Consider the following 243,747-nt stretch of genomic DNA (forward strand, 5'->3'; position numbering starts at 1 on the left):
ACTCGCGGCTCCGCTCGCACTGTGCTCTCGGCACCTTCCGCTCGCGGCGGCTGCAGCAGGAGCTCCCGTTTCGGCTGCGGGTCGGCTCCCTCTCGGGCTCCGCTCCGCACCGGATCCCCGCAGCTCCCTCCGTCTGTCGGGGAGAAGCGGCAGCCTCCCTCCTTCCCTCCTGCGCCCGCCGCCAGCACCGGGGTAACCATGGAGACGGGGCACACCCAGGCAGGGCCGCCTCCTTAAAGGGACAGGCCTCCCGCCGAGGGATCCCCCTCCCCTCGGGACCTCGTGGGGGCCTGGGAGGCGGTGCCCTCCCTCCCTCCCCGCGCCAAGCGGGCCGCCCGGGCCACCCGAAGCCGCCCCGCCCGCCCTTCGGAGAACGACGGGCAAGCGCCTGGTCCCGCTCGGGCTGACTCAGCCGCAGGGGCGAGGCGTCTTTCTCTGCAGCAAGGGGGTGCTCAGAGAGCCTGGCAGCCTCTCCTCCCCCGGAGGGACCTGGGGAGAGCTCAGGCGGGGGCTGAGCGGGGGTTGCTTGTTTTAGAAGATGCTTTTCCCTTAGGAAAAATGTAACGGGAAAGGGGGCTGGGCCAGCAGGCGGAGGTGGTGAAGACCGGTGGTTGGCGGAAGCTGTGGGGCAGGGGAAGTCTGAAAGGAGATTTGGTGGAGGGGGTCTAAACACAGCTTCTGGGCATCCGAGTCTTTCTTAGCCTCTACTTTACCCTCCGGGGAATGGATCAATCCTTCACTAAGTGCATCTCAGCCTGAAGCGGCGGCTGACTGGAGCTGTCAGGGAATTGGAGGGTGGGCAGTCCTGGAAATAAGATTTAGACGCTTTTAGTGTGTGACCGGGAGGTGGAGGGGGTAGGGAGTGGAAAGCAGGTGTGTGGGAATGGGGGCGCCCCAGAACCTTTGTCTTGCCCCTACATTTCTTTCGGTCACCCTTTGTCGCTTCCAGGCTGCGATGAAGGGCCAGGTTGCAAATACAGGTACGGTAGCCGTCAGAAGCTGGGGGAAACTTCCTAGTCCTGTGTTAGTGGTCTTTGCGAGCGGGGAGTGAGAGAACCGTGTCTCCTCTGCCCCAGAGCCTTCAGTCCTAGAGCCCTAGGCTCTGCGCTGAAGCGGGTGCCGGTGGTTGAGGGACCCTCCCATCCAGCGAGGGGGTGGGAGGAGGGGCCGACCATGGGCGGTGCGCAGCCCGGCCCCGGGCCGCAGTCTCTCGCTGGCCTCCAGCGCTGCGTCGGTCCCCCCAGGCTTGCGCTGCCAGCGCCGCTCCTCCTCCCTCCCACGATTTGCCAGCGAGCGCGGCTACCGCCCGCGCCCAGAGGAACCGCCGGGGCCAAAACAGCAATTTGTTCCCGAACGAGTGATGCGGAAGGCTTAGCACCCCCCCCCCCACCCCCCGCCGCCCCGCCAAGGAGACACAACCAGAGTCATCAGCATCGGAGAGACAGTGTCTCCCGCTCCACCCACCCCTCATCTGCGACAAGGGCCGAAGCCCCTGGCACCTGTATTAAAATGAGCTGGTGCTAGGGGAGGAACAGGAGGAATTTGTCTCCCCTAGTCCTCTGAATTCTGGAATCCTGCTCCCAGGAAGAGCGACCCTAAGGAGTCTGCAGATCTTGCTCCTGACTCCCGCCCTCCCACCCTCTCACCTGTGTCCAGGATTGCACAGTAATTCCTCCCCCGTGGCTCGTCTTTGCCCCTCCGGGCCTGTTCAAGCTGTACTGCTAAGGAGGGGGTGCAATTTACCAACTGTCTCACTTTGAAAGGATGAGGAGTATGGTTGATAGCACCTAACTTGAGAGCCAGGCTACTTACCTAGGTTTGAATATAGTGCTGCCACTTGCTGTTGTGATTTTCCTTGCGTGACTCAATTTTCTCCTCTGTGAAGTGGGGACAGTAACTACCGCAGAGAGTTGTTAGGAAAATTAAGAGAGTAAAGGATCCAGACAGTTGTGGGTGACAGTTGCATCATGTAAGTATTATCTGATTTTGAATCTTATAGGAGCCGTGTGACTTATGCAGAATAGATGATACTCACACTCCATCTCACAGATGAGTAAAGAGGCAGCGATAGAGACTTGCTTTGGTTTGGTTTACTGCTAAGGTTCCAACCCTGACACTCTCCTAACCCGAGGTGCAGAGTCCACCTCACTCCAGTATAGCCGTCTCCCACTCTGAGGACCCAGAAACAGCCCCAGGCTAGCTGTGTGGCACTCACAAGGACTGGTCATCTGGGGTTGTGCATCAGATCCAGATGGCCCTTGAGTCACCTGTGTGAGCCCAGGTGTTCACGACATTCAGTCTTCAAGCTCATAATCCTGGGCTGATTTTAAAATGAAGCCAAACCAGACTCTGTGGGTCAGGGCAAGTCGGCGGTAGATGGAACATGTGGGCGCTCCACACAGTACCTGTGTGTACTATTACAGCGCCTGACATCAACTTTGTGCCAAAGCACTGTGCTGAGTGATTTACTTGGATTATCCTGTTAATCTTTATCATAATTCTGTGAAATAGTTGCAGTTATAATTGACAATTTACAGATGGAAAGCATTAAGGCAAAGTGGTTAAATATTTTGTCTCAGATGCACTGTCTCCTCCAGCAGCTCCAGGCACAATGCCTCTGATATCGCTTTGGTGCCCTGGTTGGTCCCAATTTCCAGAGGAAAACATACTAACATAAATTGAACATATGATCACTCTTATCTCAGAATGAAATAGCCATGTTTGGAGCTTTAAACTGCTTCCGCCATTGCCCATCATAGAATTTGTGTGGACATGTATGGGATAGAGATGTGGCCACCAACCCTTTCCTTTTGTGTTCAGCAACCCCATGGACTGTAGCACATCAGGCTTCCCTGTCCTTCACCATCTCCTGGAGCTTGCTCAAACTGTGTCCACTGAGTTAGTGATGCCATCCAAACATCTCATCCTCTCTTGTCCCCTTTTCCTCCTGCCGTCAATCTTTCCCAGCATCAGGATCTTTTCCAATGAGTCGCCTCTTCGCATCAGGCGGCCAAAGTATTGGAACTTCAGCTTCATCATCAACCCTTCCAATGAATATTCAGGGTTGATTTCCTTTGTGATTGACTGGTTTGATCTTCTTGCAGTCCAAGGGACTCTCAAAAGTCTTCTCCAACACCACAGTTCAAAAGCATCGATTCTTCAGCACTCAGCCTTCTTTATGGTACAACTCTCACATCCATATATGACTATTGGAAAAACCATAGCTTTGACTAGATGGACCTTTGTTGGCAAAGTGATGTCTCTGCTTTTTAATACACTGTCTAGTTTTGTCATAGCTTTTCTTCCAAGGAGCAAGCATCTTTTAATTTTATGGCTGCACTCACCATCTGCAGTATTTTGGAGCCCAAGAAAATAAAGTCTGTCACTGTTTCCATTATTTCCCCATCTATTTGCCTTGAAGTGATGGGACTGGATGCCATGATCTTAGTTTTCTGAATGTTGAGCTTTAAGCCAACTTTTTCACTCTCCTCTTTCACTTTCATCAAGAGGCTCTTTAGTTCCTCTTCACTTTCTGCCATAAGGGTGGTATCATCTGCTTATCTGAGGTTATTGATATTTCTCCCGGCAATCTTGATTCCAGCTCTTGTTTCATCCAGTCCAGCATTTTGCTCAATGTATTCTGCATATAAGTTAAATAAGCAGGGTGACAATATGCAGCCTTGATGTACTCCTTTCCCAATTTTCCCAGTCCATTGTTCTACGTCTGGTTCTAACTGTTGCTTCTTTACCTGCATACAGGTTTCTCAGGAGGCAGGTAAGGTGGTCTGTTATTCCAATCTCTTGAAGAATTTTCCACAGTTTGTTGTGATCCACACAGCCAAAGGCTTTATTTAGCATAGTCAATGAAGCAGAAGTAACTGTTTTTCTGGAATTCCCTTGCTTTCTCTATGATCCAATGGATGTTGGCAATTTGATCTCTGGTTCCTCTGCCTTTTCTCAAGCCAGCTTGAACATCTGGAAGTTCTTGGTTCAAGTACTGTTGAAGCCGAGTTTGAAGGATTTTGAGCATGACCTTACTAGTGTGTGAAATGAGTGCAATTGTGCCGTAGTTTGAGCATTCTTTGGCATTGCCTTTCTTTGGCATTGGAATGAAAACTGATCTTTTCCAGTCCTTTGGCCACTGTTAAGTTTTCCAAATTTGCTGGCATATTGAGTGCAACACTTTCACAGCATCATCTTTTAGGTTTTGAAATAGGTCAGCTGGAATTCCATCACCTCCACTAGCTTTGTTTGTAGTGATGCTTCCTAAGGCCCACCTGGCTTTGGACCCCAGGATGTCTGACTCTAGGTTAGTGATCACACCATGGTGGTTATCCAGGTCATTAAGACCTTTAGCCTGGCTTGATTGAAGGTGTCCTTTCCATCTAGATGAGTGTGTTCAGGCATAGGGTCTCAACCCACTTGACTCCCTTTCATGTCACCTAGTCCCTCAGGTCTCCCTGCCAGATCTACCTTATAGAGGCTGCAGTGATGAATTCCTTGCCTCCTCCTTCCACCTCCTTCCCTGCATCTACCCTCCCACCTAGAATAAACAACACACACACACACACACAGAGCAGGGGCCCACACTTAGGAGCCAGCATGGTGGGGGTGGGGAGGAGTTGAAAAGTAAACAGGGCAGGGCATGGGGTGGGGTGGGTCAGGTAGCACTGGGCTCCTCCTAGTCATCTTTCCCTCTCCACTTTCCCCAGCTCCTGACTCACTGGCCACCGTGGGGAGTCACAGGGAAGGGAGGTTAAGGTTGGGTGGGGGAGCCCTGTTCAGAGATAGCTCAGAGGCATTGTCAACAACAAGAAACTCAGGAGGCTGAGTTTTGGAGCTGCCGTGGGAGGCCTGTGGGAGTATTATCTACAAAAGGAACAGGGAGAAAGAGAAGGGAAGAGCAAAGCAAGGAAAAAATTGCTCAAGACACAAAAGATGGAGAAAGCCCCCACCCCACCCCCAAGCGCAGGCGGAGTCGGTTGCTGTGTGCCAGGGTTGAGAACAGGTGGCTGTCGGATCAGAGTCCAGGGGCTCCTCCCCTCCCCGCTTCCCACTCTCTCCACCTCGTTTCTGGAGGTCCCCAGGTCTCTCCTTCTCAGGCTGTGTTGTGAGGTGGGGAAATCTCAGGCTTTCAAGTCAAACTAGCCCGGGTTTGAATTCTAGCTCTGTCACCGAGTGACCTTGGGGTGGGGACGGAGGACAGGTGCTAATCTCGAACAGCATCAGTTCCTTCATTTGTGAAATGAACCTTTCTCAGAGGATTGTGGAGAGAATGAGATGAACTTAGTTAAGTGGTTATGATTCTTACTTAAAGTCCCCCTACGCTTGCCCTGGCCCTGGGTGCTGGGACCACTGAAATGAGCTCAAGATGCAGCCTCGACAGAGGCTCCCCACCCCCACCAAAACATTCTGGAATACTCTGAGGCCTCCAGTACTTGGCCACCCCGTGTCTGTCTCATTCTAGACCATTCCTTTTCTTTTAGTGGAGGGTTCCAGCTAGTATGAAGAAACCATGACAAACTTTCTAAAAAGGAAAGTTAAGTGGCTAATTAACATGGCTAGTTAACTGGGGGAACCAGATCTGAACCAGGAGTTGGTGAAGGAGCTGGCAGTTTGCTATCATGCCACGCTGCTGGGGGGGCCTTGTCCTGTCCTTTGAGAAACAGCCTATTAAAAGGTGACACAATGGTTATTTTAGGTTATTTTTAGGGCTTCCCTGGCGGCTCAGATGGTAAAGAATCTGCCTGCAATGTGGGAGACCTGGGTTCGATCCCTGGGTCAGAAGATGTCCTGGAGAAGAAACTGGCAACCCACTCCATTATTCTTGCCTGGAGAATTCCATGGACAGAGGAGCCTGGTGGGCTACAGTCCATGGGGCCACAGAATCAGACATGACTGAACCACACACACACACACACACACACACACACACACAGGCATTTTGGATGTTACCTACTGTGAACAGCCACCTGGACTTCAGGCCGTGGGGGAGACACTGCAGTGGACCACAAGCCCCACCCACTTTGATTCCCAAGGGAGAGTCTGCGAAATGCTCTCAATCTCACCTGCGAGTTTGAGCAACACCAGAAAATGGGTTTGTTTGAAATCTAGTTACAGAGAAAGCCTAACTGGGTTAAGTTGAAGAGAGACATAAAAAGGAGACCTGACTTTTCCCTGGGGAATCAGAGTGGGTGGTATTTGTTCCTGCTGTTTTGACGGCTGTGAAGGGGCGGGTGGGCTGGAGAACAGTTGTGCTGCTGGTGGTGATGGTGGGTGAGTTTCCTCACCCAGAAAAATCTTCAGCTAGCGTTTCCCCTGGTAGGGAGTCACAGTGTAGGTAAGGAAACTCCCTCGGCACCCGTGGGGAAATGACAGTCCCTGGCTGTCCCCAGGGAGATGCTGCCACAGCCTCGCTCCCTGTTTGTCCTGGTTGGTACCATCAGCATCTGGGCTGTCACCCTGAGTAGTTCAGAAACAGGGGGGCAGGGAACAGGAGGGCATCTGAGGGGGGCGGTGCTTTCCTGACAGCTGTCAGGACGGATGTGCTGGAGGGGTATACACTCAGAGGAGAAAAGCTCTGCAAGGAATAGGATGACTCAAGTATTATTATTTATTTTTTCTTTTGGTTAATTAGGTCTGTATGGCTGGAGATTGGGGAAGTCTTTCATGCGATTTTTAACAGGGCAGGAGAGACAGAAAAGTAAAGAGTTAGTGAATGTTTAACTTGTCACAGGTTAGCCTGGACATGAGAATCCTGCTCTCCAGCACCTGCTTGATACCTCCCTTACCCCTCTGTGAAGCAGTGACCATTGTCTTCACTTCCCAGTTCAGGAAGAGGTTCAGAGACGCTATTTGTCCAAGGTTAGCAGACCACATAGCTACCAAGTTATAAAGCCAGAATTAAAATCCAAATGTATGTCTCAAAGGGCTTCCCAGGTGGCTCAAGTGGTAAAGAATCCGCCTGCAATGCAGGAGACACAGAAGAGGTGTGCGTTCAATCCCTGGGTGGGGAAGATCCTGCAGAGGAGGGCATGGCAACCCACTCCAGTATTCTTGCCTAGAGAATCCCATGGACAGAGAAGACTCGCGGGCTGCAGTCCATGGGGTTGCAGAGTTGGAAATGACAGAAGCGACTTAGCACATATGCATATGTATCAAAATTCCAGGGTCTTTCCACTCTATCGCACTGCCTGGCCACCAGACACTGCTTCTGTTTAAGGAGCAGATAAGAGCTCTCATTCCTTTACCTGCAAAGTGAGTGAGGAAACAGCTGGGACCTCTTGGCCTCAGAACTCAGCAGAGTGCCTAGAATCCAGAAGGTACCTCAATGTTTAAAGGAAAGAATACGTTCAGGTGGCTAAAGCTACCGGAAGTCTAGCTGGGCTAGTTTTATAGTATGTTGCTCTGGCTACTAGCGTTATGGTCTGGTACTCTGAACTGGTTAAAATACTGACAAAATATTTCCTTGAATTAGTTCCTGACCTCCAAACATGTACCATTTTGGATACCTGTTTCTTCCATGAAGTGCGCTTCCCTGTGGATATAATTCTCCTCAGATGGGATAAGGTGGGATGAAACCTGTGTATTAGGCAAGACAAACCCTCACTTTGTTCAGTCAGATGGCAGGAATTCCAGGACAACAAGCCATTACTCTAAAGACCTTCTCCAAAAGCAGAGGCTCACAGATTGATAACCATGTGTCGTGGCTTTTCCAGGCCACTCCCAACCCAAAATAGTTCATCCTGTTGTACTCCATACATACCTTCATACTCACAAGACTATACCCTTGGTTTAGGATTCTGAACCACTGAACAAGTGCCTGATCACCCACTGGTATAGATCAGTTGAAGCACAGGCCCTGTGAGTAGTGCTGCTCCATTTCTCTCACAGGTGACAGCAAGGCTCTTCAATGCAATACTATTTATTACCTTGTATTGTTTTATCTGTATATGTCAGTTGTCCCAAGTAGTTTATCAGCCCCACGAGAGGCTGTGTTTTAGTTATCTCCTTAGCTTCCAGCTCAGCAACTATAAAAAGCACTCCCAAACATTGTTGCTAAGAGTGTAAACTCATGCATCTTTTAAGAGTACTTTATCAGTAACTGTATGGTCTAACAATTCCACTCCTAGGAATTTATCCTAAAGATATACTCTCATGTTATGAGTGATATATGTATTAAGAGAGCATTTGAGCAATACTTGTAATAGTAGAAAACTGAAAATCATCATTAGGGACTGGTTGAACTAATTATGATGAATTTATACAATGGGATACAATGCAACCATAAAAAGACCAGGTATATTTATGTATACTAATGTTAAGAGGCCTAAGCAGTACACATTCTTCTGATATATGTGTATCAATATAGCAAATCTCTGAAGGGAGACAAAAACTTAACAGCGGTTGCCTCTGGAGAGGGACTCCATAGTCTAGAGTGGGATGGAAGCTTATTTTCACCATATATCCATTTGAACTGCTTAGGTTTATTTTTTTCAAAAAACTATTCACATATATTGATTGTTCTTAAAGCCAAACAGAAGCTAGTTATAAAAAGTAAGGACAAATTAAGAAAAGAAAGCAAGTTGTTTAGGAATATGCATAATATGATTTACATTTATGTAAAAGACAGAAAATATATATTTGCATGTTTGGATTTAGAAAGTTTGTGGTAAGTTATATAAGAAACTTTTCAGTAATTTCTTCTGGGGAGTGGGACAAGGCAGCCAAGAATTTTTTTACTTTCACATAATGTATCCTTTCGTACCTTGAAAAAAATGAGCCTATATTAGGTTTTTTTAAAGTGAATTAAAAAAAACTGCTGTAAATAAGGGGCCCATTAGATATTTGATGTACCTAAAGAAGCCATGTTAATTCAAATTTTCTCTCTCAAGTGGCACGTAATTGACAAAGCTAAACCTCAAGTTTCAGTCCTATCTCGTAGTCTGGGAAAGGACACGAGATTGATCTGTAGGACAAAACAGAAAGGGAAGGAAACATGATGATTAGGTAGAATGTTTCTGCACACACAGCAGGAACTGCCCAGGGTGCAGAGCCTCCCTTCTCTTGGAAGAAGAGCTGTCATGGGTAGCAAAGGATGAGCTGCACAGTTCAAACTTAAGATAAACCTAACTTGTCTTCACTGAAGAAAGTCAAACTGGCAAATTTAGGAGCAGAATATTTACAACTGCTACTGCTGCTGCTAAGTCGCTTCAGTCGTGTCCGACCCCATAGACGTCTGTGCGACCCCATGGACGGCAGCCCACCAGGCTCCCCCGTCCCTGGGATTCTCCAGGCAAGAACACTGGAGTGGGTTGCCATTTCCTTCTCCAATGCATGAAAGTGAAAAGTGAAAGTGAAGTCACTCAGTTGTGTCCGACTCTTAGCGACCCCATGGACTGCGGTCCACCAGGCTCCTCCGTCCATGGGATTTTCCAGGCAAGAGTGCTGGAGTGGGGTGCCATTGCCTTCTCCAAATATTTACAACATGAGATCCTAAATTAATTATGGTATAGACATGTTATCTAAAAAAAGAATGGTGGAATGCATATAGTAGGCTCCTTTAATAAAAAACAAAACCAAAAATTAAAAGCCTATGTATGTATGTGTATATGTACATATATGCTTTGAAAAAGCATTGTAAGGATATATGCCAAATTATTAACAGTCATTACCCCCGAGGAAGAGAATGGGAACATGGAAAACTTTTTTTCCTTTTACATTTCTGCATTATTTGATATTTTATTTTATTAAAAGATTTTTTTTTAAATGTGGACAATTTTTAAAGTCTGTATTAAATCTGTTACAATACTGCTTTTATGTTTCGGTTTTTTGGCCATGAGACCAGGGATCAAACCCGCACCCCCTGCACTGGAAGGTGAAGTCTCGACCACCAGACACCAGGGAAGTCCCTATTTGATATTTTAAATGCCACTTTTATAATTAAAAACAATGTGTAAAAAAAAAAAGCTTCATAATTTTCAAACTTTTTGTGGTCCTAGAAAAAAATCTTCAAATGTTTTTCTATAAGGAGATTTTAATTTCAACTTCAAGGCAGTTTTGACAAACATGTGGCTGCCCATCTGTTTAGGTGGTTAAATACATTCTTGCCTGGATACAGGGATAGACCTCATAATCCTTCAAGGCCACTTCAATCTCTGGATTTCCTATAAAGTGTAGGTGACCAATTAATCAAAGAAGCAGGACTTTTTCCCTAAATAACAGCAGGCGGATGGTGTTGTTGGGTAAATTCCCCCAAATGAGGTAGCCAGCCCCTTAGAAAATGGCTTCCCAGTATTCCTTGACTACTGTTTTCTTTCCTGAAAGACACACACACACTCTTTCTCACTCAGTCTGTGCAACCAACCTGAACCCTGGCAGTTCAGCTTCAGCCAAAGGGCCAGGGGAAGCCCCGAGGCAGCTAGGTTCTGCACCACTGCCACTTACAGCCTGGGCGGCAGACTTGGGAGAACAAACCCTGAGAAGAAAAAGCTCTGTGTTATTAAATCATAGAGGCTGGGGCGGCCACGGGTGGGAGTCTGACACCAGCACCACCTGGTACGTGCAGGAACCCAGTTACGTAGTGACGTCTGCTATTCCTGTGAAGGGCAGGGTGGAGAACAGGGGTGTAGACAGAGCCTCTGGCTGCCTGGTGGAGCTACTGGCAGTTGATTTTTCAGAGCTGGTAGGTTCTCCTTTGGAAAGTTACCCTTCCGTCTCCTATAGACCTCTTCCCAAAAGAAACAGCTGCATCTGCGCACCCTGACTTTTGTATTTAACTTGGTTCTGAAGCTAAAGCAGTGGACAAATGACTGAGGAACTGGATACCCTCACTGAAGCCCCAAACAAGCTGTCTGAGTGACTTCTATCCCATGAGGCCCAGAGAAAAACAGTAATGAAATGAAGTCGCTTCCTGCGGTGAAACAAACGTGGGAACATTTATGCAATTGTTTTTATTTATTCAACTCTAAAGATTGACTGCAGCAATTTTTGGATGGTTGACACCTTAGATTAACACTAATTATATTGCTATAAATTTGGTTCAGGGTCAGAATGGGAATCAGGAAAGAGGAAGAACAATAGCAACAAAAATCTTCAAACACTGTAATGAAGAAATACTTTTTTCCCTTGAATTAATGCTACTTTCCCATAGACTTCCCTAGACTGGTTTGCAGCCTAAGGTCATAGAAAACAAGGCTTGGGCATATGGAAGAAACTGCAGGTTAAGCCATGGTGCCAAGTGAGAGACTAAAACCGCGATCTGAGTGTCAGTCTCAGGCACAGCTTAGGAGCACAGGCAGATTCTCAAATGCGTCCCAGGGTTCTTCCATTTTCACCTATTCAATCCCCCCTTTTCTGGCCAATTCAGGGCTGTACACAACCCCCTCGCTGCCTCTCCTGCTCACACTGTTGTTTACAGGGAACCCAACAGGCACGTGCGGCTCCTGCTGTGACAGAAAGGTAGCAAGAGCAGCCGTGATCCATCTCCTCCTGAACGCCTGGACAGTTGGGCTGGCTGAGGATGGCTTCTTCAGGCCTCCAGAAGGCCCGGAGCCCCGGGAAGAACACTGCTTACCCTTGGGAAACCTGGCAACAGTTGCCTGTGATTTCTGGTGGAAATGACCAATCAGAATCAATCCATCTCACCGGGAAAGGTCAAGGGAAAGAAAAAAAAAAAAACGCTTCCCTTCCAAAAAACGGTAAAGAGGAAACGAGGAGAGAAGAAACCAAAATATTTAGAATGGCAAAATATTTAGAATGGCATAAAAAGTGATATGCGTAAACTTCTTTTTGTTATTAAATCTAACTGTAAGTTTCCTAAAGTCCAGTTACCAAGTTGAATTGTGTGGGAAAGAAGAGAGAGACCGGCTGGAATCTTCCTCAGGAGTTCACAACGTCAGGCTGAGAGGTCCTAGGTTTGCGCTGGGGGAGCCCCTTCCTGAATGAGGGCTTGGGTGGGCCGGGCTCCATGCTGGCTCCAGTCCCATTGGTCCCTGCAGAGTGAGCCTGGCCCCGTTCACTAGTGTTTCCTGGTGCCTGGGGTGGAGCACTCTGGTACCTGGAACCAGATGAATACCACGAGCTATTTCTGTAACGACCCACGCTGTCATGTCGCCCTTGGTTCGTGGGGTCACTGGACTTTGGGCCTTGTGGCCTGTAGCCTTGTCCTCCTCGTCTGTTTCCCGGCAATGCCTAAGGATAAAAGAATACAATGTTCAGAGCACAGTGGTATAAGGGCACCCCAGGTGTGCCAGTTCCGTGCACAGGAATATTCTGAAAGCCTAGCAGTGGTATCCCATGCTTGGGACTCGGTTCTCTCAATACTCACAGAATTTGGTCAGCCGATCCAACCTAGACCTAATGAGAACTCATAAATCTTTCGCTATCTCCCCTCTGCCTTTCACCTCAGGGTCCTCGCCCCTGAAGAGCTTTTCTTTAGCTGGGCTGAGGAAGAAAGAGCATTCTCTGGGGCTATTATAAGCCCTCAACTGGGCAAGTGTCTTATCACATGTCTGAATTTTGTAGATCATAAACTATTTGTAAAGATAATGAACATTTGAATAATAATATACGCCTCACTATGCTCTACTTTGCTATATATCATGAACCACAGATTAAATCACGCTGCTGTGACATTTAACACATTCACAGTACAACCCGGAGAGCTCATGGCACAGGATTTTATTTTTGTCCTCCAATTCCAATGTAATACCAGTCTGAAGAATTACTTACTTCAGGCTAATTCACAGCACTGCCTTGGATGGCTCTTATGGTATCTCCTTCAAATCAAGGAAAAGCAACTATGGATTCTGCTTCAACTTTCTAGTGTCTGCTCCCTGCCCTACCTGGTTCATGCTCTCTCTCTCTCCTGGGTATGCTCTCCCTGTGCTTCCAGGGAGCTGCTGCTTCAGACGCATTCTGGCGAACCTGCCACTGTGGTGCTTTCCACCTCCAGATGGGTGCACGACTCCCAGTGTGACCAATTACCAGGCAAGACTACTGCCTACGACAGCGAGGATCACTGCCAACATCAGAAAGTCAGTAGTCCTGGCAACGGGAAATCTAAACTGGCTGGTGAACTGGAACATACACACCAAACCCTTTCTTTGGAACTAACTGAGGCTGGAGGGATTCAAGATAGATGTGGAAGGGGCATAAAGAGAAGCGGGTCATGTACTGAGCTGTCAGCGTTTAAACTGTGACAACTTGGTTTAAAAGCTTTTCTGCCTAACACGCTCAGTGGAAGCTAGGTTACCTCTCGGTGAGGCTGGTAGGATCGGCCACCGGAGTTTGCTGTGGTTGCAGGCGTCTGTCCCGGTGCCGAGTTCTTCTTGTTAGCGCTTGTAAGGCTGGGAGCAGAGGCGCAGGTGGAAGCAGCAGCAGCAGAGGCGTGGCACGGGTTACTCAAAGACACAGATGCAACCAAGCTACATCGAGACCGGGTCGAATAGCTGTTCTTTGGATGGGACACTGAGACAGCAACATGAGAAAGATGTGGTCACGTGATAGAAGAGCATGACTGGTAATTTCTCCCTGTTTCTCCATTTCACAATGAGCAATCTAGGATAAAGAACTGTCTGAGTATTTGTAAAGCTAAGCTTTTAAGGAGGTAACAGGAAGGAAAACCTCCCTTCTGCCCTCTTCCTCCACGCCTTCCAAATCCCCAGGGCTTTGTAACAATCCGTCAGAGTGGCCCATCCCCCCACCAACTAACGATTTCTTGGCGTTCCTACCACCTCAACGCCTGGCTTTGGCTCCAGTGGCTGACTAAGCCTAGGAACAATAGTATGGGCCATATGTTCAGTTTCCTATGCAAGGAACATTTCTAAAGTACCAACCTCGCAAAGAAAGAAAAAGTTAAATGAAAAGCTAAATTCTTTTTTAAACATTTGAATCATGCAAGATGAGTTACGTACGAACAGAACTAGTCTTCACAACAAATATCTATCTTCCTTCCTAAGGTTCTTTCTGCAAATGTAACTCCAAATTCAAAATATCAATCTAGTTGAAAAATATTAACATTTTCAAATTTTGTCAGAATTCAATGGTTTAAAAGTAGTCCCTAGATTTTATTTCCTTGGTTTTAAGCCTGGGCTAATATTGAGTTCACAATCACTGCCCTAAGTCCAACATTTATCTCACTTTTACGCCGAGACTTAAAGAACAGAAGAGCTGAGCTTAGGGCCTCTGGGTCTGACTGATGCATCACTTACCAGCGCTCATCTTAGAGGTATCTCTGTTCCCGCCTCCTCAGCCCCTGCCCCTCCTCGCCCCCCCGCCGTTATGTGCCAGGCAAAGCAGGTAGTGTTACCTCCATTTTGGAGAGGAGTAAACTGAGGGCAGCATACAGAGTATAGACACGGGGATTCAAACCTGGTCTGACTCCAGTGCACATGCTCTTTACACTGCAGCCAACCACCTCTCAGCTCAGCAGAAAATGATGAAAAAACAACCACAAATTTAGGGAGCTGGGAAATGCCCATCCTCAGAGCTCAAAGCATCTGTGTTCACTGACTTGTTAAGTGTCTGAGTCCCTTTTCATAAAAGTAAGCAAGCAAGCAAACCAAAACCCAAGAGGGAGCGAGAGTCAGGGAAGAAGCCAATTGGCACTTCAGTCTCTAGTTAGGAGAGGGTGGTCTTCTCCTCACCGTCTCCGGCACCCTGAATCTCTCACCATCTCACCTTGTCCAAATGAATCAATGTTCTTCTTCAGGGTCTCTACATCACAGGTGAATCGGGCCACTCGTCCCAGATCCTCATCATATTTACGTTCACTAACAAAGTGCTGGAGAAAAGACAAAGACAAACCTCCAGATGAGACAAACAATGTACGGATTTCTAGCTTGCTATGCAATGCAGGAGAGCTGGCTTCAATTCCTGGGTCAGGAAGATCCCCTGGAAAAGGAAATGGCAACCCACTCCAGTATTCCTGCCTGGAGAATGCCATGGACAGAGGAGCCTGGCAGGCTACAGTCCACGGGGTCACAAGAGTCAGACACGACTTAGCGACTAAACCAACTATAAACAGATAAACAGGATTACTTTCAACTGATTTCTTTTTGTGCTTCAAATTTCACTAAGTGGCCATATATTACCAATGCTGGGTGGCTGACAAAATCCAGCCATTTTCTTTAAGAGTCTAAAGATAAGTTTATTTGGGAGCTTTATGAAATGCTGTATGATGGTCATTAGGTGTAAATTAAGAGAAACTGAAGGAAGGAGAAGGAACTCATGATGGAGGGCCATCTTTCTCTCCACTGTTGGCTACTCTTCACACTGCTCCATTATATACACAGGCAGAGGCAGCAAAAATGTCCATAGTTACAATGATTCCATTTAAATAAATGGTTTGGTGTTCTTTAATAGAAACTTCCTTAGGAAACCCACTGCACCTCTTTATACAAAGTAGGATTTGTTAGTCCTTGAAATAGGAACAATTTCTTGAGTTGGAAAATCATTCATGTGAAAAGTCAGCTTTGCAAATCAGAAGAGTTTGTGCTGCAAGTAATTTAATCCTTTTAAGCAGACTGAGCCGAGAAGTAACCAACCTCTTGGGTCAAAAACTAACTATACTATAGAAATAGTGGGACTAGAAAAATGTCAGGAATAAAATGCTTCTGCGGTCTATTTCAATAAACAATTTCTAAGGTAGCCTGGAATCATTTTTTCAGATGAAAAAGAGAATAAGAAAGAAAAGTTAAGGCCTAGATATAATTTAGAAGATCTGAACTCCTCAGAGCAGTCCTCTGTCTGGGGGTGTCCTAATTCCACTTTGGATTTTCAAGGGGTAGAATCAAATGCATCACAATCCTTGGGATGCACCTAGAAGCAATAAATGGGAGAGAAGGAGTAACAATTAGCTTTGGGCCTTGAAGTCCTAAAGCTTCAGGGTATATTGTGGCTCAGGAAAGCTCATGAATCTCTGTAACAAAGCCTTCAGACATGTAATATCAGTCTGAGATTAATTCTGAAGCAAATTCTAGGGTTTGCTGAGCCAAAGACATAACAGGAATGACAGAAATAAAATGATCTGGAAATAAGACATTTAAATTGCACAGCACCCACTTCAGTACACTGAAAACGTGGAGAAACAGATCCTTAGTCAGCCTGCAGAAATATTTCTAGCAGCTCTTCAACCACGTGGGAAGGGGAACAGATGAAGCCTATGAGAGCCAGAATTCTTATCTAATTCCAAAGGGGTTTCCGGCTTCTCCCAGATAGTTGAATGAGACTGACTGGCATCAATACGAGGAAGACTCTCTAAAAAATTTAGCAAAATAGCCTTAGTTAACCAGAAAATGGTACTTTAAAACTTACATTGCTGGCTTCACTATTTCTCCCCAGTATAGTCTAAGGGGAAGGAGCAAGGGGATAACACAATATAGGTTTGCATGAAAGACCAGGTCAGGATGGTACTGGGATGCCTGTAAGGTCTCAGATGACCTTCTGTCTGTGCTTTTATTTCCCAAAGGCTGTTATAAAATCTCCCCAGCAAGTATTCCTCTTAAATATGGCAGTAAATTTCACACTTCAGAAAGAGCAGAGTTAGGTCTTGGGAGTAGAGAAAGCCAACTCCCATGGTTCATACAGCTCACAGTTGAGAAACAATTAATTAGAATGCCAGTGTCTACAACTACCCATGATTAACCCAGCCTCTCTCGGGTTCCCATCTTAGTCTCAGAAATACTATTCTTTACGTAAGAATTTAAAACGTCTGAGTATTGAATCCAAGTAATCTTTATAGACAGATTTACAATATAACCAATATCTCAAACTGCTCATTTTTCTCTTATAAAATCAGAACTGACCAACCAACTATTTAAATGTCTACTGAATACCTACTAGGTGTCAAGGCACTATGCCAGGGCTCTGCAGACACAGTAGTGCCTATCGAGTGAGGAAGACAGGTTACTCAACTACACATACAATTATAAGCGTGCTAGGAAGGCACAAACAGGGGATGTGACAGGAAAGCCAGAAAGGCTGAGGAGATCAGGAATGAGATGTGAGCTGGAATGGCGCGGGTAGGGGGTTGGGGGGGAGTCGGGGAGAAAGGAGGGAAAAGAATGTTCTGGGCAGATGGGAAAGCATGTGCAACAACCCTGACAGGAGGGAACAGGTATGCCTGTGGAAAGGAGAGCTAGCACAGCCGAAGCACTGGGACCAAGGGGGACAATGTGCAAAGGATGGCAGTAGGGCCAGACCATGTGGAGCCCTACAGGCCGTTAAGGATTAGAGACTATTCTGAAAGCAATGGGAAGTCTGAAGCAGGGTCTGTAGTGTGAGGAACAGATATGAACAGGTGAGGACGGCAAGGTGGTGGCCAAGTGGAAAACTGGAATTAGTTAAGAGGCTACTACAGAATTCAAAGCAAGAGATCACAGTAGCTTGATCATGATGGTAGTGGTGGAGACAAAGAGAAAAGGTCAGATCGGAGACTGTGCAGAAGGTCAAATGGACAGGGTCTGCTGATAGATTTAATTGTGGGAAAAGGAGAAACTTCCTAAGGTTTCCACTTTAGACACTGGGTGGATGACAGTACCATTTACAGAGCAAGAGAACTTGGAAAAGGGCCAGGTTTGGGAAGAAGGGGTCATGAGTTCAATATATTAAATATCGCCATGAATTATGGAGATTTGCTACTTTAGTCCCCGAGGGTAAGAAGAAAGGCAGAAAAGAGAAGGAAGTTTTACCTTGATATCAGCTCTGAGCTCGACCAACTGCTCTTCTGACATCCGAACAGCCACATCAGTCATTTTCTTTAGAAGTTCGGCTTTCTTTTGACGGCTAAGCAAAATTTCCACTGTAGAGGGAAAGGGAGCATGACTCTTATGGTCTGCTAAATAGGACAAAGAAGGACTGGAAATATAGGCCTTGCAGTGTGTACTTGCACAGCCAAAGGCTTAGCTGCCCACCCACCCAGAAAGTGAAAATACCAAAGGTCTAGTTTCCACCTTCTTGAGGAACTCTGAAGGCAGTTTATATGGTAAACACTTTTTATGACTCATAAAGACTCATAAATCATTTGTCATTTTTCTTTCTCCTCTTCCCAGTTAAAAAAAATGTATTAAGAAGCATGTACACTGGGGCTTTCCTGGTGGTCCAGTGGTTAAGACTCTGCAATGCAGAGGGCATGGGTATGGTCCCTGGTCAGGGACGAGATCCCACAAGCTTCAACCAAGAGTTTACATACTGCAACTGCAGACCCTGCATGCTGTAACTAAGACCTGGTGCAGCCAAATAAATAAATCAAAACTTCCATTTGACTCTGTGTTCCCCTCCCCGGAAGAACCACTGACAACAATTTTTCATGTATATTTCCTAATATACTCTCTGCCTATATGGAATACCACAATACTCAAGTTCCCTAATGATGCATATTTAGATTGTTTACAGCCTTTTTTCATAGAATAACTTTTTAAACTTTTTAATTAGAAACAAATTTTTTCGGCCACACTGTGGATCTTAGTTACCTGACCAGGGATGGAACCTGAGCCCCCTGCAGTGGAAGCTTGAAGTCTTAACCACTGGACCGCCAGGGAAGTCTGTTTTACTGCTTTTAAAAAAGCATCATCTTCAGTTTGCTCCGAGGTGCATAAATCAGGTATGGCCACAAAGGATAACAGACAATTAAAAAGTCTCTCAGAATAAAGAGCCAGGGACTACAGAGGACAGACGCCCTGTAAGGCTGGCTGGGGAGAACGATGGCGAAGCCTGGGTCCCTTCTATCATTTTGGAGATGCCCTACAGCCCTGGACTGCTTACCTCTGGACGTTTCATTTCATGAGAGAAAAAGAACCTCACATTTATTTAGGCCATTCCGTGGCATGCAGTTAAACTCAATTCCTAACTGTTATGCACAGAATCCTGTAACCTACTGAGAAATTAGCCAAATTTATGTTAGAAAAAAAAGAATTTTTGAAGAGCTACATCCAGTGTTACAGAGAGCTGGAATGTCTTTAGCAGGTTTTCTCAGTCTGATTTGCCACAAATGTGGGTGGGCTGCTCATACCCGTCAGGTTAAGCAATACGGCATATTTTTGCAATAAATTAGGAACATGCATACGAAAGTTTCTCAACACAAAGGCCCAACAAATACAAACAATTCATTGGTCTGGATCCCAAGATAAAATCTATTAGTCATCTGTATCAAATTCACTTTCTCTCAGCTTCAGCATTCTAGGATTCTAAGATAAAATTACAAATATCAAGATGGAGAAATGTGTCAAGTACAGATTTCTACACATAGCATATAATTCAGAGAGCCTAAGTATATGATCTTGAACAAGTCACATTTTTCCAAGGAACTAGTGTTTTCATTTATGAAATGAAAAAAATTAAAAAGTCAGAAAACCTAAATCTCCCATAAGGTTGATGCTAAGATCAGATATGAATGAGTGTGTAAAACCCTAAACTGTGAAGTACTATGAATATATAATTAATAAAACTATAACACATAAAAAAGAAAAAAGAAACTTGATATTATTGGTAAAAGAGTAATTACATTAGTGTTATTGAGAACTAGGATTTTTAGTATGGGAGCAAGGAGATACTGATATAAAATTGACGAATTTGAGCAAAACTCTGTAGCTCTTAATTTGATACTAAAAGATTGGCCATGAATTGATAATTGGTTAAGGCTGGGTGCTGGGGGGGTGGTAATTATATCAGCCTCTCTATTTGAAATATGTTAAAATTTTTCTATAAAAGATGTATTTTAAAAAGTACCTTCTTCTCAACAGTAAGGACTATGTCTTTTTTCTTCTCTGAAACTTCACCTTCAAAAAGAGAATACATCGGTACAAGAATGGACCGAAACTGTCACTAGAAATTTCAGGATATACCACTCAATTTAAGTGATATCTCATCTCTGAAAAACAATGGATAGCACCTCTGCTATGTATCCAACACTTTGTTGCTGCTGCTGCTGCTAAGTCACTTCAGTCGTGTCCGACTCTGTGCGACCCCATAAACGGCAGCCCACCAGGCTCCCCCATCCCTGGGATTCTCCAGGCAAGAACACTGGAGTGGGTTAAAATGGATCAAAACTGAACTCAATTCAGTGCTTCAAAGCTGCCTCCTCTGGCCCAAGACCACAGACACAAATGATTTAACTGTGAGTCATCTCAACCTATATCCATTCTCAACAGTTTGAGAGCAGGTTAAAAGAAATAACCTTCCTAATTACAAATCTGGCATTCAATGCACGAAGGTAAAAACTGCTGAAAAGCCCTAAATCAATGCCACTGTACAAAGTGCAGTTGACATTCTCTTCTTTTCATATAGCTGTCTATCTTTAACCTAATCCTTAACGGAAATGACCAAAACAGCTATCTGGGTTCTTCTGTACAAAATCCCACAAATTATTCGACTTAGACTGTTCTTCCAGAATCTATTTTAGTAATCTTTCAAAGAGTCCTAGTCATGGGTATCCTGAACCCTCAATTAATTGACTTTTTCCCTAGCCAAGGATAACAGACACTGAGTGAAGTTTCAACAAACTGAGAAAACAAAGTTCTGCAAGAGGTAATGACAGGGATATATTGTAAGCAACCTGGTAAAGTCTCTGATTATGCCAAAGGCTTTTTCCCAAGTAGGAAAAAACCCAAAGGAATTATTCAGTCACTTAAGGAAAAAACAAAATAAAACCCAAGCACCCGCAAGATAACCGATTTTCCTTAGCTGATGCTGAGGTGGCAGATACCATGATGTAGACATTGAAATCTATATTCAAAATATTAAAATTTGGAAATGTTGATAAACAGGCTATTATAAAGTTGTTTCACCTGAAAGCATTCCTATGCCAGCACAGTACAACTGCTCAAGACTGTTTAACTAAATATACAAACTCTTAGTGTGGCATTTACATTCAGCTTTCGTTATGGGGATTGAGAGGCAGGTACTTATTAACTGTTAATAGTTTTAATAAAGATCAATCTTACTTGCTTCAGCTTTCACTTTGTCCATTTCAGCAAGCAACGCCACTTCCCGATCCATTAAACTAGGAAGGGATGACAAAGGGAAAGAATGTTGGATCAGAAACTCAAACACAAAAATGGCACAGTGTTAACAGTGGAGAAAGACTTATGCGTTTGTTCCCTAAAAGCATACTACAAAATAAGCACTGTATACACCACATGAAAATCTTATCTCGCCCTCAACAAAGACTATTTTAAAGATTTCAATACAGGAATCTAATTCCCTTTTATTTCTACTGATAACATATTACAGTAAATCAGTAGCTAGACATTTAAGAGTTGAGAACCAGTAGATGGCAGTAGCAAACTACAAAACACTTTTTGGTAAGTTGTGCTAAAGCATAAGTCCTCAAGAAAATTACGTATTTCTACATATGTACATATATTTTATTTTATATTCTGGTCTATAAAACTGGTCAGTTATGCTTCTAATGAATTTTTACCAAGCAATACCCCTGCGAGGGCCCAATACATTTAACCACAATTAGGATTTATAGATCTTCAACATTTTAGCACAGTTGCTTATCAAGTCCACTAGCACTTTAAGTCTTTAGAATGCAGAGCAGTCAAAAGACACATATACTGGTGCTAATTTTGGATAAATGTTTAATAATAATCCAGAAAAGATGGAATCAAAGGTTTCTGGAAGGCTTTTTTATCGAAAAAGAATATTAAACAGGCAATTAGAATTTTCTCCACTATAAATGTAAATGGTTTGTAAGCATGGGAAAGCTTTTCCATGTCCTTATAAGAGAGCCCACCATCTTCAATGAACATGAGATAATACGCTGCCCTAGTATTAAACCTCTGGATACAAATAATTTTCCTTACCACATCAGTTTTGCTTAGTAGTGGCAAAAAACAAAACAAACAAACAAAAAAAACTAAAGCTTTACTATCTGTACAAACATAAAATGTTCCAACTCTCTTCATAGTTGAAATTCGTTCTAATTTCTCCTTTTGAACTCGTGTATAACTAGAGGGTTAATAAAAGTTCTCTTGTTTCTGGTTGTAAAACTAATCACACACATATGCATATATATACACATACACACACACACATAGGAAAAAAAAAACTCAACTCAGTTTAGCTCTATATGTTGTTATGTTAGCACAAAGTAGTTAATATGGAGACTACAGAGTGAGATATTCAAAAAAGTATAAGGCAGGGACATTTTCTCAAGGAGTAAAATCCTTTATAGTGAAGTGATAAAGAACAGGTTTGATAATCATTATGCATGATGTTAATACACAGATTTGTAACAAATTTGGTCGGCATATTAATTCCAAAGTGCCAGACTAGAGAGAAGATACAACTATTGTGGGGTAGCAACACTTTTGCTAAGAAAGCATTTCCCAAACCTTGGCAAACATTTTGCTCCAAGAACTCTAGCAGCATTTGGAATACCTAAAAGGCAAAACAAAAGCACATCTGAGACAGGAGCTGCCAGGCCTTGAGTTCAGTATTATCACCTCTCCTCTGCTGCTGAATCACCTTAAGATGCAGACACTGTCCGTCAGATGACAAATTTAACTGACGAAGCTTGTAAAATATTTATTAAAAGAGCTTAGCAAACAAGTAAGCTTTCTGCAGCTTACAATCTTTATTATGAGACAGCAGAGCGCCACAGGACACTCTCAGCAAGGAAAAACAGTACCATAATCATTAGACTTTTTAGTGTTACTATGAGCTAGCACATCAGGATGGCACTTCTATTTCCTGTAAGAATGGTTAGCATACCTTTACACAAGCTTTGTTTCTTGAATCACTCATTGGTGATCATAAGAAATCCACAGTGCAGTGTGTGGGGAATCATATGACGGCATGAGTGGTCAGTCGTGTCTTGACTCTTAGCAACCCTATGGACTGTAGCCTGCCAGGCTCCTCTGTCCAGGGGAGTTTACAGGCAAGAATACGGCAGTGGGTTGTCATTTCCTCTGCCAGGGGTCATATGACCATTCCAATAAAAAAATAAGCTTACCTTTCCATGCCAAAAAACACTGAAAAGCAATAAGGACTTTTATTTCTTTTTGTTTGTTGTCTGTCATGTTACTATCTATTGATAACATTTACTCAAAGATTCTGTGATGTTGGCCAAGCATTAAACAGAGGAATCTATGGACTAACTGTTGGGATATTTTCTCAGAGAGAAGCCTGATGAATCTCTGCAATTTTTCATTAAATTTTTCACAAGTCTTTAAAATAGAAAAATGAATAAATCTTAAATTACATGTAGTGTAAGCACCTGACAATTAGTTTTTCTGCTAATAATTTAAGTGCCTGACATTAAGCTTTTGGTTGCCGACATTCCCTTCAAAGATAATCATCTCAAATAAATAAGCTACACAACAAGAGAAAGGGCGATGCCAGGCCATCCTCTTAGAAGGTCCTGGGTGAGCTACATAAATGACCACTTGAGTGACCGGAACTTTTCCTTCCTATGCTTTAATTCTTGCTTTTATGTTTTAAATTCACTAATAAACAATGAACCCACAAAATTCAAGGCACCCCATCCTGGACCCCAATAAAGGCATGACTCAAGGTTCATGCTCTCCTTAAACACACTTCACTGTGTGGGTCTAGGCATGCCATGTACCCTCCAGGACTTGTGAGTAATAAACCTTGTTTTTGTTGCCAAGGTGCATGTAGCAATCATTAGAGCCACAAGGGCCTGTCTGCCACAACACTGAATCATGGGGTGGGGGCCACAAGCAGTACAGGGCCCAGGTGAGTGCCCTTAGGCACTGCTAGCTGATGGCATCACCGAAGTAAGCTGAGACCAACACAAACACTGTAAGAACTTTCTTAAAAGTATATCACATAATGTATTACAGTTGTATAGATGAATGACTATGTTTTAGGTAATTAATGCTAAATTAGGGATGACACATTATGATGCCTGCAACTTCCAAATGGTTCTACCAACACACACACACACAACAAAGACACTGATCACTGTACTTCTGTATTCTGAAAGTTTAAGTTGTGGAAATATGTGCATCACAAAATAAACAGAAAAAGTGAGAAGAGTTCAGAAGTGGAAAAGTGGCTAAGCATAAGATAAAGAGCAGAGGCAATTTTCACAATTAAAAGTAGTAATTTAATGTAATACAACTTTCTGACAATGAAGAAACTTTAGCTAAAGTTTTCCATCTGTTCCTAAGCTGTGGTGGTGCCAGTAGGAATCTGTAGCCGAGAGATTCAAAAGTACCTGTGGTTTGAGGTAACAGTTTTTTAGATGCCATAACTATGAGCAATGAGGCCTTTCAGAGCGATGAGAGGCTCATTCACACCACCAGACTTTCTGTTGTTACCTTGCTCACTCAGTACATGAGGGTACTAAGCTTGCAACTGCTCTGTCAATTTCCTGAATGGAAACACACCATTATGAGCATCTGATACACTAGACTCAGAAACTGCTAATGAAATTCTGCTAAATATTGTTGGGACTCTGTTTAGAAAGACACAGGTCTTATTAAGCCTGGACCTTATACAGCACACAGAATTTCCATATCCTGTCTTTGACCACAAAGGATGGTTTTAGATGTCCTGTCACTGTTAAGGAAAAAGACTGGTGAATGTCTGAATGTTCTGTATTTCCTTCCCTCCTTACCAAGACTTTTTTACCATCTTCCCATTTCCTCAACTTACTCTAAAGCTTTTTGTGTAATTTACTTGGTCAAAACAGTTGTCCCTGTAGCATCACCACTCATATCTCTAAGATACATTATATGTCCATCATTTAAAGCAGGCCCTTCAATCACTATTTTTAACATGTAGCTTACTGATTATACTATTACCTTCAGTAATTTCTTGGTTCCAAAAAACTATTAACTATCATTTGTTTATGATTGTTGCATTAGTACGTGTTCAGTCACTTTCTTTGTGTCCGACTCTGAGACCCCATGGACTGCAGCCGGCCAGGCTCCTCTGTCCATGGGATTCTCCAGGCTAGAATACTGGAGTGGGTTGCCATTTCCTCCTCCAGTGGATCTTCCCGACCCAGGGATGGAACCCATGTCTCTTATGTCTCCTGCATTAGTGGGCGGGTTCTTTACCACTAGTGTCACCTGGGAAGGCGCAGCTGCATTAGAAAACAATGTTATAACAGAAACAATTCTAGCAACTGTTGAGCCAACTAATTATTTCAAGGGTTTATACTCTAAACCACTCAATAATATTCTTACAAAACATTTATACTTGATTTTATTTGCTGGAAACCTAAAACCTATTTATTCTAATTTCACTAAAGCAGAAATCGAAGCAAAGCCCAGCCAATGCAAACACCTTTATTTTTCTTAAGACACTTCCTCCTTTTCATATAAAACAACCAAAAAAAGAAAAATTTTAGTAGTTTTTGTTAGCAGAGAATTAATGACACTTCATTTGTTTCTTAAAACTCCGTATTCCCAACACTGGTTTTATGAGTATGGTACACACATTTGAGCTCAAAGAGCATCTCAATTCTAAAGTAATACCAGGGACCATATGACTCAATGATATCTTACAATATGTTTAGGGAAAAAGAAATAGCAGCAATTTGCAGGGGGGCACAGTTAGATTCCCGGTCTGGAAACTAGGAATCAAACCCGTGCGTGACACATGCACCAAGAGTCTCTCTTCCAGCTTTAGTGCAAAAGTGAGCCATCAATGATGATGGGTGGGATGAAGATCATAGGTTACTGGGAGGCAGAATACATAGATTCAAATATTGTCTCTGTGACTTAAATATGATGTCATGTTAGGCAAACAGCTTAACCTAAGACTCAAATTCCTTTTAACAGTAAAGTAAAAATTAAGGCTCCCTCTTCACAGGACAGGAATCAGTATGAGAAATCAGATAGTATGACTGAACATGTTTGGAAAGGAACCTGTTTGTTTTGTATGTTACTTAGTTATTTTTCTCAGATGGTTAAAGAGTTAGAATTCTTTTAAATTTATTTATTTTTGATTGGAGGATAATTGCTTTACAATGTTGTGTTAGTTTCCACTGTACAACAGTGTGAATCAGCTGTATGTACACATGTATCTCCTCCTTCTTGAGCCTCCCTCCCCGCCACCCCCATTCCACCCCTGCAGGTCATCACAGAGCACTGAGCTGAGCTCCCTCTGCTATACAGCAGCCTCCCACTGATGATCTAGTTTACACATGACAGAGTATACATGTCAATACTACTCTCTCAATTCATCCCACCCTCTCCTTCCCCTGCTGTCCACAGTCCGTACTGTACATCTGTGTTTCTATTCCTGCCCTGCAAATAGGTTCATCAGTACCATTTCTCTAGATTCCATATATATGTTAATATATGACATTTTTCTCTTCCTGACTTACTTTACCCTGTATAACAGGCTCTAGGTTCATCCACTTCACTACAATGGACTCAAACTCATTAGAATTTTAAGTCAAAGACTATCAAGAACCATGGAGGCCAAATACTAGTAGAAATAAGATGCTAATGTACACGCAAAAACTTAAGAATAATTTAAAACTAAAGAGTGCTAGGTACCTTTCTGATAACACATTATAACAGTAGCCTATTCCTTTATTTCTATGGTTTTTAGACATTTTTGAAAGTGCTTTTGTTCATAAAATGATTTTCTGAATTTTCAGCATCTCTGTAGATGAACTTTAAATTTAAGGATCTAAAAGCATTTGTTAAGACTAGTGATAGTTTAAGAAGAAAAGAGAAGCTCAAACAAAAGGAAGTAACTTTTCTACGGTGAATGAAGAATCAGCCAGGAAAGATTTCAGTCTTAAGCACAGGCTTATATTGACTTCATGTGTTTCAGAATCTCAAATTTCTTACCACTTTTCTCCTTTTAATAAGTACCTTTTGACTTTCAATAAAACAGAACCTTTATTTTAAAGGCAGGCTGAGTGTGTATCCTTTGCCCTGACACATACTATGACAACTGTTCAAAATAGTTTACACACTCTAGCTTCATGTTCCACTTCGTATCCTGTTCCCTAACAGACTTAAACTTTAAGTCAACTAGGAGCTCCAACAATGTGTCAGACAGATTTTATTAATTAAAGAGAAAAGTAAACCTGGGTCTAGTGATGATTATTACTGGATCACCAATAAGGACAAACGTGACGTTTTACATCCTGGAAAGCCGCTGCTTTTACCTCCCCACAGGTAAATGTCAGCTTTCATCTGGCCCCAGTGTGAAAGCACTTATCCGTATAATTCCCCTAGTGCCCAGTCAGGTGTAATGTAATCTTACTGTTGCAAATTTGTTAGAATTTCTTTTCTTTTCTTCTATACTATAACCAACACAAAAAATGGCTTCCTAAGTGACATTAACTCCAAGCTCTGGTTCAGTGCCAAAGGGAGTTAGATCACCTGCCAATTATATCTTGAAGTAGCAACTACAAGGGGCATGGAAATAAGCCAGTTTAAAAACCCAGTCAGCCAGAGAGAAGGCTTTACACCAGCAGGAAAGTGCAGGTAATCTCTTTCCTCAAGTTAAATTGACCTGGTTGCTACACCTGCTAATCAATCCTAAATACACAGTTTCTAGGCAGGAAACCGCTTCATTTGTCATTTATTAAAGGAGGCTCCCCCTGGCTAGGTTCCAAGTCAACAAGGACTCATAAGTCTCTCTCCCGGAACTGTATTTCCTGGTTCAGGCTGGTTCTGAATGGAATCAGATCCTGTGGCTAAAGTAATCAGTAAACTAAACAATCATGGAGACCGGAGGCTTGTCAAGGCAAAGTTGTGATGTTCTACTTAGTTCTTTATTCTTAAGCCAATAATATCTGATGTGATAATAATCCAGGGTAAAGGGCATGGGGCTTTCTCCCAGAGGGTCAGAAAGAGGAGAAATCAGTTACCTAGAAAAACTTCCAGGGGAAGTCAGAGTTTACTTAACGTGAATTTGGGAGAACTGGTTGGATTTAGATAACTACAAAAATACAAGAGAGCATTACTAGGTTGGAAAAGTAGCATCAAGGAGTGTATGAAAGAGGAAATGTGTATGTTAAATTCTGAGACAAGTAATCTGGCTGGAGTAAAAATGTATATAAGCAAACAGAAGATTTGACATTAAATTTCTAGCTATAAAACCTGAAAGGAGAAACTTGGGATTCATGACAGCATGGGTAGATGAGCAGATGAATGATCTATTCTAAAGTACTTTTTGTTTCATGGATCATTCTACACTTTGGTAAAAGCAGAGGTCAGCAACTTTCTGGAGGCTTTATTCTACCTCTCTGTTAATTCACTCCCTTCTTCAATTCCACACAACAGGAGGACTGAGGCTACCCACTCTCCCTCTGTCTTTTGTTCACTGTGGCATGAAGTACCAGACTAAGTTTGTGAAGAGAGACACGGCTGAATATGACCTCAGGGAACAGCTCCTAGACAAGCAAGAAAATGGATGGATGGTTGGGAGGAAGAGTGGTGTAGGTTCTCTATATTTATGAAAATTTCCTCTCATCTTTCAGATTCTTGAAAGTCTTACAAATAGGCAGTATGGACAGTCTCATATCCCTAAATACCAACCTAGCTGCTTGTCTTCCTGTCATTTTACTTAATTTGGTCTTTTTTTTTTAAGTCCATTATTAAATGAAAATACCTCCCCAAAGGAGTTATGGTTTAAAAGTTAGTTACCACTTTAATAGTTAAAACAGCTTCAATGTTCTAGAAGAAAATTAGAATATATTTCTTTCCCAAAGATTCTATAATCAAATATATTTGAGAAACAGCATAGTATAGCTCCCTTTTGTAAATTCACAATGCATATTAGCATTAAGGCATCAAGAAGTCCTCTAGTAAAGAAAATTTAAGTATTTTCAAACCTCTTTAACTACTAAACCCTATTTCACATATTAATACATTTTAAGATATGAGAAATTTTTAAAGCAAGTTTAAAAAACACAAAATCAAAATAAATCAATGATTAATAATAGGGCACAGAAGGGACCATTAGAGTGGAGTGCATCAGGAAGGATGAAAGGAGGCAGGAAAACAAAGACATCTTTTCTACTTTTTTAATGTTGTTGTTGTTGCTGTTGTTCAATCACTCAGTCATGTTCGACTCTCTGTGACCCCATGGACTGCAGCACACCAGGCTTCCCTGTCCATCACCAACTCCCAAAGTTTGGTCAAACTCATGTCCATTAAGTCAGTGATGCCATCCAACCATCTCATCCTCTGTCATCCCCTTCTCCTCCTGCCTTCAATCTTTCCCAGCATCAGGGTCTTTTCCAATGAGTCGGCTCTTTACATCAGGAGGCCAAAGTATTGGAGCTTCAGCATCAGTCCTTCCAATGAATATTCAGGACTGATTTCCTTTAGGATTGACTGGTTGGATCTCCATACAGTCCAAGGGACTCTCCAAGAGTCTTCTCCAACATCACAGTTCAAAAGCATGGATTCTTTGGTGCTCAGCCTTCTTTATGGTCTAGCTCTCATATCCATACACGACTACAAGGAACATCATAGCTTTGACTATACAGACCTTTGTTGGCAAAGTAATGTCTCTGCTTTTTAATATGCTGTCTCGGTCTGTCATAGCTTTTCTTCCAAGGAGCAAGCATCTTTTAATTTCATGGCTGCAGTCACCATCTGCAGTGATTTTGGAGCCCCAAAAATAGTCTGACGCTGTTTCCACTGTTACCCCATTTATTTGCCATGAAGTGATGGGACCAGATGTCATGATCTTAGTTTTCTGAATGTTGAGCTTTAAGCCAACTTTTTCACTCTCCTCTTTCACTTTCATCAAGAGGCTCTTTAGTTCCTCTTCACTTTCTGCCATAAGGGTGGTATCATTTGCATAGCTGAGGTTATTGATATTTCTCCCAGCAATCTTGATTCCAGTTTGTGCTTCATCCAGCCTGGCATTTCACATGATGTACTCTGCATAAAAGTTAAATAAGCAGGGTGACAGTATACAGCCTTGATGTACTCCTTTCCCAATTTGGAACCAGTCCGTTGTTCTATGTCTGGTTCTAACTGTTGCTTCTTGACCTGCATACAAGTTTCTCAGGAGGCAGGTGAGAGGCAGGCTGGTGAGATTCCCATCTGTTTAAGAAGTTTCCAGTTTGTTGTGATCCACACAATCAAAGGCTTTAGCCTAGTCAATGAAGCAGAAGTAGATGTTTTTCTGGAATTCTCTTGCATTTTCTTTTTTTTTTTTTAATTTTATTTTATTTTTAAACTTTACATAATTGTATTAGTTTTGCCAAATATCAAAACGAATCCATCACAGGTATACTATGATCCAATGGATGTTGGCAATTTGATTACTTGTTCCTCTGCCTTTTCTAAATCCAGCTTGAACATCTGGAAGTTCTCAGTTCACGTACTATTGAAGCCTAGCCTGGAGAATTTTGAACATTACTTTGCTAGCATGTGAAATGAGTGCAACTGTGCCATAGTTTGAACATTCTTTGGCATTGCCTTTCTTTGGGATTGGAATGAAAACTGACTTTTTCCAGTCCTGTGGCCACTGCTGAGTTTTCCAAATTTTCTGGCATATTGATTTGTTCAAAAACATCATGCCATGGGTTACAGGTTCCTGGTTTAAAAGACAGATCCTAACGTAAAGGAGCATGACCTACGCTATAATTATTTGTCCCTTTCCAAACAATATTAACCTTAGGTCCATTCCTAAAGCATGAGTTTCTTCTACCATTCATTCTCACACTGTGACCACAAACAGAATGAAGCAGAAAGCACAATATAGCATAGGATTTTTAAGTCTTCCTCCATTATGTAGAGTAGTTAAGAGTTAGGAATTAAAGAACTTGGTGCAGAAAGCAAAATATAGCATAGGATTTTTAAGTCTTCCTCCATTATGTAGAGTAGTTAAGAGTTAGGAATTAAAGAACTTGGTGCAGAAAACAAAATATAGCATAGGATTTTTAAGTCTTCCTCCATTATGTACAGTAGTTAAGAGTTAGGAATTAAAGAACTTGGTAAATGGCTAACCATCTTTACCATTTTCGTGCTACTGGTACAAAATGCAACTTAACTTACCAGCTCTGCAATTCAGCAAAAGCTTGTTTCATTTTCTTAATAGAAGCATCCATCTCTTCTTTAACTACAACTCGATATCGTGCAAGAGACACTGTGCAGCGCTGGAGGTCTTTCACAGATTTTTCAATATTAGAACCTTGGAAAGAACCCCAATAAATAAAACAACATAGGTAACTTGAAAACTGGATCTGAATACCTAAGCATGTAATGTAACTAACATCTCATAACTAAGAATGCTTCCTAAATGGCCACCGTCGACAAAAAAGTGAATTTTTCATAGATTTTTTTTTTTTCAATATCCTGGCCAAGATGGAGTAATAGGAATTGGATTTACCTTCCTGTCTTAAAAAACTTCACACATACACAAAATATATGAAACAATGGTTTTCAGACAATGAACAATATGCAGTACTTCTTACCACCCTCCATAAGAACACAGAAACAAAAGAAGTGAGGCCTAAAATTGCCCCAACTTGCTACCATAAGAGAGTTTCCAGGCTGCAATGCAAGGAGGAGAAATCCTTAGTTGAGTCTGGAAGTCTCCTTGAATTGAGGGGACAGAGCTGAGAGTTCAAAGAGGCCAAGATGGCTAGAATTCTCAGGGCAGAACAGTAAAGAGGAGAAAGCTACACAGCAATGAAGAAACCGTACAAAGACCCACAGAGGATTCTGAGTGCATGCGAATGTAGAACCGCCCCAAACGGGGAAGGAACCACTGGAAAGGAGCAGGTGGGATAATCCTGAGAGCTCACCCAGGCCAGGAATAGTCTATGCTCACACCAGCATAGTGGGGCGCCAGGCAGGGTACTTAGAGGGCACTGCCTCAGTAATTAGCCTGAGACTAAAGGCTGCTCTATTTCTACTAACAAAGCTTAAGTAAGCAAGCAGACTGTTTCCAAATAACAGTTCCAGAACAAATCACAAGAATATTTAAAGAAATACAAAAATATCTAGCAATCAACAAAGCAAAATTCACAATGTCTGGCATCCAATTAAAAAATTACTAGAGGCAGAAAAATATGACTGATCTATAATGAAAGGAAAAATCAATTAACAGAAACAAGTGCAGAAATGACAAAGATGTAGAATAAAGTTGGTAAGAAGATCAAAACAGCTAATATAATCAAATATCACATGTTCAAGAAGGTGGAGGAATAGTATAATCTATTAAGGACAGACATGGAAGATATTTAAAAAGATTCCAACAGAACCTCTGGAGATGAAAAAAAAAATCAGAGATGAAAAATACACTGAATTGGATTAACAGCAGATTAAAAACTTAGAGAAAGAAGATTAATAAATTTGTAGACAGCAATTTTAGAAACTATCCATAATGAAATTAAACACAGAGAGAAAAAGACTAAAAAAAAGAATCCAAAATGAAAAACTATTTGAGTAGGTACCAAATTTTCAAAACTCCCTACATAACAGGATTTAGTAGAACACAATTCACCACGTAGATATAACAAAACTGATAAAGTTCTCTCTTGAGAGTACACTTTGAATCATTGTAAGTGGGTAAGTCAACACTGTAGATAAAGATGAAGCATATTTACCTACCTAACATATTTTAACCAGTTTCTGAGAATTCTATTATAACCTTTCTATATTCACCAGTGTCAGTTATTATAACTTATAGTTAGAATAACTGATCTAACAAATTTATAAAGTGCCAAGACACAGATTTTCAATCTTTAAATCTTTACTCATCTCAACCTTATTTCTTTTAAAATCTACCTAAAAGCTTTCAAGCACTGTTTCTTTATTTTTGCTTGAATAAATATTTTCAGACTTGCCTTTCTGGACAAGTTGAGGGCTCTGTTAGAAAGATGAAAAAGGAGAGCCTCAATAATTAAATTTGGCTCATGCGGTATACATAATTCAATACAGAGCTACAGGTTACAAGTGTCTTTTACATTTCTCTGTTTCATTTGTTCAGGTAAGTGGACTGCCATCCTTAAATGGACGATAGAAGAGCTATTATCTCTATCTAATTATTGGCTGATTATTTAAATAAGTATTATAAGTTAAAAAAAAAAAACCAGCAAATCACTACCATCAATCAATGCTAAGTATTTACTTAAGAGAAAATGATCTTGTTTAAAGCTACAGTCTGATAGGTATTAGTAAAAGCATGAAGTTGAGAAGAGAAATTAAAATATTTCTTCAAAATATCATTTCAGAGATGGCAAAGCTTTTTACTGTTGAATCAACCAGGAGTTAAAAATGAAGGAAACAGCACAGACATGTTGCAGTAAAACAAATAAAACAAAGGTTAATGTTATCAAAGACACCATGCTAGCCACAGAGTTTGACCCTCATTCACAAAAAAAGGATCACTATTGTTGTCTCAAGACTGTACAGCATTATACTACTATTAGACTCCAACTGTGTACACAAAACTGGGGAAAGGCTGGATCGTCATGGATAGTCACTGACTGGAAATGTATTACCTGCTGCCCCTTCTGAAACCTTATCTATGAGAACAAAGAGATGATTTGCCCTCTTTAGCTAAAAACACAGATTCTTTTTGCTTTCTCTCAAAGGAAGATCTTTGATTTACCCAGCTTTTTGTTGGTGGAAGAGAGGGGAACATCTTCCATGCCTAGATTTGAAAGCTGAGGTCCTACAGTAGTTCTTGAGAGAGACTTGGCAGCATTCTTATTTTGTTGAGAATTCTGAGTAGAGTGCATAGTCAAAGATCTGGACTCGAAATCAGAGACACCATTCTCCAGCATGGATCCTGTCAAATAAAGAGGCCAGTATTTTAGAGTAGAGTTCAGGGGTAAATCAAGGAGTCTTTAAGTACACATGAAGTAAAAAGGCAAAAGTGCAGCAAAAAATTGCCTCTTAAAAGGTTGTGAATAGAATCAGCTGACAAAACAGGACAAAGAGCAGAGTCAGTGAGGCTGTATCACTTGGCTTAGCCCAAGGAGGCACACCAACTGAAGAGAAGGATTCTTTGTTAACCCATCTCCAGACAGGCTAGCTTATTCCCTGTATCTTGTTAACTTCCTTGCAGTTCTGGGCACAAGGAAGTGAAGAGTCAATATCACTACCTTCTGACAAGCTTCTGTTAAGTTATGCTGAGAAAAAGATTTCTACACTGTCCCAGAGAAAGAGAGTAGAGTTTCAAAAGCTTTAGGAAATGGAAACAGCAAAGAGTTAGGAAATAAAGGAAAGCTAGTTCAGGAAAAAATAGAAGCCACCGACTATCTTTGGTTTGTTTGAGGTGCTATGTTTTTTTCTAAGTCTTTATATGTGTGTGTGTGTGCTCAAACTAATCAATAAATAAAAACATCTGAAATACACGGCGTAATTTTAAAAATGGCATTGCATGTATAAAGCCAGCAGCAATAGAGCAAGGAAAACTGGTTTAACAAACAAGTAATTAAAAAGCCTATTTTTAAAAATATATTCCCAATATCTTTCCAGTACTCATCAAAACGGTTAATGAAAAATGTACAAGCTATCTGAATTTACAACTAATACTAATCTTAATTCTTTATTAAAAAACAAATGTGAGACTATAAAAACCAACAGTCTACTTCTAATGAAAGCCATGGGATTACAGTTATGCCTATATATTCCTTATTGTGTTGAGTCTTGGAATAATAGCATCAATATCAACTCATGATCATCATTTCCTTTAATAAATGTGCAGTTAAAAAACATCTAAGGTCACCTTCTGTACTCTCTAAGTATTACAGAACTATTAAATTAGAAGATTTCCACAAGGCTGATTTAGACTAAAATTAAAATATGAAACAAAGGAATATGAATTATATTTTTCTAGGCCCTTGATAATTACCAAATTGACTCTTTCACATAAGAAGTAACAAAGTTAAAAAACTAACTAGATTTAATTTATTGATTGCTTTCTCAGCCAAGGAGCCCCTGTATTTTTCAGTAGAATGGAACTTTCCAAGGACCTGTTAATACTCACCGGTTCTATCCAGCATTTCTGATGGGGCAGACTCAGGATCCTCCAGTTCTCTGGCTTCTATTGAAAGTGTCTCCATACCTTCACTGAGTGAGTCCACAGACTCAGTATCATTGATGGCACCGTTGACATGATAACCATTAACACCACCTTTCTCTGAGGAGGGCGCAGATTGTTCCTCTTGAATGGAAACCGATTTGTTGGAATCTGGGATACTGTTACTTGGTTCTGCTGCAGGTTTTGGCTTGCTTTTCTTCTTTTTGTTCTAATGGTTATTAAAGATTTGAAAAAAGGAAAAAGAAAAAGAAGACCCCGACAATCCAGAGAGGTAACGCCAGCTACCCAAAGGCAACCAATGTTACCAATTTCTCATTTGCTCTTCCAGAAACTGAATACCTTTTTGTATATGTTGATCTACTGACTAAAATAACTATATAAAATACTTTAGATAAACTCAAACACATAAAAATAAAACAGCAAAGCATGACAAAACCCACTATAAGAAAAACTGAAAGATAAACTACAAAATGTGAGAAAAATATGTGTAATACATACAAAGAAATTAATAGAGAGAGCTCTTAAACAAACAAAATAATAATCCAATAGAAAAACTGGTGTAGCTATAAACATGGAATGAAGTGAAACTTCAGTTTAATAAGATAAATTAAATCTGCATTGCAGAGGATTTTGCATCAGAAATCTGTCTCCTCATCTAGACAACAATTACACTGGCAGAATCTGTCTAACTATTTTGGAACTCTGGAGTCTACTGAAGGCTTATAATTTCCAGGAGAAGACTTGGATGATAAATTGTGGTTAATTTCAGTCAATTTCAGTTCTGAGCACAGTAGCAGATACTCACCCCCCACCCCCAGTTAGGGAACAGGCAGCCGTGCACCTGTTCTTGAAGCAGCTAGCACATAGCTTGCTGGAGTCAGGGTAGGCAAAAAGAACCCTGTCCTCCAAGTAACTGGGAGCTGTGTCGTGGTCACTGACTGCTGCCTTTCACTACAAAGGTATAGACAGAGGCAGGCAGCCACTGATGCTGCACCTCCTCCCACTGTTGCAAGCCCCTCCCCCTCTGGCTGAAGTTTAATTCCTTTAGGGCAATGGCACCCCACTCCAGTACTCTTGCCTGGAGAATCCCATGGACAGAGGAGCCTGGTGGGCTGCAGTTCACGGGGTCGCTGAGAGTCGGACACGACTGAGCGACTTCACTTTCTCTTTTCACTTTCATGCATTGGAGAAGGAAATGGCAACCCAATCCAGTGGGATTCTCCAGTGTTCTTGCCTGGAGAATCCCAGGGACGGGGGAGCCTGGTGGGCTGCCATCTATGGGGTCACACAGAGTCAGACACGATTGAAGTGACTTAGCATAGCATAGGGGAATTAAAGTGGTGGTGCCCTTCTTCCCCACTTCATTTTTCTTTATTCCCTTTCTGGAGACAGACATAAAAGACAAGGACATTCAAAAACAACTGTATATACAGAAAAAAATTGAAAGTAATCATGCATGCCCAGGGAAAAGCACAGACAAGATCTGAGAAGACCTTAAGTCTACACCTTAGGCTGACCCTTGGTACAAAGACAGCTTACAATTTTAAAATATAGTAATAACAAAAAACAGCAAACCTGGAGAAAGAGGGAGAATCTGGTTTCCAGAGTTATCAAATTATTAGGTTCTAATGTCTAGCTTTCAGGAAATCACAAAGAACACACAAAAATAAGAAAGTATGGCCAATACAAAGGAAAAGAATAAATCAATAGAAACTTTCCCTGAGAAAGACTTGTTGGGAGATACATTAAAGGCTTTATTTTTTTCATCCAAAGATTAATTTTAATTAAGTAAACATGGATTCTTAATACGTTTCCATAAGTAAGATTTTTTTTTACTCAAATGCCTAGTGCATTTTTGGGCTTCCCTGGTGGTTCAGTGGTAAAGAATCCACCTGCCAACATAGGAGACATGATCTCTGGTCCGGGTAGATCTCACATGCTATGGAGCAACTAAGCCTGTACACCCCAACTACTGAGCCAGTGCTCCAGAGCCTGGGAGCCGCCAACTACTGAGCCCACATGCTGCAACTACTGAAGCCCATGTGCCTAGAGCCCATATTTGACAACAAGAGAAGCCACTGCAAGGAGAAGCCTGCACAATGCAGCTAGTCCCTGCTAGCTGCAGAGTACAAAAGAGCACAAAGCAGAGTAGTCCCTGCTTTCTGCAACCAGAGGAAAGCCCATGCAGCAATGAAGATTCAGTACAACCAAACCCCACCCCCCCAAAAAACGAAAACAAAAAAGCTGCCTTAAAGATGTTCAAAGAACTAAAGGAAAATGTGGGGAAGGTCAAGCAAACAAAGTATAAACAAAATGGAAATATTAATTAAGAGAAAAAGAAACTAAATCTAAAAAAGAAATAAAAAAATGAAATTTTGGAGCTAAAAAGTACAGTAACTTATATTTTTTTAAAAAAAATCACTGACGGGATTCAAAGGGAGATCTGAGAAGTCAGGAGAAAGAACCAGTGGGTTTGAAGATAGCACAACTGAAATTATTGAGTTTGAGGTAGAGAAAAAAGATTGAAGAAAAGTGAAGAGCCTAAGGGACCTGTGGGGCTCCATCAAGCAAACCAACATATGCGTTGTATAAACTGGAGAAGGAGAGGAGGAAAGGGAAGAAGGAATGTATAAAGAAATGATGGCTGGAAACTTCCCAAATTTGATGAAAGACATGACTATAAACATCCAAGAAGCTTAACAACCTCCAAGAGACGATGAAACACGTTGTAATCAACCTTCCAAAAGAAAGAAAGAATCTAGAAAGCAGCAAGAGAGAAGTTACTTATCACACACAAGAGATCATCAATGAGATTAGCAGATTTCTCATCAGAAACATAGGAGGCCAGAAGGCAGTAGGCAGATATATTCAAAGTGCTAAAAGGAAAACAAAACAAAACAAAACAACCCATCAACCAAGAATCCTCTATGTAGCAAAACTGTCTTTCAAAACTGAGGGATAAATTAAGACATTCCTAGGTAAACAAAGAGGAGAGAGTTCATGACTACCAGACCTGCCCCGCCAGAAACACAGGAGGCCTGTAACATGAAGTGAAGGAACACTAGATGGTAATCTGAAGGCATACAGAGAAATAAAGAACTTGACGAGGTAAAACACATGTGCAGTTACAAAAGCTAGTATTATTATAACACTGGTTTGTGACTGTACTTTTTGTTTTCTACATGATTTAGAAGACTAATACAATAAAACCAAAAGCTGGTTCTTCATAAAAACAAAGTTGACAAAAGTTTAGCTAGATGGACTAAGAAAAAAGTGAGAAGACTCAAATTATTAAAATAAGAAATGAAAGTGGGCACATTACTATTGATTATAAGAGAATATTATGAACAATCATATACCAACAAATTGTATAACCTAGATGAAATTGTTCAAATTCCTAGAAACACAAAACCTACCAATACTGTCATGAAGAAATAGAAAATCTAACTAGTTAGGAGACTGAATCATGAATCAAAAATCTCCTGACAAAGAAAAGCCCTGGCTTCACTAGTGAATTCTACCAAACATTTACTCTTGCCAAACTTTTCAAAAAAAAAAAGCTGCTGAAGAGAAGGGAACAATATCTAACTCACTCTATGAGGTCAGCATTACCCTGATACTTAGACAAAGACACTAGATGAAAACTACACAGCAATATCCCTTATGAACACTGATGCAAAAATTCTCAACAGAAAGTACCAAACCAAATTTAGCAATATATGAAAATAATTATATATCATGACCAAATAGGATTTATTCCCTGAATGCAAGAATGGTTCAACTTAAGAAAACTGATCAATGTAATACACCATATTAACAGAAAAAAGGGGAAAAAAGCCACATGATCATCTTAATTGATGCAGAAAAAACATGGGACAAAATTCAAATATCCTTTCATGATAAAAACACTAAAAAAAAAAAAAAACTAGGACTAGACGGAAACTACTTCAACATAATAAAAGACATATATGAAAAACCCACAGGGGACAATGGTCAAAGAGGAGAGCTTTTCCTCAAAGATCAGGAACAAGGCAAGGATGCCCACTTTTGCCATTTCTATTCAACACAGTACTGAAAGTTGTAGCCAGTGCAATTAAGAAAGAAAAAGAAATAAAAGGCATCCAAGCAGGAAACGAAAAAGGAAAACATGTTTGCAAAAGATATGATCTTATATATAGAAAACTTTAAAGATTACACACACACACACAGAACAATTCAGCAACGCAGCAGGATACAGTCAACACACAAAAATCAGTTGTACTTCTGCTGCTACTAAGTCACTTCAGTCGTGTCCGACTCTGTGAGACCCCATAGATGGCAGCCCACCAGGCTCCCCTGTCCCTGGGATTCTCCAGGCAAGAACGCTGGAATGGGTTGCCATTTCCTTCTCCAATGCATGAAAGTGAAAAGTGGAAGTGAAGTCACTCAGTCGTGTCCGACTCTTCGCAACCCCACGGATTGCAGCCCACCAGGCTCTTCCGCCCATGGGATTTTCCAGGCAAGAGTACTGGAGTGGGGTGCCATTGCCTTCTCCAGTTGTACTTCTATACCTGAACAATCTGAAAAGTAAATTATAAAATAATTCAATTTATAATAACATAACTAAATAGAAACACATTATATATTTATGAATTATAAGATTTAATATTAAAATGCCAATACTACCCAAAGTGATCTACAGATTCAATGCAATCCTTATCAAAATCCCAATGATATTTTTTGCAGAAACAGAAAAACCCATCTTAAAATTCATATGCACCTTCAAGGGACCAAAACAACCTTGATTGTCATACTAAATGAAATAAGTCAGACAGAGAAGGACAAATATTATATGATATCACTTATACGTGCAATCTAAAAAAAAAAGGACACAAATTAATTTATTTACAAAAGAAAAATAGACTCACAGACATAGAAAACAAGTTTATGGTCACCAAAAGGGAACAGGGCTGGGAGGGGAGGGATAAATTGTATGTTTGGGACTAAAATATACACACTATTATATATGAAAAGATAATCAACAAAGACCTACTGTTGGGGACTATATCATATCTTCTAATAACCTACAATGGGCTTCCCTTGTGGCTTGGCTGGTACAATGGAAAAGAATCTAAAAAAACTTCTGTATATGTATGTGTGTGTGTGTGTATAACTGAATCACTTTGCTGTACCCCTGAAATTAACACAACATTGTGAATCAACATGTCAATAAAAATTTTAAAGAAAAAGAGGAACAAAACAGGGAGACTCATACAACCTAATTCCAAAACTTACTACAAAGCTACACTAATCAAAACAGTGTAGTACTAGTGTAAAGACAGATGTATACGGGACTTGCCTGGTGGCCCAGTGGTTAAGATTCTGCCTCCACTGTGGAGAGCAGGGGTTTGATCCATGGTCAGGGAACTAAGATCCCACAAGCCATGCGAGAGTGACCAAAAAACTTATAAAAGACAAACATAGACACAATGAAATAGAATAAAGAGCCCAGAAGTAAACTCTCACATATATGGCTTAAGTGATTTTTGCCAAAACTATTCAATGGGGAAAGGACAGTCTTTTCAACAAATAATGCTGGAAAAACTGGAATCTCCACATACAAAAGAATAAAGTTGGACTTTAACCTGAAACATAGCACAAAAATTAACTCAAAATGGATCAAACCTAAATGTAAGACCTAAATCAACAAAACTTAGAAGAAAATGATGTAAGACAAAAGCTTCACGACATTGGATTTGGTAAGGATTTCTTAGAGACCACGGTAAAGAAAAACAGACAAACTGGACTTAATGAGAAAGAAGACAATCCACAGAATGTGAGAAACTATTTGCAATCATATATCCGGTAAGGGATTTTTCCTCTCCACAATTCTCATTTCTCCTTTTCTTAATTACTTTCTCCCATGTGAGCTGGCTAAGTTTTCATGTCACTGTCCTATGCATGTAATACCTATCCCCAGTAATCGTTCATGATCATATCCTATTGAACTAATCCCAAAAGTTAACTAGATGTGATTTGGGTATTTGGGATTGCCAAACTGAAGCCATTTTTCTTTCTCCAAATTTTAAGAAACTGATGTATCTCCAACACATACTTCCCCAGCTTTGTGTACATATTACATTACTAATAACCTATTATCCTTGTCCAGTAAATTAATAAATCAGAATATGCACAGTTACTTAGGTTTGGTGAAAGCAATGGAAAGAAGTTAAGCAAATATTCAAAGCTACAGGTATGGAGAGCTTCAGGGGAATCTGTGGTAGTATTAAGTTCTTAGAAAAAGTTCTCAAGGGTCAATGGAGCCAAGCCCGTTTTGTTTTTTTTTTTTTCCCCAAGTCTGGTTTAATTAAGACTTAGCAGAAATCCTAATGAAGTGACTTAGAGTCATTAAGAAAGCATTCCAGAACTCCAGCACTAACCTAAATAGACCCGAAAGAGATTTCATAGAGATACTTGATTCAAATTCACACTTCAAGCACTTTCTAAAAGAACCAGATTTAGAGTAAAGAGCTATGGGAAGCATGATGAGGTTAGCTAGTATCCTTTGGGGAAAGCATTTTTGGTTTCAAGTGCATAAGGAGAACTGATATGTTAGATATTGTATTAAACACTTGAGGAGACATTGCCAAAAAAGATCCATCTAGTCAAAACCATGGTTTTTTTCAGTAGCCATGTATGGATGTGAGAGTTAGACTATAAAGAAAGCTGAAGGGCAAAGAATTGATGCTTTTGAACTGTGGTGTTGGAAAAGACTCTTGAGAGTCCCTTGGACTGCAAGGAGATCCAACCAGTCCATCCTGAAGGAAATCAGTCCTGAATATTCATTGGAAGGACTGATGCTGAAGCTGAAACTCCAATATCTGGCCACCTGATGCGAAGAACTGACTCATTTGAAAAGACCCTGATGCTGGGAAAGATTAAAGGCGGGAGGAGAAGGGGACAACAGAGGATGAGACAGTTGGATGGCATCACTGACTTGACGGATATGAGTCTGAGTAAGCTCTGGGAGTTGGTGATGGACAGGGAAGCCTGGAGTGTTGCAGCCCATGGGGTTGCAAAGAGTTGGACACGACTGAGCAACTAAACTGAACTGAAATACTTTCAGTTGTCAGTATTATTTTCCTATTTTAGAGACAAGCAAACTAAGACTCACTAGGGGTTAAACAATATTCCCAGGAAATAAAACCAGTAAGTAGTAGAATAGGATATAAATCCAGTTTTGACTGATTCCACAGTCCAAGTGCCTTCTATTATCTTCTAATATCTCCCTGAACTAGACCATCAGACCCCTCTGCATAGCTAACAGTAGCAAAGCCTCTCTTTAGGCTTTAAGCTAAAGCTGATTAATACCAGAGATTACAACACAAGTGGTCTGACTTAAAAATCTGAACTATTTTAACTGATGTATAATATGAATGATTTGAAAACCACTGGAATGGATCACTTTCTCTAGAGGAGCTCTGCTGTCCTTGACATGATCTCGTTTCATCCCTGCCTAATATTAATACATTCTCTGAAACTGCGATGGCAGAGTAATTCTGCTTCCTGCCTGAAATCACACGGAGGAGACTGTGGTACTGTATGTACAGAGCAGTGTTACAATGTCCTGGAAGAAAACTTTTCTTAGCCAGGTAAACTGAAGATGCGTATGTAAATCTTTCAGTATTTCTGCAGAGCTTAATTTTTTTATAATACAAATACTGATATCACACTTTTAAATTTAATTCATTTTTACCTTTTTCTTGCCTGTTACTGTCCATTCTTTGAGTACTTCACTGGCACTACCTGTAAGAGAAACCAATCACAGATATTTTTCTCCCAGCACAAGTATGCTAAAGCAGAAATTAGTGTCCCTGAATTTTGTAACTGCTGGAAAGTCTCCCTCTCCCAATAGGAAAAGTGATGGTTCAGGTGTCTAAGCTAATGTAATGAGATAATCATATCATGCTTACCTTTTAGAATACCTGCCCATTTAGATCTCCCTTCTCCATTTAATTTCTTCAGTAAGTTCTTCCAGGAAGAGACTAATGTAGCCTGACCATTTTGAAGCTTCTTTTTATCTATGTAGCTTTGACCAAATACAAAGATGCCTGGTTTCAGCCCAAGTACTGGTTTCAGCCCAAGTATGGCATCCCCTCTCCTCCAGATTACACACAATCTGGTTACATTGTTTCACAGAGAACTGTCTGCCACCCTAAACCCAAACACTAACATTATAAACAAAAATATGATGGTAAAGAAACAACTTACAGTATTTGGACCTGTTTATTGTGTACTGGCAAATTCAGAAAAGTAGAAAGAGGGAGATCTATTTTGATATCACTGTCACTGTTCAATGAAAGAGACAACTTCAGACAGTTTTTCCCAAACAAGTTATGTGGAAAGAATTTTGTAAAATGCTCCTCAACTCTGTAAAATCAGAAGGTTTGACTAAGCATACCATTTTTTGTATGGTAGATAAGGAAACTCAAACCCATATATTTAAATCACTTGTCAGAGCCTGAAAAAGAATACTGAGTCCCTAAATCTGCCATCTGTAGCTGAGCCACCAGACCACTGCTCTATCATTGCTTCTTAAATTCTTATTCAACCCAACTCCAGTCAAGTCCCTTATACCACTGGCTACCTAATTTCTTAACTGTCATTAGAAAATGTTCTGAATAAAATGATGGAATCTTCTCTGCTTATCTCTTATTCCAGGTATCATATAGCTTATGAATGAATTACTTCTAGGGCTGAAATAAGGAGCTTTAAAAGATATCTTTAAAAATGGCACAGGGTCTGCTATATCGTCTATAAAATACCAGACTGCCGAATAAATGTTATAGAAATCTGAAGCAACTTCTAGTTGAACAAATATGAACTTATAAAAATATTGAGCTAGGGTTACCTTCCATGAATGCTTGTACTGTTTTGTCCACACAATTATCAAAGTGTTGCAAAACCAGGATAATTTCATTGTTACTCTTATTGGGAACTATTGCACGCACTGCATTTATCTGAAAAAGAAGATAAGGTCATTTATTCTAATATGAGTAGATCAGTTGGAAACTGAGGTCTATTACAGAGAATAACAGTAAGGGTACCATTTCATCTTTAACAAGGTGTATCACATCACTTTAGTATCAGTGAGAGTACATACAACCATCTCACTGGGATGAGTAATAGGTGAATGATGCCAGCACATAAAAAATTAACTTTAAAACTTAGAAAAAGCAGAACATTTGCAGAAACAGAAGATTTGTGCCAGATCTTATTTCAGGGTGGTTAAATTCAGGGATCAGGTATTAATTTAGCATCAACATTTCCTCATTTTTAGCATATTATAGAGAAAGGAGCAAAGTTTAACAAACCACCAGAATAAAAAAACAATAATAACTTAGATTTTTGTATAGCATTTTTTAAACATTTATTTCATATCATTTAATTGTATAATAATGCTATGCTGCTGCTGCTGCTAAGTCGCTTCAGTCATGTCCGACTCTGTGCGACCCCATAGACGGCAGCCCACTAGGCTCCTCTGTCCCTGGGATTCTCCAGGCAAGAATACTGAAGTGGGTTGCCATTTCCTTCTCCAATGCAAGAAAGTGAAAAGTGAAAGTGAAGTTGCTCAGTCATGCCCGACTCTTAGCGACCCCATGGACTGGAGCCTACCAGGCTCCTCCGTCCATGGGATTTTCCAGGCAAGAGTACTGGAGTGGGGTGCCATTGCCTTCTCTGATAATAATGCTACAGATATCATTTAAATTATTATAAATTATTTCAGGTGTATAAAACATAATGAACACTCACTATGATAGCCAGTTTAATAAAATAAAATACATGCAATTGAAGTGCCCATGAAACTTTTCATAAACCCCTTTTCCCTCCTCTCCACAGAGATTTCTACCTTGAATTTGGTGTTATTTTGATATTTGTTTTTATACTTTTATGATGTATGTCTGTATCCAAGGGTAAGACATATTATTGTTTGCATTACACGTCATATCATACATGTCTATTTTTAATTTGCTTTTTCATATAACATTGTTTTTTAGATTTTTCATGTTGATAAATGCATCTCATTATTATTTATCAGTAATTTATTTTAACTGCTAAATAGCATTTCCATTGTGTGAATATAGCCAATTTAATCATTTTTCTGTTGACAGACATTTACATTCTTTCCAGTGTTTGGCTACTATGAAAAATACCATAGTAAATATTCCTACGCTTATGCTTATTTACTGAATGCTTATGACAATGCTTACCAAATTGTTAAAAAAAAGAAAACAAGTCTTCAGTGAACAGTGAGAGGATGTCTCTATTGTATATATAATCACTAGTAGAATTTCTGAACAGTTCAGTTCAGTTCAGTTGCTCAGTCATATCCAGCTCTTTGTAACCCAATGGACTGCAGCATGCCAGGCCTCCCTGTCCATCACCAACTCCTGGAGTTTACTCAAACTTAAGTCCATTGAGTCAGTGATGCCATCCAACCATCTCATCCTCTGTCGATCCCTTCTCCTCCCGCCTTCAATCTTTCCCAGAATCAGGGTCTTTTCAAATGAGACAGTTCTTCGCATCAGGTGGCCAAATATTGGAGTTTCAGCTTCAGCATCAGTCTTTCCAATGAATATTCAGGACTGATTTCCTTTAGGATGGACTGGTTGGATCTCCTTGCAGTCCAAGAGACTCTCAAGAGTCTTCTCCAACACCACAGTTCAAAAGCATCAATTCTTTGGCACTCAGTTTTCTTTATAGTCCAACGCTCACATCCAGACATGACACTGGAAAAACCACAGCCTTGACTAGATGGACCTTTGCCAGCAAAGTAACGTCTCTGCTTTTTTAGTATGCTATCTAGGTTGGTCATAGCTTTTCTTCCAAGGAGCAAGTGTCTTTTAATTTCATGGCTTCAGTCACCATCTGCAGTGATTTTGGAGCCCCCCAAAATAAAGTCTATCACTGTTTCCATTGTTTCCCCATCTATTTGCCATGAAGTGATGGGACCAGATGCCATGATCCTAGTTTTCTGAATGTTGAGTTTAAAGCCAACTTTTCAACTCTCCTCTTTCACTTTCATCAAGAGGCTCTTTAGTTCTTCCCTTTCTGCCATAAGGGTGGTGTCATCTGTGTATCTGAGGTTATTGATACTTCTCCTGGAAATCTTGATTCCAGCTTGTGCTTCTTCCAGCCCAGCATTTCTCATGATGTACTCTGCATATAAGTTAAATAAGCAGGGTGACAATATACAGTCTTGACGTACTCTTTCCCCGATCTGGAACCAGTCTGTTGTTCCATGTCCAATTCTAACTGTTGCTTCCTGACCTGCACACAGCTTTCTCAAGAGGCAGGTCAGGTGGTCTGATATTCCTATCTCTTTCAGAATTTTCCAGAATTTGTTGTGATCCACACGGTCAAAGGCTTTGGCATAGTCAATAAAGCAGAAGTAGATGTTTTTCTGGAACTCTCTTGCTTTTTCGATGATCCAAAGGATGTTGGCAATTTGACCTCTGGTTCCTCTGCCTTTTCTAAATCCACCTTGAACATCTGGAAGTTCATGGTTCACGTACTGTTGAAGCCTGGCTTGGAGAATTTTGAGCATTACTTTGCTAGCGTGTGAGATGAGTGCAATTGTGTGGTACTTGGAGCATTCTTTGGCATTGCCTTTCTTTGGGATTGAAATGAAAACTGACCTTTTCCAGTCCTGTGGCCACTGCACTGCTGAGTTTTCTAAAGTTGCTGGCATATTGAGTGCAGCACTTTCACAGCATCATCTTTCAAGATTTGAAATAGCTCAACTGGAATTTCATTACTTCCACTAGCTTTGTTTGTAGTGATGCTTCCTAAGGATCACTTGATTTCGCATTTCAGGATGTCTGGCTCTAGGTGAGTGATTATACCATCGTGATTATCTGGGTCATGAAGTCTTTTTCATATAGTTCTTCAGTGTATTCTTGCCACCTCTTCTTAATATTTTCTCCTTCTGTTAGATCCATACCATTTCTGTCCTTTATTATGTCCATCTTTGCAAGAAATGTTCCCTTGGTATCATTTTCTTGAAGAGATCTCTAGTCTTTCCGATTCTATGGTTTTCCTCTATTTCTTTGCATTGATCACTGAGGAAGGCTGTCTTTTCTCTCCTTGCTTTTCTTTAGCAGTCTGCATTCAAATGGATATATCTTTCCTCTTCTCCTTTGATTTCGCTTCTCTTCTTTTCACAGCTATTTGTAAGGCCTCCTCAGACAACCATCTTGCCTTTTTGCATTTCTTTTTCTTGGAGATGGTCTTGATCACTGCCTCCTATACAATATCACGAACCTCTATCCATAATTCTTCAGGCCCTCCGTCTATCAGATCTAATCCCTTGAATCTATTTCTCACTTCTGCTGTATAATCGTAAGGGATTTGATTTAGGTCATACCTGAATGGTCTAGTGGTTTTCCCTATTTTCTTCAATTTAAGTCTGAATTTGGCAATAAGGAGTTCATGAACTGAGCCACAGTCAGCTCCCGGACTTGTTTTTGCTGACTTTATAGAGCTTCTTCATCTTTGGCTGCTAAGAATATAATCAATCTGATTTCAGTACTGACCATCTGGTGATGTCCATGTGTAGAGTCTTCTCTTGTGTTGTTGGAAAAGGGTGTTTGCTATGACCAGTACATTCTCTTGGCAAAACTGTGAACAGTAGTGAATCTAAAAATTCATTAGAAATGCCAAATTTCCCTTCAAAACGAGCATGCCAACTTTGTCAGTTATTCCTAAGGTATTTTGTATCTTTTGAGGTTAAAAATATACACTTTACAATAACTGCATATTCTCTTTTCATTTTTGTATGTCAATTTATATCCAACTATTTTGATGACTTCATTATTCCTAATAATTTGTTGCTTTCTTGGTTATTCTATGTAGGCAATTCTATTATCTATAATAACAGCAGTTTTTTTCTCCCTTCCTTTTTATTCTTTATAATCTTCATTTCTTGTCTTGCTGGACAATGTGAAATTGGTTATTTCTTCAAGAAGACCCATTTTTTTTTTTTTTTTGGTAGGGAGTGGTAGTTAGAAACCAAGAGCTAAGAGCTAGGTGTGTGTATTGCTATTAGGTTGGTGTATGCTTACTCCTTGGAAGAAAAGTTATGACCAACCTAGATAGCATATTGAAAAGCAGAGACATTACTTTGCTGACAAAGGTCCATCTAGTCAAGGCTATGGTTTTTCCAGTGGTCATGTATGGATGTGAGAGTTGGACTGTGAAGAAAGCTGAGCGCTGAAGAATTGATGCTTTTGAACTGTGGTGTTGGAGAAGACTCTTGAGAGTCCCTTGGACTGCAAGGAGATCCAACCAGTCCATTCTGAAGGAGATCAGCCCTGGGATTTCTTTGGAAGGAATGATGCTAAAGTTGAAACTCCAGTACTTTGGCCACCTCATGCGAAGAGTTGACTCATTGGAAAAGATTCTGATGCTGGGAGGGATTGGGGGCAGGAGGAGAAGGGGATGACAGACGATGAGATGGCTGGACGGCATCACTGACTCGATGGACGTGAGTCTGAGTGAACTCTGCAGGAGTTGGTGATGGACAGGGAGGCCTGGCATGCTGAGATTCATGGGGTCGCAAAGAGTCGGACATGACTGAGCGACTGAACTGAACTGAAAAGTAATTGTGGTCTTGCACTGCTGAGCTTTGCCGTTTGATATTGGAATACGTTCTCAAATAAATGTGGTTATGTTATATATCATTTTAATGCACATTTCTCACTTTTTTTTTTTTTTGCTAATGACATTACTTGCTGTTTATTCTATATTTATTTTAGACTAGGGAAATTATGTTAGACAAAAAGCAAATTCAAGCAATTTTCTTATTTGAGTTCAAAATGGGTCATAAAGCAGTGGAAACAATTTGAACATCATCAATGCATTAGCCCAGAAACTGCTAACGAACGTACAGTGCAGTGGTGCTTCAAGAAGTTTTGTAAAGGAGAGGAGAGCCTTGAAGATGAGGAGCACAGTGGCCAGCAACTACAAATTGACAAGGACCAAATGAGAGGATCGTCAAAGCCGATTCTCTTTCAACTACACGAGAAGTTGCTGAAGAACTCAATACCAACCATTCTATCGTCATTTTGCATTAGAAGCAAACTGGAAAGGTGAAGAAGCTCAGTAAGTGGGTACCTCATGAACTGATAGCAAATCAAAAAAACCATTGAGTTGAAGTGTCATCCTCTTTTATTGTGTAACAACAAACCATTTCTCAAATGGATCGTGATGTGCGACAGAAAGTGGATTTTATACAACTCCCGGCGATGATCAGCTCAGTGGCTGGATAGTGAAGAAACTCCAAAGCACTTCTCAAAGTCAAAGAAAGTGAAAGTGAAAGTGAAAGTGTTAGTCGCTCAGTTATGCCCAACTCTTTGCGACCCCATGGACTGCAGACTGCCAGGCTCCTCTGTCCATGGGATTCTCCAGGCAAGAATATGGGAGTGGGTTGCCATTTCCTCCTCCAGGGGATCTTCCGAACCCCGGGATCGAACCTGCATCTCTTACGTTTTCTCTTGTATTGACAGGCAAGGTCTTTATCACTAGCATCACCTAGGAACCCCCAAGAAGGTCCAAAGCGCTTTGGACCAAACTTGCACCAAATCCAAACTTGCACCAAAAAAAGGTCATAGTCACTGTTTGGTGATCTGCTGCTCATCTAATTCACTACAGCTTTCGGAATCCTGGTGAAATCATTTCATATAAGAAGTATGCTCAGCAAATCAATGAGATGCACTGAAAACTGCAATGCCTGCAGCCTGCATTGGTCAACATAAAGGGCCCAATTCTTCTCCATGACAACACCCGAATGCACCTCGCACAACCGACATTTGCTTCAAAAGTTAAATGAATTGGGCTATGGAGTTTTGCCTCATCCGCCATATTCACTTGACCTCTTGCCAAACAACTACCACTTTTTCAAGCATCTTGACAACTTTTTGCAGAGAAAATGCTTCCATAACAAGCAAGAGGCAGAAAACCCTTTCCAACAGTTCATCGACTCCTGAATCATGGATTTTTACATTATAAAAAAAAACAAGCTTACTTCTTGTTGGCAAAAATGTGTTGATTGTAATGGTTCCTATTTTGACTAAAGATGCATTTGAGCCTAGTTGTAATGATTTAAAATTCATGGTCTGAAACCACAATTACATTTGCACCAACCTAATACTAGGATGTGATTATTTCTAGGTCCTTTCAGTGGACAGAACTAGGAAATTTTGGTTTTTACAACATAAGTTTATACTGACACCATCAGTTTAAATATACTATTAAAAGACTTTTTTTTTTTTTTGCCACACCATGCAGCATGTAGGACTGAACCTATGCCTTCTGTAGTGGAAGCACGGAGTCCTAACCAGTGGACCTAGAGAATTCCCAAAAGACTTTTTATAAAATGGTTTTTAAACATGTATTTCTCTTCTCTAAACTGAAAGTTTTTTAGCTCTTAAAAACATTAACATATTTCTTGATTTGCTTTATTCTACAATATTCATAAAATAATTATAGAATATAATATTACTACAAATGAAAAAAGTTGAATTCATTTTCACTACATTCCTCTGAACATTTCCAGTAAGAATATTAATACTGTGTTCAAAGTCAGTGGGAAGATTTGTTCTAGTTTACCTTTCCCTGAAGATGAAACATTTTCCGGATCTCAACCTTATATAAGATCTCAGTTTCAATTTTTAACCCAGGACAAGCTTTGTGCTAAATGTGGGGCCTGTGTGGTAAAAACACATTTGTTACTGAGACTGGCAAAACATATCAGAGTTAGCTAGTTCAGGCTTACCACTCAGCTTTTTAGTTTCTCCTGTATTTTTGGCCCTAGGGATTTCCCTTCTTGTGTTCAGCTATGCTTTTTTTCTTTTTTGGCCACACCATGTAGCCTGCAGGATTCTTAGTTCCCAGATCACGAGTTAAATCTGGGCCCTTGGCAATGAAAATGGAGTCCTAACCACTGGACCACCAGGGAATTCCTTGGCTATGCACTGGAAATGATGTATATCATTTTCATTCTGTATTTTTAAGCATTTTACATTAGAAATATTTTCAGGATATCTAGTCTGCCATATTGCTTGAAAAGGAAGCCCTTTTACAGATGAAGAGAAGCAAAGTATCTTGTTCAAGTTATTAGCAGAATCTGTATTAGGACCTAAGTGTTTTTTAGTATACTTGCTTTCATGTCATTCTATACATTTTTGTTTCAGGCTTAATTGAACAATGATAAAGTATAAAACTATACAAGTGGGACGGTATATCATCTATAATTCAAAGAGCGTGAATTTATAATATACATTTTTGAGATGAGCAAAAAATTACCATGATCACTAGAAAATGGGCTTTAGGCAAAACTTACAGATTTAATGATAAAGGTAAAATTCTCATAACTGAAAATGCAACATTGTTTATATTATTGAACCAATATGTATCTATGACTCCAGAATCAATGATTTACTTTTTAAATGAGATGAAGAACACATATAAAGCTTTTGTTCTATGTTTTTTCTCAATATAGCTCATTAAGGGTTATATTATTAAAGACAACCGGGTTCCCTTCCAAAGATACCTTACTTAGAAAACTCTTCTTGCTCTAAAGTCTCCTGGTCTTAAAAATCCTCTTCAAGTGAATGGGACGATCCTACTCAAGACTATTCCTTAAAGAATGTTAGCAAATTAGATATACACTTAGCCATATACATACTGTTGTATTAATTAAGATGTCCAAGAGAATTTAGAATAAATATATGTATACGGATACATGTAAAGAAAATTGTTCATACTTACAGGCTCTGATTCCTCAAAACCTTCATTGTAGTTACTCCCTGATATACAGTGGCATTCATACAGTTTTGTTCTTAATTTTCACTTTCTTAATGAGTTTGTAGCCAATGATTTTATTAGTACCTAAATTTTAACAAGACATTCAAGTTTCCTATCCACAGTAACTAGACATACCTTTTCTTTCATGTTTTCAAAAGCTCCTCCTTGGGCCAGTACAGTATTGGACTGCAAATCAAAAATGAATCCTGATGAATCTGAAAGAATGAGAAGGAAAAAATATATTCAGGATCCAAAACTAACATAACAGCCTGCAAAATGTAAGGGCCAATACTAGCTGCTTTTCTCTCATAAACAGCTAATAACTAAATAGAACTTAGTTGTTATTTTGCAAATTCTATTATATAACTGATAACTACCTTTGCATTCAAATTGTGCAATTAAATTGGATTTTAGTAGAAATTATCACAGCTTGAGAAAAATATTGAAATCAATTATATTAGACTGTACAGTAATCCTTGATATCTTTAACTATCCTAATATAAAAGGCCCTCTAAAAATACTATACGTAAATACCTCAAGGTAAAATTTAACACTAACAAATCTGAATATGTGAGAATGAGAGCTTCTATAACATTAATAATAACAACACATAAAAGTACTTTCCATCTTTTAGACTGCAACACACACACGTCACATTCTTAGGACTATGAATTTCATAAATATATTTGCTTGTGTTCCCAATATATGATAAAGCAATGTACCAGTGTTTATATTAATAGCATAAATGGGAAAACTCAGTTCAATGTAAGAAATTATAGAAAACAGTTTGTACTTAAAAAGAAAAGGCTATCTGTGAATTTAATGTTTCTTTACCCATGACTATATGATCAACAAATTACCTCAGCTTTTACACTTGATAACTTTGTTTTACTCTAAGGAGATGTGATCCTAGGAAATAGCTAGAGTGCTTCTCAAATTCTGATGTGTATACTTGTCATTGGGGGAATCTCAAGTTAAATAGCAGGTTCTGATTCAAGCGTCTGATGTGTGGCCTGAGATTTTTACTCTCAAATGGTATCAACATTGCAGATCCAAGCTACCATAGTTGAGAGTACTTTGGGGGTTCAAATTTCAACAAAGCAAGAAAAAGGGGAAAATTTGAGAAGAGGGGTTGCTATAGTCTGAATATTTGTATTTTCACCTCCAAATTCAACGCTGAAATCCTAAAGTGATGGTATTAGTAGGTGAGGCCTTCAAGAGCAGAGTTCTCATGAATGGGATCAGTGCTCTTATTAAAAAGATTCCATAGAGACCTCTGCCACCACGTGAGGACACAACGAGAAGTCTGCAACCCAGAAGGCCCTAGCTAGACCATGTTGGCACTCTGATCTCAGATTTCCAGCCTCTAGAACTGTAACAAGTAAATTTCTATTGTTTATAAGCTACTCAGTCTGTGGTATTTTGTTAGAGCAGTCTGAACAGAGTAAGATGGGAGTAGAAACGAGTCGCCAGTCCAGGTTCAATGCACGATACTGGATGCTTGGCGCTGGTGCACTGGGAGGACCCAGAGGGAGGGTATGGGGAGGGAGGAGGGAGGAGGGTTCAGGATGGGGAACACAGGTATACCTGTGGTGGATTCATTTCGATATTTGGCAAAACTAATACAATATTGTAAAGTTTAAAAATAAAATAAAATTTAAAAAAAATACAGTAATATTTTAGTACACTTTCCAAATTCTTTTAGTATTATTACAGATGTGTTTTAATTAAAGCCTCTTTTATAGCTCAATCTTTATCCTGTGTTTTATATAATACCTCCTAGTGCTACAGAAGATTGATAATTTATACGTTAGAATGATAATAGTATTTTGTTTCTAAAAGTAGAAAAGAGGATATGAATAGAGCCTGTGTCATTCCAAGAGAAAGTACACTTGCCAATTACCATTGAATTGTGAATTAACTTTTAACCTCTGTAATACTGGCAGTTTCATCATTGTTACCCAAAGGAAAAATCAGATTACATTTACACAAACTCAATACTTAAAGCCTGAATTTTCTAGATAATGACCTAATACTGTTAACACTGAATTATCTTTATTAACTGCAAAGAAACATAGTATACACAGATGAAAATTTTACACAGCCAAAATACTATTGCTCAACCTTTTCAGAATTGCTTTAGGTTATCCAGATGATATAACTTGACTGCTGTTAAGTACAGCTGACCTTTGAACACTGCCCAGGTCTACTTATACACAGATATTTTTCAATGGTAAGTATTACAGCATACACAACCTGCAGTTGGTTGAATCCAGGGATGCAGAACTGTGGACACTGAGGCCCAACTGGAAGTATCTCCCACTGCACTCAGGGCTCAGCACCTTTCAGTTCAGTTCAGTTCAGTTGCGCAGTCGTGTCCAACTCTTTGCGACCTCATGAATGGCAGCACGCCAGGCCTCCCTGTCCATCACCAACTCCCGCGGAGTTCACTCAGACTCACGTCCATCGAGTCAGTGATGCCATCCAGCCATCTCATCCTCTGTCGTCCCCTTCTCCTCCTGCCCCCAATCCCTCCCAGCATCAGAATCTTTTCCAGTGAGTCAACTCTTCACATGAGGTAGCCAAAGTACTGGAGTTTCAGCTTTAGCATCATTCCTTCCAAAGAAATCCCAGGGCTGATCTCCTTCAGAATGGACTGGTTGGATCTCCTTGCAGTCCAAGGGACTCTCAAGAGTCTTCTCCAACACCACAGTTCAAAAGCATCAATTCTTCGGTGCTCAGCCTTCTTCACAGTCCAACTCTCACATCCATACATGACCACTGGAAAAACCATAGCCTTGACTAGATGGACCTTTGTTGGCAAAGTAATGTCTCTGCTTTTCAATATGCTATCTAGGTTGGTCATAAATTTTCTTCCAAGGAATAAGCGTCTTTTAATTTCATGGCTGCAGTCAGCACCTTTAACCCCCATATTATCCAAGGGTCAACTGTACTCTCTCTCAAAGACACATTAATGAGCACTGAGATGATACAAAGAACATCAGTAATCTTAGCGAAGAATCCAACCACCAATCTCTTTTAAGGAAAGGTGCTTAAACGCTCAGTTGTGTTTGACTCTTTGAGACCCTATGGACTGTAGGCCACCAGGATCCTCTGTCCATGGGATTTCCCAGGCAAGAATACTGGAGTCAGGTGCCATTTCCTTCTCCAGGGGATCTTCCTGACCCAGGGATCAAAGCCATATCTCTTACATCTCCTGCATTGGCAGCAGATTCTTAAGAGGGGATACTTAATTTTATTATTTTTTCTTTTTATTTTAATTGGAGGCTAATTACAATATTGTAGTGGTTTTTGCCATACATTGACATGAATCAGCCATGGGTGTACATGTATTCCCCATCCTGAACCCCCCTCCCACCTCCCACCCCATCCCATCCCATGAGGGGATACTTAAAACAGCATTTTGGGACGTATATTTAAATAAGCTATTGGTATCACTAACTTCTTATACATCATCTAACACCTTTTATTTTTTTCCATTTAACAACATGCTAGATGAAATGAAGCGCAATGAAAACAAAGGGTAGTTCTGCAAACACTTTCAGCGATCACCTCCCCCAAATTAGCCTAAGTATTATTAGAGTTTATCTGGCATACCAGTTGGGATAATGATTAAAAATACATACAGAAGCTATTTCAGTCAGGATCTCAGCAGGAAACAAACAGCACATTGAGACTGGGAAATGTGAAGAGAGTTTAATGAAGGGACTATTTTCGAAGGTGCTGGTAGGGAGTAGGGAAACCACAAGAGAGAGCACAGTACTCCCTGGCTAAGAATAGCCATGTATATTGCTACTGGAGGTTTTAAAGACGGTAAGGAGGGAGCAGCAATTACTGGAATCCGGAGACAGAGGCCTCTTTCATCTTTGTTTCATCTGGTGTGGAGATGGCCATAGGATAACAGTCCTTTAATCAGAGGACACAGTAAGCCCACAGTGACCCTTCAGGGAAAGACTAGGGGAACAGATACTCCTATCTCACTCTCCTCCCTGCCTCTGGTCTCCTGCCTTATGCTGCCCAACAACCAAACTCAACCAGAAGCCCAAGGCAAGAAACCTGTAGTCTGACTTGCAGTCTGGACAGGTCGGCCTCCCGGGGTACAAATGCCCATTTTGTATTTATATTCTAAATCATGAGTTTGCCAAAATGGGAAAGCAATAATTTAACATCTTGTCTATTCACCAGCTAATACTGTCTTTTTACTTACACTAACAAACTCAAGTAGATTAAAAAAACCCTCCTTCAATGAACTAGAGCTTAAGTGCCTCTCAATATTATAGGGAAAATAAACTTTAATTCCCACCAACAATATTTAGTGATTTAACAGTTCTCCTATTTTTTTCATGCAAATAAAGCCTAAGATTTACTTAATTCCACTGTTAGTAAATGAGGTAAGATCTCATTCTTTTGCACCTACCCTATGATAGAAGATTATAAATTTTCAAAGAAAAAAACTGAAGTTAAATATTATACTCAGGCAAGATTCATAAAGGATATGAGGAACCCTTGAGATTCTCATCTATTTCATTCTATCAGGAACCATCTCACAAGTTCCTTGGAATTATTTCAAATATCACACATTTAGGAACATTTTGCGGGCTTCCCTGATGGCTCAGATGGTCAAGAATCTGCCTGCAACGCAGAAGACCTGGGTTTAATCCTTGGGATGGGAAGATGCCCTGGAGGAGGAATAGCTCCCATTCTAGTATTGTTGCCTGCAGAATTCCATGGACAGAGGAGCCTGACCAGCTAGAATTCAGGGGTCGCAAAGAGTCAGACTCGACTGAGTGACCAACACTAGTTTTAGTGGGTAAAGTATGCTATTTACGGTATCACTGACATATTTGCAAACATTAGAAAACATATTGTTTTCACTGGCTTCAAAAATCAGGCAAAAGTTGTTGCAATGAGGACAACATAGAAATACCTGAGTCTGACTATCACATGTATCAAATCAGACTTGAAAAGGTTTTCTTTTTTTTAACTGAGGTATAATTGACACACACATATAACACATTATATTATGTAGTTTCAGGTATGTAGCATGATTTGATATTTGTATATACTGTGAATTGATCACAAAAAGTCTAGTTAATATCCATCAACATACACAGTTAAGGGAAACTTTTTTCTTGTGATAAGAACTTTAAGATATACTCTCTTAGCAATACAGTATTATTACCTAGAGTCACCGAGCTATACATTATGTTCCTAGGACTTATTTATTTTATAATTGGAAGTTTGTACCTTTTGATCCCCTTTACCCATTTGGCCCTCCTCCCACCCAACATCTTTGGTAACTATCAATCTGTTCTCTGTATCTACGAGCTCTTTTCCTCTGTAAGTTTTAGATCCCACATATAAGTGAGATGATACGGTTTGTCATTCTCTGACTCATTTTACTCAGTATAATGTTCTCAAGGTCCATCTACAGTGCCACAAATGGCAAGATCTTCTTTTTATGGCCGAATAATATTCCATTGTATAAATGCACACCACATTCTTTATCCATTCTTCCACCATATGAAGACACTCAGGTTGTTTCTATATCTTGGCTATTGTAAATCATGCTGCAATGAACATGGGGGTGCATGTGTCTTTTCAAGTAAATGTTTTTGCTTTCTTTGGATACATAACCAGAAGCCAAACTGATGAATAGTTCTATATTTCCTGGCCAACACTTGTTATTTCTTGTCTTTTTAATAGTAACTATTCTTACAGGTGTGAGGTAGTATCACATTATGGTTTGGGCTGCATTTTCCTGATTAGTGATGTTAAGCACCTTTTTATGTGTCTGTTGGACATCTATGTCTTCCTTATAACTGAACACATATCTCAACAAACTTTGAAACACAGTCTAATTGTTTTTAATTAATAATTTAACCTGAAGAACATACTGTATTTTCATAATTAATTTGGTTAAAAGTTCTGATTATATTTGCAACTCTGAGGATGGCAGGAAGAAAGGCAGACAAGCAGGAAGGGACAGAGGGAAGTGGGAGGGAGGAAAGGAAGAGAGAAAACAAGTATTGGTGAGGATGTGGAGAAATTGGAACAGTCATACATTGCTGGTGGGAATGTAAAATGATGCAACTGCTATGGAAAGCTATATGGTGGCTCCTTAAATAACTGAAGATATAATTATCATGATACAATTCCATGCCACTCTAATGGCAGAAAGTGAAGAGGAACTAAAGAGCCTCCTGATGAGAGTGAAAGAGGAGAGTAAAAAAGCTGGCTTAAAACTCAACATTCAAAAAACTAAGATCATGGCATACAGTCCCATCACTTCATTGCAAACAGATGGAGAAAAAGTGAAAACTGTGACTGATTTTATTTTCTTGGACTCCAAAATCACTGCAGACAATGACTGCAGATACAAAATTAAAAGACACTTGCTCCTTGGAAGTAAAGCTAGGACAAATCTAGACAGTGTATTAAAAAGCAGAGGCATCACTTTGCCAAGAAAGGTCTGTATAGTCAACACTACAGTTTTTCTAGCAGTCATTTACAGATTTGAGAATTGGACCATAAAGAAGGCTGAGCACCAAAGAATTGATGCTTTCAAACTGTGGTGCTGGAGAAGACTCTTGAGAGTCCCATAGACTGCAGGAGATCAAATCAGTCAATCCTAAAGGAAATCAACCCTGAATATTCATTGGAAGGACTGATGCTGAAGCTAAAGCTCCAATACTCTGGCCACCTGATGTGAAAAGCCAACTCACTGGAAAAGATCCTGATGCTGGGAAAGACTGAGGGCAGGAGGAGAAGGGGTGGCAGATGATGAGATGTTAGACAGCATAACCATGAATCTGAACAAACTCTGGGAGACAGTGAAGAACAGGGGAGCCTGATGTGCTGCAGTTCATGGGGTCTGACACGACTTAAGAGGCTGAACAACAACAACAAATGCACATACTAGACCCCCACCATAACAAATGAGGAGGGGCTTATTAAAAGCTTTACTACTTGGTGTTCTACCTAAAAATATTTAGCAGAATTAATATTATGAAGACACAGTAAGGCTCCCTGAAAGAACTAAGTGAATTCAATCTGATTATCAATGAGAAGATTGTTTCTTTCATGGAAAAACTTGTCCCCCCAAATTCCTGGTGCTTACAGTAGACAGAAGCATAGTAGGAGCTTCCCAGGCATGGAGTAAGTCTAAGGATTCTCACAGGGGTTACTGAATGTGTGTCTTTGAATTTAACAACTAAAAACCTATTGTTTTAGATTATTTATGTATTTTTTCACTGACACGATGATAAATTACTGTATTATCCGATCCGACAAGCAAAGAGAAAGATGGAAATATGATCTCTTCCAAAATACTTCTCTTAACTTTACAATGATGAGAAAAATCAGTTATGGTACTATTCTGTACCCAAAGTCTGCAGTAAGAAACCTACTGCAGAATCACAGACTGAGTTCAAGTTTTATGCTATCCATTAGTGCTGTAATTCATCAAATATACTAGTTCTCAAGTTGCATTATTTCAACAAAAAGGCGGTATATCATGTTTCTTCCAAGGATCTCAGATTTTTGTTATTACTCCCTGATATTCCTCATACATACATGAAACAAGCTGGATAACAAAATTATTCACATTTCACCATGGCCAAAGACAGACCATACATTTAAGAGCCAATTAAATGCAGGTAAGACCAAGGGTGAAGAACCCTAGACAACCTAAGAAGTGTGATAATCACTTGTCATATTTTCTCAAACTGTATCAACTCCCTCTTAAAAATTAAAAAGCAAACTCAAAAGCAGAGGCAACGTACCAGAAGTGTTATCTCATGAACAATTAAAGAATCTGAAGTTCTCCTTAGTATTCAACCACCTAAAAGAAAATAATTAGTCTCTTGCAATTGCTTTTTCTCATGCCAATTTTGAGAATAATCCACATGGTGGAGTTCACTTTCTTCACACGAACTAATGGCACACATAGGGATGGGGGTTATATTATACAAATGTGAGTGCAAGGAAAAGAACTGTCACAGGCACTACTGCTAGCGCCTAGGAGTGTACTCACAACTTCAGAATTGAAGATGCCACTAACTTTAGCTTCCTAGGTGGTAATTCTTTCTTCTGTCAACTTACCACCTAAGCTTGGAAGAATTATGACTGTTTTGTGTAAGAAATAAGATACCAATTTTAAAAGGTGGGGGGATTATGTATAAATAAAGGGGAATCAGGTTTAGAAGGGAAGCAAATCAGAGATGGGAAATTAAGAAAGGCAACTATGTCAAAGTGCTATTCTGTAAGATTTCTAGTTTGCTTTACATATTTCTACTATAGTGTACTGTTGTAGCTTTCTGAAATGCTAACATTTTTAAAATATATGAAGTTGTTAAAAGTTATTTAAGAAACCTCCATCCTAGTTGACAATGGCCTAGCATAAAAAATACTCTTAGTAGGTTGTAAGGGGTCTCATCAACTGGTCTTCTTAGCCATTTCAGATAACTAATGTAGCTTAAATGTCCAGGAAAACCCATACTTTAACAACCAATCTGCTAAGTGGGTCCTTCATGAAAGAAAACAGCTTTCTACCTTTCTGTTATTTCTGCTGACATTTATCATCTAGTCTTTTGTTTTGTTTGTTTTTTGCCCTTGTTGTAAGGCTTGTGGGACCTTAGCTCCCCTCAAGCAAGGACTGAATGAACCCACACCCTCGGCGGTGAGCACAAGTTCTAACCACTGGACCAGCAGGGAATTCCTAAGCAAGTCATCTAGGCTTAAAAGCTGATTAATTTTTTTCTTTGCTCCTCTGAATGCTTCTTCAACTACATTCTGATGTATTTTGTGCCTCTTTTTTATAGACATTTACATTGGGAAATTTCCTAACATCTAAAATAAGTTCTGATTTTTCAAGGTAGAGCTTGATGGAAAGTCACGGTTTTTATTAAGCAAGAAATTAAATTCTACTTTACTCTTACTAGTAGATTTTCCCAGGTTTTAGGCAGATACAACAGAATAAGCTTCTATATTTTAAGTTCCAAAAGTTCTTGAATGGTCTCATTATTTAAAAGGTTTGCTGGTTGAATGGAAGATAGGCAATTCAGCCCACCACCTGTCAAAATTTTCTTAGTGATATATTCTAGAGAATAGCCAGGAGGCAACAATATTGATTTTAATGTCCAACCTCTTCTGTCTCAATGCCATCTCTTATTAGTCTGGAAATAGTATTCCCATATATGAAATAAAATGCGTAATTTAAAAAATTATTTCCTTTTCCATACTGTCCTTCAGATTCTCAGAATCCTGCCAACTGTTTCAAAAAAGAAACTTAACTTCATAAGTTGAAAAGATTAAAGCATTTAAAAATGATGATAAAAAAAAAAGAACTCAGCTAAATCTTCAATGACAGTACACATTACGTGCTGACTCTACATTATCTCTGAACTAATATTTTATTTGCAAAACTTTGTACATAAATCCACAGATTACATGAATTCAAATAGCTATTTAGAAAATTATGAAGCCACATGGCAATTATTTTGATATCTGCTTATAGCCAACTTTCAGTTTTTTTTTTTTTTAAGTAAAGTGGCACTAAAATAGAATAAAAAGTAAAATATCTAGCTAAATTTTTCTTTATTTCCAAGTAGTGAGAAGGACTGACTGAGTTTCATCTTTCCATTTGTTAATCTCTTCCTGCCCTTTGTAAAAGTAAAAAATAAACTGTGGTGTGTCTAAAAGATGGATAGCCAGTAAAAACGTGTGTGAATGTGTGTTTGTGTGTATAATCAAGGAAACTAAATAATCCAAAAACCCGAAAATCAGTCTGTGAATAAATCAAGTCTTCTAATATGCATCTGTGTGAGCTGAGTCTGAAGAAAAACATTACGTCTAAAGAAAAACATACTTTCCCCTACTAAGGGCCTATTTTTAGTCTCTCTTACAAGTCAAACCCTCTTTATAGGTTTTGCTAACATTTCTTCAGTTAATAGCTCTTCTATTTTATGGAATCATCACTCTTGGATGTCCTTACAATATATGTCATAGTTCTGGGTTTAAGACAGGAACTGGGTGAGTTGAACGCATAGGTTTTTATTTTTGTTTTTTAAACTATTTTTTGCTCCTCCTGGTCCTTCAGATTTTCAAGAATTCTGCCAGCTAATCCAGGAAAGAAACTCAATTCCATAAGTCAAAAAAATTAAAACACTTATGAACTATGATGTTTAAAAGTAAAACAAACCTTCAGTTACTAAGATCAGTGCACACTAACTGGCAGAATTCCTGAGAAGTTGAAGGAGAGTAAGGAGGAGCAAATTTTTTTAGAATTCCTATGTGGTAGAACTAATTTCTATTTAGATTTAAGAGACATCCTACTTGTCATTATAAAAGATTTTGCTGTGGATGTTCCTTTTAATACTGTAAAATAGTGAATGTCCTCCTTCTCTATCCCAACTCATCCCCATACTTCAAACTACAGAAATGAACAAGACAAATCTAATTACATACTTCGGTCTCCAACAAAATAATGACTTTTCTCATAATATATAGCACTGCAAAATCTGTCATTCTTCATTCATTAACCTTCGTGCAAATAAGAATTAAATATGTCAGCTTTTCTTTCTTAAAATGACTTATGGATCAATAATCTACTTTTATTATAAACACTTCTATTTCTAAATAGTTGTTACAATTATCACAAAGTGGACACTAGATTTTAGTATTATACTTCTGAATGTAAGAAACATACTACCTAAATAGCACACTTGTTTAAGTCCATCTGTCTTAGTAAATTCTTTAAAAAAATTTTTATTGTGAAACATATGGAGTTATTATATATGAAATTACAATTACGGAATTGAATATTTTATGTGTGTGTGCCTTTACAATGCCTGTAAGATCATGTGTCTTCTTACAAGTAAATATAGTCTATTCTTTGCTAAATAATATTTTATTGCATGATTCAGTTCAGTTCAGTTCAGTCGCTCAGTCGTGTCCGACTCTCTATGACCCCATGAATGGCAGCACGCCAGGCCTCCCTGTCCATCACCAACTCCTGGAGTTCACTCAAACTCATGTCCATCAAGTCAGTGATGCCATCCAGCCATCTCATCGTCTGTCATCCCCTTCTCCTCCTGCCCCCAATCCCTCCCAGCATCAGAGTCTTTTCCAATGAGTCAGCTCTTCGCATGAGGTGGCCAAAGTATTGGAGTTTCAGCTTTAGCATCAGTCCTTCCAAAGAACACCCAGGACTAATCTCCTTTAGAATGGACTAGTTGGATCTCCTTGCAGTCCATGGGACTCTCAAGAGTCTTCTCCAACACCACAGTTTAAAAGCATCAATTCTTCGGCACTCAGCTTTCTTTACAGTCCAACTCTCACACCCACACATGACCACCGGAAAAACCATAGTCTTGACTAGACGGACCTTTCCATTGTTAAATCTAATCTGCTAATGAAGGACAACAGGGGTGCTTATAGTTTCTGGCCAGTACAATCAATATTGTTTTGAATATTCATGTACCTGTCTCTTGGTGTACCTGGAAATGGATTTCTCTTGAGTATACTCAGGAACAGAAGTTAAGTCATAGGCATTTCTCCAAAGAAGACATACAGATAGCCAAGAGGTATATGAAAGAATGTTCAACATCACTAATTATTAGAGCAATGCAAATCAAAACTACAGTGAGATATCACTTCACACCAGTCAAAATGGCTATCATCAAAAAGTCCACTCACAATAAATGTTGGGAGAGCGTGTGGAGAGAAGGGAACCCTCTTACACTGTTGGTAGGAATTTAAATTGGTACAGCCACTACGGAGAACAGTATAGAGGTTCCCTAAAAAACTAAACCTAGAGCTACCATATGACCCCACAATCCCACATCTGGTTGTATATCTGAAAAAAAAACAACGTGGTCCAAAAGGATACATGCACCACAATGTTCACTGCAGCATCGTTTACAACAGCCAAGACATGGAAGCAACCTAAATGCCCATCGACAGAGGAAGACATAAAGAAAATGTGGTACAAATATACAATAGAATATTACTCAGCCATTAAAAAGAATGAAATAATGCCATCTGCAGCAACGTGGATGAATCCAGAGATTGTCATACTGAGTGAAGTTAAGTCAGACAGAGAAAGAGAAATATCAGAAATATTTTATGACATCCTTATAAGCAGAATCTAAAAGGAAATGATACAAATGAACTTATTTACAAAATAGAAACAGATTCACAGACTTAGAAAACAAACTTATGGTTGCTGGTAGGGAAGGATGGGGGACAGGACAGTTAGGGAGTTTGGGACTGACATGTACACACTACTATACAGTACAGGGAACTCTGTTCAATGTCATGTGACATCCTGGATGCAAGGGGAGTTTGGGGGAGAATGAATACATGCACGTGTACGGCTGAGTCTCTTTGTTTTCCACCTGAAACTATCACAACATTGTTAATTGGCTATACTCCAAAATAAAATAAAAAGTAAAAAAAGAAAAGTCATAGGGTATGCATATCTTCAGCTTTAGTATATAATATCACACTGCTTTGCAACTTTCTTTTCCCATCTTGTGACCTGTCTTTTTTAATTTCTTGATTGTACCTTTTGATAAATACAAGTTCTTAATTTTAATGTAATAATGCATTGACATGAGTTTTTTTCTGTTATGATTAGTGATTTTTATGTCTATTTAAAAAGTTCTTCCCTGAGATGATGTCAGAAACCTACTTTGAAATAATCCACTGCGGGGTGGGGAAAAAAAATTGGACATGTGTTGTTAATTATGGACCTGTGTTATGGGTTTATGGGAGTTTACTATATTATTCTCTCTACTTTTTATACAAAAATTTAAAATTTTTAATAGTAAATTTTTAAAATGTTATTAAAAACTCCTGGATTCAAGTGATTATAACAAGGTTGCAGGATACAAGGTTAATATATAACTGCAATGAACAAGTGAAATTTGAAATTAAAAACACAATATATTAGCATATCAAAGAAAATAAGGTATAAATTTAATAAAGTATGTATAAGATATATATGAGGTAAACTATAAACTACAAACCTCTGAGGAAAAAAATGAAAGAACTAAATAAATGGAGAGATATTCTATGTTCATGGATAGGAAGATTCAATATTGTCAAATTTCAGTTCTTCCCAATTTGGTCTACAGATTAAATGCAATCTCAATCAAAATCCTAGCAATTTAATTTGTGAATATTGACAAACTGATTCTAAAGTTTATATGCAGGACTTCTCTGGTGGTCCAGAGGCTAAGGTCCTGGTCTGGGAAGATTCCACATGTCATGGAGCAACTAAGTCATCTGTACCACAACTACTGAACCTTCACTCTAGAGCCCACATGCTGCAACTACTGAGCCCTCATGTTGCAAACTACTGGAGCCCGAGTGCCAAGAGCCCACGCTCTGCCACCAGAGAAGCCACTGCAATGAGAAGCCCACGCGCTGAAACTAGAGAGTAGCCTATATTCGCCACAACTAGAGAAAGCCCATGCGTGATAATGAAGACCCAGTGCAGCCAAAAATAAATAAATAAATGAAAGATTAAGTAAATAAATAAATCTGCTTTATTAAAAAAAATAGTTTATATGGAGAAGCAAGACCCAAAATAACCAGCACAATACTGAAAGAGAATAGTGTTCAGAAACTGACACCAACTGTAAGACACACTGTCATGCTACAGTAATCCAGACAGTACAGTGTTGGTGAAAAAAAGAAACAAAATGATCAATGGAACAGAACAGAGTTCAGAAATAGACCCACGTGGATTATAATCAACTGATCTTTGACAAAGGAACAAAGGCATACAAAATGAACCAAAGACTGTCTCTTCAACAAACAGTGCTAGAACCACTGGACACCCACATACCAAAAAACGAATCTAGACACAGACCTCACACCTTTCACAAAAATTAACTGAGAATGGATCACAGACCCAAATGTAATACACAACTGTAGAACTCCTAGAAGATAATTTAGGAGAACATCTAGATGACCTCAAGTTTGGCAATGACTTTTTAGACACACCACCAAAGGTACAATACATGAAAGAAGGATTGATAAGCTGGACTTCATTAAAATTAAAAACTGCTCTGCAAAAGACACTGTCAAGAGAATGAAAGACAAGCCACAGGCTGGGAGAAAATATTTGCAAAAGATTCAAAATTTATGAAGAACTCCTAAAACTCAATGATAAGAAACAATACAATTAAAAATGGGCCAAGGACCTTAATAAACACCTCACCAAAGGAAATATATGGATGGCAAGTATTCATATGAAAAGATGTGCCACATCATGTCATTGCTGCTGCTAAGTCACTTCAGTCGTGTCCAACTCTGTGCGACCCCAGAAGACAGCAGCCCACCTGGCTCCGCCGTCCCCGGGACTCTCCAGGCAAGAACACTGGAGTGGGTTGCCATTTCCTTCTCCAATGCATGAAAGCGAAAAGTGAAAGTGAAGTCGCTCAGTCGTGTCCGACTCCTAGCGACCCCATGGACCGCAGCCCACCAGGCTCCTCTGTCCATGGGATTTTCCAGGCAAGAGTACTGGAGTGGGGTGCCATTGCCTTCTCCCATGATGTCATTAGGGGAATGCAAATTAAAATGAGCTACCACTACACATCTCTTAGAATTTCTAAAATTGAGAATATTAACATCAAAGCTGGCAAGGATGTGGAGCAATACGAACTCTCACTTATCAGTAGTGGGAATGCAAAATGGTACAGTCATCTTCGGAAGACAATCTGGTACTTTCTTATAAAACTAAGGATCCTCTCACCCTATGATTCAGCAATTGCACTGTTCGGTATTTAACCTGACCACATCAAAACCTGAACGTGGATGTTTAGAGAAACTTTACTTATGACTGCCAAACTGGAAATAACCAAGATGTACTTCAGTAGGTAAATACCCAAACATTCAGGCTTCCCGGGTAGCTCAGCTGGTAAAGAATTGGCCTGCAACGTGGGAGACCTGGGTTCGATGCCTGGGTTGGGAAGATTGCCAGGAGGAGGGCATGGCAACCCACTCCAGGATTCTTGCCTGGAGAATCCCTATGGCGGGCTACAGTCCATGGTGCCGCAAAGAGTTGGACATAACCAAGACCAAGCACAGCAGCACAGCATGATACATTCAGACAATGGAATACTAGCCAGTGCTAAAAAGGAATGAGCTAATGAGCCATGAAAAGACATGAAGGAATATTACTAAGTGAAAGAAGGCAATTTGAAAAGGCTACACACTGTATGATTCCAGTTATATGACATTCCGGAGAAGGCAAAACTATGGAGACAGTAAAAAGATCAGTGGTTGCCAGAGGTGAGGGGAATGAAAAGACTGAATAAGCAAAACACAGAAGTTTAACGGTAGGTCTGTTAAACTACTCTGAATGACACAATACCAGTAGATATATGTGACTGTACATTTGTACAAACCCAAAGAATGTGCAACACCAAGAGTGAATACTAATGTAGACTATGGAGTTTCAGTGATGATGATGTATCAGCGTAGGTTCATCAACTGTTGATAATGGGGGAGGCTTTGTATGTTTAAGGGCAGGAGACATATGAGAATTCCATATCCCTGCACTTCCTGCTCAATTTGTTGTAAATCTATAACTGCTCTAAAAAATAATCTATTAAAAATAGACTATTAAAATAGTCTTAAAAAATGCTACTAATGAAAAAAGTAAAAATGACAGTAAAAAACCAATGGTCCTTCTTACTGTCAGGTCTGGAAAGATAGTCTTCTAAATTATCATTTACAAGTTTTGCTGTTATGCCATTTATATTTGGATCTATAACCCAAACCCTGGAGTTGATTTATAGGTATGTAGTAAAGTAAGAAGAAGTCATTTGAGACTCCCTTAGACAGCAAGGAGCTCAAACCAGTCAATCCTAAGGATAATTAACCCTGAATATTCATTGGAAGGACTGACGCTGAAGCTCAAGCTCAAATATTGTGGCCACCTGATGCAAAGAGCTAACTCACTGGAAAAGATTCTGTTGCTGGGAAAGATTGAGAGCATGAGGGGAAGAGGACGAGAGGATGAGATGGTTGGATAGCATCATCGACTCAATGGACATGAGTCTGAGCAAACTCCAGGAGATAGTGAAGGATAGGGAAGCCTGGCGTGCTGCAGTCCGTGAGGTCGCAAAGAGTCGGACATGACTGAGTGATTAAACAAGTAAAGTAAGTAACAAGAGATATATCTTTACCATATGGATTTCTAAATGTCTCAGAACAGAAAAAAGACCATCCTTTCCTCAGTGTTCTTCAGTATCACCTTTTCAATAAATAAAACTCCTTATATGAACAGATCTGTTTCTAGGCTCTGTTCTTCATTTGTCTGTACTTCTGACTTAAGGCTATTCCATATTATCTTAATTACTGTGGCTTTGTTGTATCTTAATATCTGATACAACAAATTCTCAGACCTTGCTGTTGTCCTTCAAGAATTCTTTAACTATTCTTGGCACTATGCATTGTTATATACATTTCAGAATCATTTTGTCCAACTACATTTAAAAAAAAGTGGTTTTTGTTTTTTTTTATAACGGGAATTGGTGGTTTAGTCACTAAGTCATATGTGGCTCTTGTGATCCCATGGACTGTAGCCCGCGAGGCTCCTCTGTCCATCGGACTCTCCAGGCAAGAATACTGGAGTGGGTTGCCATTTCCTTCTCCAGGGGATCTTCCCAACTCAGAAATTGAACCCAGGTCTCCTGCATTGCCGGCAGATGATTTATGAACCGAGCTATGAGGGAAGGCCTCAGTGGGAACTGCACTGAACCTATGACATAAATCCATTTTCAATGGTACTCATCTTCAAAAAATTGAGTCTTCCAACCCATGAATGTGGTATATCCTTCTCCTTAAATGTTCTTTTTTTCAATAATGCTTTATCACTTTCTGATAGTGTTTTTACACATCTTTCATTAAATATCTATTTTATACTTTTGGTACAACTGTAAACGGCATCTATTTTTTAAATTTCATTTTCTAACTACTTATTGCTGACATAAATACGTGGGACTGTTTTTCGTAAAATGATCTTATATTCAGCAACATTGTTAAAATCACTAATTCTAATAGTTTAGATTCTTTTGGGCTTTCTATGTAGGTATCTAAAAAGTCCCACAGAAAACATCAACACAGGCTGAAATGCTGAGACAGCTTTTCCTTTGAGGTCAAAATAACAAGACAAGATGTTTGCTTTATTATTTCTTTTTTATTCCTCTAACTTTACTGAAGAATAACTGACAAATATAGTTGTATATGTTTATAGTATACAGCATAATGATCTGATATGTATATACACTGTGGAAAGATTAACAAGATCAAGATAATTAACACATTCATCATCTCATATAGCATATAGTTAACTTTCTTGCTTTGTTACTTCTGGTCAACTTGTGGTCTTAGCAATTACAATAAAGCAAGAAAAAGAATAAATATCATAAATATTAGAAATCTATTATTCATGGATCATCCCATTTCCTTTAACATTTTTGAAATTTTTTTCTTTTCCTAACTTCTTAAGATAGAAGAAGTTCACTTCTTAGTTCATCGATCTGCAAACTGTACCTCAGACGTATTGCAGATTCGGTTCCAGACCACTGCAATAAGGTAAATATTGCAATACAGTGAGTCACACAAGTGTTTTGGTTTCTCAATGCATATAAAACTTATGTTTATACTATGCTGTAGTCTGTGAAGTGTGCAATATGTCTTATGCATAAACTAATTATGTTTAAAAAATCAATGAATGTATCTTAATTACAAAAATATTTTATTACATCATCTGAGGATACAGGGTTGCTACAAACCTTCAATAAAAAAAAAAAAAAACACACTATCTGCAAAGTGCAGTAATATCAACCAACTCAATGGACATGAATTTGAGTAACCTCCGAGAGAACTAGTGAAGGACAGGGAAGCCTAGGGTGCTGCAGTCCACAAGGGTTTCAAAGAGTTCAACATGACTTAGTGACTGAACAACAACATCCAGAACATTTTTATTTTGTTTAGTCACTATTTTTTTCCTACTGCAGTAAAAAAAAAAAAATGCATACCATAAAATTTACCATCTTAACCATTTCTAAATGTATGGTCAGTTGTATTAAGTGTGTTCACATTTTTGTGCAACCAACCTGCAGTCTTTTCATCTTGCAAAATTAAAACTTCATAGTCTATTGAACAATACCCCATATCCCCCAGCCCCTAGCAACCACCATTCTTCTATTTTTCTGAATTTAACTAATCTATATACCTCATATGGTGGAATCATACAATATTTGTGTTTTTGTGATGGGCTTGTTTCACTTAGCATAATATCTTCAAGGTACATCTGTATATCTAGTTTCCCTGGAGATCATAATGTCTGTTCAGTTCAGTTGCTCAGTTGTGTCTGACTATTACTGACTTGCACAATCCTAATATTAATTAGTAGCTTTATCTTCTTTCTTGACAAAGCAAGAAAGCTTATGTCTTTCCAAACTTATGAGTCATTGATTTTGTATTATCCTTTATGTATATTTAAATACTAATAAGAAAAAAGCCTCTTGATGAAAGTAAGAGGAGAGTGAAAAGTTGGCTTAAAGCTCAACATTCAGCAAATGAAGATCATGGCATCTGGTCCCATCACTTCATGGGAAATAGATGGGGAAACAGTGGAAACAGTGTCAGACTTTATTTTTGTGGGCTCCAAAATCACTGCAGATGGTGACTGCAGCCATGAAATTAAAAGACGCTTGCTCCTTGGAAGAAAAGTTATGACCAACTTAGATAGCATATTGAAAAGCAGAATCATTACTTTGCCAACAAAGGTCTGTCTAGTCAAAGCTATGGTTTTTCCAGTGGTCATGTATGGATGTGAGAGTTGGACTGTGAAAAAAGCAGAGCGCCAAAGAATTGATGCTTTTAAACTGTGGTGTTGGAGAAGACTCTTGAGAGTACCTTCAACTGCAAAGAGATCCAACCAGTCCATTCTAAAGATCAGTCCTGGGTGTTCTTTGGAAGGACTGATGCTAAAGCTGAAACTCCAATACTTTGGCCACTTCATGCGAAGAGATGACTCATTGGAAAAGACTCTGATGCTGGGAAGGATTGGGGGCAGGAGGAGAAGGGGACAACTGAGGATGAGATGGCTGGATGGCATCCCCGACCTGATGGACATGAGTTTGAGTTAACTCTGGGAGTTGGTGATGGACAGGGAGGTCTGGCGTGCTGCGATTCATGGGGTTGCAAAGTTGGACATGACTGAGCGACTGAACTGAACTGAAGACATTATTTTTATACAACCAATATTCATTTAGATTTGCCCATAAATTTGTGGTTTTCATTGCTGTTCATGCCATCCTGCATCTCCAACTGGGTCATCCTTCTTCTCTATTCAGAATACCTTTAGAATTTTCCTCAGTGGATTCTGATAGTGATGATTTCTGTTTTATTTTGGGGGATTTTGTTTCTGTTTAAGCCATTTATTTTTTCTCTATTCCAGAAGGATATTTTCACTGCAGATGATGTGTGTAGAATTGTAGACTGGTAGCTATTTTTATTCAGCCCTTTCAAGATATCATTCCTCTGTCTTCTATTATTTCTGTTGAGAAACTTAGCTCATGTTATTCTTTCAAGATTGTAAGATTTTCAAGATTTTCAGTTCTATGTTAATTTCTCCAAGTATTCTTTATTTCCTTGAACACTTAAAGAATATTTAAGTCTGTCTGGGATAAGTCCAGTATTTGGGTCTCCTGTATGTCATTTCTGTTTCCATTGCTTCTTGTTCCACACTGTTATTGTTTCATTGCCTCATGTTTCTAATTATTTTTCTTTGTGTACTAAACACTCATAAATTTAAAAAATTTATGGTAAAAGTAATTTGTGAGGTTATCTTCTTCCAGAGAGGATTTGTTTGCGAACCTATATTACCTCAAACCTATCCTAGAGCAAAGGAGGATGACAAGGGCCCCCTTACACCCCAGAAGACCCTTTTCATCAATTGCAGTCTGCCTGGCCCCAGGATTTGTCAGTATTCAGCTTCTCAGCTACTCTATTCTCTCAACTTCATCCAAGCCCCTTGTATGAGTTATCAAGAGCAGTCAAATTCATAGACAAAAGTAGGATGGTGGATGTCAGGGGTTGGGGGAAGGGAGAATAGGGAGTCACTGTTCAATGGGTACAGAATTTCAGTTTTACAAGGTGAAAAAAAGTTGAGGTGGGGAGGGGAAGAGAGAAATATATCCGCAGCTCTGTATAAGACAAAAGGTACCAAAGGAATTAAGTGATAGCACATGGTACCACAGGATAAAGAAATGGTCAAATATGATCAACTATGAAATTCAAGTCAGCTATTTTAGTGTTTTAGAGGTTTAAATATCAAATGTGGAAGTATTTTATAGCTGAATAGTTTTACAAAGGAGAAAAGAGGAAGAGAGAGAACTAAATATAAATGCGAGATGAAGTCAACCAAAAAAGTACACTACTTATGAATTTGCTCTTATCTTTGTAATCTGATATAGTCAAGACACTGACAGGCAAACAGTTTTCACATCTAGAGCAGTCAGTATTCGCAAACCTGTTAAAAAGAGTCTAGTATACCATTCTTAAGATAGTGATTCAAAAAAACTGTTTTAATCTCTAGGATGATTTTGATACATAGTTAAGTTTGGGAGATAAAATCATCTGACAAATAAGTACTCTTAAAATATAAAATACAATTACAATGCTTGGTCTCACCCTTCTCTAGTCTCTAAAGGCTCCTTGAGACAGAATTAGGAATAATATAAGATACACTAGTAATCTGTGAGAATCACAACTAAGCCTATATTCCCAACCTTGGGTTACCCCTAGAGCTGGCTTTCTGTCATCCAACGCTGAATTCAGTGATGAGTCAGGAAAAGGTAAAAAATTATGCGTATCTATCCCACTATAAATTCACATTGTAAATTTAATAGGGTCTCAAATATTTGCCATAGGTTCTACTCAAAGGTTCTTTTGTTTATCTCATGATTTTCAACATTTAGATGTCCAAAAAGCAGTACACAAAAACCAAGGGTAGGCCCACAGGAAATTTCTGGCAGAAACATTTTTTATCTAGTTAACTAGTAAGCCACATGAGTCAGTAGACTTAACTCAGTGCTAGTCAAACAATCTATAATAACTAATCATTGTTTCAAATTCTAATCCTTTGAGCCCCAATGCTTTTATAAAATACAATAAAAACTGGGCTGAAGGGCTAAGATGGAGTGAAACTGTTAGCCGCTTCAGTTGCATCCGACTCTTTGGGACCCCACAGATTGGGGACTCTTGCCCCACAGATTTCTCCAGGCAAGAATACTGGAGTGGGTAGTCATTTCCTTCTCCAGGGGATCTTTCCAACCCAGGGATCAAACCCAGGTCTTCAGCACTGGAGGCAGACTCTTTACCAGCTGAGCCACCAGGGAGGCCCAAGAGGTGGTGAACAGGCTGGCAAATCCTCTCCTTAAAACACAGGAATGAAATTGAATAAAACTGCCAAGGACAACCATTTCAGGGCTATGGAAATCAACCAAAGGCACACAACAAATTATTGAGAACCTGCTAGAGCCTTATGTTAGAAAAGTGGAGTCGGTACCCTTCTTGCCTAGGACTGCTCCCATTCTATTTCCACCTGCTGGGGAACAATAGCTTCTATTAGGGCAGGGAAGGCCATGAAAATCAACAGCTTTATTCCCAAAGAAAGCGGCCTTGACCTGGAGAGGAGGGCAAAAACCTCTGTCAGCTACAGTACACAACTCAGTAGGAAATGAAAAACTTGCTGCTTTCTGAATTTGGAGTCTTAGTTGACTGAGTGGTAAACAAACAGGAAATTTATCAGAGAAATCCTATACATGAAAGAGCCATAGTAAAACTAGAGAGAGAATTCTCTGGCAGTCCAGTGGTTAGAACTCCATGCTTTCACTGGTTGGGGAACTGAGATCCTACAAGCAGTGTGGTGCAGCCAGAAAAAAAAGAAAAGTTAAATAAACTCTCCACATTAAATGAGAAACTATGCATGTGCACTGGGGAGACCCAAGAGGCCAGTGGAAAGTAAAAGTCAATGTAAAACTGAGAACTGTCTGAACTCAATGTGCTCCATACAAGTCAATCAGCAGAGGATAAAAGTCTATAGGTTTGAGATGTCTTGAGCACGACCTCGGTCCAAACCACTGGCTGACCACTAAACACTGAAGACCACTAAAGAAAAGTTAAAAAATAAAAATTACAATTAAAAAATGTGCTGATTACTGAGTGTACACATGGAGGAAGTAGATTCTTCATCACACTCAGACTAATTTTTAAAAATACCCTCAGAAAATTAATAAAAACCCAGAGTTAATACAATATATGATCTAAACTATCTACTTTTTTTAAAAAAGTTTTAAAAGAAGAAAGATTCACTCACATACAGGAAAAAACCAAACACCAGTCAATAGAAACTTATTCTGAGAAGGCTCAGCTAGTAGACTTAAAGACTTTAAAACAGTTAATATAACCATATGCAAAGAATTAAAGGAAAATATGTCACACTGACTCAGCAAACAGAGAATCTCAGTAGAGAAACAAATGACAAAAAGGAGCTAAAAAGAAAGTCTAACTGAAAATACAATACCCAAATGAAAAGTTTACTACATAGACCTAACAGCAGATCTGAGATGGCAGAAGAATCAGCGAACTTTAAAAGAAATCAACAGGGCTTCCCTGGTGGCTCAATGGTAAAGAATCCACCTGCCAAGGCAGGAGACACAGGTTCAATCCCTGGTCCAGGAAGATCCCACATGCTGCAGGACAACTACGGCCATGAACCACAACTACTGAGCCACAACTACTGAATCCCAAAAGTTCTAAAGCCTGCCCTTCGGAGTAAGAGAAACCATTCCAATGAGAAGCTCATGCACCACAACTGGAGAGTAGCACCCTCTCACTGCAACTAGAGAAAAGCCCAAGAGCAACAAAGACCCAGCAGAAACAAACAAACAAACAAGAAGTCAATAGAAAGTAAGCAATCTGAAAAGCAGGTGGGGGAAAAAAGCAAGAAAAATGAACACAGTCTCAGTTACCTCTGGGATAACACTAAACTTACCAAAATACATATACTAGGATTTCTAGCAGGAGAGACAAGAGCGAAAGCAGCAGGGAAAAAAAAAAAAAAAAAAAATTTGATGAAATGATGGCCAACATTTGATGAAATTCCCAAGAGGGCCATACCAAGCTGTATAACAGTCAAACTGTTAGAAGACAAGGAGAAAATCTTACCAGCAACAGAAGAAAAATGCCTCATCACAAACAAAGAATATTATAACATATTCACTGGAATGGCATATTCCAAGGGCTAAAGAAAAAAAAAAAGTCAAAAGAAGAATTCTATATCCAGTAAAACTATTCTTCAAAAATAAAGGTTAAAATACAAACATTTTAAAAAGGCTAAAAGAATCCACTCCCATCAGGTACGCCCTTCAAGAAAAACTAAAGGAAGCCCTTCAGGCTGAAAGGAAATGAAGCCAGACAGGAATTCAAATCCAGAGGAAAGAATTATGGGTACTCAAAATGGTAAAATATTTGGGTAAATATTAGAGATTAGGTATATATATTTTTTCTCTTCTCCAATTTCTCCAAAAAGCATAAGATTGTTAAAGCAATAAATAACATGATATTGTTATAATTAAATATATAGTTATATCATATATAGGTATAACGTATGTGAAAACAATAGTACAAAACAGGAAGAGGGGAAATGAAGCTATACTGGAACAAAGTTACTATATTTTACCAGAATTAAGTGAATATTAGCCTGAAGTAGCTTGTGATAAGTAAAAGGTGCATATAAAAATCTAGAGCAATCATTAATAAAATAACTTTTTTAAATGGCTTTAAAAATCAGAAGAATTAAAACACACTAAAAAGTATGTTTAACACAAAAGAAGGCAATAAAGGAGTAATAAAGGAATAAAAATGAGACATACAGAAAACAACAAATGGCAGGCATGAACCATACTGATAATTATTTTAAATGTAAAGGACTAAATAATCAAAAGGTAGAGTTGTTAGAGGGGTTTCCAAGGTGGCACTAGTGGTAAAGAACCCACCTGCCAATGCAGGAGATGTAAGAAACAGAGGGTTGATCCCTGGGTTGGGAAGATCCCCTAGAGGAGGGCATGGCAACCCACTCCAGTATTCTTGCCTGGAAAATTCCCATGGACAGAGGAGCCTGGCGGGCTACAGTCCATGGGGTCACAAAGAGCTGGACGCTACTGAAGTGATTTAGCATGCACATATGCAGAGTTGTTAGACTGGACAGAAAGCAAGATCTACCAATATAGTGTCTACAAGAGATATCCCTGAGATTCCAAGACATAAATAGATTGAAAATAAAGGATGAAAAAAATATTTCCTCCAAATGGTAACTATAAGAGAGCTGGAATAGCTATATTACCAGCATAAAAACTAAAACTTTAAAGACAAAAATATTACTAGAGATAAAAAAACTATAATGATAAGAAAATCAATTTATCAGCAGTATATAACCAATTATAAATCTATATACATTTAATAAGAGTCCTAAAATATGTGAATTAAAAACTAGAACAGAATAGAAAGGAACAATACCAATTCAACAATTACAGCTGAAGATTTTAATATTCTTCTCTTAGTAAATGACAGAACTAAACAGAAAATGAGTAAGGATATAGATGACTTGAACATCATGATCACCCAACTTGATCTAACTGACATATATAGAATACTCCACCTAACAGATCAATACATATTCTCTTTAAGCACACATGGCATATTCTGCAGAACAAATCGTACACTAGACAAACACATCACAAGAACAGAAAACTGCAGACCTCTCTCATGAATACTGGTGTAGATATTTATTACAAAGTATTAGAAAACAGAGAACAGTAACATAGCCAACTATGACCAAGTAGGATTTATACCAGGAATGCAGAATTGGTTTAACAGGCAATGGCACCCCACTCTAGTACTCTTGCCTGGAAAATCCCATGGACGGAGGAGCCTGGTGGGCTGCAGTCCAGGGGGTCGCTACAAGTCGGATGTGACTGAGCGACTTCACTTTCACTTTTCACTTACATGCATTGGAGAAGGAAATGGCAACCCACTCCAGTGTTCTTGCCTGGAGAATCCCAGGGACGGGGGAACTGGGTGGGCTGCCGTCTCTGGGGTCGCACAAAGTCAGACACAACTAAAGCGACTTAGCAGCAGCAGCAGCATGAAAGTTAATATAATGCTCTATATAAATAAAGGACAAAAGCACACGATCATAACAATAGATCAGAGTTTCTCAACTTCAGCAGTATTGACATTTTAAGCCAACAAATCTTTGTTGTGAAGGGCTGTCCTGTGTACTGTAGGATGTTTACAGCATCCTGGGCCCACACCCACTAGACGCCGGTAGCACCATGGCCCCAAGTTGTGACCAATAAAACATGTCTCCAGACATTGCCAAATATCCCCTAGGGGCAAAATCACCCCCGTTTAAGAACCACTGGAAGAGATGCATAAAAAAACATATGACAAAATCAGAAACACATTCAGTAAAAACTCAGCAAGTTAAGGAAAAAAGAGGACCTTCTTCAAACTGATAGAGGGCTTCCAGGAAAAACCTACAGCTAACATCATGAACTGAAAGTGAAAGTTGCTCAGTCGTGTCTGACTCTTTGTGACCCTATGGATTCTACAGTCCATGGAATTCTCCAGGCCAGAATACTGGACTGGGTAGCCTTTCCCTTCTCCAGGGGATCTTCCCAACCCAGGGATCAAACCCAGGTCTCTCACATTGCAGGTGGATTCTTTGCCAGCTGAGCCACAAGGGAACCTCAAGAATACTAGAGTGGGTAGCCCTTCTCCAGCAGATCTTCCCAACCCAGGAACTGAACCGAGGTCTCCTGCATTGCAGGTGGATTCTTTACCAACTGAACATCATATTCAACGGTAAAAGATGAAATGCTTCTCTCAAAGGGTGAGAACGAGGCAAAGCTGTCTGCTCTCATACTTCTTTGCAATAATGAACTGGAAGTTCAAACCCATGCACAAAGCAAGAAAAAAGAAATTATAGTCATCTAGAATGGAGGAGAAGAAGAAAACCAACTTTAGTCATAGAAGACATGACATTGTAAATTGAAAATCTAAGTTAGCTACCAAAAACTACTTGAAATAACAAGTGAGTTTAACAACAAAAATCAAATGTCCCATTCACAGCAGCATTAAAAAGAATAAATTACTCAGGAATAAACTCAACAAAGAAATTGCAAGGTCCGTGCACTTAAATCTGTACAACATTGCTGAGAGAAAGTAAGATCTAAATAAATGTAGAGATATGCTACAGTCATTAACTGAAAGACTCAATATTGCAAAGACAACCAATTCACCACCAATCTATTGATTCAATGCAGTCACTATCAGATTCCAAGCAGATATTTTTGCATGAATTGATAAGCTGAGTCTAAATTTCTATGGAAACATAAAAGAACCAAGATAGCCAATAAAGCTTTGGTGTGGGAAAGGATTGGAGGACTCACTCTGTCATTGTTCAGTCATCAAGTTGTGTCCAACTTGTGACCCCATCGACTATAGCCCACCAGGCTCCTCTGTCCATGGGATTTCCCAGGTAAAAATACTGGAGTGGGTTGCCATTTCCTTTTCCAGGGGATATACCCAACCCATAGATCAAACCTGCGTCTCCTGCGTTGGCAGGCGGGTTCTCTATTGCTGAGCCACCAGGGAAGATGAGATTCACTCTACATCTCATTATTCTACACTTTAAGAAAAGATAAAGTGGGTTTTATCAAAGTTAAAAACTTTCACTTTTAAAAAGATACCATTGGGAGTTCCTGGTGGTCCACTGATTAGGACTCTTAAAGGACTAGGTTCAATCCCTGACCAGAAAATTAAGACCCCACAAGCTGCACAGCAGGGGAAAAAGAAAAAGAAACCATTAAGAAAACGAAAAGATAAGCCAGACTGGGAAAATATATTTGCAAATCATATACTTGATAATGCTCAGAATAAAAAATGTTTACAACTCAGTAAGAAGACTTACAATCTCTTATAATAACTATAAATAAGGTATAACCCCAAAGAAAGGTAATGCCAAAGAATGCTCAAACTACTGCATAATTACACTCATTTCACACACTAGCAAAGTAATGCTCAAAATTCTTCAAGCCAGGCTTCAACAATACGCGAACCGTGAACTTCCAGATGTTCAAGCTGGTTTTAGAAAAGGCAGAGGAACCAGAGATCAAATTGCCAACATCCGCTGGATCATCGAAAAAGCAAGAGAGTTCCAGAAAAACATCTACTTCTGCTTTATTGACTATGCTGAAGCCTTTGACTGTGTGGATCACAATAAACTGTGGAAAATTCTGAAAGAGATAGGAATACTAGACCACCTGACCTGCACCTTGAGAAACCTGTATGCAGGTCAGGAAGCAACAGTTAGAACTGGACATGGAACAACAGACTGGTTCCAAATAGGAAAAGGAGTACGTCAAGGCTGTATATTGTCACCCTGATTATTTAACTTACATGCAGAGTGTATCATGAGAAACGCTGGGCTGGAAGAAGCACAAGCTGGAATCAAGACTGCCAGGAGAAATATAAATAACCTCAGATATGCAGATGGCACCATCCTTATGGCAGAAAGCAAAGAAGAACTAAAGAGCCTCTTGATGAAAGCGAAAGAGGAGGGTGAAAAAGTTGGCTTAAAGCTCAACATTCAGAAAATTAAGATCATGGCATCTGGTCCCATCACTTCATGGCAAATAGATGGGGAAACAGTGGCTGACTTTATTTTTTGGGGCTCCAAAATCACTGCAGATGGTGACGGCAGCCATGAAATTAAAAAATGCTTAAAAAAGCCTGATACTGGGAAAGATTGAAGGCGGGAGGAGAAGGGGACGACAGAGGATGAGATGGTTGGATGGCATCACCGACTCAATGGACATGAGTTTGGGTAAACTCTGGCTGTTGGTGATTGACAGGGAGGCCTGGCGTGCTGCAGTCCATGGGGCTGCAAAGAGTCAGACACGACTGAGCAACTGAACTGAACTGAACCCTTAAAAATCATGAATCACTATGTTGTACACCTGAAATTTATATAATATTGTAAATCAACTATACCTCAATTTTAAAAATTTGCAGGGTGTGGGGGAAAAGACCTATAACCCAATTTGTAAAAATGAATAAAGAATTTAAATAGACATTTCACCCAAGAAGATACAAATGGCTAATAATCACATGAAGAAACAGTGAACATCACTGACTATTAAGGAAGTACAATCGAAACCACATTAAGGAAGTACAAATCAAAACCAGAATGAAATATCCTTACACACCTAGGTTAAAAATAGCTATATTTATAAAAATAGCTATAATGAAAATGATACCATATCAAGTGTCAGCAAGGACAAGAAGCATTCAAAACCAACACTTTATTGCTGGTGGGATTATAAAATGGTCAGCCACTTTGGAAAACAGTTTGGCATGGTAATTTCTTTGAAAGTTAAACAATTCTGCTGCTAGGTATGTCCCCAAGAGAAACAAAAACATATGTCTACACAAAGACTTGTAGGCAAATGTTCATAATTTATAATTATTCATAATAGCCACAACTGGAACTAATCCAAATGAATAAGTACCTGGTAAATGGAAGACAAAATGTGATATAACCTGTGATATTGTAATATAATGAGAAATAAATATTTTGGTCTTCATCCCTAACTGCAGCTAATGCTCCTAAAACCTTCATCACTCCCTAAGCAATGAAGATGCTAGGAGCATCTCGTTGTTCTAATATTTGGTATTCGACTCCAGTTCCTAATAGAGATTGTAAATGCCCTGAAATTTCCTAGTTGATAGGAACACCTTTAGTTCTAACAAACAATTTGGTGGGCTCCTGGAGAGCTTCAGGAAGGGGGCTTTATCACCAAAAAGATCAACCCATGATTGGAGGCTTGGAATGTTCAGCCTCACTCCCATCTGTTGGGTAAGGGAAAGGAGAGGAATTAGAGGTAAGGGTTAATACTTGATCATATTTATGTGATAAAACCTTGAAAAAAAATTCTGTGAAGTATGGGGTTCAGAGAGCTTTCAGGTTAGTGAATCCATCAGTGTGCTGGAAGAGTAGTACACCTCAACTTCATGGAGATGGAAGTTCCTGCACTGAGGACCCTTCCAGATCTTACCCTATATATCCCTTCATCTGGCTGTTCATCTGTATTCTTTATAACATCCTCTACTATGTATATATGGAGAAGGCAATGGCACCCCACTCCAGTACTCTAGCCTGGAAAATCCCATGGACGGAGGAGCCTCGTGGGCTACTGTCCATGGGGTCACTAAGAGTCAGACACAACTGAGCGACTTTACTTTCACTTTTCACTTTCATGCACTGGAGAAGGAAATGGCAACCCACTCCAGTGTTCTTGCCTGGAGAATCCCAGGGATGAGGGAGCCTCACGGGCTGCCATCTACGGGGTCACACAGAGTCGGACACAACTGAAGCGATTTAGCAACTATGTATATAAACCAGTAAAAGTAGGTAAGTGGTTTCCCTTACTTCTGTACTTCTGTGAGCATTATAGCAAATTACTGAACCTGAGAAGGAGAGTTGTAGAAACCACCCATTTGTAGTCAAGATGGACTGAGGGTGGATAACTTGGGAACCTGATCCTCATGGACTGGTGTCTGAAGCAGGAGCAGTCTGGGGGACTGAGTCCTTAACCTGTGGGATCTAACATGAACTCCAAGAAGATAGTATCAGAATAGAATTGGATTGTAGGGACACTTGGCTGGTATCAGAGAATTGGTCAATATGGGAGAAACATCCACAATTCTGGTCACACAAGTATCATGAGTAGCAAAGTGTAAAAGAAACACTCTGTGACTTTTTATAACCTTAACGCTACTCAGCAGTAAAAGGCGGCAAGCTATGGATACATTCAAAAACAATAATGAACCTCAAAAACAGCATTAAGAAGCCAGACACAAAACCATACTGGATTACTCTGTTTATTAGAAATCTCTAGAAAAGGCAAAACTGAAGACAGAGAAAGTAGGCATGTTTGCCTGGGAAAGCAGGAACTGACTGTAGACAGGTAACTAAGTATACCTTTAGGGCTGAGGAAGGTGTTTTAAAATAGGATTGTGGTGATGGCTGCACAACTGTATACATTTACTAAAAACAGGGAATTCCCTAGCAATGCAGTGGTTAGGACTCTGCACTTTCACTGCCGAGGACCTGGGTTCAATCAATCCCTGGTCAGGGAACTAAGATCCCGCAAGCTGCACAGCATGGCCAAAATTTAAAAAAAAAAAAAAATTTTTTTTTTACTAAAAGTAATAAAACTGTACATTTATAACAGATGAGTTTTATAGTATTTAAATTATACCTCAATAAAACTGCCTTGAAAGTGTCTGGATGTTACAGCACTGTCAAACCACTATAGAAGAGTTTCTAAACACTCTCCATTTTAAAGTATTTCTTTAGTTCACAGACCACAGTTTGAGAAGCACTGATCTTATTTACTTCTGCTAGGTGTTGGGCTAAAAAGCTTAGAGCAATCAATAGTTGTAATTAAAATTCACCTTAACTTAAGCCATACAAGTTTAACTCCACTAAATATTTCATTAAGAAATTCACAAGTGTTACGGATACAGGAAAATATAGAAATGTGGTCTACTGTGGAATAAAAACATAACTCATTATAAAATGACACTTAATAAATGAGTTGTCTCAAGAGAACAAAAACTACCATAGTATCTATCTTTTTAATGTATTATAACTAAATTGATAAAGTCAGTATAACTATTAGACTACTAAAATTAAAAGACGCTTGCTCCTGGGAAGAAAAGTTATGACCAGCCTAGACAGCACATTAAAAAGCAGAGACATTACTTTGCCAACAAAGGTCTATCTAGTCAAAGCTATGGCTTTTCCAATAGTCATGTACAGATGTGAGAGTTGGACTATAAAGAAAGTTGAGCACCGAAGAATTGATAGTTTTGAACTGTGGTGTGAAGACTCTTGAGAATCCCTTGCACTGCAAGGAGATCCAACCAGTCCATCCTAAAGGAAATCAGTCCTGAATATTCATTGGAAGGACTGATGCTGAGGCTGAAACTCCAATACTTTGGCCACCTGATGCAAAGAACCAACTCATTTGAAAAGACCCTGATGCTGGGAAAGATTGAAAGCTGGAGGGGAAGGGGACGACAGAGGATGAGATGGTTGGATGGCATCACTGACTCAATGGACACGAGTTTGAGTAAGCTCAGCGAGCTGGTGATGGACAGGGAGGCCTGGTGTGCTGCAGTGCATGGGGTCACAAAGAGTAGGATACAACTGAGCGACTGAGCTGAACTGAACTGAAAACCCAAAACAATATAATTTTAAATATATAAATGAATTAAATGAGATAGAATTTTATAAGTATTTTGTATTTTTTTGGTTCAAATATCTGAACATGTATATATATATATATATAGTTTTATATATATATATATAAAACCAATATATATATAGGTTATATATAAGTATATATTTGTTTCAGAGAAAGTTCTAATGACATAAAAGCTTCTTTTGTTTCAATTAAGTGTATATACAGGCTATGTTTAGTCGAAATTTGTTAGCATTTAATGCCTATGATGTGATCTAAATCTACATTTACTGTATAGTAACTGGACACCAATTATAGAAAGCAATGATACTTTTTTATAGCTGTGGAACAACACAGAGATGAAATAAAGACTCTAGTTTTTAAAAGGCCAAAGCAATCCGCTAAAGTTTACTTTTTTGGGAAAAATTAAATGCTAAACTTTTTAGATGAAATTTTTAAAACTTTTCAGTTGATAAATCTCACTCCCTTGAAGAGTTCAGCTTCTTTAGTAATCTAACTATTCTTTAGAGCTCCGATATTCTTTACACAGGTTTGCTATACAATGAAACTATAGCTTTCAAAACCACAAGCAGCTCTGGTATATTGTTTTCTTATAGTGAGGTTTTTGATTTGCCAAGTCAAAACTAAGAAGTTTAAAAGAACTTCCTTCAATTTAAATGTCCATCAACAAACGAACTCATAAAGAAGATGTGATACACACACACACACCCACCGCCACTGTACTACCACTCAGACATAGAAAAAAGAAAGAAATTTGCAGCAGCAAGGATAGATTTGGACCTAGAGATTATCCTATTAAGTGAACAGAGGAAAACAAATATCATATGATACCACTTATATGTGGAATCTAAAAAAAATGATACAAATGAACTTATTTATAAGACAGAAACAGACTCACATACCTAGTAAACAAAACTTACAGTTACCAAAGGGGACAATGGTGGGGAGGGATAAATTAGGAGTTTGGGATTAACATATACCCACTAGTATATCTAAAATAGGTAAACAACAGGGAACGATATTCAATATCTTATAATAACTTATAATGGAAAAGAACAGTGCATATGTGTATACATACACATCTGAATCACTTTGCTGAACCTGACACTAATGTGACATTGTACACTAACTATGCTTCAATTAAAAAAAAATTAAGCATTCCCTTCATATTTAGCATGTGAGACCTGGATCTATAGCTTTGTTTTGAATTAAGGAACATCAACTTTAAATTGAAAATTAAACTAAATGAGGGGGAAAAAAATCTAGGATAGCTATGGTCATTCTTTTAACAAATATATTCCAGTATGTGTGACAGTTTTAAGTGCTATTTGTCCCTTTACATTTTCGCAGGTCTTCTTGGAAAGCTAAAAAAGTGTAGTCTCTGTTGTCCTTTCCTTTATATAACTATTTTTGATATTTCTTGACTCTCTGCAATTTATACTTTACACAAAAAGCTAGAGTCACAATCCCAGAAAGAAAGCTAAAGAAGAATCAGTGACTAGAAGCAGTTACTCGTTTCATTTCCTATCTCCAAAGAAACATCAACTCACATGATATAGAATATCCTGCAGTAAGTTATATCCTACCTCTATAACATATGTTCACCCTCCAAAAAGTACACTTTCAAGATGTGTTTGGATTTCCTGAAATTAAATTATAATTTAATAAGTTTATAAGAGTAGAAAAGCAATTGTTATATGAATTCCCAAACTAGTAACACAAAAAGCTATAATCTAATATTCAGCTCATTAAAGGGACAACAGATAATGTTGCAAATGTTCCATACTCTTCTAAAATTAACTGTGGTCATGACTAAAAGATAAGTTATAACCATCAGTAGTACTGCACTAGGTGAGCAAAAGTATAACACCACTCAAAACACATTAAGAGAACGTTTTTTAAAACTATGTACAGATAGAAATGGTGATCATGACTCTACAACTATGCTTTTAACAATTCATGCCCACATGGAATCTTACCCTTCTGGTTTTGTTTCCTAGACATTTCAGGTTTCTTTAGTCTCAAAAAATGCAGAAGAAAAGTATTATTTTGCCTTGTCTTGGTTCTGACTGTAGTTGTCTTTGATTTAAAAGGAGATGACCGAAGGTGATAAATATAAAATCCTGGTTATTTGAAATCCTGTTCACTAGCCGTCGATCTCCTTTTCTTCTCTCATATCAAATTCATGTCAAGAAATATCACTGCAGACATTCATGTCTCTTTTTCCAGGGAGATTCTAGGGGGAAAACAAACATACACATGTATTCACTATGACAGTAACAGCTGTACAAAATTTTTAACAGATATCCACATGCTTTATTTTATACTTTTTCTAAATGAAACTAGTTATTAAAAGAAAACTACTCGAGGATTTCCCTGTTGGTACAGTGGGTAACAGTTTGCCTGCCAATGCAGGTACATGGGTTCAATCTCTGGTCCAGGAAGATTCCATGTGCTGCAGAGCAACTAAAGCCCACGAGCTACAACTACTGAGCCCACAAGCCGCAACTACTGAGCCTGTGTGCCTAGAGCCTGTGCTCCGCAACAAGAGAAGCTACAATAAGAAGCCCATGCACCTCAACAAAGACAACCCCCACTCTCCACAACTAGAGAAAGCTTGCATGTAGCAAGAAGACCCAGTGCAATCAAATATAAACAAAGTATTTAAAAAAAAGAGAGAGAGAGAAAACAGGGTATTCACTTGTTTTAAAAAAAAAAAAACTACTCTAGAAAGAATACAGTTGTAAGAAGCAATATTTTAATTAATACAACATTGTAAATCAACTGTAATTCAATTTTTTAAAGTTTCTCAAAAAATAAATCATTGTAAACCTTTTTTTAAAAAAGCAATACTTTGCTCCTTAAAAAATTTTAATCTTATAAATCAAACTATCTTCTCAGTTCAGAAAGCATGTTTTCTTTTCTTTTTTTTTTTAATTAGTGCCAAATTCTTTCAGAACTAAAAGCTGGATTTTTGTTTTGTTTTGTTTTTTGAATTTTATTTATTTACTTATTTTTAAATTTTATTTTATTTAACTTTACAATATTGTGTTGGATTTGCCATATATCAAAATGAATCTGCCACAGGTATACATGTGTTCCCCATCCTGAACCCTCCTCCCTCCTCCCTCCCCATACCATCCCTCTGGGTCGTCCCAGTGCACCAGCCCCAAGCATCCAGTATCATGCATCGAACCTGGACTGGCGACTCGTTTCATATATGATATTATACATATTTCAATGCCATTCTCCCAAATCATCCCATCCTCTCCCTCTCCCACAGAGTCCAAAAGACTGTTCTATACATCAGTGTCTCTTTTGCTGTCTCGTATACAGGGTTATTGTTACCATCTTTCTAAATTCCATAAATATGCGTTAGTATACTGGAAAAGGTAACTTTTCATTCCAATCCCAAAGAAAGGCAATGCCAAAGAATGCTCAAACTACCGCACAATTGCACTCATCTCACACTCTAGTAAAGTAATGCTTAAAATTCTCCAAGCCAGGCTTCAGCAATATGTGAACCGTGAACTTCCTGATGTTCAAGCTGGTTTTAGAAAAGGCAGAGGAACCAGAGATCAAATTGCCAACATCCGCTGGGTCATGGAAAAAGCAAGAGAGTTCCAGAAAAACATCTATTTCTGTTTTATTGACTATGCCAAAGCCTTTGACTGTGTGGATCACAATAAACTGTAGAAAATTCTGAAAGAGATGGGAATACCAGAACACCTAATCTGCCTCTTGAGAAATTTGTATGCAGGTCAGGAAGCAACAGTTAGAACTGGACATGGAACAACAGACTGGTTCCAAATAGGAAAAGGAGTACGTCAAGGCTCTATATTGTCACCCTGTTTATTTAACTTATATGCAGAGTACATCATGAGAAACACTGGACTGGAAGAAACACAAGCTGGAATCAAGATTGCCGGGAGAAATATCAACAACCTCAGATATGCAGATGACACCACCCTTATGGCAGAAAGTGAAGAAGAACTAAAAAGCCTCTTGATGAAAGTGAAAGAGGAGAGTGAAAAAGTTGGCTTAAAGTTCAACATTCAGAAAATGAGGATCATGGCATCCGGTCCCATCACTTCATGGGAAATAGATGGGGAAACAGTGGCAACAGTGTCAGACTTTATTTTTCTGGGTTCCAAAATCACTGCAGATGGTGACTGCAGCCATGAAATTAAAAGACGCTTACTCCTTGGAAGGAAAGTTATGACCAACCTAGATAGCATATTCAAAAGCAGAGATATTACTTTGCCAAAAAAGGTTCGTCTAGTCAAAGCTATGGTTTTTCCAGTGGTCATGTATGGATGTGAGAGTTGGACTGTGAAGAAGGCTGAGCGCCGAAGAATTGATGCTTTTGAACTGTAGTGCTGGAGAAGACTCTTGAGAGTCCCTTGGACTGCAAGGAGATCCAACCAGTCCATTTTGAAGGAGATCAGCCCTGGGATTTCTTTGGAAGGAATGATGCTAAAGCTGAAACTCCAGTACTTTGGCCACCTCATGCGAAGAGTTGACTCACTGGAAAAGACTCTGGTGCTGGGAGGGATTGGGGGCAGGAGGAGAAGGGGACAACAGAGGATGAGATGGCTGGATGGCATCACTGACTCGATGACATGAGTCTGAGTGAACTCCGGGAATTGGTGATGGATAGGGAGGCCTGGTGTGCTGTGGTTCATGGGGTTGCAAAGAGTCGGACACAACTGAGTGACTGCTCTGATCTGATACTGTATTGGTGTTTTTCTTTCTGGCTTACTTCACTCTGTATAATAGGCTCCAGTTTCATCCACCTCATTAGAACTGATTCAAATGTATTCTTTTTAATGGCTGAGTAATACTCCATTGTGTATATGTACCACAGCTTGCTTATCCATTCATCTGCTGATGGACATCTAGGTTGCTTCCACGTCCTAGCTATTATAAACAGTACTGCTATGAACATTGGGGTACACGTGTCTCTTTCCCTTCTGGTTTCCTCAGTGTGTATGCCCAGCAGTGGGATTGCTGGATCATAAGGCAGTTCTATTTCCAGTTTTTTAAGGAATCTCCAGAAAGCCCAGAGATAAATCCACGCACATATGGACACCTTATCTTTGACAAAAGAGGCAAGAATATACAATGGATTAAAGACAATCTCTTTAACAAGTGGTGCTGGGAAAACTGGTCAACCACTTGTAAAAGAATGAAACTAGACCGCTTTCTAACACCATACACAAAAATAAACTCAAAATGGATTAAAGATCTAAACGTAAGACCAGAAACTATAAAACTCCTAGAGGAGAACATAGGCAAAACACTCTCCGACATACATCACAGCAGGATCCTCTATGACCCACCTCCCAGAATATTGGAAATAAAAGCAAAAATAAACAAATGGGTGGGACCTAATTAAACTTAAAAGCTTCTGCACAACAAAGGAAACTATAAGCAAGGTGAAAAGACAGCCTTCAGAATGGGAGAAAATAATAGCAAATGAAGCAATAGACAAACAACTAATCTCAAAGATATACAAGCAACTCCTACAGCTCAATTCCAGAAAAATAAATGACCCAATCAAAAAATGGGCCAAAGAACTAAATAGACATTTCTCCAAAGAAGATATACAGATGGCTAACAAACACATGAAAAGATGCTCAACATCACTCATTATCAGAGAAATGCAAATCAAAACCACTATGAGGTACCATTTCACGCCAGTCAGAATGGCTGCGATCCAAAAGTCTACAAGCAATAAATGCTGGAGAGGATGTGGAGAAAAGGGAACCCTCTTACACTGTTGGTGGGAATGCAAACTAGTACAGCCACTATGGAAAGCATGTTTTCTTATTCTTCTTGTGTCTATCTCAAAAATCTTATCTCCACCTCTACTTCACAAACTAAAATAGTTACTTCCTATCACTCCCTAAGATCTCTCTTACCACCTGCTCTTCCTATATAAATCAAGGGTCTTTTCTCTTCCTCTATTAATTTCCTTTATCTAACCCCTCCTCAGGTTTCCCAGCTCAAATATAGTTGCAAGACATTTGGGAGGAGGGTGAGAGGGAAAAGGAGAGAATAAAGGGAATTTAATAAGGAAAACTGAAACATCAGAATGTGGATTAGTCAACACTACAGAAAGCTTTTATAAATTGCAAAGATACAAATGCCTTTTTCCTGCCTTATTACTAAACATTTAATACATACATGTCCAAAATTTATGGGTAAAGAAAGCATGAGGAGGGTCATGGAACTCTTATACCTAGAAACCTGATAGAAAAAAAAAAAAAAAACTTTACAAAATGTAACCCAAGAAGGAAATAAGAGTAAACTTTATGAAATATTTTTTCAGTGTGGAGAATAAAAGGGATAAGTCACAAGTTAAAAAAAAAAATCCATCAAGAGTAAAAAGCCTGTTCTCAGAGTCGCTCTGCTCTGCACCCGAAACTATCACAACGCTGTTAACTGGCTATACTCCAATATAAAATAAAGTTTAAAAAAAAGGATAAACATAAAATAAAGACTTCAGAGTAACAGCCTCTTAGGGGATTCCCTGACAGTCCAGTGGTTAGCACTCTCAGCTTTCATTGCCACGTGCCTGGGTTTGATCCTTGATTGAGGAACTGAGATCCTGCGATGTGCAATCAATAAAAATGACACAGCAACTATCAAATCTCCAGTAACAAAAGATAAAGACAATGAGAGAAAATAAATTACCATGTAGCAGATAGCAGATGAAGAACTAAACCTGGGAAACAATATAACCCCCCAAATCAAAGATTTTTCATTAAATACTTACTTGAATACTTTAAATAAGAATTTAGATTAAGTAAAATAAGAGCTAGGAAATAAATGAAAGAATGAATAAGGATAAATAGAATGAAAAGAAAGATGACTGCAAAGCTAAGGAAATCTGAAAAACAAAATACCACAATTACAGATTTAATAAGGTATCAGAAACAGAACAGATTCAAATGAAAACAGAATGAATGGGATGGAGAAATGGGATGGCTTTCAGAAAAATAATAATAATAATAATAAAAACATAAAAGAAGTTAAAGCAATTAGAAGATAAAAATGATCCAATCTAAGGATAATTAGAGTCAATATAATAAACTCCAAAAACAGAGGACTCAATAAAGGGAACAGAAAAAACATTCACAGATGAAATACAGGAAAATTCCTTTGAAAGAAGCATCAGTATCATTCCCTCCCCACTACCAATCCATCAGAAGAAATCCTCTCTGTTCTACCTTTTACATATACCAGAACTGGCCCACTTCTGACCATCTCCACTTGCAACCACTTCTGTCCAAGACACAATCATTTCTCACCTGCATTGCTATAATCAAGACTATAATAGTCTCCTAGCTGGCATCCTGAGTCTGCTATTCTGCCACTCTCTAGCTTCTGTTTCACATAGGTATTTTAAAATTATAAGACATTATGTCCCAACTATGCCGTTCAAAGCCCTCCAGCAGCTCCTCATTTCATTCAAAGTAAAAGCCAGAGCCCTCAGAGTGGCCTAAAAGGTCTTATCTGCTCTAACACCCTGTCCGCATGCACCCTTTTCCTCTCTGACCTCACATCCTGCTACTCTTCCTCTCAAGTATTTTATACCAGCCACATTGGCCTCTTTATTGTCCATTTTATTTATTTATTTATTTATTTTAATTTTATTTTATTTTTAAACTTTACAAAATTGTATTAGTTTTGCCAAATATCAAAATGAATCCGCCACAGGTATACATGTGTTCCCCATCCTGAACCCTCCTCCCTCCTCCCTCCCCATACCATCCCTCTGGGTCGTCCCAGTGCACTAGCCCCAAGCATCCAGTATCGTGCATCGAACCTGGACTCAGATATGTTCTCAACTTAAGGCCCTTAAGGTGTTGCCTCTGCCACCAATGTCCTTCCCCTAGATAGCTACATGGAATACTTCCTCACCTCCTTTAGGCTTTTTCTCGAATGTTTCCTTCTCTGCAGTTATTCATAAGAAACTGCTGAACTCGGGGCGAGAACAGAGGGAATCTGTGGCATTACTAGCTAAAGTACTCCCATCCCCAGAGGTCAGTGGGGAAGTTGGTTCTACCAAGGTGGTAAAAACCAGCAGCTACTGACAAAGAAGGCTGACTTTACTTAAAGCAAAGTACAGAAAAAGCTCATGCCTATCCTATCTGCATTGTCAATAAGAGTTTGCATTACTGGGGGCAAAGAGAAAAGCAAGACCAAGAGCTCCGATATCCTGAGGTCACTGTCATAGTGCAAACAATGGGGCAGCAAACTAGTCAGAAATTAAAAAAGGAAATCTGGAGAAGAAACTATAAGGGACCTCGATATATGTCTACACATTCACACACCAGGAGCCTGCACACACAGGCAGAAAAGACAGAAAAGGGCCTGGTGGAAGGTAAAAGTTAGGGCAGACTTTGAAATGGCCTGAACTTTGAAGGAGCTTCCTCAAACAGATAAAGATCAGCAGAGAGTAGAAGTCTTACTCGGTATTTAGCTCAATAGCTAGCACACTATCTAGCACAATCTTCGACCAATCATTGACTGACCACTAAGCAATGCAGATGCAGGTGCCACTCCAGGAAGCCAAACACAAAAATTAAAACAGAAATTAAAATAACAAAAAACTGAGCAGGTATCAGCAGTCACACACCACACAGAAAAATTCCACAGATTTAGCTCAGGCAAGTTACTTTAAAAACAACAATAATAACAAAGCAACAACAACCCTCAAAAGGGAGAAAAATCAGAATCCAAAACTGCTACAATATATTATGCAAAATGTCCACAGTTCCAACAAAAATTTGTAAGATGTAAAAATGCCAAGAAAGTGTGACCCAAACTGAGAAGGGAAAAAAAGACCCCATGTGATTGAAAATATCTCTGAGTAGGCCCAATGCCAGCCTTAGCAAACGCAGACTTCAAAGTGTTTTAAAAGACTAAGGAAAATTATAAGAACAATGTCTTAAACAAATAGAAAATCTCAACAACAAATAATAATTATAAAAAAGACCAAACAAAACCCCAGAGTTGAACACTGAAGCAGAATAAAAAATAAACCTGAAGAAAGAGTAACAGAAATGATCTAATCTGAAAAGAGAGAAAAGAATAAAGAAAAACAAACATAGCCTTAAAGACCTGTGGAACAATGTCAAATGTACCAACATACATGAATTACGAATTCCAGAAGTGGAAAGGATACAGAAACAGTGACCAAAAACTATACAAACTGACTTTACAATTAATCTACACTTTAAGAAGCTAAATGAAGCATGACAACAGAAACACAGAAATCCATACCTAGATATATAGTAAAACTGACGAAAGCCCAAAACAGAAAATCTTGGGAGTATCATTTTACAGGGACACAAAGATTTAACTACTGGCTAACTTCTCATCAGAAACAAGGGAGGCCAGAAGGCAATGAAATAACATATTCAAAATGCTGAAAGAAAATAGTCAAGTAATAATTCTGTATCCACAGATGGCTAATAAACACATGAAAAGATGCTCAACACTGCTCATTATTAGAGAAATGCAAATCAAAACTACAATGAGGTTATCACCAACACTGGTCAGAACAGCCATCATCAAACAATCCACAAACAATAAATGCTGGAGAGGGTATGGAGAAAAGGGAACCCTCTTGCACTGTTGATGGGAATACAAATTGATAACAGCCACTATGGAGAATAGTGTGGAGATCCCTTAAAAAACTAGGAATAAAACTACCATATGACCCAACAATCCCACTATTGGACATATACTCTGAGGAAACCATAACTGACAAAGACACATGCACCCCACTGTTGACTGCAGCACTATTAACAATAGTTAGGACATGAAAGCAACCTAGATGTCCACTGACAGATGAATGGATAAAGAAGTTGTGGTACACATATACAATGGAATATTCAGTTCAGTTCAGTCACTCAGTCGTGTTCGACTCTTTGCGATCCCATGAATCACAGCAGGCCAGGCCTCCCTGTCCATGACCAACTCCCGGAGTTCACTCAAACTCATGTCCATCGAGTCAGTGATGCCATCCAGCCGTCTCATCCTCTGTCGTCCCCTTCTCCTCCTGCCCTCAATCCCTCCCAGCATCACAGTCTTTTCCAATAAGTCAACTCTTCCCATGAGGTGGCCGAAGTACTGGAGTTTCAGCTTTAGCATCAGTCCTTCCAATAAACACTCAGGACTGATCTCCTTTAGAATGGACTGACTGGATCTCCTTGCAGTCCAAGGGACTCTCAAGAGTCTTCTCCAACACCACAGTTCAAAAGCATCAATTCTTCAGCGCTCAGCTTTCTTCACAGTCCAACTCTCACATCCATACATGACCACTGGAAAAACCATAGCCTTGACTAGATGGACCTTTGTTGGCAAAGTAATATCTCTGCTTTTTAATATGCTGTCTAGGTTGGTCATAACTTTCCTTCCAAGGAGTATGCGTCTTTTAATTTCATGGCTGCAGTCACCATCTGCAGTGATTTTGGAGCCCAAAAAACAAAGTCTGACAATGTTTCCACTGTTTCCCCTCTATTTGCCATGAAGTGATGGGACCAGATGCCATGATCTTCGTTTTCTGAATGTTGAACTTTAAGCCAACTTTTTCACTCTCCTCTTTCACTTTCATCAACAGGCTTTTTAGTTCCTCTTCACTTTCTGCCATAAGGGTGGTGCATCATCTGCATATCTGAGGTTATTGATATTTCTCCCAGCAATCTTGATTCCAGCTTGTGCTCAGCCATAAAAAGGAACAAATTTGACTCCGTTCTAATAAGGTGGATGAACGGAGAACCTATTATACACAGTGAAGTGAGTCACAAAGAGAAAGATAAATACTGTATTCTAACGCATATGTATGTAACCTAGAAGGACAGTACTGATGAACCTATTTGCAGGGCAGCAGTGGAGACAGGCATGGAGAAAAGACTTGTTGGCACAGAGAGGGAAGGGCAGGGTGGGACAAACGGAGAGAACAGCACTGAAACATATACACTGCCATATGTAATTTAGATAGCTGGTGAAATGTACTGTATGACGCAGGGAGCTCAAATCAGTGCCGTGTGATAATCTAGAAGGGCAAGATGGGGAGGAAGGTGGGACGGAGGTTCAGGAGGGAGGGGACATACCTATACCTATGGCTGATTCATGTTCATATATTGCAGAGGCCAACACAATATTGGAAATTAATCATCCTCCAACTAAAAATAAATTTTTAAAAAAAGGAATATTGTATCCAGATAGCTAAATTGTCTTTCAAAAATGAAGATGGGAGTTCCCTGGTGGCTTAGCAGTAAAGAATCCGCCTGCCAATGCAGGAGACACGGGTTCGATCCCTGATTCGGGAAGATTCTACTTGCCACAGAGCAACTAAACCCATGTGCCACAACGACTGAGCCTGTGCTTGAGAGCCCAGGAACCACAACTCCTGAGCACAGTGGTTGCAACGACAGCAGCCTGCATGTCCTAGAGCTCATGCTCCACCAGAGAAGCCACCACAGTGAGAAGCCTGTGCACCACAGCTAGAGTAGCCCTGCTGGCCTAACTAGAGGAGAGCCTGTGCAGCAATGAGAACCCAGCACAGCCAAACACAAAAGTAAAATGATTTTATAAAATGAGCATGAAACAGAGACATCCCCAATAAATTAAGAGAATCCACCGACACCAGATGGTAACTTGAATCTACACAAAGAAAAGTACTGGGAAAAGGAAATATACGGGTAAATATAAAAGAATACATTCTAAAAAGTTTATTCTCTTGGGACTTCCCTGGTGGTCCAGTAGTTAGGACTCTGCACTTCCACTGCAGGGGATGTGAATTTGATCCCTGTTTGGGAAACTAAGATTCCACATGCCATATATACATATATATATATTCTCTAAAATTATTTAAAAGATTATATAAAGCAGTAATAACATTATTGTTATGTTTATAACAAATATAATATATATGACAATTACTGTACAAAGGAGGGAGTAAGAAATGCTATCTTACAGAATTAAACTAGCATTAATCTAAAGTAGACTGTGATGAATTAAAATGCATTTTGGAATGTCTAGAACAAGCACTAAGAAAATAACTCACCACCTGGAAGCCTTTGTATTTTAAATTATTTGCTTCTTTTAAATTGACCACATTAGCGATTTCCACTTTGCTTAGTATACGGCAAACTGTCTTCACTAAACAAAATATACAACATCAGGTATTTCTCACTGAAAAACAGTGTTGAGTTTCTACTGAGGTTTTCTCCAGTTGTTGTGATAGGGATAACTATTCTTTTTATTTTCTGGAGAAGAAATACAAACCCATAAAGACTATAATATCCAGAGTGGTATTTCAAAAGTTTGGAGACATAAAGGGCACCTGATTTAAAATTTAAAAAAGGAAAAGAATATAACTCAAAGACAGCAAAAACAAAAGACAACAGCAAAACAAAATAATTAAAATCATACACTTAAAAAAAAATCTATGAGCTATTTAAAATCCTAAAAGATGATACTGTGATTAAAAAGAATGCATTTGAATCAGTTCTAATGAGGTGGATGAAACTGGAGCCTATTATACAGAGTGAAGTAAGCCAGAAAGAAAAACACCAATACAGTATACTAACGCATATATATGGAATTTAGAAAGATGGTAACAATAACCCTGTGTACGAGACAGCAAAAGAGACACTGATGTATAGAACAGTCTTATGGACTCTGTGGGAGAGGGAGAGGGTGGGAAGATTTGGGAGAATGGCACTGAAACATGTAAAATATCATGTATGAAATGAGTTGCCAGTCCAGGTTCAATGCACGATACTGGATGCTTGGGGCTAGTGCACTGGGACGACCCAGAGGGATGGTATGGGGAGGGAGGAGGGAGGAGGGTTCAGGATGGGGAACACATGTATACCTGTGGCAGATTCATTTTGATATTTGGCAAAACTAATACAATTTTGTAAAGTTTAAAAATAAAACAAAATTGTAGTTGGAAAATAAAAAAAGGAAAAGAATATAACTCAAAGACAGCAAAAACAAAAGACAACAGCAAAACAAAATAATTAAAATCATACACTTAAAAAAATCTATGAGCTATTTAAAATCCTAAAAGATGATACTGTGATTAAAAATAATGCATTTGAATCAGTTCTAATGAGGTGGATGAAACTGGAGCCTATTATACAGAGTGAAGTAAATCAGAAAGAAAAAGACCAATACAGTATATTAATGCATATATATGGAATTTAGAAAGATCGTAACGATGACACTATATGTGAGATAGCAAAAGAGACACAGATGTAAAGAACAGACTTTTGGACTCTGTGGGAGTAGGCAAGCGTGGGATGATTTGAGAGAATAGCATTGAAACATGTAGATTACCATATGTGAAAGAGATCGCCGGTCCAGGTTCGATGCATGAGACAGGGTGCTCAGGGCCGGTGCACTGGGACAACCTCGAGGGCTGGGATGGAGAGGGAGGTGGGAGGGGGGTTCAGGATGGGGGACACATGTACACCCATGGCTGACTCATGTCTCTGTATGGCATAAACCACTAAAATATTATTAAGTAATTAGCTGTCAATTAAACAAATTAATTTTTTAAAAAAGATAATGCTGTGAAAGTGCTGCACTCAATATGCCAGCAAATTTGGAAAACTCGGAGTGGCCACAGGACTGGGAAAGGTCAGTTTTCATTCCAATCCCAAAGAAAGACAATGCCAAAGAATGCTCAAACTACCGCACAATTGCACTCATCTCACACACTAGCAAAGTAATGCTCAAAATTCTCCAAGCCAGGCTTCAATTGTACATGAACCATGAACTTCCAGATGTTCAAGGTGGATTTAGAAAAGGCAGAGGAACCAGAGCTCAAGTTACCAACATCCGTTGGATCATCGAAAAAGCAAGAGTGCCAGAAAAACATCTACTTCTGCTTTATTGACTATGTCAAAGCCTTTGACTGTGTGGATCACAACAAACTGGGAAATTCTTAAAGAGATGGGAATACCAGACCACCTGATCTGCCTCCTGAGAAATCTGTATGCAGGCCAAGAAACAACAGTTAGAATTGGACATGGAATAACAGACTGGTTCCAAATCGGGAAAGGAGTACATCAAGGCTGTATATTGTCACTCTGCTTATTTAATCTATATGCAGAGTACATCATGAGAAATGCTGGGCTGGGTGAAGCACAAGCTGAAATCAAGATTGCTGGGAGAAATATCAATAACCTCAGATATGCAGATGACACCACCCTTATGGCAGAAAGCGAAGAAAAACTAAAGAGTCTCTTGATGAAAGTGAAAGAGGAGAGTGAAAAAGTTGGCTTAAAGCTCAACATTCAGAAAATGAAGATCATGGCATCTGGTCCCATCACTTCATGGCAAACACATGGGCAAACAGTGGAAACCAGTGTCAGACTTTATTTCTGGGGGCTCCAAAATCACTGCAGATGGTGACTGCAGCCATGAAATTAAAAGATGCTTGCTCCTTGGAAGAAAAGTTATGACCAACCTAGACAGCATATTAAAAAGCAGAAACATTACTTTGCCAACAAAGATCCGTCAAGTCAAAGCTCTGGTTTTTCCAGTAGTCATGTACAGATGTGAGAGCTGGACTATAAACAAAGTTGAGCACTGAAGAATTGATGCTTTTGAACTGTGGTGTTGGAGAAGACTCTTGAGAGTTCCTTGGACTGCAAGGAGATCCAACCAGTCCATCCTAAAGGAAATCAGTTCTGAATATTCATTGGAAGGACTTATGCTGAAGCTGAAACTCCAATACTTCGGCCATTTGATGCAAAGAACTGATTCATTTGAAAAGACCCTGATGCTGGGAAAGATTGAAGGCGGGAGGAGAAGGGAACAACAGAGGATGAGATGGTTGGATGGCATCACCGACTCAATGGACATGAGTTTGAGTAAACTCTGGGAGTTGGTGATGGACAGGGAGGTCTGGCGTGCTGCAGTCCATGGGGTCATAAGGAGTCGGTCACGACTGAGTGACTGAACAGAACACAAAATAAGGTAATAAAGGAGGAACAATTAAACCAAAAGATATAATATAAAAAACAAACATCAAAATGGCAGAGAGAAACCTAGCTATATAAAAATTATACTAAATATGAATGGATTATGAAGGTAGAGGAATCAGAGATCAAATTGCCAACATCCCCTGGTTCATAGATAAATCAAGAGAATTCCAGAAAAGCATCTACTTCTCCTTCATTGACTACGTTAAAGCCTTCAATTGTGTGGATAACAACAAACTATGGAAAATTCTTCAAGAGACGGGAATACCAGATCACATTACCTGCGTTCTGAGAAATCTGTATGCAGGTCAAAAAAAAAACAGTTAGAACCGGACATGGAACAACAGACTGGTTCAAAATTGGGAAAGAGTACACCAAGGCTGTATATTGTCACTCTGCTTATTTAACTTCTACACAGAGTATATCATGTGAAATGCCGAGCTGGATGAAGCACAAGCTGGAATCAAGACTGCTGGAAAAATAGCAATAACCTCAGATATGCAGATGATACCACCCTATGGCAGAAAGCAAAGAGGAACTAAAGACCCTCTTGATGAAAGTGAAAGAGGAGAGTGAAAAAGTTGGCTTAAAACTCAACTTTCAAAAAAATAAGATCATAGCACCTGGTCCCATCACTTCATAGCAAATAGGTGGGGCAACAATGGAAACGGTAAGAGACTTTATTTTCTTCAACTCCAAAATCACTGCAGATGGTGACTGCAGCCATAAAATTAAAAGATGCTTGCTCCCTGGAAGAAAAGCTATGACTAACCTAGACAGCATATTAAAAAGCAGAGACATTACTTTACCGACAAAGGTCCATCTAGTCAAAGCTATGGTTTTCCCAGTAGTCATGTAGGGATGTTAAGAGCTGGACTATAAAGAATGCTGAGAGCCAAAGAATTGATGCTTTTGAATTGTGGAGTTGGAGAAGACTTCTTGAGAGTCCCTTGGACTGCAAGGAGATCAAACCAGTCCATCCTAAAAAAAATCAGTCCTGAATATTCGTTGGAAGGACTGATGCTGAAGTTCCAATACTTTGGCCACCTGATGCAAAGAGCCGACTCACTGGAAAAGACCCTGATGCTGGGAAAGATTGAGAGCTGGAGGAGAAGGGGACGACAGAGGATGAGATGGTTGAATGGCATCACCGACTCAATGGACATGAGTTTCTGCAAACTCTGGGAGATGGTGAAGGACAGGGCTCTTACACCACATACAAAAACCAACTCAAAATGGATTAAAGACCTAAACATAAGATCTAAAACTCCTGGAAGAAAACACAGAGGAAAAGCTTCATGATACTGACGTTGGCAGTGATTTCTTGAATATGACACCAAAAGCAGCCAAAAAAAGCAAAAATTGACAAACTGGACCATGTGAAAATTAAAAACTTCTGTACAGCAAAAATAATCAATGGAGTGAAAATATTAGCAAATCATATATCTGATAAGCGTTAAATAATCAAAATATATAAAGAATGCCTACAACTTAACACAGAAAAATAAATGACCCAAGTTAAAAATGGACAAACAACTTGAATAGACGTTTCTCAAAAGAAGATAAGCCAACAGTCAACAAACATATGAAAAGATGCTTGACATCACTCATAGCTAGAGAAACACAAATCAAAATCATAGTGAGATACCACCTCATATCGATTAGGATGGCCGCGAACAAAAACAACAACAGCAACAAAACAAAACACACACAGACACAAAACCAGAAAGTAAGTGTTGTTGAAGATGTAGAAAAATTGAAACGCTTGTGCACTCTTGGTTGGAATATAAAATGGTGTGGCCACTGTGGAAAATACTATGAAGGTTTCTCAAAATTTAAAAATAGAACTACTATATCATCCAGCAATCCCACCTCTGGGTATATATCCAAAAGAAATTAAAGCAGGACATCAAAGAAGTATTTGCACATCCATGTTCACTGTAGCATTATTTATAATAGACAAGAGATGGAAACAACCCAAATGCCTATCAACAGATGACTGGGTAAACAAGATGTGGCATATATACACAATGGAATATTATTTGGCTTTTAAAAAGAAGGAAATCTTAATACATGCCACAAAATAAATGAACCCTGAGGATATTATGTGAAATGAAGTGTCAGTCATAAAAAAGAAAAATATTGTATGATTCCACTTACATAGGCTATCTAAAGTACTGAAATCCACACAAACAGAAAGGAGAATGGTAGTTAGCCAGAGACTAGAGGGAGAGGGAAATAGAATATTGTGATTTTATAGGTACAGGCTCACCCTGGAGAGATTGCAGGTTCAGTTCCAGATCACTGCAACAAAGTGAACATCACAGTAAAGCAAGTCACAGAAATTTTTTGGTTTCCCAGTGCATATACAGTTATGTTTACAGTGTAGTCTATTTAGTGTGCAATAGCATTATGTCTGTAATGTCTAGATGTCATTATGTCTAGACTTCCCTGTAGCTCAAATGTTAAAGAATCTGCCTGTGAGGCAGGAGACCAGGGTTCAATCCCTGGGTTGGGAAGTTCCTCTGGAGAAGGGAATGGCAATCCACTCCAGTATTCTTGCCTGGAGAATTCCATGGACAGAGAAGCCTGGCAGGCTACAGTCTGTGGGGTCGCAAAGAGTCAGACATGACTGAGTCACTAACACACAGCATTATGTCTAAAAAAATGTATGTTCTTTAGTTTAAAAATACATTATTGCTAAAAGAATGCTAACCATCATCTGACAATGCAGGGTTGCCACAAACCTTCAGTATGTTAAAAAAAAAAAAAGTAATATCTGTGAAATACAATAAAGTGAAACACAATAAAGAAGAGTCTGCCTATAATTTCAACGCTTGTGTCTCAGGGAATAGGGAAGCCTGAGGAGAGGGAAGAGAGGTAGCGGAATGGTCAGTTGGTGGGTCAGTCAGAATCAATTAAATTTTCCTCACATTTGGGCATGGTTTGTGGCACTCTAAAACAATGACAGTAGTAACATCAAAAATCGCTGATTACAGATCACCATAACAAATATAGCAACAATAAAAACATTCAAAATACTGGGAGAATTACCAAAATGTGACACAGACGCACAAAGTGAGCAATGCTGGTAGAAAAATGGCACTGATAGATTTGCCTAACGTCTATCAGTGGGACACTAGTTTGATAAATTATGGTTTATTCACACAATGAGATACTACGCAAATATTTTTGAGGAAAGAGAACATCCTTTTATATACTGATATAAGATATACTGTTAAGTAAATGATGGGGAGAAGAATAATTTATACTATCATATATACATAAATATTGTGTATCTGAAAAGATAAACAAGAAAGTAGCCAACAGTGATGATCCACTGAAGAATGGAAATTGAAAAAATAGGAAACAAGGTTAAGAAAGACTTTTCAATCATCCTTTTTATATGTTTCAATCAACCTTTTATATATTTCTTGCACTGAAACATATAAGCATATTATCTCTTCAAAACAATTGTAATACTTTTTTAAAAAGACTAATTCCCAGCAAATTAAACCAAAGCTGAAAACTCTCAGTTTAACCTAAACAACGTTTATTTCAACTTAGAAATCCAACCAACAGGTTCAAGAAATGTGTCACTAAGAACCTACAAGCACTAACTCTCTAGACCTGCAGAATAACAACCCAAAATAAGAAAATGGGGAGTTCCAAATAAGAACATTTTTCCTGACTTAAAGAGTTTTGGTTATGAGAAAACAATCAAGAGTTCTTATTCCACAATGTATCATCAGTTTGCCAATAAATATTCTCATTAGCCTTATAAAGGAATATGAAAAAGCAGAGAGACCCAAAGTAATGCACTGATATACTCTAAAAAATAATTAGCAACAAAGGAGATGATGTCCTTAGGTCAAAAGCTGACATTCCCGTAAGTCTGTTTTCTCAACAAATGTCTTTATTCATTGGCACTAACTTTCCAATCCATGTATCATTCTAACCCCCAAACTCCCATAATTATAAAGCTGATCACCACAAATTTTATTCTGGAAAATGTAATTTTCATTTAGAAGAACCAATAAATTCCTCTTTTTAAATGTAAACATTGAATTGGAACAACACAGAATTGGAACAAAATAATATTTCTGGAAATTTAGAATACATTCTAAGTGGAAAATCAGAAACCACATGATATCACAACTCCTCTTACTACTATTAAAAGGCACAAGATCCTCCAAATTGCCAAACATTAGTCATCAGTGGCAGCTGTAGTGTGGGAGTAGAGGGGGCTCATGGGAGCAGAGAGGCAATACACACATGTTTGTCTCTTCCTATTTCACTGCTAGCTGGGTGGTTAGAGTTGTCTGTAGCTTCCTCCTCCTCACGCAGGTGGCTGTAACCCAAGCCTAATCAAGCCAAATCATCCTCAGCTGTATAAATTCTTCAATAATGGTTTTAAACAATACCGATCATTTAATCCTCATCCCCTCCACACACATATAAACTCCATTCCTTCCATCTCCCCAAAGCACAGATGCACAAGCAACACAAGGGAATGGAGGCAGCTGTGAGGCAAAAACAAAATACGGCAATTAAGAGCTTTATTCACTGATTCTACTCTATAAAGGGAAATCCCATGCACATAGAAAAAGTGATTTCTAAATACACCTGCTAACTTAAAAAACTAATCAATTAATAAGTACTTAAGATAACTTACTATGTGCCAAGAAGGGTAGTACTAAAGAATGTGCTAACCATTGGACAACTGCACTCAGCTCCCATGCTAGAAAGGTCATGCTTAAAATCTTGCACGTGAGGCTTCAGCATTATGCGAACCAAGAACTTTCAGATGTCCAACCTGCATTTAGAAAAGGAAGAGGAACCAGAGATCAAATTGCCAACATTCGCTGGATCATAAGAGAAAGCCAGGAAATTCCAGAAAAACATCTGCCTCTGTTTCATTGACTAGGCCAAAGCCTTTGACTGTGTGGATCATAATAAACTGTGGGAAGCTCTTAAAGAGATGGGAATACCAGAACATCATGCCTGTCTCCTGAGAAACTTGTATGTGGGTCAAGAAGCAACAGTTTGAACCCTGTATGGGAATAACTGATTAGTTCAAGATTTGTTTGTTTAACCTATACGCTGAGCATATCATGAGAAATGCTGGGCTTGGTTGAGTTCCAAGCTGGAATTAACATAGGTGGGAGAAACATCAACAACCTCAGATATGCAGATACCACTCTAGTGGCAGAAAGTGAAGAGGAACTAAAGAGCCTCTTGATGAGGCTGAAGGAGGAGAGTGAAAGAGCTGGCTTAAAACTAAATATTAAAAAAACTAAGATCATGGCAACTGGCTCCATTACTTCATGGCAAATAGAAGGGGAAAAGATGGAAGTAGTGACAGATTTTCTCTTCTTGGGCTCTAAAACCATTGGGATGGTGACTGCAGCCATGAAATCATATGGGGTTTGCTTCTTGGCAGGAAAGCTATGACAAACCTAGACACTGTGCTGAAAAGCAGAGACGTTACTCTGCCGTCAAAGGTCCATACAGTCAAGGCTATAGTCTTCCCAGTGGTCACGTACAGTTGTGAGAGCTGGACCATAAAGAAGGCAGATAGCCAAAGAATTGATGCCTTTAAAATGTGGTGCTGGAGAAGACTCCTGAGAGTCTCTTAAACAGGAAGGAGATCAAACCAGTCAGTCTTAGGGAAATCAAACCCAAATACTTATTGGAAGGACTGATGCTGAGGCTTAAACGCCAGTATTTTGCTCATCTGATGCGAACAGCTGACTCATCGGAAAAGTCCCTGATGCTGGGAAAGATTGAGGGCAGAAAGAGAAGGAGTCAGAGGATGAGACGGCTGGATGGCATCACTGATACAATGGACATGAACTTGGGCAAATTTCGGGAGATGGTAAGGGATAGGGAGACCTGGTGTGCTGCAGTTCATGGGGTCTCAAAGAGTCAGAGACAGCTGGGTGATTGAACAACAACTATGTGCCAATACTTGACACACACCAAAAAACCTTTATCCATCCTCAATGGATAAACCTTGAGGATGTAATGCTTAGTGAAATAAACCAGTCACAAAAAGACAAATACTGTATGATTCTAATTATATGAGGTATTATATAAGAATATATTCTACTTACATGAGAATCTACTTATATGATTCTACTTACAGAGTAGTCAAATTCATAGAGACAAAGTTGCCAGGGGCTGTAGGGGAGAAGACAGGAATTAATGTTTAATGGGTACAGAGTCTCAATTTGGGGAGATGAAAAAGTTTTGGAGATGAATGGTGGTGATAGTTGCACAATAACGTGAATGTACTTACCATCACTGAACTGCACACTTTAAATTGATTAAAGTGGTCAATTTTATGTGTATTTTATCGTGATTTTTAAAAATTTTAATGTAATAAGAAAAAAATTATGAAAGAAAAATTGATTTCTTGACCGAGCAAAAAAATCCCTAAGAGAAGAAGAAAAAGGAAAAAAAGCACAAATATCAGTATCAGGAATTTAAAAAAGAAAACTATAGATCTTACAGACATTAAAATATAAGACAAAAATACAAATAACCTTATGCCAATACATTTGAAAACTTAGGTAACAAATCTCTTAAAAACACAAATCATTCTGGCTTACTTCACTCTGTATAATAGGCTCCAGTTTCATCCACCTCATTAGAACTGATTCAAATGTATTCTTTTTAATGGCTGAGTAATACTCCATTGTGTATATGTACCACAGCTTGCTTATCCATTCATCTGCTGGTGGACATCTAGGTTGCTTCCATGTCCTGGCTATTATAAACAGTGCTGCGATGAACATTGGGGTACACGTGTCTCTTTCCCTTCTGGTTTCCTCAGTGTGTATGCCCAGCAGTGGGATTGCTGGATCATAAGGAAGTTCTATTTCCAGTTTTTTAAGGAATCTCCACACTGTTCTCCATAGTGGCTGTACTAGTTTGCATTCCCACCAACAGTGTAAGAGGGTTCCCTTTTCTCCACATCCTCTCCAGCACTTATTACTTGTAGACTTTTGGATCACAGCCATTCTGACTGGTGTGAAATGGTACCTCATAGTGGTTTTGATTTGCATTTCTCTGATAATGAGTGATGTTGAGCATCTTTTCATGTGTTTGTTAGCCATCTGTATATCTTCTTTGGAGAAATGTCTATTTAGTTCTTTGGCCCATTTTTTGATTGGGTCATTTATTTTTCTGGAATTGAGCTGTAGGAGTTGCTTGTATATTTTTGAGATTAGTTGTTTGTCAGTTGCTTCATTTGCTATTATTTTCTCCCATTCTGAAGGCTGTCTTTTCACCTTGCTTATAGTTTCCTTTGTTGTGCAGAAGCTTTTAAGTTTAATTAGGTCCCACCCATTTGTTTATTTTTGCTTTTATTTCTAATATTCTGGGAGGTGGGTCATAGAGGATCCTGCTGTGATGTATGTCGGAGAGTGTTTTGCCTATGTTCTCCTCTAGGAGTTTTATAGTTTCTGGTCTTACGTTTAGATCTTTAATCCATTTTGAGTTTATTTTTGTGTATGGTGTTAGAAAGTGGTCTAGTTTCATTCTTTTACAAGTGGTTGACCAGATTTCCCAGCACCACTTGTTAAAGAGATTGTCTTTAATCCATTGTATATTCTTGCCTCCTTTGTCAAAGATAAGGTGTCCATATGTGTGTGGATTTATCTCTGGGCTTTCTATTTTGTTCCCTTGATCTATATTTCTGTCTTTGTGCCAGTACCATACTGTCTTGATGACTGTGGCTTTGTAATAGAGCCTGAAGTCAGGCAGGTTGATTCCTCCAGTTCCATTCTTCTTTCTCAAGATAGCTTTGGCTATTCGAGGTTTTTTGTATTTCCATACAAATTGTGAAATTATTTGTTCTAGCTCTGTGAAGAATACCGTTGGTAGCTTGATAGGGATTGCATTGAATCTATAAATTGCTTTGGGTAGTATAATCATTTTCACTATATTGATTCTTCCAATCCATGAACATGGTGTATTTCTCCATCTGTTAGTGTCCTCTTTGATTTCTTTCACCAGTGTTTTATAGTTTTCTATATATAGGTCTTTAGTTTCTTTAGGTAGATATATTCCTAAGTATTTTATTCTTTTCGTTGCAATGGTGAATGGAATTGTTTCCTTAATTTCTCTTTCTGTTTTCTCATTATTAGTGTATAGGAATGCAAGGGATTTCTGTGTCCTGATTTTATATCCTGCAACTTTACTATAATCATTGATTAGTTCTAGTAATTTTCTGGTGGAGTCTTTAGGGTTTTCTATGTAGAGGATCATGTCATACATATGGAATTTAGAAAGATGGTAACAATAACCCTGTATATGAGACAGCAAAAGAGACACTGATGTATAGAACAGTCTTTTGGACTCTGTGGGAGAGCGAGAGGGTGAGATGATTTGGGAGAATGGCATTGAAATATGTATAATATCATATATGAAACAAGTCACCAGTCCAGGTTCGATGCTCGATACTGGATGCATGGGGCTGGTGCACTGGGACAACCCAGAGGGATGGTATGGAGAAGGAGGAGGGAGGAGTGTTCAGGATGGGGAACATGTGTATGCCTGTGGCGGATTCATTTTGATATATGGCAGAACCAATAAAATATTGTAAAGTTTAAAAATAAAATAAAATTAAAAAAAAAATACAAATCACCAAATACACGTAAAAAATAGAAAATACAAATAGTCTTACATTGCTAAAAGTAACTAAGGTTATAATTTTAAATTTTCTCATAATGAAAAGGATCTCATCTCTGATCTGTTGCTGATAGGAATACACAATTGGTATAACTTCTCTGGAATATAGTCATTATTTCATAAAGTAGAATATTTATCAATGTTATTACCCAGAAATTACTTTCCTAAGTATCAAGGGAAATTCTTGCTCATGGTACACCAGAAAACATGTAGAATTCGTAACAGTAAGAAATGGAAACAACCCAAATGTCATCAACAGGAAATTAATAAGTTGTGATATATCCACTAAATGAAGTATTATATGGTAGAGAAAATGAGTCAACTACAACTGTATGCAACAATACAGATGAGTCTCAGCAATATAATGTTAAGCATTAAAAAAAAAAAAGAAACTGATCCTCAGATTGCATGATATTCTTTTTTTAAAAAATACACTAGGCAATATATTATTTAGACACACATATACACCTGATAAAACTATTTTTTGAAAAGGCTATGGAAAGATTACCAAAAAAAATTTAGAATAGTATTTACTTTGAAAGGCAAGAGGACATTAGAGAGGAGAACATGTAAGACTGTCAATATTCAGTACTAAACTCTGGTTAAATGGTGGGTTCATGAATATTCTATAAAATATTTTTAAAAACCAAATACACAAACAAAATGATAAAAATAAATACATAGGAAAGTTTTCCTTTAAAGGGCCATTGGGGAGTATGGAATAACTGATTCTCACATATTGCTAGTGGGGCTATAAAAATCTATTTAGTAAAATCTACTAAAGCTGCATTATATGCATACCCTATAACCAGATATCCCAATCCTAAGTGTATACTCAACAAAATGCATGTCTATGTATACCAGAGACAGGTATGAGAATGTTTACAGCAACAGTATTTATAAGATTAAACTAGAAATAAACCTAAACACTTACCAATGACAGAATGGAGAAACTGTGGTGTATTCACAGAGTAGAATACTATAGACCGCAGTGAAAAAGAACAAGCTACTGACACAACACAGATCAATTTCAAAACCAGGGCTAAGTAAACAATGTCAGATGCAAAGGAGTATATGTTGTATAATTCCAACCATATGAAGTTCACAAATAAGTCAAACCAATAGATAGTGATGGAGGTCAGAATAGTGGTGGGAAAGAAACTGGGTCGGGGTACTGGGGGGCTCCTAGGATCCTGGTACTATTCTCTATATATTATCGTGATCTGAGTGTGACATAGGTGTGTTCACTGTGCAAAAATTTATCAGTTGCACCCTTAAGGATTCTGCATTTTATCTCATGTATATTATACCTCAAACTTATTTTAGAAAAAAAGAAAAGAAAGACACCTTTTTACCTCTTAACAGAGCTATTTAACTGATACTCTCCTATCCCTCTACCAGGCACAAACCAATACCCTTGGCTGAACACTGACAGCTCACAGGCAACACCGACACTGGGGCATTTCTGCTCCCACTAAACTACACTGAGTCTGATGTATCTGTTCTCAAACCTACTTAACGCCAGTTGTGTCTATAATTACAAGCACATGATTGTAAAGAAATACTAAATATATTAATAAACTACGAATGTAAGAAAAGTTGCTCTTTCTTTGAGAACTAAGCTAAAGTCCCATATGTTATTAAATCATTTGAAAATCTGTCCTGAACTTAAGTGTGGGTGAGACACATAAATAAAATTGAGGAAAAATCAGAAATCTAGGAGGAATCTATACTCATTGCTTCAAGTCTTCAAGAGTTCTCACTCCACTTAGAAAACCTGTAACTGGAAGTTGTAAGCAATGCATCACGGGGTGCAATTAATGACAAATACATGAAAAACTCTCAGCAGCAGACTCATACATAATATATCAAAAGGTTGACTAATAAATATACACTTATTTGTTTCAAGCTAAAATAAAATGCTTGTGATACATATGTGTCGTTTTTATTTCTTGCTTTAACCAACCTTTTCAATTAACAGTAAACTATATAAGATTGGATGGTATTGGATAATACCTTTATCTCTAATCAAAGAAAGCTTGCTCTAATTACTTTTTGCAAACTAATATTCAGTTCAGTTCAGTTGCTCAGTCGTGTCTGACTCTTTGCGACCCCATGAACCACAGCACGCCAGGCCTCCCTGTCCATCACCAACTCCCAGAGTCCACCCAAACCCATGTCCATTGAGTCGGTGATGCCATCCAACCATCTCATCCCCTGTTGTCCCCTTCTCCTCCTGCCCTCAATCTTTCCCAGCATCAGGGTCTTTTCAAATGAGTCAGCGCTTTGCATCAGGTGGGCCAAAGTATTGGAGTTCCAGCTTCAACATCAGTCCTTCAAATGAACACCCAGGACTGATCTCCTTTAGGATGGATTGGTTGGATCTCCTTGCTGTCCAACGGACTCTCAAGAGTCTTCTCCAACACCACAGTTCAAAAGCATCAATTCTTTAGCACTCAGCTTTCTTCACAGTCCAACTCTCACATCCATACATGACTACTGGAAAAACCATAGCCTTGACTAGACAGACCTTTGTCGGCAAAGTAATATCTCTGCTTTTGAATATGCTATCTAGGTTGGTCATAACTTTCCTTCCAAGGAGTAAGCATCTTTTAATTTCATGGCTGCAGTCACCATCTGCAGTGATTTTGGAGCCCAGAAAAATAAAGTTAGCCACTGTTTCCACTGTTTCCCCATCTATTTCCCATGAAGTGATGGGACCAGATGCCATGATCTTCGTTTTCTGAATGCTGAACTTTAAGCCAACTTTTTCACTCTCCTCTTTCACTTTCATCAAGAGACTCTTTAGTTCTTCTTCACTTTCTGCCATAAGGGTGGTGTCATCTGCCTATCTGAGGTTATTGATATTTCTCCCGGCAATCTTGATTTCAGCTTGTGCTTCTTCCAGCCCAGCGTTTCTCATGATGTACTCTGCATAGAAGTGAAATAAGCAGGGTGACAATATACAGCCTTGACGTACTCCTTTTCCTATTTGGAACCAGCCTGTTGTTCCATGTCCAGTTCTAACTGTTGCTTCCTGACCTGCATATAGGTTTCTCAAGAGGCAGGTCAGGTGGTCTGGTATTCCCATCTCTTTCAGAATTTTCCACAGTTTATTGTGATCCACACAGTCAAAGGCTTTGGCACAGTCAATAAAGCAGAAATAGATGTTTTTCTGGAACTCTCTTGCTTTTTCAATGATTCAGCGGGTGTTGGCAATTTGATCTCTGGTTCCTCTGCCTTTTCTAAAAGCAGCTTGAACATCTGGAAACTAATATTATCTACTAGAAAAAACTAAAACTTTAACTGTAAAAAAATTTACTTATTACAATGACAAATGAGAAATCAAATTCACCAAAGCTGAGATGCTATATTTAGAAGAATATGCCCCCAAAAAAGAATATGCCTCTGGTGCCATACTGGCTATTATTGTTAACAAAAGGGCAGCACAGTTAGCCTATCCCAGCATAGTCTGGTTACTGCAATGAAGGTTTCAAAGAAGACAGATGTTGAGAGGACTACTTGGGGCTCGAGAACCAAGGTCTGAATATCAGTGAACTGGAAAAACCATGGTGTGAGTGCTGTTGATCTGAAAAAGAGGAAACATGCTTTTGCTAATATATTTGCCTTGAGAGTTAAACTTTCTCTAAAACAAAGTATTCAATATTTCTTTCTGGAATCTTATACAAATGAGGGATTTGTGAAATAACAATATTCATGTTATACATCAGCATCTAGTTAGATTTAATTTAGGCATAATGGCTTCTTACTAGAATTCTTTAAAAGCATTGATCAAAAGCATTAGAGAGCCCTCAGTGATAGTACTTTAAAGCTTCTCATTTCATTCATTATTCAACTAATACCACTGAATGCCTGTTACATTCTAAGCCTTGTGGGAGTTTAACTGGGAGGGTGCTGTTTCAGATTCGGGGGAAATTATGGTATACCAGAATGCAAGGGTTTAATGAGAGAGTAGGTGGTGGAAAAGTGGCAGGCAAACCCCTTACCTATTCAACCAAGAAGTCTGACAATAAAGGAATGAAAGAAACAGAGTACCAGCCAGAGTTTTAGCAAGGCCAAGCAAAAGGGGGTTTCCCCTCAAGAGTTTATCCCTTAAAAAGGAAGGTTCTTTGAAAGAAGAGGAGAGAACCCTCATACATTGTTGATAGGAATGTAAACTGGTGTAACTGTTATGGAGAACAGTATGGTGGTTCCTTAAAAAACTAAAAATTGAGCTACTACATGATGCTGCAATCCCACTCCTGGTCATATACCCAGAGAAAACCATAAATCAAAGATGCACACACCCCAATGTTCACTGCAGCACCATATGCAACAGCTAGAACATAGAAGCAACTTAAATGTCCACTGACAGAGGAATGGATAAAGCAGATGTGGTACACATACACAGTGGAATATTACTCAGCCATAAAAAAAGAATGAAATAATGTCACCTGCAGCAACACCGATGAATATGGAGATTGTTATACAGAATGAAGTCAGAGAAAAACAATCATCATATGATATTGCATAGAATCTAAAAAAGATGGTACAAACGAAGCTATTTACAAAACAGAAACAGAGTCACAAATGTAGAGAACAAACGTGTGATTACCAGGGGCGGGAGGCGAAGAATGGAGAGGGATGAATTGGGAGACTGGAATCAACATATACACACTACCATATATAAAAGAGATAAGGATTTACTACCGCACATGGAACTCTTCTCAATGCTCTATAATGAGATATATAAGAAAAGAATTTTTTACAAGAGTTGATAATATGTATATGCTTAAAAAAAGAAGGAAAATTCAAACATACAACAAAGAGAGTAATACTTAAAGGAAAGGTAATATCAAAGATAATACTAACCTTATTTTCAGATACAATTAATCTTCCTTTGATGCACAATATGTGCTAGGATAAGTACTAAGCAATTTCATACACATTATTTTATTTAATCCTCACAACAACCTTGTGAAACAAAAGAAACATACTAAACAAAAAGATAAGAAAATATACACCTCTGTACAGAGATGGAAGAGGGAAGATGAAGGAGGTCATACCAAATGACTCCAACTGTTTCCATAATGGAAACTAGAGGAGAGAAGGCAGGAAGGCTTGAAGGTCTAAGAGCAAGAGATAAGAAAACTAATACTTACTGCCTACCATGCACTATTACATCATTTATATACAAATTTCATGTAATCCTCTTTAGTATTTATTAGTTATTTAACTGAAGAACTTAAAGTGTGAGAATTCCCGAAGAACTAACAGCTGGTAAATGCTAGGGTGATGATTCAAACCCAGGTCTATGAGACCACAAACCTATCTTTCTACTATACTACAGCACACTGCTGCATCAACATCAAGAAAGTGAAAGAGAATAAACACGAGAGGAATAAAAAGGTCATGAAACAGCAAAGGTTCAGTTACAAACAACGTGAATATGGAGTAAATAATGCCATTGCTATGTCCTCTCACCAAGGTTCAACTGCCCAACTAAAAAGTATTTAACATTGGGAAGTTACTAAAGTTGCAATAATATATACTTTTAAGAATAAAATTGGCCAAGAGACTTCCACTTTCCTTCAAATTACTACTATTGCTCTTTACTAACTGAATATCTACAAAATATTAGGCACTGGTAGTCTCAATGAATTTGCTACCTAACCATTCGAAGCTACAGTTTAAGTACTGGTCATTGGTCCAAAATTCAACACTAACCTGAACAAGTGTTCCAGCGTCGATCAAAATACCAGAAAATATTCATCTAAGAATAGCTTAGTGTTCTTTAACATTGAAGACTGACTTTATTTACAAGTAATGAGAGTTAAGTCCCCAAGACTAACAGACATAGGACTGTCATAAAAAAGTGAGAATACAGATCCATGTACTATGTCCTTTTATGACAAAGTGTGAGAGACCTCTTAAGATCACTTGGTATCTATGGTCAATGGAAAACTGTGTGTGTGCTTAGTTGCTCAGTCATGTCTGATTCTTTGAGACCCTTTGGACTGTAGCCCACCAGGCTCCCTTATCCATTTCAGGCAAAAATACTGCAGTAGGTTGCTATTTCCTCCTCCTGGGATCTTTCGGACCCAGGGATCCAACCTGCGTCTCCTATGCCTCCTGCATTTCAGGCAGACTCTATCCACTGAGCCATCAGGGAAGTCCATATTTATTTTGTCCTTTTATGACAAATTATAAGAGACTTTGAGATGGACCAAGAAGATCACTTGGTATCTTCAATGGAAACTAGGCACTGTGTAACATGCACCTTTCCTAGTTACCTGATTCTACAAGGTTTGCATTCTTCATGGCCTCTGAGCTGTTTTACAACCGTTAAGCTGTACTTAAATGACAGCAATACAAAGGATTCATGTCCATACACTTACAAACAAATTCCGTCCAGTGAGGGAGGAATCATTCCCCCCATCCCTATGCATAGCCAGTTTTGCATAGATCTGTAAATTCATTTTAGCATACCTGATCCTATACACATGCAGTACTTTGAATTCTCCTTTATCTTTCTGCTTTTCCCATTAATTAATGAATTAAATAACATATTTTACATGTGTTCATTTTACATCCATATAAAAATCAAGACTTTGTCTAACTATTCTTTAACAATGAATTTTATATAACACATATTATATACCATGGAAAATGAAAATTTTAATGCAAAAGTTCTAGGGAGAGAAACATCATTTTACACTAATATACTTAAGGAAGGCCAGACAAAACTTAGGCCCTACCCAGTTCTGAAATTTTAAGACTTTAAGAAGCACAGTCATTGTTCTAAGAAGCACAGTCATTGTTGAAATTGATCGTTCTTAAGAGTCTGTAATTCACAAAAGAATTCCTTAAAAATAATATTTCCAGCTGCTTTTTTCTCCTAATGCATAGTGTAAACAAAGGACTGTCTCAAGAATAGAGTTTCATCATTTCAGACACACTTAGAATGTTTCGTATGAACTACTTTTGTTAATTACAGTCACTAAAAAAAGATAGTTACTCAATCTGTAATAACCTCTATGGGAAAAGAATCTGAAGAAGAATAGACATATGTATACGTATGACCGAATCATTTTGCTGTATACCTAAAACCAACACAACATTGAAAACCAACTATATTCTAATATAAAATAAAAACTAAATTAAAAAATACAATAAATAAATTTATATTCATTTTTTTAAAAGATGGTACATCTTCATATTAAGGTAAAAACCTACATGTGACAATTGCTTTCCTGATCCAAAAGATTTTTTTTGGCCAGTCAACAACTGTACAATCATAAAAATATTAAATATACTTGTTGTTTCAAAATAATAGTTGTCTTCTATTGGTGTATGTCACAAGAAAAATTAAATATTTTTAACTAACTTGATTCAAATAAACAACCTAAAGAAGCCAAAGCCAGAAATCAATACACAAACCAAACATTAAATCAACAACGTATTTTAAATTCATAATACAGGCGGAAAAGGCATATCTAATTCTCAGATCTTCTGGCTTTCTAAGTCCCAAATTTAAAATAGCTCTAAAACCAGTGTAGTCTCTATGGAATTACTGGTTTCACAAAGCAGCTTTTATCCTCACTCAGGATCAAACTAATCCCCTGACACTCTCAGGAAAGAAAGAGTAAAATCAAGTTGTACCAAAAATCTTTATACTCAGCATTCATTCAGATCTTCAAAACCACTTTCATGGCTTATAACACGCAAGAAAAATATTACTCTAGCAAGTAATTATTTTGTACAAAAATGAATAATTTAAATTGGAAATAATTTGCTACCCATGTCATTCATAAATCCATGCTACTATAATTCTTAATATGAATGTATAATACATGCAGCATATCATGCATTAAATATTCTAAAAGGTAAGTTCTCTAGCTGAAATTAGTTAAATACTAGCCAATTTAAAAGCAAGAAAAGATAACTCTTCCTCTCCCCCTCCATCTTGACTCCCTCTAAACCAGCAGGAATCTTTCAGGTGCTGCTGCCACTGCTAAGTCACTTCAGTCGTGTCCAACTCTGTGCGACCCCATAGATGGCAGCCCACCAGGCTCCCCGTCCCTGGGATTCTCCAGGCAAGATCACTGGAGTAGGTTGCCATTTTCTTCTCCAATGCATGAAAGTGGAAAGTGAAATGTGTGTCAATTAGAAGAAAAGAGAATGGGGATAAACAAAACTGGAAAAGGTACAGAATGCTATGACCCAAAACAGATGTTACTCTTCCAAGCTGCAACTGAAGTTAAACTACAGTGAGAAGTCTTCACCATTTTCGGTAGTTCAAAATAAGGTACATACTGTCCTCCTCTTTGGGAATGTAACTCATTTCAAAACTTTCTCTTCCAACTCCTCCATACAGCATGTGCTTGTAGAATTCTATTAAAGCTTTGTAAAGGTATTTTTTAAATACCAAGTTAAAAAAAAAAATGACTGAATTATTTAAAATAAAAGTTAACAGGCTTTTCTCTCTACCCTCAATTCAACAATGTATAGATCAGGAGACCAAGGGGGAAAAAAACAAACCAGGTAAGTCATTAAATACAGTCATTTCTTCTTTCCCTAGTGGGAGGAGCAATATGGTAGGCAGCTATTTATTTAACAACTTTCTATCCACTAAGCCATCTTCCTTTTTTCACATCATCAGAGAATTAGGGTAAATTCCCTCAAGATGCACAAATCCAGAGAGAAAAGTAAACAAAGAATCAACACTGGAAAAAAAAAAAAGAAAACAAATAGAACACAAAGATGCAATATTCACATTGCCTGCTGCTGCTGCTGCTAAGTCACTTCAGTTGTGTCTGACTCTGTGTGACCCCATAGACAGTAGCCCACCAGGCTCCCCGTCCCTGGGATTCTCCAGGCAAGGACACTGGAGTGGGTTGTCATTTCCTTCTCCAATGCATGAAAGTGAAAAGTGAAAATGAAGTCACTCAGTCTTGTCCGACTCTTAGCGACCCCATGGACTGCAGCCCACCAGGCTCCTCCATCCATGGGATTTTCAGGCAAGAGTACTGGAGTGGAGTGCCATTGCCTTCTCCATCACATTGCCTACTGGACCATAAACAATAAAGCAAAATATATTTACTACTACCTTCTTATAATCTAGAGAGAAAAAAATAACACAATAACCTCTACAAATATATATCATAAAATATCCCAAATTTTCCAAATATTTTATCTCCAGAGCCAGATCACTATAGTAAGGTTTACAAGTAAAGTCTCCTCAGATGGGTTCGGACAGTAGAGTGGTTCGAGAGACTATTCCCTGATGCTATTCAAAGTTTCTTACAACCCGCTTTACCACCTGCTCTAGAGTCCTCAAATTTAAAATTCTATCACCTGCCCCCTTTTCAAAATCTCCCTTAAAGATATCCCTGCAGGCATTAAGAAACCAGCAGGAATCTTTCAGGTGCTGCTGCTAAGCTAAGTCACTTCAGTTGTGTCCGACTCTATGCAACCCCATAGACGGCAGCCCACCAGGCTTCCCTGTCCCTGGGATTCTCCAGGCAAGAACACTGGAGTGGGTTGCCATTTCCTTCTCCAATGCATGAAAGTGAAGTCACTCAGTCATGTCCGACTCTTAGTGACCCCATGGACTGTAGCCCACCAGGCTCCTCCATCCATGGGATTTTCCAGGCAAGAGTACTGGAGTGGGGTGTCATTGCCTTCTCCGACCATTATACCTATTCTCATACAAAAGAGAGCACAGGCCCTATCTCTACTGAAGCAGAGAGGGTTTGTAATGGTGAAGTCTTCTTCCGTAGCTCTTGACAAATCCATTCTTGAACATTAAACCATGTGAGGTACTCTCCTACCTCCACCATCTCCACGAACAGGGAAGAGAAAGCCTGCTCCAGTGAAGCATGACCCACTATTTGCTAGCTTCCAAAAATTTTTCATAGTGTACGGGTGGGGCATTTTGCATTTTAAAAAAGCTCTGCAAATTCTCTAATCTTACTCCTATCAAAAAAAGATAGGAGTCTGGGACTTTCCTGGCGGTCCAGTGGTTAGAACTCCATGCTTCTACTCCTAGAGGCCTAGGTTTAATCCCTGGTCAGGGAACTGAGATCCCAAAAGCCACGTGGCATGGCTAAAAAAAAAGTGTACTTTAATTCTCCTCCCCATGAAGAGAACAAAGCCGAAGTGACACTGAACAACCTTGGAAGTTAGGTCATAAAAGGTGATAAACCCTCCGTGTGGCACCTCCCAGTTCAGGCAAGCTTGGGGTCCTGAATTACCATGTAAGATATCCAGTCACCCTAAATCCCTGATGCTAGAGAGTCTATGGACTGAAACCTCAGAGTGCCAGCTGTTTGAGTCTTCCCAAGTCCAGCCACCAGACTTGTAAATGAGGAATCCTTGGAGACCCCAGGCTCAGCTACTATCTGCCTCTAACTGTGTAAGAGACTCTGGTAAGGAATGCTTTTAAGATCTGATTCCAGACCCAGCTATCATTTGATAGCATCCTCATGAAAAACCATGAGAAAGAACTGCCTGCCTGAGTCCAAACATCAAAAAACTGTGGAAGAAAAAGTGAGTGGTATTTTCCATCACTTAATTTTGGCAAAGTGTGTTATACAGCAATAGATAGCCAAAACAGATTTTGGTATAGGGAGTGGGTTATGGCTCAGAGGGTAAAAGCGTCTGCCTACAATGCGGGAGACCTGGGTTCGATCCCTGGGTTGGGAAGATCCCCTGAAGAAGGCAATGGCAACCCACTCTAGTACTCTTGCCTGGAAAATCCTATGGACTGAGAAGCCTGGTAGGCTACAGTCCACGGGGTCGCAAAGAGTTGGACACGACTGAGCGACTTCACTTTTCACTTTACTTCCATTACAAAAATTAAAATGTTTAGCTTTGGGACTGGGTGGCAGGAGAAAGCAAGAAGGGCCTTGAAAGTGTTAGTGAAAGCCTGAAGGATCTTACTTTTTTGATTTATTTATATTTTCAGCTGCACTAGGGCATTGAGGCTGTGAGTTTTCTCTAGTTGTAGTGAGTGGGTGCTACTCTTTGCTGTGGTGCACAGGCATCTCACTGCAGTGGCTTCTCTTGTTGCAGAGCACAGACTCTAGGTGCACGGGCTTCACAGCTGCATCATGCGGGCTCAGTAGTTGTGGTGTGTGGCTCTAGGACAGTCCTTGAAGGGCTTTAAGGTAGGAAATTGTCAATATAAAGATTTAAAACAGGGATCGCCAAACTACAATCTACTGGCAAAATTCAACCTGCCTACCTGTTTTCATAAATTAAGTTTTACTGGAACACAGTCAACATTCATGTTTACATACTGTATATGTCTATGGCTGCTTTCTCACTACAGGAGCAGAGTTGGATAGGTGTGCCTGAGACCATAAAGTTCAAAATAAAATATTTATTATCTGTGGCAACGAAGACCCACCAGAGCCAAAAATAAAAATAAATAAAATTATTTCTAAAAAAGAAGAAATGCCCTCTGAGCAATGATCAAATTCAAGGCAGTGTCAGGGAAACATGGCCTAAATATTAAACTCTTATTCAGACCAAGAGTTGGCAAACTTTTCCTATAAAGGGCCTGGTAAGTATTTTAGGCTTTGAGGGCCTTACACAGTCTCTGTTGAACATTCTTCTTTTATTTTTTAACATCCCTTTAAAAACAAAAAAAACAGGGAATTCCCTGGATGTCCAGTGGTTAAGGATCCACACTTCCACTGCAAGGGGCGCAGGTGTGATCTGTGGTGGGATCCAGCAAATTGCATGGCAAGGCCAAAAAAAAAAGTAAAAACAAATCTCAGATCACTGGCCAGTTTTCTTGCCCCTAGTTAAGACTTGAAAGAGATTTAAGGTGGAGTCTCATAAATTCTTTCAAACCAAAGGCTTTCTAAGAATATTAAAGGTATTGTCCCACAAAAGGCTTTAAGGGAGCTGAGAGGGTTTAGGACATGTTAAAACCAAAATATGGCACCCTGGCATATTGAATATTTTAAGCTGAAATATCTGAGAGAAGATTAGAAAGAGGAAGGTCACTTAAGTCTTCTCCCCACTCTTCTCCCCTAAGGCAAATCATAAAACCCTCCTGTAAGAAGCGGGCTCCCTATACCTGTAAGAAAAGAGCATCTGTATATCCAAAGACAAAGTGACAAGGAGAGGAGTCCTAACAGCTGCTGGTGCTGCTAACTGCTGCTGCTAAGTCGCTTCAGTCATGTATGACTCTGTGCAACCCCACAGATGGCAGCCCACCAGGCTCCTCTGTTGACAGGATTCTCCAGGCAAGAATACTGGGGTGAGCTGCCATTTCCTTCTCCAGTCCTAACAGCAGGCCATGCTAAACTTCCACCAATTTATGCACTGTGACTTCATATTCTTTGATCTATCATTTCTCCACACTGTCCACTCTTCATTAAACCTAGCATAAAAATACTCAGCTTCAAACATTTCTTTGAGCCCTCATTTATATTTCCTGTTTCACATAAAACGTACATTAGCTAAATCTGTGTACTTTGTCAGTTTAATTTTCAAACCCAGCCAGGAACCCTAGGAGGGTCAAGGAAAACTTGTTCTTCCTCTACAAAGCCTAAGGTAGAGAAGGGCTTATATCAGTGTGTAAGTGTGGCTTTTGTCTAACAGGGTGAACCCTTCAATAAGATTCACAGAGAAGAATTTTACATTCAGAAACATTATCATCTTGGACTAAAAAGGACAGAGACAGTACACAATGAACAGAGGCTTTGAGGATGATTCCTGGGCAATAGGAGCTAACCCTAATCTCAAAACTAGCCATATGTGCCTGGTTGGATTTCAGAATTGATGTGGACTAGTGACTGTCCTGTTCTTTACACCCTTCTTTATTTTTGAATAGGAATGTCTACAGTTGTTACCTTATGCCCATTACTGCATATCGGGTAGGCTGGGTATGAGAGAAGATAATGTAACTTTTAGTTCACAGGTCTTCAAAGTGAAAGCAAGGGTACTCAAGGAGCTATACCCAAGGAACTATATCCAAATAGCCTTATCTCCAACTGGATCTGATTAGATGACAAGATCCTGGATCTCTAAATGTTAAATTGTTAAAACTGTTAAAACTCAACATTCAGAAAACTAAGATCATGGCATCTGGTCCCATCACTTCATGGCAAATAGATGGGGAAACAATGGAAACAGTGACAGACTTTATCTTTTTGGGCTCCAAAATCACTGCAGATAGTGACTGCAGCCATGAAATTAAAAGATGCTCGCTCCTTGGAAGGAAAGTTATGACCAACCTAGACAGCACATTAAAAAGCAGAGACATTACTTTGTCAACAAAGGTCCGTCTAGTCAAAGTGAAAGTGAAGTCACTCAGTCATGTCCAACTCTTTGCGACCAGGTTCCTCTGTCCATGGGATTTTCCAGGTAATAGTACTGGAGTGGATTGCCATTTCCTTCTCCAGGGGATCTTCCTGACCCAGGAATCAAAGTCAGGTCTCCCGCATTGTAGACAGACACTTTACCATCTGAGCCACCTGGAAGTCCGTCTAGTCAAAGCTATGGTTTTTTTCAGTAGTCATGTCCATATGTGAGAGTTAGACTATAAAGAAAGCTGAGCACCGAAGAATTGATGCTTTTGAACTGTGGTGTTGGAGAAGACTCTTAAGAGTCCCTTGGACAGCAAGGAGATCCCACTAGTCCATCCTAAAGGAATCAGTCCTGAATATTCATTGAAAGGACTGATGCTGAAGCTGAAACTCCAATACTTTGGCCACCAGATGCAAAGAACTGGTTGAAAAGATCCTGATGCTGGGAAAGATTGAAGGCAGGGGGAAAAGGGGATGACACAGGATGAGATGGTTGGATGACATCACCAACTCAATGGACATGAGTTTGAGTAAACTCCGAAAGTTGGTGATGGACAGGGAAGCCTGGCGTGCTACAGTCCATGGGGCCACAAAGAGTCGGACACGACTGAGCAACTCAACTGAACTGATCTTGGATCTCAAGCCTGAGCCTGACGCTGTACTAGATAAGACTTTGAGGGCTTCAGTTTTGCCTTTGAGTGCTTGTGTTTTGCATTTGGAAGAAGATAAATAATTTGTAGCTTGAGGGAAGACTAAACTGGCTTTGAAATAAGTTTTGTGTATTCTTGACACTAGGGGCTCAGACAGTAAAGAATCTGCCTGCAATGCAGAACACCGGGTTTCGTTCCCTGGTTGGGAAGATCCCCTAGAGAAGGGAATGGCTACCCACTCCAGTATTTTTGCCTGGGAAATCCCATGGACAGAGGAGCCTGGCAGGCTATAGTCCATGGGCTCGAAAAGAGTCAGGACATGACTAAGAGACTAACACTTAACACTTCACTTCACTTCATTCTTGATACTTCTCCCAGCAAGAGGTAAACTAATTCCCTTTAATTCCCTTCCCTTCCCTTCCCTTCAAATATGGATTGGCCTTAGTAAGTTGCTTCTAATGAATAAAATGCAGTGGAAATGACACTGATTCTGAATTTAGGTCATAAAAGACAATATAGTTCCCTTCTGGCTCTCTTACTTGGAACAAGTACTTTAGCAGCCCTAAGCCCCCATGTAAGATGTCTGGCTACCATGAAGTCTTTCCTCTATGCTGGAAAGACTACACAGAATTCAAGGGAGATAACAAGGAGCCCCAACTATTCCAGCTTCCACCTATTTGGACTTCCCTGCTCAAGTGTCAGACATGTGGGTCCAGTGGGCCCCCAAGATAACTCCAGGCCAGGCTAACTACAAATACTTTTTTGCATAAGAATCACTTAGCGGGCTTCTCTGGTGGTTCAGTGGTAAGGAATCCACCCACCAATGCAGGAGACTAGAGTTCAATCCCTGATCCAGGAAGATCCCACATGCCGCAGAGCAACTCAGCACACTGGCCATAACTATTGAGCCTGTGCTCTGGAGCCGGGGAACCACAACTATTGAGCCCTTGTGCCACAACTACTGTGGGCTTCCCTGGTGGCTTCAATTTGGGACACCTGGGCTCCATGCCTGAGTTGGGAAAATCCCCTGGAGAAGGAAATGGCAAGCCACTCCAGTATTCTTGTCTGGAAAATTCCATGGACAGAGGAGCCTGGTGGTCTACAGTCCACGAGGTCTCCAAGAGTCAGACACAGCAGAAGCAACTTAGCACGCAAGAACACACGCCGTAACTACTGAGGCTCGGCGCCCTGAAGCCTATACTCTGCAATAAAAGAATCCCCTGCAATAAGAAGCTTGAGCAACGCAGTGAAGAGTAGCCCCTGCTACCTGCAACTAGAGAAAAGCCCATGCAGCAACAAAGACCCAGCACAGCCAAAAATAAATTTTAAAAAAATCATGAGCCTAGTCAACACCCAGAACCACGAGAGTTTCATGCCAAGTTTGGAGTGGTTTTGTTCATAACTGCAACAACATGCCTGGAGACTCTAGTCTGAAATGGTAGGAGGACAAACTTGTCGTGTTTGCAGCCCCATGGATTGTAGTCCACCAGGCTCCTCTGTCCACGGGATTTCCCAGGCAAGAATACTGGAGTGGGTTGCCATTTCCTTCTCCAGGAGATCGAACCTGAGTCTCCTGAACTGGCAGGTGGATTCTTACTGCTGACCCACCAGGGAAACCCCCTTTTTTTATATTACCAACGAAATGACATAAAACAATATCTTTATGCTCCCCCAACTCTTTCTTTCCACAGTTGAAATATTTGATTTGACCACGGTAAAAAATATCTTTATGGGTGATTTAAATATATACAATTATAATGTGACAAGTATTATGTTTCAAACTATGTCAGTCTAACTTTAAATGTTATTTGAAAGCACCTAGATTTACACACACAGAATTAATGGTTTGCTGCTTACTTGCATATTATTTCACTTATTTTACAAAATTTTTTTTTTACTGAATAAATAATTTGAGACTAAGGAGAAGGCAATGGCACCCCACTCCAGTACTGTTGCCCGGAAAATCCCATGGATGGAGGAGCCTGGTAGGCTGCAGTTCATGGGGTGGCTAAGAGTCAGACACGACTGAGCGACTCACTTTCACTTTCCACTTTCATGCATTGGAGAAGGAAATGGCAACCCACTCCAGTGTTCTTGCCTGGAGAATCCCGTGGATGGAGAAGCCTGGTAGGCTGCAATCCATGGGGTCGCACAGAGGCGGACACGACTGAAGCGACTCAGCAGCAGCAGCAGTCATATAATCTCTGCAACATAACACTAATTTGTAGTGCTTTAAAAAGTGGTTATACCTGCCATCAGGTTTGATCCTTGGGTTGGGAAGATCCCTTGGAGGAAGAAACTCCGGTATCCTTGCCTGGGAAATCCCATACAGAGGAGCCTGGTAGACTACATTCCATGGGGTCACAAAGAGTCAGACACAAGTGAGCAACTGAGCATGCACACACACACCTGGCACGTACATACCTGCAGCAGAACCAGATGATCATCACTAGTATACAATGAACCACTCTTTCTAATGTCTCTTCATTGTTAAATGCCATGGTCTAAGTTCAGAGAAAATAAATCTTTTGCACTTGAAGATATAAAATTCAATGTTTTTAGATCACTGGTATATAATTTAATGTTCTAGCTCTTAGAAGAAAAAATGGAATATGATGTTCACAGATTATAAACATGGTTAAGCTCAATTTCTTTACAGAAATTAAAACAGCTGAGCCAAGTACTAACTGGCCCCAGGAGAATGGCAGAAGGTATTGTGGAATAGGAAAAGTAAGGAGGCCTGAGGTTAAGATAACTTACTCTGAAAATGTAATTACTTTCTCCATTGTACAAACACTTCCAACTAGACATTGTAAGGAAAAAAGCTTTAATCTTCTATGAAACCAAATAACTAAAACATCCTGAATTATTTAGCAGCAGTTAAATTAACCTTTTTTCACTCTTTCCTAGATTGTTTTATATATATATATATATATATATTTTAGCAAGCAAGCATTGAAAAGAAAAAAATCAAACATAATCATAATCACTTTGGGAATAAAATATGTGTTCTACTTTAGATATGATTCTTCGAACACTGAGTAATACGTATACCCCCACGCATATACATACCCGTATACATATTACATATACCCAAGTTTGGGTAACTAAAAGGAAAGAGAAGGTCAGTGTGCAAAAATTTATTTAATCCATAATATGGTTGATTTTAAATCCTAAAGGAAATCAATCCTGAATATTCACTGGAAGAATTGATGCTGAAGCTGAAGCTCCAATATTTTGGCTATCTGAAGCAAAGAGCCAACTCATTGGAAAAGACCCAGATGCTGGGAAAGACTGAAGGCAAAGGGATAAGAGAGTAGCAGAGGATGACATGAATGGACATGAATCTGAGCAAACTCTGGGAGATAGTGGAGAGAGGAGCCTGGTGTGCTGTAGTCCATGGGATCACAAAGAGTCAGACACAACTTAATAACTGAACAACAACAATAAAACGGCTGATTTAAAATATCCTCTTGCTCATACGGCAGAAGTTTAGGCCCTGTACAAATTTTGAAATATTAGTAAATGAAGATCACTCTTCCTACAGAGTCCACAACTACCTAATTCTTCCTTTCTCATTCAAAAGTCCCTCAATAAAACTGACTTCAGATGTTAGAAAAACACTAAACTCAATGAACTAAATCACATTAAAGAATGAATATCTGAGAGCCCCTAACTTTTCATAAGATATTAATAAAAGACTGTAAAAAGTATAATGCAATATAGTGGGAAAAATTCTGGTTTCCCCCCAAATTTTTCTTTAAGTACTACATCAAAGGGATGGGGCTATTATACTTACCCCTGCATCCCCCGGCACCTAGTGCAGGGATAAGCACATTAGCAAGCACTCCAAACTCTGCACACGTGAATATTTTGTTTTTATTCCCCACATAAGAAACATGTGTTCTATAAGAAATATGTGTCTAGTTCCGTTCTATCAGTAATGAGCTACATAATCTTTTGGAGAAGGAAACGGCAACCCACTCCAGTATTCTTGCCTTGAGAATCCTGTGGACAGAGGAGCCCGGTGGGCTGCCGTCTATGGGGTTGCACAAAGTCGGACACAACTGAAGCGACTTAGCAGCAGCACATAATCTTTAGTAAGGAACCAATCTCTCAAGCTTTAGTTTCCATTACACAACATAAAATGATGTGAGGGGGTGACTGGGATGAGAATTAAATAGGAAGTCTCATGAGGTCAATGACACTGTCTTATTCACCTCTGTATCCCCATGTCTAACAAAGTGGCTTGGGCACATTCAAATATTTATTGGACCAAGTTTTTTCCAGCTCTTCCTCCATCATTCTTTATCATTTTTGAATTAGTTTTCTAAAGATACAGTACTCTAGTCCAATAAGCAGTAATTTAGTCCACTAAGCAGTAATTTAAGACTCCTCCTCTACCTTAAGCTCAGTTACCAAAAAAGGACTTTTAAAATTAAAACACTTTTAAAATCTTCTCCACCTCTCCACACAGGTTTTTTTGTGACTGATACTATGTATTCCTTGGATGTAGCTTTTAAAAATGTAAGATTTGGACAAAGACAAGATGCCAGATGTAATACAAGTTTCCAGATTCTTCTGAGTTTTTTTTTTCCAGTTTGATTTTATTAAAACTCTATTAGAAGTACCTGAAATAATCAGGTTAATCCAAGAAGTCAAATATTACTATTACTATTATCTATTCCATATGCCCATAAATGACTGAGAGATATAACCCTTAAGTTTACATTTTTCACAGCACACAACCAACTACCATCTACTCATTGTTTATAGAGTCCTTTCTGTAGTACTATTATAAAAGGTAACACTTAAAAGGACCTTTGGGAATTCCCTGGTGGCCCAGTGGTTAGGACTCCATGCTTTCACCATTAAGGTTTAATCCTCATCAGGCAACTAAGATCCTGCAACCACAGGGCAGGGTCAAAGAAAATGTAAAATTAAAATAAATAAATAAAAGGACTTTGTGCCTTTGGAACACTATTCTTCAAATTAGGTGTAGCCTTCACAAAGTTGGTGCCTCTCAGCGATCAGATAGTAATGAGTGTAATAAATTCAAGAACTTCAGCTAGAACAAATTACTATGATTGACATACTCCCAAATTATCTTAATTATTGGAGTCTAATAATAACTTCTGAAATATTAACCTATATCCTCACTAGCAACTTACAGTCTGTACCCTGACAATGAACACTTCCGTTATGTTCATTCAATTGCCTACTAGGTACTAGACATTGTTCTAGCCCAGAGGTCAGCAAACTGTTTCTGTAAAGGGCCAAACAGCAAATATGCTGGGCTTTACAGGCCTTACAATCTCCGCTGCAATACTCAACTCCACTGTTGTGGTGTGAAAGCAGCCGCGGACAATACACTAATGCATGAGCAGGACTACGTTCTAATTAAACTTCACTTGCAAAAGCAAGTAGCAGGGTGTTTTTGGCTTGTGAACCGCTGTTCTATGCCGCTGGGGAGACAGCAGTGAAGCGAATTTTTAGAAGTTAAAATTGTTTAATTAATTAAAATATACATGTATACAAGCAGCCTAACAGATGCTAATAAGTCTTTGAAGAAAACTAAAGTGGGGTCATGGGGGTAAAGAGGCCTAGGACTTCACTAGTAAGATGACATTTGCGCCTGACATTGAAAGAAAGAAGAAAAGCCACACCACCTCCACAAAAAAAGCATTTCAGGGAGAGGCAATGGCAAGTATAAAGGCTCTAAAGAAGGAACAACCTGGCATCTTAGGAAAACAGCAAGGATGTCATTGTGGCTAGAGGGACATGAGCAGAGGAAAGTCACAGGAAATTAAGCCAGAGATAAACTGACGCAAGGTTCATCTTTTAAGGCCACTGTGAGAACTTAAGGTTTTTTTTGGTTTGCTTGATTTTAATTATTTATTTGGCTGTGTTGGGTCTCAGTTGTGGCACACACTCTCTAGTTGTGCTGCACAGACTCAGTTGCTCTGTGGAATGTGGCACCTTAGTTCCCTGACCAAGGCTCAAACCTGTGTCTTCTGCATTGAGGGGCAGATTCTTAATCACTGGGCCACCAGGGAAGTCCTGTAACTTTGTTTTTGACTCTGAGATGGAAAGCCCCTGGAAAATTTTGAGCAAGCAGGGACAACCCAACTTGACTTGACTTTCTTTTCAGAGGATCATTCTGGATGTCTGTTGAGAACAGACTGTACAGAGATAAGGAAAAAGGCAAAGAAATTAGTCAGACCTAATGCAATAATCCAGGAAAAACAGAATGGCAATCTGAATCTTGGTGGTAGCAGCAGAAACGGTACTGAAATGGTATTGATCAGATTCAGTATGTGTTTTGAAGGCAAAACTAACAGATTAGATGTGAAATGTTACAGAGAGAAAAGCATCAACTAGGTTTACGGATCAAGTAACCAGAAGGAGTCTCTATTTCCTGATATGGGGACGATTGTGGGAAAAATCTTGGGGGAAGCATATTAAGTTCAAGATGCATATCAGACACTCACATACAGAGATGTTAAGTGGGCAATGAGATAGACAAGTTTGGAGTTAACACACTTTTACATTATGATTGTCCCCAGTACATTTGATCTCTCAAACTGGGTGATAAATCCTTAAGAACAAAACCACCTCACTTTGACTTTACTCACAGGTAAACAGGGGTGCTGGGGGGTGAAAGACAGCAGCTATAACTGACAGCTGACAGCTGACAAAGGAATATATATAATCAAACAAAGCTGAAAAAAACTAGAAATATCAGCATTCCAAGATTACACTCATCCCTCAGTATCCACTCAGAGAACGAGTTCCAGATGCCTGCAGATACAAAAATCCTCGGATGTTCAAGTCCCTTATATAAAATGTCACAGTATTTGCATACAACCTAGACATCCTCCTGGATACTTTAAATCATCTCTAGATTACTACTTATATTAATAATATCTAATATAATTAAAACACACTATCAGTTCAGTTCAGTTCAGTCGCTCAGTCGTGTCTGACTCTGCGACCCCATGAATTGCAGCACGCCAAGGCCTCCTTGTCCATCACCAACTCCCAGAGTCTACTCAATCTCACGTCCATCAAGTCGGTGATGCCATCCAGCCATCTCATCCTCTGTCGTCCCCTTCTCCTCCTGCCCCCAATCCCTCCCAGCACCAGGGTCTTTTCCAATGAGTCAACTCTTCGCATGAGGTGGCCAAAGTATTGGAGTTTCAGCTTTAGCATCAGTCCTTCCAATGAACACCCAGGGCTGATCTCCTTTAGAATGGACTGGTTGGATCTCCTTGCAGTGCAAGAGACTCTCAGGAGTCTTCTCCAACACCACAGTTCAAGAGCATCAATTCTTCGGCACTCAGCTTTCTTCACAGTCCAACTCTCACATCCATACATGACCACAGGAAAAGCCATACCCTTGACTAAACAGCCCTTTGTTGGCAAAGTAATGTCTCTGCTTTTTAAAATGCTATCTAGGTTGGTCATAACTTTCCTTCCAAGGAGTAAGCATCTTTTAATTTCATGGCTGCAGTCACCATCTGCAGTGATTTTGGAGCCCAAAAAATAACGTCTGACACTGTTTCCACTGTTTCCCCATCTATTTCCCATTAAGTGATGGGACCAAATGCCATGATCTTACTTTTCTGAATGTTGAGCTTTAAGCCAACTTTTTCACTCTCCTCTTTCACTTTCATCAAGAGGCTTTTTAGTTCCTCTTCACTTTCTGCCATAAGGGTGGTGTCATCTGCATATCTGAGGTTATTGAGATTTCTCCCGGCAATCTTGATTCCAGCTTGTGCTTCTTCCAGCCCAGCGTTTCTCATGATGTACTCTGCATAGAAGTGAAATAAGCAGGGTGACAATATACAGCCTTGACGTACTCCTTTTCCTATTTGGAATCAGTCTGTTGTTCCACGTCCAGTTCTAACTGTTGCTTCCTGACCTGCATATAGGTTTCTCAAGAGGCAGGTCAGGTGGTCTGGTATTCCCATCTCTTTCAGAATTTTCCAGTTTATTGTGATCCACACAGTCAAAGGCTTTGGCATAGTCAATAACGCAGAAATAGATGTTTTTCTGGAACTCTCTTGCTTTTTTGATGATCCAGCGGATGTTTATTTGATCTCTGGTTCCTCTGCCTTTTGTAAAACCAGCTTGAACATCTGGAAGTTCTCAGTTCACGTATTGCTGAAGTCTGGCTTGGAGAATTTTGAGCATTACTTTACTAGCGTGTGAGATGAGTGCAACTGTGCGGTAGTTTGAGCATTCTTTGGCACTGCCTTTCTTTGGGATTGGAGTAACAGGCAAATTTGGCCTTGGAGTACGGAATGAAGCAGGGTGAAGTTAATAGAGTTTTGCCAAGGGAACGCACTGGTCATAGCAAACACCCTCTTCCAACAACACAAGAGAAGACCTACACATGGACATCACCAGATGGTCAACACCGAAATCAGACTGATTATACTCTTTGCAGCCAAAGATGGAGAAGCTCTATACAGTCAGCAAAAACAAGACCGTGAGCTCACTGCGGCTCAGATCATGAGCTCCTTATTGCCAAATTCAGACTTAAATTGAAGAAAGTAGGGAAAACCACTAGACCATTCAGGTATGACCTAAATCAAATCCCTTATGATTATACAGTAGAAGTGAGAAATAGATTTAAGGGACTAGATCTGAAAGATAGAGTGCCTGATGAACTACGGACTGAGGTTCACGACATTGTATAGGAGACAGGGATCAAGACCATCCCCACGGAAAAGAAATGCAAAAAAGCAAAATGGCTGTTTGAGGAGGCCTTACAAATAGCTGTGAAAAGAAGAGAAGCGAAAAGCAAAGGAAAAAAGGAAAGATATTCCCATTTGAATGCAGAGTTCCAAAGAAGAGCAAGAAGAGATAAGAAAGCCTTCCTCAGTGATCAATGCAAAGAAATAGAGGAAAACAACAGACTGGGAAAGACTAGAGATCTCTTCATGAAAATTAGAGATACCAAGGGAACATTTCATGCAAAGATGGGCTCGATAAAGGACAGAAAAGGTATGGACCTAACAGAAGCAGAAGATACTAAGAAGAGGTGCCAAGAATACGCAGAAGAACTGTACAAAAAAGATCTTCACAACCAAGATAACCACGATGGTGTGATCACTCACCTAGAGCCCGACATCATGGAATGTGAAGTCAAATGGGCCTTAGAAAGCATCACTACGAACAAAGCTAGTGGAGGTGATGGATTCCAGTGGAGCTATTTCAAATCCTAAAAGATGATGCTGTGAAAGTGCTGCACTCAATATGCCAGCAAATTTGGAAAACTCAGCAGTGGCCACAGGACTGGAAAAGGTCAGCTTTCATTCCAATCCCAAAGAAAGGCAATGCCAAAGAATGCTCAAAAAAACACACAATAGATAGTTGTAAATGCTATGTAATCAGTTGTCAGGCGGTGGCAAATTCAAGTTACACTTTTTAGAACCTTCTGGAATCTTTTTTTTTCCAATCTATAGTTGGTTGAAACTGTCCATGCAGAACCTGGAGATAAGGAAACCCAACTACATTTACTCTATGAACAAACAGCTGTACAAATATGTAAGTCAGTAATTCCTGAATGTATATGTTATAGTACAAAATATTTCTAATTATCTTTAGCTACACTTAACATTATTTTTAAATGACATATTTAAAAAGGACTGCTACTAAAAATGGAAGAAATGATATATAAAAGAGTAAACATAAATTATTAGAAAATTTTATGTGTTATTCTCACAGGATTTGTTAGGCAGCAAATGAAATTACATAAGTGAAAGTCATTTAATAAACACTGACTTGGGACTCACCCTGTGCTGGAAATAAATGGTAGAGATAAGAAAAAGCAAGCCATCATTCAAGCTCAAGTCTGCTCTTGAGAGAGAAAAATATAAACTATTATGATACAATGTGATCAGTGGAATGGAGATAGACTTGGGATCAAGACATCTGGATCTGAATTTTACCACCATTCCTGGCTTACAGTCTGAGCTGCTAACTATGCTTAGCTTGCTGACCATTCAAAAACAGGCAGCAGGCCATACCTCTGAGCAGCAGTTTGCCAACATCTGGTGTATGGGAATACTGGGAACAAAGACTGATCAGAATTGATGATTCTGTGCCCTATTCCCCTGGCTAAGGTAAGGTTTGGAGGCTGAAGAGGCAAACATGTCACTGGACATTAACTTTCCTCCCTATTCTCTTTGCCTGGCTAATTCTCACTCTCCTTTCAGGTCTCGGATCAGAGGTCACCAATTCCAACACCTACACTCTTCCCCTCCCTACTCCAATTTGAGACTGATCGATGCTCTTTCTACAGGCTTTCAAGAAGCCTTCACTCCTTCTATCAGAGCTTTCCCATTAAACTGTAACCTCTGTTCATAGTAACTGTCTTTCCTGCTAGACTGTAAACCCAGGAGGGTTTACAGGAACCTGTAAGGAGGAACCTGTCTATCTGCTCCACACAATCTCTGAAGCATCTAGTTCAGTGCCTGGCACATGGCAGATGCTAGGAAATACCCGCTAAAATGAATGAATCTAGCAATAGTCAAGTTTCCCATCCAGCAACAGCTTTTTCAAGAACCTGTCAGAAGACAGATCCTTGGGCAGGTTCTCTCCTTCCAAACAGTACTTTCGTCTCCCCTCACAGCACCCAGGTCAAACTCTTTCCCTCTCCTAACTCCTCTGTTTCCTTAGTCAGATTGAAGGGACTGAAAGCTAATCCTGCCTGAAACCTTGCTCCCTTCCCTTTCCAACTCTAAAGTGCAGAGTCCCCATTTCCTTACTGTAATTGTGCTGTCATGTCCCCATCAAGCAAGCAACAGCATCATTTACCAGTTTCCAGGACATTTAAGGGCAGGGTACAGAAAACATCCAAATATTCTACTTTTCAGTAAGAAAGGGGAGAAAACAGAAGCAGGAAAGGTAAACAACAGGAAACAGAACAATGAAGTCTAGTTATTAAAGAGCTGGATTAACAGCTCTTTTTATGGTAAACCACTTCGGCCCTAAGAGAAGAAAAGGAGTAACAGAGCTCCAACTCTGCACTCCCCCAGCCTCTACACCTGCACCAGCAGTAAAGGACCCCTTTGCTCTGCAGCTTCTTCCCACACCTCTACTCTGCATCTTCTTATACTACAACTTGTTTGGAAACATCAAGACTAATCTCATTATGATCTCTAACCCTCCTTTGTATCATTCACTGCAAGAATTCCAGAATTCTGGAGCCATCCTAAATCCTCCACTCACATCCCCATATGGCTAAGTACATCCCCTTTCATGAACTACCCCCTTTCCTACTAATCCCTCAATTCCTGAAATCTTTTCACCATATCCTCTGGAACTTATTAACAAAATCTCCTATATTTTGACCTCTTGTCTGAATGATCCCTTCACCTTTTTGCTCAGGAGGAAATCTAATAGCTGAGGCCACTGCTCTCTCTACAGTCTGATCTGTGGCTGTTTTCTCTCCCACACCCCTGACACTATGTACCTGGACGGGGAGGAGGGGGGGGTAGTGGGGAGGAGTAGAAGGAGGTACTCACCGTGTACCTTGCTTCTGTTTCCATATTATTCCCTTCTATTCCTCCCTAAAAAAGCCCTCTCTCAGACCATACTTCCACCTCCCCACCCCTCTGTTATATTCATCTAGATAAGGTGGGTCACTTCTTGAGCCTCAAAGCTTTTAGTTCCTACCTCACTGGCCTGTCATAATTCCAGGTGATTTCAAATGTTCACCTAGATGACTGCTATGATACTCTGACCTCAGTTCCTTGACCTCTTGCATGCAATGATCTTGTCCTTTATGCTACTTTAGTCACTTGCTTCCTCTGTCAACATACTAGAACTTGTCAATATGATTAACTCTAGCCCTTCCATGGTCTCCACTTCATCTGCATCCCTCTGTCCAATCACCACTTCTTATCTTTGCAATTGCTCCTTCTAGCATCCCAACTACAACAAGATCTCAACAGAACTTATAAGCAATTGATCCTACCCTGCTCCTATCCTCATTTCTGACCTTAGCTTAGAGCTCAAGGTCCACCATTACAATCAGTCCCTTTCGTGTACCTTGAGACTCCTGCACCCTCCCACACTTCATCACACTTGCCTGGGAAAACACCTACCCTTGTTAAATACAACTCCCTGTCAAACAGGATATTCAAGAGACAACTGGAGTCAAACCTGACTTTTGAACTCACGAGAGCTTTCTTTTTCCTCTTCAAGGGACAATATCTAAAGGCATTCAGGATGGTCCAGCATTTGATGTTCTGTCTTAGACTGTCCTGCAATATGGCCTCTAACACAACTAGGCTGACCAAACTCCAGGTAATAGAATTGTTTACCTTCAAACCAAGAAGGTTGGGAATGCGGCAAAATCCAAATGTAGAGTGTGCCCAGGCCAACTTTAAGGAGTTTGTGCTGTGAGACCTAAAATTCTTACGAGGTTGTCTAAAACGAAAAAACAGGTCAGCAGGGCTTATCATGCTTCCAGGTGTCTGTGGCAAGATCAAGCACATTTTTCTTACTAAATACGAGCAGAAAATCGTTTGGAAGTGTTAAAGGCACACACACTGAGTCAGAAAACTGTGTTTTTAAAATGAGGCTTTTTTGAGTAATAAAAAAAAAAATCAAATGCAAAAAGAGAGAAAGAAACAATTGGAAATTTGAAAACTGACAGGATATTTGATATTAAGGAATTATTAAATTTTTTGATGTGGTAATAGTTATTCTTTGGTAAATGTACATATCTTCTACAGCTATAATATGAAATATTTATGCATAAAATATGATATCTAGGACAGCTTCAAAATAAGGGTGGAAGTGGGTAAGACTACAGATAATGCAAGATTGGCCATGAGTTAATATTTGTTGAACTGTGTAATGACTGCATGAGGGTTCTCTTTCTTTTGCATATTTAAAAATTTCCCTAATAACATGATAAAAAATACAACCATTTCTCAACTCTATGCCTGTACCATGCAAATAATCACGGCTTTGAAAAGAAATAAATGAAAACACACACACACACACACACATCTATACAAAACAGTCTCACTTAAAATTCACAATCACTAACTTCAAATGGCATGGGAGCTCAGTATGATAATCCTGTAACTTTTGTCTCGGATATTCATTCTCCCACACCTCCCTACAGGTCCATTTTATGTTCCTTTCTCCTCAAGACATTAACACCTCTCCATCCTCACTCCCAGATGCTGCCCTTCCTTCCATTTTCTCAGTGAAACAGGAAGCAATCTCCATCACTACCAGCATCTGTTTCCATCTGCCTTATCTTCCCTCTTGTGATTTTCTGAGGATGAACTGACTGCTCCTGTCTAAAGTCAATGCCTCCACTTGGACACCAGATCCCAAACCCTTCTGCCCTGGCATTCCTCATTCTCACTTCGTATTACCACTGTTTCCCTCTCTACTGGATCATCTCTATTGACACTCTATTGACATCTCTATTAACACATTCTTACTTCTCCCATTTTTAGTTTTTTATTGAGGTATAACTGACAGATAATATTATCTTAGCTTCAGGTGTACAATTAACTTTTCCCATTTTAAAAGACAACTCTTATCTGCAGTTTCCCCTCCAGCTATGTTTCCTTTTCTCTGCTTTCCATGACAGCAAAACTCCTAGAAGAAGGAAGAACAGTGCCTGACACATGGACCCCATATTTCACTGATTCTAAGATGCCTTTTCTTTCTTTCTATTTTAACGTCTCTGAGATCCAGACACAATTCATGACAGAACTGTTACTTGTTTCTTATAAGCACCTATGACACTACCAACCTGAAACAATCTCTAATTAAAAACCTCTGCTTGAGTTTTTGGTACCATATAGGTAGTATGAATACAATCTGAAAACCAGTTCAAATTCCAAAGAAACTTTTTACCCATCCTACACACCACCAAGGTTGAGACATGCAAGCTGCCTTAGTGTCCTTTTCTGTCTGGTGGGCTTCTCATTTACACCCTCAGGTAGCTCCCCAGCTTTATGCAGGGCCTCTTACAGATTACCCAACTTGGGTCTAGTTCTCTTTTTTAGCAGTCTACAAATTAATGATGAATTTTACAACTGATGATACCAAAATTGCAATACAAGTATATTATTTAGAGAAGTGGAGGCAAATACCAAAAAGTATTAACTATTAATAAAAAAAGGTATCAGAAAAAAGGACTTCCCTGATGGTTCAGTGATTTAGACTACACACTTCCACAACAGGGGGCACAGATTCAAGCTGTGGTCAGGGAACTAATAGCCAGCCATGCCTCGTGGCATGGCCAAAATAGAAACAAAAAATTTTTTCAATGTTAAAAAAAAACTAAAAGTAACTCTGAAGACAGGGAAAGGTGCTTTATCGTTTTTAAACAAACTACAGAACTATCTGATTCTACAAACTATGTGTACATGTAACTTTGATAAAAATGAATCCTGAAATTTCTTGGGTTCCCAAATGACTGCAGATGGTGACTGCAGTCATGAAACTAAAAGATGCCTGTTCCTTGGAAGAAAAGCCATGACAAACCTAGACAGCATATTAAAAAGCAGAGACATTACTTTGCCAACAAAAGTCTGTCTAGTCAAAGCTATGGTTTTTCCACTAGTTATGTATGGATATGAGAGTTGGACCATAAAGAAAGCTGAGCGCCAAAGAATTAATGCTTTTGAACTGTGGAGTTGGAGAATATTCTTGAGAGTCCCTTGGACTGCAAGGAGATCAAACCCGTCAATCCTAAAGGAAATCAGTCCTGAATATTCATTGGAAGGACTGATGCTGAAGCTGAAGCTCTAATAGTTTGGCCACCTGATGTGAAGAACTGACTCATTGGAAAAGACCCTGATGCTGGGAAAGACTGAAGGCAGAAGAAGGGGATGACAGAGGATGAGATGTTTGGATGGCATCACTGACTCAATGGACTTGAGTTGAGCAAGCTCCAGGAGTTGGTGATGGACAGGGAGGCCTGGCGTGCTGCAGTCCATGGGGTCACAAAGAGTCAAGGCACTGAGCAACTGAACTGAACTGACTGAAAACCTAACTAAAAGAAAAAAATGATCTTTGACAAAAAAACAGGGGAGGAAAATGTATGTGGACATGGGGAAAATGCAGGAGTGAGAAGGCAGGAATCTATCTGGCAAGGGCCGAATAAAGAAGGACAAAAATGAAAGGAAGAAAAATCTAGTACAGTTTTGCAAGGACTAGAGACAAAGCATGCTGAACTGCCTAAGACAGAACAAGTCGAAATCATCAGGTTGTTTTAACTGTAATTATAAGGAATTGTACAGAAACAACCTTCTCAACCAAGTTCCACATTACCTATGTACATCTCCACTTGAAAACTCAAACGGAACAAGTCCCTAATAAAAGAACTGCTTAACTCGAATCATTTTCTAAAAAAACAAGAGGTGGGTAGGTTTTGTACATTTAAAGTATTAAGAATGTGTGAGGGGGAAAAAAAGAATATACATAATCCAGCTAAATCTACCAAAAATTAATAAAGTTATCCAGATTTCCCATGCTAAAAAAATTAACTTCTCTCAATTGGATTCATCTACTCCCTTACAGTGCCTACTTCTTAGTTCTTAGAGTGCCTACTCCAGTGCACACTCAGTGGCTCAGCTGTGTCCCAACTCTTCAACCCTATGAACTGTAATTCTTGCTCCTCTGCCCATGGGATTCTCCAGGCAAGAATACTGGAGTGGGTTGCCATTTCCTCCTCGAGGGGATCTTCCCAACCCAGGGATCAACCTGCATCTCCTGCACTGGCGGGTGGATTCTTTACTACTCAGTCACCTGGGAAGCCCATCTACTCTAGGCAATCCCCCAAATAAGAAACTTGGGAAGTGATGCTAGATTGTCTCCCGTCTTCCCCTACCTTAATCCAGTTATTATAGTAATCAAATGTATTTCTAAATTCCCTTGACTTTATCTTCTCCATTCCAGCTAACTTCTTTCAGGGCTTGATCTCTTTCCTATATTATAGCAATAGCTTTCTAATGTTTCAACTATCCTCCAGATAATTGCTGAAGGGATCCTTCTAGATTGAATGTAAGCCTGCTCATGTCACTCTCCTGCTTAAAACCTCCCAAGGAGTCTAAAATGAAAGCTTCTCAGCTTTGCAAATATAACTCTTTACTAAATGACCCTACTCTGACCTCCATCCTCATTTAAAACTATTTTTCTCACTCATTCATTCAGTCACCAAATATTTATTGAGCACCTTCAACATGCCAGATTCTGTTCCAGGCACTGGGAAATACTCCAGTGAACAAAATAAAATGCCCTATCCTCTCAAAGCTTACACTCTAAAGGAGGAAATTACTCAGTGAATAGATCCATCCATTTAACAAAATTTTTTGTGTATCTACCTATATAAGCACTCTTGTCACTGCTGGAAATACAGTGATGAGCAAGACAAAGTCCCTACCCTCAGACAGTTTCTGTATGAAAACCTGATGAAATCTTAAAAAAAAAGTACTAGATTAAGTGGAATTAAGAAGGTTGCAGAATACAAGAACAATATACAAAATCAATTGTATTTCTTTTGTTTTTGTTGTTGCTGTTACTGTTTAGTCGCTAAGTCATGTCTGGACTTAGTCGCTAAGCAACCCAAGTAGATATTTCTATAACTGATTCACTTTGCTGTACACCTGAAACTAACACAACATTGTAAATCAACTATACTCCAATACTGCTACTGCTAAGTCACTTCAGTCGTGTCCAACTCTGTGTGACCCCAGAGACGGCAACCCACCAGGCTCCCCCATCCCTCGGACTCTCCAGGCAAGAACACTGGAGTGGGTTGCCATTTCCTTCTCCAATGCATGAAAGTGAAAAGAGAAAGGGAAGTCGTTCAGTTGTGTCCGACTCTTAGCGACCCCATGGACTGCAGCCTACCAGGCTCTCCATCCATGGGATTTTCCAGGCAAAAGTACTGGAGTGGGATGCCATTGCCTTCTCCATACTCCAATAAAAACTTACCAAAAAAAAAAAAAAAAAGTACTCAACAGTAAAAAAAAAAAAAAAAAAGGATAAATCTCACAAAAGTTATGAAAGATTTGTACACTGAAAACTAAACAGCATTTTGGAGAGAAATTAAAGACCTAGATAAATGGATATATATACACTTATATCTGTTATTAGATTGGAAGACTTGATATTAGAATATCAGTTCTCCCCAAGTTGATTTTTTAATGTAGTTAACGTAATCTCAACTCAAATCCCAGCAGACAATTTTGTAGAAACTACAAGCTAATTCTAAAATCCATATGAAGATACTGAGGTCCTAGAATGGCCAAAACAACTTTGAAAAAGAAGTCAGAGGGTGAACACTACCTGATTTCAAGATGTGTTATAAGGTTATACTAATCAAGACAGCGTGGTCCTCCCACATAGATTAATGGAACAGAATAGAGGGTCCAGAAACATCACACATATAGAGACAACTAATTTTTGACAAAGATAAAAAGCAGTTTGGTCTTCCAACAACAGTACTGAAAAACTGGATATCCATAAGCAAAAAATGAACTTTCAACCATAGTTTGGTATTATATACAACAGTTAATTCAAAAGAGATTGCAGGTATAAATGTAAAACCTAAAAACTGTTAAATTTTTTAGAAGAAATCAGAAGTAAAAAAACTTTGTAACTTTGGGTTAGGCAAAGATTTCTCAGACATATCTCCAAAAGCATGAAACTTTTGTTCTTTGAAAAGACAAGGCACAAATTAAGAGAAAATATTTGCAAATCATATATCTAATGAAAGACTTGTATCCAAAATAAAGAACTCTCAACATAACAATTAGCAAATGAACAACTCAATTTTTCAAACAGGAATATGATTCTAAAACATTTCACCAAAGACGAACATGAAAAGTTGTTCAACTTTCTCAGTCACTAGGGAAAGGCACATTAAAACCTTACTTATCACTATAGAACCATTAGAAAGGCTGAAGTTTTTAACAATTAAAAGACCACATCAAGTCTTGCCTACAATGTAAAGCAACTAGAACTCAAGAGGTGTAAACATGGCACAACCACTTTGGAAAGCAGTTTGGCAGTTTCTTTAAAAGTGAAAGTAATTAAAGCATTCGACCTAGTCATTCTACTCCTAGGTATTTATCCAAGAGAAAATAAAATACATGTCCATACAAAGACACGCACACAAATCAGCAGTTTTATATGCAGTGGTGAAAAACTGCTAACAATTCAAAAGTCCATTCAGTTCAGTTCAGTTGCTCAGTCGTGTCCGACTCTCTGTGACCCCATCGACTGCAGCACGCCAGGCCTCCCTGTCCATCGCCAACTCCTGGAGTTTACTCAAATTCATGTCCATTGAGTCGGTGATGCCATCCAAACATCTCATCCTCTGTCGTCCCCTTCTCCTCCCGCCTTCAATCCTTCCCAGCATCAGGGTCTTTTCCAGTGAGTCAGTTCTTCGCATCCGGTGGCCAAAGTATTGGAGTTTCAGCTTCAGCATCAGTCCTTCCAATGAATATTCAGGGCTGATTTCCTTTAGTATTGACCGGTTGGATCTTCTTGCTGTCCAAGGAACTCTCAAGAGTCTTCTCCAACTCCACAGTTCAAAAGCATCAATTCTCTGGTGCTCAAGCTTTATAGTCCAACTTTCACATCCATACATGACTACTGGAAAAACCATAGCTTTGACTAGACAGACCTTTGTTGGCCATTAGTGAACGCATAAAAAAATTTAATACATACTATCCATCCATAAACATGGGTTAATCTCAAAATAATTACACTGAGTGAAAAAAGCCAGATGCCCAACACAAAAAATTAGTATGCACAGTATGATTCCACTTATATAAAATAGAAAATACAAACCAATTTAGTGATAGAAAGTAGATTAATGTTTGCCTGGGGTAGAGGGAAGGAAGTAGAGGAGGAAGGGCATGACAAAATAAACAAGGAAATTTTGGGGACTAATGGGCAGTTTATATGTCACACTTATCAAGCTGCCCATTTTAAACACATATAGTTTATTCTATGTCTGCCTGCACAGTTCAACCCCTGGTCTGAGGCATATCAGAGCAGCAACTAAGCCTGTGTGATGCAACTACTGAAGCCCTCACACCCTAGAGCCTGTGCTCCACAACGAGAACCCACCGCAACGAGAACCCACCGCAACGAGAAGCCCTCACACCACAATGAAGAGTAGCCCCAGCTCGCTACAACTAGAGAAAGCTCGCACACAGCAACGAAGACCCAGCACAGCCAAAAATAAATAGTGGAAGAGGAAGTCGTTGCTCAGTTGTGTCCGACTCTTTGCAACCTCATGGACTACAGTCCATGGGATCCTCCAGGCCAGACTACTGGAGAAGGTAGCTGTTCCCTTCTCCAAGGGATCTTCCCAACCTAGGGATCAAACCCAGGTCTCCGGCATTGCAGGTGGATTCTTTACCAACTGAGCCACCAGGGAAGCACAATAAAATTAAGGATTGGTTGAGGAAGGAATTCTTATACACTATTAAAGGGTACACGCATTGGAACAACCTCTTTGGAAAGCAAAATAAATAAATAAACAATAAAAAACAAGGTGGGGAGAGCCACAGATTAGGAGAATACTTGCAATGTATACTGACAAAGGATCTGTCCCAATTAAGAAAACCTATAACTCAATCTAAAACAAAACTAAACAACTGAATAGAAAAGTAAGACATGGTAATGAACAAACAATTCACAACAGAGGAAAAATTAAATGACAATAAACAAATTAAAATATGCACAAACTCTGGACTTCCCTGGTGGTCTACTGGTTAAGACTCCCTGCTCGCAATGCAGGTGGCCTGGGTTCAATACATGGTGTGGGAACTAGATCCCACACACCCCAACAAAGAATCTGCAAGCTGCAACTAAAGATCCCACATGCTGCAATGACAATGTAAGATCTTGCATGTCACAACTAAGATCAAGCACACACAGCCAAATTAATAAATAAATATTTAAAAAATATTCTCAAACTCACTAACAATTGAGAGACTACAGTTTTAAATATAAAATAGTACGACACACACAACATCAGCAAAAGTTGTAAAGAACCAATAAAATTATAGATTGGCATGAGGAAGGAATTCTTATACACTAGTAAAGGGTACATACATTAGAACAACCTCTTTGGAAAGCAAAATTTGATGCTACCTTACATGCACAATCCTGAGACCCATAAACTCTACTCACTACAACACTGTTTGTAATAGTTAAACACTGCTAACAACAAGCAATGTTAACAATTGCTTAACAATCAGTCCAGTTCAGTTCAGTCGCTCAGTTGTGTCCAACTCTTTGCGACCCCATGAATCACAGCACACCAGGCCTCCCTGTCCATGACCAACTCCCGGAGTTCACTCAAATTCACGTCCATTGAGTCGGTGATGCCATCCAGCCATCTCATCCTCTGTCATCCCCTTTTCCTCCTGCCCTCAATCTCTCCCAGCATCAGGGTCATTTCCAATGAGTCAACCCTTCGCATGAGGTGGCCAAAGTATTGGAGTTTCAGCTTTAGGATCAGTCCTTCCAATGACCACCCAGGGCTGATCTCCTTTAGAATGGACTGGCTGGATCTCCTTGCAGTCCAAGGGACTCTCAAGAGTCTTCTCCAACACCACAGTTCAAAATCATCAATTCTTCAGCGCTCAGCTTTCTTCACAGTGTCCAACTCTCACATCCATACATGACCACTGGAAAAACCATAGCCTTGACTAGACAGCCCTTTGTTGGCAAAGTAATGTCTCTGCTTTTGAATATGCTGTCTAGGTTGGTCATAACTTTCCTTCCAAGGAGTAAGCATCTTTTAATTTCATGGCTGCAGTCACCATCTGCAGTGATTTTGGAGCCCAGAAAAATAAAGTCTGACACTGTTTCCACTGTTTCCCCATCTATTTCCCATGTAGTGATGGGACCAAATGCCATGATCTTAGTTTTCTGAATGTTGAGCTTTAAGCCAACTTTTTCACTCTCCTCTTTCACTTTCATCAAGAGGCTTTTTAGTTTCTCTTCACTTTCTGCCATAAGGGTGGTGTCATCTGCATATCTAAGGTTATTGATATTTCTCCCCGCAATCTTGATTCCAGCTTGTGCTTCTTCCAGCCCAGCGTTTCTCATGATGTACTCTGCATAGAAGTGAAATAAGCAGGGTGACAATATACAGCCTTGACGTACTCCTTTTCCTATTTGGAACCAGCCTGTTGTTCCACGTCCAGTTCTAACTGTTGCTTCCTGACCTGCATATAGGTTTCTCAAGAGGCAGGTCAGGTGGTCTGGTATTCCCATCTCATTCAGAATTTTCTACAGTTTATTGTGATCCACACAGTCAAAGGCTTTGGCATAGTCAAGAAAGCAGAAATAGATGTTTTTCTGGAACTCTCTTGCTTTTTCGATGATCCAGCAGATGTTGGCAATTTGATCTCTGGATCCTTTGCCTTTTCTAAAACCAGATTGAACATCTGGAAGTGTACAGTTCATGTATTGCTGAAGCCTGGCTTGGAGAATTTTGAGCACTACTTCACTAGCATGTGAGATGAGTGCAATTGTGCGGTAGTTTGAGCATTCTTTGGCATTGCCTTTCTTTGGGATTGGAATGAAAACTGACCTTGTCCAGTCCTGTGGCCACTGCTGAGTTTTCCAAATTTGCTGGCATATTGAGTGCAGCACTTTCACAGCATCATCTTTCAGGATTTGAAATAGCTCAACTGGGATTCCATCACCTCCACTAGCTTTGTTTGTAGTGATGCTTTCTAAGGCCCACTTGACTTCACATTCCATGATGTCGGGCTCTAGGTGAGTGATCACACCATCGTGATTATCTGGGTCGTGAAGATCTTTTTTCTACAGTTCTTCTGTGTGTTCTTGCCACCTCTTCTTAATATCTTCTGCTTCTGTTAGGTCCATACCATTTCTGTCCTTTATCGAGCCCATCTTTGCATGAAATGTTCCCTAGGTATCTCTAATTTTCTTGAAGAGATCTCTAGTCTTTCCCATTCTATTGTTTTCCTCTATTTCTTTGCACTGATTGCTGAGGAAGGCTTTCTTATCTCTCCTTGCTATTCTTTGGATCTGCATTCAGAAGCTTATGTCTTTCCTTTTCTCCTTTGCTTTTCGCTTCTCTTCTTTTCACAGCTATTGGTAAGGCCTCCTCAAACAGCCATTTTGCTTTTTTGCATTTCTTTTCCGTGGGGATGGTCTTGATCCCTGTCTCCTGTACAATGTCGTGAACCTCAGTCCATAGTGCATCAGGCACTCTATCAGATCTAGTCCCTTAAATCTATTTCTCACTTCCACTGTATAATCATAAGGGATTTGATTTAGGTCATACCTGAATGGTCTAGTGGTTTTCCCTACTTTCTTCTTATTAACAGGCAAATGAATTTTAAAATGTATAGCCACAAAACTAAACACTTGCAGAAAACTTAGAGTTACATTTAAAGAAGGGACACAGATAGGATCGCTGTGTGTTATTTCTTACAACTGTGTGTGAATCTAGAATTATCTCAAGACCAAAGGTTAACGTTAAAAAAACAAAAGGTAAACAATGGAATGATCAAAGCAGTTTCAGGGTGATGCTATCTTGTGAACAGAGTCAAGAGATACAGGAAAAAAGATCATATAGTTAGTTGTAGGATATTGTCAAGATCCTCACACTTCTTTTGGGTGGTGAGTTTGCAGGTGCTTAGTGCATAATTAATAATAACTAATTACAGGCAAAAGTAAAAAAAAAAAAAGACAAATCTCAAAAACCATGCTAAGCAAGAAAGGCAAATTGCTATTTTTACAAAGCTTAAATAAAATATTGTTTTTCTTCAATCTAAGAAGTGACAATTAAGACACATCATTATCTTACAAACCATTAAGAAAAAACTTTGCCAATTAAACTCTAATCAACTGTAAAACAGGCTTCCTGGCTAGCCCAGCTGGTAAAGAATCCACCTGCAACGCAGGAGACCCTAGTTCAATTCCTGGTTTGGGAAGTTCCCCTGGAGAAGGAACAGAATATCCACTCCAGTATTCTCAGGCTTCCCAGGTGGCTCAGATTTAAATAATCTGCCTGCAGTGCAGGAGACCTGGGTTCAAAAGATCCCCTGAAGAAGGGCATGGCAACCCACTCCAGTATTCTTGCCTGGAGAATCCCCATGGACAGAGGAGCCTGGTGGGCTACAGTCCATGGGGTCGCAAAGAGTCGGAAGCGACTAAGCACAGCACAGCACAGCAACACATCACAAATTCAGAGATCAAATGAGAGGGATATGCATCCTGTAACCAACAGAATACTCTTCTCTCTAGCTTGAGTATATATTCACAGTGCAAATTTTTAAAGCATGCAGGGGACTAATATCACTGCATATGTTATTTTGGCTACTTCTGGAGAAGAAAGGAGAATGACCTAATTGTCATGCTTAAAAAAAAAAAAAATCTGATGCCTAAAGTGTGGTCTGTTAACACCATTTACAATAAGAGAAATCAGGGCTTCTTAGAGAAATGGCTGATGCCATGTTAATGGAAGGAAATAAACAGATGAGCCTAGGATATTTCTTGTGCCTAAAAGCAAGAAAGCTATCAAACACTATTGGGGTCTTACTATAAGGAGTCAACTTAAGTGAGTTCCCACTTAGACTAAGATAGGACAATATGAACTACAACACACAAATAATGTCTACAGTGCCTGAAACATATTAAATACATTAAAATCCATTAATTCCATAATCCAACAAAAAAACCTCACTGGTCACACTACTGAACTTTAGTAGGGCACTAATTCATTTGACTATGCTAAATATTGATGAAGAGAAAAAACCAAAACATTTATTCTGCCTCTCCTGCATAAACCATATGCTTCACAGTAATCAAAGAGTTAAAGAAGGAAAATTCTTTATAGAAGGATTCCAGCTAATTAATACAGAATAATAACAGCATTTAAAAACCACGGTTTTGCAAGCCTTAAGAAAAGAACAGATCTAAGCAACAATCATCAATGACTGTTAAAACCATTAGATGAAAGGCTCATGGAGAACTTTTTTTTAGAAAAGGAGGGCTTGTGTTTACCGTACCCAAACCCACTGATCAAAAGAGGAGTCAGATAAACAGATGAAACTAAGAATTGAAAAAAGGTCGGTAATTGCTAAAGTTAGATCAGGGTACATAGGAATTCATGATATTCTTTCCACACGTGTGGAATGTTGAAAATTTCCACGATAAAAAAAGTCAATTAAAAAAAGATATGAAGCAAATGGCATAATTACGATGAGACAAAGCACTGTGGCTAAGTACACAAGTGTCATATTATTCTCTATTTTTATCTGTGTATCTGAAATATTTCACAGTATGCAAGACTTAAGGTAAAACTATCAAACAATAAAATAAAGACTGGAGTATAGAGAAGGAATGGGATTTAAATCATCCTAAGATTCTTGTATTGCTCAGGAAGGCAAAGAAACTAATTTTAGAGTTCAATATACGTGCATGTTAAAAATTTAAGGGTTAATTCCTAAAAAGAAAAATACATAAAGTGTTCAACTTGAAAAATCAGTAGAAGATAAAAAAGAACACACATGAGAATAAGAAACATGGCTTTAAAAAAAGGTATAAACTAAAACGGCATAAATAAATCTTAAACTATCAGTGAAAAGTGTAGTTACACAATCGTGTCTGACTCTTTGTGACCCCACGGACTGTAGCCTGCCAGGCTCCTCTGTCCATGGAATTCTCCAGGCAAGAACACTGGGGTGGGTTGCCATTTCCTTCTCCAGGGGATCTTTCCAACCCAGGGATCAAACCTGGGACTCCCGCATTACAGGCAGATTCTTTTCTGAGCCACCAGGGAAGCCCAAACTATCAGTAATCATATTAAAAATGAAAACACTAAACTTATCAAAAGACAGATTACCAGACTGATTTTTTATATATGCTTTTCAAAAAATTGCAGTGGGAGGAGATAGTTGATTTACAATGTTGTCAGACTGACTTTTTTAAACCCAACTATTTACAGATTTTTTGGGGGGGGCTCCAAAATCACTGCAGATGGTGACTGCAGTCATGAAATTAAAAGATGCTTACTCCTTGGAAGGAAAGTTATGACCAACCTAGACAGCATATTGAAAAACAGAGACATTACTTTGCCAACAAAGGTCCGTCTAGTCAAGGCTATGGTTTTTCCAGTGGTCATGTATGGATGTGAGAGTTGGACTGTGAAGTTAGGCCTAGTATATAGCAGACAGATAGATCCAGGAGGTGAGGGTGTGGCTGTTGGGAGGGAGGGTAGGGCAAGGAGTCCTGATCCTGGGGAGGGGAATTCTTTTAAATTTTTAATTAGTTTTGTACAACAGGATATTTTGATATGCATATATATGGTATATTATGGTGAAGTGATCACTATAATAAAGCTAATTAATATATTTTCTCACATAGCTACCATTTTTTTGGTGATGCAAGTGCCTGAAATCATTAGCAAATGTCCAGTATCCAATACAGTACTGTCACAGATGGGAGGACACTAGAGAAATGATGGCTAATTGCAATGTGGGATCCTGGACTGGACGCAAGGACTTTTTAATATAAATAGAAAAACTGAGTCCAAATACAGTCTACAGTTTAATACTATTATACTAATGTTAATTTCTCAGTTTTCATAAATACACTATGGTTATGGAAGATGTTAACAGTAGGGGAAACTAGAGAAAAGGTTTATGAGAACTCTATCTACTATCTTTATTCTTCTGTAAATATAAAATTATTTCAAAATAAAAAAAAATGTTTTCTAAAAAAAAGCAAGTTGGCAAGACTCACCAAAATTTTTCACATGGACCACAGTCTTGTCTAACTCAATGAAACTATGAGCCATGCCATGTAGGGCCATCAACATGGATGGGTCATGGTGGAGAGTTCTGACAATATGTGGTCCACTGGAGAAGGGAATGGGAAAGCACTTCAGTATTCTTGTCTTGAGAAACTAAAGAACAGTATGAAAAGGCAAAAAGATATGACACTGAAAGATAAACCCCCCAGGTTGGCAGGTGCCCAACATGCAACTGGAGAGGAGCAGAGAAACAGCTCTAGAAGTAATGAAGAGGGTCAGTCAAAGCAGAAACGACACCCAGTTGTGGATGTGTCTGGTGGTGAAAGTAAAGTCCAATGCTGTAAAGAGCAATATTGCATAGGAACCTGGAATGTTAGGTCCATAAATCAAGGTAAATTAGAAGTGGTCAAACAGGAGATGGCAACAGTGAACGTCGAAATTTTAGGAATCAGTGAACTAAAATGGACCAGAATGGGCGAATTTAATTCAAATGACCATTATATCTAACAACGTGGGCAAAAATTCCTTAGAAGAAATGGAGTAGCCCTCATAGTCAATAAAAGAGTCTGAAGTGCAGTACTTGGGTGCAATCTCAGAAATGACAAAATGATCTCTGTTCATTTCCAAGGCAAGCCATTCAATATCACAGTAATCCAAGTCTATGCCCCAACCAGTAATGCTGGAGAAGTTGAAGCTGAACGGTTCAATGAAGACCTACACGACCTTCTAGAACTAACACCCAAAAAAGACGTCCTGTTCCTCATGGGGGACTGGAATGCAAAAGTAGGAAGTCAAGAGATACCTGGAGTAACAGGTAAATTTGGCCTTGGAATAAAAAATGAAGCAGGGCAAAGGCTAACAGAGTTCTGCCAAGAGAACACACTGGTCATAGCAAATACCCTCTTCCAACAACACAAGAGATGACTGTACACGTGGAAATCACCAGATGGTCAATATAGAAATCAGATTAATTATAATCTTTGCAGCCAAAGATGGAGAAGCTCTATACAGTCAGCAAAAACAAGACTGAGAGCTAAGTGTGGCTCAGATCATTAACTCCTTATTCCAAAATTCAGACTTAAATTGAAGAAAGTAGGGAAAACCTTTAGGCCATTAAGGTATGACCGAAATCAAATCCCTTATGATTATACACTGTAAGTGACAAATAGATTCAAGGATTAGATCTGACAGACTGCCTGAAGAACTATGGATGGAGGTTCGTGACATTGTACAGGAGGAGATGATCACGACCATCTCCAAGAAAAAGTAAAGGAAAAATGGCTGTCTGAGGAGGCCTTACAAATAGCTGAGAAAAGGAGAGAAGCTAAAGGCAAAGGAGAAAAGGAAAAATATACCCATCTGAAAGCAGATTTCCAAGAATAGCAAGGAGAGAAAAGAAAGCCTTCCTAAGTGAACAATGCGAAGAATTAGAGGAAAACAATAGAATGGGAAAGACTAGAGATATCATCAAGAAAATCAGAGATACCAAGGGAACATTTCATGCAAAGATGGGCACAATAAAGGACAGAAATGGTATGGACCTAACAGAAGCAGAAGATATTAAGAAGAGGTGGCAAGAATACACAGAACTATACAAAAAAGACCTTAATTACCCAGATAACCATGATGGTGTGATCACTCACCTAGAGTCAGACATCCTGGAATATGAAGTCAAGTGGGCCTTAGGAAACATTACTACAAACAAAGCTAGTGTAAGTGATGGAACTCCAGCTGAGTTATTTCAAATCCTAAAAGATGATGCTGTTAAAGTGCTGCACTCAGTATGCCAGCAAATTTGGAAAACTCAGCAGTGGCCACAGGACTGGAAAAGGTCAGATTTCATTCCAATCCCAAAGAAAGGCAATGCCAAAGAATGTTCAAACTATTGCACAACTGCACTCATTTCACATGCTATCAAAGTAATGCTCAAACTTTTCCAAGCCAGGCTTCAACAGTACATGAAACGAGAACTTCCTGATGTTCAAGCTGGCTTTAGAAAAGGTAGAGGAACCAGAGATCAAATTGCCAACATCCACTGGATCATAGAAAAACCAAGGGAATTCCAGAAAAACATCTACTTCTGATTCATTGACTATGCTAAAGCATTTGACTGTGTATCACAACAAACTGTGGAAAATTCTTAAACAGATGGGAACACCAGACCACTTTACCTGCCTCCTGAGAAACCTGTATGCAGGTCAAAAAGCAACCGTTAGAACCAGACATGGAACAACAGACTGGTTCCAAATTGGGAAAGGAGTATGTCAAGGCTGTATACTGTCACCCTGCTTATTTAACTTATATGCAGAGTTCAGTTCAGTTCAGTAGTTCAGTCATGTCTGACTCTTTATGACCCCATGGACTGCAGCATGCCAGGCTTCCCTGTCCATAACCAACTCCCAGAGCTTGCTTAAACTCATGTCCATTGAGTCAGTGAAGCCATCCAACCATATCATCCTCTGTCCTCCCCATCTCCTCCCTTCAATCTTTCCCAACATCAGGGTCTTTTCCAATGAGTCAGTTCTTCATATCAGGTGGCCAAAGTATTGGAGTTTCAGCTTCAGCATCAGTCCTCCCAATGAATATTCAGGATCGATTTCCTTTAGAATTGACAGGCTGGATCTCCTTGCAGTGCAAGGGACTCTCAAGAGTCTTCTCCAACACCACAGTTCAAAAGAATCAATTCTTCGGCACTCAGCTTTCTTTATAGTCCAATTCCCACATCCATACAGGATTACTGGAAAAAACCATAGCTTTGACTAGACGGACCTTTGTTGGCAAAGTAATGTCTCTGCTTTTTAATACACTGTCTAGGTTGGTCATAGCTTTTCTTCCAAGGAGCAAGTGTCTTTTAATTTTGTGGCTGCAGTCAACATCTGCAGTGATTTTGGAGCCTAAGAAAATAAAGTTTGTCACTGTTTCTGTTGTTTCCCCAGCTATTTGCCATGAAGTGATGGGACCAGATGCCATAATCTTAGTTTTTTGACTGGTGAGTTTTAAGACAGCTTTTTCAGTCTCCTCTTTCACTTCCATCAAGAGGCTCTTTAGTTCCTCTTTGCTTTCTGCCATAAGGGTGGTGTCATCTGCATATCTGAGGTTACTGATATTTCTTCTGGCAACCTTGATTTCAGCTTGTGCTTCATCCAGCCCAGCATTTCTCTACTTAAGAGTACATCATGAGAAATGCCAGGCTTTTCTTTTATTCTTTTAACCTCTGCATGATATTCATTCCATAATATACATATACTGTTTTTTTTTTCCGATTTACTGTTTTTTTTTTTTTTCCGATTTATATTTTGGTCTTTATTTGCATATATATCTGAAATTTTATTTTTTTAATTTTATTTTTTAACTTTACAATATTGTACTGGTTTTGCCATATATCAACATGAATCTGCCACAGGTATACACATGTTCCCCATCCTGTTTTTTTTAACCATTTCCCACTTGATGGAAATATATGTATACCTATAGCTATATGTGGAGGTATATAGATACCTGTATACATCTATCTGTTGTAGTTTCTAACAGTGCTTTAGTGAATACTTTAAAAACAAATTTATGTATTTGACTGCATCAGGTCCTGGTTACAGCACACAGGGATCTTTCATTGTGGTGCTGGGGCTTCTCTCTAGCTGTGGCGCAGTCTCCAGAGCGAGTGGACTCAGTAGCTGTGGCATACAGGCTTAGCTGCCCCATGGCATGTGGGATCTTAGGTCCCTGACCAGGGATTGAACACATGTCCCTTGCACTGGAAGGCAGATTCTTAATACTGGACCACCAGAGAAGTCACAGCAAGTACTTTTTTTATAGGCTTGTGGGACATATATGAGTGTTTTTCTAGGTTGCTAGAAGTGATCTAGCAACCTAGATTACTGGATCTGTACATATTGATGTGAAAAAAAATCTCCAAAACATGTTAAGAGGAAGCTATAGAATAGTATATAAAATATCATAAAATAACCATACAAAAAATATTTTATATACCTATGTAAACGTAAGCAGAATAATCTGAAAGGATTCACAATAGGGTTATAACAGGATTACCTCTGGAGAGAGGAATGTAAATGGGGAGGTGAGTTATTACTGGGAAGGACAAGGATTAAGATCAAGGTAAAGGAAATCTTTCACTCTACATATTTCTATAGTGTGTGAATGTTTGCAATATTTATAAATTACTTTGCAGTAAAAAATAAGGAAAAAATGAGCCTTTCATACACTATAAAAATTCTTATATCAGCAAAGAATAACCCTGGAAGGACAAACTTCCAGGAAGTACTACCCGCAGCTTTCTTCAGGGAAAAAAACTGGAAAAACTATTTTTGCCATTTACTTCTGAACTCTTTAATTTTGTGCATACACTGATTTTACCATGTGGATGCACTGATTTTTAAAAATTTAATGTACATTTTTTAAGTACAGGGCTTCTCTAATGGCCCGGACGGTAAAGAATCTGCCTGCAATGTGGGAGACCTGGGTTCGATCTCTGGGTCAAGAAGATCCTCTCAAGGAGGGCATGGCAACCCATTCCAGTATTCTTGCCTGGAGAATCCCTATGGACAGAGGAGCCTAGCAGGCTCCAGTCCATGGGGTCACAAAGAGTCGGACACCACTGACTATGCACAGCACACATGATAAAAGTGCTATTCTGAAAGTATGTTACAGATGTAAAAGCCCAAAAGAAAAGTGTTTGATTTGCCTAAGAGACTTCAGAAAGTCAAGACTTCCTCCCAACAGACTTACTACAATGCATTCCAGGCAGAATTCAGGTAACGGGCCAAGACACAGAGGTATCACAAAAAATAGGAGGCTTCAGAGATGAGGCCTAAATAATAAAGCTTGGGACTATAGGATGGATTTGAATAATCACCACTTCCTGAAAGTGTACACTCTTTTTGCCTTTTTCAAGAAAATAATCAAGTTTTGACTTATACACAGTATGTTCTGCCTAAAGCAACTACCCCTACTCCACATCATGATATAATGGAATGAATACGTCTATCCACAAACCTGGCAAATATATTCATCGGTTCTAGATGGATAATCCTGACCATAGGGTAAGATTCTAAATTAAAAATTATATTGATCTCCTATTCTATCTTCTTCTTTTGACCACCCCATAAAGCCAAGCTGCAATATGCATAAAAACAATGATACACCAACTGCGTACCATTCAGTATAAAAGGTAGGATACCCTGATCCAGTTTACAACACTTACAACAAATGTCTCACACAGGGCAGAATGAAGAAAGATGATCTAAATTTCAGCTATAACTTCCCTGGTAGCTCAGCAATAAAAAATCCTCCTGCCAATGCAGGAGACTCAAGAGACAAGGGTTGGATGCTGGGGTTGGTAAGATCCCCTGAAAAAAGGAATGGCTACCCGCTTCAGTATTCTTGCTTGGAGAATTCCATGGACAGAGGGACAGAAGAGGCTGGTGGGCTACATACAGTCCATGGGGTTGCAAAGAATTGGACAGGACTGAACAACTAACGCACTGTAACTAGATGACATTTATGCTTTATGTCTGTGTGTGTGTGTTTAGTCACTCAGTCGTATCCAACTCTTTGTGGCCCCATGGACTGTAGCCCACCAGACTACTCTGTCCATGGAATTTTTCAGGCATGAGTACTGGAGCGGGTTGCCTGTTCCTACTACAGGGGATCTTCCCAGCTCAGAGATCAAACCCATGTCTCTTGAATCTCCTGCATTGGCAGGCAGGTTCTTTACCACTGATTGACCTGGGAAGCCCAATGCTTTATATTAATTGTTGTTGTTCAGTCACCAAGTCTTACCTGACTCTGCAACCCCATGGCCTGTGGCACACCAGGCTTCCTGGTCCTTCACTATCTCCCAGAGTTTGCTCAAACTCATGTCCATTGAGTCAGTGATGCCATCCAACCGTCTCATCCTCTGTCGTTCTTTTCCTCTTGCCCTTAACCTTTTCAGCATCAGGGTCTTTTCCAATGAGTCAACTCTTCGCATCAGTTGGCCGAAGTACTGGAGCTTCAGCATCAGTCTTTCTAAGGAATATTCAGGATTGATTTCTTTTAGGATTGACTGGTTTGAGTTCCTTGCTGTTTGAGGGACTCGCAAGAGTCTTCCACAGCACCACAATTCAAAAGCATCAATTCGGCACTGGTCCAATACTTCTTTATGGTCTAACTCTCACATCCCTACATGACTACTGGAGAAAACATAGCTTTGACTACACAAACCTTTGTCCTCAAAGTGATGTTTCTGCTTTTTAATATGCTGGCTAGGTTTGTCATAGCTTTTCTTCCAAGGAGCAAGCATCTTTTGATTTCGTGGCTGCAGTCACCGTCCGCAGTGATTTTGGAGCCCCCAATAATAAAATCTGTCATTGTTTCTATTTTTACCCCAGCTATTTACCATGAAATGATGGGACTAGATGCCATGATCTTAGTGTTTTAAATGTTGAGTTTTAAGCCAGCTTTTCACTCTTTCTTCTTCATCAGGAGGCTCTTTAGTTCCTCTTTGCTTTCTGCCATAAGAGTGGTGTCATCTGCATATCTGAGATTATTGACATTTCTCCTGGTAATCTTCATTCCAGCTTGTGAGTCTTTTAGCCTGGCATTTTGCAGGTTATACTCTGCATATGGGCTTCCCAGGTGGCACTAGTGGTAAAGAACCCGCTTGACAATGCAAGCGATGGAAGAAAGACGGGTTCAACACCTGGGTCGGGAAGATCCCCTGGAGGAGGGCATGGCAACCCATCCCAGTATTCTTGCCTACAGAATCCCATGGACAAGGGAGCCTGGTGAGCTACAGTCCATAGGTTGCAAAGAGTTGGACACAACTGAAGTGACTTAGCACACATGCATGTTCTGCATATAAATTAAATAGGGCAACAATATACTGCCTTGACGTACTCCTTTCTCAATTTTGAACCAGTCCATTGTTCCATGTTTGGTTCTAATTGTTGCTTCTTGTTCTACATACAGGTTTCTGAGGACACAAGTAAGGTGCTCTGGTATTCCCATCTCTTTTAAGAATTTTTCACAGTTTGTTATGATCTACACAGTCAAAACCTTTAGTGTAATCAGAAGCAGATTTTTTCTTTGGAATTCCCTTGCCTTTTCTATGATCCAGTGGATGTTGGCAATTTGATCTCTGGTTCCTCTGCCTTTTCTAAATCCAGCTTGAACATCTGGAAGTTCTTGGTTCACATATTATTGAAGCCTACCTTGAAGGATCATGTGCAATGAGAACAACTGTATGGTAGTTTGAACATTCTCTGGCATTGCCTTTCTTTGGGACTGGAATGAAAACTGACCTTTCCCAGTACTGTGGCCACTGCTGAGTTTTCATATTTGCTGGTATATTGAGTGCAGCACTTTAACAGCATCATCTTTTAGGATTTGAAATAGCTCAACTGGAATCCCATCACTTATACTAGCTTTGCTCACAGTGATGATTCCTAAGGCTCACTTGACTTCACACTCCAGGATGTCTGGCTCTGGGTGAGTGACCACATCATCATGGTTATCCAGACCATTAAGATCTTTTTTGCATATTCTTCTGTATATTCTTGCCATGTCTTCTTAACCTTTCCTGCTTCTGCCAGGTCCTTGCTATTTATTTTGCTCATCTTTGCATGAAATGTTCCCTTGGTATCTCCAATTTTCTTGAAGAGATCTCTAGTCTTTCCCATTCTATTGTTTTCCTCTATTTATATGCATGGTTCCCTTAAGAAGGCTTTCTTCTCTCTCTTTGCTATTCTCTGGAACTCTGTACTCAGGTGGGTATATCTTTCCCTTTCTCCTTTGCCTTTAGCTTCTCTTCTTTTCTCAGCTATTTGTAAGCCCCTCTCAGACAACCACTTTGCTTTCTTGTATTTCTTTCTCTTGAGGATAGTTTTGGTCAGCACTTCCTGTACAATGTTACAAACTCCCATCCATAGTTCTTCAGGCACTCTGTCTACCAGATCTAATCCCTTGAGTCAATTCATCACCTCCACTGTATAATCATAAGGGATTTGATTTAGTTCATACCTGAATGGTCTGCAGTCCAGGAGTAGCAGAGTTGGACACAACTGAGTGAGTGAACAACAACAACAATACCTGAACGGTCTAATGGTTTTCCCTACTTTCTTCAATTTAAACCTGAATTTTGCAAAAGGAGTTGATGATCTGAGCCACAATCAGCTTCAGCTCTTGTTTTTGCTGACTACATAGAGCTTCTCCATCTTTGGCTGCAAAGGATATATCAATCTGATTTCAGTACTGACCATCTGGTGATGCCATGCATAGAGTCATCTCTAGTGTTGTTGGAAGAGTGTGTTTGCTATGACCAATGTATTCTCTTGACAAAACTATAAGCCTTTTCCCTGCTTCATTTTGTATTCCAAGGCCAAACTTCCCTGTTACTCCAAGTATCTCCTGACTTCCTACTTTTGCATTCCAATCCCTAATGATGAAAACAACATAATTTTTTGGTCTGGTAGGTCATCACAGAACCATTTAACTTCAGCTTCTTCAGCATCAGTGGTTGGGGCACAGATTTGGATTACTGTGAGGCTGAATGGTTTGCCTTGGAAATGAACCGAGATAACTTTGTCATTTCTGAGATTGCATCCAAGTACTGCATTTAGGATTCTTTTGTTGTTTATGAAGTTCTTACGAATAAACTAAACATTAAAGAAACACTGATTTCTGCCAAAGATACACTGATTTTATGCATATGTCTTCCTAATTTCTTGATTTGGGGGCATCGATCCAAAGTAAATTATCAATACTACCACAGTCTAACTTTTATTGACAGCAAATGATAGTTTTTTTTTTTTTTGCCTGCCACTCCTATTTGGAAAAGCTATGCAACATTTCCCTCCAACTCAGGTCACATGTACCAAAAATAATTATAATATTAAGTGCCTACTATCTGCACTCACTGATCTAAGTGTTACATAACTATTATAAATCAACAGTCATAACTCAACAAAAAGACAATCTAATTTAAAACCAGGCAAAGGACTTAAATAGACATTTCTCCAAAGAAGATACACAAAAGATCAATAAGCACAAGAAAAGATATTAAACATCACCAGTCATTAGTAAGGAAATGCAAATAAAATCCACAATACCATTTCATACCTACAAAGATGGCTATAATCAAAGAAAAAAAGGAAAATAACAAGTATTGGCAAAGATGTGGAGAAACTGGAACCCTCACGCACTACTGGTGAGAATGTAAACTAGTATAGCCTCTGTGGAAAACAGTATGGCAGTTCCCTAAAAAGAAATCTACGTGATTCAGCAATTCCACCCTCAGGAATAAACCCAAAAGAATTGAAAACAGGTATTCAAACAAAAAATGGTACATGAATATTCAAAGCAGCATTACTCAAAACAGCCAAAAGGCAGAAATGAAACAACTGCCAGTCAACAGAAAAAATGGATAAACAAAATATGATATATCCATATAGTGGGATAGTATTCAGCTACAAAAATGAATGAAATACTGACACATGGTACAATATGGATGAACCTCAAAAACACTGTTACATCAAAGAAGCCACACACAAAAAATCACATATTACATGATTCCTTTTACTTGAAATATCCAGAACAAGTAAATTAGCAGAGATTGGTGGTTAACAGAGATGGTGCAGGGGATTGGAGGGAAGAGTGAGGAGAGACTGCATAATGGGTATACGGCCTCCTCTGGGGTTGATGTAACAGTTCTGGAACTATATAGAGTGATGATTGTACAACACAGTGAATTTATTAAATACCACTGAACTGTATACTTTAAAACAGTTAATTTTATGCATTGTGGACTTCATTTCAGGAAAAAAAAAAAAAATCCAATAGTCCTGACAATTCTGTGCAGATTCAGAAACACAGACAGGCTCAGAGAAATTACTTGACCAAATTCACTGAGGGAGTACTAGACAGAACAGCAGAGATTCAGAGCCAGATTTTTGCTTTTTTTTTCTTAATGTTGATAGCAAGTAGGACCTTTATAGCCCTTCTTCCCAACAATTAAAATTTTATTCCAGGGACTTTCCTGGTGGTCCAGTGGTTAAGAATCTGCCTGCCAATGCAGGGGACATGGGTTGGATCTCTGATCTGGGAAGCTTCCACACACCACGGGGCAACTAAGCCTGTGCACCACAACCACTGAAGTTCACATGCCTTAGGGCCTGTGCTCCACAACAGGAGAAGCCACTGCAACAAGAAGCACATGCATCACAATGAGGGAGTAAGCTCCACTCACTGCAACTGGAGAATAACATCACATAACAATACTGCGTAGTCTAACTTACTGCATCATCATAACATTACGGGCTGGCAGACAAATGACAAATGTCAAACAACTTTTAAAAGATCTTCAAGGAATTCCTTGGCAGTTCAGTAGACAGGACTCAGCGCTTTCACTGCTAGGGCTGGAGAACTATGGTCAGTTCAGGACCACTGCCCTGGTCAGGGAACTATGATCCTGAAAGCCATGTGGCATGGCCAAAAAATTAAAAACAAAAAAAGACCTCCATAAAATACAAGCTTTGAATAGTGAAAGAAGTGAAAATGATTACCCAACAAAGCTTTGTTTAAAGTACTGTCAACTTAACAAAGAATTAGATAGTCTTCTCAAGAAACCAAGTATGTACTGACTGGTAAGATGTAACAAAACATCAAGTTTGCATCTGAGCTAAATGGCTGACTCAGTCTTTGGTGGTTCTGTACCACAGTACCACCTTATAGGACCATTCAGGTCCTATAATGCCTTAATTTCCTGTCATTCCATCATAGTTATAAATAAGCTTCACTGTTCCCATCAAATGTGAGGAAGCCTCTAATGATGAGATCCTTATCCTGAAGGTTTGTGCAGGACATGCAGGTAGGCTATGATGACAATTTACTTTATATAAAGATATAAGAGGTTATTAACCAAAGTCGGCTGAGAGTCACTTCCACTACACACTAGTGCACATTTTTAATCAATGTAACAGTAGAAAATACCAAGAAAAGCCAGCAGTGGGCTGATCACACTGCATGTTGTAATCAGAGACTAAGTAGATAATTTAAAGTACTGCTCTACTGGGCTTTCCAGGTGGCTCAGTGGTAAAGAATTTGCCTGCTGATGCAGAAGACGGGGCTTCAATCCCTGGGTCAGGAAGATCCCCTGGAGGAGGAAATGGCAACCCACTCCAGTGTTCTTGCCTGGAAAATCCCATGGAAAGAGGGCTGGTGGGCTGCAGTACATGGAGTTGCAAACAGTTGGACACAACTCAGTGACTGAGCACACATGCATTGCTCTACTGATGGTAACCTTAAAACAGAAGCAAATCATTTGCTACTGGACAGATCACAGTACTCAAGAGAGCAAAGACTGTTGGTTTTACAAATAGGCCTTTCCAGTTCTATACAGGTCAATAAGAAGTAACATCATTAGCAGCATCTTCAAGTACAAAAGATATCTTCACTTATCTAACGTGACCCATCTATAATCCTATAATGGCTTCATCACAAACCTCCTTCTCCTCAATCCCAACACCCTTTAACCAACTCTAAAGAACACATAGACACAAACACATACTCCACAACCAGTAATCGTGTCATTTTGCTAATTAAGTAATATAAAAAAATCCTAACCAACAATCTAAGGTTGTCATTTAGGGTTTGCACTAGTAAGAATCGCTGTGTAACTCCTAACCACAAATTAGTCATAGGACAATGACTGCAGAGGCCTTAAGCTGGTGGCTATGTTCTCAGATCCTACAGAATATTTTAAGGCCTGGGGCTGCTGCAGAGTCAGTGCAGAAGATGCATGTATATTTCAGGAATCCAACACAATCAGCCACCATGGTAAATCTGAACATGAAGAGTAAATGCTGGCCTCTGGCCAATCCTTATATCCAGCAACCTAAAACGTTTGGATATTTAAAGTTAATGTCCAAAACTTTAAATCTTTTGGAGATATTTCAGAACCAACACACCACATCCACGGTAAGTGTAAACTCACTAAGATTCCGAAAGAGGCTCCCAGAAAATGGTATGTGAGCCTGAAGTCCCTTTGTAACCGAATAATCTCAAGAAGCAAGATGCAGGCATAATTAACCTCCTTGTGACAATTAGAAAAAATGAAATTGGAGGTTAGACCCATCCTAAGAGACAGTTCATTGTCAGCCTACAGCTATTTCAATCTACTATATTTGGTACTATGTGACAACTCTGTCTCTCTCAAATACATGAAGGGAGGGAGAAAAAATCGACTCAAACAGTACTTCCTGTATTACAGTTACCTTCCTGAAATATTTAAAGCATATAGTAGCACTCAAACTCTTTTCAATTAATAAAGGCTATAGAAGGTAAGCAATAACTAGCAGCTCATACATGTCCCTTGGACAGCAAGATCAAACTAGTCAATCCTAAAGGAAATCAATTCTGAATGTTCATTGGAAGGACTGATGATGAAGCTCCTATACTCTGGCCACCTGATGCGAAGAGCCAACTTACTGGAAAAGATTCTGATGCTGGGAAAGACTGAGGGCAGGAGGAGAAGCGGGGGACAGAGGATGAGATGGCATCACTGACTCAATGGACACGAGTTTGAGCAAACTCTGGGAGATGGTGAAGGACAGGGAAACCTGGTGTGCTGCAGTCCATGGGGTCACAAAGAGCTGGACACGACTGAGTGACTGAACAACAACAACATATATATAAAATATTCTGAAATGAAAAAAGTACCCTAAAATTTTCAACCAAAGGCAGCAAAGTGAACTGAAGATGATCTACACTACTGACACATTTTTCTTTTTTAATATTTATTTATGTTTTGGCTGCACCAGGTCTTACTTGCAGCACACGGGATCTTTAGTTATGGCATGTGAGCTCTTAGCTGCAGCATGTAGGATCTAGTTCCCTGACCAGGGGTTGAACCTGGGTCCCCAGCATTGGGAGTGTGGAGTCTTAGCCACTGGACCACCAGGGAAGTACCTGATTTTTCAAATATATATACAAATAACATTCTTAAGATGATCATCCACAGTTACAGGTATGACTAAAAAACCTTGTGTATAACAAATGGTCCCTTCCACACTGGATACGTTTCATACTTTAAAACAGAAACTCCTATTTTCTTCATCAACTAAAGCTCCTACAAGATTTTCAAAAGTACTTTTACTGCTAACTTGAACTCTATTTTAAGGTGCTTGCTAGATGTCTTGATACATAAATATAATTAGACAGAAGCTAAGAGAGAGCCATAAAAACTAGACAAATCATTTCCTGTGCAAGTGTCCTGCAAACTGGACAGAAAAAGTCAGTAGAGGAAACAGCAGCCCTCAAACATAAGGTCAAGTACTACCTTCAGGTGAACACACAATAAAATCACCATTTAAAAGTAAACAAAAATAAATAAATAAATAAAAGTAAACAAACTTGGGCTTCCCAGGTTGCTCAGGGAAGGTAAAAAATCCACCTGCCAATGCAGGAAGTACGGTTCTACCCCTAGTCAGGGACAATCCCACATGCCTCAGGGAAAACAAAGCCCGACGGCCACAACTACTGAGCCTGTGATCTTAAGCTCAGGAGCCACAAATACTGAGCCCAGGTGCTACATCAACTGAAGTTCACATGTCTAGAGCCCGTGTTCTGCAACAAAAGCCACTGCAATGAGAAGCCCGAGCACTGCAGCTAGAGTGTAGCCCCTGATCCTTGCAACTAGAGAAAAGCCCATGCAGCAACAAAGACCCTGCACCACCAAAAAATAAATAAGTAAAATTATATATAAAAAAGTAACCAAACTGCCACAAAAACTTAAACATAGGATTATCATATGAACAGATATTGAACAGGTATTTGTACACTAATGTTCACAGCAGCGTTACTCACAATGGCCAAAAAGTGGAAACAACCTGTGTCCATTTATAGATGAATGGATAAAGGGAATGTGGTATATGCATACGATGGAATATTACTCAGCTCTAAAAAGGAATGAATTTCTGACAAGGTTAAAACACTGATGAACCTTGAAGACAATGTGCTAAGTGAAATAAGCCAGACACAAATGGACAAATACTATATAATTCCACTTATGTGAGGTACCTAGAATAATCATATTCCTAGAGACAGAAAAGTGCAATAGTGATTGCCAGAAGCTGGGGAAAAAGAAGAATGAAGAGTCATTCTTTAACAGGAATTTTGGTTTGGGACGATAAGAATGTTCTGGAGTTGAATGGTGGTGATGGTTTCACAGCAGTATGAATGGATTTAATGCCACTGAACTGTACACTTGAAAAAGTGGTTTAAATGATGTTACGTATATCTTATTACAATTTTTTTAAGTAACCAAGCAAGAATGATGATCAAATTTTGAGGCAAAAACATCAAGAAAAAGTGCTAAGAGTCTGCAACAGGCATGCTTCACTGTCATCCTCCGAGCCTAGATAACCTGCCTGAAAGTCAAGACCTCAGAACAGGAAGGATGGACATGGCATTTTCATATACTACAGATTTATATATCAGTATCATATCACTGGCATATGATAGAAAGATATATTAGAAGGTGAACTATATTCTATAGGAGGACATTTGCTAAATAATGAATGGGCTCCCCTTTCCAATATTTAAATCAGAAAAATATAAGCTTTACCTTCCAGTCTCCAATGTAAGCAGCAAGACAATCAGTTTTACTTCTAACAAAGCAGCATAGTGGATCCTAAAGAGTGACTTTAATTTTCCAGTCTTAATATGGTGTCTCTACAATGGAAACTGCAAGTAGCAATATAACAATAAAAATATAAACTTCTTTCACCACCATTACAAAGTTACTTAACCTTTTCCAAGCCTCATCTGAAAGATGAGGATGCTTACCTTATAGGATTATTTGAAGACCTAATAAAGTAACATATATAAAACACACTGAGGTCAGGCAGTCCCTAGAATACCTAACTGCTCAACAAATAAAAATTCCCTCACCTCCTGCAATTCACTAGTATCTGTAGCCTTTCCTGCTCCTGGATCAGCCGCCACAGGCTATGCTGATGTTTCGGCCATTAACCTCTGGCTCCTCCCTCAGGCCCCAGCTGTGTCTCTCGGTTCTAGAAGTTTTACTCCTGGTTTCTAAGAGGATCCTGTCTGTATTTAGAGATAATGCCAGTACCAACTGTGGACTCAACAGGTGCTTGGAGGGCACTTGAGCATTCAGCAGTTTTTGATTGTTTTCCAGAGTTAATTGGTTTTGGCTCCACAACTGGCTGTCTTGACTTCCACAAGGAAGAGTGCCACGTATGCAGAGTACTTCAGCAGTACACTAGACTAAACGGAAAATTAAGTGTGCTCACAGGACAAATCCTTAGCAAGAGGATGTTTTTGCCCATTATCTGGACCCCAGAAGATCTGTTAAATCACAGGGGCAATAAACCTTCAATAAACTCTGCAGATGTAGCCCATCAACCCAATCTTTGTCTAGATCACTGTACCAGACCAGGTTTCAACCAATTCATGCTGTTCATACTACAACCAAGATCAGGAGGAAAAAGCAGGTAGAACAACATGGAACACTTAAAGGAGTGTCCAAACAGAATGGGTATGAATTCAGTTTACTACTAGTTTTGTGACCTTATTAAATAGTTACTTAATCTCTGAATTTATAAAACAGGATATGATTATGAGGATTAAATGAGATGATACGTGGAAAGCAATCTTAGCACTTCATTATCACTAATAAGGAAACTGCACTCATTTCTTGCTTTGTTCAGTTTTTATAACAGAAGAAAAGTCACAGTTTAGATCATTCTTTTTGGACCTTTATAAAATAGCCTAATGCTACTATCTGAGGCCAAGCTGAGAAATATAAACTGAAAAATTTCCAGAAATCTTAGATGAGTCAGCAAAACTTAATGCCTCAAAATAAAAGGCTTAATATGTCCATATTAATATGTCATAAATATGTTTATTTATGAGCACATAATGGTAATTACAATTTCAAAATCAGCAATCTTGTATCTAGCATCATCCAAAATTTGGTCTGGAAATCCAAGTATCAAGGAAATGCAAAGATCATACATAACTGCCGAAATACTTCCCCACAATATTTTCAAATCACCTGAATTCAAACTGGAAGGTACAAAATAGCTTGATAATTCGAAATCAGCATCAGGAATTCCTGGTGACAAAACCAAACTCTCTCCCATAATCATAAAACCACTAGCAGACGGTACATGATCATTTCTCAGTGAGAAACTGTAATTCTAACAAAGTACAGATAACTCAGATTTTATCAAGGCTGTTCATCTTTCGATGAACAAATTCTTGGTTCTCCTCCAAACACCCTAAACTCTGCATTATCAATAACCAAACTCAAAGCAAGATGCCTGTTTCTAGTGACCTGTCCTCTCCTGCTTCATAAACCGCAGGTAAATTACATACCTGTAATTTAGGGAAGGGAAATAAACATTACAGGCATGTTTTATCAATGAAATGAACTATAAATGATAACCAAATTATTAAAAGAGCAGCCTGTACTCCTTAGCAGAGGGACATGCCAGAGAAAAATCCACCTTCTAAAAGAACCCAGTCATCCTGGATGAATTAGGAGAAAAATGCCACTCCAGTCCACCTAACCTATACTCTCTAACTGGACTTATTCTTCTGCTTTAATTCAAACCCAAACCACATCTATTTTATGTGTCTGCCCCTCTTGGCTATATTTTCCGTCCCGTTTCCCGCTCCCCACCCCACCCCAATTCCAAGAATGCCCTCCTCTCTCTCATTTTCAAATCCCACTTTGCCCCCCAAATCCTAAGGACCTCGGAGACCCACGTAGATGACCTTACGCATTTGCGATGAATTTCCAGTTCATTGTACTTCTCACACCAAATGATCGATTCTTTCATTTCTTTCGACCTCTCGTTGTTTCTTAAAACCCAGTACCCCACACACGCTCACATCAGAGTCTCCCCCTCACTCCATTGTTTCCCCGGCCTATGCCTCTGGAAACCCCTCAACTCGGAACCGTGTGCTTCGGACCGCCTCACTGACCCCAGAAACCTTTCACCATCTGGGCACTCTAGGTCTCAAAGGGTTCACGTCCCCTACTCTCGGTACCCCCACCCCCAACAACTGCTCCCTCCCCGTGTGCCTTCCCTCAAGCCCGCTCTCTGCACCTCCGTGCCCCGCTTCATCCCTCCTCCACTCCTCCACCAGCACCCAGAGCCTCACCTATCCCGGGCCCCCGCAGTCGCCGCGTTCCCAGTTCCGGCTCTGCGTCCCGGACGCTCTGGGGTCTGAGAAGACGAAAGGAGCTCCTCTGCCGCCTCCTCCTCCTCTTCTAGAGCTGCAGCCGTCGCGCTCCTCCCCCAGCTCTCCCGGAGCCGGACGCCGCCCCGCCCCCACCGCCCCTTTCTCTGCTTCCCTCCTCGGCCGGGCGGCGGGCTGGGAATCGCAGCCGCGGCTGGGGGCCTGAGTGCTAGCCGACCCACACCGACCTCGCCGGGGCTCGAGCTCTTCGCCCCGCCCCGCAGTCCGCTCGGGCGCGTGCGCGCCGGCTAGCCAGCGCACAGGGCGCGTGCTCGCGCCAGCGCGAACCCGGCGCGCCGAGCTCGAGGCAGTTGCAGCCAACCGGCCCGCGAGTGAGGCCCGGGCGCGAGGCGGCCCCGCGAGCCGAAGACCCGCGCGCGGAAAGGCGCGGGACGAGGGGTGGCCTCCTGTCCGTCGGGTTACAGCTCCTCCCGCTACCGGGTCCCTCGCGCCTCACACCGCCCTGTGGATCGCGCGCCCGAGTTGAGGAAGCTCGGGCGTCGCCGAGAATCGGGAAGAACGATGCAGGGAAGGGATTGGAAGAGTGGGTTGGAGAACAAACTAGATGGGAGTCGGGACGGGTGTGGGACACGAGCTCGCAGCCGCGTGCAGAATGGCGAGTCCCAGAAAGAGCCGGGCAGCGTTGGGTGGGGGGGACAGCGCGCGCTGGGAGTAGAGGGCCCGAGCTGGAACTGCCGGAAAGAGCCGAAACTCCCCCGGAGGTTGCCGAAGGCGGCCGCCTCAAGGGGCTCCGCTTGAGGGGCTTTTCTCTGGATCCCGGCCGGGACTCTTGTCTCCCAGACGGCTGTCCTTTTGGCGCTACGACTTCTCCCCGACGACTTAACACCACTTTCCATTTCACCTCCTTCCCGTCCCGAGTTTTATTCCAGAAGGCTATTTCAGAACCACCAGCTGTGGGAAACGCCCGGACGTCCGGACTTCTTTGCCGCTCAGCCTCCTGGGAATCCGTAGAGGCTGCTGTGGGGTGGTGGCGGGAGGATGCGTGTCCCTGGCCTGGTGCAAGATAGCTTTGGGAGCAAGTTGAGGGTTCGCTGCCACGTTCACCAGATACACCAAGTCCATTTCTGTGTCGGTTTTCTGGTCTACTCGGTTGTCTGCATCCCTCTACACGGCTGTGGTCAGTCACATTGCCCGTCGAATCTGTTAAACACTCTTATTCGAGGTTAGATTCCCAAGCACCCCAGGGCCAGAACCATCTCTTAATATTTGTGCACCTTTCTAGCCAGTTTCCTCCATGAATGAAGCACTCACCCCACTGCCAACTGGTCAGGAGTAGCTAGAGGGTGAGCATTGAATCAGCATTGAAAAGGTTAATCAGAGTCTGTCCCCATGTTCTCTTTTGAGGGCCAAGTATAAGGGGCTCTAGCCAGGCACCAACCACAAGCCAGAGAGTGTATATGGGAGTGTATAGACACCACAGGCATAATGTAATTTTGGTCCCCACAGGTTTGTTGTTGGAGTGGCAGTACAGGTAGATCTCTACAAAGTCATCTATCTGGTCCTTTGGTTTTTAATTTTGGATGGAGTGGAAGGGCCAAAAATCCTCTAGAGCCCACTGACCCTTGATTAATAGTGTCTAAGCTAATCCAACCACATCATTTACAGATCTAGAGAAACAGATTAGGTCATCCAACTAGTTAGGGCACTACACAACGTGTTGCTTACTACTGCATCTACTTTCAAAGATTCAAATAGAAGCAGACCATCCAAATATCTGCTCTCTTTTCACTGACCACCCAATGAGTAGGAGACATTGTTCTAGGGGTGGGCCACTTACACAGAATAAAACTAGATCACTATCCTCAAGTAGAGTATCCAGTTGTAATGGAGGATGAAAGCTATTAAATAACTATAACCTGATGGTAAGTGCTAAAACAGAAAAGTGCAAAGTAGGAACAAAGAGGAATGTGTGAGTAATTCTTCCACAATTCTGCCTTCCCATACAGTGTAGGAATGGGATGATATCAGTTCAGTTCAGCTCAGTCGCTCAGTCGTGTCCGAGTCTTTGCAACCCCATGAATCGCAGCACACCAGGCCTCCCTGTCCATCACCAACTCCCAGAGTTCACTGAGACTCACGTCCATCGAGTCAGTGATGCCATCCAGCCATCTCATCCTCTGTCATCCCCTTCTCCTCCTGCCCCCAATCCCTCCCAGCATCAGAGACTTTTCCAATGAGTCAACTCTTCATATAACCCTGGTTAATAGGAAACTTCATACTAAAGAATGAGACCTAAACCAATAGGATCCAAGATCTTATTCTATGACTGATTTCACCAACCAAAAGTCATTTGGGTAACACCTTTGTTACAGGGCCTGATGCTGCTGCAAAATATAATTTCTTCCTTGGGAGAAAAATTAAATCATCACTTGGAAACCATAGTCTGTTAGGAGAGACATGATGCCTTTCCTAAAAGAACCTGTGGTCTAATGCAAGAGAGTTTTTATATGTGGATATCCCACTTAGAAGGGGGGTGGATAGAGGAGCATGCCTAGGCCAGATCTATGAGAGCTGTCAAAACATCACTGGACACTGAATGAGATGGAATCATATCTCCTCTAAGCGAGAGTGCTGAGTGTGTTTGAAAGGAATAGTTTGCCAAGTCCCTGGGGTGACAGGAGGTGTAGGCTCTTCACAAGGATTTAACTCAAAAACTAACGGCTCTCCCAGACGTGTGGGTCACGTAGAGCATTGTTTTACTGAGTGGAATTTGCAAGAGGGGTACTGAAACTCATGGCCCATCTTTTTCCATGCAGCACTCAACCTCTCTCAAAGGATACTGAACAAATGCTTCAAAAATACCTTTTACCTGGGCTATAAAGATTAATTTTATCATTGTTCTTTATACCACATATACAGTTTTCACTTTATATGGTACACAATTAAGTGATCATTGCCTGCTTTAAAACAGTGGCAAATTGTTTAAAATCTACTAATTATATTGGAAGAAAGGAAATCCTGTAATAAATTCAATATATAATACTGTGACCTACTCTGAAGAAACCACAAAAACAACCAAATTTTTAAAATGATTAGAATAACTGCTAAGGATTACAACAGAAGACTATTTAGAAAAAACATCCATATATCTTAGTTCAGCCTTAAGGGAAATGATTTATCCCAGGTTACCTAATGACTGAGGCAAATTAGAACTAAAGATAAACCATGATGCAATCGTCACCTTGGCAGATATATGCTGCAAAAATTAACATGACCTAATTTAATATATTTTCCAATAGACCCTTGTGATTAGAAATTTTAGCATGTTTTTCTTTGAGTCAATATTCTATATCCGAAGTGACTGTCAGATTCCATGTTTTTATTAGGGGGGAAAAAGAGGTTAAAGTCTCTGATGACTAAAGCTGATGCCACAAACCACAACAAGCATGAAGACCAGCAGAGAATATCTCATCAGGGTGTACTTTTCCCTTTGCTTGGACTACCTCTGATCCCTAAGAATATTCATGTTGGTAGCCCACACTGTGTGTCTTAGAAACGTAGTTTTGTGCATGCTGAATAGATGTTATCTAAAAAAACTATTCCAGGTCCAAATGAGTTTGGGAAAGGCTTGGTAAAATCAAAATAAATTGGTTTATTGTAAAGCAACTATACTCCAATAAAAATTAATTTTGAAAAATTCAAAATAAATTAGTTTCCTTCCAGGAGCATTTAATATGGTAATGTGTTTTTTTAATATTGAAGGGAATGCAGTATATAGTATGCAGCTTTCCCCCAAGGAAACTTTTTTTACCCAGGAGACTTCTGTGTAGGATTAATGTTTCTTTGAACATCCACTCTATAAGATTCTACTAGAAGGATTTGATTAGGTTGGAATTTCCTGTTTTATATATAACAAAACTGAGGTTCAAAGACATGGGTAACATACCAAAATTCAATTGTGTATCAGATGTTTAGAGCCTTAAATTATCAAAGGTTGAATCCTTATATCACAAAATTAGTGACAATGTCAGAACCAAAACTCAGATTTGAAACAGTTGCAGGTTCATTAAAAATTTGAAATTGATCTCTAGTGAATTTGTTTCTATATAAGAAAAATATAACTAATACTGCTTTACTGTAAGTTCATTCATGGAATTTTAGCATGTTCTTTCATCTATACAGTCTGTCACCATTTTTTAAAAAGTGATAATGCCACCCTCTGTAAAATGTTTTAGAGTTTATAAAGTGCCCTCAACACATCTTATCCGAATGTCTCAACATCCCTGTGAGGCAAGCATCACTGTCCTCATTTAACAAACAAGGACATCAAGCCTCAATTGTTAAATAGCAGGGGTTTGTTTGTAGGAGAGGAAGGTCTATTGCAGCGCCAAGCAAAACGAATGGGTGGCTCATGCTCAAAAAAACCCAAACTCCCTTAAACAGAAATTTAGCATATTTAGTAAAGGTCCTGTTACTTGCATTGAGGGAAGATAGTCCTTCTGTCCTTCAAGCTAGGCTTCTGCAGTGTGTGAACCAAGGACTTCCAGATGTACAGGCTGTGTTTAGAAGAGGCAGAGGCATCAGACATCAAATTGCCAACATTTGCTGGATCAGAGAGAACACAAGGGAATTCCAGAAAAACATCTACATCTACATTGATTACACTAAAGCCTTTGACTATGTGGATCACAACCAACTGTGGAAAATTCTTAAAGAGATAAGAATACCAGACCATGTTAACTGTCTCCTGAGAAACCTGTATGAGGGTCTAGAAGCAACAGAACTGGACATGGAACAATGGACTGGTTGAAAATTTTGGGGAAAGGAGTACAACAAGACTGTATATTGTCACCCTACTTATTTAACTTATATACAGAGTACATCATGCAAAATGCTAGGCTGAATAAATCACAAGCTGGAATCAAGATTTCCAAGAGAAATATCAACAACCTCAGATATGCATATGATACCACTCTAATGGCAGAAAATGAAGAGAAACTAAAGAGCCTTTTGATGGGTGTGAATGAGGAGAGTGAAGCCAGTTTTAAGCTGGCTTAAAACTCAACATTCAAAAAACTAAGATCATGACATCCAGTCCCATCACCTCATGGCAAATAGATGGGCAAAAAGTGAAAGCAGTGACTGATTTTAATTTCTTGGGTTCCAAAATCACTGCAGATAGTGACTGCAGATGGTGACCACAGCCATGAAATTACAAGATGCTTGCTCCTTGGAAGGAATGCTATGACAAACCTAGACAGTGTATTAAAAAGCAGAGACATCACTTTGCCAACAAAGTCCCATATAGTCAAAGCTATGATTTTTCGAGTAGTTATGTATGGATGTGAGAGTTGGACCATAAAGAAGGAGGAGTGCCGAAGAATAGATGCTTTCAAATTGTAGTGCTGGACAAGTCGCTTGAAAGTCCCCTGGACTGCAAGGAGATCAAACCAGTCAATCCTAAAGGAAATCAACCCTGAATATTCATTGGAAGGACTGATGCTAATGCTCCAATACTTTGGCCACCCAATGCGAACAGCTGATTCATTGGAAAAGACCCTGATGCTAGGAAAGATTGAAGGTAAAAGGAGAAGGGGTTGGCAGAGGATGAGATGGTTAGATAGCATCAGCAACTCAATGGACATGTATCTGAGCAAACTTCAGGAGACAGTAAAGGACAGGGGAGTCTGGCATGCTGCAGTCCATGGGGTCACAAAGAGTTGGGCACGACCTAGCGACTGAACAACAGTCCTTCAGTACAGTCAAAGAGACCAGACTCAAAAACATGAGATACAGAATGATTATATGGCAACATGTAAGAAAATGCTTGATAGAACAGTACAAAGTGGACACGAATTCTGAAGGAATTCAAAGAGGAAAGATTACTGGAGATGGACCTAATCAGTGAAGGCATCATTTAGAGATAGACCTTAAGCTGGATCATAAAAGAAGTATAAAGATTTGGATTAGCAGAGGAGAAAAAGAATTACAGAAGACTGACATCAGCAAAGACATGAACATGAGAACAAGAAACACACTGATGGCAAAGAATTAGAGTTTGAAGGGAGATGGGTCTGAAGTGATCAGTCTCTTGGCTGTACAAAAAAAAGTCGACTGCTAAGAGTTCCCAGTCACACAATATAAAATGAGCAAGTGCTTTCAACTCAAATTACATAGAAAAGCAGTAAATACACTCTTTATTGTGGACCCCAGGAATGAAAGGGAAGATAGCAAGAGAAGCCAATGGACTTCTCTGGTAGTCCACTGGTTAAGAACCCACCTGCCAGGGACACAGGCTTGTCCCTGGTCCGGGAAGATTTCACATGCTGCAAGGCAATTAAGCCTGTGCACCACAACTACTGAGCCTGCACTCTAGAGCCTGTGCTCCACAAGAGAAGCAACTGCAGTGAGAAGCCCTCACACCCCAACCAGAAAGTAGCCCCACCCCCACCATCCGCAACTTCAGAAAGCCTGTGTGTAGCAACACAGACCAAGCACGACCGAAAATAAATAAATAAATAAATTTTAATCTTTTTTTTAAAAAGAGAAGCCAAGTTCAAACTGGTAATTATAGGTAGGAAGGAGAAGCGGGGGAGTAACATGAGCCTCAGTGGCCCTCAGATCTGTGACCGGGAAATATATGAATAGACGACACCTAGATTTCCTCTATACGCTTCCCATTCCTTTCCTGACAGTAATTCATTTGAAAGGTGCCTGACCTATTGAGGGTCAGAAAAATGTCCCTTTGAGTGATGCTTGCAAAGCCAGGCTCTCATGCTAAGTTAGTCACTGCCCAGCAGAGGATGTTCCCTGCAACGCTTCTTATCCCAAAATGGAATTAAGGTCTGGCACAGAATGGGTTTTAAAATCATTCCCTTCCAACTCTTCCCACAAAGGGCACTGCTCTATTCTGTTGAAACTTATCAGTGAAGTTTAAATCTAGGAAATCCAAGGTCTTGCTGAAAATTATTAATATAATAGTTTGCAAGTAGCAGATGGAGGAAAGGTGGAGAAAAAGAGAATTGGGAAGAAAGGAAAATGAAGAAAGCAATAAATTATTGAAATATAACCTCATTTAGCGGGAATCCTATGTAAATTTTCTGCATTTGTTGTTAGAACCCACCTGAGCTAAACAAACAAAACCCATTAACTGAATGAGTTTCAATCCCTTGCCACTAAGAGGAAGAGATGGCAAGGAATATGAAGAGAAGCCAAAAAATCAGCTTCTTGGGGTATGAACTTCAAAAACCAAAGCAGGGACATGAAATTTGTGTTCAAGCAAAGCTCTGAGATTACCCCCAGAGTTTCTCAAAAGATCAAATGACATCTACAAAACATATTTAATTTGAAGTTCAGTTTCTCTAACCTTCCCAACAAAGGGAGGGGACTGAACTCTGGTAATGAACCGACTAAGGAGGTACTTAGTTGCAGATGGTGACTGCAGCCATGAAATTAAAAGACACTTGCTCCTTGGAAGAAAAGCTATAACCAACCTAGACAACATATTAAAAAGTAGAGACATTACTTTGCCAACAAAGGTCTATCTAGTCAAAGCTATGGTTTTTCCAGTAGTCCTGTATGGATGTGAGAGTTGGACTACAAAGAAAGCTGAAGGCTGAAGAATTGATGCTTTTGAACTGTGGTGTTGGAGAAGACTCTTGCGAGTCCCTTGGATTGCAAGGAGATCCAACCAGTCCATCCTAAAGGAAATCAGTCCTGAATATTCATTGGAAGGACTGATGCTGAAGCTGAAACTCCAATACTTTGGCCACCTCATTGGAAAAGACCCTGATGCTGGGAAAGACTGAAGGCAGGAGGAGAAGGGGACGACAGAGGATGAGATGGTTGGATGGCATCACTGACTTGATGGACGTGAGTTTGAGTAAGTTCCGGGAGTTGGTAAAGGACAGGGAAGCCTGGTGTGCTTCAGTCCATGGAGTCGCAAAGAGTTGGACAAAACTGAGCAACTGAACTGAACTGAACTGAAGGAGGTACCACCACTAGATCCTAAAAAAAAAAAAAAGTGAAGGGACATAATTTACCCTGTGACAGCCTTAAGGCGCCATCTGCAGTTCTCATCGAATACTGCAATAAACCCAGACCTGCTGGCTTGTTAGGGCCACACACTCACTGTTAGAGAAAAAAAGAAAACAAAGAAATACTAAATTCCAGCCAGGGAGTCCTCAAAAGCCTCCTAAGTCCCAGAGTAGATGAAAACTCAGCTTGAAGACACAGTGCCTAGGAAAAGTCCTAAGGGCCTTAGCTGGCTATAAGCTCCATGAGAAACCACCCCCTCCAAAAAAGCTAATAAATTCTTAGACTGCTTGATATAAAGGATGATATATTGTCCAGACCTTGAGAACTTAATAGCTCCACAGTACCTTGTTCTGTCTGAACACATCTGAGAATTGCATTTAGTTCTGGGCACCACAATTTAAGAGCAATATTGACAACAGTCATAAAAATGTTCATACCCTTTGACCCAGTAATCCCACCCATGGGAATTTATTCTGAAATAATTCAAAAGAATAGATGAATTAGAAACATGAAAATATTGATGCAGCATTCTTTATAACAACAAATATGTATCAGCAAATATATATATATATATCTTAAATGTCTCCCAAGAAGGGAATATTACATAGCATTAAAGTATAATTATGCTGTTTGAAAAAAAGTAAAAATATAGAATAATAATAATGCATGCTGCAACATGGATGAATCCTGAAAATAGTATACTAAGTGAAATAAGCCAGACACAAAAGGAAACATTGTATGATTCTATTTGCTTAAAAGGTCCAGAATAGGCAAACCTATAGAGACAGAAAGTAGATTAGTAGTTGCCAGGGTGTGGTGAGAGGAGAGAATTGTAATAGGTATGGGATTTTGTTTTAAGGTGGTTTAAAATGGTCTGGAGTCAGTGTTGATGACTTTACAACCTTATAAATATACTAAAAATCACTAAATTGTATACTTTAAAAGGGTAAATTTTATGGTATGTGAATTATAGCTCAGTAAAAAAATATTTACATACATATGACATCTTCCTAGTAATATATATCAATGCCTATGATTTAGGGAAGGGAAAGACTATAAGATTATATCCCTGATACGATATGTACATTTATGGATGAGGACTAAAAGAGAACATGAATAAATGAAAACAGAGTTTGATACAGGTGAATTTTTGATTGGGGGGTGGCCATGATATTGTTCTTTGAGCAAGTAAATATTTTATTTTTTTTCCACGACAGTGTCCACAAGAGGGCAGAGAGATGTGAAACCAAACTATTTAACACAAGCCTCATCCAAACAGTTGGAAACCCAGAATCCAGTGTTGAAAGCAATCTTAAAGGTTATCTAAATTCAACTTCCTCACCTAACAGAGAAAAAACTGAGGCCCATAATGGTAAAGTGGCTCATTCTAAGTCAGCAGGCTGGTCATGCAAGAGGCAGAAGGAAAACCCCATCTTCTCACTTCATCCATCTCTTTCTATCAAACTACAGTGCATCCTTAAACAAGACAATGTTTAATCTAGAAAAGGAAAAATTTAGAGGGACATGAAGGGAAGGGCAAGTTCTTATCAAGAAAGAGTTTCTGGAACTTCCCTGGTGGTCTAGTGGTTAAGACTCCTCACTCCCAATGCAGGGGGCCCCAGGTTTGATCCCTGGTTGGGGAACTAGATCCCATATGCTGCAACTAAGTGTTTGCATGGTGCAACTAAGACCTGGTACAGCCAAATAAGTGAATAAATAAATATATATATATATATATTTTTTTTTTAAGGTTTCTTAAAGGCTTTTATTCTTTGTAACAAGAATTGGGAAATCTAGAAAGAAATTTCAGGGAAGCAAATTTCAGTGCAATAAAAGAACAACAAAATACCTATGGCTGATTCATGTTGATGTTTGGCAGAAAACAACACAATTCTGTAAAGCAATTATCCTTCAATTAAAAAATAAATAAAACGTTTAAAAAAGAACAGCAATTAAGGATGCCCAAAAGGTGGGACACATATGGGATTTCCAATTAATTCAGAAGCCAGAATGGTCATCTCTGGGAAGATGGTCATCTCTGGGTCATCTCTAGACCTTGCACTGCACTAGATGAGTACTTGGGGGAGAGGCTTTCTCAGTTTGCTTCCAACTTTTTAAAGGTTCTGTACACTTTTATTTGTAGGAGTGGGAGAATACAACATCATTGGACTTCATTTACATCAACTCAGGTAGAGAAAAAAAGATCTCTCACCTGCTAATATCTTAGTTGGTTTTTTAAAAATAATTATTTCATAGTGAATTTCTATTTTCAGCTGATTTTCACTGTGTCAGGGTCTTTAGGAAGTACATTCTCAGAAAAGTCTTAGTGATGAGACTAATTGGTCTCTAATTCCAGGTTGGTGGCAAAGCAGAATTTTCTTCCAGAGGTTCCAAATTCATGTGACTTGTGCCATTTCTTTATTTTCAAAAAATGGCTGGGCTACACCATTAGATACATGAATATCTAAATGTCCACTGGGGGTAGGTAGGTAGCCTGGTTCTGGCAAGCACTCAATTTCAGTACCAGCTCACAGGCTAGGACAAGAGCGAAGATGAAATCCAAAGATGGTTTAACCAAACAGTGCTTCCCACTAAAAGGGAAAGATTCTTCTTATTTATTTTTGGCTGCAGGTGGGCTTTCTACTATTAATAGTCGCAGCCGGCAGGGGCTACTCTGTTGCAGTGCAAGGGCTGCTCATTGCAGTGGCAGCACAGCCAAAATTAAAACAAACAAACAAAACAAAACAAATTGTTTAAAATGTGTGAAGATACTGACCTTCACTAGAAATCACAGAAAGGCAAATTGAAGTCATCAGATACTATCTCTCACCCATCATCTTGCCAAAAAATTGCAAAGAGGTAACAGTACATACCAGTAACAAAGAAAGGACTACTTGTACTGCGGGTAAAAGTGTAGATTGTTAGTCTTTTCCAAAAGTAACCTGATATAATAGCAATCAAGGTATTAAAACATATATTCTGCTTGATCCCACTTTATCACTTATTGGAATCTAGCCTCAGAAAAGCAAAAAGCAGCAGCACACATGTTTGTTTATTTATTCTGGCTGAGCTGGGTCTTCCTTGCTGTGCTTGGGCTTTCTCTAATTGTGGCCAGCAGGAACTCTTCTCTAGTTGTGGTACACAGGCTTCTCTCTTCTATAGGAAGTATGGACTCAGTAGTCGTGGCAAACAGGCTTAGGTGCCCTGAGGTATGTGGGATCTTCCTGGACCAAGGATCAAACCCGTGTGCCCTGCACTGGCAGGCAGATTCTCAACCACTGGACCACCAGGGAAGTCCCAGTACACGTTTAAAGGTATTTATTGTAGCATTGCTCCTGTGGAAAAAATACAAACTGCTCATAAATAGCTCTCATTTAAATAAACTGAAATATATTTTTGTAACAAAAACTCATAAGAAAATTTGAGAATAGTAAAATAATTTTCCAAATCAAGTAAAGCCCCAATCACTCTTTGGTCTCTTTTTCCTTATAGACTATTTTTAATATATTTACATTTTACAGATGTAGTACTACATATCATGTTAATAAATTACCAATAGCTTATGAAAATGGCTTATTAAAATTCCACGTGATAATTTGAGAAATTGTGTTTTTCAAAGAAAATACATACATTAATTTTTTGGCCACTTTAAAAAGGTGTGACAGGACTTCCCTGGGGGTCCAGTGGTTAAGGACATGGGTTCAATACTTGGTCTGTGAAGGTTCCACATGCCTCAGGGCAACTTAGCCCTGTGAGTCACAACTACTGAGCCCAAATTCTAGAGCCCACATGCCTACAGCCAGTGCCCTGCAACAAGAGAAGCCACCGCAATGAGAAGCCCAGGCACCGCAGCTAGACAAAGCCCTCTCACGGCAATGAAGACAGTGTAGCCAAAAAGAAATAATTAATTAATTTAAAAAAGTGTGACATTGTACATTAACTACACTTCAATAAAAAATAATGACAAAAAAAAGAAAAATAACTTGATATGATGAAACATTTGAGTAAATTAAACAATTTAGCCCTCGCATCTCCCCAAGGATCCCTCTGGGAAAGGTTCTTCCCGCCCGGCCCGCCCTTCTGGACTAGCTACTCTCAGGTCTCCAGGACCAACCTGCTGATTTGCAGGCCGTGCTGCAAATCTCCTAGGCTGCTCAGGAAGCGCCTTCCTCGGGGAAGATGAAGGCCCCCATCCAGGCCCCCAAGACCCCAGGCCTCTGGCTTCAGCCTTCCAGCCTCACCTAGTAAGTGCCTTCTGTGTCCCTCAGGCCCCAAGGACCCAGACCTAGGGTAGGAGACAGACCCTTCTGGTGAAAGGCTCTGCCCAGCTCTCTGGCGTGCTGGCCAGGTATGGCTGGGATCCTGCAGACCCCTGCTTACTGTGAGCCCGGCGCCCCCTAAGGCCTGTGGGCCCCCAACTCTGGGGTGCTGCCTGCCTGACTGCCTGCCTCTCCCAGGGAGCCTCAGCCCCCATGTGGGCTCAGGATGCCGCCTGGGCGGTCCGTGCTGACTGAGGCAGCCCAGCTGATGCCACCCGCTCTTGTTCCATCGGCCCCAGGCCCTGGCGGCTCCTCTGAGCTTTGCATGTTCCACTAACTCAGGTAGGTGGCAGGAGGAGGCAGCAAGCTTTGGCTGCCTCCGAGGGAAGAACACTAACCTGACCACGGTAGGCCTGCCGAACTCACCCCAAAAAAAGCAATTCCGACCTCAAAAAACAAACAAAAAAGTAAAAGAAAAATGTGTGAAAGTTAAATTTGGTCTTAAAATTGTAGTACATAAATTCACTGGCTAGTATTTTATATATATGGATGAAAAAAGAAACATCTATAAATTTCATTCCTCTCAATTGATTGGGCCATTTTTTTAATCAGTAGGGAATACAAGCCAAAGTAATTCTGCTTTTTAAAAGCACATATACTCCTCAGAGTTAACTTTCAGATAAAGGAAAGTGTGAGGATGGTACACACAAATAAAGAAAGCTGGAGAAAAGGTACACGATTTTACTATCATGTTCCTGATCTCCAGTCTTCCTCTTCAAACTGAGGCATCCTGGGCTGTTCCTTCTACAACTGGGAATGAGTTAAGGCCCCCTTGAGATGTTCAAGCTGTTGGTTCCCTAGGGTTTCCCCAAAGTCCCCACAAAGGCGTGAAAGTGAAGTCGCTCAGTCATGTCCAACTCTTTGCGACCCCATGGACTGTAGCCTACCAGGCTCCTCGGTCCATGGGATTTTCCAGGCAAGAGTACTGGAGTGGGGTGCCATTTCCATATGAAATACAAAATCATGAATTTTCCCATGAGTCCCCATAAAACAGTATCATCTATCCCTTCTGCAATTTTCTAACACATTCTATTTACACCTCTTAGGACACAGTTCAAAAGATAGAATAAGGTGGACTTTGATAGGTGTACCTGTGTTATTATCCCCAACCAGACTGTAAATGACTAGGGAGCAGGGTGTATAGCTCAAAATCAAATTCCAAGTTCCAAGCAGACCTGACAATTCAGCCAGTCCAACCACTTGTGTTAAGTTTGAAGATTCACCACAATATTCCAAGTAGAAGGGTCTGTGATGGGGGGATTAGCCCCTACCTCACAGCAGCTTGTTCCTTCTTTGAAAAAGTACAGCTTCTAAAAAGTTCTCCTATAAGGGGAATTAAAATATTTTCCTGAAAAGATTAGAATTCCAGCCTTTTCAAACTTAACCCCAGTCTTACACCTTGGTAGTCCACAGAATAGATCAAATCCCTTTTGCCACAGGACATCTTGTGAAGTATTAGAACCCTTATATTTTCCTTCAATCACCTCACTTGGTGGTTTGCACATAAAAAAAAGAAAGTTAAGTAAACCTCCTCCATGATCTATCAATATACCAGAGGTGAAATCAAGTGGTCTAGTCTCTAAAAGATATTTTATTGGTTTTATAATGTCTTTCATTTCACTATGTGGATTAAGAAAAAAGTCAGGACTACAATAGCCAATAATTCAGAAATTCAAAATCACAATAGTTTTCTCACCTCTTTAAGGTTTTCTCATCTCTACTGCAAGTGATTGGAGAAGGAAATGGCAACCCACTCCAATAATCCTGCCTGTGAAATCCCATGGACAGAGAAGCCTGGCGGGCTACAGTCCATAGGGTCACAAAGCATCAGACATGACTGACAGAGGAGCACACACTGCAAATGACAGTTTCTTTTACACTGATGGGGATGGGCTGCCTCACTGGGCAAAAGTGTGCTGGGACAAGCGATCCAACTCTGCCAGTCCAGCCTCAGAAGGAAGTTTCTTCCCACCTCCAGGATTCCCTGGGCTTCCTGGGCTGCCTCAGGACTTCATACGCAGCCTGGATCTCCAGGAAGCGCCTCTGAGCTTCCTCCATCTGGTACCGATTGTGGTCAGGGTGCCAGGTCTTCACTAGCTCCCGGTATCTGCCATGTATTTCTTCATTTGTTGCCCCCTCTGAGAGACCAAAAACCTTAGGGAAACAGAAGCTAACAAATTAGAACCTCATAAGTTGTCAGGGCTCCTGGGCCTCTCCTTGCTACCTTCCTAAACCAGGCTAGAATTGGCTTCCACTTGCTGGCAGGAAAGGCAGAGAGCCTCAGATTAGAATTCCAACCTTCTGAAACATGGACAAGTTCTAGATCTCATGGCAAGAACCAGGATTTGCTATTAATCACAGATGCCCATTTTCCAACCTGGAACTTGGCATCCTTGACAAGGTCTCCTTCTTACATATATGCAAAATAAGCATATCATGTACAAGAGGGTTTGCAGCAGCTTTATTCTGAATAGCCCCAAACTGAAAACAATCCAAATGTTCACTGACAATAGAATGGATAGATAAATTGTGGTATATTCACACAATGGGACATCAAACAACTATGAAAATAATTTATAATCCCGTGTATGAGTAAATTTCACAAACATAATGTCGAATGAAAGAACTCAGACACAAAAGAGTACACCCTGGATGATCCCATTTATATGAAGCCCAAGAATGGGCAAAATTAATCTACGGTAACAGATGTCTGAATACAGATTCTTTCCCAGGAAAGGAGTATAGATTGGGAAGGGGCATGAAGGAATCTTTTTTGTTTTGTTTTTTTTGGCTGCACTGTGCAGCATACAGGATCTTAGTTCCCTGACCAGGGGTCAAACCCATGACCCCTGCAAAGGGAGCTCAGAGTCTTAATGACTGGACTGGAAGGGAAGTCCCAAAGGAACCTTCTTAATCGTGGAAATATTCCATACCTTCATCTGAGTGGTGGTTACATAGGTATCTACACAAAATTAGTGTACTTTATATACATATTATACCTCAGTAAAAAGAAAATAATATACATATATCTTTTCCCACTCCTTATTAGCCCAAAGAAGCCAAGATACCCTTCTGGGGTCTGACCCAGCAGACATGAAAACAGTACCTCCACACCAGCTCCAGTGAGACTTAGTCTAACTTCTGGAGCCATCTTAGACAGCAATGAGAGGGAAGAAACCTTACCTGGAGAGCCAGCTGACGCTTCTCATCCTGAAAACTGTGAACAAACTCATAGAGCTTCTCCCACTCTTGGAAGTAGCTGCTGCTGATGCCATGATCTCCTACCAGCAGCTTCCAGGCTCGGAAAGGCAGAAGGAGGACAGACTCCAAAAGGTGCCCAAGGAGGGGGAAGAAGCTGAACCAACTCAAGAAGGAGCCAAGAGTATCTGCCACATAGCTGAGGGTGACAGCTGTGTGGCAGAGGACACTGTGCACTAACGGGCCTGTGAAAGCAAGGTAAGCCAAGCCCAGGCGGTAGAGCCGCACGCTGAGCGTCTCTGACCCAACTGAGGGTTTGTAGCGGCGATGCTTCTGGGCTGTGATGCTGGCAGCCAAGCTGATGGGCAGGATGGCTATGGGGCGGCCATAGAAGATAGGTGAAGTAAGAAATGCTGCCCCTAGAGTGTTCTTTAGGTCTGATGTCTGGTTGCCAATGGCAGCCACCAGCAAGACCCCTAAGCCAACTGCCAGTGGGAGGCCCACAATATAGAAGCTGGCCATGAAGGAAAGGCTAATGAGAGCCACAAGGCCAAAATACATGCCCACTATCATCTGGGCAACAAAGCGAATGAGACTTAGAGGGGGTGTCCCCCTTCCTGAGCCCTGCCTCTGCTCCTGGGCCCTGTTGGCCTGAGCAACAAAGCTTGGGAGCATCCAGAATTCCCAGAGCCAGCCTAGACCACCACCCCCCAGGGTAAGCATCCAGAGCAGTGCATGGCTGTCTCGTCCCAGGTATAGGTGGTGGAGACCAGCAGGGCCCCCTACAGCCCAGAGGGTGTAAGTCATTAGGAGGCCCTTGGCCATCCTCTAGGAAAAGGGTCTCACAGTAAGTCCAGTGGCACCTGCCGTTGCCTAGAATGCAGAAATCTGGAGTCGTCTGTGAGAATCATGGCAGTCATGGCCCCAGAGTTATCCTTAGACCCTAAGACATGGGAAAAAGCAGTCATAAGATTATGTCCAGGCCCCAACACAGTAACACTTCTCCTTCCAGTATTAGTCAAGTCCAGCTCTTCCTGAGTGTCCCTGGATAGCTCTCCCATATCCTTAGGTCTAGAATCTCATCTCTGTTCTTTACAACCACAATGACTCCAAATTTAGAGGAGAAGAAGTTTTAAGTGCTTTCGGTAGAGTAAATGAGAACTCAGCACAGGGGAAAAAAAAGGGTATGCTTAAATTGCAGACCTCCCCTCAGGCCACCTACCTCCTGGAGGACTCATGGTTTGCGGGTGGGGGTGAGTGAATAAAAATGAATACACTATCCCTGGAAAGTTCCTATACAACTTTTAAAGTCCCCTACCATACAACCCCTCCCCACCTCAACTCGGACTGTGGCTGCCCACAGACCCCTGGCGGAGATTTTAGCCCTTCTCCAGCCTCCCATCTCTCCAGGCCAAGAAATCTTGACAAAAGACAAACTTGAAAGAGGTCCTGAGTTCCCTCCAGCTCTAGAAAGCTACATTTTGACCTGGACCCAGGCACCCCACATTTCAACCACCGCCTTCCAGGAAAAACTTGTAAAGTCCCTCCATATTGTGGGGCTCAGGCCCACCAGCCAGTACCCGCTAGTCCCACGGTGAGCAGCTGTACCTGGGTACCTCGGCTCCCAGATCAGACATTTCCTTTGACCACAGTCAAAATGGCCCCTCTCATTCATCCAAGTGGACTTTGTCTTTCAGCGTTTGCTGTGTCAACGGAAGTTGGGCCTTCCTGGCCAGGCCCCTCCTCCTCAAGGCCCTCCCTCGCCCCTAGGGATCACCTTTCAGGCTGGGGCTTCGCTCGCCTGCCCTCTCCGGTAAACTTCATTTTAGGTTTTTCTGGCGTATTCCGCCTCCCCAGGCTCAACCCGGCTGGCGCAGCGCCCACCCCAGGCCAAGAGCGCCTACATTACTACAGGACGACCACCAGGTGGCGCTGCCGCTTGCGGACGGGAGGTGTCGGGCGGATCCCCAGATTCACCTTGTCTAGATGCTGGGGCAAAGCAGCCTAGGGCGAGGCGGGGCGGGTTGGGGGGCCTATAAAAGCAAAAAGAAGCCCTCGGTCACCGCTTTGCACCCCCACAAATGGGAGGGTGGCTCCTCCCTTACCTCAGGCTGCAGTCCTCTCTCCCTACTCCATTGCCGTTCAAGACTGCCTTGGATGGCTTCATTTCCAATTTGCCTAAGGCAGAGACACCAGGGTACAGGCTGCAGAGAGAGGCTCTCCCCTCAAGTTTGCCTCACTGCCCCGCCTCCAGGCCAGCCAGTCAGGGGCAATACATCTAGATCCAAGCCGGAGACCTGAGAATCCCTCAGGAACCCCAAGTCAGCTGTATCTCGCTGACTTTGGCGCGAGAGAGAACCAGGAGCAAAAAAAGATGGGGGTGAGGGCCTTCCCACCAGGAGAATAGTCTGCGGTGTCCTCCCGCCTCAATGCTGGGATGGAAGTGGGATGCAAGATCCCCTCATTTCAATGTCGTGGGCTCCAACCCTGCTACGTGACCTTGGCTTTGGCGGGCGGGGGGGGGAGGGGGGTGAGGGGGGCGCCTGTTTCCTCCTCTGTAAAGAAAAAGCGTGGATCTTCAAGTTTCCCCATCTTTGACTTGGGGGTGGGGTGGGCCTGGAGGGCTTGCCCCTGTCGCCTCCCCACAGTCGACAGATTCTGTTCCCTCCTACATTCCCAGCCCCTTCAGTCCTCTTCCCGGTCCGAGGAGGGAAAGCAGCTCTCTCTGTCTGCTCCCTAGGACTCACGGCGGGGCCAGGGCTGGGAGGGGCATCAAAGTGACGCTGGAGCCGCCAGCTGCTGGGCGCGGGAGCACTGGGGCGCTGAATAATGAATGAGACTTAATTGGGCCGGCACTGCGCGGCGGCGCGCTAAGCTCCGCAAACAGCTCGAGCGGCGGAGGCCGCCGCTGGACAAACAAACTGGCTCCGGGCGCAGATACAGGGGTGGGAGAGGCAGCGACGGGAGTAGGAGGGGATAGGCAGGCCGCCTGGGCCTGGGGGCCGTCGCTTTGGGGCGGGAGGAACCCCCTGTGTGCCCGGCTGCGCAGGCCTCCCAGAAGGTGGGGACCCAGGAGGGAAGCTCAGGGCTCGACCTCAGGAAGCCGGGACTGGGGAGGGAGAGAAGTGGATTTGTAGGCTGGGGCCAGGGTCCCAAGAGGGACTGGCACGAGGAAAAGATGAAGAAACTAGTGGAGGGCGGAGGAGAGAGCGAGAAGCGAGAGAGCGGGAAAAGCGCACCGGGGGAGGGGCTGCGGCGGGGCGGGGCGGGGCGGGGCGGGGGGGCGGAGGCTGGAGAAGAGCAGTTACCGAGAGGAAAGGGAAAGAGCGATGGAGGAACAAGCGAGGGGAGGCGCGAGGAGCCGAGAGAAGAAAAATTGGAGAAGAGTCAAGGAGAGGGATGGGAGATGACCTGAATGAGAACGAGAGGGTGGGGGGCGCCCCTACCTCCGCCTCGCCCCGCCGCGCTCCCGCCCGAGCGCGCTCTCCAGCCGCCCGCACTCACTTTGTCACAATTACGGGGCCGTCACTCGGCCTGGATTGTTTTTCCCAAATTGTTGTTCTATAAACTGGCGCGAGGTGGGGATTGGCGCCGGGGAGGGTGGGTGATCTGACAAGCTGAAGCGGGAAGGGTCTGAGCTGCGGTGGCGGGGGGTGGGGATACGGGGAACGTGGCGGTGTATTTAGCCACAAGAGGACCCGGGGCGGGTAGGTGAATCCAGAGACCCACGCGGGAATTCTGGTTGCTTCCCCCAGCCTCGTGGCTGACATCACTTTTAACCATCCTAACCCTTCTCAGCCTCCGCTGCCTCGGTTTCTCCAACCGCGAGATGAGAGACTTGGAGGGTAGGAGCTGCGGAGGCGGCTGTAGGGGGGTCCGAACTTGCCTTCTCAACCCCATTCTCTTTTGTTCTCTGCTACCCTGGTTCACGGACCGGTGGCGGGGTTGAGGGTGGTCTATCCAACTCAGCCTCCCCTGAGCGCCAGGGGTGCCTGCTCACCCCCGCTAGAAGGCCAGATTCTCACCCCCAAGAGGTCTGGGCTGCCCCCAACCCCCACCCGCGCCTTCAGCCCCGGCTCAGCGCCGCGCGGTGCCCACGCCGCCTTGCTGTCCCTCAATCCCGCAAACATCTGTTGCGCGCCCACTGTGAGCCATATCCGCGCCAGCCGTCACCCCACCTCTCCCCCGCCACCCTCCCCTTCCCGGCCGGCCCGGCCTGTCGGCTTCGTGACAGCCGCCGCCGAAGCCCAGGCCCCGCGGGAGCGGCCAGAGAGAAGCCGCCGCATGGCTGGCTCCGACACCGGCCTCCCCGGCGGCTCCAGGGGCAACGGAGGGTGGCGGCCGCTGAAGCGAGACCGGAGCCGGCCCACAGAGTTAGAGATGGGCGGGGGAGGCGGGAGTCCAAGAGAGGGCTTGTCTCCGGGTCTGAGGCCTATCTGTCTCCTCATTCCATTGCCCTGGGGTGGGGTCGGGCCGGAACCTCTGGTGGCTCCCAGCGTCTGGGAAGCTGTCGGCTCCCGCCCCCTCTCCCCCAGTCCGGGTGATTTACACGCGCTCGGCTCAGCGGCCGCTTCCCAATCAGGAATATCGACCCCGGGCGGGGCCCCTGGGCCGCATCGATCCCTCCAAGGCTCGGGATTTAAAAATGTCAAATTTGCCTTTTCCGGGCGGGCGGAGGGGGCGGGAGCTTGGAGGAGGGCGGCTTGGGGGTGGGGAGAGGGGCGGACAGCCGGGCATCGACCAGGTGCCTGTGCCCTGAATGAGAAGCGACCCGGCCATAGCCGGGCCCTGCATTACCTACCCATCCTTAGGTTGCAGGCGCCTCTGGATGGGGGCAGGAAGGAAGTTCTACTCCCTTTCCCATCCCCATGTGTCTCACTGTTGCGTTGGGTATGCCCAGAGGTGAAGCCTCAGAAAAACAAAGAGAGACCCCTAAATGTAGGGGGAAAAAAATTGGAAGAGATTCCTAAACCTGGAGACACAAGGAGGGGTGCAGAGACAAAAATATAGAGGGTTCCCAGGGACAACCTGTGTTTAAAGAAGAGCAAGAGAAGGGAAAGTGGCTCAAAGACACATTGACCAAAACAGAGGACCAGAGACCCAGAATCAGGTCAACTCTCTGCCCTGTAGACCTGGAAGATTCAGGAATGGGAAGGTCAACCTTTTGGTGTGTTTGAGAGGGGGGAAGGAGAGTGAAGACAAAGTCAAGTGAAAAAAGAGGGTTATTAGGGAAAGGAATTAGAATATAATTAGCACATTCTCCTAAGGTGTCAACTAGTAATTGGACCTGAAACCCAAAAGGTAAGGATCCTGGAAGACTAGCCTAGGCCCCAAAGATGTGGGCTCTCTTAGAAGTCTGATGGTGTGACCTTTCCCTTCCTGAGATCCACCTCCTCCTCTCTATCCACCAGCAGCCTGGGGAAGCCAGAAGGGTTGTGGATCACATCTTATATTAGCGACTATATATGAGATGGAGACTGCCTATATGTATACATGCATGTGGAGGGTAGAAAACTCTGGTAGTCACCACTTCCTTCCCCAGAACTTAGCAACTGGGTCCCCAGACTTTGGAAAAAGCATCCAGTACTTTCAGGAAGCTGGGGAGAGGGATGATGTTTGGGGTAGAGATGGTGGAAGGAAGCAGTTGTTGAACCAGCATCCTCACAGTTAACATTATCCCCCTACCCCCAGCAGCACACCTCAGCTGTCACTGTGCACACTGCTGTTTCCTACAGAAGTGGAGACAGCGAGCTGACGGGGGGGGGGGGGGGGCAGCGCTCAGACACGCAGGGAAAGGTGGCAGCTCAGACACACGCAGCACTTACACCTCCACTGACAAAATCAAGCCGACGCATCCCTAACACTGACACACACAATCGCCGACCCCCACATGCGACCCACACCCATCAATCCCTGTCACAACACACCACCCCTGTGTGCGCAGACACGCACAATTCCTCCGAGGTCAGGCGGGAGCGCCTAGTCTTAAAGCCTGTCTACACACTTTCTTGACATCTTAGACCTTCATTCGCCTAACCTAAGCAGAAGGCTTAAACCTCTGTCCCCGCTACCCAAATTCTGCGACCACGGCCAGCTCCAACAAAAACGCTGAGCTCAAGGAAGTCAAGTACCAGGGTCGAGGTGAAGAGCCGGGAGCTGACCGGGCAGTGGGCTGCTATACACCTCTCTTATTCTCGCTCCTGCCTCTGCCTCTTTCTTGGCACGTCCACTCGCTGCCCGCCCGGCCTGCCGCCCGCCTGTCAGTCGAGTAATGAATGCGCGCTCGGGGCCCGGGGCCCCCCCGGAGTCGTTCATCACTGCCAGCACCGCCCACCTCTCTGCCGCCCGCCGGGAGGGCTAAGCGGCCCAGGCGGCGAGAGCCCCTCTCCCCCCACCTCCACTACTAATTGTCAGATTGAGATGTTGATTTGTCAGCTGGGAGCTAGCGCCAAAGAATCCGCAGTAAAACCCGGACTCCTTGAACTTCCTCTGGCTCCATTCGGGCTCGCCCAGCCTTGGAGCTTTTCTGGATTTGATGTGCTTGGGTTAGATTTCACTTAAGAGATCCGGCAACAGAAGCGCAGTATCGCTTTAATCCAATAGGAGGCGCACCAGGCTACAGACCCTAAGGGGATTCGTCCTGGGCTCGGTTCCACTTTTGCAGACCCAAGGCCCTAGGGCTTCGTCCCCCAGCCTCCCAGCAGGGGGCGCGTAGGCCCCCATTCTCCTCTCCCCCGGAGCCAAAGTCCTAGCTTCCGTACAGGATGCCCCCAGGCAGCAGTCCTCTCTTCCGCCTTCAGAAATCGCGGGGCACCATGCCCTGCCTTCTGTCTCCTCCAGGTGCCTCGGGCCTCCTGCAGTCCTCCATTCTCCCGCAGGAGGCGCCCCTGTTGCAGGTCGGTCCGCCTTCGCCCTGCCCTAGGCGCCTAGGCTGCAGTCCCACCCCCGCCCTCCCCCAGCCCCGGCCCTGGAGCTCCCCTGGCGGCCGGCTGAGTGACGGGCGGCCGGTGATTATGCGGAGGGGGAGCGGGGTGCGCCGCGGGCGGCAGCGCTGACCCTTCACATTTCCGATCCGCCGGGACCCTCATCCATCCGAAGCTGCTCTTTGTCTGGCCGCCTAATTGCCGGCGGACAGGATGGATGGCGGGACCGACAGCCGCGGAATCCCTAATAAAGGCCGCGGCCGCCGGGGAGGGAGCGCGGGAAGGAGGGGGAGAAAGAAGGAAGAGATGGAAGGAGGTGGGAGGAAGCACCGGGCCGCGGCCGCCGGCTCAGAGCCGCCAAGCGCTTCGCACAAGGGAGCCAGATCCGCCTAGAGTGCGGAACCAGGAGTCCCAGGTTGACACGGGTCAGGGCGCGATGGGTATGGGGTTTGCGAAGTCTCCTGCTTGTTGGACAATAGGAAAGAACTAAGGACCCCGGGCAGAGGGCATCCTAGGGGCCGACCTCGTTTCGCCGAGCCTTCGAAGATTGCAGCTTGGCTCTGCCTCCGGCGCTTCGGGCTCTCACCAGTCGGAGACTGGCCTTCGGTTCACCGCACCACCAATCCTCTGCTCACCCGTCGGTCTCCCACCGCGGGATCCACTATCCCGGCGGAGAAATAAAGGTTCCGACCGCCGTCTGTGCGGCCGCTCGCCAGATTTCATTAACTGGAGGCTGGAGCTGATGGACAGAGGCGAGGAGACTGGAGCAGAAGCGGGTAGAGAGAGAGGCTAGGGCGAGGAGCCGCACCTGGAAAGGGGTCAAGGGCTGCGGAAGGAAGTCAGTGTGATCTGGCCTGACATATAGATGGGGAGCCAACTCTACCCCCTCCCTGTGGAGCCATGAGCCTGTTCTCAGCCCCAAGAGCTCTGGCGGGGACCCTTTAAACCTAAGGCTGCACCGAGCTGCGCGGCGGCTGAATGGAGGGCCTAGGTCCTGCGGCGTACCTGCCCTCCTGCCCTTCACTGAGGCCTGTCGACCCTCCGCGCGGGAGGGCAAAGTGTGCGAAGAGTCTTGGGCCGCAACTGTGTTCCCACCGGTGCGGCGAGGAGAGCGGTCCTCAGCAACTCCGGTCGGCTTTCCTGCCTTCCGCCTCGGGGGCACATTTTTCTGCGGTTGTCTTTGTTTCCTTCTCCCTCCTTTTTCTCTTCCCTCTTCCCTTCGGACTTAGCTCATCTCCGCAGCTGACTTGGGCCAACCTCCGTTAGCTAACTACTGAGCACCAGTTGGGTGTCAGCGCTGGGAGTGGAGGATGGGGGACACGCTGAGCCAAAGCCCTGCCGCGTTGGCCTCAAACGCATAGGTCTTCCCTGAAACCCATTCACATCTCTCTCCCCAATCCTGTCTTGCTTTTTTTGCCCTTCCACTGCCTTGGGTGTCATCTTTCCTTTTCAGGGCAGTGAAAAGGAAGCCAGGAGATCAGAACTCGAGTTCTAGGGCTGCCACTTACAGGGTGATACAGGGCAAGAATTTCTCCTTTCTGGGCTTCAGTTTCCTCATCTGTAAAATGGAGACAATATATCCACCCCTCAGGGATGCATCGAGGATGCAATGAGAGAACTTACTTGTAACAGCTCTAAAATACTGTAAGCACTCGATCATACTATTTCCCTATCTGTGTTATTCCCTGTCCTCTCAGGTGGGCAATTTTCCTTTCTCTTCATACCAGGAGTCTGGTACCATGCAACTCAGATTGCTTCCAGAACTGTGTGATGTTAGCATGTAGGGACTGAAAGCCAGAGTGTGTGTATGTGGGGTGGGATGGAGGAAAGTGGAGAGGAACCACAGTATAATGGCCCCGAAAGGTGGGGAAGGAGAGGGTGCATGGGGGAGAGAGGCATTTCCTTTTATCTTAATGTAACATCAACCAGCTGGTTCCTCTGCTCTTAAAGGTGAGGAAACAGGCTTGTGGAGGTTATCCTTCAAGTGACAGGAACCAATCACACTGCCAGGATCTTTCCTAGCACGAGTTTTCTATTGCTCATTTCCTCACTCTCTTTCTTCCCTTGAAGGGGTCTGTGACAAGGAGTGTGGGAGAAGGAATAAAAAGAGAAAAACTTCAAGGAGCCAGGACCTTTCAGCTAGACTTCATAAAATTTTAACAAGAAAACTTCCTCAGAGTAGAAGGGATATAGCACATGCAAATCATATGCTAATCACATGCTAATCTAAAGTCTAGTCCTCAGAACTCTGACACACACCTGGTTGTAAGCCCTGGGGAAAATTCTTGGGAGACCCCTGGGTTCCAGGACAGAACAGGTGAGGATGAGTTCCATTTTGTATCAGGTTATGGAGTTAGGGTTTATTTTACGATTGGAGAAGTGTCAAGTGGATACTTTGGGATTAGGGTCAGGGTTAGTGCAGAGTCAAGGACAGAGGGTAAGGCAGAATTCAGATTTGGCTGTGCTTTTCAATAAGGGGCACCTAGGGGACTCAAAGCCTTCCTCCCCTCTCCCCTCCTTCACTGCCCATTCTGTGCCCTGAAGCACATCTCTCTACCTATTTCCCATTCCCAACCACATCACCTCCCTGGGTCTCCCAGTTCAGTTTGCCCAAGGAGCTCTGAATAAATTGTTCCAGACCCAGCCTGGGCCCCAGCAGTTCCTCTTGAGCCCAGACACTTGGCTTCTGGCCCCAGGAGCACTAGCTGGTCTTGACCCTACCCAGGTCCCTCCTCAGCCGAATGTGACAGCTGCAGGGGAAGCAATAAGGACCTGGTGAGCTGGCAGCTTCATTCCAGAGTGTGGGGAAAGAGCAACAGAACATGAATAAATTCATGGAGCTGCCCCTCGGCTCCTGTGAGCCAAGCCTGCTTCCCCCACCACACACACCCGCTGCCGCCTTGCAGCCCTGCTGGTCACCGAAGCTCACAGTCTGGGCTGGGGACAGGAGGAGAAGGCAAGCTCCAGAGAGAAGAGGGCTAGGACCTGAAAAGGGCTGAGGTGGAGGAGCTCAAAAAGAGGGCCTTGGTAAGTCGGAGAGAGGGGTGCGGAGCAGGGCTGAGCAGAGAGGGCCTTTAGTGAGTGGGTGGTGGGAGAAGGGGGAGGAGGAGGGAGAGGTGGAAGGACCTGGGGTCGATGGGGCTTGAGGATCGGCCAGGGAGGCCAGTGTGAGCCCTGGCCTGCTCTCTCCTCTCTGATCCATCCATCATCCAGCCTGGGGGAGCAGATTTGGAATTAGACATGCACGGGGCGACATGGCCCTTAGCCCCCCGAGGAAGACAAATGGCGACAAAGACCTTGAATAAAATTTGTATTTATGGTTGGAGGAGGCCCCTCCCCCACTGACTGCCAATCCTTTCTCTCCCAACCCTTTCAAGCACGTAGGGGGCCTCCCTCCAACAGGCCAAGCCTCAGCAACCTCTTTCTTCCTGCACCATAATGGGCTGGAAGGTGCAGAGAAGGGGAACAGGAAACAAGAGATGAAGGAATCACTTTCCACCCAATAATCATGCCCTGATGTATCCTGGACTCTCATTTTATGTATTGTACTTTTACATTACAGTAGTGGCTTATCCTAGTCTCTAAGAGATCCTTTGCAGTTGTCTACCTCCAGGGCCTCCAAATATCCCAGTTTGCCAGTCCTGGGACTCCTTCTTCAAGCTTCTGGCCCCCGGAGACCCTGTGAGTAGGAAATTTCCCCTCGAGGGGCCAGATCCTGAGGAAGGATGTTTCCTCTTGGCCACCGGAATGACCACTCACCTCTCACAGGAGGATGCCTAGCACTGAATCTGCATTATTTGCTCTATTACTTTGCATAACCAATTTCAAATCCCTCCGCCAAGCATTTGTTATGTGAGGTCCAACTTCTCTGAGTTTCCATCTGACCACAGCCCTTTGAGGGAGGGGGAAGGGGCAGAGATCCTGGTGCTGGCCAAGGTCTAGGACAAGGGCAGTGGTGGGGCTGGGCTGGGCCTGCAGGGCCTTCTGACTCTTTCTCCCCAGTAAACTCAACACTTCAGTCCTGAGACAGGAGAGATGACATTTGTGGGGTACCACATTTAGGGACTAGGAAACAGACAAATATAAAACCTCCCTTCCAACAGCCCTCACATATATACACACAAAGACAACACACGATCCACAATCCCACTCACCCAGGGACACACAAGGCTAGGGTCCCATGGACACGTCCACACTTGCCAGCATACTGTCACAATGCACAGGCCCAGAGCCTACCACACTGCTCCAAGAAGCGCCCCGCCTCCGCGTCTTCCCCACAGTTGATATGTCACATTGGAGTCCGAACACGGACCTGGGTGTCTCTCTGCAGCGCGCCATTTACATTTCTCTCTCGATCTGTCAACCTGTCTTGGCTCCCGTCTCTCTCTCTCCGTCTCTGTCTCTCCCTCTCCCGCTCTGGGGCTGTCAGTGAGTCTCTTTTCCAAGCTTTGTCTCTGTCTCTGCGTCTCTATTTGGCTTTCCGTCCCTTTGATTTCTCTGTAGCTCCTTCTCTGCTTCCCTGTAGGTTTCCTGCTTGCTTTCCCGGGCTGGTCTGTTTTCTCACTCTGTTCCCTCGCTCGCTCGTTTGCTCTGCGCCCCTCAACACTGGGGGTCGAGGGTAGTAGAGGTGCCTGCAGATTTGCCTTTTCCAGTTCGGGCCAACACGTACCCGTTGAACCCTTGACCATATATTATTTGGTCATGGGCACTGAGTGGCAAATTTAGATTCTTTCCTAGTCCTTTTTGTTTGGTTGCGGGCTTTTTTTTTTTTTTTTTTTTGGTGGGGGTGGGGGGAGCCGGGGAGGGCTCATTTTTGCTCAGGAATCTACCTCTATCTTCTTATGTGTATCTCGACCGCTTTTTATCCCATCGCTATTTGTGGCCTCCTTCAAGCTCCGGGAATACCAAACTCAGGGTAGAGGGTGAAAGTAAGGATAGGGTGGGGGCGGTGAATCCCTGCAGAACTGGCTTAGAGCGGGTCAGGAACCGAGAGGCTGGGGGGACGCGGGACTGGGGCCGAGGCCTGCCCCGCCTCCACGCTTCCCTCTCTGGGCGCCAGGGGTCGCTCGGCAACCCCCCTCCCCCGGCCGCTTATAGCGGCTCCCGCCGCGCGCCGGCTCACACCACCCGCACTGCCGCCCAGGGAGGGAGGGGAGGAAGGTTAGGGACGCAGAGAGGGAGAGCGCTAGCAGGAGGGAGACGTGGGGCCAGGGCTCCAGCAGGGGGCTGGGGCCGCGGCTAGGGTAGAAAGGTGGGTCAGGGCTCGCCGAGAGCCAGAGCGCAAACCTGCAGAGGAGGTCGCGTCCGGTGGGCATCACCCGCAGCGCAGAGCCCGGGACGTCCAGAGCGCGGAGTGCAGTCCCAGCTCCAGCTGGAACGATCCGTCTGGGTAGCCGGGGACCTAGGCGCCGCCATCCTCGAGAAAGCAGCTGTCCGGAGAGCAGGCATCCTAGATCCGTTAAGAAACCAGCCGTCCGAGAAGCCGCCGATTTCAGGCGCCCTGGAACGTTAGATTGAACGAGAGGGTAATAGAGGACCACGGACTCTGAACCGTCTGGAGCTGCCTCTGGTCCACGGGGGAACCTCCGCCTTGACGGAAGGTTTGGGGAACGGCACCGCTGAGGCGGAAGCCCGAAGGGGTGGGGGTGCCGGGCGCAGCCGTCGGGGGGGTCCCGACCCAAGCCCGAGCCCGGCCACCGCCTCCGGGGCCCGCAGGAAGCCCCAGGCCTCCGGCACCATTGCGCCCAAGAGTGAGGAGGACCTGCTAGCCCTGGCCGCGTCGCGGCTGAGCCGCCGCAAGCGGGTGGCGGGCGCGGCCGTCGGGGTGGCCATGGTGCTGCTGCTGCTGGTGGCCATTCCGCTGCTAGTGCACAGCTCCCAGGGGCCGGCGCACTACGAAATGCTGGGTCGCTGCCGCATGGTGTGCGACCCGCACGGGCCGCGAGGCCCAGGACCCGACGGTGCACCCGCCTCCGTGCCCCCCTTTCCTCCCGGCGCCAAGGGAGAGGCGGGCCGGCGCGGGAAGGCAGGTCTGCGAGGGCCCCCGGGACCACCAGGTCCTAGAGGGCCTCCAGGAGAGCCGGGCAGGCCGGGTCCTCCGGGCCCTCCCGGCCCAGGCCCCGGCGGAGTGGCGCCCCCTGCCGGCTACGTGCCTCGAATTGCCTTCTATGCTGGCCTGCGGCGGCCACATGAGGGTTACGAGGTGCTGCGCTTCGACGACGTGGTGACCAACGTAGGCAACGCCTATGAGGCGGCCAGTGGCAAGTTCACTTGCCCCATGCCGGGTGTCTACTTCTTCGCTTACCATGTGCTGATGCGCGGCGGTGATGGCACCAGCATGTGGGCCGACTTGATGAAGAATGGACAGGTGAGATGCCCCTCTCCCACCCAGCCCAAGACAGGGAAGCTTTCTAAATCCCCCTGCTTTCAGTACACAACCCGAATCTCTTCCCCAAACAGCGTCACTAAATCCAAGAAGGACAGCTTGCCAAGAACTTAGAAATCGCTTCACTTAGCCGAAAAGGAATTGGGGGCCAGAGAAAGGAAATGACCTGCCCAGGGTCTCACAGGGACGTTAGGAATGGTGTCAGAATTAAAAGGCAAATCTTATTGTATAAGCAGATGCTACCTCACAGTCCATCTGTAGGCAACTTACACCAAACCTCTCTGGTATCTCACCCTGCCAACTAGCCTCTTTTCTCATTCTGTCTCTTGCAGCTCTGCGGGCCTTCAGGTTACACAGTCGCTCCATGGGCTAGTTCCCAGAGTCTGGCTCTTTCAAATTAGCATGGAATCTGAGTTTCAGGTGGTGGGCAGTTGGTAGCTGCTCCCGTGTGGGGGCATTCAGCTTGGATTTTTTAGGATAAAGTAAAAAAGAAAGAAAACACTTGCTCATTTCCCAGGCAACTCTATTGCTAGTGCCAAGGCCTGGGGTCCCTGGTTTTAGAGTGGCCTTTACCCTCAGCTAATACGGAGTCAGTAGGCAGAGGTAGAAGATGTGGCAGCTCAAGGGCCAGCCAGGTGGCCTGCAGGAATGAATTTGGGAGAAGGAAGGAGGCAAAGGACAGAAGCCGCGGACCCCAGCAGGGTCCTGTGGTCAGAGTCGGAGTCACTGCTGCCTTAGCTTGGGAGAAAAGCCCCAAAGACTCAGCTCAGGGTCTGGCCTCCGCCCCCAGACACGCAGCAGGGAGGGAGAGAGGCCTTGGGGTAGGGGTGGGGAACTGTGCCTGGGCTGCTGGAAGCCAGGGGTGTAAGGTTAGGGCTGAGCTGTGACCTCCTCACCCTGCTGTCCCATGGGGTCATTTGACCAGGCGCATCTGGCCAGCTTCTCTCAGCTGTCCAAACCCCAGGTCTTGCTACAGCTGCAGCACCTTTCGCCTCCAAGACCTGCAGGCACTATTCTGGGGTCTCCTCCCAGCAGAGCCACCCCAGGAACCCAGGGAAAGGGAGTGAGAGTGTGTGTGTATTAGACTGTAGAGTGTATGTGCATGATGAAGTGTGTAGGTGCGGGGTTCGGAGGTGTGAGAGTGGAGCGATGTCTACCTGCCTGTGGCACTGAGTAGGTGTGCCTGGTCTATGTGGGGTGTCTGTGAGGGGCCGTGGGGGTGGGTGTGTGTATCTAGAGTGTGTCAGTTCCCGAGGGGGGAGGGCCCCGCGGCTCCCACTCTGTATTCTGTGGTGCGGGCGCTGCGGCCCTGGGGACGGTAAATAGTGATTAGAATAATGATGAATAATTAATGAGTTAATAACCAGCCCCCGCGGGACAGGAAGAGGGGGGCTGGGAGGGGGCTGGCGGCTCGAGGCGACCTGCAGCATCAAGACCAGAAAGGGGAGGGGCTACCTGTTGGGGCGGAAAGCGACCCCCACGTCGGGGCACCCTCGGGGGCTAGGAGGGGCAAATATATAGACTGGCACCTTCCCACAGCCCGCACCCTTGCTTGCACACGTACAGGCATGCCTGTGCCCTGTCACCGGGGGATGGGAACACGAGTTTAGGAGGTCAAAGCGGGTTCAGAATCTTAGAAATTATTCTACAATCGAACTCTTATTTTTTAAATGATAATACTAATAGAAAATCTATATAGCGTTTCCTTTGTGCCAAGCAGTGTTTTAACACACTTCATATGTAGTAACTCATTTAATCCAAACAACCTGATGAGGTAGGTTCTATTATTACCTCCCACCTTATAGCTCAAATGGAGGACCACAGAAAGCGTGAAACTTGCCCACTTCCCGGCAGTGAGCGAATGAATGGCGGTGCCTGCGAAGCACCTTGTCTTTCCGGACCCCTGCAGTCTGTTACCAACGTATCGCTTTCACAGGTCCAGTTCCACCTCCCTGACTGAACCCTCCTCACCCTAGCTCCGTAGAAAGCGTGAGTGGGTTGTCCTGTTCTCCCTACTAGGTCCGGGCCAGCGCCATCGCCCAGGATGCCGACCAGAACTACGACTACGCCAGCAACAGCGTGATCCTGCACCTGGATGTGGGCGACGAAGTCTTCATCAAGCTGGACGGCGGGAAGGTGCACGGCGGTAACACCAACAAGTACAGCACCTTCTCTGGCTTCATCATCTACCCAGACTGAGCCGGGCTCCGTTCCCGGGCGCCCTCGCTCGCCCTTCGCCTCTGCTCCCCTCCCTACCACCTTCAGCTTGCTCCACCCAAGGCGCCGCCCCATCCTTTGAGAGCCTGGCGGTGGACCGACCCTCGGATACGGGAGGTGGCCTTAATGGGCGGACTCTTAGTGCTCCGGGGTGTAACTACGCGGCTGGGGAGCTGAGCAAGCCGGTGGGAGGAGCAGAGCAACTCGGGAAGGGACCACCAGCATCCGTGCACATGCCTGTGAAAGCCGGGGCAGCAGAGCGGCGCGGGTCACAGGTCATGGCCCTCTCTTCAGCCGGGAGCTAGGGAAGTTTCACTGGCTGTAGCACAGAGGCATGGAAAGCAGAAAACAGAAGGGAAACGCTGGCTTTGGGGAAGGGAGAACGCATCTGGGTGGGGGGAGAGGAGACGGGGTGGGCGCTGGTCCTGTCATGACTTCTCTGCCATCTCTTCTTCCCTCATCTCCATTTTCAGGCTTCAGGCTCTAGCTTTGGCAGTCTTCCTGTGAACTGGGGGAACCAGTTGGTTCTTTCTTAGCACTTAAAACTCATCCTGTACAGTCTCCATATTACCCCCATCTGGGTTAGGCCCTGGGGCTACAGCTGCTGCTGCCTCTTCCAATAAAGTAAAGTTGGAGAATGTGGGTGCCTCTTAACTTGGTGCAGAATAGGGGAAAGTGGCTGAACCCTTCCTCACTCCTCTCAAGGACCCCTACCCTATTACACTCTGTCAGAGGCCAAGGTTTAATTATCCCTGGCAAGGTCTGCCTCTGGGAGCAGAGGGGAGTGGCCCAGGGTTTCTACTCTGATATGGCAAGGGTGTCAGCTTCAGGAGAGCTTTGAGGCCTTCTACTAGAGGGGACACCAACCAGAGTGACACTAACAAGGGATGATCTCAGAGATATGGGTCTGGTGCTTCTGCTTTTTGCTGATGATGCAGGGGGGAAGAGTTCTAGGGAGCTCTATGTGATGAGTGAGTTGCTGATGGCTCCTGGGAGTGGCCAAGATTTCAAGGAGGAAGGAGAAAAGCAGGTCCCCAAAGTCCTACATTCACCTCCACCCCCAACAGATTCACTCATAGAGCCTGCTGGGAGGGTAGGGTGGACAGAGGTGGGGTGACCTGGTCAGTTCCTAGGTGAGGGAGTCTGGGGGAGGGGGGAGAACCCAGGGCTGACCTCTAAGTTGGAGAACACTGCCACCATGTGGACAAGAACAACACAGCAGTAGCTGGCCTAGGCAGGACCACAGGAAAAGACACTTGGACACTTTAGAAACTTTATTGAAGGACAAAAGGGTGTCAGTTCCAATCCACGGTGTGGAAAATAAATAAGGTTAAAAGGAAGGAGCAAGACAGGACAGGGGTGAGTGGACGCAGATGCCTCATGACGGAGAATCCTGTGGGGCAGCATCACCAACTGGAATAAAACACTAAGGAGAAAAAAGACTTTGTCACAGCCCAGCCATTCTTGAACTGTACCCAGCTCTTCCCACTGTAAAGAAGCCGAGGCCGCCCCCTGCCCCCACTTCCCACAGGCCTCTGTGCAGGTACAGCTGGCTGTGGACGGCAGGCTCACCAGGGCGTCCTGCCATTCCAGCAACATGGCCACGGGGTTGGTGCAGACCCTGGTGAGGCCTGAGGGAGGGGCTCGGCTGGTGTAGAAGGCACACTCATCGTCCAGGCAGGCCTCATGGAAGCCGTGGATGGCAGTCAGACATGCTTTGAGGCGCTGCCTCAGGGCCATGGTCCGAGGGGCCGGATGGCTGGCACCTGAGGGCCAGGGGCCATGGAGAGTTCAGGGTGGACTCTGAAGTCCAAGACTCCCACCACATACCGCCCTATCCCACCCCCCACCAGGGCCAAGCCAATTAGGAGTACAGGGCTGAAGGTGCCATACCACCCACCCGCCCACCCCAATGGGAGAGCTAGGCTGGGGCAAGGCAGGCAGGGGAAAGAAAGCATGGGATCATCTGGTGCAGGGCAGGCCCTGCTCCCAGCAAGAGATGATAACCTCCTTTGTTCACAACCCCACCCAAGCAACTCCTTACCTGCCGGGCCCGGTGAGGGCTTCAGAGACTGGAGTGAGCGGATAGGGGGGCTGGCACAAAGTGGGCGCTGGGAGGAGAAGGTCAGGCTGGTGGTCGCTGGAGCCCACTGACTGGTGCGGGGCCGTGGACTTGACTCTGGATTTCTGAGTTCCAGGGAGCAGGCTTCTGATACCCCTGGATCTACCCTAGTGGAGGGCTCTGGGAGTCCTATCTGCCCCTGGGGGCAGGCCTGAAGGGGTCCAGGTTCTGCTGGAGGGCTGGGCCCTGATGCCTCAGGCTGCTCCTGGGTGGAGAGCTCTGGTTTCTCAGGCCCCCTCCCATGGCAGGACTCTGGGGGGCCTTGCTCAGCTGGAGGGCAGGGCGGGGCGATCTCAGGCTCCGCTCTAGGGCAGGGATCTGGCTTCCCACACTCCTCTGGAAAGTAGGGTTTTGGCAGCTCAGGGTGCTGTAACAGTCCAGAAAGGTGAAAAGCCCCCGGTATTTTTTCAGGGGCATTCAGAGTTCTAGAAATCTCAGCCAGCAGGGGCTGAAGTTCCACCATATCCAGAGAGGAGCTTTCATTAAGGGGGGCACACTTGCCCTCTGCCAGCCCCTCCACTTCCTGCCGCAAAAGCTGCTGCAGGATACTGATGCGCTGTAGGCAGGAGAGAGCGTGATGTCAACAGTATGTCTGTACCCACTCTGTCCTATTCCCATGCCCACCCTCCCCCACTCCTATTTCTCAGTCCCAGCCCTGTCAGTGTCCATCAGCCATTGAAGCTGTTACCCACACCAGCCCACCTGCATCTTCAGCTCCTGGAGGTTGGGGGTTCGACTGGGGTGGGGTCCATAAGAAGTCGACACGGGTGGCTTCCCAGGCCCCTCCTGCAACCTTATACCACTCTCCTGGTCAAATAACCGGACTGCAATCTGCTCCTGCCACATGGGAGGAGAGGGGTCACATGAGGAAGCCAGGCTGGGGTAAGAAGAAGACTACTTTGAGTCCAACCCTCATGAGGAAGGGATCAGGTCCTTAACTGAGTGTCCCCAGACTTGGATTAGAAGGGGCAACAGAGAAGCAGGGAGAGTTGGAGGGTTAGGCAGCTTTTTCTTAAGAGCCCACCTGCCTCAAAAACGCTGGGCCTGAGATCAACAGGACAGAATCAGGTATCTCAGGATGGGGAAGTTCAGATACTTACCCAGGGCAGGGCAGGCTCTTCAGGGCAAGGTTGAGGGGAGAGGCCACTCAACCCTCGGGCCTGGGTCAGAAGTGAGATGCCATGACTCCCTGTACCCATCCATCATCCTCTTCCTCCCCCAGTCCTGGCCTAGGCCTGTGACCTCCCCTGCCCTCTCTTACCTGCTGAACTCTGGAGGCTGATGGGAGCGGTGTGAACTGGGTTCTGGGGCGGGTGGCAAGACGCCGCAACACTGAATATGAGATCTGGGGAGAGACAGGGGTGGCTGAGCAGGGACAGATCGAGACCCAGCAGGGATCCCAGCCAGACTGTTCTGCCCTTGCCCAGCCCCCAGTAGCTACAGATACAAACTGGAGCTGAGGGGCCAGGGGATGGTACACGCTGAGCCCGTCCAAAGGGTGATGGCCGGGTGATGGCAGGTGGCACTGCTTGGCCAGGGGAGGGCATCAGGCAGGAGTCACAGCTGTCCTGTGGAGAAGAACCAGGTGGAAGAGTGATCCCTCCCACTTGGCACTGCTCTGTCTTGTTCTCACTTCAGCAGCCAGTGTGATTCTTTAAGAGCTAATCAAATCATATCCCTCCCTTGGTCATTCCCCTCTCCTTGGCTTTCCACTCACTCCAAGTCATAGCCAAGGTCTTATGCTTGTTTATAAATCCTTACCCAGCCCGATTCTGTCATTGCTCTAACTTCTTACTTCCTCTCCTTCTTATTCTGCTTTAGCCTTGCTTTTTTGCTGATTCTTAAGCACACCAGGTAGACCCCCTGTGTACATCTGAAGTTCTCATGTCCTGGAACGTTCTTCCCTCAGATATCTGCGGGGCTCACTCCCTCAACTCTTTCTGCTCTTCACGTAGCCACACCTCAGTGATACTCCCTTGACCCCTGCAACTGCAATACCACCCTCTCCCTCCAGTTCTCCTTCCCTTATAGTACCTTGGGGGCTTCCCTCGTAGCTGAGACAGTAAAAAATCTGCCTGCAATGCAGGAGACCCAGGTTCGATCCCTGGGTTGGGAAGATCCCCTGGAGGAGGGCATGGCTACCTACTCCAGTATTCTTGCCTGGAAAATCCAATGGACAGAGTACCCTGGTGGGTTGTAGTCCATGGAATTGCAAACAGTTGGACATGACTGGAGCAACTAACAATTTAGTACCTTTTTTTTTAACAGATAACTTATAACCATCTGACATACTATATATTTTACATGAGTATTTATTTTCTATCTCCCCTTCTAGAATGTGAACTTATTTCGTATTGTATATCCAGAACCTAGAACAGTGCTTGGCACACAGTAGCTGGTCAATAAACCCCTGTGTGTGGAGGAAATGAACGAGCTGTCAGATCTGTCCTACTCTCAGCACTGACCTGACAGTGACCTAAATACGTATCAGACCGTGACCTCTGGAGACCTCCAGGGGCCAGTGCCAGTCTGGAGAGGGCTTGGGTCCATCTGGGACAAACAAGGACCCAATGAACATGCTGAGATCCAAGCAGGGACTGTTTGGCTCTACCCACAATCCTCAGTGCTGCTGGGGACTCCCTCGTGTACATCCTCTGCCCCTTCCCCAATCCCAGGAGGGTCCCATCTCACCCTGGTGTGGGTTTTATCTCGGGTTTCTTTTAATGGTACCCGCTGGGCCAGGCCGAGGGGGCCACCTCCTCCTTCATCTGACTGAGTGACAACTTCATGTTCCCCTTCAGGGAGAGAGGAAGCTAGGAGGAGACAGGAAATTTGCTGTAGTGTCTGAAACACACATCAAAGTCTGGCACATGGTTTTGCAACCTCCGGAAAGGGTATGCCAGTTTGACAGCCACCACTGCACCATCAAGCCTGGGGACCCATCCAGTACCCCTTTGAATTCAGTAGTCACTCATTAATCTGAATACCCTGAGTGGGCTAGGGGTGTGGTGATGGCTCTAAGCGGCTGACATAGGACAGTGAGTTGAAGGTAAATCTTGCAGGAAGTGGCAGAGAGAGGATACAAATGAGGACCACCTCCTCTGACACAAGTGTAACCGGGCAAACCTGTGGCCTATGAAGAAGATCTCTTCCTCTCTGTCTCCTCCTGATCTGGCCTTCCCGCCACAGCCCTCCTGAGCTTTCTCTCGGTTTGCTCCCTACAAGCAGGCTCCCAGCTGACGTTCTCTCCCCATGGCCAGACACACTCACCAGGCTGCACAGACGTCTCCGGAAGGGATCCTGAGGCCTGGCTCACTGAAGTCCTGAGGACAACAAGGACAGTGGCAAGCAGTCACTGAGTACCAGATATGAGCTGGGCACTGTGCAAAGTGCTTTACAAACATCATCTAATTCTCACAACAACTTCAAATGATGATACAAACATTGTCCTCATTTGACAGATTAAAGAAACTGAAGCTTGGCAGGTAAGGCAAGCTTGAACAACTTGTAAGTGCTGAGAGTCAGGAATCAAACCCAAACCCCATTTGTTCCCACAGTCTGTGCTCTAGCCACTACACAAGGGATGGCACCTCTCATTTCTTTCCCCTTCCGCCCCTCACAACCTGAAGAAACTGATGCCATATGAAGGCCTGAACTTCACTGCAAGGGTTCACCCTGGGAATTTACAGATTTTCCCCTCCGCCCCGCCCCCAGGCTGGTGGGAAGTCCTAAAGCTACCAGAGGGCCCAGCCCTGAGGGACCCTGTATCAGATACTGAATCATTCTTTTCCAAATGACCCCCTCCTTACTTGCTGCTGCCACTGGTCTCTCTTCTTAGTTCCTGGAAACAGGGAAGAGCAGAGGGGTGAGAGGAAGATCCTGAAGGTGGAATCTGAGCCACACAGGAGCAAAAGAAAAAGGAGAGTCAGAAGCAGGCTCCAAACCTTCAGGTTTCACCACCAACCCCATCGGCCTCCATACAACCCTTCTGCTTACCAGGAGCTACCTTCCATCCCAAGGCCCAGCTGTGTCCTTAGAAGGAGTTCCCAGGAACACTTAGTATCAGCCCCTTAAGAACACTCACCAGAGCCTCCAACCTCTGGGGACACAAGGTCCGACCTCTAGGCCCTGGTCCCTCCAGCCTTGAGAAGCAGGAAGCCCTGACAGGGTCCAGTTGATGGGTAGGGGTTCTGGGGGCCAAATATGCAGACGCCCGGGCATCCTAGGACCCCAAAAGAGACTCTCAGTACAGGCTCAGGATTCCCTCCTCAGCCTACCCCAGCCTGATCTCCTCCTATCCCGGCTCATTACCTGACCCCTCCGGATGGTGCCTCCCTGGGTCCCTCGAACCAGTACTCTCTGAGCCAGACTGGGCTGGCGCCCCAGGCGACAGCTCTTCACCCCCTCACCTGACAGGATGGTGGCCAGGGCTGCAGGGTCAGCCACAAACTCTATGGTCCCTGGAGCCTCTGCAAGGGAAAAAGAGAAGGAAAGGCGAGGAGGGATAGGAAGGAGGGGAGGCTGAGGGGCTGGGGAGCCTAGCATTGTCACCTTGAGGTGCATGAGCCAAAGAGACTCATATAGCTGAACTCAGCTCAACAAACATTCATAGGACTTTAATCTGCATAAGACACTATTCTAGACACTGCCACCCAGAGAAGAATACGACAAAGCCCCCATCCTCAGGAAGGTAACATCAAACTATAGAGGGGTAACAGATTCAAGTCAAAGTGTGGACATATTATAAGAGAAGTGCAGGGAATTCCCGGGCGGTACACTGGTTAGAACTCGGTGCTTTCACTGCCTTGGCCCAGGTCTAGATCCCATAAGTTACATCTAATAAAAGAATGAATGAGTGAATGGATAAATGAATGAATAAACAAACAAGTAAAGTTCAGCAAATCATTAGAACAAAGAGCAATTGATAGTGACTAGAGGAGCCGGATAAGGCTTTAGAAGTGATGACACATTGTTGAAGAAAAGAAAGGGCCTCTAAGAGCAAAGAGCTTTCTAGGAGCAGAGACTAGGAATTATAGTAAGCAGGAGAGGCAGGACTACAAAGCCCCCAAACCCCACTGCACCAACCCATTCTCCCACCCAGTTCTACAGCCTCCAACAGATACCTGTCTGGGGAGGTGGCCTAGGGCCCACATTTTGACCCCCATGGCTAGGCCTGAGCTCCTCCAAGGGGTTCCGGAGCTGAGTGCTCCCCACCAATTTCTCAGATTGCTCTGTCTGGCGTGTGGCTTTCAACCTGGGGCCTGCTGAGTCTGCGAGGGGGCGCTGAATACTGAGCTTCTGCCCCAATCTCTAGGGGAGGGGAGAAAAAAAGCTTAGCTCAGCGTTGAGGTGCATTGCTGCTTCCTTGTAGCTACTGTCTTCGTTCCCCCAGGCTCCTCTTACCTTTGGATCTTGGTTCTCCTGGTCCAGGGCGCTAGGTTTGACTGTGGGGAGAGGTGGGCGTCTCTGAGAGCGAACGGGAATCTTGCTAGGAGTGGGAGATACACCCCGGAGGAGAGGATCCTTCGGGGCTTGGAGGGTGGTCATGACGACTACAACTAAAAAGGAGAAAAAAGGATCAGGGATCAAAGGTCAGCCAGTTCGAGGCTTTGGTCCTGACATTCCAGATACTCCTACCTCCGCCCAAATCCACGCGCCCAGAAGACCCGGCGCCTGCAAGGGCGCTTTTCGGTCATCTCCTGACACTCCGAGCCTACTCTTTCGTCCCAGGACCCCGAACTGCCTCTCTTCCCTACGAGCGCCGGCAGCCCTCATTCCCTCCAAGATCTCCGTGCCGCACCTCCCCCTGAACCCCTCAGGGTCTCCCCCACTTTCTTTGCTTTTCCCCCCGACTCTCTGGGCCTCTGCTCCAGGTACTTCCCCAGTTTGTAAAATACGCCAAGCTCCTGATTGGCTCGTCTGTGCTCCCGCGGAGCGCGTGACGCAAGATTCAGCTATCCAATCTACAGGCCTCGGAGGCGGGGCCAAAAGAAGGACTAGTTGCCGAGCCGCTTTCTGGCCAGGAAAAAAAATGACCCGACTCAATCAGCCAATCCGAGAGTGGAGCGCGGGGTGGAAGAGGAAAGAGGAGACCGTTCTGAGGTCCAGGAAGGCGTCGGCTCTGAGTCTGGGCAACAACGGGCGCTGGCGAACTCTCGCGAGGTCTCGGGACTGGTGCGGGAAGGTCCAGTCTCGGCATTGTGGAAGGGCTTGCGTCCTGCAAGCTGACAGTGTTGGAGGCTGGCCCCAGCCACTGACTCAGCTCTGATCAGTTAGGCCGTCAAGCTTTGGGGACCCTGTCCAGACACTTTGTGGGAAAAGTCTGCCTGGGTCGAGGAACTGCCTCCAAACGAGCGGAGAGGTCTGGAGAAAATTGAACTAACAATAACAAAAATGAAAGGTTACAGTGAAAAAGAAAAAAGTTTTCCTTTTTCTCTTGCCCTTTTCTGAGCTCTTTTTTTTTTTTCACTTTAACTTCCGGATCTGTAGTCGGCAATCAAGGCTAACTTGATATGTAAGCTACATATGTATCTCCTTTAAACTCTGCGTGAGCTACATTGTGCACCTGTAGCTTCTGTTAGTTACATTCTAACTCAATGCTAATCACATCCTGTGTTTGGTGCTCACCTTTACAGCAGTCTTTGCAGAGCACCCCTTGTAGTTCTCTCTCTCTCTTTTTTTCTTATACTACAGAAAGGAGGCCACAGTACAATTCATGAAAGACAATGGACCCAACTGCTGGGCTACCTTACACCGTGGAGAAGGAAATGGCAACCCACTCCAATATTCCTGCCTGGATAATTCCATGGACAGAGGAGCCTGGTGGGCTACAGTCCTTTGGGTTGCTAAGAGTCGCATCAGACTTAGTGACTAGACAACAACAGCCTGACTCCAGTCTGTTACTGTTTTTGAAACAATGCAAGAGGAAAAAAAAATACAAGATCCTTACACATTTGTTCCACATCACTGACCCCTGACTGTGAGCCCTCATCTATATGATCCCCCAGATTCTTTGGCGGGGGCGGGAAGGGGCCACAGTTCTTGAGGCATGTTCTCCCCTCCAGGCTGGCCGAGATTTAAAGCCACCTTTCTATTTCCTCCAAATTCCCTCCATATTTTTTCTTTCCAGCTTCAGTGGACAGAAAAAGCCAAGGTTTTTGGCAACGTCAGAAAATTCTTTTTTTCACTCAAGCTGTATGAATGGTGAGGTATGGTCTTCATTTCATAGAAAAGAAAGAAGACTCAAATGAGAATCATTGGGGCAGTCGTGAAGAGGCGTGCAGCTCGGCCCTGGCAGCACAAGTACCCGGGGCAAGGAGGTTAACAACCTCTGCCTGGGCCCTTCCACGATGTCAAAGGCGGAGGAGGCCAAGAAGCTGGCAGGCTGCGCCGCGGCAGAGAAGGAGGTGAGGAATAACCAAGTGCTGGGAACTGGTAGTGACTCTACAATTGTCCACGCAGTGCAACGAATAGCTAAAAGAGTGAAACGAGGGAATCGGAACCACGTTTGTATTCCCACTTCCTTCCAGGCCCATCAGCTTATCCTACAGTATGACTTACCTCTCAGTGAACCAGAGATCCGCCACACCATCGATGGTGCTGATGAAGTAGATGCAGACCTCAACCTCACAAGGGCGGTGGAGGCCACCTCACCCAGAAAATTGTGGCCGGCAAAGCCATCCGTTTCATTGTGATCTCTGATTTTAGGAAAGATTCAAAGAACCTCGGGAATCAGTGGCACAAGGGGATTCCCATCGAGGTCATCCGATGGCCTATGTCACAGTGAGCTGAACCGGGACCCAGAAGTTTGGGGGTGCGATTTAACTTCCACTGGCTGTCAACAAGGCAGGTTGTGTGGTGAGGGATAATGGGAACTTTATCCTGGACTGGAAGTTTGACCAGGTCCACAAATGGAGTAAAGTGAACACAGCTATCAAAATGATCCCAGGCATGCTGGACATGGGCCTGTTCATCAACATATTGAGAGACCCTACTTTGGGATGTAGAACAGCTTGGTGAACAGGAGGGAGAAGCTGTTCTGAACTGGCCTTGCAGGAGTGTAGTGTGTTTCTCTCGTGTTCCCAGCCCACCTCGGAGGCGGCCACATCTCTCTGAACCTTTGCCTTAATGTGTCTGTGCCTGCTGGACAACTTGAGAGGGTGAGGGGTTGAGGGTTAAGTTCAGTCTTCTGAAGCACTGTTATTACATGTTTTTTTAAAAAGAGAGATATAAATGTATATGTGCTAAGGCTCTTCAGTCCCATTGGACTCTTTGCAATCCCCATGGACTGTAGCCCACAAGGCTCCTCTGTCCATGGGATTCTCCAGGCAAGAATACTGGAGTGGATTGCTATTTTCTTCTCCAGGGGATCTTCCCGACCCAGGGATCAAACTGGTGTCTCTAATGTCTGCTGCATTGGCAAGTGGGTTCTTTACCACCTAGTAAAACCCTTTATATATATATATATATATTTTTTTTTTTACTATTAAAAATACTCAGTTTTTAAAATAAAGTAGAATTCGATTTCATGTTTTCTATGAAACATTTACACACACACACACACACACACACACAAGGAAGACTGTTTTTTAAACTTTCAACTTGAGCCTGATGGTTAAGCTTCTGAATATTGGGTTTGCTGAGATATGTAAGTCAAACTTCTTTTGAAACTGGTGAAATGAAGGGCCCAGCCAGCAGCAGTTCCCTGATGCCTTACTGGAAACATGGGAGTTCTTTTACTTTTCTACCGCACTTTTATTTTTATGTTTTGTTGTGATTACACACAATGCATAGTTACTTGTTCTAATATGTGAACTACAAAAGTCTGGCAAGTGTAGGGGTGTGGTGTGTGGTGGTGACTCAGAATGTGTAAACTATCCCGGGGGGAAATGTGGGGGTTCTTCTGCTGAGGTCAAGGGATTCATTCTGACCCCTCTTGTTGAAGACCATTGGACAGAAATACTTGCCAGTACTGCCAAAGCACTGCTGTGAAACACCTATAAATGATTGTCTTTTTGTTGTTGATATTTTTTGGTCCCTTTATTGTTACTTTGCATGATTCGGCGTCAGAGGTTGTTACCTCTTCATATTGTTTGAAGGTTGAAATAAAACAGTTCAGTGCCAAAAAAGAGAAAAGGCCAGTATCATTGGAACTCAGCACAGCAAGCCTGGAGGACTGGGGAGAGGTGTGGCATCTGCCTGTTGGCAGGCAGGGGGGTGAAAACGAGAGAACCTAGAACACCCTGGTTAGGATGGGAGGGGTTACCCTCTAGTGGGGAATGGGCCATGGCTTCAAATGTGCAGGACACATACATTCTCTCCCTGATGCCAGTGTTTCCTATCGCACGACCCTGGAGTTATTCTTGAATTCCTCTTTCCCTCCCCTTCCAGTTTCTTCTTCATACCTTTTCATTATCTTTGGAACTCATTTTCTTGCTTCCTCCTCGTTACCTTCAACCTAATCTCCCCTAGAGGATTGCAAAAGCCTCCCACCATCTGTTCTCTCTTGCTGTCCACAATAATCCATAATAATTCTAGCAGCTAGAATAAGCTTTCCAAAAGGCGAACCTGATCATATTGCCACTGTGCCTTGACTTACCCCCGCTCCAACTCCCCGTCTTATATCACTTTCCCCTTCTTCTCTGCTTTCCAACTCCATTGCCACTCCCAATCCTTGACATTTGTCATGTTCTTCTAGTCTCTCTGTCTGGAACACTTCCCAGCATGCCGATTCACGCCTCCAAATTGATGTTCACTATTACTTTCTTATAGAAGTCTTCCTTGAACCCCTCTAGTCACAACACTCCCTAATCTAAAAAATGAAAGTTTCCTTAGTTATGTGCACTCAAAGAACTGTGTTTCCTCAGAGCTTGTATCTCAGTTGGTAATTGTATATTCACCAATGTGAACATAATATGTCATATTTATAAACCTGAGCTCTCCTGCTAGACCTCCATGAAGGTGGTGACCTTTTTATTTTTGGCTTACATTATGTTTTCAGTGCCTTGCATTGTTCCTGGCAGTAGAGGTGTTCAATATTTGTTGAATGAGTCAAGAGATGAATGAATAATTGATCAAATGAATACATGGAGAGATAGCAAAGACCTCCGAGAATATTTGAGCTTCCTTTTTACAACAGGGAAGGCTCCTTTAGTCACTCAGCACAGTGCTTGCAAAGGCTAGGAACACTTCTCCAGAGTGTCCAGAGAAGAGTAAGTCCTCAGGGGTAGATGGAACATGGGACAGTAGGTAATAAAACTAGAAAGATGGTCTGACTGGAGGGAAGGTGGGGGTCACCGCATTCCACTAACAGGTACAGCAAATGTACCAGATCCCAACTAGTAGATCAGCAGGGATGGCTGCCGAAAAATACTGTGCGCCTACTGTGTGTAAGGCCCTTTGCCAGACGTTCAGCACACAGAGAGGAGTAAGGCTGAAGTCCGAAGGGTAGAGAAACACCAAGCTGGAGGCTGGCTGCTCAGGGGCTTTCTACGATTTTAAGGTAGTCGGCACAGTCACAGTCCAAGTCCACACGCCGGGAGACTTGAGTTTGTCAGGCTACCCAGAATCGGTCTTGGGGTCACACTAATCAAATTTGTAAGAGAAATTCAGTGATTTACCATGAGCAACATACCTTCTGGTACCAAAATATTTATGTTTGCTTCTCAGGGCACTACCTTCACAGAATCAACATAAAAGGGAGACTGATTTTATACCATAAAAGCCTTTAAAAGAGCTGATAATCAGAGTATCTGCCACACTTATAATAGCATCTAACCTATTTTCTATAGAGCAGTCTGTGACCTGCTTCTGTTTGTCTTTGCTGGACCTCGAATATGGGGAGTTGGGGAAATAGTGTCAGACTTTATTTTGGGGGGCTCCAAAATCACTGCAGATGGTGACTGCAGCCATGAAATCAAAAGACGCTTACTCCTTGGAAGGAAAGTTATGACCAACCTAGATAGCATATTCAAAAGCAGAGACATTACTTTGCCAACAAAGGTCCGTCTAGTCAAGGCTATGGATTTTCCAGTTGTCATGTATGGATGTGAGAGTTGGACTGTGAAGAAAGCTGAGCGCCGAAGAATTGATGCTTTTGAACTGTGGTGTTGGAGAAGACTCTTGAGAATCCCTTGGCCTGCAAGGAGATCCAACCAGTACATCCTAAAGGAGATCAGTCCTGGGTATTCTCTGGAAGGAATGATGCTAAAGCTGAAACTCCAGTACTTTGGCCACCTCATGCGAAGAGTTGACTCACTGGAAAAGACTCTGATGCTGGGAGGGATTGGGGGCAGGAGGAGAAGGGGACGACAGAGAATGAGATGGCTGGATGGCATCACCAACTTGATGGACATGAGTTTGAGTGAACTCCAGGAGTTGGTGATGGACAGGGAGGCCTGGCGTGCTGCAATTCATGGGGTTACAAAGAGTCGGACACGACTAAGCGACTGAACTGAACTGAAGCCACTTCTCCTGTTTTATTCTATTACCCCCCCCTTTACTCCCTGTTTTCCCCCATAGACGGAACTATAATATGACTGATATGTTTTTAATTAAGCATGTGAATAAAATGGGGTTTCCCAGGTGGAGCTAGTGGTAAAGAACCCTCCTGTCAGTGCAGGAGACATAGAGACACAGTCGATCTCTGGATTGGGAAGATCTGGAAGAGGGCATGGCAACCCACTCCAGTACTGTTGTCTGGAGAATCCCCATGGACAGATGAGCCTGGTGGGCTACAGTCCATAGGGTTGCAAAGAGCTGGACACGACTGAAGCGACTTAGCACATACATTTATAAAATATGTAGGGTTGTATATTTGTTTCCTATTGCTACCGTAACAAATTACCACAAATTTAGTAACTTAAAATAATGCAAATTTATTCCCTGGGGGTCAGAAGTCTAATATCAAGGTTTGGCCTGGATTCATTCCTTCTGGGGGCTTCAGAGGAGAATCTGTTTGCTTGCCCTTTTAAGCTACTAGAGGTTGCCAGCACTTCTTAGCTTGTTGCCCCTTCTTCCATCAATTCTAACTTCTTGGTTCTGTTGTCACATTTACTTCACACTGTGATCTCCTGCCTCCCTCTTATGAAGACTTTGTGATTATATTGGTCTGACCCATATAATCTAGGATAATCTCCCCATATTAAGATCCTTAACTACATCTGTAAAGTCCCTTTTGCCATATATGATGTTAATAACTTAGAGATTCAGAGGATTAAGATGTGGACATCTTTGGGGATTCATTACTCAAAGTACTACAGGTTAATGAGTGTATGTATTTTTAATTTGCACAAACAACATTGCCGTGTGTGTGTGTGTGTGTGTGTTTGGAAAAGGAAATGGCAACCCACTTCAATATTTCTTGCCTGGAAAATTCCATGGACAGAGGAGCCGGGCATGCTACAGTCCATAGAGTTGAAAAGAGTAGAACATGACTGCTGCTGCTGCTGCTAAGTCGCTTCAGTCGTGTCCGACTCTGTGTGACCCCATAGACAGCAGCCCACCAGGCTCCCCTGTCCCTGGGATTCTCCAGGCAAGAACACTGGAGTAGGTTGCCATTTCCTTCTCCAATGCATGAAAGTGAAAAGTGAAAGTGACGTCGCTCAGTCGTGTCTGACTCTTCTCGACCCCATGGACTGCAGCCCACCAGGTTCCTCCGTCCGTGGGATTTTCCAGGCAAGAGTACTGGAGTGGGGTGCCATTGCCTTCTCCAAGAACATGACTGAGTATGTGCAAACTATGTTTTTTTTTTTCCTGCCATGCTGTGCAGCATGCAGAACTTCCTCTGACCAGGGATCAAACCTGTGCCCCTTGCAGTGAAAGCACAGTCTTTAAAAAAAAAAATTTTTTTTTAATTTATTTATGGCTGCAGTGGATCTTTGTTGCTGTGTGGGCTTTTCTCTAGTTGCGGCGAGCGGGGGCTACCCTCTAGTTGGGGTGTGCAGGCTTGTCATTGCGATGGCTTCTCTTGTTGCAGAGCATGGACTCCAGGGTGAGTGGGCTTCAGTAGCTGTGGCACGAGGGCTCCGTAGTTGTGTTTCTGGGCTCCAGAGCAGTCGCTCAATAGTTGTGGTGCAGGAGCTGAGTTACTTTGTGGCACGTGGGATCTTTCTGGATCAGGGATTGAACTTGCGCCTCCTGAATTGGCAGCTGGATTTTTTTTCCCACTGAGCTACCAGGGAAGCCTGAAAGCATAGTCTTAACCACTGGACCACCAGGGAAGTCCCATATGATTTGATTTCTACTCTTTTTTTTTGTTTGTCAACTCTGTTTCTAGGCTCAATCCTTAGTGCTGTATATAATCTAATTCATTGCTTTTGACAACTGCATAGGATTCCATGCTAAGCATCCATCATGCTTTGCTTATTTATTCCCTACTTCTACTAATAGTGCTAGAAAATCATCATATGTTGCCCCATGCAAACCCTCCATGAATTTTTCTGGGACATGTATACAGGAATGGAATTTCTGAATCATGAAATTTATGAAAACTTAGTTTCACTAAGTACTTCCAGACCATTTATTCAGAAAGTCTGAAGCTGTTTACACTCTTGATGTATAAGAGTGTGTTACACATTGAAAGTTGATAGATGCTTTCAGTGTTACTTGAAAGTTATTACCTCTGTCCTTTCCAACATTTGATATTGTACAAATGTCTAATGTTTACAATTCAATGCACATTAAGTGAACAATGTTATTTTACATTGTATTTCTCTAATTACCAGTAAGTTCGACTGTTACTTCACATTCTTATTAGCCCACAGAGCTCTCCTTCTGTGAAATGCCTCCTTGTTTCCTTTGTGCATTTTTTCCTATTGGTTTTCCTGTCTTTATTCCTGGTGATTTACAAGATGCCACTGTGTATTCTGCATATTAATCCCGTGTCCACTTTAGACATTGCAAATATTTCCTTTAGGTCTGTAGTGAAATATAATTGATTTTCTATCTTGTAACCTTAATGAACTTCTTGGTTTTCCTAGTTTGTCAATTGATTCTGTTGGGTTTTCTATAGACATAATTATGTCTTCTGCAAATCAAAACAGTTTTATAAATTCCCTTTCAGTCTTACTCTTTGTTGAGATTTTTTTGTTTTGTTTTATTTGACTTTGCTGGTTTATTTCTTACATCACTGTAGTGAACTTCCAACATTATATTAAACAGTAACAGTGCCTTGACCTTGACTTGTGAGAATCCATCTAAAGTTTCTCCAAAGAATGGCCTTTTTTTGTGAGACAATCTGAAACTTATGAAAAATTGCATGAGTAGTACACACAAAATTTTTTCTCAGCCATTTCAGAGTAAGTTGCCAATATGTTGCCTTATCTCCCCCCAGTACTTTAGGGCATATTTCCTACTATCAAGGACATTCTCCTGCATGACCGCAGTGCAGCCATCAAAATCAGGGAAAGAACACCTATACATTCCTATCATCTAACCTTCAGACCCCATTCAAGTTCTGCCAGCTTTCTGAGTGATGTCCTCTATAGCAAAAGAATTTGGTCCAGAGTCACGTGTTCCATTTAGTTGTCATGTCTCTTTAGTCTCCTTCAATCTGGAACAGTTCTTCATTAAAAAAAAAAAAAAAGTTTATTTATTGGGCTGCACCAGGTCTTAGTTGCAGCGTGCAGAATCTTTAGTTGTGGCATGCAAGCTCTTAGCTCCAGCATGTGGGATCTAGTTCCCAGAGCGGGGATCAAAGCCCAATCCCCCACACTGAGAGTTCAGTCTTAGCCACTGCACTACCAGGGAAGTTCCCAGGTCTTCATCCTCTACTTTCATGACCTGACACTTTTGAGAATGACACGCCAGTTATTTGCAGAATGTCCTTAAATTTGGGTTTGTCCTGATGTTTCCTCGTAATTAGACTCAGGGTATGCATCTCTGACAGGACTGTCACAGAAATGATGCTGTTCTCCTTCTACTTCATTCTATCAGGTGGTGCCTGTGTCCATTTTTCCCGGAACTCTGATTATTTGATTGAAGTGGTATCTGCCAGGTTTCTTCACTATAAATCACTCTTCATCCTTTGTAATTAATATTTAGGGTGAAGTATTTCAATATTGAATTTGAGCCACCTTCCTAGGTGGCTCAGTGGTAGAGAATCTGCCTGCCAATGCAGGAGACTTAGGTTTGATCCCTGGACTTGGGAAGATCCCCTAGAGAAGGGAATGGCAACCCTCTCCAGTATTCTTGCCTGGGAAATCCCATGGACAGAAGAACCTGGCGGGCTACAGTCCATGGGGTCAAAAAAAGAATCAGACACGATTTAGCGACTCAACAACAACTATAATACTATGTAAATATTCCATTCCTCATAAAAACTTTCACTTTGTCTACTTAACTGTATCACCATGTATTCATACATTCCTATGATATTCAGTGGACTGTTATTCCATTACTAATATTACTTATCCTGTTCCCCAAGTCATTTCTAATTCGGTCAGCAGGAGCCCTTTCAAGTTTTCCACTGTATCCTTTCAGCGTGTTTGTATTCTTTAGCGTTCATCATTTTTTAGCTCTTTTTTTTTTTTTTCCTTTCTGGCACAGAAACATGTTTCAGGCTCAATTTATACTTTCCCTGCATCAGCTCTGGAATCAGCCATTTCTCCAAGGAGCTCTGGTTCCTTTAGAGGAGAATGTTATTTAAAAACCAAGAGCTGGACACTAGCTGTGCTCATAGCTATTAGGGTATTTCTAACCCCCAGGCCCTCTCAGTGGACAGAGCTGAGGCATATATTCTATATAGACACACACACACATACACACACACACACACACACATGCACAAATTCAGTACATTTACACCTGTATTTCTATATCTAAATGTATTGAAAACCATGAGTTCAAGACTGGCATTTTGCTTTAATAAACCGTGTCATTCACCTGCTCTAAAATACTTCAAAGGTTTTTACTCTCCTTACCAAATATCTGAGGAACTTACCAAAATAAGGTAGGCTCTCTTCTCTTCGCCAGAGTCCAGTTAATGAATTGAGATTTTAAATTTCACAATAAAAAGAAATCAGCCAAAAAGGGATTTTTCTATAGTTGCTTCATTTGAAGATTCATATACCCAAGGGCTTCCCTGGTGGCTCAGTGGTACAGAATCCACCTGCCAATGCAGGAGACTCGGGTTCAATTCCTAATCTGGGAGGATCCCATATTCAGCAGAGCCACTAAGCCAGTGTGCCAACTATTGAGCCCATGCCCTAGAGACCGGGAGCCACAACTACTGAGTCCATGTGCCACAACTGCTGAAGCCCACGTGCCCTGGAGCCCGTGCTCTGCTACAAGAGAGGCTGCTGCAATGAAAAGACCACGCACCCCAACTAGAGAGCAGCCCCCGCTCACCTCAACTAGACAAGAAGCCAGCATAGCAATGAAGACCCAGCACAGCCAAAACTAACTAAATTTATTTTTTAAAGTAATATACCCAACAGACATAACCTACTGTGGTTTCTTAGCCCTCTGCTGGAGAGGTTTATTCTTTCATTTCAAATACTTGAGACTCCTTTTTGTCTTACAAGGGGTAGCAAAGAGGTTCACTTACAGTCGAGCTCTATGGGCCTGACCTGGTAACTCATTCCTACAAGAAAGGTGCTAGTATTCCTCCTTTAAAATCTTGACTAGCACAGAATTGACTGACAGTGGTGATGATCATTTGCAACTTTTCTTTCCTCATTTTAGATATTAAGAAGCAAGCATTTTCTAAATCAAAGCTATAATGAGGTGCTACCTCACACCAGTCAGAATGGCCATCATTAAAAAGTCTACAAATAACAGGACTTCCCTGGTAGTACAGTGGCTAAGAATCCACCTTGCAATTCCAGGGACACTGGTTCAGTCCTTTGTCTGAGAAGATTCCACATGCCACTGGCAGCTAAGCCAGTGAGCTGCAGCCACTGAAGCCCCTGTGCCTAGAGCCCAGGCTCCACATCCTCAGAGACCACCACAGTGAGAGGCTCACATCACAGCCAGAGAGGAGCCCCGCTCGCTGCAACTAGAGAAAACCTGTGCACAGGCAATGAAGGCCCAGTGCAACCAAAAATAGGCACAAAAATATTTTCCTAAAGTCTATAAATGACAAATGTTGGACAGGGTGTGGAGAAAAAGGAATCCTCGTACACTGTTGGTGACAATGTAAGTTGGTACAGTCACTATGGAAAACAGTATGGAGATTCCTTAAAAAATAAATAAATAAAAAGAGATACCATAGGATCTAGCTATCCCACCCCTGGACATATATCTGGAAAAACTCTAATTTGTAAAGACATATGCACCCCAGTGTTCATAGCAGCACTATTTACAACGGTAAAGACATAGAAAGAGCCTGCATGTCTTTCAACAGATGAATGGATAAAGATGTGGTACATATATACAATGGATACTACTTAGCCATTATAATGCCACTTACGACAGCAAGGGTGCAACTAAAGATTATCATACTAAGGAAGTCAGAGAAAGAAAAATATGGTATCACTTATATGTGGAATCTAAAATATGATACAAATGAATTATTTACAAAAGAGAAACAGACTCACAGACATAGAAAACAAACTTCTGGTTGTCAAAAGGGAAAGGAGGTGGGGGAGGGATAAATTACGAGTGTGAGATTAACATATACACACTGCTATATAGATAACTAGGAGAAGGCGATGGCACCCCACTCCAGTACTCTTGCCTGGAAAATCCCACGGACAGAGGAGCCTGGCAGGCTGCAGTCCATGGGATCGCTAGGAGTCGGACACGACTGAGTGACTTCACTTTCACTTTTCACTTTTCACATGCATTGGGAAGGAAATGGCAACCTACTCCAGTGTTCTTGCCTGGAGGATCCCAGGGACGGGGGAGCCTGGTGGGCTGCCATCTACAGGGTAACACAGAGTTGGACACAACTGAAGTGACTTAGCAAAATATAGACAACTGCAAAGGTCTTACTGTATAGCACAGGGAACTATACTCAATATCCTGTAATAAACCACAATGGAAAAGAAAGAAAAAAAACCCAAGCATTTCCTATTCTCTAACATAAACTTTTAAAGGTAGTAAATGTATGAGTCTGGGCAAAGAGATAAAAGAATTTGGCTGTATTGTAAAATGTATAAATTATCTCTTGGGCTAGACAGACCTTGATCCAGTAACAATAGTGATACTTTATCAGTCCATTTCTCCTTCAGAAAAAGAAAGATTGTAATATGGTTTATTATAAAGATAAGTTCCATGTAACAGTAGCTTAAATGAGAGAGAAATTTATTTATCTTTCACTTAAAAAAATACTATAATACGTTATAGTTGTGGAGGTTGTATTGTGGGGAAAGGGAGTGCTAAGGAATGAACTGCATCCCCCCAAATTCATATGTTGAAGACCTAACCCCCCATGTGATGGTATTTGGAGATGGAGCCCATGGGAGATTAGTTAGGTTTATGTGGGGTTGTAAGGGTGGATTTTGCATGATGAGATTAGTGCCCTTGTAAGATAAGACATCAGAGAACTTGCTCTTCCTCTCCCCCACCCAAATGAAGGCACAGTGAGAAGACAGCTGTCTACCAGCCAGAAACAGAGCCCTCACCAGAAGCTGACCATGCTGGCACCTTAATCTTGGACTTGTCACCTCCGGAACTGTAAGGAAATTCATTTCTGTTGTTTTAAGCCACCCAGTCATAATATTTTGAATGGATTTGGCATCTTTGTCAAAAATTAATTGACCATAGAGATATGGGTTTATTTCTGGATTCTCAGTTCTATTGCATTGGCGTGTGTGTCTATCCTATGACAATATCATACTATTTTGATTACTTTAGCTGTAATAAGTTTTGAAGTCTAGAAGTGTGAGTCCTCCAACCTTGTTCTTCTTTTTTTCAAGATTGTTTTGTCTATTCAGGCCCTTCGCAATTCCATGTAAATTGGAGGATCAGCTTTTCCATTTCTGAAAAAAATCCTCTTTTTACTTTTAAAGTCAAATTTATTTTCTCTCTTTCACAGAGTTGGCTTTCTTGAAATATTTAGTGATTCTTACTTATGTGCTCACTTTTGTAACTGTTATTACTGGTTAGACTCTCTTCGTTTCTCTCTTCCTCTCTCTTTGCCATACTATGCAGTTTTCTGGATCTTAATTCCCTAACCACGAATGATCGAACCCGTGCCAGTGCAGTAGAAGTTCAGAATCCTAACCACTGCACCACCAGGAAACTGCCAGTCTTGCTTTTCTTTTAAAGAGCCCACATAGAGTGAGGAGGGTGTCGCTTCACAGGCTAATTTCACTGTTGGGCTATTTTCAGTGAAGACAGGGAAGGAGTAGGGCATGCCTTCCATCACTGCTGCAGGGATCAGGGCAATGGTTGTTGCTCCTTTGATACTTCAATGTAATCATCTTGTTTATTCCTCCTGGTCTGCTTCTTCTAGCATTTTGGGGATGGAACATCCCTTGTGCTACTCATCTCCACAGGAAAGCTCTTCTGTTGAGAGTTCTGCACTGTAGTTTACTTTTCCAGCTCCCATTGCCTGTGGCAGAAAGCCTCTGAGATAGGCCAGTTATCCCTGCCACCTGGTGGACGTGCCCTTGTGTCATCCCCCCGCCTTGAGGGCGACTTAGATGTAGAATATGACAGAGTGATGTGATGTTACCTCCAAGGCTGAGGGATAAAAAGACTGTTGTTCTGTCTTGGGTGCTCTCTCTTGGAAAAACCCACCCTTGAGAGGAAACCAGCTGCCAGCCCAGGAAGCTGCCCTGTGAATTATGAACTTGCCTAGCAAGCCTCTGTAATTGTATAATCTAATTCTTTGCAGTAAGTCTCTCAATATATACCTCCTACTGTTTATGCCTCTCTGGATGCACCCTGACTGATGCAGATTTTGGTACCACAGAATGGATGCTGTAGCCAATACCTAAATGTAAATACCTAAAATTTTGTGAAAGTGACTTTGAAATTTGGTGATATAGAAAGTCTGGAACCCACTCCAGTGTTCTTGCCTGGAGAATCCCAGGGACAGCGGAGCCTGGTGGGCTGTCGTCTGTGGGGTCACACAGAGTCGGACACGACTGAAGCGACTTAGCAGCAGCAGCAGCAGAAAGTCTGGAATAACTTTGAGGAGCATAATAGAAACTCTGCAACAGGCTTCAATACCAGGTTGAAACTGTTAGATAAATAAACTATTTATTAAAAATAGGGGGAAAAGCCCTAGCTTGCTTTGAACAGACTGTTAGTAGAAATATGAATATTAACTCTCCTAGTGAGGGCTCAGAAAGAAGCAAGGAGCATTGTAGAAAATATTTGTATTACTTTAGAAAATGTATAAATCATCACCAAGAGACTGTTGGTGGAAATATGAACATTAAAGGTGCTGCTGGCATTGAGGACTCAGAAGTATATGAGGAACACGTTACTGGAAAACAGAAGAGAAGAACTATTTTTTATTTAGCAGAGAACGCTTAGCAGAATTGAGTCTTACATTTATGTGAAAAGCAGAATTTGTAACAATGAACTTGGGTATTTAGCTTTGTTGCTAAGTGTTGAAGGTGGCACCTGGTTTCTTGCTGCTTACAGCAAAATCTGAAAGAGAAGAGATAAATTGAAGGAAGAAATGTTAAGCAAGAAAAGAATCAGAATGTGGTATTTGGGAAATTCTTGGCCTACCCATATTGCAAAAGATGGTAAAATTAGGTCATTTACTGTCCGGAAAGTGTGCCTTGAGGAGAAATATAAGAATGTAACGGGACAATCTTTTGTTAGTGCCTGAAAGTGAAAGTGAAAGTCACTCAGTGGTGTCCGACTCTGCGACCCCATGGACTGCACAGTCCATGGGATTCTCCAGGCCAGGATACCGGAGTGGGGAGCCTTTCCCTTCTCCAGGGGATCTTCCCAACCCAGGGATTGAACCCAGGCCTCCCATATTGCAGGCGGATCCTTTACCAGCTGAGCCACCAGGGAAGCCCAAGAGCTAGGGTAGCCTAGCCCTTCTCCAGAGGATCTTCCCACCCCAGGAATCACACCAGGGTCTCCTGCATTGCAGATGGATTCTTTACCAACTAGGAAGCATCAAAAGTCAAGGTATTCAGTCACACAAAGGACCATTTGGAGAGATTAGCCATGTGACTCATGGAACTCTTTAGCCATCTGAGCAAAAACCAAGCATAGAAATGGGATTATCCAAAAAGATTTGTGAACGTTCTTTTTCTAATAGGGTAAATCCCAGAGACATACACAGGAAACCCACACGGTTCTTAAGGATGCCACACAAGCAGAGTCACTGACAGCTTGTAATGGAAGGGACAGAAAGAGGGCAAAACAGAAGGAAGCTGTCAGACTCCCAAAACTGTACAACCAAGAAACAAGAAGATGAAAACACATGGAAAAGGAGAGATGACTCCAAAGGCAGGGCTGTGCGGCCAGAAGGTGGAGCCAGGGACCACAGAGAATTATTCCCAGGCCTTAAAACCTAATACTGTTTTCCTGGCTGGATTTCAAAATTGCTTCAGAAACTTCTCCCCCCACCTATTTTCTCCCTTCTTGAGTGAGAATGTCTGTAACTGTTATCCTATTTCTGTCTCACCATTGTATTTTAAGAGTAAATGCCTTGTTTTCTAGTTTCACAAGTCCACAGATGAAGAGGAATTTCTTCCCAGGACAGATTATACCTGGAGCCTCACCCGTACCTAATTTAGATGATTTAAATGATGAGATTTGGGACTTCTGAGCAAGACCTAGAGGGGATTTGGCTCTTTGGTTGCTGCTGTAACTGAGGCTTTCGGAAATCTTGAAATAGGATAAATATATGTTGTATGTGAGATAAGCATGGATCTTTGGAGGCCTCAGGGCAGACTATGCTAAGCATAATGCCCTCCTCAAAAGGTGTCCAACCCTAATCCCCAGAACCTGTGACAGTTTTATTGAAGTGAAGTGAAGTCGCTCAGTTGTATCCGATTCTTTGCGACCCCATGGACTGTAGCCTACCAGGCTTCTCAGTCCATGGGATTTTCCAGGCAAGAGTACTGGAGTGGGGTGCCATTAGGTTGGTATAAACATAGCAGGTTTTGGACCATGAATTTTAAATCACTATAACTAGGCTCAAACACATCTTTATTCATCAGAAGAGGCACTATTACAATCAACAGATTTTGCCAACAAGAAATAAGTTTGTTTATTCCTGTAGCATAAAAATCCGTGCTTTGGGATTCAATGAACTCTGGGAAAGCATTTTCTGCCTCCTGCTGGTCATGGAAGTGTTTTCCCAGCAAAAAGTTGTCGAGATGCCTGAAGAAGTGGTAGTCGGTTGGCAAGAGGTCAGGTGAATAAGGTGGAAAAGGCAAAACTTCGTAGCCCAACTCATTCAACTTTTGAAGCACTGGTTGTAGGATGTGCAGTCGGACGTTGTCATGGAGAAGAACTGGGCCCATTCTGTTGCCCAGTGCCGGCTGCGGATGTTGCAGTTTTCGGTGCATCTCATTCATTTGCTGAGCATACTTCTCAAATGTGGTGGTTTCGCCGGAATTCAGAAAGCTGTAGTGGATCAGAAAAGCAGCAGACCACCAAACAGTGACCATGACGTTTTTTTTGGTGCAGGTCTCGCTTTGGGAAATACGTTGGAGCTTCTTCTCAGTCCAACCACTGAGCTGGTCATCGCTGGTTTTCATATAAAATATGAAACTTTGAAACATATGAAACTTTGAAACATATGAAAACTTTGAAACATATGAAAACTTTCGTTGAACATCACAATCCAATTGAGAAATGGCTTGTTGTTGTTGTTGCGTAGATTAAGAGAAAACACCACTTCAAAACAATGATTTTTTTTTTGAATTGTGGTCAGGCACCCACTTATTGAGCTTTTTTACCTTTTCAATTTGCTTCAAATGCCAAGCAATCAGTTTCAATGATCCTCTCTCAACTGATTGTTGTCAACTTCCTATGGCCGGCCACTGCATTCCTCATCTTCAAGGCTCTCATCTCCTTTGCAGAACTTCTTGAACCACCACTGCATTGTACGTTCATTAGCAATTCCTGGACTAAATGCATTGTTGATGTTGCGAATTGTCTCTGCTGCTTTAAGATCCATTTTGAACTCGAATTAAAAAATTGCTCCAGTTTGCTTTTTGTCCAATGTCATTTCTATAGTCTAAAATAAATATAAAATAAACAACAAGTAGTGTCACTGGCAAAAAACATAAAGCAAGAAATGCACATTAAAATTCTGTATGTAACTGCATTTATTTAAGAATGTATTCCAATGTCAAACAGCAAAGTGCAACAATGCGAAACCGCAACTACTTTTGCACCAACCTTAATATTGGCATGGCAAAAGGAACTTTGATGATGCAAGTTAAAGATTTTGAGATGGGGGAGTGGTTCTAGATTGTCTGGGTACATCAATGTAATAACAAGGATCTTTATAAGAAGATCAGGATCAGAGAAGATATGCTAACTGAGGTGTGAGTCCTAGCTTTGAAGATGGAAGACAGCCACAGGACAGTCAATCTTTATAAGCTGGAAAAGGCTTCTCTAGAGCTTCTATCAGGAACACAGATCCGTCCCATTTTAGACTTCTAACCTACAGCACTGTGAGATACTGAATTTATTGTTTTGAGTCACTAAGTTTGTGGTAATTTGTTACAGTAGTAATAAGAATTAATCCAGTATGAAAAAGTGTGCAACACATGCTCAAGCTGTCCCCTTGAAACAGAAAACAAAAACAAATGTTTGACATTTACACTGTTGAAGGATCACTAGAACTGTGGTCCCTGGTTTATAATTTATGACGGGTCCCTCCTGGGGCGAGCAGTTTCAGGAGGCCATATTCTGAACCACGTCCCCGCATTCTCCTGCCTACGCTGTGGCCAAGGTCACTCAATTCTGCACAAATCATCTTGTTTAATGTTCATGACAAGCCTAGGAAATGATTGTTGTCTCCATTTTACAGATGAGGAAATGGAGGCAAACAGATATCTTCCCCAAGGTGAACTGGTAAGAAGACACAAGATTTAAATGCAGATTCTTAGCCACTGTACCATCTGGTAAGTAAAAATTGCTCTGTTCACACTCTTTCATTAGCTTAAAAAATATTTGTTTGGGGACTTCCCTAGTGATCCAGTGGCTAAGACTTCACCTTCCACTGTAGTGCGTGCAGGTTCAATACCCGGTCAGGGAGCTAAGATTCTACATGTCTCTCAGCCAAAAAAACATAAAACAGAAACAAAATTGTAACAAATTCAATAAAGACTTCTAAAATGTGTGTGTGTTCAGTTGCTCAGTCTGTCCAACTCTTTGCAATCCCATGGACTGTCTGTAGCCCATTAGGCTCCTCTGTCTATCGGATTTTCCAAACAAGAATACTGGGGTGGGTTTCCATTTCCTCCACCAGGGGATCTTTCCCCACCCAGGGATCAAACCAACCTCTCCTGTATTGGCAGGCAGATTCTTTTACCACTGAGCCATCTGGGAAGCTCAACAACTTTTTAAAATTCCACACCAAAAAATTTTTTTAACAAAATAAATAAATCTGCTTAAACTCTGAGATTCTATGACAAGTATAATTGTCAAAGATTTAGGAACAAATACAACTGACATTTGCTTTGCATTGAACATTTGTTACCCGTGGGAACAGAAGTGCACAGGAGGAGGGAAGCCCGTCGGCTTTTGGGTATCTCTCAGTGTGTCTTGTAGAGGACAAGGAGAGCGTCAATGAACCTATCAAGGCTGGTGAAGTGAACATCTTCTGTGATAGGAGGTAAGAACAGAACCAGAGAAAGCTCTGGAAGTCAGCGCACCATTGCTGTCAGGCCATGGAAGCTGTAGGACAATTGAAGCCCTGAGTAAGAAGAGACTGAGTCTGCAAGAGCCAGGGCAGAGGGTGCGGCTCCTTGTGACAACAGCAACAGAAGCAGTAGGACCGCGGGTCAGGGAGCCTTGTGCTCCTGCCGCCAAGGTGGCTTCCGGTCACCTGTCATGCTCAGTGAGGCCCGATGGGGCTGCAGAGCGCATGTCTCACACGTTTCTCGGGTCCCGTGAAGCGACTCCCACTCCACCCCAGACAGCTGCAATTCTTGTCCCCCTTATTCCCATGTGTAACATCACAATGAGCTCCCCTTTACTTGAGATTTTGGGTTAGTCTCTATTCTTCCCAAATCAGATAACTGAGCCCCCTTTCCTACCCCCAGCAGGTGGCCCCTGAGGAATTATTCCACCACCACCACGGGTACCTACCTGGGCTCCAGGACACCTGCCACAACCAGTTCCCTCTAGGAACTGCTGAGTAACTGTGGCCGCATCCTCACTTTTGAGGTGACCTTCTTACAAGCTGACATGAAAACCACCTCCCTTCTCCAACAAGCAGAGTACAATAAAATCAATGCTGTATGATCTTTCTTAATTACAATCAAATCCCAGCCCTGTCTTCTTGAGGTTAACATCAGATCCCTTGATTAGAATTGGATTTTGAGTTTTCCTCAAATTCTTCAGTCACAGCCAAGTCTGAGGTTGTACCATTTCAATATGTGGCTGGATCCACCTGTGAAAAATTGATTCTTTCTAATTCTCCCCACCACTGAAACACATTCAAATCTTGTCTTTTTCAGTTTTTCACCCAAAATCCAAGATAAAAAATGTATTTTGCATGAAAATCTAGAACATACATATATAAATACATTGAAAATAAAACGTTCACAATACCCTAAAGTTTTCTATTCTCTTTATTAAAATGTTTGACTTGACCTAAAAATATTTATTATAATATTTCATGACCTGCAGTTTGAGAATTATTGGTGTAGTTTCTCCTTTCTTCAAAATTTCACTTCTCAAACACAGATCTTTCTTGGCTCCAGCTGTTTCTCATCTTTTAGCAGTCAAACATCTCGGGAGAGAGTGGTCTGCTCTTCACTTCCTCAGCTCTCATTCACTCTTCAGTTGACAATGTTTTGTCTCTGATGGTACCCTGGCCTGAAGCTGCCCTCAGGAGGTCTAACATCTTCCTTGATGATAAAGCCCGAATTTCCCAGCTATTAGCTAACCTGTGTCCCCAGCATCCTCCCACATGACTAGCCATTCCCTCGTGAAAGTTCTCTCTTGCTCTGGCTTCCTAAGGCCTTCTACCATTTCTGCCAGTTAGTACTTAAGAGTCACTTTCTCTGCTCCTCTATGCATCTTCCCAAGGCCCTTCTCTTTTCTCACTTAATACACCATTCTTTTCTTTAAGATTTTATTTTCAGCTGTGCTGGGTCTTTGTTGCTTTGCACAGGCTTTCTCTAATTGCAACAAGAGGGGGCTACTCTTCCTTGCAGTGCCTGGGTTTCTCACTGTGGTATCTTCTCTTGTTGCTGAGCACAGGTTCTAGGGCATGTTGCCCCACAGCACATGGGATTTTCCCAGACCGGGGATAGAACCCAGGTCCCCTGCATAGGCAGGAGGATTCTTAACCACTGGACCACCAGGGAAGTCCCAATACACTGTTCTTGAGTGGTTTCATTTTTCTCTCATATGGAACACCTGAGAGGCCCTTCTCCTCAGCACAAACCCTTCCTTCTATCCAGTACAAACCCAGGCCACAGACTTTGATGTGAATGTTTCCAAATTGGAATTTTTGCTCACTTGAAAACCTAAACATTTGAAACTCTAAAGTTTTTGTCTGCTTTTCTGCAGTGATATTTCTCCTCTGATGTTATAAATACCACTGAATGAAAAGGAAAGAAGGCAAGGGGTATATGGAATGTGTGTGAAGGGTGACAGTGGTGGGAAGTTGCAATATTTGCAGTAGATATTGTGGTTAATCCCCAGCATCCATTCCATATTAGACGATTAGCCCAAGTCAGTAAGTGGCTTTCCCTGGTGAATGTTACTGCTCTAGGAACAGACATACCCATGATCCTTGCCAGACAGCCTGAAGGAAAGGACTTAAATCTCATACCTGGGAGGAAGGTTTTCTTTTTCCTTCACTGGATGTGAAAACAGAAGCATCACCCAGTAGCTGCTGGCACTCTGCTTTGGACCATGAAGAGAACCATCCCAAGGATGAAAGTGCCCTCCAAGGAGGAAGGCTGAGCAGAACCATGGACAGAGCCTGGGTCCTTGACTTTATAAAGTCCCCTACATACATACCAAGGAGTCCCATTCAGAGAGTGCATTCCCAAGTCTGATTTGTTCGTAAATCCAACAAAGTTAGCCTAGGCACCCAACTAAAACAATCAGCTGTAGTGTACTGTAGTATAACAGGTTTCTAATATTTTTCACACAAATAATACATGAAAACACAAATAAAGAAAACATTAGATCTTACAGTACAGTACCTGGAAAAGTACAGAGTACAGTACAACAGCTGGCCCGTTCACATCTTTGAAAGTTCATACGTAGGGGACTTAACTGTAGTAAGCTACTGAACCAACCTCAGAGCCCACCTACCTCTGGCTTCTGGTCACATGAGATACATGTTTAATTTCTTTTTCTTAAAGAATGAGGTTATTGTCACTTGTAGCCGAGAGCATCCTGATAGATTCAGTATCTCAAAATATTCCATCACCCTTGAACTTCAAACCTGTGGACTCAACTGCCTGCCAGCCCTTCCCCTTGGCGGTTTCATAGCATCTCACCCTGAATGAGTCGAAACTACTTTTGCTGTCTAGGGCCTCCTCATTGCCCTACACCAATCTTTCCTGTTTCTATGAAAGGTCCCACCATCTGTCTGCTTGTTCCCTTTAAAACCTTGGATCACCTTTGCTATTTCCTTTTCTCTACACTGAAAATCACCCCTTAGGGTGACGGGTCTCAAATCTATCCACCTCTTTGCCCAAAATCATCTCTTGCATGTTTCACTGCAACAGCATCTGAGCTGGTCTTCCATCTCCTTCTAACTCTTTCTGCACCCCACAGCCAGAGTGATCTTTCTAAAATATGGGTCTAAATACTTCACCCATTAAATCCTTTTCTTTCCTTTTTCCTTAGAATAAATTCTGAGTGCCTTAATATGTCATATAAGGTCCTCAATGACTTGGCCCTCATTGTCCTTCCAACCCCAACACCATTCCTTCCTTTCTAGCCTTCATTTCAGCAACATAAAACTACTTTTACTTTCCAAACTCCCTCTCTCTCATCTTATGGCTTATGTATCTGCCTAGAAAGTCCCCCTCCTCTTCCTGCTTCACCTGAATAACTCCTACTTCTCCCATGCTCATTGTGATGGTGCCTCCTTTAGGAAGCCATCCCTACCCCAAGACTGGATTATGTGCTCTTCTTCATGTTCCCCCAACACTATCTCCTTATCCCAGTCACATCACTTATCACAGGGTTGAATTGTGTGCTTATTTGCCTATGTCCCCCACCCAGACTGTGAGTTCTGGCTTACTCTCTGTACCTCGCACTATAATTGAGTGAGGAAAATCATTCTAAATTCAGAAGTGATTTTGACTTCAAGACAAGGGTAGGCTGGAATGGAGTGGAGGACAGCATGGAAACAGATACTTCCAAGCATGGGGAGGAGTGATGGCAGCAGAATCTGATCTGCTTGCTTAAGTGCAGTGAACAGGTTCGTGTGGGTGGCAGGGCCATACCAGGGGAAAGGGCTGCTGAGGCAGAAAAGGTAACCCAGGCAAGAGCTGAGAGTGGCCTGGACCAGTGGGGTGGCAGTGGGCACAGGGAGAGCCAGACAAGCTTGAAACAGCTATGAAGCAGAATTAACAGAATTGGAGCATGTGAAGAAAAGAAAGGGCATAAAATGAGGTGAGCTGTAATTTGAGCAATGGAAGTCCTGGTGGTATCTTCACCTATGATGGAGAATCCGTAAGGAAGAACATGACTGCAGACAGTGGAGAGCAAGGTGACGGGCTCTGCTTTGGTCATTCAGGGTTGCAGATGGGGAATGGAGCTTGAGAAGGAATGGACAGAGAGGTAGGAGGAAAATCAGGAGGGTAGACAGGAGTCATAGATGCGAGATAGTGAGAGTCAGAGAAGAAATGACTTGAGGCAAGGGGAAAATAGTGCTGAGCCTCCTTTGCATGGACGCTCCCATACCACAAACACAAGTGCACTGGGGAGTTCTCTCTCTCTTTACAATTCCATGATTTAAAAAAACCCTAAATATAACTAACTTACAGTATTATATTACATTCAGGTATATAACACAGTGATTCCATATATTTATACATTACAAAATAAGCACCACTGAAGAGGGTTCCCTTGATAACAGTTTTATTTGATTTAAAAGTGAAACTCAGACCCTGACCCACCCACTAACCTTGGGGCTGTGGCAGGAATAGACTCGTCCTGGGGTTGGTCAGCTTCTTACCAGAATGAGAAATGGGGGAACATACAGACTTTTACCAGGACAAGAAATGGGGACCATAGAGACTCTTAGCAGGACTAGAGTGGGGAACATATGGATCATGCCTATGTGGGCATGGACAGGCAGGGAGAGGCCCAGCTACAGTGCTGGGTAGGGCTTGGCCACCGGCCAGGTAAGGGGTGACTGGCGCCATCCCCTGGACACATGCAGAAGGGAGGAGACTAATTTCGGACTGGTGTTAGGATTTGGCCTTAGAGGCCTGGGGCAGGGCAGGGAGCTCTGATCAGTTCAGTAGCTCTGAGGAGACTTGTCCAGCTCACTGTGCTGCTCCTTCTGAGACTCTGTCACCACCTGCTGGGGGGTGAGGCATGTGAAGGGCACAACCCACTCAGCACCACCCTCCCTCTAGCTCCTTTGTGGCAAGGTGTACCCCCTCCCTCTCAACCAGTTGAGGCTCCCGTCTGAACATCCACCTCCATCTCCCTGTCTCACTCTCACCCCAAGAATCACTCACCCACAAACACCCGAAGATTACTTACACCAGGCTGGGGCTCAGAAATACTATGGGAAGTGATGGGGTTCTGGGCTCAAGTGGCCCATCTCACCTCCCCATCCCGGGTCTCAATGGTCCTGATCAGAACCATCTTCCGGCTGTGGGTTTCCTGGGGAGGTTCCACCTCAGGTACTGAAAAGGGCAGGATGAGAGGTTGAGGGGAGGAGTCTTGGGATATCCAAGCCCCTATATCTTTTTGGGGTGCAAACAGTTGAACACGACTGAGCGACTGAACTGAACTGAGTATCTCTTTGGGAGGAGAGGAGTGGGGAGGGGTAGGGCCTGAGGATCAGGGGCGAGGACAGACTAGGACTCAGGCAAGAATCAATCCCTGAGCAGAGCCATAGCAAGAGTCCAGTCAGGGTAGAAATGGACAAGGGGATAGACAGGTTGGAACTCAAACGCGGAAGACTCACCAGTCGTCTTTATACTCAAGGATGCAAAGGAATGGACTGGCACGGAAATCCTGGGGACAAAACCTGTAGTCAGCTACTCGGCGTGGGGTTGGGGGGGACCTTGGCCTTCCACCCGCCTCTCCTCCACCCCCACCCATCCCGACCACGCCCCACCCTCCCCTCACCGGCTCTCCTCGCCCTCCAGCAGCTTCCGGTAGGTGGCGATCTCGATGTCCAGGGCCATCTTGACGTTAAGAAGCTCCTGGTACTCTCGCAGGTGTCGCGCCATCTCCTCTTTGAGCTGCCGTAGCTCCTCCTCAAGCCGCGCGGCGCCCGCCTGGTACCCGCCGGCCTCCAGGGCAAACTGCTCCTCCAGCTCCCGCAGCTGTCTGAGCAGCGCCTCGTTCTGGGGAGGTGGGTGAAGAGGGGGGGTCAATAGGGGGAGCCCAGCCTTCGTCCTCCACCCCCGGGGCCGGGGCGCGCAGCCTGGTCCTCACCGTGCCGCGAAGCCCGTCCACCTCGCACGTCAGGCTCTGGATCTGGCGTCGGGACTCATTCATCTCCTGCTTGGCCTGGCGCAGGGCCTCGTGGTTCCGGTTGGCGGCGTCGGACAGGTCCGCGTACTGCGGCGAGGGTGGCAACTCGGGCGTGAGCGGGCCAGATGGGCCCTTCCCCCCAGCGCCCCACCCTTCCAGGCCCTCCCAAACCCTCCCACCCCCGCGCCCCCCCACCGTACCCCCGCACCTTGGACTTGTACCACTCTTCTGCCTCCTGCAGATTCTTCGCCGCGATGCTCTCATACTGGGCTCGGATGTCCCTCAGCGCCGCTGTCAGCTCGGGCTTCACGGTCGCCTCCACCTCGACGTGCTGCACTTGCTGGCTCTCCACGCTCAGCTGCAGGTCTCTCAGCTCCTGTCGCCCAGGGCAAGATGCCGAGTTCACCGCGCAGATTTCACGCGGGCCACACAGTTGGAGCGCAGAAAAGAGAAGAAACACTTGAATGAACAGAAGGGGGCGCCAGGAAGCGCAGCGCGCTTAGGCCTGCACAGCCCGAGCCCCGCGGGTACTGTCATCGGCGAGGTTTCAGGCGTGCATCTCCGCTGCTTGCCACCAGGTGGCGCAGGGGTGTGAATCTAACCACCTGTAGATGGGGTGGAGGGAGGGCCCACGTCTACTCAGTGAATCTCGTTTCTCTTCCAACGCTCCCCCAGCTCCAGAGACCACCCTCAACCTCTGAAGTCGCACCTAACACCTGGGTCCACCCACCTCCTCGTGCAGCTTCTTGAGGAACTCAATCTCATCCATCAGAGATTCAATCTTGCGCTCTAGCTCCAGGCGGGACAGGGTGGCGTCGTCCACGTCCTACAGGGGTTCGAGAGCAGGGAGGGGTTGCTTAGGTCGAGGGAGAGCCTGGCCCTCCCTGTCTGTCTCTGGGGGCTTCTGGTCACCTCCCTTTGCCCACAGATGCCACCCTGGATATGCAGGTGGTGGGTAGGGGTGGGGATGGGAAGACCGAGCTCACCTTACGGAAAAGCACGAGATTGTGCTCCGCATCCTCCCTCTTGCGAGTCTCTTCCTCCAACCTGGTGAGAAGAGTGTGCAGAAACTGAGCTCCGGGGTCACCGCCCAGCCTGCAGACCGCGACCCCCAGGATCTGGGTCAGAGCTGCTACTGCAGCCTCTAGGGAGGGGTCTTCAGGCAGCCTGATGGACTTGCCCCGTTTTCTCTGTAAACTGCTGGAAGGTGGGGTGGGGCCCCTTTGTACACAGGGGAGACACAGTAACTCCCCCTCCCTCACCTCCCCTGAGACTCAGCAAAGTGGTGGTGATAGGGGAGTGCCCGCCGGCGAGGGTGCTGCCTGCACACGCACAGCTGGACAGGCGAGGGGCGGCTCCTCCCTCCCGGCGGCAGCCTCGACGGTTGCCGCCCAGCCCTGGCCCTGCCCTCTGACCTCTGCTTGAGCGCTGCCAGGTCCTCCGCCAGCCCGTCGCGCTCCACCTGCACCCGGTCGCGCTCCCGGCCCAGCAGCTCCAGCTCCCTCCGCAGCTCACGGAGCTCCTGCTGGCACAGCTGGTCGGCGCGCGCCGGCTCCTGGCCCCGGGCCTGGTTCAGCTCCCCGCGCAGGGCCGCGTTCTGCTGCTCCAGGAAGCGCACCTTCTCGATGAAGTTGGCGAAGCGGTCGTTGAGCTCCTGCAGCTCCTGCTTCTCGTTGCTGCGCGTGGCCAGGAACTCCTGGTTGAGCGCCTCGGCCATAGAGAAGTCGAGGCGCTCCGAGGGCAGGCGCAGGAGGGCGCCCGTGCCCGCCCGGGGAGCGCGGAAGCTGCCCAGGCGCACGGAGGAGCCGGGGGACGCCGAGCCCAGCAGGCGGCTGCTCGAGAAGCGGGAGCTGGACGAATAGGAGAAGGCCCCCGGGGACAGTGAGGGCGGTGGCCCGAAGGTGCGGCGGTATGAGGTGGAACTGACGCTGGACCGGAGGCCCGACGGGTGGCTCATGGCGGCCGAGGATGGGCAGTCACCGCCGGCAGAGCTGGTCAAGGCGCGGGGAAGGAGCGGCAGACCGCTGCGAGGCGGATTTATAGGCCTGCGGGTTCAGGGGGGGGGCCTGGGCTGCTCCTCCCACTGGCCTGACGGTGGGGCTATGTGGGGAGGGGGACGCCCCACCCCTGCGGAGCAGCGGGAGTGCCGCACCCTCTCTGGTGCTGGCGCCTGGCCCACTTGATTCCCCCTGTTGCTGGCGGGGAAGGAAGCAGGAATGGCGACCACAGGCCACAGACAGGCAGGGGGGTGAGGGCCAGTGACTTCTAGCAAGCATCCAGAGCTGGAGCCTAGGATGGGAGGGCCCGACTTGAACTGGGGGTCCCTGGCTGAAAGACCTGGCCAGGTAGGGAGATAGAAGGACTGGAGGTTAAAGGGCAGGCTTCACATGAGTAGGGAGGAGGTGGCCCAGGTGATGGAGAATCGGCCTGGCTTAGGCCCCAGAGTCTGTGACTCCACATGTCCCCTGAAGGCCAGGCTTCACTTTCAACTGCTGTCAGCTTACCCCTCTGTCACCACACCCAGGGAGATCTGGGGGACAGGAGCTCAGAGGCAGCCGAGGTGGGTAAGGGAGGGCTGGTCTCTCCATAATCCCCAGGGCTCTGGGCAGGGTTGCTGCCTGGCGCCAGCTCTGCTGCTAATGGACTGGCTTCTTCCCCTCCCCCTCCCCTGGACATTTGGCCAGGGGGTTGCCTGCTGATGTCTCACCCTTAAAGACACAGATCCCAAATCCATCTCAGGCCCTAACAAGGTGGGCACATCAGAGGAGGCGGAGGGTCCCCAGCTCTGGGTCCCACTCCAGACGTCTGTGTCCCGCAGGAGGCCGAGCTCAGTGAGCCAGTGTGTGCTGTCTGACTTTACTGGCTTCTCCCTCCCCCCAACCAACCGCTGCTCAGTCACGGCCTTACGGGAACCAGGGCCATTCCTGAGGTAGGAAGGGGAGGGGGCTGAGGGGCAGCAGCTGCTGCCAAGCCTGCGAGATGGACCATGTCCAGTACTGAGGAGCTGCAGGTACCCAGCAATGGGTGGGGCTGGATGGGTAGAGAAGAGAAAAGAGAAGGTGCCCATCCCCACCGGTTCAGGGATGAGGGGAAAAAGGCCCAGAACAAGCTGCACACAAACAGATGCAGAAGCAAAATAGCACTGTATATTTATGTGCACACGTTAGACACACACAACCACGCGTCCCTTCATACCCTTCCCCACTGCACAGTTAGTGGGGAGGCTGATGTCTGGCCTTTCCATGTCAAATGGCTTCCAGAACGCAGGCACAGGCTGCTCAGGAGTGGACAGAGGCAGCGTGGGTGGTCTGCAGGAGCCGGGTGCTGAGGCCTGTTGGGCTTGCCAGGAGCTATGGGGCTGCTGCTGCCGGGGACTCCAGGGCTCTCCAGTAAGGACAGGTCTGCGTAAGACTGGCCCAGAGGACAAGAGCTGGGCGTCTGGGGAATCAGGTCTGGTACTCCGGGCTGGATCTCTGGACAAGAAGGGCGGCTGCCTGGCTGGCCACCCCCTCTGCACTGCAGGGCAGAGGAGCCTCCTGCCTTTGTATGGCCTCCGAGATGGGCCAACGCCCTCCCGCTCACATCCCTGCCGCCTCCGCTCCTCCCCAGGCCCCTCCTTCCTTCCGGGCTATTAGTCTCTCCCTGCACAGCTGCCAGGTCCTTCTCCTTGATGAGTCTGGTTTGGTTGCCAGGGGAATGGGAAGAGGGAGGATGGGAGAGAGGGGATGGGATGGATAAACCAGGGCTGGTCTTGAAAGTGGGGAGGAGGAGGGTCCTGCTTGGGCTAGGGCTGGGGGGCCTGATAAGAATGAGGAGGGGACGGGAAGCTGTGGTGCTTTCTGCTGCAGCCCTGAGCCCTGACCCTCAGCTGCCATTGGAGCCCCGTGCACTCCATCCTAGGCCCCACCCCGCCCCTGTCTGCTGTCCTCGGAGGGGACTGGGAGTCTGAGCTGGTGCTTCTTGCAGAGGGGTAAGTCCTGGGGAGGACCAGCTCAGGCTTTACCTCTGTAGGGAACTGCTGGCAGACTCCGGGAGCTGGCCTGAGGAGTTACCGGTGAGGTTCCCATCCCCTCCCCTGCTTCAGCTCCCAGCTCATCACCCAGAAGCCTCAGAGTAGAGGGAAGCAGAGCCACCTTGGCAGGGCCTGGGAGCTGTTAGGCCAGGGTCTGACCTGGGTTTGGGAACCAGGCCTGCTGGCACCTCGGAGAAGACTACTCTTCCACACTCAGAAAGAGTGGGGCCTGGGAGGTCTGGGGCCAGAAGAAAGGAAAGTGTCACAGCTAAGAACCAGGGCCCTAGTCCAGCCGCCACGCTTCCCGTCTGATTCCAACACTCTGCTGTACAAATACAGGCTCATTATTGTAATGTCCTCTCATGAGCTCCAGCCAAAAGGGGATAATTGTGGCTTCCACCTCAGTGTTGTCAGGAGGGTTACATAAATACATGTAAAATACTTAGGACGCATATAATAAAGGCTGAAATTTTAAGCTAAATTTTACTACTACCAGTACTACTATTACAAATCTCTAGAGGGATAGTCTCAGCCCCCAAATACAGTGAGGAAGGATCTGGACCTCCTTTGGATTGTCTCCACTAAGAGCAGTGGCGTGGGGACAAGGGTGGCAGGAGCCCAGTACTTCCTGGCTGATGGAAGGAGGAAAGGGTAACCTCAGTGCCCTGGGCAAATACCCACTGATTAAGACACGGACACTGGACAGACTGGCTGCATGGGTTTGGTCGTGGCTCCTCAACCTAATTAGCTGTATGCTTTGAGTTTGCTTGAGTGATTTAACCTCTGTTCACCCCATTTTCTTTATCCATCAGTGGGGATGATAATAATGGTACCTTAACCCCCCAGTGTTGGAAAAGTAAATGGATTCCAGTATGTGAAGCACTTAGTGCTTGGCACGTAATACATGCTGTATAAGAATTAGCCAGTGTTATTAATACCCCTCCTCCTTCTGCTGTCCTTGGCTGCTCTGGTGAAGACTCAGAACAGACAATTAGATGTATTCAGAGGTTTGCAAGGCAGGTATGCAATGAAATTTAGGTTACTGGCAAGATAGCTGCTAAATGACTGGCCATGGTCTCAAAGCTGGATAAGGAAGGGCGTGTAGGCAAGAGAAGGCAGGGTATTGGGAGAGTAAAGAGGTCCACAGCTGGACTTTCAGGCGAGATCAAAGAACAGTCACAATATAAAAGGGTCAAAAGAGACACTGAGAGGGTAGGATGCTGTTTTCAGAGAGGAGGATGTGTGAATTCGAGATTCTGGAGCTGGGACGTTTATGGATAAGATTCTCAGGGTGTTTCTAAGGGAGTGGGCAGCTAAGGCTAAGGTGGAATGGAGGGAAAGGTTATGGAAGAAGAGATCAGGTCACCAGACCGGGCACTTACTAGCTGTGTGACCCTGGGCAAGTTACATGTCCTCTCTGAGCTTCCGTTTTTTTTCATCTGTAAAACAGGAATGATGATACCTTTCTCGCAGAGGTGTCATGAGATCTAATTGAGGTATTGTACATGAAGCAATTCTGAGAAGGCAATGACACCCCACTCCAGTACTCTTGCCTGGCAAATCCCATGGATGGAGGAGCCTGGTAGGCTGCAGTCCATGGGGTCGCTAAGAGTCAGACATGACTGAGCGACTTCACTTTCACTTTACACTTTCATGCATTGGAGAAGGAAATGCCAACCCACTCCAGTATTCTTGCCTGGAGAATCCCAGGGACATAGGAGCCTGGTAGGAGGCCGTCTATGGGGTTGCACAGAGTCAGACACGACTGAAGCGACTTAGCAGCAGCACATGAAGCAATTAACATGTTGTGAGGCTCATAGTAGGTGCTCAGCATTGTTGAATGCCTTTTCCCCTCCTACATGACAGAGAGGGAACAGACATACAGAAGCAATGACACAACCCTCATTAGTTGTATCTAAGTGTCAACCGGGGTCTCCCTGCCCCTCAAGGTCTAGGATTGGCTCAACCTGCATTCCACATCCTGGGAAATTTCAGTGTCCTCCCCCAGATCTCCTTGCCTTCCTGCTTTCTTCATCTTTACATCCCTAGATGCAAAGCCCTAGTGTCCCTGAATTGGCTGACTATACAGCCGACTCTCCACAGTGTCCCACATGTGGAACCCGAGACCATCCTTTGGTTCCTGTGATACCCACCCCATCCCTTCGGTAGGCACTGAGGCCCAGAGGGACAGAATTGCCAGTCTGAGGTTGTACAGTGAGCCGATAATGGCTCCCTCTCCAGGAAGACACATCCTCGTTGTTCAGGGCCTGCGGGTGTTCTGTGTTCTGGGCATGCAGGAGCGAGATGAGCCCCAGCCAGAAGGAGTCCAGCTCCATTCCAGATGGGCTCTCCCAGGCTGGTCCAGCTTCAGGATCCCCATTGACAGAGTGGCTCCGCCAAAGTGGAATCCTTTCCCCATAATCTCCATTTTGGAGCTCCACTCCTCCCAGTTAGGGAGCACCCTGGGTATCTTTTCCATCTCATCACTTCTCTCTCTATTGTGGTTCAGTCGCTAAGTCGTGTCTGACTCTTTGTGACCCCATGGACTGCAGCATGCCAGGCTTCCCTGTCCTTCACTATCTCCTGGAATCTGCTCAAACTCATGTTCATTGAGGCAGTGACCCCATCCAACTATTTCATCCTCTGCCAATCCCTTCTTCTCCTGCTCTCAATCTTTCCCAGCACCAGAATAATTTCCAACGAGTCGGCTCTTCGTATCAGGTGGCCAAAGTATTAGAGCTTCAGCTTCAGCATCAGTCCTTCCAGTGAATACTCAGGGTTGATTTCTTTGGGGATTGACTGGTTTGATCTCCTTGTTGTCCAAGGGACTCTCAAGTCTTCTCAAGCCCACAATTCATTTCCTATGTGCCAAGCACTATGCTAAGCATTTTACACATTATAACTTTTAATCCTCACAATAATGCTATGATGTAAGTATTGACACTATTCCCATTTTACAGTTGAAGAAACTGAAGCATGGAGAGGTTAAGCATCGTTCCCAAGGTCACACAGCTACGAATAGTAAACTAGTAATCTGTTTATATGTCTGACTCTTCTGCTCCCTGACAATACAATATTTGAGGGCAGCAATCAAATCTCATTCACTTTCGTGTCCCTAGTGTCTAGTACAGGATCTAAGTCAAACAACTGTTGGTTCAACTGAAGGGAACCCAGAGGCGCCTGAAAAAAAATTTTCCCATGGTTGTGGAGTCGGGAAAATAAAGAGGTGTGTTGCTGCCACCTTCTGGCCAGATGCTAGAATGACATGACTGCAGTCTGAACCATCCAGGTTTATTAAGTTTAACACTCAAAGCTCAGAAAACACTGAAATTTGGAGGATGCTCCAAAACTATTTATCATCTCCTTTTTAAAGATGAGAGTTATTGAAGAGTGTGTAAATTAAAATAGCAGCACTGGTATTAGGGGTCCCGAGCCCTGATTTCATTCTTCCCGTGGGCTTTAGAAACCTCTTCTGCACCCACAGAAGCCAAAAGCCAGGGAAGGAGGCAGTCAGTCCTCAACTCCCCACCCGCCACCATCCTCCACTCTGTTCATTACCTCCAGGCCTGCCCACATGGTAAAACTGCTTCTCCATCCACCTGCCTGAACTTCCAACCAGCTACCTGTCACCTGGAGAACAAGAGAGCAGCTTATGGCCACAGGATGCTAAGGGTTTCCAAAGTGACACAGTGGCAAAGAATCCACCTGCCAATGCAGGAGATGTGGGAGACTCAGGTTCGATTTTTGGGTCAGGAAGATCCCCTAGAGTAGGAAATGGCAACCCCCTCTGGTATTCTTGCCTGGGAAATCCCAAGGACAGAGGAGCCTGGCAGGCTACAGTCCACTGGGAATCGCAAAGAGTCAGACATGAATGAGCATGCACGCAATACCTTTTTCCCAGGTTATAACAATTACCAATTGTTAATATTTCCCCATAATTCCTTTGAAAGTAAGTTCCAGACATTATATTTCACCCCTAAATACTTCAGCATGCATCTCATAAGAACATTTTCCTACATACCCACAATACTATTAATCCACCCAAGAAATTTCACATTGATACATATCATCTAATATATGGTCCATATTCATAGTTGCCCTCCCCACAAAGATCCCAGTAATGTCCTTCATAATTGTTTTCCCCTGACCCAGGATTCAAAGATGAAAACTTGTATTGGGTTGCCACTTGGGCAAGGATAAGTCTGGGATGAACTTGGCATGTTTGAGGAACTGCAGAAAGGTGAGGCTGGAGTGAGATGGGTGAGGAGGAGGAGAAAAACAAAGGTGAGTAAAGAAGAGTGAGGAGGAGTCAGACCACTTTGGGCTTTTTAAATCAGGGGGAAAAGTTTATAGCTTATTTTATTTGTTTGTCTGTTTCGGCTGCACTGTATCTTTATTGTGGCCAGGACTTCTCTAGTTTGGTGCTTGGGTTTTAGAGCACATGGGCTCAGTAGTTGTGGAGTGAGAGATTAGTTGCCCCATAGCATGTAGGATCTTAATTCCATGACCAGGGATCGAAACCTGTGTCCCGTGCATTGGAAGGCAGATTCTTAACCAGGGAAGTCCCTCCAGCTTACCCTTTTTGTTTCTTTTTTTTTTTTTTTTTACTTGATTTTCATTTTATATTGGAGTGTAGTTGATTTACAATGTTGCGTTAGTTTAAGGTGTACAGTGATTCAGTTATACATATACATATATCTATTCCTTTTCAAATTATTTTCCCATTTAGATTATTATAGAATATAGAGTTCCCTGTGCTTTAGAGTGGTCTTTTTTGGTTATCTAATTTTTTACATTTAGTAGTTTGTTAATGTTAAGGGTGCAAATTTCTTTTCTTTTACATATGTGTATAGAGACCAATCGGAGAAGGCAATGGCACCCCACTCCAGTGCTCTTGCCTGGAAAATCCCATGGACGGAGAAGCCTGGTGGGCTGCAGTCCATGGGGGTTGCTAAGGGTCGGACACGACTGAGTGACTTCACTTTCACTTTCCACTTTCATGCATTGGAGAAGGAAATGGCAACCCACTCCAGTGTTCCTGCCTGGAGAAGCCCAGGGATGGGGGAGCCTGGTGGGCTGCGGTCTGTGGGGTCTCGCAGAGTCGGACACGACTGAAGCGACTTAGCAGCATAGAGACCAATATTTGTTGTTTTTGTTGTTTAGTCACTCAGTCAAGTCCGACTTCTTTTCGACCCCATGGACTGTAGCCAGCCAGGCTCCTCTGACCATGGAGTTTTCCAGGTAAGAATACTGGAGTGGGTTGCCATTTCCCTCTCTCTCTAGCTTACTTTATTATTATTATTTTACAGTAAACAACTTAGTCTTTTATTTGCTCAAGGCCAGCTGTTGCAGGCACTGAGGCCCCAAGACTTCCAGAAGGGATTGGGGGGCAGTCGAGCCATCCTGCCTCCCAGGGGCTGCCTGCCCCATCCTGCTTCCTGCAGGAGATGGGAGAGTAGATAAAGTGTACCCTTGCACCATCAAGTATCTCTTCAGTTCTGTGTGTGTGTGTCAGTTGCTCAGTCGTGTCCGGTTCTGCAACCCAATGGACTGTACCCCACCAGGCTCCTCTGTCCAAGGGATTCTCCAGGCAAGAGGACTGAGTGGGTTTCCATTTCCTTCTCCCCTCTAGCTTGCTTTAAATACAATGAAAAGACATTGGAGGGTTTTAAGCAGGCAAATGATTTGATCAGGTTTATGACTTTAAAAGGTCTATCTGAAGACAATTTCAGATTTGGGACATTCTATAAGATGATTCCAAGAAAAGTGAGTGTATGAGTTTTCTAGAGATGTCCTAAGAAATTACCACAAATGTGGTGATTTTAAACAATAAAAATTGATTCTCTCACCGTTATGGAGATTGGAAATCAAAATGTTGGTAAGATTTACTCCCAAAGGCCCTAGGGGAGAATCCTTCCTTGCCTCTTCCAGCTTCCGGTGGCTCCAGGCGTTCCTTGATTGCAGCTGAGAGATCTGATCTCTGCCTCTGCCTTCACATGCCCTTTCCTCCTCTGTGTCTGTGCCTTCCACTCCTTCCTATAAAGACACATGTCACTGAATCTGGGGACCTAGGTAACCCCGAATGGGCTTCCCTGGTGGCTCGGACAGTAAAGCAGCTGTCTGCAATGCAGGAGACCCAGGTTCGATCCCTGCGTTGGGAAGATCCCCTGGAGAAGGAAATGGCAGCCTACTCCAGTATTCTTGCCTGGAAAATCCCAGGGATGGCGGAGCCTGGTAGGCTACTGTCTATGGGGTCGCAAATCTCACGGTCCTTAACTAATCTTGTTTCATTCTTCATGCGTGTATACTCAGTCATGTCTGACTCTGTGACCCCATGGACTGTAACCCACCAGACTCCTTTATCCATGGGATTTCCCAGGCAAGAATACTGGAGTGGGTTGCCATTTCCTCCTCCAGGGGATCTTCCTGACCCAGGGATCAGACTTGCGTCTCTTGTGTCTCCTGCATTGGCAAGCAGATGGATTCTTTACCACTGAGCTGCCTGGGAAGCCCAGCTGATCTGGTAAAGACCCTTTTCCCAAGGTCATATTCACTGATTCTGGGATGTGGACATATCCTATTTGGAGGGGGAGGGGCACCATTCAGCTCACTATAGTAGGAGATTGTTCTAGACAAGAAACTAAGAGATATAACAACTAAACTCACTATTCAAACTTAAATTGGATCCTGGATTTGAAGAAGAAAAATGCTACTGGAGGAATTTGGGTAGATTATATGCTATGGAATGACTACTGTTTTTAGATGTGAAGACAGGAATTGGTTGTGTAAGAGAATATTGTAGTTCTTAGGAGGTGCCTGCAGGAGTGTTCAGGGGTGAAGTGCCATGATGTCCACGACCTTCTTTCTAGAGAGTCAGTTCTGTTGTCCTTTGATGTCTAATGACGTCTGATGTCGTCTAAGAGTCAGTCTGATATTGTTTCAGTACAAGGCAGTGACTCTGGCTCCTGAGTAAGTGTGACCGAGAAGGAGCAGCTGCAGAGTTAGTCACACCGCTTATCAGAATAGAACCCAGGCTTCTCATCCTGGTCTCCACTTGGTTCTGCAGCTCTCTTATAAGAGACTGTGTCTGATAAGAATTTCTTGAGCACATGCATGTGCATGAGATGCTCCAGCACAGGGCTCCTGCCCCTCAGGCCAGCCACCAGGAGACTCTTTTCTGCAATCATGACACTCTGCCATCCACGTCCCCCACGTCCTGCAGGGAGAGGCCAGGTGGCAGCTGAACAGACAAGTTCAAAGAGCTTGATGCCCTACAAACTGCCCTGCCTGCCCTCTGCCTGCAGGCCACGCAGGTACTCATCTGACGGCTGAGTCTGGCTGGACCCGAGCTTTCAGAGCCTGTGGGTCTCCCAGTTGTTGAGGGCTGACAGTCCGTCGCTGTTAGACGCTGTCTCAGTCTCCAGCGAATTCTTTTCTCTGCACACTATTGTGCTGACGCCTGAGCAGAGGGAAGGGAGGTGATGGAGGAAATGAGATGGGGAAGGGGGAGGGGAGGGAGAAATGGAAGTGGAGAGGAAAGATGAGGGTGGGATACAGAGGGGAGCAGGAGGGGAGAGCAGAAGAAACCAAGTGGGCCAAAGCCTGAGAGGACCCAAGGGCCCTCCAACACAAGGAAACAACCAGTCAAGTGACCCCTATTCACACCCTGGAGCCCCTAGAGTCTGGCCTGGTTCTTGTGCTAAGAGTCCCCTGCTACCACCCCCTTGTCTCAAAGGGCAGTTCAAAGCACCTCAGGCCCTGGAAGATTTAGGACTCGGCTTCCTGGAGGGAGATGCTCCTTCCAGAGGGGCCTCCTTGCTCTTCTGTATCAGAAGATACCCAGATCTCCGCAGACCAGGCTATGTCTCCATTCCCTGCTGCATGTAAAAGAGAAGGAGGCTTTCTCAGGCCTGCAGATATTCTCTGCGTGCTTTCAACTTACAGCTTAAGTTCACCCAGAACTCCTGGGAAGACTGAAAAGCAGCAGCAGATCAGTTTGGTTGACCAGGCAGTACAGGCAAAAAAAAAAGCCAAAGTAAGGAAGGGAAGCATGGAATCTTTACTCTCCCAGGCCAGTGCTTGCACTGCAAAGGGGAGTGTACCATTTTATTTTATTAATACTTATTTATTTGGCTGCGCCGGGTCTTGGTTACGGCAAGCGAGATCTTTTCAGTTGTGGCATGCACCCTCTTAGTTGCAGCGTGTGGCATTTAGTTCCCTGACCAGGGATCAAACCCAGGCCCCCTGCGTTGGGAGCACAGAGTCTTAGCCACTGGACACCAGGGAAGTCCCAAGGGGATTACACAATTTTTAAAGTCTTAATATTTTTATTATTATCTTGCTAAAAGTTTCCATGAACTATTGCATAAGGCCTTTATATTAGAACATTGATACTTTTGACAGGAAGTAATGAAGACCCAACTCCAAATGCCCCCAAACAATAAAAGGTTTACAATCTCACATAAAGAAAAATGCACTATGGAGAGAAGTTTCAGGACTTGTCAGTTGAGGCTCTCTGCATCCTATCACGGAGAAGGCAATGGCACCCCACTCCAGTACTCTTGCCTGGAAAATCCCGTGTATGGAGGGGCCTGGTGGGCTGCAGTCCATGGGGTCGCTAGGAATCGGACATGACTGAGCGACTTCACTTTATTTTTTCACTTTCATGCATTGGAGCAGGAAATGGCAACCCACTCCAGTGTTCTTGCCTGGAGAATCCCAGGGACGGCGGAGCCTGGTGGGCTGCCACCTATGGGGTCTTACAGAGTCAGACACGACTGAAGTGACTTAGCAGCAGCAGCAGCAGCAGCAGCATCTTATCAAGGACCCAGGGTCTTTACATCATTCTGTTCTGTTAGGCTTGGAATGTTTGCTTTTATCCTTGTGTTGAAAGAGGACACAGACAGAACAGGCTCCCTCTTGAAAGCGGGACTCCATCTTGGGCCGGACTGTGGACTTTGAGCTCTATGCCCAGTATCTATGGAAACAACATACCAACTGGAAAATCAGGCCCCCTGGATGGAAGAGCCCCAGGGCTCGTACCTAGACTCTCTGTTGCCTAAAAGGATACCCTAAATATCTGTGTAACTGAATAGAATCACAAATTCTGTTATGCTTATTGGGGTATGACCACAGGCCTATTGATAATTGTCCACTGTTAACTACCTAGGCTTAAGGCGTATGAATCACGGGTTGACTTTGATTGTATCTCTTTTCCTTTGTTCAGACTAGTTTCAGGGAACTTGGGGAGGTGGGTTTGGGCACGTACACTTAGGGTATATAAGGTTTTCAGAAAAACTGTTCGGGGTCCTTGGCTAAGAGGAGACTCTGCCTTGGGCCTGCCGGTGTAATAAACTGCACTCCACTATCTGCATTGTCCTTCTGAGTGAGTTTGTTTCCCAGAATGTGTGGCTACAACAATGTCAGTTCCCTCGTGATCACAAGATAACTGCAGCAACTTCAAGTGTTATGTGCTCACAAAATAATGTTAAAGTTTCAAAAAAAGAAAATTGTTTCCCAGTGTTCCTTTTTTTAAGAGCAAGGAAATTCTTCCAAGAACATCTTCCCACCAACCCCCTATCCAGCCAACTTTATCTCACCTCTCATTTGCATTATTGCATCATCTGCTGCTTCCTTAACCAGACCCTGGTGAGGGAATTCAATGACCTCGATCAGCTTAGACTAGGAGTCACCCTGGTGCTGGAGAGGCCCAGAGGTTATGTTGGCAGATAAAAACTACCAGCCAGGAGTGGCTTGGGGGTAGACACGCGATGGTGGCTGCCACATGTGTGCCTGCCTCTTCTGACATGTGGTCTGTTCTGCCTCAAATTAGGATTGTGCCTTTGTGATCTATCTCTAAAAACTGAGAGGAACAATAAAGCTAAGTATATTCCCTGTAGAACCTAGAATAATGACTTGAACCAGACAGGCTCTTTAAAAATAATGAATGGGAGTGGTGGTGGTGGTGGTGGGAGGAATTGGGAAATTGAGATTGACGTATATACACTATTGATGCTATGTATAAAATAGATGGCTTTCCAGTGGTGCTGGGTAAAGAACCCGCCTGCCAATGCAGGAGACACAAGAGACATGGGTTTGATCCCTGGGTTGGGAAGATCCCTTGGAGAAGGGCATGGTAACCCACTCCAGTATTCTTGCCTGTACAATCCCATGGACAGAGGAGCCTGGTGAGTGGGCTACAGTCCGTAGTGTTGCAAAGAGTTGGGCATGACCAAAGTGACTTAGTATGCATGCATAAAATAGACAACTAATGAGAACATATTGTGGAGCTCAGGGAACTCTTGTTTATGAACTTCTTATTATGAAGTCATAATGTGACTTCAATGGGAAGGAAGTCCAAAAGGGAGGGGATATATGTATATGTATGGCTGATTCATTTTGCTGGACAGTAGAAACTAACACAACACTGTAAAGTGACTATACTCCAGTGAAAATTAATTAAAAAGTGAATGAGAAGAGAATGGATGTGTGTATGTGTATGGCGGAGCTCCTTCCCTGTTCACCTGAAAATACCACAACATCGTTAATGGGCTATACCCAAATACAAAATAAAAAATTTAAAGTTTGAAAAAAAATGAATTAAACTTAAAAACTGCAATAATTTTTATAATGGTACAATTGGACATGATTACCTTTGTCAAAGGCATTTCAGTATCAGCTTACTGTTGAGCTAGACATCTCCCTTGTGCCAAATGAGATATTTGATAAGAACAGAGTGGAGCTGACCCGGGTGGGAGGAGGGGAAAGGTGACAGCAAAGAGATTATGTATTTATACTCACCTTCCCTGGTGGCTCAGAGGTTAAAGCGTCTGCCTGCAGTGTGGGAGACTCTGGGTTCAATCCCTGGGTTGGGAAGATCCGCTGGAGAAGGAAATGGCAACCCACTCCAGTATTCTTGCCTGGAGAATCCCATGGACAGAGGGGCCTGGTAGGCTGCAGTCCATGGGGTTGCAAAGAGTCAGATACAAGTGAGTGTTTCACTTTCTTTCTTTCTTTCCCAATGAATTAAACTAGTTTGTGAATGTAGATAAATTTCTCATGTAATTAGGAATGCTTTATATTCTGTTCTCATTTTAATCAGAGAGAGAAAAAGAAGTCATCTGGTGGTGAGACAAGTGTTCAAAAGCATTTTCCGTATTATGACTACCAAAGACACAGCTCTAGTTCTGTAAGACTCCTCGCTGCTGAGCAGTTCTCTCCTGCTGCAGTCAGAGGGAGCGTTAGAGGAGGAAATAACCATTTTCCAGAACCTGCTCAGGGCTGACAAACTCAGAGGAATGAATGGGGCAGTGACAGGCTAATGAGATATCAGCCAAGGGGACTTTCTCCACGGGGCTGAAAATGGGAACCTTCCCCACACTGACGCACTGGGTGTATTTTCCCTTCACCTTCGTCTGCCCTGGGCCTCCCAGACAGGAACTCTGGCAGTGGGCTCCAGGAGCCATCTGCCTGGGTCATCCCTGCCAACCTCACAGTGTGGCCTTGGCTGGCAGGAGCTGACCACCCTGGCCCCGGTGCTCAGGGGGGCAGTGCTCCGGGTGAGAGCTGTCCTGTCTGGGTGGTGGCTGGCATCCTGTCAGCACAAGTGCAGCCGGGCGACAGCAACTACCCTCCAAGGACAAACTCTGTGTCTGTATGATCTGAGAGCTGATTCACTGACTTCACAAGAAGACCTGAAAAAGGCCCCCTCACTCACGAAGCTACAGCCTGGATAGTGGGGGGCAGCTGACTTTGCTCCTCTGGGTCAATGCGCTCCTCTGGGTCACCCGGTCCCAGGAATGGGGCTCCTG

At 42.6% G+C, this 243,747-nt stretch overlaps 5 protein-coding genes, 2 non-coding genes and 1 pseudogene across 13 annotated transcripts; 3 read left to right on the forward strand and 5 right to left on the reverse strand.

Moving 5' to 3' along the window:
- Positions 1-10,937: 10,937 nt before the first annotated feature.
- SPATS2 (spermatogenesis associated serine rich 2) lies at positions 10,938-164,178 on the reverse strand. Of its 2 annotated transcripts, none has more exons than XM_061416219.1 (13): positions 163,945-164,178; positions 85,238-85,494; positions 51,946-52,025; positions 43,856-43,964; positions 42,701-42,750; positions 34,912-35,173; positions 33,529-33,708; positions 30,966-31,101; positions 20,943-21,001; positions 17,694-17,803; positions 14,683-14,785; positions 13,256-13,470; positions 10,938-12,192 (listed from the first exon to the last, which is right to left on the reverse strand). In XM_061416219.1, the coding sequence occupies exons 2-13, from the start codon at positions 85,260-85,262 to the stop codon at positions 11,881-11,883; spliced, it is 1,641 nt and encodes a 546-aa protein (XP_061272203.1). In that variant the 5' UTR covers positions 85,263-85,494; positions 163,945-164,178; the 3' UTR covers positions 10,938-11,880. The 2 variants fall into 2 exon arrangements, with proteins under 2 accessions (XP_061272203.1, XP_061272204.1); XM_061416220.1 differs by lacking the exon at positions 163,945-164,178 and adding an exon at positions 102,951-102,975.
- TRNAG-CCC (transfer RNA glycine (anticodon CCC)) lies at positions 159,640-159,712 on the reverse strand. Its single transcript has one exon. It is a non-coding gene; the product is annotated as a tRNA-Gly (tRNA).
- A 9,411-nt stretch (positions 164,179-173,589) lies between the features above and the next one.
- Positions 173,590-173,663, forward strand: TRNAG-CCC (transfer RNA glycine (anticodon CCC)). The gene has a single exon. It is a non-coding gene; the product is annotated as a tRNA-Gly (tRNA).
- Positions 173,664-174,682: 1,019 nt separating this feature from the next.
- DNAJC22 (DnaJ heat shock protein family (Hsp40) member C22) lies at positions 174,683-181,442 on the reverse strand. Its single transcript, XM_061416224.1, has 4 exons — positions 181,146-181,442; positions 179,523-180,480; positions 178,312-178,493; positions 174,683-175,355 (listed from the first exon to the last, which is right to left on the reverse strand). Exons 2-4 carry the CDS (start codon positions 180,360-180,362, stop codon positions 175,292-175,294), a joined length of 1,086 nt encoding a protein of 361 aa, XP_061272208.1. The 5' UTR covers positions 180,363-180,480; positions 181,146-181,442; the 3' UTR covers positions 174,683-175,291.
- A 9,111-nt stretch (positions 181,443-190,553) lies between these two features.
- On the forward strand, positions 190,554-195,700 carry C1QL4 (complement C1q like 4). The gene is made up of 2 exons (XM_061416231.1): positions 190,554-192,827; positions 194,865-195,700. The coding sequence occupies exons 1-2, from the start codon at positions 192,291-192,293 to the stop codon at positions 195,042-195,044; spliced, it is 717 nt and encodes a 238-aa protein (XP_061272215.1). The 5' UTR covers positions 190,554-192,290; the 3' UTR covers positions 195,045-195,700.
- A 618-nt stretch (positions 195,701-196,318) lies between these two features.
- On the reverse strand, positions 196,319-203,120 carry TROAP (trophinin associated protein). 5 transcript variants are annotated; one of them, XM_061416228.1, is made up of 15 exons: positions 203,016-203,120; positions 202,588-202,742; positions 202,308-202,494; positions 201,496-201,653; positions 201,269-201,406; positions 200,994-201,076; positions 200,455-200,507; positions 199,876-199,997; positions 198,636-198,752; positions 198,446-198,529; positions 198,285-198,344; positions 197,887-198,021; positions 197,107-197,740; positions 196,635-196,828; positions 196,319-196,488 (listed from the first exon to the last, which is right to left on the reverse strand). In XM_061416228.1, the coding sequence occupies exons 2-15, from the start codon at positions 202,729-202,731 to the stop codon at positions 196,441-196,443; spliced, it is 2,157 nt and encodes a 718-aa protein (XP_061272212.1). In that variant the 5' UTR covers positions 202,732-202,742; positions 203,016-203,120; the 3' UTR covers positions 196,319-196,440. The 5 variants fall into 5 exon arrangements, with proteins under 5 accessions (XP_061272212.1, XP_061272209.1, XP_061272211.1 ...); XM_061416225.1 differs by having other exon boundaries at positions 202,985-203,087; XM_061416227.1 differs by having other exon boundaries at positions 202,822-203,084.
- Positions 203,121-204,384: 1,264 nt separating this feature from the next.
- LOC133248658 (ribose-5-phosphate isomerase-like) lies at positions 204,385-205,627 on the forward strand (annotated as a pseudogene).
- Positions 205,628-226,330: 20,703 nt separating this feature from the next.
- PRPH (peripherin) lies at positions 226,331-230,082 on the reverse strand. Of its 2 annotated transcripts, none has more exons than XM_061416232.1 (9): positions 229,341-230,082; positions 228,912-228,972; positions 228,656-228,751; positions 228,134-228,301; positions 227,887-228,012; positions 227,575-227,795; positions 227,411-227,460; positions 227,047-227,126; positions 226,331-226,795 (listed from the first exon to the last, which is right to left on the reverse strand). In XM_061416232.1, exons 1-9 carry the CDS (start codon positions 229,880-229,882, stop codon positions 226,730-226,732), a joined length of 1,410 nt encoding a protein of 469 aa, XP_061272216.1. In that variant the 5' UTR covers positions 229,883-230,082; the 3' UTR covers positions 226,331-226,729. The 2 variants fall into 2 exon arrangements, with proteins under 2 accessions (XP_061272216.1, XP_061272217.1); XM_061416233.1 differs by having other exon boundaries at positions 226,331-226,792; positions 229,341-230,080.
- Between the last annotated feature and the right edge of the window lie 13,665 nt (positions 230,083-243,747).

The sequence above is a fragment of the Bos javanicus genome, chromosome 5, assembly GCF_032452875.1.
Source record: "Bos javanicus breed banteng chromosome 5, ARS-OSU_banteng_1.0, whole genome shotgun sequence".
NCBI classification, from domain to species: domain Eukaryota; kingdom Metazoa; phylum Chordata; class Mammalia; order Artiodactyla; family Bovidae; genus Bos; species Bos javanicus.

Coding starts and splice junctions, on each gene's coding strand:
- SPATS2 (XM_061416219.1), bottom strand. CDS start 85,262: ATGTCTAGGAAACAAAACCAGAAGG. Junction 42,751..43,855: donor AGTACAAGCATTCATGGAAG/GTAACCCTAGCT, acceptor TTTCTCTTACAG/GTAGTGCCAGTGAAGTACTC. Junction 13,471..14,682: donor CATTGATTCATTTGGACAAG/GTGAGATGGTGA, acceptor TTGCTGTCTCAG/TGTCCCATCCAAAGAACAGC.
- DNAJC22 (XM_061416224.1), bottom strand. CDS start 180,362: ATGGCCAAGGGCCTCCTAATGACTTACACCCTCTGGGCTGTAGGGGGC. Junction 178,494..179,522: donor AGCGTCAGCTGGCTCTCCAG/GTAAGGTTTCTT, acceptor TGTTTCCCTAAG/GTTTTTGGTCTCTCAGAGGG. Junction 175,356..178,311: donor AAGCCCAGGGAATCCTGGAG/GTGGGAAGAAAC, acceptor TTTTTTCCACAG/GAGCAATGCTACAATAAATA.
- C1QL4 (XM_061416231.1), top strand. CDS start 192,291: ATGGTGCTGCTGCTGCTGGTGGCCATTCCGCTGCTAGTGCACAGCTCC. Junction 192,828..194,864: donor ACTTGATGAAGAATGGACAG/GTGAGATGCCCC, acceptor TCTCCCTACTAG/GTCCGGGCCAGCGCCATCGC.
- TROAP (XM_061416228.1), bottom strand. CDS start 202,731: ATGACCACCCTCCAAGCCCCGAAGGATCCTCTCCTCCGGGGTGTATCT. Junction 198,753..199,875: donor GAGATAAAACCCACACCAGG/GTGAGATGGGAC, acceptor TCTTCTCCACAG/GACAGCTGTGACTCCTGCCT. Junction 198,022..198,284: donor AAGAGCCTGCCCTGCCCTGG/GTAAGTATCTGA, acceptor CCCATGTGGCAG/GAGCAGATTGCAGTCCGGTT.
- PRPH (XM_061416232.1), bottom strand. CDS start 229,882: ATGAGCCACCCGTCGGGCCTCCGGTCCAGCGTCAGTTCCACCTCATAC. Junction 228,973..229,340: donor CTGGCAGCGCTCAAGCAGAG/GTCAGAGGGCAG, acceptor TCTTCTCACCAG/GTTGGAGGAAGAGACTCGCA. Junction 227,796..227,886: donor TGGACGGGCTTCGCGGCACG/GTGAGGACCAGG, acceptor CCACCTCCCCAG/AACGAGGCGCTGCTCAGACA.